Below are 263587 nucleotides of genomic sequence, written 5' to 3'. Positions count from 1 at the left end.
TTGTTGTTCAGCCACTAAATTGTGTCCGACTCTTTGTGACCCCATGGACTGCAGTACGCCAGGCTCCCCTGTCCTTCACTGTCTTCTGGAGTTTGCTCAGATTCATGTCCATTGAGTCGGTGATGCTATCTAACCATCTCATCCTCTGCCACCCTCTTCTCTGCCCATCCTCTCCAATGATATCTCTCCATCAAATCTTCTCCCCTTTCCGCATTCTGACAACCTTTTAATATCTTTGATCTGGCTGAGAGATCTAAAAATGGGAAAGCTGGTTCGATACTTTTCTGCTGTAACTTCTACATAGGAGGTAGCCTCATGTTCAGTTTGGGATAGGATAACAGTGGAAACAGTGTTAGACTTTATTCTGGGGGGCTCCAAAATCACTGCAGATGGTGACTACAGCCATGAAATTAAAAGACACTTACTCCTTGGAAGGAAAGTTATGACCAACTTAGATAGCATATTGAAAAGCAGAGACATTACTTTGCCAACAAAGGTCCGTCTAGTCAAGGCTATGGTTTTTCCTGTGGTCATGTATGGATGTGAGAGTTGGACTGTGAAGAAGGCTGAGCGCCAAAGAATTGATGCCTTTGATCTGTGGTGTTGGAGAAGACTCTTGAGAGTCCCTTGGACTGCAAGGAGATCCAACCAGTCCATTCTGAAGGAGATCAGCCCTGGGATTTCTTTGGAAGGAATGATGCTAAAGCTGAAACTCCAGTACTTTGGCCACCTCATGCGAAGAGTTGACTCATTGGAAAAGACTCTGATGCTGGGAGGGATTGGGGGCAGGAGGAGAAGGGGACGACAGAGGATGAGATGGCTGGATGGCATCACTGACTCAATGGATGTGAGTCTGGGTGAACTCCGGGAGTTGGTGATGGACAGGGAGGCCTGGCATGCTGCGATTCATGGGGTCGCAAAGAGTTGGACACGACTGAGCGACTGAACTGAACTGAACTGATCCATGCACTGACATCTCTGTAGAAACAGAGGAGAGGAGAAACCCCACGTCAACATCCTGTTACATGACTGCAATTATGACCTTGGGTTCTGAGAAGCCCCTGAGTTCTCATAATAAATTCTTCCCTTTTAGATTGAATGGGCTCCTTCTATTAATACTCGCAAACAAGTAATTGCTCACCAAGGGACAGATCAGAAAGAACTGATCTTGGACAGGGTATTCCTCCTAAAGTGGGCAGGAATAAAAAGAACCAGAGCAGAGAGTCTGAGTCAAAATCCCCCACAAGTTCAAAGGCCTGAAATTGGGCAGAACATGGAAATCAGAGTACAGGGTCAGGGCCAGGAGCCCAGAGCTGAACTGCAATTAGAGAGGAGGAGGTCGAACTTGAAGTGAGGTTGTGTCCTGGGCAATAGCCCACTCCTGCTTCTCAGTTTTGCTTTTTGGACTCCGTAGTCTGTGATGTGTAGTTGGCTTAAAGATACAAGGACAGGGACAGCAGCCACCAGTATCTCCAGGCCTCTGACTTTTGGTTTTTGTCAAGTTATTTTGGAGTGGGATTATAGAGCCAGAAGGTTTGACTTTTGGTATCAGCCACCAGTGACTTTATCCAAAACGGTGCTAATTAATCCCACCATGAGCCACATGGGAGTGTATCTGCACCTATGAAAGGGCAGAGTTATAGGCAAAGGACGGCCCAGGATGCCCCAGCAAGTTTATGCCATGTTTTTCTTACTTCTTTGGAACACACCACACAGCATGTGAGATCTTAGTTCCCTCACCAGGGATCGAACCCATGCCCCCCTTGCAGTAGAAGCATGGAGTCTTAACCACTGGACCACCTTGGAAGTTCCAACTTTATAGCTTTAAGGGGAGGACCTGCTGCTGGTGGAGGAGCTGAAGAAGAAACGAGTGGAGGGAGACAAGGCATTCACCCAGCAGTCTGGCATTCCTGACATTATTTCGGCTTCCCTCTGCTGTGGATCCCTGATTCCTCCTTTGATTATTCCCAGTTCCTGGGCTGAGTCCTGTACAGGCTAGATTTTTTTCTAATCACATAAGGCTTTCCACCTTACCTGCTGGCCAGTACTCCATGAGGAAAGTTCACTGATTCCTGCCCGTCTTTGCCTTGCCAATTGAAGTGGCTCCTTGGAGCTGCTGAGCCCATTCTAATGGGCCTGCTGGACTCTACTTGAAGGTACTATCTGGCTGGGCACCCCACGCCTAGTCTAGTCTCTTAACTCAGGGAGGAAGAATAGAAAGATGGTTAAAAAGCCCAGGACCTGGAGTCAGACTGCTTGGGTTCAGTCCCCTTGTAATGATCTGGGTAACTCAGGGCAAGCTATGAACCTCCCCAGGTTTCAGTTTTCTTTTCCGCAGAATGGGGATGAGAATAACAGCACTTAACTCATAGGGGCGTCAATAGGGTTAAACTGAATTCATGTATACAGAGCCAGGGACGATAAACTAACTACAAGAGTAAGATGGACAGTCCTGTACAACAAAGAACCATCCCACCTGTCATGACTTGTGGGCAGGTTGGAAAAGAATTTCTAGACAAGAGGCAGAGTAAGAGGAGAATGAAGTTTATTAGAGTGGGAGACACTGTTAGAACAGTGGGCCAGCTCAAGGGAGAGTTGACCCCCTTGACAAGCTAGTAACTGAATTTTATAGCCTGGAGACAGAGAAAATTCCTACTGGAAAGGTGGCATTAGGTGATTGGTTAGGATGCTATAGGGTGGGTATGTAACCTAATATGGGCTCAGGGAATGGGGAAGGTTTAGATCCTGAGGCTCATGGCAACAGTTGCTATGGGGCTTGGTCAGTTTCACAGATTTTCGTCCTGTGACCTTGGTACAGGGCTCCACACCTGTGACCTTGGTACAAGGCTCCACACTTGTGACCTTGGTATAAGGCTCCACACCTGTGACCTTGGTACAGGGCTCTACACCACCTAAAATGCCATCAGTGCTCCTACTTGAGAAACTCTGGCTAAGAGCATGGAACTTGAATGCTTAGGTTGACTCACAGATCTACCATTTACTAGCTTTGTGATCTCAGACACTTACTGAACCTTCTGTGCCTCTGTTTTTTAATCTGTAAAATGGGAGCAAACTATGATTTGTAAAATGAGAAAAGTGACAGCTTACTTTATAGGGTTGCCCTGAAGTTTAAAGGAGTTAATACATACAAAGCTTTTAGGACAAGGCCTGGAATAGAATCAGCTCTACACTTTAGCAACTGTTACTATTATACTTTGCCCTTATCCAATGTTGTGGACATAACTGGGGGTGGCCTATGGTATAAGCATTTTTCTCACATGAGAAAATAAATCTCTGCTTCCTTTGAAAGTTCTCTGGAAGAAAAATTTCCCTCTAGAGGTTGTTAATTAATTCCTATGTATATTACTCATGCGAGAAAACACTTGCCAAAACACAGGGAAAATGTAACTGGTCATGTTCTAGATGGTGGTGAATTAGACCAGTCTGAAGAGCCAAGGTGTCTTAGTTAGGAACAGTTCAGTTGCAAATAACAGAAGCCTTCTCATACACTAGCTGGAGCAAGAAAAACATCATGGGGGTGGTCAAAAGGGGAGAATCTGGGTGAACACTTAGGGTTAGGAAGTAGACAGGTCTCATGAGGAACTAGAAACAGGAACTGGAAACTTCTAAATAGATCCAGACTCCCACTCTTGCTCACCACTCCTTCCACACCACCCTAGCAGAGCCATCATCAGCTCTCGCCTGGACGGTTGCAACATTCTCTCTTCGTCCTCCCAGGACTCATTCTTCACAGAGCAGCCGGAGTGATCTTTTAAAAGTGTAATAAGATTGCATTGTTTCCCTGTACAAAGTCTTTCAGTGGTGTCCCTTTATACCTGAGGGCAGGCATTTGCCCCTCTGCTGTATCCCTTGGGTGCAGTACATGGTAGGGGCTTAACAAAAGTCTTGGGCTTCCCTGGTGGCTCAGACGGTAAAGCATCTGTCTGCAGTGCAGGAGACCTGGGTTCAATCCCTGGGTGGGGAAGATCCCCTGGAGAAGGCAATGGCAGCCCACTCCAGTATTCTTGCTTGGAAAATCCCATGGATGGAGGAGCCTGGTAGGCTATGGTCCATGGGGTCTCAAAGAGTCAGACACGACTGAGAGACTTCACGTTCACTTTCAATAAATGTGTTGACTGACTGAATGGAAAGGCACCAGTATTCAAGGCAGAACCCCTCTCTCCTTCTCCCTCTGAGGCAACAGAGTTTCTTGTCACTCTTTGTGAGTCTTCATGGCTCTCTTGGGGTCTCACCATTCCCATTCACATGACACAAAATGACTATCCAGTCCACAGCTATGTCACCTCTCAGCTTCAGCATCACCTGTCAACATATCCCAGAGTCCAAATTTCTGGAAGAGAGAAGGTTCAACTTGGCTGAGGGGATCCACCCTATCCCTTCAGTTATGGTCGGGGACCACTGAAGCCCACTCCTACTGGAAAGATGTTTTTAGAAAAGAGGAACATGGGCTGGCAGACCAACCTCAAAGTTATGTTCTACCTTTAGGGCAAGGCTCAGGACTGGGGAATCCCCAGTCCTCAGGGAGTCCAGGACTAGGTTTGGGTAGGCAATTACACCTCGTCAAGAAGATCCCAAATATTAATACAATCCAGGATATGAAATACATATAATAAACTACCCACAATCTTTATGAACAATTGAACCACATGCCAGGCATAGTTCTAAGAACTTTATAAGTATCACTTCTAGCTATCAAAACATATGATCTCCCCAACAACATTATGAAGAAGATACTGCTAAGTCACTTCAGTCGTGTCCAACTCTGTGCGACCCCATAGACAGCAGCCCACCAGGCTCCCCCGTCCCTGGGATTCTCCAGGCAAGAATACTGGAGTGGGTTGCCATTTCCATCTCCAATGCATGAAAGTGAAAAGTCAAAGTGAAGTCGCTCAGTCGTGTCTGACTCTTAGCGACCTCATGGACTGCAGCCTTCCAGGGTCCTCTGTCCATGGGATTTTCCAGGCAAGAGTACTGGAGTGGGGTGCCATTGCCTTCTCCAGAAGAAGGTACTATTATCCCCATTAAACAGATGAGGAAATGGAGGTGCAGAGAGATGGTCAGTGATGGAACCAGGATTCTAAGCCTTCCAACCACCAACTGCACCTGTTACTTCACCAGCTGAACAATACAAAGACATAATTCCCTTCTTACAATGAGGAAAATGAGGTTCAGAGAGATAAAGTTAAAAAATGTACATAAAGCCACCTGGCTATAAAGTAACAAACCCTTGATTGCAACAGATCTTACAATGAGGAAAATGAGGTTCAAAGAGATAAAGTTAAAAAATGTACATAAAGCCACCTGGCTATAAAGTAACAAACCCTTGATTGCAACAGATCTACAACTCTTAGGCCAAACTTCCTCCATCATCCTGCCTATGACAGTGAAAAAAAAAAAAAAAAAGCAGCTTTATTGAGATATAATTCACATTCACCTATTTAAGGTGTACAATTCAATGGTTTCTAGTACAGTCACAGATATGTACAACTACCACCAAAGTCAATTCGCCCACTATAACTTTCTGCATAAGGTAACTCTGTCCCTGAGAAGGGAAGTGACTAGCCAATAGTCACAGCGTGTGTAGTTGGCAGAACCCAGAATACTGTCACAACCATTATGACAATGTTTCTGGAAACCCCCACGTGAATAAGTGTTTGTTAGAAAAATGATGGCTCATTGTGGTGTGATGACATGGACAGCAGAGCTGGGAGGAGACAGGACAAGAAAGCCCCTACCCCATGGAGACAGGAAAAGAAAGCCCCTACCCCATGGAGACTGTGCAAAGCCTGAACTCTGGGCTCTGTGACCTCCCCTGCCTTGCCTCTTGTCTTGCTTCTCTTCTTTATTCCTCTGACAGATACCTACAGTCTTAAAAGCCTCAGTTCAAATATTTCCTCCTCCAGAAAGACTTCCCTGATTCATACTCCAGGTTGGGCCACATGCTCTGCCATGATGCCAGCTGGACAGCTTTCTCTATCTCAGTAGTATAGCTCTTCTCTGTCTTGGCCCCTCTGCTCTCTTCCCCGGGTGCTAAGTGCAATGACTTTGGACCCAAAAGGGCATGGATTTAAATCCATGCTCTGCTGTCCTACCTAAGAAACCTCGGGAAAGCACATAGTAGGCCCTCTACAATTCTCAGGTCCTTTTACCCTTCCCTTCTGGTTTCTCAGAGGGTGCTTATTAAGCCTTAGTTTGACTTGGAATCCCAGCGATCATGGCATCTGGTCCCATCACTTCATGGCAAGTAGATGGGAAAACTGGAAATGATGACAGACTTTATTTTCTTGGGCTCCAAAATCACTGCAGATGGTGACTGCAGCCATGAAATTAAAAGACGCTTGCTCCTTGAAAGAAAAGCTATGACAAACCTAGACAGCGTATTAAAAAGCAGAGACATTACTTTGCCAACAAAGATCTGTCTAGTCAAAGTTATGGTTTTTCCAGTAATCATGTATGGATGTAAGAGTTGGACCATCAGATCAGATCAGTCGCTCAGTCGTGTCCGACTCTTTGCGACCCCATGAATCGCAGCACACCAGGGCTCCCTGTCTATCACCATAAAGAAGGCTGAATGCTGAAGAATTGATGCTTTTGAAGAAAGGTGTTAGAGAAGACTCCTGTGAGCTCCTTGGACTGCAAGGAGATCCAACCAGTTCATCCTAAAGGAAATCAACCTTGAATATTCATTGGAAGGACTGATGCTGAAACTGAAGCTCCAATACTTTGGCCTCCTGATGCAAAGAGTTGACTCATTAGAAAAGACCCTGATGCGGGGAAAGATTGAACGCAGGAGGAGAAGGGGCCGACAGAGGATGAGATGGTTGGATGGCATCACTGACTCAATGGACATGAGTTTGAGTACTGGGAGTTGGTGATGGACAGGGAATTCTTGCGTCCTGCAGTCCATGGGGTCACAAAGAGTCGGACTGAGCAACTAAACAAAAACAACCCTCAGGCTAGCCTAAGCAATAGTCCGTTTTTCACTGTTACTCTTGTTTCTTTCGTGTTATTTTTTCTCACAGGCTCTCAAAGTAGTGATTCCTTCAATTCTCCAAGTAGTCCTAACACTTAGCAGGGTTTACTGAGGCTTTAGTGAAACAGAAGGAAAAGTTCAGCACAGTAGCACACCAACTTAAAAGTTATTTACAAGACACCACTGTCCTAGAAGTTCATGGACCATTACTGCCAAGAGGAATTTCTTTCTGGCTCTATCCCTCCTTGGGAGTCAGCCTCACTCTAGCTTCATTCTAGTCTCCAGCAGTCTGTTCCAAAACTTTTCTGACTCTATGCTGCTGCTGCTGCTAAGTCGCTTCAGTCGTGTCCAACTCTGTGTGACCCCACAGATGGCAGCCAACCAGGCTCTGCCGTCCCTGGGATTCTCCAGGCAAGAACACTGGAGTGGGTTGCCATTTCCTTCTCCAGTGCATGAAAGTGAAAAGTGAAAATGAAGTCCCTCAGTAAGTGTCCGACTCTTCGTGACCCCATGGACTATAGCGTTCCAGGCTCCTCCATCCATGGGATTTCTTCTCTGCTCTAGATTAAGCCTCAGGGTGAAACTGACCCACTGAATACTCATTAAAGCGCTCTTTGAAGGAAAACCCTGGTTGTCCAGTAGTTAAGACTAGGCACTTTTACTGCCATGGGCCTAGGTTGAATCCTTGGTTGGGGAGCTGAGATTCCACAAGTTCCTTGGCATGGCAAAAAAAAAGGCCCTTTGAAACAAAGGGTACTTGACAATTATAGAGTTCTTTTTTTGTTTTTCTTTAGCAAAATTAAATTATTCAATTGGGCTCCCTTTCCACCAGTTTTGGGAAAGTTAAAGAGAATAAATAATTCTTAAATAAATAATTCTTCTATTCCAAGCATTATTCCAGGGATTATGGGATCCCTCCCACCACTTCCAGCTACACAATCACTAGTTGTCCCCATGTGTTTGTATGTATACACAAACACACACACACACAAACACACACACACACACAGGCCATGCCACGACACATGCAGGATCTTAGTTCTCCGACCAGGGATTGAATCTGAGTTCCCTGCAGTGGAAGCGCAGAATTCTAATCACTGGACAACCAGGGAAGTTCTATATTTTCTAGTAACAATTTTATTTGAGGTAAAATTCACATATCACAAAACTTACCATTTTAAAATGACTAATTCTGTGGTTTTTAGTACATTCATGCAAAGGTTGGCAACCACTGTTACTAACTTCAGAACATTTTTATCACCCCCCAAAAAACCCTGTACCCGCTAGCAAATTCCTATTTCCCCCTTCCCCAGCCCCTGGCAAACAGTAATCTTAACAACTGATCTTAAGGTAAAACATTCAATTTTTACTATTAAGTACTATTGTGCTATCTGTGGGGCTTCTGTAGATGACATTCATCAGGCTAAGAAAGAGCCCTTCTATTCCTAGTTTGTTGAGTGTTGGATTTTGTTAAATGTTGGATTTTGTCAAATTTTTTATGCATCTGTTGAGATAATCATATGTTTTGTCCTTTATCCTGTTAATATGGCATATTACATTGACTGTTATATAAATTTGAGCATGTTTTTAACACACTCCATGTTGCTATGTTAAATCATCCTATAGGCTTATAAGCTCAGGTGGTTGAACCTAATTTAAAGAAAATTTGATAGATAACAATACAGAGTTACACAATTATATGCTTGGGTACTTAGGTTACCTTTTTTTTTTTTTTCCGCCATAGTTTTTCTGAAGGAAAATGTTCACTGTGAAAGCATATAAAATATACTGCAAAAACATGTGTTTAGTCTTCTTACAAACTATCTGTTTGGGGCTTCTCTGATAGCTCAGTTGGTAAAGAATCCAACTGCAATGCAGGAGACCCCACTTTGACTCCTGGGTCAAGAAGATCCCCTGGAGAAGGGAAAGGCTACCCATTCAGGGATTCTGGCCAGGAGAATTTCATGGACTGTATAGTCCACGGGGTCGCAAAGAGTCAGACACGACTGAGCGACTTTCACTATCACTATATATTGATGTCAGTCTGTCTGCGGCTGAGAAAAGCCACAGCACGAATGATGACAGGTTGTCCTGGGCAAAATGGTCCCCAGCGCAAAGACTACTGCCTCCATGGGGCTTCTCTAAGTCACCAAGGCATCTGTGGAATATATTCCTGGCCTCTAGGGGGCAGGAGTCTCCTGGCTAGAAAATAGAATGAGGCTTGAATAAAGATAGCAGTTCAAGAGTCCACATTCTCTTTCCGTCTTTTCTTTTTAAAAAGTTCTCTCTTCTGAGACTTCCCTGGCAGTCCAGTGGTTAAGAATCTGCCTTCCAATGCAGGGGGACACAGGTTTGATCCCTGTTTGGGGAAACTAATCCCACAAGCTGTGGGCCAATTAAGCTCGTGTGTCACAAATACTGAGCCTGCACACTGCAACTAAGACCTGACACAGTCAAATAAATAAATAATTTTAAAATTCTCTTCTGGAACTTTCTGTGCTAAGAGAAGTTGTTATAGCAGATCTTGGGGCAGACGGAGAGAGCGGTGCATTCAGCTTGGCCAGTTACTACATTGAGGACATCTATTTTTGTCTGTCCATTGTTCTTTCCTTTGGGGAACTTCTCTCCCACCCCCACCCTATGTGACACTCACAAGGCTGCCAATCATCATAGGACTACCTCTCTGACCACAGGAGTGACTCAACTCTGAGTCAACTAAACTTTCTTAGGACTTTGCAACCTTGAGAGGAAACACTTGGGGATGGAAGGTAGTTGGTGCTGAATTATTTGATGTGTTTACCTGGAAAAGTAGTTCTTATATGTGGTCCCTGGATCACCAGCATCAGCATCTGGGAACTTGTCAGAAATACAAATTCCCGGACCCCACCCCACATCCTCTGAATCAGAAATTCTGGGTGGAGGCCCCAGCAATCTGTGTTTTAACAAGTCTTCCAGGTGATTCTGACCTAGAAGAGATTAGATATTTCTGCTAGTGGGATTCCCAGAGTTGACTTGGATCTTGTCCTTTCCTAGAACTTGGCTGTAAGATCTTCCCTGGATGCTTTGATATCCTCGGTGTCCTTCTAATAAATTTCTTTTTGGTTTTGCTGTATTTAAGAGAGCCAGAGTTGCCTTCTGTCCAGGTTGCCTGTTTACAACCTAAAGACTCTGACTGATGGCCGTCTCATCTGATTCAAAGCTTCACAGACCCTTCTTCAACCATGGATCTTTGCATCATATACAAGGTTGCACTGTTCAGCTTCATCTTGGTATTTGTGTTTAGCTGCAGCCCCAATTCTAGCCCAAACAGAGCCCAGCAGGGCTTCTGACCGAGCTCCATCAGTGCCCTGCCTGTTATAGTTCAGTTGCCTCCCCCAATAACACAGGCTTTTGTATTTTCCAAGAACTCTTTATAAAAACCTCTTCTCCCATTCCTGCACTTATTTGACCCCTCTCTTCTTTCATCTTAGCTCCTAACTCCCTTTCTAACTATTAATGACAACCATTAGTATCATGCAGTTTGTTTTCTGTATTAGTTGAGGAAGAGAATAGCTGTTTTAATAAAGAGATTAAAAATATAGAATACTTTAAATATATATATCTTGTTTAATAGTTGCTGCTGTTTTATCTCTTTAAGCCTCTGAGTGGATCAGAGTGAATTCAGAGGTGAGTGCTTCTGCCCCAGGTGTCACTGAAGGACACTAGTTCCCTCTCTCTTGTTGATCTGCCTTTTCCTAGGACTTTGTTATTTCTGTTTTCCTTTGTTTGTTTGTTATATATATTTTTCCTAGGACATTGCTGAAACAAGCTCTCTATTGCTACATCTACATTCCCAGCCTGTGGGAAAGGGGGGCAAAGAGGAAGTAGATGGCTAACAATTTCCTTTTAGGACATGATGTAGAAGAAGTGATGCTCATATCCATTCTAGTAAGTACCACTGACTTTCAGTACCACCGAATGTCCGTGTAACTCAGTCAATGAGAGGGTTAGAGAAGTATACTGGGGGACTTCTGGGAAAGCTTTTGCTTTCCTAGTAAAGAGTTAGCCGTGACTGGAGCTTCCCCTTAGCTGTTCTTCCTTCTTTGAAAGTGCATGTGAGGCCTGGAGCTGGGGCAATCATCTATGACTATGGGGTAGCGAGCATGAGGGAAAGGACAAAATTCCTGCAGTGGTACTGAGCCGGAGAGAACCAAGGCCAGAGCTTGCCTTAGCATCTTGTTATGTGAAAACAAGCAATCAAAAATCCCAGAAACACATACCTGCTTGTTTAAGCAATTTAAAATGTTCTTTTCACATCTTTTTTGATCCACTTCCTAGAGTAATGAAAATAAAAACAAAATAAAGAAGTGTGACCCAGTTAAACTTAAAAAGTTTTACATAGCAAAAGAAACCATAACCAAAATGAAAAGACAATCCACAGAAAAAAATATTTGCAAATGAAGCAACTGAGCAGGGATTAATCTCCAAAATACAGAAACTGCTCTCATAGCTCAATATCAAAAAAACAAGCTGCCCAATCAAAAATGGGTGGAAGATCTAAAAAGACATTTCTCCTAAGGAGACATACAAATGGCCAAAAACCACATGAAAATATGCTCAATTTTTAGAGGAATGCAAATCAAATGGCCTTCCCTGGTGACTCATACAGTAAGGAATCCTCCCGCAATGCAGGAGACCTGGGTTCAATTCCTGGGTTAGGAAGATCCCCTGGAGGAGGAAATGGCAACCCACTCCAGTATTCTTGTCTGGAAAACTCCATGGATGGAGGAGCCTGGCAGGCCCCAGTCCATGGGGGTCACAAAGAATCAGATATGACTGAGTGGCTTCACAAATTAAAACTATAATGAGGTCAGAATGGCCATCATCAAAAAAAAAAATCTACAAAAAAAAAAATACTAGAGAGGGTATGGAGAAAAGGGAATCCTCCCACACTGTTGAATGTAAATTAGTACAACCATTATGGAGAACAGTATGGAGGTTCCTTAAAAAACTTAAAATAGGGATACCATGTAATCCAGCAATCCTACTCCTGGGCATATATCCAGAGAAAACCATAATTCGAAAAGATACATGCAAAACGTGCACTGCAGCACTATTTACAACAGCCGAGACGTGAAGCAACCTAACGTCCATCAACAGAGGAATGGATAAAGAAGATGTTGTACATATATACAGCAGAATATTACTCAGCCATTAAAATTAAATAATGCCATTTGTAGCAACATGAATGGACCTAGAGACTGTCATACTGAGTGAAGTAAGTCAGACAGACAAATACGTGATATCACTTGTATGTGGAACCTAAAAAAAAAAGAACTTACAAACTTATAAAACAGAAACAGAGTCACAGATGTAGAAAACAAACATATAATTACCAGGAGAGAAATGCAGGAAGGAACAAATTGGGAGATTGGGATTGACATATACACACTACTGTATATAAAACAGATAATTAGTAAGAACCTACTGTGCAGCACAGGGAACTCTACTCAATACTCTGTAATGGCTATATGGGAAAAGAATCTGAAAAAGAGTGGATATGCGGATATGTATAATGGATGCACTTTATTGTACACCTGAAACTAACACAGCCTTGTAAATCAACGATACTCCAACAAGTTTTAAAAAATCGGTTTATCTGAACCTCATGTCCACTCAAAACTGATTAAATCCTTCCAGACTCTTTCTATATGTATAGTTACTTTGTAAAAATGTGAACTGCATATACTATTCTGTAATCTGTAGATGTACAACAAATACTGTGCAATATTATAAGGTATTAAACTAATTGATGCTTTTGAACTGTGGTGTTGGAGAAGACTCTTGAGAGTCCCTTGGACAGCAAGGAGATCCAACCACTCCATCCTAAGGGAAATCAGTCCTGAATATTCATTGGAAGGACTGATGTTAAAGTTGAAACTCCAATGCTTTGGCCACTTGATGTGAAGAACTGACTCACTGGAAAAGACCTTGATGCTGGGAAAGATTGAAGGTGGAAGGAGAAGGGGATGACAGAGGATGAGATGGTTGGATGGCATCACTTACTCAATGGGCATGGGTTTGAGTAAACTCCTGGAGTTGGTGATGGACAGGGAGGCCTGGCGTGCTGAAGTCCATGGGGTTGCAGAGTCAGACACAACTGAGCAACTGAACTGAACTGAAACTGAAAATAATGTTCAACATTGCAAGCATCTTTTCCTGTCACTTAGTATTGTTCCATATTTTTCACTTTTATAACAATAGATTATCCACTGCAGCACTGTAGCATAATGCACTTAATCAGCCTTTATTTATCACTGGACATTCAGGTAGTTTACAGGTTAGCTGTTTTTGTTTTTGAGGGGGAGGTTTGCTATTATAAACAATTCTATAGAATATTCTTGCAACTAACTTACAAACTTCTGAATATATCCTTGTTATTATTTTTCTGATTATTTCCTTAATTTTCTGGAAATGAAGTGATAGGTGAAAGGGCAATAAACAGCACTCTCTCTTAAGAAATGTGATACCGTTGCCCTTGGTTCCATTTCTGCTACAGTGAGTAACCAGTCATTCATTTATTCATTATCCATTCACTTAACAAGTTTGAGAGGCCTGGGCTAGTCACTGAGGAGTACTAAGATATGAATAAACTGTGCTCCCCATCTTCAAGGCACTCCTAAGGGTCTGGCAGAGACAGGCAGGACAACAGGCAGTGACAGGAAGGAGTAGGAGTGATATTTGTAGCTGGCAGCTTCTGACAGGCTTCCAAATGATCCTCACCTCCTGCTATTTATGACCTTTAGTGACTCCCTACTTATGAGTACAAGCTGGACCTAGTCAGTTGCTTCTAATGAGTGGAATATGACCAAAGTGCTGGGGTGTCACCTCTGTGACTAGGTTACAAAGGACTGTGACTTCTGCTTTGCTGCCACTCTCTCTTTTGCCTTCTAATCTGCTTGCTCTGATGAAGCCAGCTGCCATGCTTGCTGGCTGGAGAGGTCTACATGGCAAGGAACAGCGGGAGGCCTCCGGCCAGCAGCTCTTGAGGAACTGAGGCCTCAGTCCAACAGCCTGAGGAATCGAATCCTGCCAACAATCGTGTGAGCTGGGAAGCTGATCTCTTACAGCTGAGACAAGATGAAACCATGCCCGGATGCCTCATCTACAGTGAGATAATGAGTATGGTTTTAAGCCACTATATTTGGAGAAATGTATTATACAGCATTAGACAACTAATGCACAGGTGGAGTGGTCCATATAAGCACTGTGCGTGCGTGACAGGTGACAGGTGAGGTGAGGCCCGGAACCACTGCGGCAGGGGAAAGCTGTATCTGGTGAGATGTCTGAGGAGAGAGCACGCTGCTGTTGTGTTTTGCAGGCTAAAAAGGCATTCGTTAGGGGAAGAAGGCGTTGCCAGGCAGAGTTTGCAGAACAATCAAGCTTTGGGACCATTTCCCAAATCTGTTAACAGCTCACCTGTCACACCATCGACTAGAGGTAAATTTGCTTGATAGAGGTGAAATCAATAGAGCTTCAGGGTCCCTCACCTGAAGTCCAGAAAGGGCCCTACTAGTTTTGTGGGAATAATTTAGCATTCTTTTAAATTTAACTTTATATTTATTTATTTTTTTGGCTGTGGGATGTGGGATCTTAGTTCCCCCTAACCCTAACCCTAACCCTAACCAGGGATTGAAACCACACCCCCTGCATTGGAAGGCAGTGTTAACTTTTGGACCACCAAGGAAGTCCCTTGCATCCTTTTTCATAAAGAAATTCCCCAACTTCAGGTTACTGCCTCAGTTAGACCTGCCAAGACCCATCCATTGCCCTGTCCCAGATTCATCCCTCCCAATCTATACCATTAATCTTCTACTATATGTTTTTTTGTTTGTTTGTTTGGCTTCATCTCTTTGGAAACAGTTTTTCAGCAGCCCTGCCTCCCCCTCCTGCACCCTGCCTTAATCCAGGTTCTGTAGTCTTTCCTCACGGGCCCTTTGCTCTAACTCTTTAATCATCTTTACTGCTGTTTTTTAAGTCTCTCAGAGTTTTCCCTTAGGTAGTGGTGCCCAGAACCGATGTGTTTTTCTAAGCAGCAACTCTAGTTCCTGACCAGATGGCATCTAAGCAGGGCCACTTTGGGGCTGGCTGAGTCCCAGGACCCCCTCTCTTTCCTGTGTTGCCCCACCCCCAACTGCAGAATGACTGAGTTTCAGAGAAACAAAAGGTGTAAGGAAGAGGTAGAAGATGCAAGAGGAGAGGGGGAGCCTTGCTATTTTCTTAGAGGTGGGACCTCTCTGTTAGGATCCTCATGGCAGTATTTTAAGATGGTGATGGGGACATCCCTGTGGTCCAGTGGCTGAGAATCTGCCTGCCATGGAGACACGAGTTCGATCCCTGGTCCAGGAAGATTCCATATACTGCAGGGGCAACTAAGTCTGTGTGCCTCAACTACTGAAGCCCAGCAGAGCCAATTAAATTAAAATTTAAAAATACAGTGATGGTCTGCTTGAGGAAAGGAAACTAGCCTTATCCTTGCCTACTCTATGCCAGGCACATGGGTGTTACCGTTGCTCTCTTATGGATTCCTCATTACATCCCTGCAGATTAAGAGCCAGACTCTTCATTTTATAACTGAGGAGACTGAGGTTCAGAGATGAGAAGTAGTGTGCACACCTCATGGCCAGCAAGTGCAGGGTCAGGCACTGCTGACTTGAGGCCTAGGCCTCAAGGGGCCTAATCACCTACATTCAAGTTTTAGATAAAAACTGCTGGACATTGCAACAAAACTCTGTGTGTGTTAGTTGCTCAGTCGTATCTGACTCCTTCTGACCCCATGGACTGTAGCCCATCAGGCTTCTCTGTCCATGAAGTTCTCCAGGCAAGCATACTAGAGTGGGTATCCATTCTTTTCTCTAGGGGATCTTCCTCACCCAGGGATTGAATGCGGGTCTCCTGTGTTGCAAGCAGATTCTTTATCATCTGAGCCACCAGGGAAGCACAAACTCTACCTGGAAATAAATTTTAGAAATAAAAATGTCAGGCAGCCTAAATTCTTGTTCCTGAAGAACACCCACCAGTGAACTGGGACAAACCTGGGTTTGTATTCAATTCCAGAGAGAAAAAAAAAACAATTGACAAGAGAAGGCAAGAGATTTAGGCCCCAAAAAATCAAGGTTGAAGGGCTGGACAGATTACAATGTGGGGATAACAGTGAAAGTAAGAAAAAAATAACAAATTATTGTTTATAAAGTGCTTACAAAGTGCATTGCACTGTACTAGATGCTTTTTATAGACTAGTGCATGTTATCCTCACAACAGCTCTACTTTAAATGTAGGGTTATCATTCCTAACTTTAGGTTAGAAGCCTAAAGAAATTTACACACGGGTGGGCAGCTGTGACAGAGAAGGCAATGGCAACCCACTCCAGTACTCTTGCCTGGAAAATCCCATGGGCAGAGAAGCCTGGTAGGCTGTAGTCCATGGGGTCGCTAAGAGTTGGACATGACTGAAGAAAGCTGAGCGCCGAAGAATTGATGCTTTTGAATTGTGGTGTTGGAGAAGACTCTTGAGAGTCCCTTGGACTGCAAGCAGATCCAACCAGTCCATTCTAAAGGAGATCAGCCCTGGGTGTTCTTTGGAAAGAGTGATGCTAAAGCTGAAACTCCAGTACTTTAGCCACCTCATGTGAAGAGTTGACTCATTGGAAAAGACTCTGATGCTGGGAGGGATTGGGGGCAGGAGGAGAAGGGGACAACAGAGGATGAGATGGCTGGATGGCATCACCGACTCTATGGACATGAGTTTGAGTGAACTCCGGGAGTTGGTGATGGACAGGGAGGCCTGGCATGCTGCAATTCATGGGGTCGCAAAGAGTTGGACACGACTGAGCGACTGAACTGAACTAAAGCGACTTAGCAGCAGCAGCAGGCAGCTGTGATGCAGGGACTTGAACGGTGGTATATCTGGCTCCAAAGCCATTGCTTTTATCCATTCAGCTTTACAAGGTAAAGGTGAATGGGAGCAGGAGGAACCTATTTTCTGTGGATGAAGTTAACACCCTAAAGCAGGGGTTGCTGCTAAGTCACGTCAGTCATGTCCAACTCTTCGCGACCCCATAGACGGCAGCCCACCAAGCTCCCCCATCCCTGGGATTCTCCAGGCAAGAACACTGGAATGGGTTGCCATTTCCTTCTCCAATGCATGAAAGTGAAAAGCTAAAGTGAAGTCGCTCAGTCGTGTCCGACTCCTAGCGACCCCATGGACTGCAGCCTACCAGGCTCCTCCGTCCATGGGATTTTCCAGGCAAGAGTACTGGAGTGGGGTGCCATTGCGTTCTCCGAAGCAGGGGTTCAGATCAGATCAGATCAGTCGCTCAGTCATGTCCGACTCTTTGCGACCCCATGAATTGCAGCATGCCAGGCCTCCCTGTCCATCACCAACTCCCGGAGTTCACTCAGACTCATGTCCATTGAGTCAGTGATGCCATCCAGCCATCTCATCCTCTGTTGTCCCCTTCTCCTCCTGCCCCCAATCCCTCCCAGCATCAGAGTCTTTTCCAATGAGTCAACTCTTCACATGAGGTGGCCAAAGTACTGGAGTTTCAGCTTCAGCATCATTCCTTCCAAAGAAATCCCAGGGCTGATCTCCTTCAGAATGGACTGGTTGGATCTCCCTGCAGTCCAAGGGACTCTCAAGAGTCTTCTCCAACACCACAGTTCAAAAGCATCAATTCTTCGGTGCTCAGCCTTCTTCACAGTCCAACTCTCACATCCATACGTGACTACTGGAAAAACCATAGCTTTGACTAGACAGACCTTTGTTGGCAAAGTAATGTCTCTGCTTTTCAATATGCTATCTAAGTTGGTCATAACTTTCCTTCCAAGGAGTAAGCATCTTTTAATTTCATGGCTGCAGTCACCATCTGTAGTGATTTTGGAGCCCAGAAAAATAAAGTCTGACACTGTTTCCACTGTTTCCCCATCTATTTCCCATGAAGGGATGGGACCGGATGCCATGATCTTCGTTTTCTGAATGTTGAGCTTTAAGCCAACTTTTTCACTCTCTACTTTCACCTTCATCAAGAGGCTTTTTAGTTCCTCTTCACTTTCTGCCATAACGGTGGTGTCATCTGCATATCTGAGGTTATTGATATTTCTCCCGGCAATCTTGATTCCAGCTTGTGTTTCTTCCAGTCCAGCGTTTCTCATGATGTACTCTGCATATAAGTTAAATAAGCAGGGTGACAATATACAGCCTTGACGTACTCCTTTTCCGGTGCGTTAACTTGGGAGGGTGTGGCACCCAGTTCTTGTGGGTAGCAGAGGTGACTCAGGAGACCCTTAAGAGCCAGGAATTGAGTGCTATGGAAGATGTCCGCAGAGGAAGCTCCTTGGTCCAGAGTGGGTAGAGAAGAGTGCAGTCTTTCAATATCCATTGACTGCTCTCTGGATTGGCTCAGGAACTTGAAGGGGAGGGGCTTAGGCCTGTGGGATGCAGATCTGAACCGGAAGCTGGAGCTCACTTGCCCTCCTGGTGTTACTGCCCCTGAGCTGTAGTCACATGTCTGAGTTTGGATCCTGCTCCTCTTCCTGAGTCTTCAACTTAGAGATTTAACAATCTTGAGCCCCAGGTTTCTGTAAAGTGCGGATAATTAGAGTATATATAGTCAAATAACATAATAATTTTGCCGTTGGGAGAATCCAGTGAGGTGATGGATACGAAAACCTAACACAGTGCCTGGGGCTGTGGGTGGTTGGTAAATGCAGCCATATTATCCTGAGATTCCATCCTTGGCTGATGGAATCATCATTTTTCTGTTTTCAGCTTGCTTTCACTCCCATTGCTTACTGAATTTTTTAACTTGTTTTATGATTCACAGCTCATTTCATTTCATAATTGCAACTTGTCTCTGGCCTGGAAGATACTAACCATCATATAAAAGCAGTAGCTTTTTCATGCTAGGAATTTTCTCTGTGTGCTTTTTCTATGAGATTTTTTTCTTTCTTATTTTGTAGACAAAACATTGGATCAGTGTTAAAATGGTTCACTGGTCAAAAACAGTGACCAATTCTGGTTTTCACGATAACAACAACAATAACAATATTTTATTTGAAAGAATGGAATAGCTCACTGAGGCAAAAGTAAATGTCAAGCCTCAGAAAAAGCATACAGGCTAGCTCTAGGGAGTTGGGAAGTAGGAAGTGATGAGCAGTACCTCCAGGTGGTATCAGATGTGCCTTGTGTTAATCTACCCAAGGTGAAATTCTTACAAGGGAGCATTTGATTGACTTGGCTTGTGCACCTACCCCCTTGTTCTGGGAGGGAGAGGATCCTTATTAACAGATTGAAATTTAGAATAAGTAAGTATACACCAGGGGAGGATAATGCCCCAAAAGCAAATGCAGGTACTATTACAGGAAGAGGAGTTTGGATGCTGGGTGAGTGCAAACAGCAGGTGTTCCCTAAAAAGGGCATTCTCCCTGTGATGAAATATCAAGATTCTGGATTTTTCAAATATTTTCAAATAGGCAGGATAGTTGAAAGAATAAAAGAACGAGCACTTATCTACACTTTAAATTCAACACCTGCTTCCATTTTGCTACATTTGCTTACATTTCTCCCTGCATTTTTAAAATTTTGTGAACTATTTGAAAGCCTCAGACATCATGGCCCTTTGGGCTTTAAATATTTCCTGTATCTCCTGAGGATAAAAACACTGGTGTACATAAATGCAATACTACTACTGTAACCAAAAGTGGGATCCTGCTGATCGCCACTCAAAATAGCTACTATAGAGGGCAGGTTGGTGGAAAGGAAAGTTTGCTTTATTTTGAATGCTGGTAACCCTGGGAGAGGGGTGGGGTGGTGGTGGATGCCTGTCCAAAGGCCAGCTCCCCCCACCACACACATAATCAGAGGGCAAGAGCTTTTACAGATGGAGGGAGGGTCTACATGTAGAAACAGTACAGTCAGCTCTGACAGTCATCTTGAAATTGGTCATCGGTGGTCTGACCAGCATCATCTTGATTGTTTAACTGTACTTCAGCTCCATGATTGTTTGTTCTCATTTCCTTGAGGCCAATTCTTGGAATTGTAGCAGCTTATATCATGACTACAGTATGGTCATCATGTAGTTAGCTTCTTCCACCTGGTGGAGGTTTCTATCTATAAGACAGTTCACTGGATATGACTCAGAATATTATCCATAACCCTTGAGAAGGAACTAAAGGTCCTTGACTATGCCTAACGAGTACATTACTATTCATATTATTTGGTCTCCTTTGACTATTTTCCTTTGTTTCTGCAATTCCTTACTTTTATGATTAAACTTATTCTTTGGCTAAAGTTTTTCCACCGACAAAAGGCAGGCAGAGGACATAAGGGGCAAAGACCATAGGGTCCTGCTCTGTCTCATTATCAGACCTAAGAAAGTTAATAAATATTCCATAACATCATCTCATTGCAAATTCATGTTCAAATTCCCTCAGCTGATACAAAAATACATTTTATAGATTTTTTTTTCAGATTAGGATTGAATAAAATGTCACTCATTGCACTTGGTTTTAGGATCTCTTTATTATCTTTTAATTTAGAGCAATTCCTCTACATTTTTGGATTTTTTTTCATGTCATTGACATTTTAATCCAGGCTAGTTGTGTTACAGAAAATTTTACATTGTTTCCTCTGAATTGCTTTTTTTTTTGTATAGTATTTTTTTTATTTTGGTAAAATATACATAACATAAAAGTTGTCATTTTAACTGTGTTTCAGTGTACAGTTCAGTGGCATTAACTATATTGGCAAGGTTGTACACCATCACAACTATTTCCAGAACTTTTTCATCATCCCAAACAGAAACTCTGTACCGATAAATGAACTCTCCACTCTCCTTTTCCCCAGCTCCTGGTAACCTTGGTAACCTCCATTCTACTTTCTGACTCTATGAATTTGCCTATTCTAGGTGCCCCACCAAGTGGAATCACACATTATTTGTCCTTTTGTGTTTGGCTTATTACTTGGCATAATGCTTTCAAAGTCCCTCCATGTATCCGAATTTCATTCTTTGTATTGCTTTTTAAACTTAATCTGTTAGAACTTTATATTTAATTTTTTTATAAGATAACTTTTTATAACTTTTTAACATGAAGGAATATTTTTAGATGCATTATCAAATTTAAGAGAATCTGCTAAAATTTATACTGGTCAAGTTAATTTAGATCTAGATTAGTGGGGTCATAGTCAGGTGGTTAGTTTATCACCAAACTGGAATAAAATTAAACCTTCTATAACAAACATAATTTACAGCTTAGATTAATAATCACTTGTTTTCTACAACAAACAGTTTTTAAAACGTAGTTTTCTATATTAAGATTTATTAGCTTCAGGGCTATAAGCACTTACTGAAATTATTAAAATAAACATTCCAATATTACACAAAAGCTGTTTGTCTTTTTAATTAAAAGATGTAGACAGTCTATTTTTATAATTACATGATTCAGAAGTCATATGGATCTGTTAAATTTTATGGTAACCCGTATGTAAAAATTCATTAGCCTTCTTCCTTATCTTTCTAAACAAAGGAAGATAAGCCTTCTTCCTTATCTTTCTAATCCAGTGCTTGGCATCCTCTAATGCACTTGGATTAATAGCTTCTCGTCTTCTCAAGTTTCCTGATAAAGATCAGGACTTTAGGATTTATTATCATTTTTGTTTCTGTATCTCTAAACTCCTGAAAGCTTCATAATGTACCTTCTATATCTTCATTCTATTCTGATTTTTAATCACTTATATAGATATGTATCTATAATAATTCTAAGCCATTTTATATATTTAATCCTCATACAACCCTCTAAGGGCTTTCTTCTCTCTCTGTTTCCCCCTCCTCCTCCTCCTTCTTCGATAAGTATTCTTGCAAGTTTCCATTTTACCAGATGAGAAAAGTAAGACACTGAGAAAAAGTATTGATACTTGACCTGCCCAAAGTCACACGACAGTGGGAGAGCCAGGGAGTTCAGAGAGAGCGGACACAATCTCCTTCCAGAGCCTTTATTCTTAACCTCTACACATTCTCACTGCTGCTGCTGCTAAGTCGCTTCAGTCATGTCCAACTCTGTGCAACCCCAGAGACGGCAGGCACCAGGCTCTCCTGTCCCTGGGATTCTCCAGGCAAGAACACTGGAGTGGGTTGCCATTTCCTTCTCTAATGCATGAAAGTGAAAAGTGAAAGTGAAGTCGCTCAGTCGTGTCCGACTCTTAGTGACCCCGTGGACTGCAGCCTTCCAGGCTCCTCTGTCCATGGGATTTTCCAGGCAAGAGTACTGGAGACACATTCTCACTAGAGTTAAAAAAAAAAAAAGCAAAGTTTACAGATACATATAACATAGAAATGAATAGTCTCTTTAATCCTACTCACAAGAAATATTCATTGCTAACAGTTTATGTTTTAGTTTCAAATCTAGAGTACAAGTAACATAACTAACAACATTCTTGGGGGAAAGGATAACCATAATTAAAAGCAAAAAATTAATCCATTTTCTGGTTGGCAGGAAGCTTCCAAGAGGCTTCAGTTTGACCCGGGTCCAGCTCTCCAACTGGACAGGGCTAAGGGGTGGGGATGACTCAGCTTGGTTGTGGGCAGCTGAAAATGACCCTCACAGCAGGTGGCCACCTGAACAGGAGGGGGACCACAAGTGGGTGAGATTAATGTTAAATAGGGTGAAAGCAGGGGCAGAAACCAGGTATCCCAGGCAAGTCCAGCCAGAAAGAATGACCCAGCAGCAATAAAACAAGGGACTGGATGGGTCTAGTGTTGCCCATGAAGACAGTTCATAGTTATGTGGAGTCCCAAGGCTGTGCCAAGACAGCTGCTACTGGACATCTGTTCCAGAAGATACTGTCTCAAGCATGTTAGTCAAAATAGAAAGGCATCCTCATAGACGAGTGTTGGACACAGCAGGGGTATGACCATGAGTGGGAATCAGGCATCTGGAAATTGTTAGAGTGGGAGCCATTATAGATAGCACCAGAATGGGTGTACACAACATGTTTTTGCTTCAGTACTTAGCACTACTAAAAATCATTGAGGACCCCAAAGAGCTTTTATCTATTTGGGTTATAGCTATTAATATCTTCTTTTGTAGAGATTAAAACAGAATTTTAAAATGCTATAATTTTAAAAATGAAGAATATACCAGCACATATTCCATTGGCCATCAGGGCAATGATGGCATCACAGAGTCTCTGGAAAACATGTTTTTGAGAGAATAAGGGTAAAAAAGTAAAATGCTGCATTAATATTATCATCATTATTGTTTAAATGGATTTTAATTACTTTACAATGAGGTGTTAGTTTCTGCTTACAAGGACGTGAATCAGCTATATCTATGCATATATCCCCTCCTTCTTGGACCTCCCTCCCATGTCCCTCCCATCCTGCCCAACTAGGTCATCACAGAGCCCGGAGCTGAGCTCCTTGTGCTATACTGCAGGTTCCCTCTAGCTATTTATATTACGTATCTATATTAGAGTATTTATGTCAAACTTGATCTCCCAATTCATCTTGCCCTCTCCTTCCCCCCAATCCTGTGTCCGCACATTTGCGTCACTGTTCTGCCCTCGAACAGTAGTTTGATTTCACTTACTCCTTGATAGGGGCTTCCCTATAGCTCAGATGGTAAAGAATCTGCCGGCAATGCAGGAGACCTGGATTTGATTCCTGGGTCAGGAAGATCCCCTGGAGAAGGGAATGGCAACCCACTCCAGTATTCTTGCCTGGAGGTATCTCATGGACAAAGGAGCCTGGTGGGCTACAGTCCACGGGGTCGCAAAGAGTTGGCCATGATTGAGTGACTAACACTACTCCTCCTCTCCTCCTTGACAGAGTCTCAGAAAGCTCCACACTTTAAGAACAGCTAGTCTAGACACTAGATAGCATCTTATATTTGTGTAGTACTGTATAGTTTATGAAGTGCCTTGAATCAGGAAAAGTATTTTCATTCTCATTTTATAGCTTTAAAGCACACTGCTGGGAATTCCTTATGGTCCAGTGGTTAGGACTCTGCACTTTTACTGCTAAGGGTGTGGGTTCGATCGCTGGTAGGGGAACTAAGATCCCACAAGCAACAAAAAAGCAAAGAAAAGCACACTCCTGTGGAGCAGGGAAGGGACTAGGCTGGTCTGTCTCTCAAGATGAAATGCTGAGGTGGTACCCTGAGATCCTTCGCTTCCGTGATTGCACTCCCCAAGCTTCAAGTGATTCCTGGGACTTGCTCTCTGCTCTAACACTTGGCATTCTGCTTTTGGCTTTCTCTCTGCCAGGGGCCAGATCAGGTTCACCCTGTGCCTAGGAAGCTGTAGAGCTTTCTGGGAGGAGTCAAAGGCAAGAACATCAGATGCTCAGATTTCCACTTGGGGGATACTAATGTAACAATCAGATAAATATGGAGGGGGGGTCTACCTAGAAGGCAGAGATAGTGGGAACTGAGTATTTCAATTTTAATATCATACCTTCTCAGTCAGTTTTTAGCATAGGCAACAGAAATCTTTCTAGGTGTTTAGGACAGTGAAAGTGAAAGTATTTACTGGTGAGTTGTGTCCTACTCTTCGACCCTATGGAGTGTAGCCCACTAGGCTCCTCTGTCCATGGGATTCTGTAGGCAGGAATCCTGGAGTGAATAGCCATTCCCTTCTCCAGGGGATCTTCCCAACCCAGGGACAGAACCTAGGTCTCCTGCACTGCAGGCAGATTCTTTACCACTAGCGCCAATTAGTTTCAGGAAATTGAATGCTTACAAAATCATTGTAAATCATTGAAAATCTGGAGAAGAGAGAATCAGAGGTCAACTCAGGAATGACTAATTTTAAGAACATATCTCTACAACTAAGACTCAGGGGTCAGGGGGTCAGAAAGCTAGAGCTGAGTAACTCTGCCTTAGTGGCCACTGTGGCAGCCATTGCCTTTCCAATTCATGGAGCTGGAGACGGAAGCAAAAGATTGCTGGAGGAGAAGTCCAGGTCTCCAGTGATGACCCTACTGGCCAGTAGACATGGTCAAAGCTCAGGAAAATGGTCTCTTCCTCATTTCCATCTTATAAATCTTACCCAAGTGCATCTAATTGGGAATACCTAAATTTCATCCAAAATCTGAGTTGTAAGGGAGCCTGAGAAATGCCATCTTAACATTCCCACTTCTGCAATATGGGAAGTCTCACTAGGAGAAAGTGGGAATGGATGTTGAACCCCAAGTGAACATACTCTACAAACACAAAATTTTCTGACTATGTCTTGCTTGGAATGTGAGCTCCGTGAAAGTAAAGGTTTTTCTCTCAATTTTTTTCTGCTGTGTCCTCAGAGTCTAGAATTTACAGAGTAGTTACTAACTAAACAGGTAGATACACATCAAAATGAATGTTTCCTCAGGAGCTCTTTGAGTGACCATCAGAAAGCTAACCATAGTAGCAAGAGGTCCAAGTTACTGTGCCAGTGTCTAGGGGCTCAGTTGCGTTCCTTGAATCTAGATGAGCTTTATGATTGCTTTGACCAATGGGTACAAGTGATGCTGTGTCAGTTACCAGGCTGTTCTTAGGGGACTAGCAGCTTTCAAGACCTGTCTCTGCCATGTAAAAAGTTCAACTACCCTGATGGAGAGACCATGTGGAGAGGCTCTGACACTACATGGAGGGCAGCTATACCCAGGCATTCCCACCAAGTGCCAGGCATATGAGTAAGGCCGTGTTGGACCCTCTAGACCAACCTGCCAGTTATAACGTCATCAACTAACTGACTGATGCCATATAGAAGAAAGGAATCATCCAACTCAGGCCTGCCCAAATTCCTGACTCAAAACTTGTGAGATATGATACAGTGGTTGCTTTAAACCACCGAGTTTGGGGATAGCTTGTTACATAGAAATAGAAAACCAGAATACACTTCAAGTGTGATCCTAATGAATACATAGCTGCCTGCAGTAAGGATGAAGAAAATGCTCCATTTACTTCACTGCCAAAATCTTGGCTCCCTGTACACTAATGACAAATAGAAATACGGAGACAGAGATCTAGAGGCGAGAGAAAGAGTAGCTATATTTCTTTGCCAGGCAAAGAGGGAATACAGCAAGCTAGCACCTCAAGAACTGTGCCCTACCCTCTTCCCTGGAGAATAGGGAGATAGTCTCAAAAGTAGGTGATAAGTCTCAAAGTAATGAAGGTCTTGCATTTCTTTCATCCTGCAAATTTACAGGCAAAGCTGGCATCAAAGCTGGCATCAAGTGGCTCAGCAACCTGCTCTTGTGTCCCTGAGGTTCTCAGCCTATGACCTTCTTTCTGAAATGAAGAATGCTGCAAGGGAGAGTGGTGGTGGTGGTGGTGGTGGTGATGGTGGTTTAGTTGCTAATTTGTGCCTGGCTCTTTGTGACCCCATGGACTGTAGCCTGTCAGGCTCCTCTGTCCATGGGATTTTTCAGGCAAGAAGACTGGGGTGGGTTGCCATTTCCTTCTGCAGGGAGTCTTCTCAACCCAGGGATCAAATCTGTGTCTCCTGCATTGGCAGTTGGATTCTTTACCACTGAGACACCAGGGATTTCCCACAAAGGAGAGTAGGGGAAGGAGAATGCCGGGTGCAGAGTATAATTCATAAGGAGTGAGAGAGTTAATTAGTTTTATGAAGGACAAGTCTAGCTACAAGTGGATTTTAATGGTAACAGCTGAAGAATAACCAAGATTTGCTTAACTCTTTCAGGCTTGTTTATGCTGTTTCCCTAGCCTGTTCATTGTTTCCTTATTTTCTTTGTTTATTAGAAAAGTCTCATTTCCATTTTTGCTGCAGCACATTACCCACTGCTAGTTCACTCCCTTCATTTCAATGGAGAAAGGGAATCAAGTATTGTTCTCATCTGGCTGAGGACAAAGCTTCAGTTTTATTCCATTTGACAAACACCAGTTGTTTGGCCCGGGGCATATCTATCTCCTACTTCAAATTCTCATGTAGATTTCCAGGGCTGTAGTTTAAATTCTGCCTGGTGAGGTGTCCTAAAACACCTGAGTTTTGTTCAAAACTCATTCTCTATAGTGCAACAGATCTCGAGTGTTTCCACATGATAATGATTTATTGGGGAGAAATATGAACAATAATAATAACCATGTGGAAAAGATGTCTGTGGTTAAACCGAAGATAATATGTGCAGGAGGCTGGAAATGCTTTGCTCTAAAGATAGCAAAGGTTACTGCATATCTTGGAAATGTGAATTTATCCCACTCCAAAGGCTTGTTACCTGTGTAAATTTGGACAAAACTGTGAAAACGACTCTAATAATGTCCACTCAGGGCCAAGTAGGCATAAAATGACCCACATCATTATTACAGTAATGACTAGATTACTGTAGATTTCTTTTTAAAAATTAATTGTTGTGGTAAAAACACATAAAATTTACCATCTAAGCCATTTTAAGGGCTTCGCCAGTGGCTCAGTGGTAAAGAATCCACCTGCCCATGCAGGAGGCCAAAGAGATGTGGATTCAGTCCCTGGGATGGGAAGATTTCCTGGAGAAGGAAGAGGCAACCCACTCCAATATTCTTACCTGGAAAATTCCATGGACAGAGGAGCCTGGTGGGCTACAGACCATGGGGTCACAAAGAGTTGGACACAACTGAAGCACACACTCACAAAACCATTTTAAGTGTGCTGTTCAGTGTGCATTTAAACAGTTGGTTTAAGTATATTGATGTTTTTGTGAAACAGGACTCCTAAATCTTTTTATCTCACAGATTTGAAACTCTATACCCATTAAATAATTCCCCTTTGTTCCCTCCCTCCAGCCACTGGTATATTTAGGAATTTGACTACTTTAGATAGCTTAGATAAGTGGAATCACAGTATTTGTTCTTTTTGAAGAACAATTTGACTAACATTTCACTTAGCATAATGGCCTCAAAGTTCAGTCATATTATATAGCATGTGACAGAATTTCCTTCCTTTTTAAGGTTGCAGAGTATTCTAAAGTATGCACATACCATATTTTGCTTATCCATTCATCTGTCAATGGATATCTGGGTTGCTTCCACCTCTTGGCTATTGTGAATAGTGTTGCTATAAACACGAGTGTGCCAATATCACTTTGAGACCGTGCTTTCAGTTATTTTGGCTATATACTCAGACGTAAGATTGCTGGATCATATAGTAGTTTGATGTTTAATTTTTTGAGGAATGGCTATACTGTTTTTATAAGCAGTTGCACCATTTTACAATCCCATCAACTGTAGATTGCTTTTAGAGGCTCAACTATCATGCACACAATAAGGTATTGCCTTAAGTACCTTAAGAGAAATAAACAGAAACAAAACCTAGACTATTATCCTCTAAGATCAACCAGGAGGGTTTAAGTTGATACCTATTCAAAACACTGATTCATTATGTCTTTTTTAGTGGAAATATATAATTTAGAGACCTTATTTTTAGATAGTTGTAGTGTAATTAGGTTTGTGTTTTGATTTACAATTGGCTTTTGTTTAGAAAGACACGGCTATAATACTTTTGGACTATTTTAATAGCTTTCTTTTGTGTTAAAATTTGAATGAAATATTTCCAAATCTACAGAAAGAGTATCACAAATATCTAAATAGTTATAACTAGGCTTGAACAAAACCATATTTTTGATCTATTTCTTGAGATCTGTCCCCAGGAGTAGTGCAGTAGGGCAGGGAATACAACTCAACAAACTTTTCCAGTCTTGCTGACCATGACAGCAAGCAAAATTGTCTGAAGTCAGAGAAAAGAAACTTGTAAGCAAATGAATCCATACTCGCTCTGCCTGTTATTTGAGAGGCATCCTGGACTCTGAAGTCCTGCAGACCTGGACTAAACTCCTGGGTTTGCTTCTTGCCAGTTGGGTGGTCTTGAGCAAGTTGTTTAACATACCCCTGCCTCAGTTTCCTCATCTATAAAATAGAGATAATCATAGTATTTCACAAGATCGCCGGCAGGATTTAAAAGAGAAACAGGAGTATTTATATTTACTGTGTATGGTAAGTAACACATAGTAAAGCTTCAATAACTATTAGTAAATATTTATTTTGTTTATTGAGTACCTACTATATGCCATGAATCTTTCCCAGCATCAGGGTCTTTTCCAATGAGTCAGCTCTTGGCAAAAGAAGGGGGCGGTAGAGGATGAGATGGTCAGATAGCATTACCAACTCAATGGACATGAATTTGAGCAAATTCTGGGAGATAGTGGAGGACAGAGGAACCTGGCATGCTGCAGTCTATGAGGCTGAAAAGAGTTGGACACAACTTAGTGACTGAACAACAAGTCACACTTCTAGTGCTGTGCTGAGACTTCAGCAATGAATAAGAGTGAAAAAAGACCCCTGAGGAGCTTACTTTCCAGTGACAGACAATAAATAAACAAGGTCATTTCAGACTGCGATAGTGACCCTGGAGAAAAGATAAGGTATGGGAAGGAAATGCAGGAGCTGCTTCAGACAGGAAGAAGGGGTCATGGGTGAGGGTGGGGGAAGGGGCTGTATGAATCTTTCAGAGGTGTTATTTCACCGAGAGAAACAGAAGAAACCATTCGTGGAAGGTTCGGAGAAGAGAGTTGGAGAGAGCAGGAATAGTATTTGTTTAGACCCTGAGGCAAGAAGGCTAGTTTTGTACAAGAAGCAGAAAGAAGAGAAGGATGGCTGTTCGTGAGGGTTGTTGCTGTTGCTCTGTTGCTAAGTCGTGTCCGACTCTACAAACCCCATGGACGCACACTCCTCTGTCCTCCACTATCTCCCAGAGTTCGGAAGTGGAAATTCGAGAGTAAGGGAGGCTGGAAACGACATCTGAGAGTTAGGAAGGGAAGGCCAACAGGGCCTTGTAGACCATAGCAAAGAGCTTGGACCTTATTCTTAGGGGACTATGAAGACATTGGAGGGTTTTTATTAATAGTAGGTCCAGCACTCCAGTACTCTTGCCTGGAAAATCCCATGGACAGAGGAGCCTGGTAGGCTGCAGTCCATGGGGTCTCACAGAGTCGGACACGACTGAAGCGACTTAGCAGCAGCAGCGGCCAGCACTCTTTGCTCTGGGGAGGAGTTGGTGTGCTTTCTGATAGCTGTGTTATAGAGTTGCGTGGTGCATGTATGTTCAATCATGTCTGACTCTTCACAACCCGATGGGCCATAGCTCCCCAGGTTCCTCTGTCCATGGCATTCTCCAGGCAAGGATACTGGAGTGGTTGCCATTTCCTCCTCCAGGGGATCCTCCCAACCCAGGGATCGAACCTGAATCTCCTGCGTCTCCTTGCACTGGCAGGTGGATTCTTTACTACTGAGCCACCTGGGAAGCCCCACATTTTGGAGTTATGTGTAAATATATGCTTTAGGAAGAACTTCTCTGGGAGTACCACACTGGTTACTCATGGGCTCCCTCCTGGTGGAGTTGGTGGCTCAGCTTGTATGGTTTTGGATGAGCAAAAGCAAAGTAAATGAGCAATCTATCCTTTAAGCCAACAAACATTTATTGGGTGCCCTCAACATGCCAAATTCTCTTCTGGTGCTGGCGTTTCTTCTGAAATACATCTGTGAACAAAACAGGAGCTCACATTCTGGTGAGAGGAGAATGGGGAGAGGAAGACTGAGGGGTGGGAGTAGAGATGTTAAACTAAATTCACTAGCAAATTGTTAGAATAACTGTTATTATAGAATAATTAAGTGAGGGAACTGGGCTAAGAAATTCAGGAAGGATGGTAATGTTTCAATTTTAAATACAGTGTCTGGGAAAGTTTTCATTTAGAGGGTGACATCTGAACGAAGATGTAAAGGTAGTGAAAGTGTGAATGATGCTGTTATCTGGAGGAAGAGCATTCTAGACAGAGGGATCAGCAAGCACAAAGACCCAGAGTGTATGTGCAGATTAGAGAAATAGCAAAGAGACCAGTGTGTCTTGAGAGGAGGGATAATGGAGAAAGTCAGAGATAAGGTTACTTGTACTGGGCAGTGTCAAATCTTGAGGGTCCTCTCAGCTTATATAAGGATTTTGGTTTTCATTTTAAAATAGGGATCCACTGGAGGAGGGACCTGGTATGATTAAGGCTTTAACAGAAGCCCACTGCTGCTGTGTTAATAGATCCTGGAAGGGCAAGGGTATAAAAACAGCAAATGGTCACACATTGACTGTAGCTCGTACCAACAGAGGCAGGAACTAGTCTGAATCTGGACAGATTTTTAAGACAAATTGTGTAGAATTTACAGATGAATTAGGTGTGCAGTGTGAGAGACAGGAGTCAAGGATCTTGGTAAATACATTCCTTAGTAAATTGCCATAGGAAAAGGAGATCAAAGAAGATACAGCCAAAAAACGTAGGAAAAAAGTAGTTCAAACATGCACGTAATAGTACTTGCAGTGCTTAATTCTTCCGGACTTTGTGTTATTTATGGAATTTTAAAAACTTTGTAATTTGCGATTTCTTTTCTCACATTAAACATTCATTTTTTATACCTAACATTGTTATTTGTAATTGTGGATTTCCCTAAAGAGGGAAATTGTGTTCTCTAAAGAGAGTCCTCCAATTGAATAAACTTCAGGCCCCAACAAAACCTGAAATCAACCATGCTCCTTGCCCATGATGGGTTAGTAATTTAAAGTTAACGAAACATGTAAAAATTGTTTCTGATAAAATTATTACATAAAATATTGCGCACAAAATAGAAATGAATTGTAACCTCAATACAATATTATGAATAAACTGATACTGGGAATAAAACCATCCCCTTGGTCTAGCCTCAAAAGTGTCTTCCAGCACTTCCCAGCCATTCCTCCTCCCACAATTTTTCTAAATCTACCAAATACATCCAATATTTCACGTTCGTTTTAGAGAGAGAGGGATTGCACGCATTTTAAAAGATCTTCTTGAAACCTGAGCGCTGTTTTTTTTTTTTAAGCGGGCAGTTTGTGCCTCAGTGGTACCTTGGTCTGGGAGCTGCGTGAACCAACCAGCCTATCCACACACCAAGCGCCACCCAGACGCCGGGCGGGGCGTAACCAGGGGCGGGGTTCCCAGGACGGCCAGGTGGGCGGAGTCTAGGCGTTTTCCCCGCCCCGCCCCCTGAGGCCTGACACATGCGCCCGAAAGCTTCTGGTGGAACGAGGTGTGGATTGTGTGATGACCCTGACCGCCAACTTCCGGTTCCTAGGGATGCGCATCCGGGTCACACTAACGCCGCCGTTTCCTCCAGCCGCTTGGTATTCCTGTGTGTTTGGACCAGTCCCCATGTCCTACTGTGGGGCCTCTGCAGCCTTTGGGTGAGTCTCCGCTGCGGACAGGGTCTGAGTGCAGCCGGTCGGGTAATGCCTGTAGAGGGACGGTCAAGACTTGTGTCCCGGTCCCTGTGGGTGGGGGTTCTCTTTGCTTGTCCCTTGTCCCTGCAGAGCCTCCTGAGCTCATTTGGTTCCTTTCTCCCACGCCGGCCTCGCCTCTTTCACCTCAGTTTCAGCCTGTGTCGTCGCTGCTCACTTCTCGCCTTGCTTTTTTCCCTCTGCCTCATCTGCCTTTTAAAAGCCTTGGTTTTCTTGCCTTTTGCTTCAGCCCTTCCCTAAGCCACTGCCTATCGGTTTTGCCCATATTCACTTTCGCACCTCTCCTCCCCGACCTGTGGTCTCAGGATCTTCCTGTGTTTTCACCCATCAGGGCGGCCCACCTCCTCGTTGTGCTCACCCTGCTCCAACTGCGAAACTGAGCCTCTCTCAAGGTTCCTGGGTCTAGTTCCCCAACTTTCTTCACCCTTGACGCCTAGCTCCTCCCGGGACGAGTAGGTGACATTTGTGTTTCGCTTGGGGTTCTCCCGCCTTTTCTTAGCTAGAGAAGGTCTTTGCCCAAGTCAGCATCTGGGCAGATTTACCCGGCCTGGGGCAAGTTTTCCTTAAGGCGCTAGGTTGGATTGAACTCTGGTAGCTTCCGTAGTTAGGAAACAACAAAGGCGTTCCCGGTTCTTCGCTGGAGCACAGTTTAGGGGGCTTCGCTAAAGCAGGCTAACAGGTGGCAAGCACGCGGAACTGCTGGCAGTGGGGCCTGTGTAATCTTGTTAATCGACAGGTCATCAGGACGTCCTGTCATTTTTGTGTTCTCTATCCCATGAGAATGGATATGTACAGCCGAGGCAAAAATGCGGATGTTTTGAGACGATCGGCTCTGTTTTCTGTACGAACTTTACTTATAGAACAGTTGCTGTGATGGAAGACAGAGTTTCTTGGGAGATTATTAGCCCCAGATTTATAAGTTTATTGCCAAAAATTTTAGTGTGCTCTTACTGAAAAATTTTATGCTTAAAGAATTCATTATAGTAATTTCAAAGTACCTTTTCTTTTGTTGAACTTAGCGTGCATATATCTTTGTCTGTTGTATATTGTCTCTTCATTTTTACCATATTGACAAGTTTTCTGTTTTTCTTCTTGTTTCTTAATAAACCAGACATTACAGTATTTGATTACTTAGCCTGTTCTATTTTTTCTTTACTGTTTTCACCATAAACCATCTAATTTGCTAAACTGTTTCAGCCTTAGAACCATCTTTTTCTCATTTTTGAGGCTAAAGTTTCTTGTAAATTTCTTAAATGACTCTGTAGGCTCTTAGTCATCTCTGAATTGAAGGGTTGGTTTTAATAATAATTGTGTGGTGTTTTCCAAAAATTGTTATCTGAGGTATGTTTTGAGACAGAGTTGGATAATTTTTATTTTTGTCTTTCCAGTGTTTATGGTGTATGTCTCACACTTGATTGTAAATGTTTTGGTGTGATCAGTTTCTGTACTCATGTAAATTGTGCTCTCAAATTTAGTACTTCAGCAAGCAGAATAAATACAGCATTTAGCACCTGCTTTTCTTTTGACTAATAAGTTGTAGAAAAGTGTCCCTCATTATATGAGACATATGCAAGCATAGCATAGGCCTTGGCTTATTCCAAAATTGGGCTGATCCCTTAAGCTATTTTTAGCAAAAGACTTTGGAGCTTGGCCATATTAGTGCTAGAAGCCACAGAGAAGGACCCTTGTGGTTGGCTTGCAGGACTTTTTTAAATACTGAGGAAAGCTCTTTTGAAAGCTTCTTACTACTACCTCCTCCGCAGCACCTAACACTGGAAAACTCTAGCTTCTGTTCAACCTGACCTCATCATTTCCCAGTCCTTAAAATCTAACCCCAATGAGTCTGGTCTGACATTTCTGTGTTTCCTTATCTCCAGGATGGTGGGCTCTTTTTTCTTTTGTACACACATATACCCATATTTGGATTGATGCAAGGCTGTCTTTCAACCTTTTTCATTTCTCAACTTTTTACATCTTCAGCATGTCTTGAGTTTAAAACCTTGATTGGGTACTGTAGTTTACAGCTGGAGGGGACCATAGAGTTCAAACTTACCCTTCATTTTACAAAATAAGGAAATTAGGGTTTATTGGTGATGTTTTTTCCAAGGTCATTTTTCGCAAAAGAAGTCCTCTTCAAGCAGCTAGAGAAATGGGTTTTAGTTCTATCAAAGCTGTAAGCTGGAGAGCACAATATTGTAGTTAGTGATTAATGTCAGTAAATTTATGTCTTAGGAATAAAAGTTTTGGGATAAGAAATCTACGATGTGGAATTTAAAATCAAAGTGAAAGTTGCTCAGTTGTCTCCGACTTTTTGCGACCCCATGGTCTATAGAGTCCATGGAATTCTCCAGGCCAGAATACTGGAGTAGGTAGCCTTTCACTTCTCCAGGAGATCTTCCCAGCGCAGGGATCGAACCAGGTCTCCCACATCGCAGGTGGATTCTTTACCAGCTGAGCCACAAAATTGAAGACTTAAGTCATTTTTGCCTTCAAAGAGAGACTTCAGAAAGAAACTGTGTTGTTTGGAAGTAGAGGTTGAAAAGTCTTAGGGAGTCTCTTTCTCTCTTTTCTCTAAAATCACTTTGGCTTATTATGATAGAAATTCTGCATGAAAGCCCTTACATGAAACGAACATCCTGTGGTCTCATTGGAGCAGTTGTGTTCACAGTCTTGTTCTTTGCACAGAATAGTGATAGACTTTCCATTTACTGAAAAGCCTGCCCCTCTTACCTGCCAAAGGAAAAAAATACCACTGGAGACGACTTACTGTGTGTGTTTTTAAAGTTGAGGAGCGGAGTCACTGTTGGTTTTCCATAAAACTTTCTGCTTTAGTTTGGCAAAGTCCTAGTTTGTAAGCCTGTTCGCTTAATTTAAGATAACATTTCTGCATATTAGTTTTTTGCCTGGAGGGTTTTTCTGTTTTGATTTTGTTTGACTCTTTTTTGATTTTGATATTTTGTCATTTTACCTGTTACTGCACTTTGTTTTACATACTTTAATTTTTATCCTTGAATCCTAGGATATGTTTTAAGGAAAATACAGTTTTAAAAAATTTTAATTTTTACAATGTCCTGGTGATTTGTACCTTGCAGTATGATGGTTCCTGTGATCTGCATAAGCCACCCCATGACTTCATTCTTTTTGTTTTGCTTACAGACAAAAGGCTCATAGATCATCTTTTTTGGTAGTTGTTTAAAAGATTTTTGTGTTCTGCATATAATAGCAAGATATTTTAACTTATGTGTGATTTAAATGGAGGAAAAATAAAAATAGTTCAACATAAAAATAGTTCAAAATATATTTAAGGTTATTAGAAATAGTTCCCCCCCCACATTCATTTAATTGGTTTATACCAAGGGACCAAATTGTTCTATTTATAGTAAAGGGAAAAAATGGGTGGACTTTATGTCTGCTGATTAACTTAATACAGGTTTATGTTCTTCCACAGAATATATGGCTTAAGCTATAAATTGTCTTATTGATATGTTTTATTTGCAGAGAACATAGCAAACAATGGAACAGCAGCAACATCATCATCTTGATATTTTTACTTGATCACATTAGCCCAAGTTCTAGAGCAACTAATTATTAAATGTAGAAATAATAAGGATATTTTCTCTATTATTTGTAATATATTAAACAAGATATTTGAAATATGGGCTTCATCAAATTTTTCTTTGCATCAAAGATACCCCTTTTAAATATGTGGTAGTGTTTTAACTCAGAAGAGGAATAGTAGTTCGTGCTGACCTATTGTAAGTGAACAGATCGGCCCAAGGCAGTCCGTGCTTAATATCTTAAAGATCTTGTTGCAGATTGTGTTGGATGCACTTTAACTTATTAGCTTGGTTAATATTTGTACTAGGTAGATAGGTTTTTATTCACCCTGGAAAATAGTAACAATCTTTGTAAGACATTGAGCAAAAATGTTTGATACCTGCTGTATAGTACAGTTATATTACATATATAGGCAGTTCATCTGAAGTAGGTGACATTATACAAGGCTGACATTTACACTTAGATTCTGAATGTACCTTTATTTGTATATATCTGAATTAAAATATAAGAGTAAACATAACTTATGGTGTAGAGGGAAAAAAAATATTAGAATCAAAATAAGCTTTAATCCATCTTAGGAAAGTGTCATTTCTTATTAGTGCAATGGCATACGATTTTTTTTTAAGTATTTTTATTGATTTATTGGCTGTGCTGGGTCTTCGTTGCCGTGAGGACTTTTCTTCAGTTATGGTGAGCGGGGGCTACTGTCCAGTTGGGGTGCCTGAGCTTCTTATCACAGTGGCTGTCCTTGTTGAGGAGCACTGGCTCACGGGCAGGCAAGCTTTAGTAGTTGGGGCTCCCAGGCTCTAAAGCACGGGCTCAGTGGTTGTGGTGCATGGGCTTAGTTGCTCTACGGCACGTGTCGTCTTCCAGGACCAGGGATCCATCCCGTCTCCAGCATTGGCGGGCAGATTCTTTACCACTGAGCCACCAGGGAAGCCCCGGATTTTTTAAACTAGGTTTTATGATTTTTAATTTTCAAAATACTCAGTGATTTCACTATTTAAGGTTCTTGTATTAATCTTTATTACAGCTTAATATAAAGTCATGTTTTTTCTTTATACATATAATTAAGTAATTTTCATTTTGGAAACTTTTTCACAACTGAACTGTGAAAATCTGTATTAAAACAGTAATTTTTTTTTTAAGCACATTTTATGTAGTACTTACTCTGTGCCAGAAGTTACCAAACGGTTTACTTATAGTATTAACTCTTTTATCCTTACAACACTGTGAAGTAAGTACTATATTTATCTCCACTTACAAATGAGAAAACCAAGACACAGAAGTTACATAATTCACCCAAAGTAACACAGCTAGTTGGCAGGAGAGCTGGATTTGAATTTAGTTTTTGTAGCTCCAGAGTTCATGACCTTTTTGTACAAAGTTCCACTGGTTTAATGAGTTCTTCCTTCATAACAGTTAAAAAATCCAATTTTTCTGAAACACAGAAGAATACTGCTTTTGGTTGGGAACTTCACCTGGTCATTTTATAAATGCTGGCTTAAGGTAAATTGCAAACCATTTACTACCTGGGTTTTTTAGATGACAAAAACCACAAATTGAAGCAAATCATTATCCTTATCCTTCCCTCTTAAAAAAGTACTATATGGAAGTTCATTACATTTGAGGTGTTTGCAGAAAAGGGAGTTTAACAAAATGTATTTTCTGTTACTAAAATGTTTACCTCTTGACATTAATTTTTCACTTTCTCTGATTTGCAGAATATTAAATAAATTCATGTAATAGTCTTGAACTTTGAAATCTTACTGACCACAGTATGAACTTAACAACTTTGAAATATAAAACAGAAAACTAAAACTGAAATTTCTGACTTACCTCTAGTCTCATTTCCAGATTTGGAAATTTGTGCAAAATTAAGTGCACCCATCTGTTCAGGACTACAATATTTAGAGTAATACATTTAAATTAGTGTTTTTATTTTTACTTTAGAAAACTGTTTCATAAAACAGTTCCTTTTTTAATTGAAAATGCAAATAGTTATTTAGAATATTGTTAATCATATTACTACTACTTTTTTGTGTGCTTTTATTATTTCCAAATTTAAAAATTTTGTTGCCTAAGGGAAGGAGATGATTTAATATTAGTTGAGGTGCATCTGAATGCCAGAGCCTGAAACTTATATGTGATGAGAAGTTATTTTTCTGAGTATTTCAAATATAACTGAGAATCATGGGATCTGGTTAACAAAAAACTACGTTGTTTCTGGTCAGAAGTGATGCTTGGTTACAGATACTGCTTATTTTAATTCTTATGTATTAATCCCCCTTATTAATTCAGACATGTTAATTAAGTATACTATTTTTCAATGGTGGCTTTTGTCTTGATTTTTTTCCCCTCTTTGTCAGAAAAGTATTATTAAGTGAAAAGTATAAGCATTGCTATGGTGACTTAGAATGCTATGGTATTTAGAATGTTCTTTGATTTAAACGTTTGATTTTTGTTTCAAAAGGGGCTTTCTTTTATATGTGGTTTTGATAATCAGTTTAGTTTCTAAAATTTCAATAATTTTCTTTCACCTGAAATTTAATAATGTAGCAATTACTGAATTTAGGAAAATCGGCAGTTTGTTGCTGTCAGTATTGTTACTATGGGAATAAATTAGAATGATTAACTCTTAGGTGAAATTGAACTTATTTAGTTTCCATAGTAGTTGAAGAAGATTTAGGTCAGATTCACCTGTTCCTTTTTTTGAAAATAAGAGGGCATTTTCATTTAACACAATGATGTTAATTTTTTCCTACTAGATTGATGATATTTATGATAATCGCACTCTCTTTACTGACAGCATAATCCAAAATGTGTGTGTGATTTTCTTTTTTCTTGAAATATTTCAGAATTTAGAGAACAAAAGGCAAAAGGAGAAGTGGGCAGCAGAGGATTAGATGGTTAGATAGTATCACCGACTCAATGGACTTGAATTTGAGCAAACTCCAAGGAGGTAGTGAAGGAAAGGGGAGCCTGGCATGCTGCAGTCCATGGGGTTGCAAGAGTCAGACACGACTTAGAGACTGGACAACAACTTAGGATACAAAATAGCACACGTATATCTTACTAAAAAACATACCCTTGTAATTAACGTATTCACTGAATTTTTCGAATCTGTTTTTCCTTTTCACCAGTTCTTAACTTTGCTATAGGTTCAGTTCAGTTCAGTCGCTCAGTCTTTGTCTGACTCTTTGCAAGCCCACGGACTGCAGCACGCCAGGCCTCCCTGACCATCCACACCTCCCGGAGTTTACTCAGACTGATGTCCATTGATTCAGTGATGCCATCCAACCATCTCATCCTCTGTTGTCCCCTTAGGAAGGAGTGATTAGATAACACTGAAAAATAAATGTTCTTGAGAGTGAGTTCTATAGCTTTTGCTTATCTGTCGTATTGGTGTGGTATTTAATAGCTAGACGAACTGAAACTATCTCATTTCTGTGTATCTCCTGTTAGTATATATTTAGCTCATTTCTGTGTATCTCCTGTTATATATTTATTCAGTGTTGGTACCTCTCATGCTGTGAAATTGTTGTTTATTTGGAATAATTATGATAAACTGTTGATTATTACCCAGATGGTTTATTTTCCCCTTTTCGTTCATTTTCAGAGGCTTGCCTTAAAAAAAAAAAAAAAAACTAATTTAGAGAATCATTAAAATTTTGAATGTTTTATCATGCGTAGCTTGAAGTGGATATTTTTCTCCTTTTTGACTAGTTTTTTTTTTCCTTAATCTTTGGGTAAAACGGCAAACTTTTTTGATCACAACCCACCATAAGATGCATTTTTCATTGTTATCCAGTACTTATACACATATATGTACATATTAATATTTAAAATTGACAGAAGTTTCGTGAAACAATACTTATCTTTAATGTTGGTAATGCATTATAATGTTTAATTTAATTTTTAGTTTTGGTTAATTGCATTGGGCTTCCCTAGTGGCTCAGTGGTAAAGAATTGGCCTGCAATGCAAGAGTCACAGGAGATACAGGTTCAATTCCTGGGTCGGGAAGATCCTCTGGAGAAGGAAATGGCAACCCACTCCAGTATTCTTGCCTGGAGAATCCCAAGGACAGAGGAATCTGTCAGGTTACCGTCCATGGGGTCGCAAGAGTCAGACAGAACTAAAACCACAACCAGTTGCATTTCACTCAAAACAAGCTATTAATAGCCACTAAATGGATATGATAATCTAATAATGAATTGAACCTACAGTTTGAAAAATTCTAGTGACTACTAGATTTTTTTACCAGTATAAAATTTTTTTGGAATTGAAGATGCTTGGATTTATTGGTTTTTTCACCAAAATGTATTTTGATTCTCTTAAGCTTTTAACTTAAATAATTGTGCAGAGCAGTTGATTGAAGGAGGCCTTGTTTACTGTTTCTGTCACCTCTGTCTTAGGCACATCATTTTTAAAAACTGCAGTAATATAGAATCATGAGGTTGACACTGCTTTGGTAGTATGTAGAGCTTCTATCATTAGAATCCTTTTTTAGTTTCCATCTAACAGTCAAAGTTTAGTTTGATTAAATCGCTTTTACAAACTTTACTTCTGCTCTTGGAAACTGGTCAGAAGGTTACAAAGGTGCTTTCTTCTGCCTTTTTCTGGCTCCCATCCAGTCTTTGGAAACCAAAACAGAGAACAGAGGAGCGAAGCAGTTTGCTCCTGTGTATGTAGTCATGTGAAAGCAACACGACTGGAAAGTCTTCAGGGTTTGTTATAGTGGATTTATTTATTATCCCTCTTCATTTCCTGTAATCATAAAGGGGAAATACGGTAGAGATAGCAACAGTTCCTAGCATATCACAGCTATTAGAATGAGGCAGGGTCAGCAGGCAGACTCTACTATTTTTACCATTATCGCCTCTTAGCTCATAATGAGCACTTACTATGTGCCAGGCACTATTTAAAGCACTTCACTTGTATTAACTCATATTTACTTAGGAGGCCTTGGGGAAGAACAAGAATGAGAAATGATAAAGAAGAAAACTGGCCTTCTTAGTATCTTCTCGTTATCTAACTTGTGAATTCTGGCTGTTTATGAGTATAGCACAGCATAGCATACATTTTTAGCTTGATCAGCTTTTTAAAATCATTAGTCCTGTCTGTGGTGTTCTAAACTGAGGCACATAGCTGTGGTTTAAAACCTCAGGCTTTGAAGCTAGGCTGCCTGGGCTTGAATTCCAGGTTGATGAGTTACTGTCTGTGCTGCAGTTTTCTCATCTATTAAATGGTAATAATAATAAATAGTGCATATCTTAGAGACTTTTCAAGAGGATTAAATGAGTTGATATACATAAAGTACTTAGAACAGTGCCCAGCCCATAAAACAAATTACATAAATGTTAGCTATTAATAACACACAGTTGAATCTCCTGAAAGTGTTTGTGACCATGATGAGTTCATATCACTAAATAACAGGACATGTTTGACATTCAGTGTTCTCTTGCCCAGGAGCTTGACAACAGCTTTCCTTGAGGACTTGGAAGTTCTTGTGTGGTGTTGGAATCAAAGCCAATGACAAAGGTTATGAGCTGTAGACCCATTCTGTTGCCTCTCTTGCAGGAATCTCTTGTTACATGGACCTTTAATAATATTAATATTTTGCCCTTTGAAAAACTAAGAGAAACTAGTAATGAATTGACTTTCACCAAGACCAGTTTTCTGTCCTGAGTCTGTTAAAAAAAACTTTTTTCTTCAACAGTTACATTATGCTAACTATGTGCCAGACACTGTTCTAAGAGTTTTACAGATACTAACTCCTTTGAACCCATGACAAGCTTTTGAGAAAGACACATTAGTATTTTTCCCATTTTACAGATGAAGTAAATGAGACTCAGGAAAGTTAAATAACTTGTCTAAGCTCCCACACCGCTCATCAGTGCCAGAACTGGGATTTGAAGATAATGGCACCCCACTCCAGTACTCTTGCCTGGAGAATCCCATGGACAGAGGAGCCTGGTGGGCTGCAGTCCATGGGGTCGCTAGGAGATGGACATGACTGAGCGACTTCACTTTGACTTTTCACTTTCATGCATTGGAGTAGGAAATGGCAACCCACTCCAGTGTTCTTGCCTGAAGAATCCCATGGACAGAGGAGCCTAGTGGGCTGCTGTCTATGGAGTCGCACAGGGTCGGACACGACTGAAGTGACTTAGCAGCAGCAGCAGCAGCAGTCAGACTCCATGGAGAAGGAAATGGCAACCCACTCCAGTATTCTTGCTTGGAGAATCCCGTGGACAGTGGAGCCTGGCAGGCCACGGTCCATAGGTTCGCAGAGAGTCAGACACATTTGAAGTGACTAAGCAGGCACAGTCAGACTCCTGAGGTCATGCTCCAAGCTTGCCAAACCTGCCTCTTACAGAGGTGAATTATGTTGAAAAAGGTAAAATAACAAGTGTTAAAACTTACTTCACTACTCTTTACTCTCTACACTGAATGATTGGGTGATTATACACTGGAATTATGGTTGATGATGTTTGGTCTGATGGATTTTTGAAGGGGCAAATAAATTTGAAGTAAAATATTAATAAAAGATCTGAACCTAGATTTTATAGTTTTGACAGCTAAAGACTTATGTTTCAAAAGACTCAGTTCTGTTAATACAATGTGTAGTAAATTTTGTTTGAATACTGGAGAGCTGATTAATAGATGTGATGCGTAGATATATAGAATGCTATATAGGATTTTGAGTTTAGAAAATGGATAGTGTAAGGTATAAATTTTTCTATATACCTGGAAGCAACACATTTATAGAACATTCATGTTGGAGAATACCATGGGTCAGGTCAGAGCACCTATAGAAAAGTATATGATTCTCTTAGAAATGTTAACTTTAGATTAAGGGAGGGTAGAGATAAAGTGTTGGAGGCTGAGAATTCTGTGGAGTCTGGATCTCCACACATTAGAGAAACTCATGCTTTGTGAATGACGTGACATGTTACTGAAAACTGAAGAGAGATTTGAAGAGGGTTGGAAGGAATGTAGTAGACCTGTGGGATTATTATTAAGGTCACTTTGACACTAATTCAGGTTGTCTCATCCCTTCTCAATACTTTCTACTGTGGTTTTGGAATTTTTCCTGTGGAATACTATCTCCCAATTTTATTGGAAGCTTGTGGGGAAAAGTTTGTGTTAATTTACAGACAACTTCAAAGGATGATTTTCCAAGAAGTAAGGTTAGAAATTGTGAAAACAGTTTTTCTTAGAGAATCTATTCCTGATAAAATATTTTTCCTAATAAGAATTTGGTACAGCCTAAATGTGTTTTGTTTTTTTTTTTTTAAATTCTTTCTCAGTAAGTTCTGATTAGCGTATTTAGTGTAAAAAAGTTACTGTAAATATTCCTTGGGCTGACAATACCATGATACATTAGTCAGTCATGCCTCGCAATAAAGTAGCCAGAAGAATTCACCAGCTTTACCACAGTCAGTTGACTGGGCTGTTTATTTACAGAAGGAGTTAACCAACGTGATGATGGCTTTTGTACGTCCACATCAAGTCCACAGGGAAGGTGTAGTTGTTTCCAGTTTTTTTGGCCACAGAAATGTGATCTGTGCTGATGCCTAAATTGTGAGAGCTGAAAGGCTGTCTTATGGTTACTTTAAAGGGAACCTTAAGGGCAGCTTAGTATAGGTCTGCTGGATATTTGTGTCTGCTTCAGCAGACTCCAGGGTACAGAGGACTCTTGAGTGGTTGTGTTAATGGGTAAGTTAGATAAGTATTTTTTATGAGGTAAGGCAATGGCACCCCACTCCAGTACTCTTGCCTGGAAAATCCCACGGAAGGAGGAGCCTGGTAGGCTGCAGTCCATGGGGTTGCTAAGAGTCAGACACGACTGAGTGACTTCACTTTCACTTTTCACTTTCATGCATTGGAGAAGGAAATGGCAACCCACTCCAGTGTTCTTGCCTGGAGAATCCCAGGGACGGGGGAGGCTGGTGGGTGCCGTCTATGGGGTCACACAGAGTCGGACATGACTGAAGCAACTTAGCAGCAGCAGCAGCAGTACTTGAGAAAGGTTGCCATCAGCTGGTGAGACTTTAGTGGATTTCTAATTGGATTGATAGGAGAAGAAATCATGCCATAAAGTATATGCAGAAGTTTCAGAAATATACCAGACTTCAAGTAAAAGAATATGGAGAATGGGAGGGGGCCTGGAGGTTCATCAGTTTCTTGGCTCTTACTCTTGATTTTGAGCATCTGGTGTTCGTCTCCTGGATAAAACCCAGAGAAATGCTTTCGAAACATATAAAACAATCTGCTCAGGGAGGGCTTACTTTATAGTCTCTCTTCTCCCCATGGCATTTGGCATATATAAATCAAAACACATCACTCTCTTGCTTGAAGCACCCATTACCTCCCCAAACTGCTCATCATGTGTTACAAGGCTCTGTGTCATCTCCCCGGTTGCCTGCTTCTCAGACTCATTTCCTGTCACCTATAATTTGCAAAAGTCAGCCTTTTTGCTATTTCTCAAAAGTGCTAGGTGTTACCCTGTTAGTTTCTTTACATTTGTTTCCTTCTGAAAGCCTTCCTGTACATCTTTTTATAGCTTTCTGCTTTGCATTATTCCCGGCTTTGCTTAAATGTTACCACTTCAGATAAATGATCACCTAATCTGAAATAGCTCCCCTGCAGTCATGCTCTATACTTTACTTTGTTTTATTTTCCAAAGAATTATTACTTTGTGAAATTATATTACCTTATGCATTTGTTTTCTTCCTGTGAGAATACAAAATTCCTTGAGGCTGGGGACTTTGTGTTCATCACTGAATTCCCAGTATCTACAGTAGTGCCTGGCACTATAGTAGACACTCAGTAATTATTTTATAAATGAATGAATGAATTTTGAGGTTAGAAAGAAGCAAGCACAGTCTGAAGCAACTATAGACTTCCACAACAAAAGCAGCAGAAGCAAAAAGCAAAGTGAGTAGCTAATTCCGGTGTTTCTTGCCCAGATAAAGCTATGATAGGTATTCTCTAGAGTAGAGTCCTGGCATGGGAGACCAGATATATCCGTGGTAATTTATGTGATATTCAGAAGAGGCAGAAATTCATATCCAGAAAGCAAGTGACCTGCAGACACTGCCTACCTGCCTCTTCCATAGTCACTAGAAGTCATTGTATATAACTAGAACCTGTGTATGATAATAGATGAACAAAGATTCTCGGCCACTCAGAAAAAAATGCTTAGTTGAAACTCCTAACTACAAATATGAACTAATAGTAACCTAGATGTATCAGCCACTTAAGGAAAATTAATACTGTGAAAGAGAGGTACCCAATGCATCCAGCACTAAAGGAGATAGTGAACAGTGTGAATTTAGTATAATGTAATATAAATTAATATAAAACACTAAATTTAGTATAATGTAATATAGATTTTAAAGGTAAGAATTATTTCAGAGGAAATATAAAAGGAAATAAATATTGAAATTTTAAGAATCATAAAGGGTGAACAGCACATTAATAAGTGTAAAGATTGAGTGGAATTCAAATGCAGAGGATATCAACAATAATGGCAGAGTAAGAACCTCTGAAAATTCTCCATAAAAGCAATGAGGATACTGGCAAAAATAGTCAACGCTTTCAGGATTCTGAAAATTAACTACAGGCTTGCAGCAATCTGAATGTTTAGTCAAGAAAAATAGCTGAATCTCAGCAAAAGCAGTGAACTTTGTAGCATTTTAGCTTGCATTGTGCCCATTCTCGTCTCTCTAGCTCCAGCCTTGGAAACCAACAGCCCACAGTCATGGTGAAAACTAGCATCCTGGAAGCCGCTGGAAGGGGCAGAACAAGAATGGAGCTCCTTCAAAGCCCTGTTCCCAGAAAACATTATTATTTGACCTTCTAGTGGTTCCTTGAAAGACCTCATTTGCAAGACTGTATTTGACCTGAATGGGAACTCACCCTGTAAAAATAGCCTTTCCCCTCTCAAATTAGAGATAGTTATTGAACATCATGGATTCAGTACCAGAAAACAGATTCAACAGTACGTTAAAAATAATACTCTATAGTGCAAGAGGTTCATCTCTGAACTAAGTGCATTATGTGGTTCAATGTCCGAAATCTAGTAACATACTGTATTAATAGTAAAGAGAAAACCCATATGGTCATTTTTGTGGATGGCAGAAAATCACCAGTGTCATGCTTAGTAGTGGTATGCAAGATGTATTCTTATTAAGGTGAGGAAAAGAAAAGAATGCTCAACAGTTAGCAGTTACTTAATATTATAGTGGAGGTGTAAGAATATTATTAGGCAAGCAGAAGAAATAAAGAGGTTAATATTGGGGAAAGAGGAAGAACTATTTTTATGCAGATGGGGAAAATATATACATGAAACTCAAGAATCAACCATCTTATTATTCTCATTGTTAGAAACAATAAGAGACTTTGGTAACAGGGGAGATTACAAAATTAATGTGCCAATATTAACAACTTTCCTATATATAAAAAGTAACTTCTTTAGAAAATATAATGAAAAATATAACAAAGCAAAAAGATAAAATGCCAGCACAAAGAAATGTAGAGGATCTGCTAAGAGACTAAAAAAAGTATTAAGTAACTGGAAATACATACTCTGTTCTTAGATAGAACTCAGTATTGTAAACTCATCCTTAAATTAGACCTTCGTGGTCTAATGCAATTTAAATTACAATTTTTTTTTTTAAACAAAACTTTCATAATGTTATCCTGAAATTTGTTTGGTAAGCATATACTTTTCTTTTAGTGATTTAAGTTTAATTTGTATATCATCCTTTTTAAGTTGCTTTCAGAGAAGATTCCAGAGTTTGAGACTGCTGGCCTCTGGATTCGATTCCTTCATTTTAGAACAACCAGAAAATAATAGTCTCTGGGGAAATTATTTCAGTTAAGAGTCTTTATCCAGGAAGAGTAAATTCCTAAAATTTACTCTTGTTTACTTTGTTGCTTGAAGTTAACATTAACAGCTTTTACTGGTTCAATTAATGAAGCCTTTATATTTTTACTCTGTTTGATATATACATTTTAGTGTTTAGTTAAATGGCATTTTCAACACTGACATGCATTTTTGAAAGCAGGCAAAACACTCTAAGTAATTATGATTTCTTTCAGAATATGTCTTTAAATACCAGCATATTCTATCCTGTGTTCTACTTCAGTATTTTTCTTCTGGTTTCAGATATTCAATGAATATTTTATGTTGAGAAAGAATTCTAAGGCTGTTTCCAGGAAATACAAAAAAGGGAGTTCCAAAGAAAGAAATACATGCAAAAAACCTAAAAAGATATTTACTAAGTTATAAAAGTCACATTTTTCTAATGACAAAAATTTCTGATTATCTAGTATCATTCTGTATAATCTATTTATTAATTTTCTTGATACAGTGCTTAGCATAGTGTTACAAAATTTTAAATTAAATGTTTAGTAAATGCTTTTATGAAGAAGCATGCTACTCTCTGGGCTTCCCAGGTGGCGCAGTGGTAAAGAATCCACCTGCCAGTGCAAGAGATGGAAAAGATATGGGTTCAATCCCTGGATTGGGAAGATCCCCTGGAGTAGCAAATGGCAACTGGCTCCAGTATTCTTGCCTGGAAAATTCCATGGATAGAGGAGCGGGCTACAGGTCATGGGGTTGTAGAGAGTCAGACATGACTGAGCAACTAAGCAGGCATGCACGCACGTACAAACCTTAAGACATCCAAATTGTATCCCTTTGTATCTGCTTTTGAGTCTTATTAAACTATTATTATAAGCTATAATCAGTGTAAAATCTTACCTTTTTTTTTTCACCTTTTAAATGGACCTGTATTGAAATAGGTTACAGCAAAATCCTTGGTGATCCGTTGGTTAAGACTCTACCCTTCCATTGCAGGGGATGTGTGTTTGATTCCCAGTCAGGGAACTATTATAAGATACACCTGCCGCTTGGCACAGCTTAAAAAAAATTTACAATTTCATTTAATACAGAATGTAGAATTACAGCTTAGGTAAATCTCTCCACATGTTGATTGTTTCTAATTTTTAATTTCTGTGAGCAAGAAACACTTAGTTTTTAAAATAAATTTAGCTTTTACCCCTGTATTTAATTTTGGGGGGGAAATCCAAGAAAAGTTAATCAGGCCACGGGCAATTTTATGACATCTTTTATACTCTAACCAGAGAACAGTCTGAAGATACATACAGTTTTACAACAAGGGCCTGAATATTTCTTTTCTTCTTATGTTTCAGATAACTTTAGGTTTTGTTGTTTAGATTATTTTTGTAGTTTAATATGTGTGAAGTGTTTTTTTTTTTTAATATTAAAATTTATTCAGTTAGTAGTGAGAATCTTTTTTCCCTGAGTGCCGACTTGACCTTTGTTGTTACCTAAGTTGTCTGTATCCTTTTGCCCCACATAGAAGATGGGTAAAATGGCAGCCCACTCCAGTGCTCTTGCCTGGAGAATCCCATGGACAGAGGAGCCTGGCAGGCTGCAGTCCATGGGGTCGCAAAGAGTCAGACACGACTGAGCGAGTTCACTTTCACTTTCTTTCAAATGTTGTAGACGTTAAGTTTATCTGTCATAATTATTGCAGGTATTGCTTCCATTTGTTTATATCCTTTTACTCTTACAGTTGTTATTTTTCATTGTGTTAAAGTATGTTTTACAAAACCAGATCTATTGATTTGTTGCTTATGCTTTCTTTTATTGACCCAAATTTAATCTCTTTCTCACAGATGAGATAAATAGGCTATTCTGTTTTCTCCAGTATTATTTGAATGCTCAGTTCTTCATGTATTTAGAATTACTCATAATGTATGATGTGGATGTGTTTTTCTCCACATTATCCTCAGTTTTTCTGACAATATTTAAATAAGGATTTTCTGCACTTTAAGCACTTTTGAAATTTGATCATTATTTTGGTCTTTCTAGTCTCGTGGATCTTCTTGTATTTTTTTTTAATTGTGGTAAGTATACATAACAAAATTAATAATTTTAACCATTTTCAGTATATCATTCCACAGCATTAAGTACATTTACAATGTTGCACAGCCATCCTTCACCACTATCCTCTACTATCCTTATTTGATATAGTTCTGCTTTAAGCTGAAACACGATTGCTATTAACCTCAGGTAGATTGTTTAAATTTCTGAATTCCACTTGTCCTGTACCTAGGGGATATGAAGATATACCAATTGTGTTTTAAGATGGTTGTGGAGATAAAATTAAGTAAGACAACGAATGTAAAAATATGTAGTGGGTTTTACATGCTCGGTAATCAATAGGTCTCTTATCCTTCCCACTATAGTTGGTTTTCAAGACTGATGTAGGACTGATCTTTCTTAACTGACTTTGTTATTCTCCTCCAAGGTACCCATCATTATTTTTGTCTAATTTCAGTAAGAAGTTTGTACATATTAGAATAAATCTTTATTTATTTGAAACATCCTGATAGATTGTATAGATTATGATACCCAAATTAGCATTTAGTATCATCCCACCGATACTTACTACTAAGTACTGTTCTGCAAGAGACCGTTGATATGTTTTCTTATGTTTTGAGCCATTTTCATTACATCTTTTCTGATTTTGCTTTATGAAGCCTCCTAGTTTATAAATTAGAATTTAATGAGATATCTTTAGGCTTTATCATGGTACTTTAGGTGTTAGGACACTTGTTTCTAAATTAATTGATAGATCCCCTTTAGAAGATTTCAGTTACTGTTGAATAATAGTACTTGAAGCAGTTTTCTTCAGGTCACATAGAAGAGGGTATTTCGCTATTTGTTTTCATTCTTCAATGTATATGTGTAATTATATTTGAGGACAGCATGATAAACATTTGCCAGTTACCTACTTCTTGATAACTTCTTCAGGCTCCTGATGCTTATAACTATTATTGCTGAGATTTATTTAATTTTGGGAAGCAGGCTGTTCATTTTCCCCGGGGAAACTTCAATAGCCTTTTCTCCTCCAGGGGATCTTCCCGACCCAGGGGTCGAACCTGTGTCTCTGACGTCTCCTGAATTTGCAGGCAGGTTCTTTACCACTGGCACCACCTTTAGTTATAGTTTTTCCAGATTTCTGCCCATGAAGGCATGTGGATATAAACTCTCTCCAAAAATGGTGGTAAAAGGGTTTAATTAAAAGTCGATAGTAAGAATTGAAACTGGAAAATTATGAAAAGCTGTTACTGTCCAAATGCCTTGAAAGTACTTAAAACAAAAATGCACTCAGGATATGTTTTGTTTGGCTGTTTGAGTAAATTGTAATTACATTCATTTACACTACGTTAAGAATCTGCTTTCCACTTTTAAGTCAAACCATTGTATATTATTGGATATTTTAATTCAGAAGATATTGGATATTTCAAAAGATGAGATGGTTGGATGGCATCACTGACTCAATGGACATGAGTTTGAGTAAGCTCCGGGAGTTGCTGATGGACAGGGAAGCCTGGCATGCTGCAGTCTTCCATGGGTTGGAAAGAGTCGGACACAACTGAGCGACTAAACTGAATTTAAAAAGATGAATCTCACTGAATGTAAAATAATGTCAGGTTATATTAATGGTTAAAAGAAACACCCCAAAACAAAAAGACAAAATATGCAGTTAAACTTCAGAGCGAGTACAGGAAAGCAAGAAAACTAAGATTTGTATGGTAATTCTGTACTTTTACTATTATCAAGTACTGGAACACCTTACAACACTTTCATTTGGTGGTTAGTAAGTGTGACTTTCTATTGTAAGCATGTGCCACTTGCTGAAAATGATGTAAGGTCTTAATATTAAAAGTTTTATTAGCACATTGATAAATGCTAGGAACATGATAAATACTTGTGTTCTTTTATTTAGTACAATTCAGATATTTAACAAATTATTGGAAAGAAGGAAGAATATTATATTGATGGAAAGTATCTTACATGGGGCTTCCCTGGTACTTCAGTTGGTAAAGAATCCGCCTGCAATGCAGGAGACCCCGGTTTGATTCCTGGGTCGGGAAGATCCCCTGGAGAAGGGATAGGCTACCTACTCCAGGATTCTTGGGCTTCCCTGGTGGCTCCGACAGTGAAGAATCCACCTGCAGTGCGGGAGATCTGGGTTCGATCCCTGGGTCGGGAAGATCCCCTGGAGGAGGGCATGGCAACCCACTCCAGTTTTCTTGCTTGGAGAATCCCATGGACAGAGGAGCCTGGCAGGCTGTAGTCCATGGGGTCACAAAGAGTCGGACACTACTGAGCAACTAACCACAGCACATCTCAGTATCTTACATGCATGGTGTAATAGAATCACATATGTTATAGTCATTATTAATATATTTTATATACAAGTGTACCAGAGTGTATGTTTACAGACTTCAGATATATCACATGCCAGCAGAATCCCAGAAATTCTGCAGCACTAAGCCATATGCATCCTTTGTAGTTTGCTTTTTGTGTTAACTGTAAAATTATCAAAATTATTGGTGTTCATTGATTATTTGATCTTTAAACTTTTTTTAAAATGTAAAAATTATCTATGATCCTCTTATTTTTCTCAGTTGAAAAATGAAAAAGATAAAGGTAATTTTTAAGATGGAAACAACCAAGGGTACTTGTTTTCAAAGAAAAAAGTAGAGGTAGAAAGATTGTCTTCCAATTGTTCTCTTAACGAAAGTTTTCTTGCAACCTGCCATAGGATTTATCTCAAGAAAACTAGGAAGCTATTCCCTTTCTGTTGTAAAATCACTGTAGTATTACCATCTTTCTAAAAAACAAAATTCAAGATTTTACCATTTAGTTTTGTATGGCTTGAGAATCTATTTCCCTGCTATTAAGAGTAGTATCTCTTTTAAAACCCATGATCCCTTTGATCTATAAAAGAGATCTGTGTTCTCCTTTAACACTGTTCATATTTTTTAAATCAAGAAAATAAAGAAAGCACATTTTATTGAGTACCCTCTTTTTTCTTTTAAAAAAACACTATTTTTCTTCCCTTCCTCTTGCTCACGAGTAGATTTATAACCCTTCCTCCAAGAGAAAGAATATCCCTTTACTCTCCTTTGCTGAGAATCTACTGATTAGAGATTCAATCATTACAGTTACAGCCTTCAATTAAGTAAGACATAGAATATTATCACTTTTTGTTTAGGTGAGAGCTGGTCACACAAAATTTTAACAAATAAGGTATTTAAAGGCATTACATTTCTCTAATGATTTGGTTCTATTTTCCTGTTTCGGGATAAAGTCATATATGTACATTATGTACATTGGCTCTGTAAAAATCCCATAGAGATAAGACACTTCATTTTAAAACTAAATCAGATATAAGCTGGTAAAACATGAAAACGTTTCATCTTTCATAATTGTGCATCAGTTTCACGTCACGTTGGTTATGCTCTCCTGAGTAGAGCAAAACAAGTGCAGGGAAGATAGCTCCTGTGAGCTTTGGTTATTGCGCACTGTAATTCTGCAGCACTAGTTATCTGCGTCATGTAGTTTGAGAACTTAGCTTTTGAGGCTCTGTGAATGAGCTACACGTGAGTGCATTGAGCATCAAGTGCTTCTGACCTTCAAACTTTTTTTTCTTTTGACATTTTAGATCAGGGCAGGGAGGAAAGCTGTGTCAGAGCTGGACAGTTGTGCATCTGATTGCATCCCTTACACGTGTTTTCTCTCCTTTCCCCATTCCGGAGTGTGCCCCTAAAGTATGTTGTATTGTACCAGGATAGAGCAGTAGAAGCCGAGTGGTGGTAAATTGGCACGATTGAAGCTTTTCAATTCTCTTTTTATTCATTACATCTGCAACAAGATTCTCTACTCGCTTTATTTAGCTTTGTATGTGAAGTTGGTTACAGTGGTTGGTAAAAAGTGAAAACAGGTGTGACCTTAATTAGAAGCACAAACAATCATGTGTTTTGGAGAAGTACTATTCTCATTTTTGTTAAATAGAAATGAGGAGTTTTTAGTTTTTATAATTATTTTGCTTTCTAACATCTTTCTGTTCTTCTGGCAGCAGGACACAAAAACGTGTTCTTACCAGTAAGTGTGGGTTTCCCTGGTGGCTCAGCTGGTAAAGAATCCGCCTGCAGTGCAGGGCACCCCGTTTGATCCCTGGGTCAGGAAGGTCCCCTGGAGAAGGGGAAGGCTACCCACTCCAGGATTCTGGCCTGGAGAATTTCATAGACAGTATAGTCCATGTGGTCGCAAAGAGTCGGATACAACTGAGCCACTTTCACTTTCTTTTTTTTCAGGGGCTTAGAGTCCTGTTTTTCTTCTCTAGTTTGGAAATCCGAACAGGAAGAGCAGGGGCTGAGAAAGTAAAGGTTTTGCTTTAATAATTGACTAAGTGGTAAATTTAGTGGAGCTTGTTATTTCAGGATAAAATGGATCCTAGCTTTCATTTTTATTTTCCTTAATTCTATGATTCAATATTTCACTTTATTTATTTGCATTATTAAAATAGATCCAAAAGTTTCCTTTGTGTTAATTACATATATACAGATGGTTGTGAAAGTATTTACTCGATGTTTCAGTTTACCTACTATTTAAAGTGATCCTGTGTGTGTTAGCAGTTATGTAAATAGTCCATGTTAAAGCAGGCTGGATGTTATCGTAAGTTATTGACTGGCTCGGCTAATGTTTAAAATTTTTAATATAACCCAAATTTTTAAACAATTGTGTCTTAGTTCATTTACATGGCTGTTACAGTGTTTAATGCCTTGGGCACTATAGTAACCGTGTTTTAAGTACAGCAGAAGTGGTTCCACGTGTTGGCTTTTGCAAGGTATTATAAAGTCGGGTAAACCTACCTGACTTGGTGCAGCATGTCAATTTTGAAAAGCCACGTGCAGATTTGAGATTAGAGCTCACGTAGAAAGACTGAGGTAGCAAAATATTTTAAAAATTATTCTCTGATGGCCTCAATGATAATGCTCTGAGTACATAAAGTGTTGAATCCCCGTTCTTTTTTAAACAGATTGTGAAGACTGCTGGGGGATACTTGCAATCCAGTCACAAAAGTGTAATAAAGAAATATTGGTCCTGATGGAAGAAGAGCAAGATTTACCAGAGCAACCAGTAAGTATTTCCTTTAACAATTTAAAGTTGATTGTAGAAAGGCTAATTTTAAGAAACTTTAAATATTATTCAGTTATACTACAGATTCTAAGTTAGAAATAAAATTGATGAAAGGACTCCTTAATAATATTCTTCTAAGAAAAGTGTACTTAAATTTATATTTTGCTGACTTAATGCCAAAGAGTCTGCTTAGAAAATTCAGCTTTACAAAGTAAGTATTGTATTTAGAAATGCCATTTTAAAAAAGCAGTGGCTAATTTGCAGCAATGGATGGACCTAGAGATTGTCAAATTGAGTGAAGTAAGTTGGACAAAGGAGAAATATCATGACATCCTTTTTGCTGCTGCTGCTAAAACATGACTGTCGCTTCAGTCATGTCTGACTCTTTGGGACCCTACAGACTGTAGCCTATCAGGCTCCTCTGTCCATGGGATTCTCCACACAAGAATACTGGCATGGAGTTGTCCTGTTCTCCTCCAGGGGATCTTCCCAACCCAGAGATCGAACCCATATCTCTTATGTCTCCTGCTTTGGCAGGTGAATTCTTTACCACTGGCACCACCTTGGAAGCCCCGACATCCCTTACATGTAAAATTTAAAAAGGAATGATACAAATGAACTTATTTATAAAATAACACAGACTCACAGTCTTATGGTTGCCTGTAGTGAAGGACGGGGTGAAGGGATAGTTAGGGAGTTTGGGATGGACATGTGTACACTGTTATATTTAAAATGGATAACCAACAAGGTTCTACTGTATAACTCAGGGAACTGTGCTCAATGTTAGATGGGAGGGGACTTTGGGGAGGAATGGATGTATCTATATGTATGGCTGAGTCCTTTTGTTGTCCACGTGAAACTATCACAGCATTGTTGATCGGCTATGCTCTAATATAAAATAAATTGTTGTCATTTTTAAAGCAATGGTATTCTTAAAGTTTTTACAAAATAAAAGAGGACATTTACCAAACAGTATATATTATTTCTGCTGGAAAATCTAGTTTTATTTTTGCCTAAATTTCCCTGACTAAATTTTTTAAAGTAGTAATAGTTGAAGAAAATGTAGTTTGACCACTGGCTAATTCTTTAAAATTGATAAGACCCTCGAGAATAAGTTGAATTCTTAATTTCTTTTAAATATTTAACATAAATTAATTTTAAATGTACTTGGGTGCTACAGATTTATTGCCTTACCGTGGTTTCTTTTTTTTTTCTTTTGGTCTTTTTAAATGTTTTTTTTTTTCTTTTTTAACCCATAGCATTTAAAAAAGGAAGACATAGTAATCATTCTCTTAAAATACTTTTTTGTTAAAGAATCTTTTCCTTTTACTTGAGCTTCTTTTTCTGAAATAAGATAAATACTGATTCAATTTGCTCTCCTGAATAAGCCTCTTGCATTTTAAGAGAATAGTGAGTGGTACATTTTTATCTCTCAGTAAAAGTCCAGCCTAAAAACCTTTGAATTTTGAAAGAAGATAACAGAGTATGTTTTTATGTTCTAGATGTGTTCTTTACATCAATGAAAGATGGTCACCTGCTTCCATTTAAATGATAAAGTCCTCTAAGTATTTTAAGTATTATACTTTATGTTCAGACATGCACATCAGTGATTCTTTTGCTGTTACTCTTTTAGTCCCCTCGTTTGAGTATAAAGCTAGGAAGACCTAAGCAGTTGGTAAAATGACCTTTTGAAACATTTAAAATGTCATTCCCCTATCCCTGGTGGAACATTAATAATCAAGGAAATGGTAGGGTTAAAAATCATCCTCAGCGATGTTTCAGAGATATACACTGTGAGAACAAATAGCTGAGTTAGAGACACTGAATGTACCAAGGAAGATTGTAAGACAAACGTCTAGTCATAGTTTCAAAAGGCTTATGTAAATGTTGACATCCTGCTGAAATGAGTATTGTTAGTTGCTCCTTACCTATTTAAGGGTAGTGAGAATTGTGAAGCTGACCTGTTGGTGAGTCATTTTTCCCCCTCTGCTTCATCTCCTTGTCGTTCTATTTAGTTTCTATAACATGACGTGCAAAACCTGATTGTTATTTCAGAGAGAGGTGAGAAATTAAAGTGGTTTAAAAGCAGATTTTCTGGGAATTCCTGGTGGTCCAGTGACTGGGAATCTCCACTTACACTAACAGGGGCATGGGTGTGATACCTGAGACTAAGATCTCACAAGCCATGTGGCGCAGCCAAAAAATTTTTTTTTAATTAAAAAAAATAAAAATTTTCTGCTGACTGTAGATGGTGATTGTCATGGGACATCTTTTTTTTTTTTTAATTGGTTTCTACCAATTTATTGTCTTAATTTATTGTCTTAATTGTCTTAATTTATTTGTCTTAATTTATGAAGGTGACTGAGTGACAACACAAAGAGATCAGTGCCATTGAGAGAAAAGTTTACTATTACAATTCTCTTAGAAATAAGAGACATAGCATGCCACAAAGGGTCCCAGGGAGAGCACCAGTGTCATTCAGGAGGCAGAGACACATAGAGCAATCCTAGAATGTATCGTAGGGGAATGCATAGGCCACACTCGTAATTGAGGTTTCTACAGGCAAGGTACAAAAAAGATCTTCACGACCCAGATAATCACGATGATGTGATCACTCACCTAGAGCCAGACATCCTGAAATGTGAAGTCAAGTGGGCCTTAGAAAGCATCACTACGAACAAAGCTAGTGGAGGTGATGGAATTCCAGTTGAGCTATTTCAGATCCTGAAAGATGATGCTGTGAAAGTGCTGCACTCAATATGTCAGCAAAGTGGGAAAACTCAGCAGTGGCCACAGGACTGGAAAAGGTCAGTTTTCATTCCAATCCCAAAGAAAGGCAATGCCAAAGAATGCTCAAACTACTGCACAGTTGCACGCATCTCACACGCTAGTAAAGTAATGCTCAAAATTCTCCAAGCCAGGCTTCAGCAATACATGAACCGTCAACTTCCTGATGTTCAAGCTGGTTTTAGAAAAGGCAGAGGAACCAGAGATCAAATTGCCAACATCCGCTGGATCATGGAAAAAGGAAGAGAGTTCCAGAAAAACATCTATTTCTGTTTTATTGACTATGCTAAAGCCTTTGACTGTGTGGATCACAATAAACTGTGGAAAATTCTGAAAGAGATGACAGTACCAGACCATCTGACCTGCCTCTTGAGAAATTTGTATGCAGGTCAGGAAGCAACAGTTAGAACTGGACATGCAACAACAGACTGGTTCCAAATAGGAAAAGGAGTACATCAAGGCTGTATATTGTCATCCTGCTTATTTAACTTACATGTAGAGTACATCATGAGAAATGCTGGGCTGGAAGAAGCACAAGCTGGAATCAAGATTGCTGGGAGAAATATCAATAACCTCAGATATGCAGATGACACCACCCTTATGGCAGAAAGTGAAGAGGAACTCAAAAGCCTCTTGATGAAAGTGAAAGTGGAGAGTGAAAAAGTTGGCTTAAAGCTCAACATTCTGAAAACTAAGATCATGCCATCTGGTCCCATCACTTCATCGGAAATAGATGGGGAAACAGTGAAAACAGTGTCAGACTTTATTTTTCTGGGCTCCAAAATCACTGCAGATGGTGATTGCAGCCATGAAGTTAAAAGACACTTACTCCTTGGAAGGAAAGTTATGACCAACCTAGATAGCATATTCAAAAGCAGAGACATTGTTTTGCCAACAAAGGTCCGTCTAGTCAAGGCTGTGGTTTTTCCTGTGGTCATGTATGGATGTGAGAGTTGGACTGTGAAGAAAGCTGAGCGCCAAAGAATTGATGCTTTTGAACTGTGATGTTGGAGAAGACTCTGGAGAGTCCCTTGGACTGCAAGGAGATTCAGCCCGATCAGTCGTGGGTGTTCATTGGAAGGACTGATGCTGAAGCTGAAACTCCAATACTTTGGCCACCTCATGCGAAGAATTGACTCATTGGAAAGACCCTGATGCTGGGAGGGATTAGGGGCAGGAGGAGAAGGGGACGACAGGGGATGAGATGGCTGGATGGCATCACCGACTCGATGGATATGAGTTTGGGAGAACTCCGGGAGTTGGTGATGGACAGGGAGGCCTGGCGTGCTGCGATTCAAGGGGTCACAAAGAGTCAGATACAACTGAGCGACTGAACTGAACTAAACTGAATAGGCAAGGTAAGGCAGGGTAATTGTTTATTTAGGATTGGAGATTTGAGGTACAGAAACTATCACTAGGTATCTGGCCCTGGGTTTATTTAGAGCAGGGGAATATAGTTCAGACTATGGTTCAAAATATAGGCTCTGGATTGCAGGGGAGATGTAAGCAACTTTGGCTCTTAGTTTGGCCCTGTGATTAATGGGTGTGAAATAGACAAATACAGAAAATGTAGAAGATGTATTAACTGTTACAAATAACTAGGATAAGAAGAGTTAACGTCAGATACTGAGGAAAATTTTCACAGACTGTTCAGTTCAGTTCAGTTCTAAAGCTTCAGTGGAAAGAATGGTCCTGTCCCAAGTTGATAATGATAAAGTCATGATTTTTTTTAAATTTTATTTTATTGAGGTGTGGTTGGTGTTAGTTTCTGGTGTACTGCAAAGTGATTCAATTATACATATGTATAATACTTTACATCTGCTAATCACCAACTCCCAGTTCACCCCTCTCCCACTCTCCTCTCCCTTGGCAACCACAAGTCAGTTCTCTATGTTTGTGGGTCTATGTCTATTTCATAGATAAATTCATTTGTATCATGTTTTAGATTCCAAACATATAAGTGATTTGGTGTCTGGTAAGGGCCTGCTTCCTGGCTCATAGACTGCTATATTTTTGCTGTATAGCAAAGGAGGTCTCCTTTATAAGGGCACTAATCGTATTTGTGAGGGCTCCACCCTCATAATCTTATCACCCCAAAAGCCCCACTTGCACATTTTATCATATTTGGGATAAAATTTCAAAATATGAATTGGTTTGCGGGGGGCGGAATACAGATACTCAGTCTGTAGCATCCTGTGTAACCAGGGAGAGGAAGAAGACTAGTGAATATTTATATGTGGATCTACCCTAATCTTTTCTTTGGGTCGCCTGTTTGATTTTCTGATGTAAAAAACAATATGTAACTCCTTTTCCTATACATTTCTCTTAAGAGGAACAGCCCCAAATTCCATCCATTGCTGCATCCAGATCCAGTCCAGGGTCTGATGCTCACTAGTTTCTACTAGATCCAGTTGTGACCTCTTTTGAACTGGTAGCCTGTGAACTTAAAAAGACACATTTCTTGCCTCCCATTGCAAGTCATGCTCCGTATGCAGTGGTGGAACAGGCAGTTGTCTCTGCCACAGGTATTTACCTTTCTAGTCATTTGGAATGCTTGTTCTCACCCCCTGTATGCTGATTTCCTTATATCAAGTTCTGGAAGTCAAATTAATAATTAGGTGACTATTGGTAAGGGCTTCCCTGGTGGTTCAGCTGATAAAAAAATCTGCCTGAAATGGAGGAGACCTGGGTTTGATCCCTGGGTTGGGAAGATCCCCTGGAGAAGGGAATGGCAACCCACTCCAGTATTCTCACCTGAAGAATTCCATGGAGAGAGAGCCCTGGCAGGCTGCAGTCCATGGGCTTGCAGAGTCAAACACAGCTGAGCAACTAACGTTGCCACTGCCCGTTGGTAAGTGTGATCAAAGAAAATAATATTAAATTTGTGTGTGTGTGTAATTTCATCTAGGTTATGATCAAACTCTTTCCCCTACTAGAACATACAGTATTACTTTCTAGTAAAAAGAATGATATGCTTTGTTGGACAGTGGTGGATAAATTCTGACACAGATGTCTTCCTTTTTAAGACTTCATGCAGACTTCTGTTGGATTTATTATTCCCAAGATTACAGTTTATCAAGCTCTAGTATGACTTAGCCTCTTGTTAAAACTTAAGAAGCATAATAATTATATACTTGTAAGGCATCTCAGAATAATTCTGGAGTGACATTTGAGATGCATAATGTAATTTTCTTATCTAGAAAGTGGTATTTCTTAATATAACAGTTGTATATCAGTTTGTCTTTTCATAAACTGCTCACTCATTCTTTCTCTCCCTATCCACTCCTTTTCACCAGTTTCATTTTCAAAGCAGGTCTTTGAAGTAGATCAGTTCAGTTCAGTCACTCAGTCGTGTCCGACTCTTTGCGACCCCATGAATCGCAGCATGCCAGGCCTCCCTGTCCATCACCAACTCCCAGAGTTCACTCAAACTCATGTCCATCGAGTCGGTGATGCCATCCAGCCATCTCATCCTCTGTCGTCCCTGTCTCCTTCTGCCCCCAATCCCTCCCAGCATCAGAGTCTTTTCCAGTGGGTCAACTCTTCGCATGAGGTGGCCAAAGTACTGGAGTTTCAGCTTTAACATCATTCCTTCCAAAGAAATCCCAGGGCTGATCTCCTTTAGAATGGACTGGTTGCATCTCCTTGCAGTCCAAGGGACTCTTCAAGAGTCTTCTCCAACACCACAGTTCAAAAGCATCAATTCTTCGACGCTCAGCTTTCTTGAAGTAGATAGTCATGTTGTATTTTCAGAGAGGTAGACACACAGTGAATTAACTCTCAGAACTGAGCCTTGAACCTGTATATTCTGAATTCATATGTTGTGTTATTTGTATTCCTTTGCTCTGCTGTATTTAAAGCATGATTTTGTTGTTGTTATGTTTTTAAGCAGAGGCATATATAGAACTCTGATTCATGAATTTGTCAGTGTATCTTCCTCTAGTAACCTTGAGTTATACCATGCCCATAAGATTGTCATTTTTTAAATGACTGCTCTATTTATTGAGATATAATTCACATCCATTTTAAAGTGTCCAATTGGATGGTTTTTAGTATATTCACAGTTTTGCAGCTGTCACCAGAGTTGATCTTAGAACATTTTCATCAGTCCAAAAAGAAACTGTACCCATTAGCAGTCACCCCTCAATTCTGCCCTCGCCGCAATCCTAGGCAACTACTAATTTACTTTCCTGTTGACCTTTTGTGAGTATTTCATATAAGTGGAGTTATATAGTATGTGGTCCTTTGTGACTGGCTCCTTTCACTTAGCATAATCTTTTCAGAGTTTATCTGTGTTAGCATGTGCAAGTATTGATACTTCATTCCCTTTTATTGCTGAACGTTTGATTATATGGATTTATCATTCATCATTTTTATTTGTCATTATTGTGTTTATCCATTAATCTATTCATGGACACTGGGTTTCCCCTTTCTTGCTATTTTGAATAATGCTGATATGAACATTCATGTCCAGGCCTTTGTGTGGATATATGTTTTCATTTCTCTTTGGTTATATAGTCAGAAATGGAATGGCTGGATTCTATGGCAGCTTTATGTTTAACTGTTTGAGAAACTGCTAGACTGTTTTCCAAAGTAGTTGCACTGTTTTACTTTTTGTCCATTTCTGGATTGTATTATTTGAACCCATCCTTTTGTAATCCAGTGAAATCTGTATCCTTTGAGATAGTTTAATTCCTCTATGCCAAGGTACCATATTTCCTATCCCTGACTTACAGGAGGACGGAATTGCTTAAATCAAAGTGACAGTGGGTCATGAAAGGTACAGAATTAGCTGGGAGCACATTTTCCACCCCCTGACTTCTTTGTTTGGTAGACATGTCTTTAGGTTCATTTTCTCTGTTTCTATTTGTGTGTATGTACTCTACTGAGGGAGAAGGCAATGGCAACCCACTCCAGTACACTCTTGTCTGGAAAATCCCATGGGCGGAGGAGCCTGGTAGGCTGCAGTCCATGGGTCGCTAAGTGTTGGACACGACTGAGCGACTTCACTTTCCCTTTTCACTTTCATACATTGGAGAAGGAAATGGCAACCCACTCCAGTGTTCTTGCCTGGAGAATCCCAGGGACAGGGGAGCCTGGTGGGCTGCTGTCTATGGGGTCACACAGAGTCGGACACGGTTGAAGCGACTTAGCAGCAGCAGCACTGTATTGAGCTGGCAATGTAGTAGATAAAAAATGAAAAAGCATAGTTCTTCCTTGAAAGGCCATTATGAATATATTTTAAAATTTCGCTCCAGGGCTTTTTTTTTTGAGAGTTTTCTAGCTAAATTTGTTACACTGTGGCTCTAATAAAATGAAGACTGTGATAAGTTAGATTCTTCATTGCTCTAGTTTTCTTTGTATAGGTTACTGTTTGTAAACCATAGACTGTTTTAACTTCATTTCTTTGATTGCAAAGAGAGTCTTTGGGTGAGCTAAGCATAAATTCATCACCACTATTGGAAAATTACTTTATTATCTGGCATTATGTAAATACTGTCATCTTCAGGTGGGAAGGACAGCACATTTTCTTATAAGAGCCTGTATTAAGTTGAATTTTTCTTGTCTTAAGCCTTTCAGTTTCCAGTCAAAACAGTTTTCCAGCATTATTACATGAGTGCATTTTTCTCCCATACCTTTCATTGAGGTTATGTCATGCATTTGTAATACAGTTAAATTCTTTTGTCACAGTGTAGATACCGTCCTGTAATTGCTTTACCTCCTGGTTGGTATGGTATCTTTTATCATATGGAAGTTTTGAATTTTTGTAAAATCAACCTATTTTCTCCTTTATGGCTTTTTAATTTAATATCATGTTTACTAAGGGTTTATCTACCTCAAAGGTTTTGTCTTTGTTTCCTTTTTCTTCATATACTTTTGTAATTTTGTTTGTAAACTTAGAGGATTTTTTTAATACCCCTTATTAATTTTATCTTTATTGGCACCTATGAAAGTTAAGGCAGCATTATATAATGTCAGTTGATATGCCATAAGCAAGGATCCAAGAGTATTTGGTTCTATTTATTTTGTCATGTTTTCTCATGAAGAATACATGTCCATGAGAAATTGAATGGACCTGGGATTTATGTTGTATTATTTACTTTGAATTTTTAAATTTAATCATATTTAATAGCTATATTCCCACCTAATATGTTTGTTTAAAATTGTTTATTAGCAGGGACTGCCCTGGTAGTCCGGCGGTTAAGACTCCAAATGCAGGGGGCACAGGTTCAGTCCTTCGTTGGGAAACTAAGATTCTGCATGCCTAAAAAAAAAAATTGTTGAGCAGAGTTTCTGCCTCTGTGCATACCTAACTCCTTGTAGTGGGTTGGCAGTACTCTGTACTTTGCGAACTTGAAATACTTTTTAAGTATTCATAATTTGTATGGCTAAGCACACTAAGCTTACTTCTGTAACTAGTTATTCTAATTCAAAAACTCTAAAATCAGATTCTTTGTAATATTTAAAACAACAACAACAGGGAAAACCATTAGTAATGTTAACTATAGATCTTCTATTTGTGACTTCTTAAACTGTTTCAATGGGAATACTTTTACCTTAGAAGGATTTAGAGAAGATGAAAATATGGGAAAAAAACAGAATAGTGTGAAGCATATTTTTTAAATTACTGGTAACTTGATAGGAATTTATTTTTATTTTTGGTATGTAAGTAATATAAATATAAAGGTATTTCTATTAAATAAATGGTTAGATGATTGCAAAATTACCATACTTACTGTTTGAAAGTAGATTTATGTGTCTGTTAAAATTTTAAAGTAAGCAGTTTGATTTCAAGTTTGGATACCTTATCCTGGTAAACAGTCTGTGTTGAGTAAAAATCCTGGTAAACCTTTTATTTTACCTTGAGTTTAGAAGACACTGTTTTCATTAAAAAGAAAAAAGAGAGCCCCATGTGAAAAACAAGTCCATCTTTAAAATATATCAGGGGTTAATGAAATAAATCTAAGTCTAAGCAAGACAAAAGGAAACAGTTACCCTGTAATTTATTAGTTAATCTGAGGCTGCCATTTGAGTAGCTAGATGATTTTAAATACAGATCATGACATTGATGCTTTTGTATATTTATTTTACAGGTGAAGAAAGCCAAGATGCAGGAATCAGGAGAGCAAACTTTAAGGTATACAAAGTTGAATTTCTTTTTAATGACCTACTTATAATTTGTTTTTACCTGCTGACCAGTATGTGGACATGATTTGGATTGACTTACCCTCATTTTGGTTTTCAGCATCAGTTTTTATGTTTTGAAATTATTTGATTTAAGGTGAAAATTATCCTCTGAAATTTTGTCCTTAAAATAAAGTTTGTCCTTGAAACATGTAAGTGCTGAATTTTTCTCCTTTTTTATTCATTATTTATTCAGCATAATGTACCAATCTGATGTTATCACTCAGATCCTGTGATATGTGTAGGAGACACAATGGTGAATATTCTTCAATTACATATAGGAAAAATAGAAATAAAAAAAATCCAAGAAGTTAATCCTTAATTACCAAATGGACATGGGACACCTTAATCATTAGCTCTGCTCCCCTTACAGAAAAGAGGCAGCTTCTTTGCATGTCATACTCTGGCTTCCAGAGCACCATGATTTTCAGTTGTCCACAGTTCTTACCTCCTGTTGTTTGTCTACTAGCCAGATGAACCAATAACACACTAATATCTTAATTTCAAGAATCCTAATCTTGCACCTCACACACTAGCATTCCAGCTCATTTATTCTATTGTCACACTAGCCCTGTGTCTTACTCTACACTTCCACTTATAATGACAATGAACTATCATATTTTCACTGTCAGGCATTGACCCTTCCCTCAAAAAAGACTTCCATATCTTCCTGTGCTGCTCAAAAGATAAGATCTATTACTTTAATCAGTTTCTCACAAACATTCGTAACTTCCTCTCCCTTTTCCCTGTCATCCTTCCCTAGCCTAACCTAGTGTTTAAAAACCCTAGTTTCATCCTTATCCCAATCATCTGAACACTGATAGGAAAACACAAAACTGCTCACTGGTCTCAGTTTCCAGTCATGATTACATCTCAGTGGGCACTTAAACATTCTTGGTGATCCAGTCACCCTTCCTGGTTTATTTCACAGTGGTAAAATTGTTTCTCTTTCCTCCTTACCTTCCTTCATTCCTTCTCTCCTTTCCTCCCTGCCTCTCAGCCTGCCTTCCTTTCTTCCTGCCTCCCTCCCTCCCTCCCTTCTTCCCTCTTGCTGCTTCCTCTCCTCACCCTTCCCCTTCTATTTACTCAGCTGGGGATCTGACGCCCTACTCCAAAGAGAAATCAGAAGTGGATAGGAACTGCCTTACTTGTCTTATCACCGAATCTACCCCCTTAACTGCTTCAGTGCTTCTAATAGTCTCTGCATCCCTTTTCTCTGAAGTTAATTCCCTTGTTCATCTCTCTCCAGTTGTACAATGGAACCTATCAGCTTCATCTTTTCCTGCTATTATTCCATCTCCTTCAGCAACTGCTTTATTGGGATAAAATACAAATAACCTGAAATACACCATTTCGGTCATTTTAAAGCATATAATCCAGTGGTACTAAGTACATTCACATTGTTGGGCAATCATTACCATCTGTCTCCAGAACTTTTTTTATCTTCCCAAACTGAAACTTTGTATTCATCAGACTCTCCATTTCCCCCTTCTTCTAGCTCCTGGCAACCATCATTGGGCTGTCTCTATGATTTTGATAACTCTTAAGTACCCTATATCAGCACAGTCATAAATTATTTGTCTTTCTGTGACTTGTTTGTTTCATTTAGCCTGATGTCTTAATGGCTTATCCATTTGTAGCATGTGTCAGAGTTTCCTTCCTTTTTAAAGCTGACTAATACTCCGTAATAGTCCATACCACTAATAGTCCATACCACGTTTTGTTTATCCATTCATTGGTTGATTGTGTTTGTTATTGTCAAGAGTTTCATTGAATGAGAAAGAGGTATTTGTGATGCTTACTTTTGGAGTTGGGTGTTTTTGCTCTTTTTTTGGAGGAGGGAAGTTTTATTTTGGAGTATTTTTTTTTTTTCCTTCATACACATGTTAAGTAAATTTTATATAACTGAGGATAATCATATTTTGAGATAGTAATTTTTCTAGATATAATTTCAAATATTTAACAAAGTGCTAGAGTTAATTCACTGTCTTGGTGCTTTTGTTTCTGTTTAATCTCTAGATACTTAGTTGAATACATAGGAGACTTTGCTGTAAGAATCCAGGACCATAGGGTTTTAGGAACTTGTCCATTGTACACCAGATCATACAAGTATACCTTCTACAATACAAGATCTAGAAGTAGTCTTTCAACAGTTAGTATAATAATGATCCCCAGACTTACTCAGACTAGTCTTACACATAGAAGACCAGTCATTATATTCAGAAATGTGAAGTTCTTGTCAGGGTTTATACCATTCTCCTTGGAATCCTATTTAATTAGGCATAAGATGGGGCTCAGAAGTCTGTATTTTTACCAATCATTCAGGTAATTATAAGAAATAAGCCATTTTGGGAAACAGTGATACAATTATCTTTCAGTTCCCATAGTCATATCTTGGTTACTATATTAAGTGCTATTTTGAAAGTACAGACATTTGAGTAAATAGATTAAGGTAAACTTCATCTGGAGATTTACTTTTTAAAATTAGTTACATCTGAGGAAAACTTGTTTGAACATTCAGAATATACCAGGGAAAAAACCTTTATTGATACTATGCTTGAATATTAAAGGTTCATTCAGAAAAGATATGAGAGCTTTAAGAATTTTGGTGCTTTGTACTTTTTTTGAATAAGTAACATTTCTTTTTAAAATTTTCTATGTAGAAACTATTCTTACTGTTTATTAGTCTTATCTTTCCAAAAAAAGAAAAACTGGAAAAAAAATTTTTGATGATGGCATAGTGTTCCCTTGAATGAGGATATGTTACATATTTTTTACCCAGTTCTTTAACCAGTTGGACATTGGTTTCCAAAATTTTATGTAACAAATCATGTTGCAATGAAAATACTTTTTCATTAGTTTATACACACCAGTTCCAGTTACTCACCCACCATGAATATGTAACCATAGTTCTTTTCATACTTCTCCAACATCGTGTCACAAACTTTTTGTCTTTGCTAACTTAATAAGTGAAAATAAAGTTTTATTCTAGTCTTTAAAAAAGTCATATCTTTCCCGGTATGTGGAGTATCTGCGACAGTGTCCTCCACTTCTTCCTAGAGTGTAGAAAAGCAAAGCAAATTTCTTGCTGCAGGAACATGAATGTGGGAAGAATACCTGGACTGGGGAGAAGTTGTATTATAATAGTACTGGCTACAGTTACATGTGTTTACTCTCTTCTAGTCTTTGCTCTAAATACTTTTCATGTATTGACTCATTAATCCCTACACAGCCCTGAAAGGTAGGTTCTCTAATTATCCCTCATTGACTGTTGCAAAAACTGGAGTACAGAGAAGTTCAGTGACTTGCCTAAAGCCATAAAGCTAGTTTTGACAAAGTGCAATATGAGCTCAAGCAGTCTGGTTCCAGAGTCTGCACCCTTAAGCACTGTACTATACTAGTGGTTGAGGGAATACGGGGAGAGTTGGAAAGTAAGGTAAGAGGAAGAGGGAGAACATTGTGAAAGTCAAAGGGTAATCTCCATTTCAGAATCTCACTGAGGATCTGCCCAACATTAAAGTATCTAACATAATGATTTATCCTCCTAGTTTATATGACTTAGTCTTTTTCAGTTTCTCTTGTGTTATAAGTTTTTTTTAAAGAAGATTTTGCTCAGTTTGAGGTATAAGAACAAAAATGTGTTTTTAATTGGGGGAAAACAGAAGTGCAGTGTAATGCACCATCTTCAGGTTCAGAACCCCTTCTTGTGTAAGCATGTGTAATTTGCAAAAGCTTTTCAAGTGATTGTGAGGACCATTGTCTGAAGTTAGTCATCTCCCTACATTCCTTTGGTACTTTGGAAATAAAGTGAGAGCAGTTTTAGGTTGCTGTAGAGTTTTTCTTTTACCATGTGGTCTTTAGAGAAAATCTGAGTTGCCTGTTGCTTACATGAAATTTCCACGTGGTATAAAACCAGTCATGGTCTAGGGATGTGACAAAGAACTGGAATGCTGAAGGTACTAGGCTTGGCCTTAGCTGTTAGGTAACTGATAAAAACCAAGAATAAGGACTTCATGAAGTAGACTTACCTTGTCCCTTATCTAGGAAGAAATTGATTTGATTTAATCACTTTTAGCAATGCAGCAGATCAACCAGAGGCTAATGTATTCATTTTGGTTTTCCCAGTCAAGTAAGCAACCCCGAAGTCAGTGATCAGAAACCTGAAACTTCAAGCCTTGCTTCAAACCTTACCATGTCGGAGGAAAGTAAGTACCATATTCTGTGCATCATGGATGTATTCCTGTGACCAGGTGATGCTGACCTTTTATAACTGGTTTTCACTGATTGCCTCACTTGTCTCAGAGTATCCAGAATCCTTTCATTGCCTTGTATGTGTGTTCATCCTTATGCCCTCCTGTAAACTTTATTACATACCAGCTAAGGAGCAAAATCACATGGGATCCACTCCTAGGGATTGGTGATTGTGTTTTTGTTTTGAGATTGAATGTTCTTCTAAAGGTAATAAATAATGCTTTACTCAAAATCAGAAAAATTTGTGGGCCAGCCTCTGACTCCTTCTCTGGATGGCTTGATGTGTTTCCAGCTTTCTAATAACCGAATGATTCTACCTATCCATCTGGACAAAAAAAGAAAGAAAAGTAGTCCCCTGAGAGCCCAAGATTGATACTGGGCCCTGAGGGAGACCCATCTCAATAGGATACACCCTCTGCTTTCCAAACCTTAGCCAAAAATTTGTAGAATGTTCTTTTTTTTTCTTGTGGAGATCTAAGTTTCTTTGGAATATCATGGTGGTATGCTCCATAGGGCAGATAGTCCTCCTTGAAATTAAATAGCTATGCCCTTTCATATTATACCACACACTTCAGAAGAATAAATTTGTGTACGTTGCTTTATAAAAAGACATTTGTTTAGGAGATATATCTTAAGATGCTTAATCTTAAATAATTCGCATGTAATAAAAGATGGTATGCCTTTAAAAAAAAATGGTTATGTCTTGAGTTGTATATATTGCTTCCTCAAAGATGCTGTTCCAGTAGTTCTCAAACTTCTAGCATACCTGAGAGTTACCTGGAGTGCTTATTTGTAAGGTAGCATTCTAGCCTCATCTTCAGTGATTATCATTTAGAAGACCTGTTGTGGATGAGAATCTGCATTTTCAAGAAGATAGCTAGGTAACTCTGATACATATGGGAACTGCTCTAATCAACGAAAGGAGTCTCTAATTTTTTTAATATCTCACTCCAGTATTCTTGGGCTTCCCTTGTGGCTCAGGGGTAAAAAATCTGCCCGCAATACTGGAAACCAGGGTTTGATCCCTGGGTTGGGAAGATCCCCTGGAGAAGGGAAAGGCTACCCACTTCAGTATTTTGGCCTGAAGAATTCCATGGACTGTATAGTCCATGGAGTCTCAAAGAGTCGAACATGACTGAACGACTTTCACTTCACATCCCCAAGAAAAAGGTCTGTTCCTTATATACTTCAGGGCCCAGAAGTAAGTTGAGTGTTCTTGCTTCTTAAAAATTATTTCTCTTTTTTTCCTTCAAAAACTCTAGTTCCTTTGAAGTCTATATGTATGCCCCTTCCTCCAGCTTTCTTTTTACCTCAGACTGAACTCCTAGTCATTTTGCTCTTTAGAGACTAGATCTTTGTTTTCTTCTCCATCCAGACCTTTATTGGTAATTTGAACGTCCGTGTAGATGACCTATCCGACACCCATAATGTCCCTCTTCTTTTCCTATCCCTTTTTACTCCACATAGATTCTGCAGTTCTTTATTACAAGTACTCCCTTACTAATACCTTCAATAATTTTGCCTCTTGTACTGTCCTTGCTAAACCCCAATCCTGATTTAATCCAACTGTCCACCTTCTCTGTAAGTATTACATTAAATAGCTGAACATTACTGGGTAGTTTATACACTTAGCTGACTGTTTACTCACAGGGCCTCAAGTGGGCACCCTACTACTCTTTACTCATGAGTTTTACCTTTTACAATTTATTTCCTCTCAGAGCACGCATACTACTCACCTTTCTTCATGTTTGACTGATGATTTCTTCTCAAATAGAAGCTGTCTGACAGGAGGTTCCCTTATTAACCTATCACCACCAAGTCTTCAGCCCTACTTGTGTTTGTATCCATGTTACCTTGTTTTATTCTTGTCAGAATGGAAATAGTATTCTTGTTCCTGTGAAAGGTAAGACCTTTTATTTGTGCTTCATATCCTGTCTGTTCTCACCTACCCCAAGGACTTTGGTACTGTGATTATCCTAATACCATTCTTGCATTGTCTTATTCTTCTCTTCTTAATCCATCCTGTCTGTGGAGACATGATCCAGTATCTTCCATCTTAAAGCACAAACAAAACCCTCCCTGAAGTCCGTATTCCCCACCAGTTACAGACCTTCTCTTTGTCCCATGACCCGCCTTGGAACCTCTGGAAAGAGTTGCCCTCACTTGTTCTGTCTGCTCCCACTCGCTCTTCATCCCTCTCAGACTTAACTTTGTCACCATTCTTCAGTGAAACTGCTTTTGTCAAGGTCATTAGTTCCTTTCAATAACTGAAAGTACTAGTTCCAGTGGGTATTCCTGTCTGCTTGTATCCTGCCTCTTACCACTCTTTCTCCCACCTTTCTTCTTTGCTGGCCTTTCTTCTGCTGTCTAATCTCTGAATGTTAGTGGGTTTGGTTCTAGTCCACCATCTTTGTTCTTTCTGAATTCTCTCACTCTGTTCTTTCTGAATTCTCTCACCCATTTTGTTACTTTAAATATTTGATGTGTAGTTAATGAATTTCAAATTTGTGTTCCTAGTCTGACTTCTTGCTCTAATTTCGTTTTTGTATCCATCCTACTGCCTACTTGATATCTCTACTTAGATATCTAAAAGGAAAGTCATACTTAAAATATGTAAAAGCTTTCTCTGCCCTTCAGTTCAGTTCAGTTCAGTAACTCAGTTGTGTCAGACTCTGCGACCCCATGAATCGCAGCACGCCAGGCCTCCCTGTCCATCACCAACTCCCGGAGTTCACTCAGACTCAGGTCCATCGAGTCAGTGATGCCATCCAGCCATCTCATCCTCTGTTGTCCCCTTCTCCTCCTGCCCCCAATCCCTCCCAGCATCAGAGTCTTTTCCAATGAGTCAACTCTTCACATGAGGTGGCCAAAGTACTGGAGTTTCAGCTTCAGCATCATTCCTTCCAAAGAAATCCCAGGGCTGATCTCCTTTAGAATGGACTGGTTGGATCTCCTTGCAGTCCAAGGGACTCTCAAGAGTCTTCTCCAACACCACACTTCAAAAGCATCAATTCTTCGGCGCTCAGCCTTCTTCACAGTCCAACTCTCACATCCATACATGACCACAGGAAAAACCATGGCCTTAACTAGACAGACCTTTGTTGGCAAAGTAATGTCTCTGCTTTTGAATATGCTATCTAGGTTGGTCATAACTTTCCTTCTCTGCCCTTAGCCCTCACCAAAGCTGTTCTCTTCCCCAGCTTCTTCATCTTTGGAAGTATTTTCACTATCCCTCCAATTTCCCAAGCTGAAAATCTAGAAATTATCCTGTATTCCCTGTTTTCCTTATTCCTTAATTCAATTCATCAGAGTCTCCTGTTAATTTTACTTTCAGAGTATATTTCTAGGTTTTTGCCTCGTTTCCACTGCTGTTACCTTTTTTTTTAAACCAGTGCAGAGTTGAACATATCCAAATTTATTTACACAATGATAAAGAAATTTGAGTTCTATTTCTATTTTGTGGAATTTTATTCTGGGATCCAACTTTGTTGTATAACTGACATAGGTCATTGAAACTAATTTCCCACCTCACATGCAGTTTTCTGTCTCAAGGGAACAGAAAACTTGGGTTTTTAATGCACATACAATAATGATCTTAATACTGCTTTACAATTTAGTAGGAAGGCAGCTGTCCCACAGCTTGAGGAGGAAGAAGGGCAGGCAGAGAAGTTAAAATTAAGCAGATTATGCCTTGACTCTTTCTAATCTTTTCATAGTTCCCAAGTACCACAAAGATTAAGGCTCATTCATTCTCTAGAAAAGTAAAAATTGGCCTAGATCTCCTAGAATGTTTTGCGAATCTCTTCTCTGGTGGCTCAGACAGTAAAGCGTCTGCCTGCAGTGCGGGAGACCCGGGTTCGATCTCTGGGTTGGGAAGATCTCCTGGAGAAGGAAATGGCAACCCACTCCAGTACTCTTGCCTGGAAAATTCCATGGACTGAGAGGCTCCTGAGAGCCTGGTAGGCTATAGTCCATGGGGTCGCAAATAGTCGGACACGACTGAGTGACTTCACTTTCACTTTTCAGTTTCTAGAATTAAATGAGAGAGGGAGAAGGATTTGGGTTTTTGAAAATACTTGTCAGCAGAGAAGGAACCATTATGTAGAAATCAAATGAACTTCTGTTCTATGTAATGGACGATAAGAACCTTGGATCTAACTGAGATTCCCTTCATTTTTGTCAAAGTGATTAATGATTAGTATAATCTACAAATTGCTATGAATTATTTTCAGAGACTGTGAACAGTGGCAATAGGCAATATCCATGATAAGCTCATTCGCAGATGGTTTGTGTTACTGTTGGGCATGAATTGACCCCACATCTGATCTCTATCAGTGTTCCCTTTGGGGGTAAGACACTCAGAAAACCCAGCTAGAAGAAAAAAAAAAAAAAAAAGAAAACCCAGCTAGACATAAAGTTAGTTGGTTCACCCTTAGTCCTTATTCACAATAGAGCAACCTCCCTTATAATAGATAGTGGAGGATGTTCTGGAACAATTTAGGAATCTGGTACAAGCTCTATGTGTTGTAGCTCTGTCTATAATATGGACTGAAATACTGCGAATGAAAAGGATTCTGCTACCTGTCAAACTTGAGTTGAATATTTACAGTATTTATCCCGAATGAAATCATGAAGATTAAGCCTCATGACAGTATCTATTCTAGATGAAATCATGAAGGTCAAGAGGGCAGTAGATGTGAAAGTCCCTTTACTTGATGGTTTATCAGAGCGTTACATCAGTTCCTCAGGTCTGTCTCTGCATTACCAAACTTAAAGCTGTATTACAAAGCTGAAAAAAATAATAGTATAAAAGCATGCTTGCATCTTTCTGCTGCTGATTATATATAGCAGTAGCAACAGTTACTGGATACTTTTTCCAAATCTGTCTTCCTGCAGGTCATCCTTATGACTTTTTACTCAGAATAGGGTAAGCATCCAGAGAATGAATAAGCTGAAGAAGTATAATGTGGCTTCCTAGACATGGATCTTGCATTTTAACTTCACCTTTGAGCATAGATGAGAGCTTAAGAAGTTGCTTCATTTATGGTTTTAAAACAGTGATGGTGATGGTAAAGATCAATCGGTACTGGGAATTCCCTGGCGGTCCAGTGGTTAGGATTCCACACTTTGGCTGCTAAGGGCCCAGGTTTGATACCTGGTTGGGAAACTAAGATCCCACACACCACACAGCACAGCCAAAAATAGAGATCAGTTGGTACTTACCTTCAGCTCTTTTCTATACTGCCTTCATTCTAGATTCTTTTACTGTCTCTAAAAGTCTCTATAAACTCATTATTAGAAGAGTGAGGTATTTCTACTGTGTAGTCTTTTTAAATTTCTGATGTCCAAGCTTTATTCTGTTCCTTAGTTTGAAAGACTATACACTGAGACATGAAATTTCTCCCTTTAATTTTTGGAATGTTCTAACTTTTTACCTGGTGGTATCTTTCTTTCAGTTATGACATGCACCGATTACATCCCTCGCTCATCCAATGATTATACCTCACAAATGTATTCTGCAAAGTAAGTTGAATAATTGTTTCAAAAATCTGTATGCTTTTTCTCTAGATTCATTGCAAAATGTAACTTGATATTTAAGCTATTAAGTTGACATTTATTTTCACCTCTCTTGTTCTCTCTGGCCCTACTCCAGTTTTTTTATTCCATGTAAATATAGTCTAGGTATCATCCTTTTAAAAAGTTAATGATTGTCTGAAATAGATCACTGTTACCCAGGAGCTTTCTCAAAGTGAATAGGCACTGAAAAGTGTAAAATACCATTAATGATGAAAATATATCACTGCTTAACCTCTCATTATTCTCTCTTTGCTCCGCTTTAAAAGAGAGATCAATTAAAAAAACTAAAGCCAGCCTCAGACTGGGACTTCTGGGCCTAATCTGTGTTCGTCTTGGCTTTAGAAGCTTATTCTTTTAGAAGTGTACTCAAGTAGAAAGTAGGCTGAGGTTAGACAGGTTTAGTGAGTTTAAATCACTGAGAGGCAATATTTTGGGCCTCATGAGATAAGATCAGCATTTAAGATCCACTAAGCTAATCATCTCCAAGATGAGTAGGTGCAGAACAGTGTGTATATCAAGCTACCAATTGCACATTGATAAAGGTTGAGCCTGCATATATAGATGCGTACAAGCGTGCTTTATTAACCTAGGATAAATTCTTACGTACTTACATAGGCAAGTTACATAAAGAAATTGGTGACAGAGGTGAGTAATATGTCTGGGTCTCTTGTAAAAGAAAACTTTCCTTTTTGTGCCCATTTGTATTAAGTGCCTTTTGAATTTTGCATCAGTTTAAAAAAAATAAGCTGATTGAAAAATCATCTCAATGAATTCTACAAATTCTAATCTAGTATTATCATTAACATTAATAACATCCTTGGGCCAGTCATTTTCTGTGTTTTTCTTCTGTGAAATGACTGAACCTGTTCTCTGAGGTCATTATGAAGGTGATGAAATAATTTGAGCTATAAAGACACTAAATAAAAAAGATTTTATGATCTTTATCATATCTGGAGATTAATCCATTTGAAGTTACTAAGATTTTAAATCATTCCCACATGATTTGATTAACAGCTACAGCCTGAGCTATTTTCTGGTCTCAGGACTGGCTAAAAAGACTAGAAATTTTCAAATTCAGTCTTTTAGAGTCTACTGAGATGTGAATATAGCAAATTCCAAATTCATTCATTTATTCAAAAAAGTATTGTATACCTGTTGCACTCAGGACACCTTGTTAGCTTTCTACCTTAATGTAGACCTCCTTACCCAGAGAAGGCAATGGCACCCCACTCCAGTACTCTTGCCGGAAAATCCCATGGACGGAGGAGCCTGGTAGGCTGCAGTCCATGGGGTTGCTGTGAGTCAGACACGACTGAGCGACTTCACTTTCACTTTTCACTTTCACACATTGGAGAAGGAAATGGCAAGCCACTCCAGTGTTCTTACCTGGAGAATCCCAGGGATGGGGGAGCCTGGTGGGCTGCCATCTATGGGTTCCCACAGAGTCGGACACGACTGAAGCGACTTAGCAGCAGCAGTAGCAGACCGCCTTACCACTTATCTAAACCATTGCATTTTTTAACTGTCTCTGTTTCAAGTCCCCTTCCCCCATCCATTTTACAAAGAAATATCAAGCTAATGTTTATTAAAGAACAGCTTTGATCTTGTCATCCTTTTCTCAACAATTTCAGTGACTCCTCATTGTTTCAGATTTGTCTGAACACTTTTAGCCTGGTTCAAGGTCTTTGCTGTCTGTCTTATACTTTCCCTTAGTATAATCTCTGCTCCTTGTTGGCTGAAGCCCTGTCTGTACCCTTGGCAGAGGCTTTCTCTTTTTCTAGAACACCTTTTCTCTCTTTCATTTTTGCACATTCTGTCTGCTCACAGATCACTTCTTTATGGCCTTCCTTCATTTTCTTCTCTCCAAAAACTGCAAAAAAAAAAAAAAAATTTCCCCTCTGAAACTACCTCCCCCCATTATTTTATTGTTATGACCTACATGGTACATATGACACTTACTTTCTTACTTTATAAGTACAGGATAACTCACTAAATAAAATAACTCATATCTAAAAATTGAGTGCATAAAATGTGGCGCCATCTTATTCCATGGATGAAATGAGCAGGTCAGTTAGCTGGTTTAAAATCCCGGAAGTGTCACTGTTGAATTCATCTCTAGCTAAACCAACTAGTGGCAGTATACTCTGGCTTAAATCTCAGCGGGGCAAGTCAGTGTCCTGTCTAGGACTTCCCGGATTTTATTAGTCACTTGACTCTTGATTTTATAGGCTCGATCTAGGGCCATTGGGCCACACTCCTGATCCTGGTTTTCTAATATGGTGGTTGCCTGCTTTTTCTCTGAAGGTCTCACCCTCTTTTCCAAGTTCCACTTTCACTCTCAAAACTTTAGTTTGGCCTGGAGGGCTCCATGGGGAATGGAGTCAGTTGCCAATCTGTTCTATCCAGTTGTGTGTCCTACCAGGATTTTATTCTGTATTTAGACATAAGAGCAAAAATGAGCTTAGTCAGTACCTGTGTCTCACACAGGGCCTTGCACGTAGCACACCACAAGTGTGTGTGGTGTGATTGGACCTTTGGAGGATGTTTGAAACTGTTGATTTTTCTATAAAATTGTTTGTTAGGTAGATGATAAGTAGACCTGAAAAGGAAAAAATAATTCTGCTTTCTGACCATAGTAAGAGGCATTTTATGTGACAGGTTAGTCTACTCATTATTGATTCTTTGCTGTTAGTGATATTAGCTGTTTTTTGTTTTTCTTATGTGAAATTTTTTGTTTTCTTGAACTTTTCTAGACCTTACGCACATATCCTCTCAGTTCCTGTTTCGGAAACTGCTTACCCTGGGCAGACTCAGTACCAGACTTTGCAGCAGTCTCAACCCTATGCTGTCTACCCTCAGGCAACCCAGACGTACGGACTACCTCCTTTCGGTAAGGCATCCTGTTGTAAGCAGTTTCTAAGAATATTGATTTTATCCCACAGAAATTTCCATCTTTCCCCCAAAAGCAAGCATGGCTAATCAGGAAGCTGAGAGAAAGCAAGTTGTTCTTGACAGCATCTGCTTGTTACAGGTGTGATAGAAGTTGGGTGTGCTTTTCCACAGTGTATTTGATGCCTGTAATATAAAATCATAACTTTTCAGTACTCACTTATTTATCTGCTATAATTTAGATATTTCCAAGGTGCTAAGTCTTGACTGGAAAAGTTGGAATCTTCATGTTTTTGGAAACTGTTTGAAGCATTGCTATTGATTTGACTTACTTCGTGGAAAACATGGTACCATGACAAATATATTTTGAGGTGGCTAATTTCTTACTAAAACTAAGTAATCTACATATCCAGGTAGAATATACCTTATAGTTCTCTCTCTCTCTGTCAGTTTCTCCCCTTCCTTCTTATCCCATACCACAAAGTGATCAGTTGTTGCTCTGCTGAACCGAAAAGTCATCTTAGAGGGGAAAATCCCTGATTTTGTACAGCCTTATCTTGTGCATAGAGAGTTTTGTTCTTTGGTTTTAGGTATCTTGGACTGAACTATAAATTAGAATGATTTTCTAGAAGTCAGTTTGAGGTTCTTTGAGCACTTAATATCTGCTGATTTTTCAGTGTGTGTACTGATATGTTCAGTGTGGTTTAGTGCTGCTTTGCTAGAACTGATGTCAGGAAATTGAAAGAATACTGTATTTTTTAAAAAATGTTCAGTATGTTAATAAAAGTATAACTTGGTAGCCTTTATTGCAACTAGCTGGGAATTAGAAAATCTTTCTAACAGATTGCCACAGATTCTGGGTGTTGCTTGCTTTTGGTTTTGACATTCCTACTTTTCCTGGCCTATTTGGCTACTCTTTTATGGTAGTTACAACTTTCTTACTTTGAGACTTGTTAGCATTCCTTGGCTCTTGATAACTACTAGAAACAAAAATGGGAGATATGTTTAATGGTAGTGGTAGCTGATAACTTCATGAAAGAAAAGAAACAGAAATGCTCGTTTTCCTGTTTGTACACCCACGCCTCAGTGCCTGTCAGTGTCAGCAAGGATACTAAAACCTTATGTTGCTGATATATTTAACCAGCCAAGACTGGGCAGTCCTTTCAGATGCAGAACTCTCTGTGAATATGTTTGTGTTTATTTCTTTTTGTATATATTAAAGCTAATTTACCAGCAGCTGGCTAATATCAATAGGCTAGCGAGTATAAAGCATTTCATGTTGTTTTTTTTTCACTCTCTGTTTTGATTTAAATTCTTTATTGGAAAGCCAAAAGCCCTTTATGACATTGTTGAACAACTGTTTATTCCTGCTGTTCAGTGTTGGGTAAAATTCTGGTTATGTCTCTAAACTCCGATTATGGAATACATAGCACAGTGCCATGTGCATGTAGGTCCTAGATATTATGGTATCTTCTGTAATCACTGCGTTTCCTTCATATTAAGGAAAGAAAATTTTGTAAAGTAGATCCCTGTTAAAAACTTGAAGGAGACAGTATTTTATAAAGAAATATTGGTTATAATAGGCTTTTATTAATCTGTTTCTATTTAATAATTGGGATGAAGGAAACTTGTTTCTTAAATTCTTATCAGTAGTTCAGAGAGACCTGTTCATTAGCTTAATTTGCCTTTGAATGATAGGTATGGCATATCCTCAAATTTCATAAAGGAAATTTCAAAGAAATACTTGTAATACTTTTTATGTGTATGTGTGTGATAACTTTAAGTGACTGTATTTTTAAAAGATATTTTCTTATGTTTTACCACGTGGCTTTTTTTGTTTTATATCACTCAGATATAAAGCACTCCATTTCTTCCTGTATAGTAGAGGGCATTATATCCAATATCTTAGAATAACTTGTGGAGGTGGTGGAATTGCTAAGTTGTGTCCAACTTTTACTACCCTATGGTCTGTAGCCTGCCGGGCTCCTCCGTGCGTGGGATTTCCCAGGCAAGAATACTAGAGTGGGTTACCATTTCTTCTCCAGGGGATCTTTCCAGCCCAGGGGTTGAACCCAGGTCTCCTGCATTGCAGGCAGATTCTTTACTGACTGAGCCACCAGGGAAGCAAAAAAACTGAATCACTATGCTATACACTTGAAACTAGCATATATAGTAAATCAGCTACCCTTCAGTTAAAAAAAAAACAAAAAAACTCCATTCCTTTTCTTGTGAAAAAGTGAAGTGCAAGTTGCTCAGTTATGTCTGACTCTTTGCGACCCCATGGACTGTACAGTAGATGGAATTCTCCAGGCCAGAACACTGGAGTGGGTAGTCTTTTCCTTCTCCAGGGGATTTTCCCAACCCGGGGCTCGAACCCAGGTCTCCCGCATTGCAGGCGGATTCTTTGCCATCTGAGCCACAAGGGAAGCCCAAGAATACTGGGGAGTGGGTAGCCTATCCTTTCTCCAGTGGATCTTCCTGACCCAGGAATCAAACCAGTGTCTACTGCATTGCAGGTGGATTCTTTACCAACTGAGCTATCAGGGAAGACCTTATTCTTGTGAAGGTTTCAGTAATTTTATCCTCTTACCTTTAGCACTAACTCTCAATTAGCTAGTCTGTTTTTTATTTCAGATGTAAACAGAGCTTTAGAAAATCTTATTGTAATAATATGACTTTATATTAATATATTTATGCAATAATAATAATAATCAGTTCAGTCGCTCAGTTGTGTCCAACCCTTTGTGACCCCATGGACTACAGCACACCAGGCCTTCCTGTCCATCACCAACTCCCAGAGTTTACTCAAACTCATGTCCATTGAGTCAGTGATGGTATCCAACCATCTCATCCTCTGTCGTCCCCTTCTCCCAGCATCAGGGTCTTTTCCAGTGAGTCAGTTCTTCTCATCACATGGCCAAAGTATTGGAGTTTCAGCTTCAGCATCAGTCCTTCCAATGAATATTCAGGACTGATTTCCTTTAGGATGGACTGGTTGGATCTCCTTGCAGTCCAAGGGACTCTGAAGAGTCTTCTCCAACACCACACACAGTTCAAAAGCATCAGTTCTTTGGCGCTCAGCTTTCTTTATGGTCCATCTCTCATACATGACCACTGGAAGAACCATAGCTTTGATTAGACGGACCTTGTTGGCAAAGTAATGTCTCTGCTTTTGAATATGCTGTCTAGGTTGGTCATAACTTTCCTTCCAAGGAGCAAGCGTCTTTTAATTTCATGGCTGCAATCACCATCTGCCGTGATTTTGGAGCCCAAAAAAATAAAGTCTGACACTGTTTCCACTGTTTCCCCATCTATTTCCTGTGAAGTGGTGGGACCAGATGCCATGATCTTAGTAAGTTATTAAATAAGCAGGGTGACAATATACAGCCTTGATGTACTCCTTTCCCTATTTGGAACCAGTCTGTTGTTCCATGTCCAGTTCTAACTGTTGCTTCTTGACCTGCATACAGATTTCTCAGGAGGCAGGTCAGGTGGTCTGGTATTCCCGTCTCTTGGAGAATTCTCCACAGTTTGTTGTGATCCACACAGTCAAAGGCTTTGGCATAGTCAATAAAGCAGAAGTAGATGTTTTTCTGGCTCTCTTGCTTTTTCAGTGATCGAGTAGATGTTGGCAATTTGATCTCTGGTTCCTCTGCCTTTTCTAAAACCAGCTTGAACATCTGGAAATTCACATACTGTAGAAGCTTGGCTTGGAGAATTTTGAACATTACTTTGCTAGTGTGTGAGATGAGTGCAATTGTGTGGTGGTTTGAGCTTTCTTTGGCATTGCCGTTGAAATAATAACGAGTGCTTACTGCGCCAAGCAATATGCTGAGAATAAGTACTTCACACTTTACATTATTTTCTTATTTAATCCAAACCAACAGTCATAAAAAGTAAGTGGTAGCATTATCCCTGGTTATAGATGAGGAAACACATTTAGAAGGATTAAGTGACTAACCTGTAAATGCCTTGGATTAGAATTGCACCCCAATCTGTTTAAATCCAGAAGTGCTCATAAATTTAGGTCTGTATGAAAAAATTAATAATAGAGTTGAGAAGAAATTTAAGTTTCCTCCTTTTAAAGAAGTGAGAAAAGACAAGGAAATCTAGGAAGCCCATATTATGATAGATATTTAAAAGTAAAGGAATAGTGGTCATCTTTTCACAGCTATATAGAAATGATGAGATGGCAGAATAAGGATTTGAGGTTTAACTTCCAGTAATCTGATTGAATATGTGTGAGGGAAAGGGTACTTATTTGTTTTTAGGAGCTCACAAAAGATTGGCTTAACCTCCATTGTTCTGCCTTCTTTTAAAAGAGGTTTAATATGAGATGGAGACTTGACAGTAGTATTAAGAGTCTGAAGGATGTTCATGTCATTTCCCTCAGTAATCCCTTCTAGGGATTTATCCTAGGAAATTAATTACAGATAACCACAAAAAATTACTGCCAAGATACTCATCACAGCATTATTTACAATAGCAAAAGATTGGAAACAACCGACTTATTGAATGGAAAGATGTGTGTTAAATTGCAGTGGATTCATAGAATGGAAAACTGTGTAGCCATTATAAACCATATTCTTAAAGAATACTTAGTTGTTGAGGTCCTTTAATGGACCGGAACCTGGTGGTCCGGAGTCCATCGGTTTACTTTAAGAAAGTAAAGGAGAGAGAAAGAGGCTGATATTCCTTGGTTTATGCAGAAAACCAATAAAGCTCCTGACACGGGGCTTGCGCTGTTCACGAAGGCACCTGGCGCCCTCTCGATGGGGGGAGGCACAGAGCGCCTTCTCGAGAGGGTCTTAGAAGCCCGGGCAGGAAAGTGAACACAGCAGGCTTCTGCGCTCCAGATATAGCCTGAGAGAGAGAGAGAGTGAGAGAGAGAGAGAGAGAGAAGACACAGGGACCCAAGCTCTGATGGAGCAAGGGTGTTTTATTCAATATTGTGTGAGTATTTATACTGTCTTACAAGGTAGCTATTTTCAGCAGAGATAAAATCAAAACTTACAAGTTATCAAGGAAACATGAGGTCATCCATATGAAAGAGAGAGGGTTGTAAATAATCACTTTTACCGTATGGTTCATAAAAAGGAAGAGGGTCGTAAATAGTTACTTATCACCGTGTATGGAAAAGCTACATTTTTTCCATATGTATAGAAAAACTTTATTTTTGGGGGCTCCAAAATCACGGCAGATGGTGATTGCAGCCATGAAATTAAAAACTGCATGCATTCCTAATTCCTGAATATTCAGAAATTAATAAGGGACAGAGGATTCATGACAGATCCAAACAGCACACAGGAAGCCTCCTGTTAAATGCTTCCTGACACTTAGTGTCTTGAAAACATAGCTCATTATTAATTAAAAAAAGCAGTATATAAAACTGAAAATACAATATACTAAGTAGTTTTTTAAAATACTACATAAAGAATAACTTGGAAGAAAAACTGAATGTTAACAGAACGGGCAGTACAGGTCTGATCTCAGTTACTGAAGAAGCATGCACAGTTCCACTGTGCACCGGTTTCAGTTAACACAGACCCGTGCAAAAAGTGAGAACTGCCTGTATTTTTTTCTATATGATGATACTATGCAGTATTTTTCTTTTCACTTCCTGTAGTTTCCCAATTTTCTGTGATATACATCTACTTATTTTATTATTAACAAAGTACTCAGATTACTTAGTATTTATAATAGCTCATCCTAGTGAGCTATTAAATCAACCAGATATTTTTTCATATTTTTTTCCTAGCATGTACATGTACTTCAGTTTTTAACCGAACTAATCTTCTCTAACTTGGAGAAGGAAACCGCAGCCCATTCCAGTATTCTTGACTGGGAAATCCAATGGACAGAGGAGCCTGGTGGTCTATAGTCCATCGGGTTGCAAAGAGTCGAACATAACTTAGCAACTGAGCTTGCACAGTCTTCTGTAAAGGTCCACTGCTCTGATATACGTTACTGCAGAGTGAGGTGCTCAGATTAGTTTGGTTAGTAACTAACCCATAGGGAAGTATTTGGGCTGAGAAACATGGGTAGAGTTAGTGATGAGACCCCACTGTGGGGCAGCAGGAGCATAGCACTCAGAGACAAAAATTCCTTTACCTTTTTTTGATCAGCTATTGCTCTACATCAGGCTCTTAAATGCTTAAATGACTTGAGAAAGTCTGAACTTATGGGCAACAGTGGAATAGGAGTCAGGAAGCCAGGATTTTCTTTCTTTGATTGTTGGCAGTAGTGATCTGCAGTCAGACTGGTCATGCTACTTGTTACTTGAAATTCTAAGAAGAGCACTTTTAAAGGAAGGGCTTAAAGAGTAGGGCTGCAGTGATGCCGGATGGAGAAGGCAATGGCACCCCATTCCAGTACTCTTGCCTGGAATATCTCACGGACAGAGGAGCCTGGTGGGCTGCAGTCCATGGGGTCGCTAAAAGTCGGACACGACTGAGCAACTTCACTTTGACTTTTCACTTTCATGCATTGGAGAAGGAAATGGCAACCCACTCCAGTGGGCTGGAGAATCCCAGGGACAGAGGAGCCTGGTAGGAGGCCGTCTATGGGGTCGCACAGAGTCGGACACGACTGAAGCGACTTAGCAGCAGCAGTGATGCCAGAAGCAGTGTCCATGTTGTCTTTTATTCCTTTATTCTTTATAAAACAGTATTAAATATTCTTCATGTTTATCCTTCATTTTTCTGGCCCAGAACATTCAAAACTAGCTATTTCCTCTAACTTGTCTTGGACATTTTGCTCTAATTTTTGACTTTATAAGAAAGACCAATTTATAGAAATTATACATTTTGAAACTTTTTAAGAATACATACTAAATAATAAGACTAGCAAAACCCTCTCAGTTAATATTATTCTTATTTTAGTACAGTGTAATAATAAACATATTCAGAAATCCAGCACCCCAGGTTCAGAACCTATTTAGAAAAAAAAAAATTGATTACAATAAATTTGAACGTTATTGTGACACTGGAATGGCAAGTTGTTTCTAAAAACTGTGATAGTCAATCACCAAGAGTCTTAGCACTGATATTCAAATTTCACATCATGAATGTTTAAAAAACTACATTCTGAAATATTTTTTATTGTTAAATGTCAACCATAACAAGGACTTTAGCTGTGGCTTACCTGGACAAGACTTAAAATCATCATAAACTAAGTAAGGAGGGGGACAGCCCTTCTAATTCATGCTAAGATGTTGGTGTTTCTTAACCTCTTCAAATAAGTTACTTGATACGTTTAATAGGTGAGAAAAGACTATGACTTTTTAATGCTTTAAGGGTTTGATAAATTAGGAGTTTGGGATTAACGTATACACACTACAATATATAAAATAGGTAAACAACAAGAACCTACACTGTATAGCACAGGAAACTGTACTTAATATTTTATAATAACCTATAATGGAAAAGCATCTGTGTGTGTATATGTATATATACATGTATATATGAATCACTTTGTCATACAGAAGAAACTAACACAACATTTTAACTGTACTTCAATTAAAAAAATAATAGTTTGAGACAAGGCAGTTACCATGTTCCATTGTCAACCTTTTAAGATTTTCACATCTCCTTTTACTGTTCTTACATTTATTTATCAACAGATTTTATAGATCTGAGTTACACTAAGATATCTGAATGCCCTGGTGAAGCAGAGGTCTTTACTATCAAAGCATTATATATTTATAAATTTCTTACCAGATTAAGAGTACGTGAAATAAGGTAATACTGAATTTGAAGCTGTGGCTGACCTTCATACTGATTTCCTACCTGGAATGTGTTTCATTGATGAATCTTCTTATTATCAGTTTCAACTATATTGATCCAGTAGCCATAACTATTCAGAGCACAGTGAGGTTTTTCATAGACTTTTGCATAGCCAAAATTATGACAGAAACAATTCATGCATAAAGGATATCCTGAGACTCTCATGTAGAAGCATGCTTTTCTTATGGTTTCCTAGTTTAGTGCAGATGAAAAAGGAGATACAGCCAGAAACAGAAGATTGTCAAGAAGTGACAGATCACAGAGGAAAGGCAAAGCGATATAAGAACCTTCAAATCATAGAACTGTAACTGAGTTCTCCTTAGTACTAAGCAGATGTTTTGACATATTGCAGTAGTCTCTGGGGATGTTTCTGTAATGTACATAGCACAGCACAGCACAGAAGAGCTCTTGGAAACAATAATTCTGGAAAAAGGTATGTTCCCCCTGCTAAGAAGATAGGAAAGGGTATGTATATATTTTTAAAAGATTACCACCTAGGAGCATTGTGATAAAAAAAAAAAAAAAAGTGAATAGCTGTGATATCTGTCAGTGTGAGGTGGATTTTTATGTTCTGACAGGGAGATGTGTCTCTCAGATATTACGTGGAAGAGCAAATTATGAACAGCAGGTAACATCCCATTTTTATTAAAAAGGAAAAACAAGATTGTAAACAGAAGAAATCTTAGTGGCTCTTATGCAAACTGAATAGTGGTTAACTTTGGATGATGGGGTTATATGTGACTTTATTTTTTCTAAAAAATTAGGAATTACATATTTCTGTTAATGTTTTTAATTTATGAAAGTAAGCAGGTATATCTTTCCTAATCAGAAGAAACAAAGGTAACAAAATAACCAGCTTAAGGAGGCAGAGAAGTATATAAACATTTTAGAAAAATCTGGTTCTTATTTAATGGGTAAGTGAATTTTAAACGTATGTGGAATATCTCCCACCTTGACAATGCACACAAATGATTTGAATGTCAGACACTCTTTACAACAATGCTTGGGTGTCAGTAGCTCTTTTTCTGACTCCTGATCAATTTCCCCCAACCATCGAGGTGAACTTATATATGTATATTACTATTGGGGTTTTTGACAGGATTTTAATTTCTATGGCCCCACTCCCAATTCTTTGAAATTGTATTTGCTTGTGGTATACTACAAGTGGGAGATTCAGTAATTTTCTCTTACAAGCAAATTTATTATTGTTTTAAGATTTAGATTTTAAACCTGCTGGCTGATATGCTCCTCAGTCCCAGTGTGTTGTTTGTAACTGGTCCAATTTATCTGATTCAGGTGCATTGTGGCCAGGTATGAAACCTGAAAGTGGTTTAATTCAGACTCCATCTCCAAGTCAACACAGTGTTCTTACCTGCACTACAGGGTTAACCACAAGCCAGCCAAGCCCAGCACATTATTCTTATCCCATTCAAGGTAAACAGGCATGGTTGTGTGTGTTTCATTTTTTTTAAATTATTACTGTTTTTTGTTTTTAATCTACCTGTATCTCCAAACATACTGGGTAATACAGGATATTTGCATTTGTGCATGCTTTTTGTGTTAGACAAACCAGAACTTAGGAGTGAGGTTCATAAGTAGTTTAAGCCTTTGTGAACTGCTTAATAGAATTGAAGATTCCTCTTTTGCATGTTGGTGTCCAGAAAACCTGTCTGATTTTGTTCTAGTCTGTCTTCCGTGACATCTTGTCCTGTAAATGAGCAGAAGACTGTAGGTTAGAGCTCTGCTGACTTCTTTTCTGTGCAGTGCAAATAGAATGGAACGTGAGATGAGTGCTCTGTAAGATGTGTGCTGCTTTTCTGCTGTGGTTTTTGTCATACCTCCTCCCCCATTTTGTACTTCTTGGTAAGCATTTTTCTTGCCAAAAAATTCAGTCTTGTTTCTATTTTGTGATGAAATGCATAGCATTAAAGCTTGAACTCTAAACCTCTCTGCCTTCCCGAATTTTTCTTCTGAAAGGTTAGCATTAAGACACGACTATTAGGAATGAAGACAAAGAAACTCGAAAGGCACTATGGAGTTAATTCCCTATCCTTTCAAGTCCAATGCAGGGAATTTGTCATTGCTCCAAATAGGGAATTAACGTCCATCAACTTGGCTTCTCATCTGCCTCCTTTCTCCCAGCTTTTAAATATTATTCTTTATAAAATGGTGGTGCTAGAGAGATGAAGTTAGGACAGCGACAGCTGGTCTGAGGTATTCTTAAGATACACACTTTGAGGATAAAAAATGTTTTTATTTAGATTATATTAAAATGTTTTGATTTTCAGTGTTAACTGTTTTCAATAAAATGATTAAGAACTACTTTTTCTTGGTCTGTTGGAAACAGAACTGATTACGTTCCTAAGACCTTACTCTGAGCTACCTCTATCTCTTATTGCTTAGCAAGTCTCCTCTTTTCTTAATTATTTTACCGTGTCTCCTCTTTTCTTATTTTCCTTTCTTTTTTTTCCCCCCTTTCCCCCTTCTTTCTTTCTAAAATAGGAACAAGCCAGAAGGGAAAAACTTAAGAGCGTGACTTTATCTTCTCTTCTAACCCTCTTCATTTTTATAAAGTGTTTCTCTAGGTTGGTAGGCTTTGGGGTCCAACTACAGGCAAGTCTAGTAGGCACGTCCCTCCTAAACATTTATATGTCTGATAACTACACCTTGGTCATGAAAGAAAAGCAAGTTCTCTTCTGTTACATTAATAATCCTCTTCCAAGGTGTAGAACCACCACTCCTGTGTAGTTGTATCTTGAATTTGTGGAACCTGGTAGCTGAGCTTAACTTCTCCCTCCTTGTAAAACAAGAACCACCACCTTGTGGGGGTCTTTTAAGACCCATTGCTTTAAAAAAAAAAAGTCACAAAGCCATTCTGTGGCTTACTTTGCCACTATCCTCATTTCTTTACCTTTTATGACATTTTCTCCCTTTAGATCAGTTAACCCGGTTTCCTCCATTGTGCTAATGATTATTGTTGGTGTTTATTAAGTTTGTATTATATGTTTAGCATTGTTTTAGCAGCAGATAAGTGTTACTCGTGTAATCATAACACACCTATGAGGGAAGTACTGTCATTAATCTCATTTTACGGATTTGGCACATAAGACACAGTGGATAAGTCAAGGATATAAGCTGGGCAGTCTGGCCCCAGCACATGAGTGTAATGTGTATGATTTTCAGTATTGAAGTCTTGGTATCAATATCAGCTCCCCAAACTGAGAACCTATACTAGCAAGTATTTAAATTCATTTCCCTTCCCTTTTCTGGTTAATCTATTGGCCCTTTACATTCTTCATTAGAGCTTTGGCACAGGGTAGAAATTAAGGCAGAAATTAACCATCAAGTTGTCAATTTTTGCTATTTATTCCAGCGAAAAAGAAAAAGTTGGTAGAAAGAAGGTAGTAACAATTGGCTGAAATGAAATATGGATGTTTTGGCACATTTGAGTACCTGAATTCTCCACTATCAGGATCACTCTTCTCACCCCTACTTTTCATTTCCGTTAGCTCGGCTAATGAATGTTATTTAGCTCTCCAGGGCTTCGTCTCCCCCCATTTCCCACCCACTCCCGTGTAACTACCCAGTCACAGCATGGAATAAAAGGAAGGAGCATTGTACTGATCTTTTTTTTTTTTAAGTAATCAAAATGGCAGTGTCCCCTCATCCCCTCCAAAAGCTTTCAACAGTTGACTATAGCCCATCTTCCCTGGAGAAATTAGAGAAATTATAGCAAATTCCACTTCTGGCTTGATCAATTCTGATCAAAACCTTTTGTTTAGTTTCTCCTTCAATGCTCATGAAAACCCTTTGATTAAATAGATTTGGATTCTTTATATCAACCTTTTTCTAAAGTGTCTGTGACTATGTGGCCAAGTCTCTGGTTATTATCTTGAGTTGAAATGGTTAAAATAATTAAAATTCAAATAGTAAATTTAGTTTTAGAATTTTCAAAATGAATTTTAACCCAGCCTTGATGTTCAGTGAATGTCTTTGGGCTCGACTAGTGTTGGTGACACATAATAGTCTTCTGTTGACTAGATTTGTTTTGTATTTTAATAGACTCTATTTTTTATTGATGACAGATGATAGTTATATATCCCCTTTCCTACATGCAGTTTTCCTTATTAATATCTCACATTAGAATGGAACATTTGTTATGATTAATGAACTAATATTGGTTCATTATTATTAATTAAATCATAGGTTTATTTAGATTGCCTTAGTTTTTACCTGATGTCCTTTTTCTATTCCAGGATCTCATCCAGGACACCACATTTCATTTGATTATCATGTTTTTTTAGGCTTCTCTTGACTGCAGTTTTTCACACTTCACTTGTTTTTGATAACCTTGACATACTATTATTCATAAATCCCATGAGTATTTATTGAGCATCACTTACTACAGACCAGGCATTTTGCTAGATGTTGGAGGTAATGAATAAAATAGCAAGAATCTGCCTTCATGGAGCTTACGAACTAGGAGGGGAGGCAGAGAACAAAGAAGTAAAGGGAGAAATAAATTTCGAAAAGTGCTCTGAAAGGGGAAAAGAACTGGCTGTTGTGATTGGGAAGACAAGAAAGGAGTTCGTTCTAATAGAGGAGTCAGAGTCTCTGTGGATGTAGACATGCTGAGTGGGAACCATCAAGCTGGAGGGCAAGAGGGACAGGCCAGGGAGAACAATCCAGGCAGTGAGAGCGACATTGCAGAGGTCCTCAAGTGAGAAAGAGGGTCTTGTTTTCACTAACTCGAAAGCTGGGGTGAGCAAGGGTGGTGGAGAGACATATATAAAATTAGTGAGGTGGGCAGGAACTAAATCTTGCACCAGCTTCTATGTGCCATTAACCCTTGGGTTACCCTCCAGCTGTGGGATAATGTCACATAACTGTGCCTCTCACAGTTCTGTAACCACAGCCTTCTCATTAAAGCTGTCTGTGTATCCTGACTGTTGCAGGTGGACCTTGAGTGGGGCATGGTTCTCAGAAGCTTATCGTCCTATGGTTTCATAGTTTCATTGTCAAAACAAGAGTGGAAACTATCCAAAAACAGTTGGCCATCCCATTGGCACTTGGGGAGCTAATAGTCTTTAGATATATATATCAATAGGAGTTACCACTTGAGTTTTAAATGATCCTTGAAATTTATTCTTTAAGTCAGCAGTTGAATTTGTTGTTGTTGAGAGGGACATATATATTTCTGTGGGATGATCAGTGCTTTTTTTTTTTTTTTGAGGTGCCTGACTTTTTGTCATAGTGCAGGAGGTAGGGCATGTAGTGATTGTGTATATTTTAAGGTGAGTTTAGCTTGAGTTCACTGCTGGTTACAAGAACTAAATAAATATTGCTTAATAGTTATCTGACTTATATCACTAGAATTTAAATAACATGAGGGCAGGCATTGTCTTCACTCCTCTATTCCCAGTGACTGAAACAGTTTCTGGGCACATAGTACACCCTGGTTTGATGAACACATGAGTAAATGAATGACAGTTTAGGAATGATTTGATTGAGATGAGGAAAGAACTGTTATTAAGTCCTGTAAACTTTCTAGGTTAGCAGACCAACATTTTCTGTAATGGAAGCCACTATTGCTGAGAGGAGTTTGTGATGTTTAGTACTGTACTTGTTGAAAACTTGATATCAGCAATTAGCTAATCAAGACATTGAACTTCCTGTCATGGATAATTAGAGTGTGTGGCCAGTTGTTTTTTAGGTCTACCTTTTTACCTCCAGTGAGTGATCTGAAAATTGTTAAATTTATAAAACTACCTTGTCAGAATACCTTTTTCCCTGTGCGTGTGTAGGGATCAGATATGAATAAGTTGAACCTCTAACCATTTATAAATTATTAAGAAGGTAGAACAGAATTAAAGGTAAATAGGAGGAACAGATATAGAAGGCAATGGCACCCCACTCCAGTACTCTCGCCTGGAAAATCCCATGGGCGGAGGAGCCTGGTAGGCTGCAGTCCATGGAGTCACGAAGAGTCGGACACGACTGAGTGACTTCACTTTCACTTTCCACTTTCATGCATTGGAGAAGGAAATGGCAACCCACTCCAGTCTTCTTGCCGGGAGAATCCCAGGGACGGGGGAGCCTGGTGGGTTACCATCTATGGGGTCGCACAGAATCAGACATGACTGAAGTGACTTAGCAGCAGCAGGAGGAACAGAGGAGTATATGCTAGGACTAGAGCTAAAGAAAAAGTGATCTAGAAACAAACTTTGCTGGAAGAAATAACCTTGAGAGATTAAGTAAATTCTTCATTTTCTTCCCTACATTAAATCACCTATGTTCAGCCAACAGGCCTGCCTAGCATAATGTACTAGTAATAGAATCTGGAATGTACCCAAAATTCTTTTCCTTCAAGAATAATTTAAAAGCTACTTACAGAATCATCTAGCTTATATACAGTAATTTCTTAGGACTTCCCCTTAGGAAGAAAAATATTGATGGGAAGAAAATATTATCTATAAGACTATAAAATCTGTTTCATTTAGTTGTTGGGTTTAAGAAAGTAAATAATCCTTTCATTTACCTGAGGGAGGGAGTACCATAGAAAAGGAAATGTCCCTGAGTAGTGAGGAAATCTGATCCCTAACTCAGGAAAGAAAGGGCACTGAATGAAGAATTGGGAGATCCCAATTATCGTTTGGCTATTTACCTTGAACTTCGTGACTGTAAACAAATGAACTCCTCTTTGTCCCAAGTCTTCTGAAGCTACTGTTGCATCAGTAGCTGTTCCTTATGTCTAACTTGCTTCAGTCTCTTCTAGACTTTAAACAGAGTAGCCTTGGGGAAAGGGATAAAAATTCCCTCTGATTTTGACCAGTACTCAAGTTTCTGCCACATTTGTTCGCCTGCACTACTGTTAATGGAGATTTTCCTAATACCTTTCCCTCTGAGGACTTTGTCACCAGTGGGGTAGGTAGTCACACAGTCTGATGGTGAATGTGTATTGTGTGTGTGACTGCAGTAGGAACCAAGTGTAAGTATGTTTATGATGAGTGAAGGAAAAGTCCAAGAGCAGTGAGTGCCTCACAATTTCACTTATATTGTCTGCCTGGAAAAAAAATAATCAGTGTGGCAAATGCTAGTCCCTGAGGATTTGATTAAAACGCAGGTGGAATTTGTGATAGAAGGGTGTGAAAAACTTAACCCAAATTCCTTGTCCTGACACAGGCAGCCTAAGTAGCTTAAATTTTTTTACCTGACCAGAATAGTGTTGAATACTTTCCGAGTTTTTCCGGGCTCATTGGTGAAATCATTAAATGCCAGAAGCTGGTGTTTGTTGGAGCAAGCCCAAACACTTTAGAATTTGGAGAGCTACCTCAGTTGCTCAAAGTAATTGTGTTGCATCAGAAAAGGCATCATTTGGGGCAAGTGACAGTAAATATCACAGTATAGGAATTACATGTGGATTTGCCAGAGCTTTTGTTGTTTTTACTGGTGTCAGTAGGTCACACTGCAGGTGAGTTATTTTGCAGCTGCCAGAGAAGATGGACTGGAATGATTTGGTTTAGCTTCTTATTTCCTTAGTATCATTAGCATGAACCAGGGCATTGTGTTGTGTCCTTCTAGGACTTTAGTAGGAATAGTGACTTTAGTAGGAATAGTTGAAGACTCAAGCTGAAACAGGAAAAATGTGTGAACTGCTTTATTTCTAATTAAATCTCAGTTAACGTATGGCATGCAAAAGAGCAAAACTGGTATCTAGTATTTATTTCCTTTGCCAATGTTTCTTATCTCCTTGTCAATCTGTTTACTTAGGACAGAATATATTTTCAATTTCTTCGAGCCTTTCGCATAATATCTTTTAACACTTTCAATCTTATAGCTTCAAGCACAAATGCCAGCCTGATACCCACTTCATCTGCTATTGCCAATATTCCAACAGCAGCCGTTTCCAGCATCTCAAACCAGGTATGGTGCTCCTTTTGTTCATCCTACTTGATACGGTTCATCTAACTAGCTCTTCCCTTCTTTTCATTATCAGTTTGCCATTTCTAAGAAACAACCAGTATGGGCCATGGAGAGACCTTTTCCTGGATGCTCCCAGAGCTAGGACCTAAGATGGTTTCTCAGGCTACTATCTAGTCTCTCTCATTCCTCTGCTAAGACTGAATGATATGATTGTATCTGCTCCCTGTTTAGCCACTCATTTCATTGTGAATTCCTTGTGGTCTGGTCTTGATCACTGTTGTGCTAACTTTATGTTTAGATCACTGGTAACATCTTCAGTGTTTTAGAAGTTTTTTGGTTGTGTTATGTTTTTACTTGTTTTATCTGTAGCAATTAGTATTATTAACCACAGTCTCCATGGATCTTTTCTCCTGGCTGCAGTTAACTATTCTGGTTCACATTTTATGTTTGACTCCTTTTGTATTTGTTCATTCTTCTAGTCCCCAAGTATTTATTGAGTTCCTGCTGTGTACCTGGAACTCTTCAGGGTAACGTCTCTCTCCTTTTCATATCCTAGCCTCGGTCATGGACAGTCTGTATTTAGGTTTCCACATGTTTACTAGTTCATCCCCAGGAATGTTTACACAGTCACAGTGTCCATTTACTACTTCCAAAATGAAGAGTCTAGTCCTGACCTCATGATATCTACAGGCTTCCTGCTGATTGATTGGCTTTTTTCCTTTAATATCCTGTTGTTTCCCTAAGTTAACCATATCTAAAACCAACGTTTCTTTCCACCCTTTTGCTGTTCATTATCTTCCAAAAGGAATGCCGCTTTTTCCTACGGTGTCTCAATTCTTGTCACTTAACTACCTGTCAGTGCAGGAGACATAAGAGACACATGTTTGATTCCTGGGTCGGGAAGATCCCCTGGAAGAGGGCATGGCAATCCACTCCAGTATTCTTGCCCGGAGGAGCCTGTCAGGCTACAGTCCATAGGGTCATAAAGAGTTGGAAACGACTAAAGCGACTTAGGATGCACACTATTTTTTAATATACCTACACCTAAAACCAGACCAGTCATTGTCAGTTTTTTTTTTTCCTTACCCAGCCCTGATCCAACCATTCCTGGAATTCTTTCTTGCTTTTCTTTTTTTTTTTTTTTTTGGCCACACCACACGGTATATGGATCTCTGACTAGGGATTGAACCATGCCCCCTGCAGTGGAAGCTCAGAGTTTCAACCACTGGACTGCCAGGGAAGTCTCAGCTTTTTTGTTTTTTATCGCTAACTTGTTGGAAGTATTTTTGCTTTATATCCTGCTAGATTTTTAACTCCCTGAGTTCGGCTAGTATGACTTACTCTTTTCTTTAATATTTCTTTTTCCTGTCCATGCACCCCCCCACACACACCCACACACACACAGAATTATATTTGGCTTATGGTAGATGCTCAGTACTCTTTATAAATAATCGATCTGATCAATTAGCATCTTCCTACTTGTCATCAGTATCAATATCAGTGGAATTTTTTTAAGGTGTGTTTGAGCTGTGCATCGTATCCATTTTTTACAGCTTTTTAAAGGTTTAATTGACATACAGTAAACCACACAGGTTCCAGTGTATGACCTGATAAATTTTGTCATGTGTGTGCCTATGTAACTACCAAAAGTTCCCTTCAAATATTTTGAAATAACTTTATTTTTAAAGAAAATGTGATTTTTTTTTTTTTTTTTTTTAAAGAGAGATATACTCAGGTTTTGGAGAAGGCAATGGCAACCCACTCCAATACTCTTGCCTGGCAAATCCCATGGACGGCGGAGCCTGGTAGGCTGCAGTCCGTGGGGTCGCTAGGAGTCGGACACGACTGAGCGACTTCACTTTGACTTTTCACTTTCACACATTGGAGAAGGAAATGGCAGCCCACTCCAGTGTTCTTGCCTGGAGAATCCCAGGGACGGGGGAGCCTGGTGGGCTGCCATCTCTGGGGTTGCACAGAGTTGGACACGACTGAAGCGACTTAGCAGCAGCAGCAGCAGCAGCATACTCAGTTTTTAAACTGGGAAACTGTGTAGGATATGTGCTTTTTTTTTTTCATGCTCATCTGTCCTTAAAAGCACTACCGTCTAGTGCAGTGGTACATAAACTTCTTAAAGTGTAGAATCTTTCCTTCAAAAATTCTATGCAAATATTTATGCAGAAATTCTGTACATAAAGTAGGAGAAAAAGAATATTATAGTAGAAAATGGACATTGTGTGTACAATGCATGGGATACTTCCCTCTCAGCCTTACCCTAGCATCTTCTCTTTACTTTTGGGTTTCCACAGAATGCATTTTGAAAATCACTGGCTTAGGTGGAAAACTATATAGGTACATAAACGAGAAGTCAAGTTAATGTTTTAAGGAAATAACTATGAGACAGAGGGACACGAAAGTCTTTGGTGTTGAAATTCGTGTTTTTCTCTTTCTGAGTCTTGTTTTCCTCCCTTATTCCCTTTGACCTACAGGACTATCCCACCTATACCATCCTTGGTCAGAGTCAATACCAAGCTTGCTACCCCAGCTCCAGCTTTGGAGTCACAGGCCAGACTAACAGTGATGCTGAGAACACCACCTTAGCAGCAGCCACATACCAGACGGAGAAGCCCAGTGTCATGGTACCTGCAGCTGCAGCACCCAGACTCTCCTCTGGTAAGCTCTGCAGCTCTAAAAACTTTGGCTTAAGGACATTTCATCCAGCCAGTGATGGTGAAGATTATTTTGTTCTTATCTAAGTCACTGTTACCATGCTCTTAGCTTTCCCTCTCAGGTGAGAGGTATTTTTAACACTTATCCAGGCTGTGATGAGTCATTGGCAGACTGAATATAAAACTTGATGTTGTGAACAGAAAAGGACCAAGAATGAAAAGACTTTATTTCTGACTCCCACTCTACCCTCCCTGTAGCTTGTCACAGAGAACTTCAGAATCTTAGCACATTTTGTAATAGCTGGAGAAGTCCAGTTTTAGTCTGTGCATCATTTGGACTTCTGGTTACACCTCAGGGTGGTAGCTCTTAACTTTTTCTATATCATGGATCCTTGTAAGATTTTGAGAAAAGCTGTGGTCCTTTTTCCCCAAAGAAATACATAGAATTTAACCTACAAATTTAAATTTCTACCTTGGCAATGAATCAGTGAATTATGATGTCCAGATTTTAATATTCTGACATAAAGACGTAAACTTTCAGTAAACATATGCACATACTTTTTATTTATCTCTATTTTTCATGAAAATTTGGTGGTTTGCTGTTACATCCTATAACTTGAAGGAAGACTGTTTATCGTTAACACTGACGCATTTTTAAAACCAGTGGTCTGCGTCTCCTAAAGCAGTCTTCTGTGCATCTTGCCTCTACTAGTCTTCTAAGTAGATGGGCGTACAGATGGTCACTGCTTCAAACCTGCATAACGTTGCAATCATTCCATGCGTTAATACCTTAGTTTTTAATTCATTTCTCTAAATAGCTTTGTCCTTCATAACAATTTTAACTTTTTAATAATGGAGAATTTCAAACATAGGCAGAAGTTGTCAGAATAGTATAGTGAACCCTTATATATCTGTCATCCAACTTCAACAGTTAACAACTTATAGGCAGTCTTGTTTCAGCTATGTGTGTACTAAGTCACTTCAGTTGTGTCTGATTCGTTGTGACCCTGTGGACTGTAACCCACCAGGCTCCTCTGTCCATGGGATTCTCTAGGCAAGAATACTGGAGTAGGTTGCCATTCCCTTCTCCAGAGGTCTTCCTGACCCAGGGACCGAACCTGTATCTCTTATATCTCCTGCATTGGCAGGCAGGCTCTTTACCACTAACATTACCTGGTGACCTCAGTTCAGTTCAGTTGCTCAGTCGTGTCCGACTCTTTGCGACCCAGTGAATCACAGCACACCAGGCCTCGTGTACGTCACCAACTCCCAGAGTTCACTCAAGCTCATGTCCATTGCGTCAGTGATGCCATCCAGCCATCTCATCCTCTGTTGTCCCCTTCTCCTCCTGTCCCCAATCCCTCCGAGCATCAGGGTCTTTTCCAATGAGTCAACTCTTCACATGAGGTGGCCAAAGTATTGGGAGTTTCAGCTTCAGCATCAGTCCTTGACCTGGCATGTTTCAACTATACTTCTAATTTCCTCCTAATTTCCTCCTCAAATTCCAGGTCTCACATCTCTAAAAGATAAATGCTTAATAACATAACCACAATGCCATTATCCCATATAAAATAATTCAACAATAATTCCTTAATGCCTAAGGGTATTCATATTTCTAGTTTTCTCATAAACGTTAAGAGTCTTGTTTTTGTTTGAAGTCCAAGTAAGGGCTTCCCTTGTGGCTCAGCTAGTAAAGAATCCACCTAAAGAACCCACCTGCAGTGCGGAAGACCTGGGTTCAATCCCTGGGTTGAGAAGATCCCCTGCAGAAGGGAAAGGCTACCCACTCTGGTATTCTGGCCTGGAGAATTCTATGAACTGTATAGTCCATGGGGTCGCAAAGAGTCAGACATGACTTTCACTTTCAAGGTCCATACATTGTGATTGGTGGATATATATTTTGTTCTAACCTATAAATTCCCCATCTCTGTTTCTTTCCTGTGTAATTTATTTGTTGAAGAAAGTAGATTGTTTTCTCAATATCAGTTCAGTTCAGTTCAGTCACTCAGTCCCAACTCTTTGCGACCCCATGAACCGCAGCACGCCAGGCCTCCCTGTCCATCCCGGAGCCCACCCAAACCCATGTCCATTGTTTCAGTGATGCCATCCAACCATATCATCCTCTATCATCCCCTTCTCCTCCTGGCCTCATCAGGGCAGCATCAGGGTCTTTCAAATGAGTCAGTTCTCCACATCAGGTGGCCAAAGTATTGGAGTTTCAGCTTCAACATTAGTCCTTCCGGTGAACACCCAGGACTGATCTCCTTTAGGATGGACTGGTTGGATCTCCTTGCAGTCCAAGGGACTCTCAAGAGTCTTTTCCAACACCACAGTTCGAAAGCATCAATTCTTTGGCTCTCAGCTTTCTTTATAGTCCAACTCTCACATCCATACACGACTACTGGAAAAACCATAGCCTTGACTAGACGGACCTTTGTTGACAAAGTAATGCCTCTGCTTTTTAATATGCTGTCTAAGTTGGTCATAACTTTCCTTCCAAGGAGCAAGCATCTTTTAATTTCATGGCTGCAATCACCATCCGCAGTAATTTTGAAGGCCAGAAAAATAAAGTCAGTATAAATTTCACCAATTAAAAGCTCAGAGGGTAGCTTGCTGCAACCTACTGCTTTCTGTATTTTATTTAAATTGGTAAATAGATCTAGGGTGGTGGTTTTCAACTGGAGGTGGTTTTGTGCCTCCTGCTTCCACCCTAAGGGCCCCACACCCAGGGATATTTGGCAGTGTGTGGAAGCATTTTTGGTTGTCACACTGGGAAGGGGGTGCTACTGGCATCTAATGGGTAGAGGCCAAGGATGCCGCTTAACCAAACATCCTAAAACGTACAGGATGTCCCCTCACAACAAAAATTGTCTGGACCAAAACGTCAGTTGTACCAAGTTGAGAAACTGATTGCAGGCCTAATTTTTTGGGTGGGGCAAAATGACTTTATAGGTAAGTTTTTTCATTGCAGAGGCAGGCATGCAAATGCTAGTTATGGCTCTTCATGCTGTTAGGTCTGAATTTCCAAATTCCTAAAGTAAAGTTTGGTTTCCCAGCCTTTATCCCTGCAACATGATTCTTAAAGGCAGAGAGCCTGCTCTGGTTTTTAATAGCCTGTGACTACACTGGCAATAGCAGTGTCTTACTTTTCCTTTTCAGGAGACCCTTCTCCAAGCCCATCTTTGACCCAGACCACACCAAGTAAAGATGCTGATGACCAGTCCAGGAAAAACATGACTGGCAAGAACCGGGGCAAGAGGAAAGCTGACGCCAGCTCTTCCCAGGACAGTGAATTAGAAGTATGGAAGAAACTCATTTGAGTTACCACCTGCTTTTTTCTTTTCTCTTTTCTTTAAGTTTGTCAAATATATTTCTGAAACTCATGGATATTATGTGGTTCTATGTTGTGTATCATTTAATTCCTGAGCAGTAGAAAATGAATTGGCCAAGTGTGAAAAGAGAAGTGTAAAAACACATTTCTCTGTGCCCACATTTTACCATATCACTTTCAGATCCTTTTAACCAACAAATTTGAAAAAGCTTTTTCAAATTTAGGTAGCCAGGTAACTTTTTAAGGGAAAGAACAATCGGGAAAGAACAATCTGTTCTGTATTCCAGGTTAGAACAGAAAGAACATTGCATCATATTCAAAAAGCAAAGGGTATCACAAACAATGTCATACTGTTCTCCATTTCAAAATCTTAGAGTAAAAGGACAGAACTGAAGTGCTTTAGGCCAAGTTTCTGTGAAACCTGCAACCAGATCTGGTAACTTGTAAATGAGGTAGATTGGCTCTCACTTACTGTGTAAACCCTATAGAAATTTATTATGGATATACATTTGGCTTCATTATTAAAAAGACTAGAAAGCCATACAAAATTCTAATAATAATGGAGTTTTGATACTAATCTTTTTGTTTTCTTTCTTTAATTTTTCTATAATGTGATTGTTTAATGAGAAGAAAAAGCCATATTTAAAAATGAGTCCATTGACAGTTGTTCATAAGACATTGGTAAATTGAGGCTATGTTTGGAACCTCTCTTTCCTTTTGTTACTAGGAGGATGGGAGTGGGCTGGGAGAGAAAGAAAGAAAATGTAAAGACCTGATATATTTCATGGGAAAAACTGAGGATTCACTTATTTGTTTTAATTGTGGTAAAGTATATATAAAATTTACCATTTTGTAAGTGCAGTTTTAAGTACATTCCCAGTGTTGTTCAGAAGTTTTTCATGATTACACACTGTGGACTCATTAAGCAATACCTTCCTGTTCTCCCCTTCTGTTAGTCCTTGGTAACCTTTTTTCTACTTCCTGTCACTATGAATTTGCGTGTTGTAGGTATTTCATAAAAGTGGCATCATACCAAACCTTTCCTTCTGTGTCAGGCTTATTACTTCCCCTAGCATAATATTTTCAAGGTTCATCTATTCTGTAGCATGTTTCAGAACTTCATTCCTTTTTATGGCTGAATAACTCCATTGTGTATATATAGCACATTTTGTTTATCCATTCATCTGTGATGGACACTTGGGGGTTTTCCACCTTTGAGCTATTGTGAATAAAGCTGCTATGACACTGCTGTCCTCAAAAATATCACTTGGAGCCCCTCTTTTCAATTACTTTGGGTATAAACCTAGGAGTAGAATTGCTAGACCATATAGTAGTTCTGTGTTCAGCTTTTTGAGGAACCACCAAAGTGTTTTCCAAATGACTACACCATTTTACATTTCTACCAGCTCTATACTAGGGTTCCAGTTGTTTCCCTTTTCTATGCATTCCATCCTAATGGGTATGAAATGGTGTCTCGTGGTTTTGATTTGCATTTCCTTAATGACTAATAATATTGAGCATCTTTTCATGTGTGAATTGGTCATTTGTCTATTTTATTGGAAGTAATGTCTAAATCCTTTGCCCATTCTTTAAATCAGGGGGTTTTGTTTGTTTTTGAATCTTAGGAGTTCTTTATTCTAGAGTTTAATCCCTTAGCAGATATATAATGTGCAAATATTTTCTGTGCACTGTCTTTTCACTCTCTTGATGGTTTCCTTTGATGGTTAACAGTTTTAAATTTTGAAGTTCTGTTTTGATTACTTGTGCTTTTGGTATTATACTTAAGGGTTTAAGGTTATGAAAACACCTATATTTCTTCTAAGCATTTTATTGTTTCAGCTCTTAAGTTTAGGTCCTTGATCCATATTGAGTTAATTTGTACATAGTGTGAAGTAAGGATCTAATTTTATTTTTTTGCACATGGACCTTGTTTTGGAAATGGTTTCCTTTCCCCTTTGTTCATGGTATCCTTGCAGAAATAATAATCAATTGACTCTCTGTCTCTCTCACTTTATATATATGCTATGCTAAGTCACTTCAGTTGTGTCCGACTCTGTGTGACCCCAGAGATGGCAGCCCACCAGGCTCCCCTGGCCCTGGGATTCTCCAGGCAAGAACACTGGAGTGGGTTGCCATTTCCTTCTCCAATGCATGAAAGTGAAAAGTGAAAGTGAAGTCGCTCAGTCGTGTCCGACTCTTAGTGACCCCATGGATGGCAACCTAACAGGCTCCTCTGTCCATGGGATTTTCCAAGCAAGAGTACTGGAGTGAGGTGCCATTCTGGGCTCTCTCTGTTCCATTGGTCTGTGTGTCTGTCTTTATGCTAGTACCACACTATTTTGATTACTGTAGCTTTGTAGTAAGTTTTAATATCAGGAAATGTGAGTCATCCAACTTTGTTCTTTTTCAAGACTATTTTGGCTCTTTAGGGCCCTTGCGGAGAAGGCAATGGCACCCCACTCCAGTACTCTTGCCTGGAAAATCCCATGGACTAAGGAGCCTGGTAGGCTGTAGTCCATGGGGTCGCTAAGAGTCGGACACGACTGAGCGACTTTGCTTTCACATTTCACTTTCATGCGTTGGAGAAGGAAATGGCAGCCCACTCCAGTGTTCTTGCCTGGAGAATCCCAGGGACGGGGGAGCCTGGAGGGCTGCCGTCTAATGGGTTCGCACAGAGTCGGACACGACTAATGCGACTTAGCAGCAGCAGCAGCGGGGTCCCTTGAGATTTCGTACAAACTTTAGGTTAGTTTTTCTATCTCTTTAAAAAAGTGTTGGAAAACAACAACAACAAAAACAGTGTTGGAATTTTGATAGTTCAGGACTTATATACTAAATACCTATCAGTTAAATTTATTCCTAAATATTTTATTATTTTTTATGCTTTTGTTTAATTCCTTTTAGGATTATTCATTTCAAGCTTATAGAAACAGCTGATTTCTGAGTTCATTTTAGTAGCTCTCAGTAATTTTTTGTGGGTTCTTAAAGGTTTTCTCTGTGTGAGATCACATCATCTGTGAACAGAGATAATTTTACTTCTTTCTTTCCAGTTTGGGTACCTTTTTTACCCTTTTCTTGGGTATTTCTTTTACCCTTATTCTGGCTAGAATTTCCAGTACCATGTTTGAATAGAAGTGATGAAAACAGAGACATACTTCTTTTATTCCTAATCTCAGGGGTAACACTTTCAGTTTTCCACCATTGAGTATGATATTAGCTGTAGGTTTTTCATATATGACCCTTATCATGATAAGGAAGTTGCTAGTATATTGAGTGTTTTTATCATGAAAGTGTGCTGAGTTTTGTCAGATCAGTTTTTTCTACATCAGTTGAGATGACCATGTGGGTTTTTTCCTCTGTTCAGTTAATGCAGTATATTACATTGATTTTTTTTCCCTACACTGAACCGTTCTTACATTCTGGGAACAGATCCTACTTGGTCCTGATGTATAATTCCATATGCTGCTGACCTTTGTTTGCCGCTGTTTTGTTGAGGTTTTTGCATCAGTGTTCAAATGAGAGACTGGTCTGTAGCTTTCTTGTCTTGTCTTTATCTGACTTCAGTATCAGGGATTTGCTGGCTTCACAGAGTGAATTAGGAAGTGTTCCTGCCTATTCAGTTTGGAAGGTCTGAAGGATTGTGTTTGGTAGACTTCACCAGTGAAACCATCTGACCCTGGCCTTTTCTTTTCTTGGGATGTTTTTTGTTATTGATTCAGCCTCCTACCAGTTAAAGGTCTGTTCAGATTTTCTTTTCCTTTTTGAATCAGTTTTGGCACATTGTATATTTCTAGGAATTTGTTGTTTCATCTAGATTGTTTATTGATGTATAACTCTTCATAGTATAAAGGATTATAAAATCTTTTTTATTTCTTCAAAATTGGTATAATATCCCCACTTTCATTTCTGATTTTATTAATTTATGTCTTCTGTCTTTTTTCTTAGCTAGTCTAACCAGACGTTGTCAATTATATAGATCTCTTCTAAGAACCAACTTTTGGTTTTGTTGATTTTCTCTATTTTTTTTCCTATCTTCTGCTTTTTCCTACCCTTTTCTAACTTTATTTTTTCCTTCCTTCTACTGGCTTTGTCTAGCAGAGTAAATTGTGCAGTTTGGTTATTGATTGAGATCTTTTTTAGGGTACACATTTGGAACTATAAATTTCCTTTGGGACCCTGGTGGTCCAGTGGTTAAAACTCCCTACTTCCAATGCAGGGGGCCCAGGTTTGATCCCTGGTTGGTTGGGGGACTAAGATTCCCCATGCTGTACAGTGTGGCCTTAAAAAGAAAAGAAAAAAAATGCCTTCTTAACTGTTTCCACAGCATCCCATAAATTATGGTACGTTGTTTTTTGGTCTTCATTCCAAGGTATTTTCTAATTTCACTTGTTATTTCTTTTTTATCCATTGGTTGTTTAAGATTATATTAATTTTTACATATGTGTGAATTTCTCAGTTTTTCTTCTGTTATTGATTACTTGTTTCATTCTACTATGATTTAAAAAGATGCTCACTCATTTTTTAAAATATTTCCCTCATTCAGCGGGTATTTCTGTGGGACTTAGATGAAACCATCATCATCTTCCACTCCCTTCTTACTGGATCCTATGCCCAGAAGTATGGAAAGGTAATTTGAGTCTTTCTTCCTTTGTTATAACTGTCCCTCTCTATGCGTGCAGGTAGCCAAGATCACTGTCTCTGTTATCTCCATCTTACCTATTGACCTTTCACTTTTCACATAGAACTTCACCTGGTGGCTTATAGCAGGCAGACTACATGGTCAAGCAGAGTTTATAAAGCTGGGAACTAGACCTTGGACTAGTACTGAAAGCTGAAGTTGGTGAAGGGTGGTAAAGACTAAGTATGGGACTGAACTCAAAACAGAGTGGAGTCTCAGGATTACGTGCTCCAAAGACTGATCTGTTGTCCCTTACATCACATGCGACAGTCCCAACTGAGCATTTCATTTAGCTGAGAATCTGCGAGATCTGTACATTTAAAATATTAAATAACTTTCTAAAATAGATTATATAGCTTCTTAAATGAAAATGTACCGAGCAGAATTTAAGTTTAATCATCAGTAGTAACATCAGTTTTGATAGAGGGATGAGCTGTTTTTGAGGTATTGTCGGTATATTTCTATACTAAATTACCTCCAGGTTCCTTTTTTTTTTTTTTTTTAGTTTCTGTGAATAAATTTTATAAAAATATCTGCCTCATTTACCATCCTACTTTATCTACCCCTAATTAATTCTTATTGTCACTGTTTGTTTCTAGTAGAAGTATTTTCCGTAGGCTTTTAGTATCTAGGCTGGTAAACTAACATACGCTTATATACTCTATAACAAGACTGGTTATGGAAGTATACAAAATAAGATCATACCACCTCTAAGTGAAGGTCTGATAGTTCCTTTTAAAGCTATGTGCATTGGTTTTCCTACAAATATTTCTTTACTGATTTCCTGGTTGTTTAGATTGTCAAATTACTGACTTCCAGCGTTATACTGTGTGTGTGTGTGTGTGTGTATTTGTGTGTGTGTGTGTAAGATAATGAGTATTACAATAGCAATATTTTAGCAATAGTTAGAATTTCTGCTGAAGCAGGGAATTTTTCCAAAATTTGTTTTCTTTTTTTTTTTTTTAAGTGGGTTAAAGTCCTGAAATTTTTAACTTTGCACAATCTAAGCTTCTTACACCTGTGAATGAAATTGCATCAGTAATAGTGAGAAGCACTGTTGTGGGCCAGTGTTGTTTTGGCCTTGACCTCAAATAATTTTGAAACATTTAGAGGTAAGAACTGGTGCTGTAAGTGCCAAGTCAAACAAATTCTCTTATTGCCTTTCAGGACCCAACAGTAGTGATCGGCTCAGGTTTAACAATGGAAGAAATGATTTTTGAAGTGGCTGACACACATCTATTTTTCAATGACCTAGAGGTATGCATTTTAAATTGTTTCTGTGCTTCAGTGAAACACTTTGTTCCATAACTTATTTATTGAGACTGTGATTTTTGCATTTAGAGGAAGTGTGGTTAAACAGGGTAGGTATGGTAAGGCCAGCTGGGCACTTAGGTATACATAGTCTTGAAGAAATAGTTCCTTGGTTAGGTCAGCACAGTCTTGTTTCTGGGCTTCAGTTTTATTGGCTCAAAAATTTGATTTTGTTAGCATATTTGGAAGTGATCTAGCTCTAGGGGCAGTGCCATCCCATCAGGTAAAGCACTGATACATAGACCAATATTCTAATTTACTCATCTATATTAAATAATATATAGAATGTGGCATTGGTTGTACTCTTAATTATATTTTGACTGTTCTTCAGTTTTACCTTCTTAAAAGATAGTCTCTTGATTTGTCAGATCTGTAGAGGGCTACTCTTAACTTGTTGTATTTTGTACTTGCTTATTGTCCATGTGTAAGCCGTGAAGTCCAGATCATTTTATATTTAGGTGGAGGGAAACCTGGAAACCCTGAGAGCTTCTTGGTTAATTGTTTTGTTTGACATTTGAGTTCATCTTTGAGGTAAACATGGTGTAGTGGAGAGAGCACAGGACCAGGAGTCAGAGGACCAGACTCGAGTACCAAGTTAGGAAAGTTATCTCCCCATTCTGGGCCTCAGTTAAGCAGTTACCCTATACAAGGAACTAGTAACAGTTGTTCTCTTTGAAGATAAGAATGCCTTGCCAAGACACTGAGGTGGGAAGGAGCAGATTTGTCACTTAATGTCCTTTTGAATTTTGAACTCTGTAAGACATGTATTACCTACTTTTTTAAATAGTGGAAATTTTAAAGTAAAATAAACACAAAGTAATCCTCTCTCTTTTCAAACACAGTCTAGTTCTACTCAGCAATTCTCCAACAAGTTAAATTAGTAGGGCTCTAAACTCCAGTACTTTTATGTAAGCTCCACAGTGCTTTAATCTTCCATCAACTTCACATGTTGATAAATTGGAACATTATAGTTTTTATTCAGCAAACATTTATTGAAAACCTACTATGTGCCAGTAATTGTTGCCAAATTGTATTTGTAATGATTTTCTAGACATAGTCCTCACTCAGGACTGAAAGTTCTGTGAAGAATTTGACCTGAATGTGTTCCTGCCCCCCAGGTCAGTGGTTCTCAACTTCAGGGGGCATAAGAATCACCTGGGGAGCTTGTTAAAAATGAAGACTCTAGGACTTCACTCACAGAAATTCTATTCAAAAATATGCATTTTAAAAAATCTTCCCCAGAGGATTCTGATGCAGGTGGACACCATGGCACCGCCCTAGGTGGTGTCAGAGGAATACATCTGTCAGTTAGGCAGTGGGTGGTATTTTACCTCAGTAGTAGTGTGGGCTTAAAGAACCCGTGCATTCAAATCGAAAGACCTAAGCTCCTTCTAGTTTCTTTCTACCACTCACTAGTTTTATGACCTTGGGCCAATCATTTATCTCACTTTTAGAATATGAGGAGATTGACTTAGGTGACCTCTTCTAAGTTTGAATTTACAAATTTCTATTTCAGTCATTCTCGGTTTTGATACTGCACACACTCTACCAGCATCTTTTTTGTCTGCAAAAACTTACTGAGTACATGCTACATAAGGGCACTGGACTAGACTGGAGGGTTCAAAAGGAGATGTAAGATATGGTTGTGCCATAAGAGACCTACACTGTGATAGAACTTAGCCTAATGTAGGACATAGGCACACCTGACAATATAAGGGAGCTTGTGCTTATACCCATGGGCTGTGGGGAAAATGAACTATTGAGATAAGAGTAGAACTGTGGGCTGGTATGGCTAAGGAAGATTGCATGAAGACTGAGGAATATAAATTAGGCCTTTAAAGAAGGTGGACAGCAACGGGGGTGAGACTGATCCTCCACACATAAGAAACCATAAGGTATTTCATCATCCTGCCATTGTTTGTGGTATTTTTACAATATATCATGGTGATAATAGAACTGCTCTCTGGGATGAAATAATGGGTGGTTTTGTCTTTTAACAGGAGTGTGACCAGGTGCATGTGGAAGATGTGGCTTCTGATGACAATGGCCAAGACTTGAGGTAATAAAAACAATGATATCTTAAACATCAGTATACCTGTTATGCACGAGACACTGACTAGGTTCAGAGGCAAACAAAGGTGATTAAGACATGGCCTAAAAGAGCTCACAGTCTATTAGAGAAGATAGAAACAAAGACAGCTGATGATGGCATGCGGTGAGAGAAGGTGACCGTAGAAAATGTGATGGGATATAGAGTAGAAAGTAATTCCAATGGTTGTGGGAAGCCAGTGGTGCCAACACTGGAGTGGCCTTCTCAACACAGTAGACTTTGAGTATAATCTTAGAGATTGGGGAGCATGATGGAATGAGACAAAAGCATTCCAAAGTAAAGGATATACTAGTTTCTCTTTGGCCAGATTTTCAGTCAAGAAAAGTGTGCTTCCAGATTGGTTAGTCTTAGATAGAAATAAGCATCAGGTAATTTCACCAAGGAAGTTATACGGTAGGGGTCTGGTGGTGTCAAATGACCGTATGGAAGACAATCTTAAACATTAATATCACAGTGAACACTAAACCAGGGAGGTCTCAGTGGCAAAATGCTTGCTCAGTCCCCTCCTGTCTCTCTTGGCTACGGTCTTCTAGCCCAGTAGTTTTAGCTAAGAATAATCCAAAAATTTGTCTCCCTTATATCTAAAGACTTTTAGAAAAAAAAAAATTGTCACATCTTTTCATGTTAATTTATTTTATTAATGTTTATCCCTTTCCATAGGCAAAAAGTTTTTCCATGTGTCTACCCTAAAATTGTTTCCTCTGTGCATTCTCAACTCTAGAGCAGATCTGGACACATCACTTAGTAAGGACACAGACAGCCCTGAGGCGCTGAGGAGGAGGAGAGGTTTCCCTTCGGGAGCAGCATCCAGCCGTGCGTGTTGGGTCTTGCACAGCTGTGAAGGGCACCATTCTTAAGAGATTTTACTTACTTTAGGAGAAAGCTTGGTCTGAAGCAGTTTACAATCCACTCTGAGCTCTAGTGCTCTTTTGTTTCTCGTATACATATGTCTGGGCTTCCCTGGTGGCTCAGACGGTAAAGAATCTACCCACAATGTGGGAGACCCTGGTTCGATCCCTGGGTGGGGAAGATCCACTAGAGAAGGGAATGGTAGCCCACTCCGGTATTCTTGCCTGGAGAATTCCATAGACAGAGGAGCCTGGTGGGCTACAGTGCATGGGGGTCACAGAATCAGATAAGGACTGAGCAACCAAGCACAGCACATACATATGGCTAACTAGTAATGGCCTATCTTTTTATGGGCAGCTTTTCCTTAAATATAGAATCTCACACTTAGGGAATTCTGTTTTGATTTTTGAACCAAGTTGTCCCTAATCCCATCAGTCATTTTTAATCTTGACTTAGGAAGTAGCCATCCTGCCCAGGCTTTAACTGTAACATCTGTCTATGGCTGTGTAACAGAATACTCCCAAGCCTAGTGGTTTAAAGCAATGATCATGGATCATCTCAGTGTTTCCGTAGTTTGGGAACTTGAAAGTAACTTAGCTGGGTAGTTCTGAATCAGGGTCTTTGAGGTTAAAATCAAGATAGCTGGAGTTAAAATCATCTGAAGGTTTGAGTGGAGCCAAGGACCTGCTTCCAACCTGTTGTGTGTGGCTGCTAGCAGGAGGCCTCAGGCCTCACTGTGCCCCTTCACGGAGCAGCTTGAGTGTTCTCATGTGACATCTGACACTTAGAGCAAGCCCTGTAAGAGAAGTCTGGTCTCTAAAGCCTGACACCATCAGTTCCACCACATTCTATTTACATTCATATACAGTCTGTACCCGAAGGGAATGGAGTTAGGAGAGGAGTAGTGGCCCATGAACTTAACGAGTCGACAGATCCCTGAAGGAGAACATTCCCATTTTCTTACTGTTGCTAGAACTTGGGGTTCATTCCTCCCATTAATTTTTCACATTTCTCCTTTTTACATAGTTGCAATCATATTGTGGGTGTGTACAAAAAATTTTATATTCTGAAGGCTTTTTTTCACTGTAAGATGTCATCTATCATTAGTGAAAGGATGGTCCATCTGGAGCCAGCCTCTAGGGGATGCTGACGCTCAAATTGTTCCTGCCCCTCTTGCTCTCCCTCTCCATCCTTTCTCTGATAGAAGTAACAGGGGTGAGATGGTGGACCGATGGAAGATAGCCTCTGACATACAGAGATTAAGGAAGAAGAGTCTCACGGCTTTGATGTCAGATGCCTGTGGATTAGGACAGAGAATCTCAGGTGGCCTTCAGCTGAAAACTCTGTGCGGTATAGATTTTCATTTTCATCATCCTCTCTCTCTGCAGCAACTACAGTTTCTCGACAGATGGTTTCAGCGGCTCGGGAGGCAGTGGCAGCCATGGTTCGTCTGTGGGCGTCCAGGGAGGTGTGGACTGGATGAGGAAATTGGCTTTCCGTTACCGAAAAGTGAGAGAAATCTATGATAAGCATAAAAGCAACGTGGGTGGTAAGTGTGGCATATAACCAGCTAATTTTCTCTTTTGTTCTGATTTCCTGTTTTCCTTTCTAGGGTTTACCTTAGAGCTCCTGGATTATGAATTTGTGACACAGGGACATTTTAACTCTGTATTTTAAAAATGGGGTTTGATTGAAACCCTGTGGGGAGGAAGCTCTGCATTCCTCATGGACTCTTCTTAGCATAACTTCACCAAGTTCTCTTGTTCTTTTTAGACAGCTTTCCTTTTTAAAGGAAATGTGTTCCATAGATCATGTTTAATGGCATGTGTTTTTTCTGGATTCACAATTACTGTCAGTAATATTTAAGAGGTTGCCATATTTTTGGACAGATTTATCTAGCCATCAGGACAAGTCAGGTAGAATTAGCGACCAGGTTTATAGTGGATGGAAAACTAGGTCCAGCTTGATAGGTTGGCAGTATCCATCCATGCATTGTGATTTGAAGGACCTTGGACTTCCTTTCTGCCCAGATATGTCTCACATATCAGGTACCATTGTGCCTAAAATTCATATATTTGGAATTAATTAGCCATAGATTGTTTGAATGAGAAGAGATATTAGTAGAGAACTAATCTAAATCCTTCATTTTGCATTTGAGAAAACTGATGGTCCATGATGAGGATCACAAAGGCCGGTCACGTAGCAACTTAGTGGCCATACCACGACTGGACTCTCGGTCCAGTGCACTTTACGTTCATACAGACCCCTCTTCAGTGACATGCCCTTGTGAGAAAATATTGAAAACTGAACCATCACCCTCAAACACCTACATCCACACAGAACGTTGCGTGGTGTTTCAGGGATTCCCTGGACTGCCTAGAAATATATGACCCTGGGTCAAGAGAGGCCCCGGTACTTTTTATTTTGGCAATCAGGTCATTTTGTTTTTTCTCTCTCACAGATATTAGCCTTTCTTTTATTAGTTTCCATATACAACCTCTGTGTCTGGTCCATTTTCTGCCCAGTGAGTGTCTCGACCTGGTTTCCTGAAGTGCTTTATAACCCTCTGTGAGAATCCTTGGAGCCTACCCTGGGAAACATATTAAAAGTAATATCCACCTGTATTTTTTTTTTAAGTGAATTAACAAAAGTGCTACATCATAGTAGTTAAACCTGTGACATAGGCTTGCTTGTGTATGTCATACATGACGTATATTTGTTTGGTTTTTGTTTTATCAGAAATATTGAGAGTCATCAAATTGCAGGCTTACATTGTGAAACCATCTGTCTGAAAATAAATTATAAAGTTATACTAGATTTCTGTTTTTATGGCGTACTGGTAGTAGAATTTCTTTTTACCTTCACCGTAGAAAAATTAGAGCCAGATTTATTATTTGAATATACTAACTCAAGCATCTGATAACATGTTCCAATCAGATGAACTCTTTTTTGTTTTGTGTTTAGTTATCTGATCTTAAAGCAGTGCTTCAGTCTCTCATCAGCTGAAGTTGTTTCAGAAGTAAGTACAGTACAGATGATCAGAATTTGGTGATTCAACCTGGAATCTCAGGTTGATGTGTTCTGAAGAAGGTGAAAGCACCATCATCGCCTTGGGAGCAGTGTATGTCAGTGGGAAGATTTCTGAGACCAAAAGACATCAGTTGCTCTGTTGTTTTCTTTAGAAAGAGACTGAAAATGCCGTGGGCTTTTCCATCTGTAATTGTTCCCCCTTTTTTTGCTTCTTGATGTCACGTCTATACCAGTGCTACTCAAAGTATGGTCCACCAGTCTGCAGATGATGTTACTGGTTGGTTAATGAAAGAATGAGCTTGAGCCAGATCCTAATCACAGTGTTTCTCTCAGCTGATTTTGTTGTGGTTATGCCACACCAAGCGAAAGACTCTGGTGGAAAGAGTCAAAAAGGCATGTTGAGTAGACTACTCCAGGGCCTTATCAAGGAGAGAGAGGTGTTAGCTCAGTAGCTACTTCAGTAACACACTATTTCCAAATTAAATGTAGAAGTTGCTTTCTCAATGCCAGCATGGATCTTGTCAAATGATGACTGTGTCTTCTTTTATTCCCAAAGGGCTCCTCAGTCCCCAGAGAAAGGAAGCACTGCAGAGACTAAGAGCAGAAATTGAAGTTTTAACAGATTCCTGGTTAGGAACTGCCTTGAAGTCTTTACTTCTCATCCAGTCCAGGTATGGAAATGCTTTTTCTAGGTCTTATCCTCTCAGAGAGATTCTTTCTCCCACCCTGGTCCAGGATAAGGCCATTCCCGAAAACAGGCTGTGGGGAAGGGTGAGAGGAGTTCAGTGATGCAGGCAAGGATTCACAGATGGGAGGCAAGGCCATTTTACTCTATCAGCATGCCTTAGAGTTTTGAACATCTTTTTCTTTTCTCTTACTTTTTGCTCACAAAATTATACTCAGTAACCCAGAGTGTCCAGCACTGGAGGTGGATGTGCCTGATAACATCGAAGAGTACATGGAGGAGACTTTACAAATACCCTGAATACAGGAAGCTCCAAAGAAATGTAGCGCAGCCTACTCAGGAAGGCAGGATTCAAAAGAAAAAGGGTACATTAAGCAGATAAGGAGATTTGAGCTCAAAGCTTAGAATGGGAAATAAAAACATAGCCTTATTCGTCCCTCCTCCAAAGCAAGAATTCCAGACGAACAGCCTAGTAGAGTAAACAGAAACTGACACCCACGGGTGGATATGTGTGAAGGGAAAAGACTTGTGAAAAGAAGGTATATTCTGACCTGTGTGTCGCCGTTGTGTGCCGAGCAGAGAGGACTGAAGTCGCGTCTCCTTTAAGGGCTGAGCTGCACTGAGATGAAGTGCCACTGCTGCTGAAAGCCTTGCCGTGTTTTCTGTGGTGTAGTGTCAGTGCCGTGAGCTCGTGGAGTCTGCCAGCAGTGCAGTGAGCTAGAATGCAAATGAGGGGAGAGCAGGGGGCTGTTCTGTGTCCACCACAGAATCTCTGCCTTTTAATTTGGAAGATGAGTAAACCTGAGCTGGAGCAGGAGCTGAGCGTTGGCGCTGAGCAAATGCCATACCAGGAGCTTTGAGGTTCATTTTGCACAAGTAGATCCTACAGAGAAGACTCGTTTGAGTTCTTGTTCCCAGGTTGGTTTGATTTCACTTTTTTATTGTCTTTTTCTCCCTTACAGAAAGAATTGTGTAAATGTTCTGATTACTACAACCCAACTGGTTCCAGCTCTGGCCAAGGTTCTCCTATATGGGCTAGGAGAAATATTTCCTATTGAAAACATCTACAGTGCTACCAAAATTGGTACGGTGTCAATTCTGTTTCTTGTGACTGGCCTTACAGTAATACTTGCTACTTAGGATGCTCTTATTATTTACCAGTCCTGCTGTTAGACACTTTACATATGGGTATATCTATAATCCTCTGCTTTCTTCTGACATTACTGATGAGGCAGTTCAGGTTGACTCAGGACTTCACAGCTTCACAGGATTCAAATCCAAGTCTATCAGACTTAAAATGTATTGTGCTCTTTTCTTTTCCATTTGAAAGAACATAATACCTAGTTTAGAAATCTACCTGTGCCTCATTTCAGATTTATCTTTCGAGTGCTGCAGTATAGTATAATCAAAAAAACACCAGATTAAAAATCAAGGACTAAGCTATGTACTTTAAAATGATTAAATCCCTCACACCTGTTAGGACAGTTGCTATCAAAAAAACAAACAGAAAATAATGTGGCAAGAATGTGGAAAATTTGGAACCCGTGTGCACTTGTGGTGGGAGTGTAAAATGGTGCAACTGCTGTGGAAAACAGTCTGGCTGTTGCACAGAAATTAAAAACAGAACCGTCAGGTGACCCAGCAGTCCCACTGCTGGGTACATAGCGAAAAGACTACAAAGCAGATCCCAAAGAAATATTTGCAAGCCTGTGTTCATAGTAACAGTATTCTCAAAGGCCCCAAGGTGGAAGCAACCCCAAATGTCCATCAAATGAATGGATAAATGAAAGGTGGTATATACTTACAGTGGGATAGTAGCCAATCTCAAAAGGGAAGGAAATCCTGTCATATGGGTATGTATGAACCCTGAAGACATTATGCTAATAAGTCAATCACACAAAGATAAATACTGTATATTTCCACTTATATATAAGGTTCCTAGAGTAGTTCGATTCATAGAAACAGAAAGTAGAATGGTGGTTAACAGAAGCTTGGGGAAAGGGAAAATAGGGAGTTGTTGCTTGGTGGGTATAGAATTTTAATTTTGTAAAATGAAAAGTTCTGGAGAACTGTCACTCAACAATGTGAGTACGCTTATTATTACTGAAAAATACATTTTTAAATGGTTAGAAAAAGAAAAAAAAACTGAGGACCAGGATAGAGTCCTAATTCCCCTGCTTATTAGCTCTTCGGGAAATTACTATATCTCCTGAGCCTCAGTTTCCTCATGTAAGATGAGAAACTAACTACCAGAGAGGTTTTGAAAATCAAACCAGACTGTGTATGAGAAGGTATTTTTATCCGCTAAAAATGTATTCAGTACTAAGTATATGAAATAGTAAGTACTTGATAAGTATGTGCTGAATTGATAAAACTAATTGGCACCAGGTTTGAATAAAACCACCTTGTTCTGCTGAGAAGGCAGCGCACTCTAATCATATGTGCTGTACAAGGCCCAGTGACAGCCGTCTCCTGCCCCTGCAGACGCTTCAGTCTGTGTCTACAGTTCCTGCTTCCCTGCCGCAGCAGAGGAGACAGCTCTAGTGTGAAGGTGAACTCTAGGTATCCGCTAGATTAAAAGATGTCAGGCATTGCCAGGGCACCAGGAATATAGCCGTGACAGAATCCTCTGTCCTCATGGGACTTACCCTCAGTCAGTGGTGCTAGAATAATTGGTTTTCTGTATGGGGGGAAAAAGCAGAATTGGATTTCTTCTTTATGCTGTTTGCAAAACTAAAATTCCAGGTGGATAAAAAATGTAACATGAAAAGCAAAATTTGCAATTTTAAAGAGAAATATAAAACTATCTGTATGACCTTGAGGTAGGGAGGGATTTCATTTAAGAGACCCAAAAAATAGTGTTAAAAAAACAAAAAAACCAATCATTTTGGTTGCATGGAACTTTTATATACAGTGAAAGATGACATAAAGTGACAAGCCAAGTCACAGACTGAGAGAAGATATTTGTAATACATGTAGTTGTTAATTAGTAAAGAACTCCTGCAAATCAATAAGCAACATAATTAAAAAAAAAAAAGTAGGCGTAAACCTTGGAACAGCCAGTTTGCAGAAAAGGAAACCCAAATTGTTAGTAAATGTGTATGAGAGGTTTTTTGACCTCATCGATGAAGGATCTGCAAATTAAGAAAATGCAAATTAAAATATGATAGGTTGACAAAAACTAGGTTGACAAAAACTACTTTGAGGGTCTTGGACTACAGCCACATACTGAATTCTGCCCACTGCCTGTTTCTGTAAAGTTTTATTGAAACAGAAGCCATGCCTGATCATTTCCATAGCTGCTTTCACAGGACAGTGCAGACTTGAATAGTTGCAACAGAGATCATATGACCTGCAAAGCCTAAAATATGCCAGCTCCTTCCCTTGAGTGATTCTCATTTGCAAAAGGAGGTACATGTAAGGACTTTTTTTTATGCAGTCTTATTCATAGTAAAAGATAATGAGAAACAGCAGGTGAACCTGTCTGTGAACAGAAAATAGACATGAAACAATGGAATACTATAAAGCACTTATAAGTAAGTGAACTAAACCTATATATATCCCTAAAGATTAGTATTAAAAAGTGTTGAACACAAAAAAACGCATTGCAAATAGTATGTACAGTATGCAAAATTTACATAAAAGTAAAAAAAAATTCAAAATAATAACCATACACTGTTTATAGATATATAGAGAAAGGAGGATGAAGAATAGCGTCAAGTAAGTAGGCATACATCAAAAATTTCAGATTGTATGATCTCATTCTTATTCCTTTATATATATAATTCTTTTTACTTTTGGCTGTGTTGGGTCATGGTTGCTGTGTGGGCTTTGCTCTGGTTGCGGCCGGCACATCTCCTCTGTAGTTGCGGTGCTCTGGCTTCTCATTGCAGTGACTTCTCTTGATGCGGAGCACAGGCTCTAGAACACAGCCTCAATAGTTGTGGCGCGCAGGCTTCGTTGCTTTGCAGCATGTGGGATCTTCCCAAACAGGGATTGAATCCATGTCGCCTGCATTGGCAGGCAGATTCTTTACCACTGATCCACCAGGGAAACCCTCATTCTTATATTTTTTTTTTATCTAAAGCAACTCTATAGTGTTAAGGTTTGACAAAGCTGGGTTGGTGGTAGATGTACAGGCATTTGTTTTTATTGTTCTTTTTTTGTGTGTTGAATTATTTCATTTACAAGGGCTTTGATAGGGGAGATACATCTGAAACCTCCCCTCAGAGCTTGCTCCTCCTGCTGCTTTACTGCGTGTTTTGTAAGAGCTCTGATCATTCACTTAGGTTCCCACACCTGAAAGGGGGATTTCTGTGGTGCTTGATTCTGCTTCCTGGCACTCAGAGGCTCATCAAACTAATGGACATGACTTTATTCCTTCTGACAATAAGTGTGCTTATTTGGTGATTTTCTCATTTCGTCCAGAGCTCATTAGCTGAGCTCCAGTGGTACCTGGCACCATGGTAACCACAGTGAGAGGCTTGAGGCTTGCCTTCACAGAGCTGTAAGATGAGAGTGGGCAGAGGAAATGTTTGTTCAGTTCCTCTGAAATTATTTCAGAATTGCAGTTCTCTGCGTGGCCACTCTGTGATCTGGACATTAAAGAGAATTCTCAAGATCATTTCTGAAAATGTCAACAGTATTTCTAATAGAGGAAGCCCAGGAACCTAAATCTCCACAGGCCTGGGCGTCTTGCAGTTACAGCTTCTATTGCTTGACATTTGGTAAGCTTACCACTCATTGGTCTCATCCTCCCGAACAGGAAAGCTCATCTCTAGGATTATTTTGAAAGTATAAAATGAAAATGTATTTACCAACTATGTTGGAATTATTTTTTCAAATGGCTACTACTTTACTCTGAGTTGTTAATAGCTCATTCTTAATCCTTTTAGAGGAGACATTCCTAATTGTATTTCTTCCTTGATTGTTGCAGGCCAGGACAATGAAAACATCTCAGTGTCTCTGACTTCTAAATATAAGACTTTCCCTTTGTTAGGTCTTAGGAGAAATTTCTAAAATTCTACTGATTTAGGATCCTACTAAAAGTTTTTTCTCTAAATCATAAATTTGACTGTGGCTCTAGCAGAGGTTGGATTAGGTAGTAAGGACATAATGGTTGGAGTGGGATTAGACACACAACTTTTAACACTTAATAAGAACATATATTAACTCATTATTAGTTGAATCATTTAATGCTTAAATTGGGGCTGAAGATCTGGACTAGTGTCATCCCCTGAATCATTTGTGAAATTAATGTGTATTTACTCAGCAAACATGGTTTGAATGCTTGATATCAGAGTAAGGCGTGACAGTGCTGTTGTAGTGGGAGCGTTGAAAAGGACCTAAGTGCGTCTAAACCAAGCCTTGTATGCAGTGGGAGGTTGAAGCCCCTTGTATTAAGAGTGCACCAGAGTCGGGTCCAGGTTTGAGGTGCCCCCTGAGCTAGGCTTGTCACAGACTTGCGGTTGCTCAGCTGTACCACCCAGGATTTCTGAGTATGGGTGTAAGGTTCTTGTTACTTATGTTTTAGTCATCTGAGCTTTGTGTATTTCCTGTATTTGTATATTTTATTACAACAGTTTTCCAGCAGATGGCATTCAAGTGCCTTGAGGAAGAGGCACCTTTTTCTTATTCACACAGGAGCCCTGATGTTAAGTCACTTGAATCGGGAAGGACAAGAAGGTTAATGGAGCAGAATAAAAAAAGGAAGCAGAGTTAGGGCCTTACTTAACTGAAGAATATGGCAGAAATAGAAATAAAGCCTAAGAGATGGTGAAGGGAGAGCCAAGAGAAATAATTTTATTTACTGGTGCAAATAGTGTCTTTGCCATAAGCAGTGTCATGTGTGTGTTTAGATGTTGGTTCCAGGTGAGATTTGAGCTCGGATACATTACTGTGTTTCCAAGAACTGTCTGCAGTGGGTTTAAATCACCCGTTTCCCAAGGTCACTGAAAGTGATACAGGGTCTCAGTTGTAGTTACACAGTATGAGGGAGGGAATTCCAGCTGTGACAGACGTCGCTGCCGTATTCACTGCCATATTCATCTATACTCTGGCTCCTCCCCTCCTGAGAGACAGAAGGCCCATGCCTAGAACTGTTTCTCTCGGAAATGTAGGGTTGGAAGGAAATGCCTGTTTGTCCCATTACTCACCAGGAATCAGGGACTTCCTCATCTTTTTCTTTCACTAATGGTGTCCCCTCAAAAATCATCCTTTCTTCGTGGCACAGTGACCAGAGCCTAGACTTAGAGTCAGAGGCTCAGAGTCTAGCTACTGGCTTGTTTGTAATCTGGGGCAAGTTGGGTGTATTTCCATCTACTGAAATAGAGGATGGATCTCATCTCACCAGATTATCTTAAGTGGAAGAATTACTTGAAAACTGCTCTGTATGCCGTGAAGTCCAGGAGCTGTGGAAGAGGGGGGAAGTGTGCACAGCTCTCACCCTGTGTTTATAGAAACCCCCACTCTCAGATCTTCGGGACTTCACCCTCACTGCTAAAGTGAGAACCTAGAGAGCCAGTGCCTAAAAAGTCTGTGGTGTGAATGGAACTATTGCACACTCTTTGGGCAGAGGGCCTGCTGGGTCTCTAGCTGCCACCCTGATTTTGTCTAAGCACAGGCAGGTGAACCTAGCAGCATCCCTTTTCTTTGATATTGAAAAAAAGAAGGAATGTCTTAAGAGCAAATGTCTTTTTCTTATCAGGTAAGGAGAGCTGCTTCGAGAGAATTGTGTCGAGGTTTGGGAAAAAAGTCACATATGTAGTGATTGGAGATGGACGAGATGAAGAAATTGCAGCCAAACAGGTAACCATGGCAAAAAACATAGTCTATATGCGAATACGTTGAACAGTTAGGAGAATCCTAAAACTCGGAAATTATACAATCTATTGTGCACTTACACTGTTTCCCTTCCTCTCCCATTTTATCTTTTTTTTTTTTTTTAATTTATTTGGCTGTGCTGGGTCTTAGTTGCAGCATACAGGGCCTTTTAGTTGTGGCATGCAGACTCTTATTTGTGGCTTGTGGGATTTAGTTCCCCGACCAGAGGTTGAACCCAGGCCCCTGCATTGGGAGCATGGAGTTTTAGCCACTGAACCACAGGGAAGTCCCCATTTTTCTTTTATCAGAAAAAGCAAAAGGGTCATTTTTCCCCCCTCCGTGCAGTTTTCCCTATAAGTTATTAGATCCTCCCTTTCTCTCTCCTCCCTGCCATGCTAAAAATCTTAAAATCTTTGAGCCCTCCTACAAGGAGCCCACATGATTAAACCTGATGTGGGCCTCATCTTCATCTTACAGGGCAATGCTTTCTCAAGAGGGTGAGACTCCACTACCAAAAAGACCAATCATTCAGTCTTTCCTAGGCTTTGGATTCTCAAAAAACCAGTGTGATCAACTGGGAGTTGTTTAGAGAAAGTCCTGCCTGCTCCTGAGCCCTGGAAAAATTATCCCGATGTTAACCTCCTTGCTAAGCAGTCCCAACTCCAGGTCATCCCTTTTTAATACAGGGAACAGCAGATGAAAAAGTCTTGGCTATGAAGACACGTTCACGTCTCATTGCATCCATTTAATAGCTCTGTGACTTTGGACAGTTTACTTACTCTCTTTGAGAGTTTTCATCTGCTAAATGGACCTACAGAAGTTCTTTCCCTCTCTACCTCAGTTTTCTTCCAGCAGTTTCTTAGACATGGAGGTGCTGGGTTGCCAGCTAGAACCATTTGCCCTGAGTTTTTTCCATCTAGTTAACACACAAACCTTCAGCAGCGGTTAATGAACTACGTTTGGTAGTCAGTGGCATTATTACCTAATTATGTTTTCATTTGCCACTCTAGGTAGCAATTCAAGGACTTTCTTCAAGGGTTTGTTTTTGGGTTTTTTTGGTTTTTTTTTTTTTCATATGTTATCTCCAAAACTTTAATTTTAAAGTGCTTGTTGCCCTCTGGGGAAGTCACTAGTGGATGTAGGCGCTGCTGCTTCTTGGTCTAAAGAAGGGAGTGGGGAGGATAACAACTCAAGTGTTATCAGACTTCATGTCTCCAAGTAGATGCCCTAGACTATAGCCATTGGAAAATGTCTTAGAGCTCCATCCAGGTCAGTCTCCTCCCTGTGAGGGATCTTTTCTGCAGCCTCTTTGCCAGAAGACTTTCTGTCAAGTCCTTGTTTGAGTATACCTAAGGATGAGGAAACTGCTTCTCAGGTATCCTGTTCCACTGTGGAGTCGTTCAGGTTCTTAGAATGTTCCTCCTTCCATTGAGCTTAACCTTTCTCCTTTGCTTCCTGGTCTTAATCTTGCACTGCTGAGCACAAGTCTTCTTCCTCTTTTTTTTCTTTTTCTTCTTTTTTTGCTGTGATGGGTGTTTTTGTTAAAGTGTGCAAGGGCTTCTCTGTAGTTGCGATACTCAGGCTTCTCTTAATTGCTGAGCACAGGCTCTAGAGGGTGCAGGCTTTAGTAATTGCAGCATTTGGGATCTTAGTTCCCTCACCAGGGATCGCATTGGAAGGTAGATTCTTAACCACTGGACACCAGGGAAGCCCTCCTCTTCTGTATATTAAAGACCTTTTAAAATATTATATGTGAGCAGTAGGCTTGAAAAAGCACTGAGCTCCATGCCAAAAGAACTGTGTTCTCGGGACTTTCAATATTCCAGGTAACTTGCAACCAGTCTGAACAAGATGATTGGTAAGGCTAACCACCATCGACTTTATCGGAGAAGGCAGTGGCACCCCACTCCAATACTCCTGCTTGGAAAATCCCGTGGACGGAGGAGCCTGTTAGGCTGCAGTCCATGGGGTCGCTAAGAGTCGGACACGACTGAGCGACTTCACTTTCACTTTTCACTTTCATGCATTGGAGAAGGAAATGGCAACCCACTCCAGTGTTCTTGCCTGGAGAATCCCAGGGACGGGGAACCTGGTGGGCTGCCGTCTATGGGGTCGCACAGAGTCGGACACGACTGAAGTGACTTAGCATAGCGTCAACTTTATAGAACATGTTTTCCACCACTCACGTTTTTCAAAGCGTTTCTTTAAAATGTGGCTTCCAGAATGGCACACAGTATTCTGTACATGACTGATCACCTAAGATAGTGGGATTATTATTTCCTTTTCTTTTAATATAAATTTATTTATTTTAATTGGAGGCTAATTACTTTTTTTTTTAATTTTTTTAAATTTTATTTTATTTTTAAACTTTACAATATTGTATTAGTTTTGCCAAATATCGAAATGAATCCGCCACAGGTATACTCGCGTTCCCCATCCTGAACCCTCCTCCCTCCCCTACCCTCCCTCTGGGTCGTCCCAGTGCACCAGCCCCAAGCATCCAGTACCGTGCATCGAACCTGGACTGGTGACTCATTTCATACATGATATTATACATGTTTCAATGCTATTCTCCCAAATCTCCCCACCCTCTCCCTCTCCCTCTCCCACAGAGTCCATAAGACTGATCTATACATCGGTGTCTCTTTTGCTGTCTCGTACACAGGGTTATTGTTACCATCTTTCTAAATTCCATATATATATGCGTTAGTATACTGTATTGGTGTTTTTCTTTCTGGTTTACTTCACTCTGTATAATAGGTTCCAGTTTCATCCATCTCATTAGAACTGATTCAAATGTATTCTTTTTAATGGCTGAGTAATACTCCATTGTGTATATGTACCACTGCTTTCTTATCCATTCATCTGCTGATGGGCATCTAGGTTGCTTCCATGTCCTGGCTATTATAAACAGTGCTGCGATGAACATTGGGGTACACGTGTCTCTTTCCCTTCTGGTTTCCTCAGTGTGTATGCCCAGCAGTGGGATTGCTGGGTCATAAGGCAGTTCTATTTCCAGTTTTTTAAGGAATCTCCACACTGTTCTCCATAGTGGCTGTACTAGTTTGCATTCCCACCAACAGTGTAAGAGGGTTCCCTTTTCTCCACACCCTCTCCAGCATTTATTGCTTGTAGACTTTTGGATCGCAGCCATTCTGACTGGCGTGAAATGGTACCTCATAGTGGTTTTGATTTGCATTTCTCTGATAATGAGTGATGTTGAGCATCTTTTCATGTGTTTGGGCCAAAGAACTAAATAGACATTTCTCCAAAGAAGACATACAGATGGCTAATTACTTTTCATTATTGAATTGGTTTTGCCATACATCAACATGAATCCACCACGGGTGTACACGTGTTCCCCATCCTGAACCCCCCCCTCCCACTTCCTGCCCTGTACCATCCCTCTGGGTCATCCCAGTGCTCCAGCCCCAAGCATCCTGTATCATGCATTGAACCTGGACTATTATTTCCTTCATCTCTATGTTGTGCACCTTGGTCATGAACAAGATTTGGGCCTGCAGCTCTGCACCTAATAGAAAATAGACTATTTGTAAGAAAATGTTCAAAAAAAAAAAAGAAAATGTTCAGTTCAGTTCAGTCGTTCAGTCATGTCTGATTCTTTGTGACCCCATGAACGGCAATACACCAGGCCTTCCTGTCCATCACCAACTTCCGGAGTCCACCCAAACCCATGTCCATTGAGTCAGTGATGCCATCCAACCATATCATCCTCTGTCATCCCCTTCTCCTCCAGCCCTCAATCTTTCCCAGCATCAGGGTCTTTTCAGATGAGTCAGCTCTTTGCATCAGGTAGCCAAAGTATTAGAGTTTCAGCTTCAACATCAGTCCTTCCAATGAACACCCAGGACTGATCTCCTTTAGGATGGACTGGTTGGATCTCCTTGCAGTCCAAGGGACTCTTCAAGAGTCTTCTCCAACACCACAGTTCAAAAGCATCAATTCTTCGGTGCTCAGCTTTCTTCACAGTCCAACTCTCACATCCATACATGACCACTGGAAAAACCATAGCCTTGACTAGACAGACCTTTGTTGACAAAGTAATGTCTCTGCTTTGTAATATGCTGTCTAGGTTGGTCATAACTTTCCTTCCAAGGAGTAAGCATCTTTTAATTTCATGGCTGCAATCGCCATCTGCAGTGATTTTGGAGCCTAGAAAATTAAAGTCAGCCACTGTTTCCACTTTTTTCCCATCTATTTGCGATGAAGTGATGGGACTGGATGCCATGATCTTAGTTTTCTGAATGTTGAGTTTTGAGCCAACTTTTTCACTCTCTTCTTTCACTTTCATCAAGAGGCTCTTTAGTTCCTCTTCGCTTTCTGCCATAAGGATGGTGTCATCTGCATATCTGAGGTTATTGATACTTCTCCTGGCAATCTTGATTCCAGCTTGTGTTTCTTCCGGTCCAGCGTTTCTCATGATGTACTCTGCATATAAGTTAAATAAGCAAGGTGACAATATACAGCCTTGACGTACTCCTTTTCCTATTTGGAACCAGTCTGTTATTCCACGTCCAGTTCTAACCATTGCTTCCTGACCTGCATACAGGTTTCTCAAGAGGCAGGTCAGGTGGTCTGGTATTCCCACTCTTTCAGAATTTTCCAGTTTATTGTGATTCACACAAAGGCTTTGGCATAGTCAATAAAGCAGAAATAGCTGTTTTTCTGGAACTTCCTTTTTTGATGATCCAGCAGATGTTGACAATTTGATCTCTGGTTCCTCTGCCTTTTCTAAAACCAGCTTGACCATCTGGAAGTTCACGGTTCAACGTATTGCTGAAGCCTGGGCTTGGAGAATTTTGAGCATTACTTTACTAGCATATGAGATGAGTGCAATTGTGCGTTAGTTTGAGCATTCTTTGGCATTGCCTATCTTTGGGATTGGAATGAAAACTGACCTTTTCCAGTCCTGTGGCCATTGCTGAGTTTTCCAAATTTCCTGACATATTGAGTGCAGCACTTTAACAGCATCATCTTTTAGGATTTGAAATAGCTCAACTGGAATTCCATCACCTCCACTAGCTTTGTTCATAATGATGCTTCCTTCCTAAGGCCCACTTGACTTCACATTCCAGGATATATGTGAAAATGTAATATTATAAAATAATATTATATTAATACTGATTTCTTACGTGGGTCATCTTATTTGATCTGAGTGTCCTACATAGTAGCTAACAAGTATATCTCAAAGCACAGGGTTACCACTTAAACCTAATTAAAATCGCTCACATATGTAAGTGTATACAAAGTCCCTGTGTGCATGCTCAGTCGCTCACTCATGTCCAACTCTGCAAGCCATGGACTGCATGCAGCCCACCAGACTCCTCCGTCTATGGAATTTTCCAAGTAAGAATACTGGAGTGGGTTGCCATTTCTTTTCCAGAGGATCTTCCCGACACAGGGATCAAACCCATGTCTCCTACACTGGCAGGTGGATTCCTGACCACTGTGCCACATGGGAAGTACAAAGTCCTTATACATATTTGATGAGTATAATGATCTCACAGTGTAGTAGCAGTAGAGAGGGCTCCGAGTACTTTGGGGAGAGGTCTATAGAGGAAGGGGTATGGATGAATACGAGCTCCCGGAAGAAGTTGAGTTAACCAGTTACCCCTGCTCCCCCTTCCAGCACAACATGCCCTTCTGGAGGATCACAAACCACGGAGACCTGGTGTCCCTCCACCAGGCTTTGGAGCTTGATTTTCTCTAAAAACTGGAATGAAGAGCCTTCCCCATGAGCTCCTTTTCACTCCTTGAAGGGAGCCAGAGACCGGAACCAACTGGGAATTCTCTCTCTCTTTCTCCATGGAATGCTGGCGAGAACACAATCAAAACCAACAGCTGCAAGAGATGAAGCTGATTTTTGCTGTGCGTGAGCTGCAGCCCCGTGTTCATCCTCGCACAGGAGCGGGAGATAGTTGGATTGAGAGAACAATAGACTCACCGCAGCTACAGTGCTTTTAATTCTTCTGGTTTTTTGTTTGTTTGTTTTATTTTGTTTCAAAAAAAATGAAGAAAAAGAAAAGGAAATCCTTGGGGCAGAGTTGCACTCTGCGTCCATGACCAGATTGAGAACTGCTATTAACTTGTGGTGATAGGATAAACACAGCAGACTTTTATAACATCTCTTGCAGTCTTTGTAATCTCCTTAGCTGTAGAACATACTCCCAGTGAATGTATATGTTATTTTTATAGGTAAGGGTCTGGTCTCTCTGAAGCAGATTCCCCTCCCCCTTTCTTTTTCTAGCAAGAAAGGGGTGTGTAAAGTTTCCTTGGAAAATCGTAACTGAAATATCTGAGATACCTCTCTGTAACAGTAGCACCTCCTTAGCTGCTCCAGTGGTCTGCTCTCAAGGGTGGGCTCCTTCCCACGCTTCCACCTCCTGGTTGGCTGAACTGTGGGGCCTGGGACACTGATTAATTTTAGACTTTGCTGTTTCCCATCCTAGAAGCCTTAGTCCCCTTCCCAATCCCTCCCCCTTTTTGACCAAATGGCACAATCCTAGAAATTCTTCTTAGTAAATTTTCAGCCTTCAGCTTGACTCTTTGTCAAAGCTAACGAGGGCTTACCTTCAAACTGGAGAGAAGACCTAAGGCTTCTTAGGAATGTCCACTTCTTTGGCCCTTGAAACAGGAAGATTCCAACTTTTCCTCCTGCAGGAAAGCACCCTTCCCCAACAGAGGCCATCCCCACCGGGCCTCCCCCTTCTTAGTCATCAGTGCCAGGCTAGTCCACCCTCTGCACCTCATATCCACCCCCACACAGCTCTGGCCTGTCCCCAGGCTTTGGACCCAAGTAGTCAAATCAAGTCTGAGAAGAGGCTCATAACCGCATTTTGGCCAAAACTACTAAGGAATTGGACTTCATGCTCTGAATCCTTTAAGTCCTGTGAGTGGTGTTCTGGGCATGTATTTACCCAGATCTCGGCCTGAAACTGAAGACCAGATGGCTGTGATCAAAGCCCAGTTTTCCTACGGGATCCGCTTCCCACTTCTCAAGTCCCTTTCTAAAATGGGAAACTCAAAAGCCAGAAAGACTCACCTGATTTAAATGAGGTTGTAGATCCCCTACGCCATGCCTGAAAACTCAACCGTGGGCCAAACGCGGGAACATCTCCCAACCTGACCTCTGGGAAGTTGGGTGGGTGCCCACGTACGAGTCACAGCCTTCAGTCCAGCTGTATTGGTGGATGCCCCACCCTCCGCAAGCAGCCTGGGCACGCGCTCAGGCCGCATAAACTTCCTTAGAGCTCAGGAAGTTTAGCCTCTCCCAGGTTGCACGGAGAGAGGTGATTTTATAAGCACCTCAGAGAGATGCAGTCTGGGTCCTTAGCAGGCGGCGTCCTTGACCAACCACATCCATCACTGCTTACCCTCAGAGGTTTAGCGTATCCACTTGCGGATGCTCCCAGCACAGAAGGGGCCAGATTCCCTCTAATGCCAGATCACCCAGAGAAAGGCTGGTGTACACATTCCTTCAGAACGAATTGAGAAAGTGCTTCATAACTCAGTTGTAGGTAAGAGGTGTTTGGAGAGGAGCTCAAATCAGTGCTTATCACCAAGCTGCCTCTTCGGGCTGTTTCCTTTGGATGGGGGAGGATATATAGTCTGAGGCGGACCTTCTTGGTCCGAGTTCACCATAGTTGCCCGGATACTGCTCTGTCTTGCTTGATAATTGATCTTAGCGTGCTCTAGGGTGCACGGTCGATCTTTACTTCCAGGCCCCTCCACCCCACCCCATCCTGGCAGTAGAGCTGTTGGTTTCTTGCCCTGCTCCTAGGCCACCCGGTTGGTGCTGTGCTTCAGGCTGCTGAGACTGCAGAGCAGTCTGCGCATCATGCTCACAAGTACGCACACGCACACACTCACATACTTTCCTCTGCTTGCCTGCTGGGAGCTCTTTATTCCTAGAGTATGACTTGGGACTCCTTTTCCGATGGCCTTTTCCCTCCTGCTCTGACTGCATAGCTTAGGTCTTTGCAAAAGGAACTTGAAACTGGCTAAGAGAGGTGAGGACGCTCCCTGGGCAGTGCCGTCTTTGCTCTTTTCTGGTTGATCAGAGGGCAAACAGGAAATGGGAGCTTCCTGGCTCCTCTTTGCCAAAATGAATCGTCCAGGGAACCCAGTGCTCTTCAGTAAACCTGCTTTCCTCCTCCATGGCACAGAGATCCGGAGAGGAAAGCAAGTGGGCAGCGCAGCAAGCTCTTGGAGGCTGAGGTCCAAAGGATACTATGGGTCCTTCTCGTTTAGGGGAAAGCCCTCTACCAAAAAGAGTCCCCACCTGATGAGTCCCTTTCCCAGCTGGGCACCATGGGTTCTGTAAGATGGGTCTGCACATTTCATGGTGAGAGCTGGGCCATCTGTAGTAAGGGATCTGGAATTGTCAGCCGTGTCCTGGGTCTAAGAGGTGGTTTTCCTTTCGAATGTAAAACTGACTGTGCCTTAGCATCACCCTGTCCGGTGCCCCTGGGGCAGCAGGTGGTGGCCAGGAGAGTGGATGCCTGCTCCAGATCTAGATGCCTAGTGGGGCTTTTATTTGGTTTGGGGTATTTCTGTCTTCTGCTCTGCAACTGGGGGGAGCAAACCTAGTGTCCCAGGAGACTTTGTGCCACAGCTTGTTCGCAGTTTACACAAACTAGTTCGCGTTAAAGCTCCAAGCAGAATCTGATGGGCCAACTCCAGCTGCAGCATATGGAGCTTCTCAATGTTCACTACCTTGAATGGGTGTCAGTGCCACTGAACCAAGAGGGAGAGGGGTTTAGGGGTGGAGCCACACACTCCCTCTCCCTGGGGGAGCGATGGCTGAAACCATGGGGTGGTGAGCTTTGGGCCTTTCTCTCCTTGCTCCTGCAGAAGCGGGCATTAGGAGCCCTCTTAAGCCAAGCTTCTGTTTCTCACCACTAAATCGGTTTCCCTTTTCATTCAAAAGTTGAAACTTCCCAAGTACTCAAGCTGTAGAAGCCAAATCGAAATTCTTAGATTTTGAAATATCTTAACCACAAGACAACATCTAATTCTGGCCCACCTCTGATCAGCAGGCCCTGTCCCTTCCTCTCCCGAGTCAGAGAGCTCTAGCATGCAAGGTTACTTGGCTAGTTCCTAATGCACTGATGGGAGCCATCCCATTAAGGACGACTTCTACTCGAAACATGACCCTCTGGACTTCAGGTGCCTCATTTATGAGGAAAAGGCATTGATTGGATATATTTATGTGACTGCGGGCATTTGTGGCTGTCGAGTCCTTGACCATAATGTTATATGTAATGGGAACTATCTTATAAACTTGAAAAAATAAAGTTTTTATTTTCTATATGGTTTGCTCCTGTGTCTTTTCTGAGTAGGATCAACCCAGTTGCCTAGCTGAGTATGCTCCTGAGTCAGGCTTCAAAAAAAATATGCAGAGCTCATTAGAAAGATGGCACCCTTTCAATAACTTCATCATTAATTTCACCAAAAAAAAAAACCAAAAAACACTAGCCGTTCAGTACAGATAAATGAGAAAATAAATATTTTAAAATAATTTTCAAAGGAAAGTCTCAATTGTTTCTAAAAATATTGCTTTTCAAAGTTTAGGACTGGAATGCCAAGAGATTTCATTTGCTGTCAAATGTGCTGAAATTTAATTACTAAGAAATCAATACCTTGCTGTGCTGAGCTTCAAATGCAAAAGCAATAAAGCCGACAAATTGATAATCAAACTGTTTGATTGGCTTGTTTTCATGTTAAATTAGCTACTTTTTCTCTTGTCATTTTTTTAGATTTGAGTCTGACTTTTCATTGGTCTGGAAAACGAGTCCTTTTGCCTTTTATTCCAAATAAGATTAGAATTGGATTCTAGCTTCCAAATACCATCCATGTCAGACTATAAGATATATTTTTCCCCAAATAAATTCCCCCAGAGAAGAGGAGGCTGCCTTGTATACTAGGGCACTAAATCTTTTGCTCAGAAGGTGCATATTTTGAGCCACATCGTGTAGCTGAAGTAACCTTGCTCATTGGTCAGAAGTACATCAGAGTATCAGTTACCTTTTGAGCCCAAAGAGCAAAACATCTCCTCTTCCAAAAGGTGTAATATCTGCACATTTCTCAAGAACCTTTCCAGTGGCAAGTTAAAATGAGCAAATCAAGAGCTGCTTTATTTGTCAAAAACAAGTTTCTTAACATTTAAAAAAATAGAAGTCTTTGAAAGAAATTTTTAATTGCAAGTAATAACACTGTCATCTTTTTAAAATTCTTGACTCTGTACTTGTTTACAAATGAAACCACTCGATTCCACAGCTTTTTAAGCTACAGACCTATTAGCCTCATTTGACAGTTTCATCTAAAGGGAGTCTATGCAGATGAGAGCTTAGCCGAGATGATCTCCCCTGAGCCTAGTCTTTTCCACATATCACAGGAAGAAGTAGAGAAAAGTAAATGAAGCAAGTATTTCTATTTTACTGAAGTATAATTGATAGCAAGTATTCGTTTGAGTGGACTCCTTAAGAACCTCATGTTTGCGGCTAGGTTGGCCACTTAAACCAGGAATTTCTAAAGGTCAGGCCTGCCCTCTTGAGGTCTCACCTTGATATTCCCTCTGAATTGAGAAGAAAAGCAATTTTGCTTTTGTGTGTGTGTTTAAATATATTCAATTAAAAGAATGGTCTTTTTTTGAAGTTATATCCTTTCATAAGGTAATATAGATAATTGATGATGGTAGTTTTTACTGCCCTTTTATATATATATATATATATATAAAAATAATACATACATAGTATTTTTTAAATATTTTATTATTTGGCTGTGCCGGGTCTTAGTTGCAGCATGAGGGATCTTCAGTTTTCATTGCGGCATGTAAACTCTTAGTTGCAGCATATGGGGTCTAGTTCCCTGACCACAGATTGAACCCAGGCAGGCCCTCTGCTTTGGGAGCACGGAGTCAGCCACAGGACCACCAGAGAAGTTCTTACTACCCTGTTTTATTAAAATTAACTTGGCAAACATGTTGGCCATTTTACTGGTTCATGAAATTCAAATGTCTGGAAATCATTGAACTATGTGATCCTGGAGATGCTTTCTGCCTCTACCATTCTGTGTGTGTAAAAAGCACCAGCATCATCTTCCCAGAGCCTCTCTGCACCCAGCCCTCATCTCCGTCCGCCTTGGCCCCAGGCCAACATGACTGCTACAAGCCCTCCTTCATCCAGGCACTGCTGACTTGGCATCCGGGATAAAGCACATGTGCACCCTCACCTCCTTTCAGTTCAGTTCAGTTGCTCAGTCGTGTCCAACTCTTTGCAACCCCATGAATCACAGCATGCCAGGCCTCCCTATCCATCACCAACTCCTGGAGTTCACTCAGAATCATGTCCATCGAGTCAGTGATGCCATCCAGCCATCTCATCCTCTGTCGTCCCCTATTGCTCCTGCCCCCAATCCCTCCCAGCATCAGAGTCTTTTCCAATGAGTCAACTCTTCGCATGAGGTGGCCAAAGTACTGGAGTTTCAGCTTTAGCATCATTCCTTCCAAAGAAATCCCAGGGCTGATCTCCTTCAGAATGGACTGGTTGGATCTCCTTGCAGTCCAAGGGACTCTCAAGAGTCTTCTCCCTTAGGGCTCATCAGTTTCTCAGGGAGGCCTTCCCAGCCATTCTATATAAAATTATATCAATAACTCCCACCCCTAACACACATACTTCCCCTACCTTTTTTTTCTTTTAGCACTTAACACTGATACACTGTTTATTGTGTCTCCACCAGATGAATGAATAATAGACTCTCTTGGGTCCCCTCCCAGTGTGATGAACCTTTCCTTCTGTCTCCAGCACCCTTTTCCTACTCCTTGTTTCTCCAAACCACAGACCTCCCAGAACAGCAAAAAGTTCCACCTCCCCGACACCATAGCCCATATCCACATCCCCTGTCATCACTACCACACTCCCACTGAGCTCCCAGCAAAAAGGTCTTTCTTCATCTGCGCTCCTGTATTCACTTCCTGGTACCAAGTGTTGTGGCTACTCCTCCAGGCCCAGCAGAGCTGGTTAAGAGCACACAGATCTGCGTTCTGATGCTCACCTGAATGGTCATCCCTACACTGGCTCACCAGCTCTTGATGCTCAGAAGACAAGGTGGAGAGGTCTTAGCTCAGCCAGCCCTCCTCTCTGGCCCCAGGGGCTTTACCATCTTTGAGCGGTGGATTGTGTGTCCCTGACCCCTTTTTTCCAGGCAGCTTTGAACTTGGCAGTAGATTCAATGACACAATTAGGCTGGAAGATACCATGAGGTTTTAATAATAATCTAATAACACTGTTCAACAAAAACAACATACATGTGTCTCTCATAGAGACATAGAAACACACACCTCTTTCTCCCGCACAGACTCTGAGGTAGAAAATAACACTGCCTGAAGTATAAAAAAATACTCAACAGGCTGAGCCATGGCCCAGACCACAGGTTCACAAGGCACTTGGCTGAAAGGTTGCCCCTTGAGAGCGGGGGCAGAGGCTAGGCCAGCTGCACTCCAGGCAGCTGGGCATCCCTGGCTTCTAGCATGAAAGCCTGCTCTGGGGTAGCTGGAGAGGGTAGGGGCTGAAACGAATGGCAGCTGATCTGCGAAGAACAGAATGATGCTCCTGGCACGTAAAAGGCCTTTGGTAAACATCTGCTGAATGAACTGAATGACTGGAGAGGAACAATTCCAAAGAATACATCCTGGAGGTTCTGGGGCCTGTCAGCCCTGGGCAGAGCAACCAAGGGTGAAACAGCACCTCCACGTCTGAAAGGTAGCCAAGGAGGCAGAAATGCCAACACTGGGATGCTTTGGTCTATGTGGGTGGGGGAAGAGTGCAGTGCAGGGTCTCTTCTTTCCTCCCAAAGAGTTTCATACATAACTGGGGCCCTCGACCCAGCAGGGCCCAGCCCTTCTCATCTAGTTCTCCTCCTTGATGGCAGACCTCTGTCTTAACTCTGGTTTCCAGTACCTGGCACAGATCAGGCATCAAGGGCTCATTGAGTGAGTCAAGGCCCATAGCAGCATTAGTAGCTTATCTTCATTCTACCAACCGATTCCATCTGGCCTCAAGTCTCCCTGGCTGGGTCTGACCCTGCCTTAAGGATACCATTCATCTCTCCCTTCCATGGCAAAACAGCTTCATCCCTCGCCTTGGGGAAAAAGTTCTTAGCCAGGTGGGCCATGCGTCTGTTCTGCAGGAGCTGACGCTCCTCAAGGGAGTGGAGACCCCAGGTCCCGTCCACCTGGTCAGGCTCCCAGCGGCGGCTAGGGTGCAGCCAGCAGTAGTAGGCCAGCCGCAGAGCCAGCCCCAGAAGGAAGCAGACGCCAGCCGCAGGCAGCAGGCTCTGCAGCAGGCGCCCGCTGGGCAGCCAGGCGCTTTGAGTCGCCCAGGCCACCACCAGGAGAAGGCTGTCGTTCAGCAGGAACACCAGGTGGATGGTGGCGCGGCCTCGGGTGTGGCCCTCAGCCACGTTGAACCAGGAGAAATACAGGATGGTGGCCACGGTCGCCCGGTACAGCCACTCAGAGTGGGGACCTGGCATAAAGTCCGTGCCCTGCAGCCAGACCCAGAAGAGGAACACCAGCCACAGGCCCAAGAAGTGCAGGGCCACGTAGCGGGGGAAGAGGGCTGAGAAGAGGGCCACGACCAGCACCCGGGGCCACAGCAGCAGCAGGTTCCACAGGAAGTAGATCACGGAGGCGCCCGGTCCCAGGAGAAGCTTGGCGGGGAGGCAGGTGCGCAGGGCCCGGTGGTAGTCGAGCAGCGCCCACGAGATACCCACAAAGGACGTACAGATGCTGACCCCTGGGAAGAAGAGCAGACAGGTGAGCCCTGCGGGCAGCCTGCAGGCGTCCCCCGAGGTGGTGGGCACTGCGGAGGCCTTGTAGCCATGCTGCGGTGGGTATTAGAGCTCCCAGTTTGTTGAAAAGTACAGCTGGAGCACAGTAAGTTCACACAACCCTACCAGAGCTCCCATCCACATGGAGTCTGTCCACCACAAACCTTTCAAGTGCTACCCCTGTTACATTTTTCAAGGGTGAGACCTTGTGACTTAACACTCTCGTCAGCACCCGTCGCCCAGCATCGGGTACCCCCTGGGCCTTGGCCCCACCCCGAGCACATTCTGAAATCCTTCCTTTCCTTAAAGAGTCCATGCCTTTCTTGAATCAGAACCCCAGTAGTCCAGTTCCCCTTTTCTTAACCTCAGAAAGGGAAGCAGGAAATCCCACAGGGTGACGACAAAGCCTCTAGCTGAAGCCACCTCCTGGGGGCCAGAAGGGATGTCCCTGCTACGCGGCTGGAACAGCCCTTACCCGCCTCCCTTCCACCCTCGGACCAGGCTTCCAGTTTTGATTTTCCAAGACATCCGCCTCCTACCTCCTGGTTGCCCATCCTAGACTAGAAGCACCAGGCCCTCCAAGGAGGGCTGGAAGCATCTCTAGACAGCTTCCTCCCTGCCCGCCTTCCTACCCCATTCGGTCAACAGATGTTCTCTGGGAACCTGCTGTGGGTCGGGAACTCACTCCCAGCCTGGAATCAGCTCTGTGGCCTCTCTAACTACCCCACCCTCAGGGTCTCTGCCAGCCTGATGTTCCTCCAGCTGCCCCACATGCCACATTCTCTGACCTGACAAGCTGCGCCCTTGCTTATTAGGGAGACCCACTCCCTGTTTCCTCTGGCCTACTCCTCCTTACCCTGCAAGTTCTGGCTTGACTATCCCCTAGAGTCACCCATCCTGATACCACCCCACCCACCGTGAAGGTCCTATAACACCCCACCTCTGTCTGGAGTCTTATTTCCTTATCTCTGAGCTCCTTCAGGGTAGAAAACAGATTTTGCCCCCCGGGGATCCCTCAGCAGCCTAGTAGCTGGCATATAGCAGCAGCTGAAGAAATGTTTGCTGAACAAAAATTAGGAAAGTCCACTTCTTCCCTCAGTTTCCCATCCCCACCGGTCCATACACACAGGGCAGATGGTCTCCATGTAGCCCTGGTCCTGGATACCCACTGGCCTCAAACAGACAAAAACACAGTCATCCCTCAGAATCCACAGGGGATTGGTTCCCCAAGTCCACAGGCGCTCAAGTCCCTAATATAAAATGGGGTAATGGGGTTGGCCCTCTGAATCTGCGGGAGCAGAATCCACAGAGAGGGCTGACGGTATGCGCCCAATGAGTGCTGTGTGTCCCAGGGAGAATCCCGGCACCTCAGCCCCTTTCCTCACGTGTAAAATGGAGATAGAGGGCGCTATGAATGTAACGACAACGTAGCACTTTGCACCCGTGCGGACCAACAGCAGGGGCTCAATCGTGGCAGCTGCTGCTGCTGTTTTGTTTTTCCCCAATTAATATTGCAGAACCAGATGAGCAAATGGAAAGGACCCTTGAAGATGGAGTCCAACTCGCCAACTTGTACGACCGTGGAAACTGAGGCCAGAGAGGAAAAGACTCTCCAAGTCCCACAGCGAGTGTGGCAGAGCTGGGACTGGTTCCTCGGGAGGCTGTGCCATGTACGGCAGCAGGTGTGCGAGGGTGGAGACGGGAAAGTGGAGATCCTGAATCAGATGTGCGCGGGAGTCCTAACTTGACGGCCAGCTGGCATGTGACCTTGGGCAACTCACTTCCCTAAAAACCCCTTAAAGCTGCTCATTGCACAAACCTCTCCCGTGGTTTATGAAGCCACCCGCTTTCTTCCTTCTCAGATCGCTCCACTGGCTTTACTGTAACTGCACGCTTTACAGTCTGTGGTCCTGGCAGGCCAGGGGCCGTGTCTGTCTGCTTCTCCACTGTGGTGTCCCTAACGCAGACAGGCCTGTACGGAGGTGCTCCATAGAGACTTAAGTGTACGAAGGTGCTTGATAATTTCTCTGTTGATTAACTGATTCCTTATTAGACATTAGACACCCAGCATACATTATCTGTTATGTTCAAACTAGTAAAAATTATACTGTAGACTTATCAGGCACTAGGCCTTCTATGCGTCACTTCACTTAAAAACTTTTCATTCACCTTATGAGGAAGTATCATCGACTATGTCCATTTTACAGATGAGAACAATAGCTCAGAGAGATAGAGTCCTCTTTGTCCAAACTCAAGGCTGGAGCATGACTTTGCATTGGAACCCAGACCTGCCTCGCTAAAGGACGATTCCCCTATTTCCTAAACAGCCTTTATGAAAAACAGAAAACCTTTCTGACGTTTGTGGGCAACTTTCCCAAGGCGTGAAGGTGCGGGGGGGTGTGGGGGAGTGGTGGGCAGGGGTGGCTGGCCTTGGGCCTGACACTTACACTGGTAGTACTCAGCACTGCCACTCTGCAGTATGATGGCCAGCACCAGGGTGAGCTGCGGCGTCGTCTCCAGGAAGGTCTCGAAGAGTCGCAGCATGCTGATGTCCAGGGAGAGGAAGTCGGCGTAGGCCAGGTCGAACTCAGAGGGGGCCTCCTGCCGCCACACCAGCAGCCCCTGCTGCAGCCCCTGCACACACCTAGGCAGCACACGCGATGCCCCAAGGGCCCCAGTTAGCATCCAGTGGCATTCTTCCTTCCCTCCCCACTGAACAGATGCAGACAGCCTCCAATCCTGGCTTGTCACATACACACAATGAGACCTTGGGCAAGCGACTTAACCTCACTGAACTTGTTTCTTCATCTGTGAAATGGGGATAGATTACTGCTCCTGCTCCTACAGTAGCCACCATTCCAAGCTCATCACTAACCTTGTCTCATTTCCTCCTTTACAACATCCCCATTTTACAGATGGGGGAAACAGGACCAAAGAGCGAATGAGCAGTGGAAACAGGATTTGGACTCCAAGCTGTCTGAAGTTGAAAGATGTACCATGAAAGTGCCTAAAGTGATCATTCTCAAATTTCAGCAAGCCTAAGAATTTCTCATTGGAAAAGGCCCTGATGCTGGGGGGGTTGGGGGCAGGAGGAGAAGGGGACAACAGAGGATGAGATGGCTGGATGGCATCACTGACTCGATGGACGTGAGTCTGAGTGAACTCCGGGAGTTGGTGATGGACGGGGAGGCCTGGCGTGCTGCGATTCATGGGGTCGCAAAGAGTCAGACACGACTGAGTGACTGAATTGAACTGAACTGAAGAATTTCTTAGGATCCTGTGGGAAAGGGGAGCCATGGAGAGCTTCTGAGCACAGATGAGACAAGTCCTACTGTGCTATAGAAAGAGCACACAGGGATCCATTGGAGAGGCCTGCCCAGAGTGATGGGAGCAGAGACAGGGCGGAGTTAAGAGGGTCCAGAGAGGTCTTCCCTCGTGGTCCAGTGGCTAAGAATCCGCCTGCCAATGCAGGGGATACAGGTTCGATCTGTGGTCCCAGGGAAGCTGCCACATGCCTTGGGGCAACTAAGCCCACGCCCTGCAACTACTGAAGCCTGTCTGCCTAGAGCCCGTGCTCCACAAGAGAAGCCACCGCAATGAGAAGACTGTGCACCGCAACGGAGAGCAGCCCCTGCTGGCTGCAACCAGAGAAAACCCACACAGCAAGGAAGGCCCAGCACAGCCAGAAATAAATAAAAGTTTTTTAAATGAGAGAGAGGGTCCAGAGGTTGGACAGACGGACCTGAGTGACCCGTTGGCCTGAGGGAGGTGGAGGATGCACCAGGATCTCGCCTGCCCAGAACTGATCTCACTTGGCTCTTGGAAGGCGAACCCACTCACTCATTTCTAATTCATTCATTAGACATTTACCCTCGCTTCCCCTGGATGGTCTTGACAACATGCTAAGAGAACAGACAGGCACACCCAGGTTGGGGGTTGTTCCCCAGTGCCCCGGCAGAGGCCTCGGCCTAGTCACAGGCTAGAACAGAGACCCTGTTTTCTCAAGCAAAGCTCAATAGTCTGTCCGACCCGTGCTCAGCAAAAATAGAAGATACATGATGCAGTTATCGATTCAGGGCTCATTGCAGGCTGCCAGCACTGTAATATCTGTGCCCCTTCGTGTTCATCCGATGCCTGGCCAGTCCCTAAGGCAAAACTGCAACATTCAAAGCTCCTCTCGCCCAGTCCTGGAGACTCAAGGCAAGATCTGGACATCCTGACTTTGTCGCATGACTCTGACCCCTTCGTTTCACTTTCCCCATCTCCTGATGGTCCTGCCACTTCTGAAAAGCAGCACAGCCCACACACAGATTTTGTAGGCTCCCCCCACCCCCACAACCCCTGCGGCCAGCCCTGTTTGGCTCCAGGAACATACATGAGTCAGACCCCGTCTCTGCCCTCTTGCTTGGTCCTAGGGGTGAGGGGGTGGGGTGGGGAGCAAGTGCTCATGGAGAAGGCAGCTGGGGAAGATAAGGCGAGACCAAGTGCTTCTCTGGAGGTCAGGGCTGCTCAAACTGCTAGGTGACCCAGCTAGCTGATCATGAAGCGAGCTGAAAAAGCTGCTGCTCAACCTGCACGGGGGCAATTCACAGGTCTCATTCCATTCAATCCTTACACTGGGAGCCTCTGGAACACTGAGTAAACAGATCTGGAGGGGGGTCAAGTGACTTGCCCAAGGCTCCGACAACAGCTAAAAAGAACTGCTGGGTTCCGTTGCCCTTAGAGCAGAGTCCACCCTGGCCAGGCGCTGCGCCCTTCACAACGGGTTTGCCCGCCACGCCCACCTCCGGATGACAACCTCCTTTTAACAGAGGAGGGAACTGAGGCTCTGAAAAAGCCTGGAAGGAGGCCACAGATGGTAAAGCCAGGAGTGGATCCCAAAGGGCCTGACTCCCAAGTCGTGTGCCTCAGTTTCCTCTCTGGGTCCCCGTTTCTTCACTTGTGCCAGGAAGCTCGAGTGATGAGCTCTGAGGGCCGTCAGCCGGAATTTTCCTCCATCAAGGGTCAGGAGTTCAACTGGTGGGAGGGGCGCCCTCTAAACTAGGAGGTGCTTAGCTTCCACTCCTGGGTCGCAGTCCTCTCCCCTCCGCGCCCCCGTGTCCCAGAGTCAGCCCAGCAGCAGGACGTGACGTGACCTCCGTTCCCCCCTCTCGCTCCCCAGGGGCGGGGCGCTCACCTGTACAGGTAACCCAGCTGGAGGAGATGCAACAGCGCCAGGTGCCGGCCAGGGGGCTTCGGTGCCAGCGGGCTGGAGATGTCGGAGTGCAGCCAGATCCAGCTGAAGAGCTGCAGCGCGACCGAGGCGAGGCCTAACAGCGCCAGCACCAGCGCGGCCCACAGGTAGCGACCGCTGAGCACATACTGGCTCGCGACCCACAAATCGGCGCCCAGGTCGATCAGGAAGGCGAGGGTGCCCAATATTCCAAGGACCAGGTCCCTTAAGAGTACGGCGCGGGGCGACCAGGGCATGACCCGCGAGCCTCTCCCCCCTCTACTCTTCTGGGCTCAGGCCCGCCCTCCCGGCCCAGGGTCGCAACCGGCCCAGAGGCGCAGTGGCAGGAAGGAGGCGTGCACAGCCCTCGGAGCCGCCCAGGACCCGACCGCTAGGCGGGACTTCCCTGTCCCGCCCCGTCCGGGGAGGGGCGAGGCCCGCAGACCCCGCGGTTGGGGCACCCGCGGTCTCAGTGCTTTCTGGCCCGGCAGCCTGCCTAGGGGTTCCCCGCCCCCGCCCCCTCCAAGCCTAGCTGAGCCCAGAGGACCGCGAGAACCCGAAGACGCACCGTCCGAGGTGCAGTGTAGCAGGCTTGTTTTATCCTGGAGGCCCAAGGAGGAGAATATGGCCCGCAGATGAGCGCCCGGGTTAGAACTGCCTTGTCTCACGTCCGCACTGCTGCAAAACCAAACCCCAAAGCCCGATCCGATCCCTGACTGGATACCTCGAGGCCAGGCCATGTGCCAGGGGAGACCGAGGGCACTGGGTCCACCAGGCGCATCTTCCTGGCATCTCATTTTACTCGGATTATCCGAATAGGAGGAGGGGAGGACGTTCAATAACAGGGCAAGGGAGTTACTTTTATAAACATGATTTATAAATTAATAACATGCATGACGAGCAGAGTGTTTTGGATAAAACATGAAACGTGAAAGAAATGTGCTCCTGGTGGGACCTTCGGGGCTTCATTTCCTGATCATCTGCCCAGTCCCAGTTCATTCTGCTGTCGCGGGGAGGGGAAAGGGTGGGAGAGTCCAGCTCTCAGGGGTGATGCTGCCTCCATTTTACCAAGCGCGTAGGCCGTTGGTCCCCCAAGGTCAGGACACGAGCAGCGCGCGCAGGCCCAGTAGCGCGGCGGGCAGGAGCGCGAGGCGGGGCGCGGGCGCGACGCCGGGGGCGCGCAGGCAGACGGCGTACCCGTCGAAGGCCACCTCGCGCAGTGCGCACACGTGTTCGGCGCGGCACGCCTCGTCGCAGGCCCGCGTGTCGTAACTGACTGAGTTGTAGACGTAGTAGCGCTGTAGCGCGCCCTGGTCGCTAGCGATGCGGCCCAGCGCCGCGTGCATGGAGCGGGCGCCTGCGTCCGGCACCCCGTAGGCCTCGGTCACGCGGTACTCGAGCTCCCAGCGTGGCGCCCCCAGCGCGTTCACCTGGCTCAGGTTCAAGAAGTAGGTCACCATGTCCTGCAGGGGAGCGCGAGGCGGGCGGGCCGTGAGCAGCTGTCCACTTCCGCCCCCAACCCTCCACCTTGCATTTGATCCCGGATTCTAACAGCTGTAATCAGGACCACTCTTAGTATGCTTGGCAGACATCAGCTGGTCCAAACTCCTGAGGTAACTGCATTATCATTCCCATTTCACAGATGAGGAAACTGAGTCCTAAAGAGGTTAATTCATTAGGCCAGTCTCACAGGTGCCTGAGCAGGATTGGAACCCAGGTTGTTTACTCCATGGCCTGTGTTTTTTCTGTTCAAGCAAGTTCCCGGGTGCACAGAAGATTCTCAGTAAGTATTTGCAAAAAGAACGGATAAAATGAAATCGAAAAGTAGAGGAATGGAATGCCTGGCTGAGAGAGGTTATAGAATTGTGTTTTGATGGGGGCTTGGGATCCACCCAAGACATCTAGAACTCAGGTGCATTTTCTGGACTAGAATGTGGAAGGCTTATCTGTCCAATACTTTCCACCTAAGTTTGAGGATCTGCTTCAAGTCAGCAGAGGTTGGGTAAGAGGGGCTGCCATGTATGGATGGCAACTTTCTGCTAGGCATCTACATTATTTCATTTCACACCCACCTTCGGGCCAAGTGCCCATGTGGACAACAGACCATACTCTTAAAAATCCTCAGCCTGCTTCTACTCTAGAGTCAAGGACCTAGTATCTCAGGCAGTCCCTGGTTTTAAATAGCCTTTCTCAACACTGAGGTTAAGTCTCTGCACCCACCTCTTTCTGGAACTCCAACTTGAACATTCAGCTGCCTCCTCCCTTGGCATTTTCACTTGGATGCCATATAGACATCCCAAAGTTAACAGGAAAGCCAGGGTTCTGATCTTCCCTCCAAAACCTGCTCCTCCCACAGTGACCCCGTTTCAGTAAATGGCAACCTCTTTCTTTTAGGTGCTCTGTTCAAAGCCTTGGAGCCCTCGTTGCCGCCTCACTTTCTCTTCCACCCCTCATCCAGTCCACCAGCAAATCCTGTCCACTCTGCCTTCAAAATATACCCAGGACTTCCTTGGTGGTCCAGTGGCTAACACTCCGTGCTCCCAATTGAGGGTCCCTGGGTTCAATCCCTCGGAGAAAGCAGTGGCACCCCACTCCAGTACTTTTGCCTGGAAAATCCCACGGACGGAGGAGCCTGGTGGGCTGCAGTCCATGGGGTCGCTAGAGTCGGACAGGACTGAGCGGTTTCACTTTCACTTTTCACTTGCATGCATTGGAGAAGGAAATGGCAACCCACTGCAGTGTTCTTGCCTGGAGAATCCCAGGGACGGGGGATCCTACATGCTGCAGCTGAGAGTTTCTTCCATGCCCCAACTAGAGATCCTGCATGCCACAACTAGGACCTGACGTAGCCAAATAATAAAATTAATGCTTTGAAACATAAATCTATCCAGGATCTAGCTCTCCTCATGAGCTGCTGCAGCCACCCTGGCTCATACCACTGTCACCTCTCAGTGGTTGTAGTCGCCTCCTCACTGATCCCCCCGTTTCCACCCTTGCCCCCTACAGCCTGTTCTTCACCCAGCAGAACAGTGATTTTTTAAAAAAATTCCAGTCTTACAGCCTATGTGACATGATCTCCACTGTGACCCCGCAGGCCTTCTTGCCCCTCCCCACCCAACACACCCAGTTCGTGCCTTCCTCCTCATTCCGCAGACATTCACATGGCTCACTCCCTGACTTGACTCGGAGTTCAGATGTCATCCTATCAGTGACACTTCCTCACCCCATCTATCTGACACCACACACATATGCACGTGCCCCGTAACTGTCACCCACTGCCTCCTCACCCTCTTCTCTTTTCTCCTTAGCACTGATTTCACGCCGCACTTAACTTTACTGTGTTTGTTTATTGCCTATCTCACTCCGGTAAGGATGTCGGCTCTGGGAGAGCGGTGACTTTTGTTCACGTCTGTGTCTCCTGAGCTTAGCACAGGGCCTGGCACATGGCAGGTGCTTAACACATTTTGTTGCCTACATTAAGGGATCGTACTCCTTTGTCATTTCTGTAGTCACCAGCACATCCCAGGAGGTGGGGGATTGCTCGATGAGTAGGGGCCTGCTTGGCTGCAACCCAGTCGGTGTAGAGAAGACATGGGCAGCGGGCCTGCGGTCACACTGTAAGAGACTGTGACCGCCAGGCCAAAGAGATCCGACTTGTCTGGGGGGCACTGGGGAGCCACTGAAGGTTTTTGAGCAGGAGAGAGACAAGAGTGCTTAAGAAAGATTAATCCCTTCTGCTCTGCTGTACCAGATGAGCTCCAGCGGGGCTGGGCGGGAGGCAGGGAGACCAAATAGGAGGCCCTGACAATGACTGGGGCAAAGGGAGATTTGGGGGAGAATTGATCTGACCTGGTAGCAGGATTTGGAGGTAGCTCCAGGGTTCTAATGCTGAGCTCTCAAAGGGTGGAAGTAACTTGCCCTTCCTGAGGCTCTGGTGAATTAGCTGGGGAAGGTGGTGATCCATTTAGGTCCCTCCCCCACCTTCTCTGGCCCCAGCAGACCCAAGCCTCCTGACCTGCAGGCTCAGCGTAGCTCGGTCGTATTCAAACACCCGGATGCCTGGATTGTTGGCTCCGTTGACCACTCCAGGTAACGTGGTTTTCCACGGGGTGACCCCAGGTGTAAGGAACATGACACTGATGGGGGTACCTTCCAGGAGAGAGACAATGGGGCTGAGAGTTTGATGACACAGGGAGGGAAGTGGGCTGGCCGTTGCCTTCCAGGGTGGGTACCTGCACCATCATAGAACATCCGAAAGCTGTCGGTGTGGTGGTGCCCGAAGAACTGCCCTGCGATGACTCGATGATGCCTCTGGACCACCTTCAGGTACTCCTCGTTGAAGCCCTCTCGGAACCACGCTTTGTTCCGTGTTTTCTCAAAGAAGCCCGGGGGCACGTGGCCAATGATGTACACCTATGAAGAAGGGGTACCCAGTGGGGGTTCAGAGCTGCTTTCCCCAACTCCTCTCCACCTCTCACAGTCTACCCATCTCCCCAAAAGCAAGCAACAGGCTCCAAGGGACCTCCTCCCCCTTCCCTCTCCCAGGTGATTCTGGCATCTCTCTGTACTCAGCAATGAAGGTGCTGCATTTGCCCATACTATGCCTGCCACCCAGACCACCGTTCTTCTGTTCACTTCTGTAAATTCTGACTTTACTGTTTAGTCGCTCAGTTGTGTCCAGCTCTTTGTGACCCCATAGACTGTGTAGTCCGCCAGACTCCTTTGTCCGTGGGATTGCCCAGGCAAGAATACTGGAGTGGGTTGCTATTTCCTCCTTTAGGGGACCTTCCCGACCCAGGGATTGAACCCATGTCTCCTGCACTGGCAGGCAGATTCTTTACCATTGAGCCATCTGGGAAAGCGAAAGTGAAAGTTGCTCAGTCATGTCTGATTCTTTGCAATCCCATGGACTATACGGTCCATGGAATTCTCCAGGGCAGAATACTGGAGTGGGTTGCCATTTCCTTCTCCAGGAGCCATCTGGGAAGCCCTCTGTAAATCCTGCCCATGCTTCAAAACCCTTCTCATGAAATCTTTCTGATCCTTCAGATGAATCTTCTGTTGGAGAGCTCACGCACTGTAACCAAAGCTTCCTTACATGGTTTATAACCTCTGCTGTGTAGCAGTAATGTGTGTTCACATCTTACGTTCATTGAGTCACTCAGCTGTAATGACAGTGCCTGGGCCCTTGGCCCCCACTGCGAGAGGTGGAATGGCGGGGTGGGGCAGTGGTGGCTGGTAAGGAGGGCAGTGAAGAATGTGAGCTTTGGAGAGAAACCATCACTGAATACCAGATGCGTGTCACCTCTCTGAGCTTCAGTTTTCTCATCAGGAGGGCTACCTAACTGGTGCGGTTTTGAGAGTTCATATATCCATATAAAGCACTTAGCAACTTATCTGATGTATAGCGAGGACTCAAAAGCACCAGCAATGAGATCCTGCCTGGATACACTGGCCAGAGCAGGGACTCAGGCAAATGAGACACAATGCCAGTCGTCGGGGGCTGCCAGCCCAGCAGACTAGAGAGACACACCTCACAGAGGACTAGATGGGCACCCCCAAGGGCAAGGCGTATCTCTGAGGTCTGGCCCACACTGTGGCTGCAGCCAGACTTGGCTTCTGGAGACTGAGCTTCTAGTCTCAGCGAGTGAATGATAGTCTCTCAGGTGTGTCCGACTCTTTGCGACCCCATGGACTGTAGCCTGCCAGGCTCCTCTGAATTCTCCAGGCAGGAATACTAGAGTGAGGAGCCATTTCCTACTCCAGGGGATCTCAGCCCCACCACTCATTGTGTGACTTGAGACCGTCATTGCCCCACCAGGAACTTCACAGCACAATGGGTCCCAGCCTCAGAGGCTGTTGTGAGGATGGAAAAAGCCCTCTCAGGTGTCAAGCTGATGAAGGACCCTCTGTGTCGTGAGCATCTTGAGTGAGTGGGTGTGTGTCTGTGCCAAAGTGGGGAACTTGTTCAGGAAGAGACCCCAGGGAGGGAGGAGAGGAGCAGGGAGTCCTTACCATTTCCCCAGCCAGGGATGCGTTGGTCAGCACGTCGTCCAGCCACTGGAACTGCTGGCTGGGGTCCACCATGCCGGCCGTCTGCTCATTGCTGGTGTAGTACAGGTTGGTGTTGAGGACCACGATTCTCCCAGCCCCGCTCAGCCCCGGCAGTTTCTCAGAATAGAAGGCACCTAGGACATCACAGCCATGGGGGATGTGAAGGGGTCTCTTGCCTCCAGGCAGACACACTCTGTCCCCTGTTACTTCACTTGCCCACCTTGTCCTTCCTTGGCATCCCCCCTTCCCTTCTTTCCCACAGGATGAGCATCGTGGGTAGGACCAAAGGCTCTGGAGCCAGGCTGCCTGGGTTCAAGTCCTGGTTCTATCCCTTACTACCTGTGCCACTTGGGCAAAGTTCCTTAAGGTCTCGATGCCTCAGTTTCCTCCTCCATAGAATGGGAATAACATGGAGGTGTGTTTATCCCTCTGGATTCACTGTCAGCCCTTCTCAGCTCTCTGCCCCAGGAGCAATGGATTAAATCAATGGGTTTCTGTGCTACTGAGGGAAGGAATGAGAGGAGGTCAGGTCTCCTTGGGATGCTGTGTCCCCCATACCAGTGATTCTCAACCTGGTAATTTTGTCCCCAAGGGGACACTTGGCAATGTCTGGAGATGTTTTTGGTTTTCACAATGGGAGATGTTACTTGCAACTAGTGGATAAAGGCCAGCGATGCTGCTGAACACCCTACAATGTACAGGACAGCCCTCCCGCAAAGAATTACCCCTCCCCAAATGTCAACAGTGGCAAGGTTCAGAAACCTGGCTTGAACTGAAGGTCACTGCCCCTGCAAGGGCTGTTGTGAGGAATCTAGCAGTGGACTGAGGGCAGTGCCAGGCACACAGAAAATGCTCGAGGAATATTCACTTCTGATTCTCATTAGTGCTGCGTGGTTAAGAAGATGGGCATTGGGATCAGCCCTGGATCCTGCTCCTGAGGTTGCCTCCTCTGTTGCCCTAATGGTCCAGGAGCGAAGAGAATGAAGACAGAACACAAAATCTGGTGCAATGGCTCAGGGGACCTGCAGCCTCTATTGGACTGAGGTGCAGAGTCTACTCTGAGTCCAGCTTTTATTCCTAACTGCAGACTACAAGACTTTCTCAGATCTTATCTTTCTCAAGACACATGCCATATCAGTTGAAAGTGAAAGAAAGTGAAGTCACTCAGTGGTGTCCGACTCTTTGTGACCCCATGGACTGTAGCCTACCAGGCTCCTCCATCCGTCCATGGGATTTTCCAGGCAAGAGTACTGGAGTGCCATTTCCTTCTCCAATATCAGTTACATACTCCTAAATATCATGGACTTGGACTTCCCTGGTGGCTCAGATGGTAAAGCGTCTGTCTAAAATGGGAGACCTGGGTTCGATCCCTGGGTCGGGAAGAATCCCTGGAGAAGGAAATGGCAACCCACTCCAGTACTCTTGCCTAGAAAATCCCATGGGCGGAGGACCCTGGTGTCCATGGGGTCGCAAAGAGTCAGGCACGACTGAGCAACTTCACTTCACATTGACATAGTACAGATCTCCTTGTGTTTACCCCAGGTCATTCCCTTCTGGGCTAGTCTCGGGAACAATTAGCAAGTGCACAGGCAGCATTCATGCCTGACAGAGACCGAGGATTCCAAGGCCCATGCTTTTATGATCCCCGTCATAATCCCTTCTGGGTCTGGCCCTGGCATTTTTAACAAGGCTATAATTCTAAGAAAGACATGAAAAATAATCATCAATATAGTTTCTCTGTGAAATTTCTCAAGGCTGTGAAAGTACCTTATTACGAATTCCCACTGATCCTCTAAGCTAGGTGATCTTGGCCAAGTGACTTAGTGTATTCAAGCCTCAGTCTCCTAATCTGTAAAATGGGGATAAAATCAGTTCCTATTTCATGGGGGTGTTGTGAAAATGAAATTAGATCAGACTTTGGCATAAAGGGCTCCTTACAGTAGCAAATGATGTTAGTACCTTCTTTGAAGAGAGTGACAGATTCGTTTCTGAGCCAGGGTCGCCACAGCTCTGCCACCTGGTTGTAGATATTGTTGCTCCCTGCAGGTAATTGGTTTTTGGGGTGAAAGTCATGATTTCCCAAAGCAGCATAGACTTTAGTATCTGGGAGGAAAAAAAGAATATAAAAAAATATATGGGGGACTTTCCTGGTGGTCCAGTGGCTAAGATTCCACGCTCCCAATGCAGAAGGCTGAGGTTCGATGTCTGGTCAGGGACCTAGATTTCACATGCCACAACTAAAAAAAATCCTTCATGCTGCAACTTAAGATCCCACACGCCGCGATGAAGATCAAAGATCCCTCATGCTGCAACTAAGACCCAATGTAGCCAAATAAAATCTGGAAACACTGAGCTCTGCCAAAGGAGGAGGTCGTAGAATTCCCATGAGGAATTGTCCACAGAGCCAGAAGTCATACCTATTAACTGCCTGGGAAAAGAACCTCCTCTGTAATACAGATGCAAGCAGACATAAGCATTCATGTAAGAGAAAACACAGATCCTTGGAATCCCAAAGACAGATGAGAAGGGAGGAACCCTGTCCAGTTTATAATCAGATAAGGTGGGGGTCCCCAGAGAAACAGGACCAGACTTGGCTTTCTTGACCTAAGAGAAGGTATTTTGGGCCTAAGCCATTCAGGGATTTAAGCCTGGCCACAAGGCTTGCCCTTGAACAGATCTCAGTAATAAAGATCTTAAGGGAACAAAAGGACAGACCCCTTTAAGAGGGAAGAGAAGAAACAAGAGCAAGATAGTGAATCAGTTGTAAAGACTCTTGAGTTCTGTTTCAAAGGCAAACACTAGCCTGAAGCACTTTCTCGAGCTGTTTTACAGAATTTAACCCCTGCAGTCTCAAAAATGACAGAATAATCTCTGTTCATTTCCAAGGCAAACCATTCAATATCACAGTATCCAAGCCTATGCCCCAACCAGTAACAATGAAGCAGCTGAAGTTGAACGGTTCTATGAAGACCTACAAGACCTTTTAGAACTAACACCCCAAAAAGATGTCCTTTTCATTATAGGGGTCTGGAATGCAAAAGTAGGAAGTCAAGAAACACCTGGAGTAACAGGCAAATTTGGCCTTGTAATACGGAATGAAGCAAAGCAAAGGCTAATAGAGTTTTGCCAAGAGAACACACTGGTCATTGCAAACACCCTCTTCCAACAACACAAGAGAAGACTCTACACATGGACATCACCAGATGGTCAACACCGAAATCAGATTGATTATATTCTTTGCTGCCAAAGATGGAGAAGCTCTATACAATCAGCAAAAACAAGACTGGGAGCTGACTGCAGCTCTGATCATGAACTCCTTATTGCCAAATTCAGACTTAAATTGAAGAAAGTAGGGAAAACCACTAGACCATTCAGGTATGACCTAAATCAAATCCCTTATGATTATATAGTGGAAATGAGAAATAGATTTAAGGGACTAGATCTGATAGAGTGCCTGATGAACTATGGACAGAGGTTCATGACATTGTACAGGAGACAGGGATCAAGACCATCCCCAAGAAAAAGAAATGCAAAACAGCAAAATGGCTGTCTGAGGAGGCCTTACAAATAGCTGTGAAAAGAAGGGATGGGAAAAGCAAAGGAGAAAAGGAAAGATATACCCATTTGTGCCGGGAGCCGGCGAGAGACATTCCACTCGTGACAAAGGTCATGAGGAAGGAGGCTCGGCATACGCAAAGGCGGGATCGAGCCTCAGGAGTCCCCCCGGATATTCTCGAGCATTTACCCCCCAAAAACCAGAGTCTGCCTACTTTATTGCTTTGTGCTCTCACCTCTGACTTTACTGGGGGCTGTCCCCCACCACCATCTCGCTCTCTCTGTCAAAGAGTTAACTTACAGCTCCAATTAATAAAGTTCCTGGGCAACTAGGAGTGTTTAAATCCAAACCCCTCAGATGGCTCTCTAACTCGCCTGACAAATTTACCTGGACTCCTACAGCTATGCATACGATTGTTTACACTCTCCCAGCCTGGAGAGGCACAGGAAGCTTAAGATATTCGAATAGCTTAGAGCCTCTCAAAGAGTTAGAAACTGTCAGAATAAAACTAGTAAAAGATTTCATTGATGAGCCAATGCTTGTTGCCAAGTTTTCACATCCCCTGAATTGTATCCTTGAATATGTATTAATTAATAGTTGGTATGTAGAAAAAATAAGTAGTGGCCTTGGTGTTAGTAACTTTAGACCCTTAAGGTAATAAATTCTTTCCTTTGTTGTAAACCCATTACACATCCGCCCTATCGGAATGCAATTTTATCTTCGGAAGATGGCGCCAAACCTTAAAGTAATTACTCTTAGAGAGTAATTACTTTAAGAGTAAGAGTAATTACTCTTACGGTTGATAAGTCTTTGTCAAGAGTCATAAAATGTTAATAGGCCTTCTGGCCAGAAGATGATGTAAATCACCTAAACCATTTGTATACAATAAATTTGCAGGAAAGAAACCCTGGTTTTTGATAAGCATCAAAAACTGCTGACTTTGCATCCCCTATTATCCTCTATGTGTAACTTAGGGTATAAAACCTAGTGGAGATGATGGAATTCCAGTTGAGCTATTTCAAATCCTGGAAGATGATGTTGTGAAAGTGCTGCACTCAATATGCCACAAATTTGGAAAACTCAGCAGTGGCCACGGGACTGGAAAAGGTCAGTTTTCATTCCAATCCCAAAGAAAGGCAATGCCAAAGAATGCTCAAACTACCGCACAATTGCAGTCATCTCACATGCTAGCAAAGTAATGCTCAAAATTCTGCAAGCCCAGGCTTCAGCAATATGTGAACCGTGAACTTCCTGATGTTCAAACTGGTTTCAGGAAAGGCAGAGGAACCAGAGATCAAATTGTCAACATCCGCTGGATCATGGAAAAAGCAAGAGAGTTCCAGAAAAACATCTATTTCTGCTTTATTGACTATGCCAAAGCCTTTGACTGTGTGGATCACAATAAACTGTGGACAATTCTGAAAGAGATGGGAATACCAGACCACCTGACCTGCCTCTTGAGAAATCTGTATGCAGGTAAGGAAGCAACAGAACTGGACATGGAACAACAGACTGGTTCCACATAGGAAAAGGAGTACATCAAGGCTGTATGTTGTCACCCTGCTTATTTAAATTCTATGCAGAGTACATCATGAGAAACGCTGGGCTAGAAGAAGCACAGCTGGAATTAAGATTGCCAGGAGAAATATCAATAACCTCAGATATGCAGATGACACCACCCTTATGGCAGAAAGTGAAGAAGAACTAAAGAGCCTCTTGATGAAAGTGAAAGAGGAGAGTCAAAAAGTTGGCTTAAGGCTCAACATTCAGAAAACTAAGATCATGGCATCTGGTCCCATCACTTCATGGGAAATAGATGAGGAAACAGTGGCTGACTATTTTTTTGGCCTCCAAAATCACTGCAGATGGTGATTGCAGCCATGAAATTAAAAGACACTCCTTGGAAGGAAAGTTATGACCAACCTAGACAGCATATTAAAAAGCAGAGACATTACTTTGCCAACAAAGGTCTGTCTAGTCAAGGCTATGGTTTTTCCAGTGGTCATGTATGGATGTGAGAGTTGGACTGTGAAGAAAGCTGAGCGCTGAAGAATTGATGCTTTTGAACTGTGGTGTTGGAGAAGACTCTTGAGAGTCCCTTGGAGTGCAAGGAGATCCAACCAGTTCATCCTAAAGGATATCAGTCCTAAATATTCACTGAAAGGACTGATGCTGAAGCTGAACTCCAATACTTTGGCCACCTGATTCGAAGAGCTGACTCATTTGAAAAGACCCTGGTGCTGGGAAAGATTGAAGGCAGGAGGAGAAGGGGATGACAGAGGATGATATGGTTGGATTGGCATCACCGACTCAATGCACATGAGTTTGGGTAAATTCTGGGAGTTGATGATGGACTAGGAGGCCTGGTGTCCTGCAGTTCGTGGGGTCAGAAAGTGTCGGACACGGCTGAGTGACTGAACTGAACTGAACTGAACCCCTGCAACCACTAGGTCCTGGGGTCACTAAGACAGGACTTAGCGACTGAACAACGATCACCAGATCTACTGAAACCTAAGGGATGATGATATTGACGTTTTCTGACCCTCATGACTTCAATCAACCAAAGCATGGACTCTGTCAACTTTGCCCTAATTCTGTATTGAATTCTCCTCCTCAGGCCGCTTCATGAATATATGCATATATATGAATATATGCATATATCCCTCCCTAGCTTAAAACTGCCCCAATTTTACTGTTCAGGGAGCCACTGATTTGGGAAAGATTCCTGGTGTTCTCTTTATTTGGTGCAAGTAGTAAATCCTTCCTTCTCCTGATGTTTGGCTTGGTTGTGTCTTTTGGCCTAACACCCACCAAGAGTCGAACCTTGTTTTGGGGTAACAGGTTTTTGCTGTGTCTATGTGTTGGGCACTTCTAGAAGCTCCTTACAAGCATAAACTCCATGGGGGCACCACCTGGCATCATGTTCATGACCAAGTTCCCTATCCCTAGAACGCTGTCTCACCCATACTAGACACATTTGTTGACGGACTAAATGAATGAATGGGTTACCTTATTTAATCCTCACAACAGCCCTCTGGGCAGGTACCATTATTTTCCTCATGTTGCACAGGGAGAACACCGAGTGTCCAGGGCATGGCCCACCTAGAGCGTGGCAGAGCCTGAACTGGGGCCCGAATCAGTTTGCCTTGCACACCCATGTGCCCCATCGGCCACAGTGGAGAGGCAGGGGCCAGTGTTCACAGCGACTCTGATGAGGAACCCAGGTGCATGTGGCGAGAAGAACTCACGACATGGAACCAAAATCTCAAATTTCAGCCTCTTCCTCCTCTCCAACTTGTTGCTTCAACTTATTTATCTTTATAATGGGGAGTGTTCTGCTTGACCCACGTCACTACCATTCTCAAATAAGATAAGGCCTTGTTTCACCTCTTCCAGTTTGTTCTCATTTTAACATCTCTACAAGTGGGCCGTGTCTTACCATTGAGGCCAGGAGAAAGCGCTGTGTCATACTTTAATGGACAGCATTTTTTTTTTCTTAGCAATACATAAAACAATGAAACATCCTACAGTCAATGGTATCTCAGATTTAGGAAATCCAATGCATATGCAAGCATGTTATGAACTATAAAATCTTATCATTTATACTTATATGTTAAATCATAATAATAAAACATTTTCTTATCCATTATTTCACTTTTATTCGTGAAGCCACATTTGGAGCAAAGAAAAGAGCGCTCAGAGTAAAATCTGAGTTTGAGTCCCTCCCTAGGAACTGACTAGCTTTGCCCTATAGATTTGTTATCTATACACTGGGAATAATACCTATTATTACCATGGGGGAGAGTGCCCTGGTTTGAGCCTGTGTGCCTATGTGTTAGTCGCTCAGTCATATCCAACTCTTTGCAACCCCATGGCCTGCCAGAATCCTCTGTCCATGGAATTCTCCAGGCAAGAATACTGCAATGAGTTGCTGTTCTCTTCTCCAGGGGATCTTCCTGACCCAGGGATGGAACCTGGGTCTCCTGCATTGCAGGCAGATTTTGTTTTTACCGTCTGAGCCACCAGGGAAGCCCCAGTGATTTCTGCTGGAAGATTAACTAGCCCAAGCATGTCTGAGTTGGTTGAGTTGAAGTACGTAGATTGGAAGTGTCCTGTCAGCTTCTCTGCACAAATTGATTTACATTGAGGGAAGGAGGTGTCAGAAAGGAGGTTGCCTCAAGGACAGATGTGGGAATTGGGGGGCGGGGGTGGGTGGGGGTCCCTCCTGGAGTGGGAGTGGTAGATAGGAGTTGTTCTCAAACCAGGATCTGCATCCCAAACCTTGCCTGTTTCCTTGACCACAAGGGTCACGTTTGTCTTCAGTAAAACTGAGGCAGTAATAACACCTCTCTCTAGGATTATCCTGACAGTGAAGGAACTAGGCATATATACAATATTCTCAGAGGAGTGCCTGACACTTAGCACTTGATACATAGATACAGGACTTCCAGGTGGCGCTAGTGGTAAAGAACCCGCCTGCCAATGCAGGAGACTATGAGAAACGCAGGTTTGAGAAACGCGGGTTTGAGAAACTCGGGCTTGATCCTTGGGTCAGGAAGATCCCCTGGAGGAGGGCATGGCAACCCACTCCAGTATTCTTGGCTGGAGAATCCCCATGGACAGAAGCGCCTGGGGGGCTACAGTCCATGGGGTCGCAAAGAGTCGGACATGACTGAAGCGACTTAGCACACACACATAGATACATATAATTGTTCTTGCTGCTATTACCTATTTTTGTTATCACTATTCTGTATCTGGGTCCTGAGAGACCCATGATGAAGACCTTCAGCGGAAACAGCTGTACCAGAACCCCAGGGCGATTGGGGTAGGGGTGGGGGTTGGGACTTAGGATCTGCTTTCACAGGTCTCCCGCTGGGAGAGCCTGATTTAGACTCCAAGATCTTGTGTTTGGCACAGCCTGCTTAAAGCCATTTCTAAGGACCATTAGATGGGGCCCTCCACCACAGTCTCCCCGTCACGTCCTGCGGGGCTGTGGCCATAATCACTCACAGTCCTGGCTGCTCGCCCAGGCTCTGAAGGCCTTGGATGCACCCACAAAGCAGCACTTTGGCCAAAAATCTGCATCTCCCAGAAGTCCCAGCAGCCAAGATGGTTTGAGAAGAGTAGATGGCAATTCCAGGGCCATAGCAGGACGCAAAGGCTGTGTGCAAGCCCACATGAGACTTACCAGGGACGATGCCTAAAAGTAACTGTAGACGCCTTGAGAAGGGGCTGTGAGTCTGGTGTTATACAGGCAGGACGGAAACCAGTGAAATGTCAGGCATTTCCATTAATAAAAAAGAAACAGGTCCGAAATGGAGTTACTTGTGCTGAACCCTAGGTCAGCAAACCAAGTGTTAACCAAGTTAATACCTAACCTAACTGAAGTTTCTGCCTCTCCCAAGAATGTGACCTTTACACAGTCAATATGGAATTAACACAGGGGGCACTAATGAGGAAATCTGTTTGACAGATCCCACCTTTCCCCTAAAGGAAGGTGACTTTGCCCAAAACAATCCCTTTTTGCTAGAGTCTTTCTTTCTCCACCCTCTTCTGTCTGTAAAACCTTCCATTTGTACAGCTCCGTGGAACCCCTTTCATTTTTTTTTTTTCATCTTTTTTCTCTTTTTGGCTGTACCACACAGCCTGTGGGATCTTACTTCCCTGACCAGGGATCAAACTTGGGTCCCCTGCATTGGAAGCACAGAGTCTTAACCACTGGACTGCCAGGGAAGTCCCTGGAGCTCCTTTCTGTTTTTAAGGTGGGATGCTGCCTGAGTCATGAATTCTTGAATAAAGTCAAATAGATCTTCAGATTTACTCAGTTGAATTTGGTTTTTAACACCATTAATAGGATTCTGTGTGTATTCACAAGCGGACTGGCTCTCATTCATGTTCCCCACAGTGTTCCTGGAAGTAGGACCTGATTGCTGTGAAGTGCCTGGTACGGGACCTGGCTGGCAGCCATCATCGTCATGGGGGAAGGTCATTCCTTTGCACTTTGGTGCTGTTTTCCTCCCGCTGTGCCAGGCACTGCCTGGGTGTCAGGGAACATTGTGGGGACCCAGGGCACAATCTTACCTGGAAAGGCCTCCCTGATGAGCTGAGTCAGCTGCTTCACAATTTGCAGCACGGCCGCCTCACTCAGCCTCTCGTTGGGCACGTGTGGTGTGTCATCACTGCAAAACACAAGCGGCTCGGGAAGTGGCACAAGGAAAAGAAGGGACAGCTCCCTGTGAGAAACCAGCTCTACCCAGACCCAGCTGCAGACTGGGACTCAGACAGCTGCTGAGAGGGAGGGACCAGGCTGGAGTTGGGAGTCACCCGGACAGAGTTCAAGCCCTTGCTCTGCCATTAACCTGCTGTGGGTCCCTGGGCTGGTTGTTTAACCTCTCTGAACTTCCACAAGCTCATCTGTAAAATAGGGACAATATGGAACTTCAGAGGATCTGTGGGACTTCAACAAAAAAGGTTCCAAAATCACTGTGCAGAGCGACTGCAGCCACGAAGTTAAAAGATGATTGCTCCTATGAAGAAAAGCTATGACAAACCTACACAGAGTATTAAAAAGCAGAGACTTCACTTTGCTGGCAAAGATCCATATACTCAGAGCTATGGTTTAGTCATGTACTGATGTGAGAGTTGGACCATAAAGAAGGCTGAGCGCCAAAGAATTAATACTTTTGATCTGTGGTGTTGGAGAAGACTCTTGAGAGTCCCTTGGACTGCAAGGAGATCCAACCAGTCCATCCTAAAGGAAATCAACCCTAAATATTCATTGGAAGGACTGATGCTGCAGCTGAAGCTCCAGTACTTTGGCCACCTGATGCGAAGAGCCGACTCATTGGAAAAGATCTTGATGCTGGGAAAGATTGAAGGCTAAAGGAGAAGGCAACAGAGGATGAGACGGTTGGATGGCATCATTGACTCGGTGGGGTGGAGAAGCTGATCTGAGTTCATTCCTTGCCCCAAAGGTTCTAAGGAGTTTGGACCTGCCTTCATAATAAAGCATCTGGATGTATTCTGGCAGGTCCAGGGCCTGCCCCAGGACCATTTAGCCCCCACCTGACCCCTCATTTGACAGACCTAAATTCCTGGATCCATCTTAGAAAGGTGCAGCAAGAAAGAGAAAGAGGGAAGGGAGGTTTGGGGAAAAAAGGAGGAAGGGAGGTTTGTGAGTGATAGGAACCCCCACAATCTAAAGCCTGAGGACTCTGCTGGACTGAGCGCAGCAACTGTGCCCCGAGACCCCCTGGGGAAGTTAAGTAGCTGAATCATACGGAGACCACTACTGGCAGTCCACGCTGGCTCACTTTGTGCCGGGTACTTGCCGTGTGTCGAACCCATATCCACTCATTTATTCTTCATAATAACCCTACAGTGGAGCTTCTATTGTTATCCCATTTGACAGATAAAGAAACCAAGGCAAAGAAAGGTGAAGAGTCCTGCCTAAGACAGTGGTGGAGCCAGGGTTTGAACCGGTCAGCCCGGCTCCAGGGTCTATGCTCACATCCATTACATCCTACAGTGTCTCTGATGCCCTCGTTAGGACAGCAGGAGTGGCCCTGGAGCCCCATCCTCCCTGGGGACAAGCCAAGAATCTGAAGACATCAGAACAAAACTCCATTTTCCCCTAGTCTGGAGGATTAAATTCTGTGTGATAGAAAACATATTCAGTTGCTACAGGTTAATCCCCAAGGGATTGTGATTCTCCCAGGAGAGGCCAAATTTCTTAGAAACCGAAGAATTAAAAGGGGGGGCCTTAGAGGTCTTCTCATCCAATGTCATAACTTCTGCAAATCCCAGAGATTTCCCAGAAAAATCATGCTTTTCTGTTAAAGGATGGTGAATTTCTCAGAGGGATCATGTCTTTTAGAACGTTACTCATTTCTCAGGGAGCAGGGGGCCGGAGTCATGGCCTAAAACTCACTTTCTCCTTGGACTGATTCCTGAGCCCTGGGAAACCAGAACTGCCCAGGATTCTCTGAGAGACAGTCACATTTCTTAAGGGTCCAGCCTTACTCCACCCACTACTGTCCATGTGAGGGTCATTCTGGTCACTCCCATGTCACAGTGAGGGACAGCTAGGGCCGTCGTGGCTTTGCTCCACCTTATGGAAGTGTCTATAGAGGCTAGAAGAGGGCGCAGGAAACCAGAGCTCCAGCCAGCCCTCTTCACCTGCTCTCTAGCTCACCACTTCCTACAGGAAGTCCTCCCAGTTTCACCAGAGGGAGTCAGGTGCCCTGTGAAACTCCCCCACCTGCCCAAAGCCCCTCTCTCCTCGCTGGGATATCATGGTCAGTGACCACATCTATATCACCCAGGAAACCTTGAGCTCCCTGAAGGAGGGTCGGGGTCCCTATTATCTCTGTTCCCCCATGTCTACCCAGGGGTGAGCACAGGGCAGGCTGATCTACCAAGAGAGGGAGGGAAGGATCAAGTGAGTGAAGTGGGGACCATGAGCGCTGAGGAAAGTTGAAGGACTTACAGCAGTATCCTTGGAGGAGCAGCAGAAATGGCATCGCTATGGCTGAGCTGAAATTGCCCCTCAAGCTCTCTCTATGCAGGCCAAGCTCTGGCCAGGGAGGACCCGCAAGGCCAGGCAGCCAGGGGTGGCCCACAGCTGGCCAGGACACTTGGTCCCAATGCTGGCCCACCTTCAGCCCTCCTAACTTTCTCCTCTCCCTGCATTTGGGTCTCTGGGGCTTGCAGTCCCTAAACTCTGGTGGGAGTGGCAGCAGGGTTCATCCCCCGACTTGAAATCCAGGACTTCCCCACATGCTCAAACATGCCATGACCATGTCCCCAGCCTCAGTGAGTGCCAAGTTCTGCTGAGTCTGGGAGACACGAGGTCAAGGGCACAGACCCTGGAATCAGCCAGGCCCAGGCTCCCATGGACAAGCTTTGAGTTTCAGGTTCATCCTCTCTGCAACAGGGCTGGTGTGAGGACTAAGGGAGATGGTTTGGGGCAGGTGCCAGGAGGGCAAGGGGCATTCGCAGTGGCTAGGGAAGGGTAGCTGTGGTGACGGCTCTCACCCAGTCCAGAGGATGAAGTCTGGCTCTGGCTCGATCTCCTTCATGGCGTAGATGGAGGAGTTGATAAGGATCCAGGGAGAATCACAGAGGTAGTCGCCCCAGGGGCCTGCGTTGGGCACCGGCTGGGAGCCTGCAGACGGGCATACCTGGAGAGGGTCTTCAGACACCTTGTAGTCAGGGTCCAGGTGCAGGTCAGAGATGTGCCAGAACTTCCCTGCAGGGACAAGGAGACCCTTTAATATGGGTTCCTCCCTGAGCCTGGCTAGGGAGGGATCAGGAGAACCCTGGGGTAGGAGAGGGGAGTTTACACAGGTGAAAGGAAGTTTTCTCCAAATCCAGGGCTGGGCTTTGCCCAGGGAGGCACTGAGCAGAGCAGAAAATAGGCTTGGTTCTGTCCCTGACCTCTGACCTTTGACAAGACCCTTTCTATTTCCCCACCTCAGTGTTCCCAGCAGCAGCAGGAGGGATTGGACTGTGTGACCTTCAGGAATCCTTCAGGAGTTCTATGTAGAACTTTGTTTTAAAGCAAAGATGAGTTAAGCACCCAGGTTCTGGAACCACATACTAGCTGTGTGACTCTGGGTGAGAAGCTTCACCTCTCTGAGCCAATAACTAGAGCTAAATGTTATGCTCTAGGGAAATATATACAAAAATCTGGGAGAAGGCTTACACACCAAAGGCATCATAAGATCTTGCTAATTAATACCAGCAAAAGGCTGGGGAATAAGTGTGGAAATAAAAAGGAAAGAAGGCTGAGCACTGAAGAATTGATGTGCTTGAACGGTGGTGTTGGAGAAGACTCTTGGACTGCAAGGAGATCAAACCAGTCAATCCTAAAGGAAATCAACCCTGAATATTCATTAGAAGGACTAATGACGAAGCTGAAGCTCCAATACTTTGACCACCTGATGCGAAGAGCCGACTCACTGGAAAAGACCCTGATTCTGGGAAAGATTGAAGGCAGGAGAAGGGAATGACAGAGAGTGAGATGGTTGGATGGCATCACCAACTCAATGGACATGAGTTTGAGCAGGCTCCCAGATATAGTGATGGACAGGGAAGCCTGGCATGCTGCATTCCATGGGGTCACAAAGAGTCAGACATGACTGAGCTACTGAACAACAAAAATGTGTGGAAATGGTGTTTATGAGTAGTAGACCAGAAAAGGTGGAATGTCATTTCAGACTGGCTTGAATTTCTCATTGTGGGCCTACTTGTTAGTGACTCTGGACGTGAGGTGAAATGCCAAAAATCTCTAGGTGTAACACAAAGAAGGGAATCTAAAGAAACAGGCTTTGGAGTGGCTTTCTCATCTGCATCCAGCACAGGGCCTGGTACACGTAAGTGGTTTCAATGATGCCTATTGAAGGAGAGGTTGAACAGGTTTGGCCTCTCCCCTAATTCCTGTTTCCAGAATTTCCTCACTTTCCATCATTGCTCTCACTTCCTCCTCCACTTCCTGTGTCACTTAGCGCCAACAGTCAACACCCACCCATCCCAGTAAAATGGGCCTGGGCCTGGGAGTCTGCCTTCTATTGCTTTCAGGGTTGGCTAGCCAGTCCCCGACTCTTTCCACCCTCCCTTCCCCACACCCCCAGTGACTCCAAGACCAAAGGTAAAGTCTGGACTCTGATCTCACTCTTTGATGCTTCTGAGCTTTGGCCCACCTCTCCTGATCTAAACCTGGTCTCTGGAAAGAATCAGAAACTTGTTCATACCAAGGTACACACGACTGATTAAACAAACCGTGGTCCCTCCCACGGTCATTATATAATCACCCTCCTCACAGCCCTGAAGGGATTGACCATTATCCCCTTTCCATTTTGGTGATAAAGAAATGAAAGTTCAGAGGTCAACATGCTTGAGATCACATGGTAAATGCTGGGGGTGGGGTGGGTGGGAGTCCTCTGGCTCCCTAATCACTCCCAGGAAAATGTGATTGCTAAGGGGGTAAAATCAATGCCTTTTATTTTAACTCTTTTTGTAGATCGTCTATGCATGCATTTTAAGTTTTTACCCTAACTGAGACTCTTTGTTTATACTGGGGGAATTAAAACTTTTCACATGAATTGTGGTCACTAACATATTTGACTGCAGCCATGAAATTAAAAGACGCTTACTCCTTGGAAGGAAAGTTATGACCAACCTAGATAGCATATTCAAAAGCAGAGACATTACTTTGCCAACAAAGGTCCGTCTAGTCAAAGATATGGTTTTTCCAGTGGTCATGTATGGATGTGAGAGTTGGACTGTGAAGAAGGCTGAGCGCCGAAGAATTGATGCTTTTGAAGTGTGGTGTTGGAGAAGACTCTTGAGAGTCCCTTGGACTGCAAGCAGATCCAACCAGTCCATTCTGAAGGAGATCAGCCCTGGGATTCCTTTGGAAGGAATGATGCTAAAGCTGAAACTCCAGTACTTTGGCCACCTCATGCGAAGAGTTGACTCATTGGAAAAGACTCTGATGCTGGGTGGGATTGGGGGCAGGAGGAGAAGGGGACGACAGAGGATGAGGTGGCTGGATAGCATCACTGACTCGATGGACGTGAGTCTGAGTGAACTCCAGGAGTTGGTGATGGACAGGGAGGCCTGGCGTGCTGCGATTCATGGGGTCGCAAAGAGTCAGACATAACTGAGCAACTGAACTGAACTGAACTGAAGTGAACATATTTGAAATTACTCCTACAGGGGCAATATCCTAAGGCAGAGAAAAGAAAGCAACCACCCCATTTCATCAGGAAAGTGGGCAGAGTTGGGGGGCTTTCCTGCCAGCAGCGGTAAGTGGGTCATACCAGCTTCCAGTCAGGCCGGCCGGGTTGGCTATGGAAGCTTGAGGAACTTTTCCCTTCTCTCTGGCATGTGGGCCCCTTGCTTCCTCTGCAGACCACACAGAGGTCATCCCTTTGCCTCAAGCGGGCACTTTCTCAGCAAACCACAAACATGGAGCAGCTCTTCCCCTTTGATGTCAGCCCTCAAAGTTCTCAACAAGCATTTCTTCACCTCAGAAACTCCTTGTCTGAGGCTCGAGTGTCAGCTGTTGGTTTCTCTCTTCCGGCAAGTTCCGGACTAGTCAGTGTAGAACTGGAACTCCTTCCATGCTCCCTTGGGCTTCCTATGACCTCTGAGTGCATATGTGAGTGTGCGTGTGCGTGTGTGTGTGTGTAGATGCTTGTCTTTATGCCCACGGCCTCAAAGGCCTGACTCTGGGAGAGGTCACAAGAGTGGAAAGAATGGCAGAGAGGGCCAGAGGTTCAGACATGGGCAGCCTTAGGCTCCAGTCTCCTCATTGTGGAGGCCGACCATAGACCTCTCCTCTTCTCCTTGGCCCGACCCCCGCCCCCCCACTCCCTCTCCTCACAGGGCCTCTTTTCTGACTCCTCTGCCGCTTTCCCCAGTCCTCTCGGGTCATTGCACGGCTGCCTTCTCTTCTTCATTGAGGTCTCAGCTGGAGAATCATCTCCTTAGATAAGACTTCTCTGACTGCCTTTGCTCGAGTTCCACTTCTTCCCACCCATCTGGTCTCTAGCTGGGTGACTCCACATGACTCTCCCATTTTATTTTTTCAGAGCACTCTCACACATGAAATTATCTTGTTGACTTGGCTGTTGGCATCTGCCCTGTCTACAGTGTCAGAGTGCTTGATCCCAGAATGCTTTCATAATACATCTGTGCTACCCATAAGAGACGGGAGCCACAGGCTTCTATGGAATTAGTCACAGACTATAAGGAATTGAGGTCTAATTATCATGTCATGGAGAAGAAGGTGAGCACAGGGACCCTGAAGAGGGAGGCAGGTTACTGGGTTTCCTCATCCAGGGCCCCTTGGACTGCAAGGAGATCAAACCAGTCAATCCTAAAGGAAATCAATCCTGAATATTCATTAGAAGGACTGATGTTGAAGCTGAAGCTCCCATACTTTGGCCACCTAATGCAAAGAGCCCACTCATTAGAAAAGACCCTGATTCTGGGAAAGATTGAAGGCAGGAGGAGAAGGGGATGACAGAGGGTGAGATGGTTGGATGGCATCGCTGACTCAATGGACATGAGTTTGAGCAAGCTCCGGGATATGGTGAAAGACAGGAAAGTCTGGCATGCTGCAGTCCATGGAGTTGCAAAGAGCTGGAGACGACTGAGTGACTGAACAACAGCAACAATCCAGGCTGAGGACTCTGAGCAAGCCAGTTGGACTGAGGGTGTTTGACATCTGGCCTACTTCTCTATAACCATCAAATAAGACAGTGAACAAGAAAGGACCTGTCCAAAGCACATGAAAAGATGCTCAACACCACTAATTATTAGAGAAATGCAAATAAAAACTGGTCACACCAGTCAGAAGGGCCATCATCAAAAAGTCTACAAACAATAAATGCTGGTGAGGGTGTGGAGAAAAGGAAACCCTCATACACTGTTGGTGGGAATGCAAACTGGGTACAGCCACTATGGGGCAGAGTATGGAAGTTCCTTAAAAAACTGAAAATAGAACTATTATATGATCCAGCAGTCCCACTCCTGGGCATATACCCAGAAAAAAAGATAACTTGAAGAGATACATGCACTCCCATGTTCACTGCAGCGCTATTCACAAATGGCCAGGACACAGAAGCAACCTAAATGTCCACCAACAGAGGACTGGGTAGAGAAGATGTGGTATATATATACAATGGAATATTACTCAGCCATTAAAAAGAACAAAACAATGCCATTTGCAGCAACACAGATGGACCTAGAGATTCTCATTGGAGAAGGACATGGCACCCACTCCAGTATTCTTGCCTGGAAAATCCCATGGACGGAGGAGCCTGGTGGGCTAAACCCCTTGGGGTTGCTAAGAGTGGGACACGACCCAGGGACTAATACACAGAGATTCTCACACTGAGTGAAGTCAGATAGAGAAAGACAAATATCATATGATATCACTTATATGTGGAATCTAAAAAAAAAAAAAAGGGTACAAATGAACTTATCTACAAAACAGAAATAGATTTACAGAGGTAGAAAATAAACTTGTGGTTGGGGGGAGGTATTGAGAGGGGGAGGGATAAACTGGAAGATTGGGAATCAACACACACACTACCGTATACAAAACAGATACTAATAAAGACCTGTGCTCTGTGGTGGCCTGTGTGGTAGGGAAATCTGAAAAGGAGTGCATTTATGTGTTGGTATAGCAGTTTCACTTTTTCCCAGATTCACACCTGGGATTGGCACAACATTGTAGATCAATCATACTTCAGTAAAAATTTTTAAAAAAGGAAAATATGATGTTTAATTTCTGTACATATTTTATTCATGTGAAAGTCAGTGGTGTCCACTCTTTGTGACCCCATGGATTATACAGTCCATGGAATTCTCCAGGCCAGAATAGTGGAGTGGGTAGCCTTTCCCTTGTCCAGGGGATATTCCCAACCCAGGGATCGAACCCAGGGTCTCCCACATTGCAGGCAGATTCTTTATTTCTATTGAGGTGTTCCATTATTTTTCTTAGTTTGTAAGAGCATTTGTCTGTATAATATTAACCCTTTATCTATCATATATGCTGTAACGTTGGAAGGGGGGATAAAGACTTCCTTTTCTGCTTCTCCTGGTAAGTAAAATTAAGTCAAAGAAGCAGACTACAAAACTATGTATGTAGTGTGGTAGTCATTTTATTTTTAAAAGCACATAAAAATGAAGAGAAATATTTATAAGGAACCCGATGAAAAAGTTAATGATTTTCTTTTTTATAGTTTTTTCTATTTTTCCTTTTTTTTTTAATCAGTGAAGATATTTAAATTACAATTGGTGTGTGCTTTTCCTCTCAATTAGATTTTAAGCCTAGGGGACAGAGATAACGATGCTTCACTTGTCCCCTGCAGTGGCTTACAATTGTCTGACAAATAAATACAATGGCGAATTAACATTTTTATTTTATTTGTTTCTTGTTACTTTCACTGTGATCTTGGTTGGTTGCCCTGGGAAGCAGAGGAATTAAATAGTTGTTTAAGAGGCTAATTTTAGAAGAGGCAGTGTGTGGTGCTCAGGATATAGCTATAGGAAGCAACCTTGGAAGCTGTCAATTAACATCTTCAGTTAACCTCCTTGCCTGGTCCCTCAAGCTCTCTCCGAGTCTTGCTCATGAGGTATAGAAACCCACTGACACCAGCCAGACACAGGTATATCTGTCACTGTGTCACTCAGACCCCATTGTTAGACAGTCCTACTAAAATAAAAACTTCGTCTCTACTTTTTTTTTTCCCCAAGAGATCTTTTAAAAAATATTTATTTATTTGGCTGCATCAGGTCTTCGTTGTGGCACATGGGCACACTCTGAGGTATGTGGGATCCTAGTTCCCCGACCAGGGATCAAACCCCTGTTCTCTGCATAGCAACGCGGATTCTTAACCACTGGACTACCAGGGAAGTCCCTTTACTTTTTAATAATTAAAAAAAAAAAAAAATCAGTCTCAGAGCCATCCCTGTAGTCACTAATGATCTAATGATGAAAAAACACAGGACTTTAGATTTGTGAGAAATTGGCACTTGACACCACCACCCTCCTGGTTTCCCACATGGTGTTTCCAATACAGGGTAAAAAGGGCATTTCTGGGATTATTTTGCACCTAGGCTTGGTACAAGCGCACCAAATAGCATCCCATCATAGTCTGAGGAGGCACTGAGTTATTGCAGGGGGTGGTCAGCGTTGGTTTCAGCTGAGTTTCCTGCAAATGGGCAAAGGCTAACGAAGGTTAAGTAATATGGCAAAGTAGCTGAGAAATGATATTTCATTTTATAAAGTTGGGGTTCACAGTTGCTAGCATATTAGGATCAACTCTCCTAATGTTTTGCCTCAAATGAAAATGAGTCAGAAGTCAAGCTCTTGGAGGATAAGCTCCAAGTGAGGACAGTGAGCTACTGGACGTTCAGTGGCCTTTGTGCTTTAGGAAGCAAAGCTGGTCACTGGAAGACTGGTGTATGGCTTCACCTGGAAGAGCCATCTCTCCTGAATAACAGATTATGGCCCTGGTAGAAAAGTGCTCCTTGGGACTTCCCTGGTGGTCCAGTGGATGAGACTCCACACTCAGGCGGCCCGAGTTCAATCCCTGGCCAGGGAACTAAGATCCCACATACCACAGTTAAGCCCATGTGCCACAACTACTGAGCCCGTGTGTGCCAGCAAAGACCCAGCACAGCCAAAATAGATTTAAAAAACTAAGTATTTTTTTAAAACAGAAGAAAGAAAAGTGCTCCTTGACATTATTAATTGGTCAACTCTCAAAAAAAGAGTAGCATGGTGGGGAAGAAAGGTGGAGTCAGTCAAAGCCTAGACAACTTCAGAGGCAGTTGGGGACTTCTCCAAGTGCGCCATTCAGCAGGGAGAGGCCCTGTTTATCTACTTTCAATTTTTTTTAAAAAATTTTTGGCCACATTCCACAGCATATGAGACCTTAGTTCCCTGACTAGGGATTGAACCCATACCCTCCATATTAAAAGGCAGACGACTGGGGAAGTCCCTGCATGCTGGTAAGTTGCTTCAGAATGTGTCTGACTCTTTGCACCCTTATGAACTGTAGCCCGCCAGGTTCCTCTGACCATGGGATTCTCCAAGCAAGAACACTGGAGTGGGTTGCCATTTCCTCCTCTAGGGGATCTTCCCAAACCAGGTATCCAACCCAAGTCTCTTATGTCTCCTCCATAGGCAGGTGGGTTCTTTACTACTAGCGCCCCCTGGGGGAAGTCCCTGCTGCTGCTGCTGCTGCTGCTGCTAAGTCACTTCAGTCGTGTCCGACTCTGTGCGACCCCATAGACGGCAGCCCATCAGGCTCCCCCGTCCCTGGGATTCTCCAGGCAAGAACAATGGAGTGGGTTGCCATTTCCTACTCCAGTGCATGAAAGTGAAAAGTGAAAGTGAAGTCGCTCAGTCGTGTATCCACCTTCAATTCTAACGACACACAATATGGTTGCCTGACCCTCCTGGTGGGCTTCCCATAATGTTTTTCCTCCTTCTCCTCCTACACTTTCCCCTAAACATCTCCCTCCATATGACTTGCTGGAACCCCTTCTATTACTGTATTTGAAAAAAAAAAAGTATAATATTTTCAAATAAATCACCATGTTCAACCAGAAAAAAAGGGAGGAGGGGTGTTTGTCCAGAGGACTCTCCACACACCACTGTCCCTGACAATTACCCCCAGGACCCAGAGTGAGACTCAGAGGGTATGGGGAGGTGGGCACTTTAACACTTTATCCTTTGGACCAGAGATTCTCAAACATTACCATGAAGACACCTCATCTGGGGAAATCTCATGAAAATTAAGAAACTCTATATCCATACTGCTTGGATCTTTTACAGTAAGAGTGTATTCTCAAAATCCTTGAGTTTTAAGAAAAGGTACTAATCTTAGCTATCATGATTATTCATTAATCATGGAGACTATAAATAAACTTGGCATCAAGTTACAGTGAGTGTTGAGGGCACAGACCTGGTTGGAATTCCAGCTCCAGTGCTCACTAGCTGGGTGAACTGACTCTCTGCCAATTTCTTCATCTGTAAAATGGGGACAACAGGGCCCCCTACCTTTTACAGTTATTGTGAGGTTTAAAAAGAGAGAATATGAGAATGCATAAGCCCTCATCAATGCAAAGCAGCAGTTACTCTGAATTTGATCACTGGGGATCCTGCAGTTCTGCTTTCACCACGGAAGGGAGATGGGATGAGAGGGGTGGCTGTGTCCTTCTCCTGCCTGCTCCAGCATCCACTCAGCTGCTGTCCTCTGCAGGTAAAGGTCCAGGGCCAGGAACAATATGAAGACGAATGCTGTCCTCTCCTGGCTGGTTCTACTTGAGCAGAGGGCTGGCGGGCACAGCGTACCCTCTAGCTTTAATTCTGAGAGCTCAACTCTGCTCCCTGTGCCTGGGCAGGCAAAACAGTCTCTTGGCCCTCCTTCTTCACCAAGGTGTCACCAGGCTAACTTTGTACACTGGGGACAACAGATACAGAACCCAGAGCCTAGTCCCTCTGTAAGACCCATGGAAATGTGTAAGACCTGGAAAAAAAAAAATGTATTGGTTCCAAAATTGAGGGGAAAAAATCTGTGCCATCAAAACCAACAATCTATTTCAAATGCAACATTTATAAATGTCATTAAAAATTAGGGACTTCCTAAGACTCTGAGCTCCCAATGCAGGCGGCCAAGGTTCAATCCTTGGTCAATGAATGGGATCCCACGTGCCGCAAACAAGAGCTCACCTGCCACAGCTAAAGATCCTGCATGCTACGACAACGATCGCAGATCCCTTGTGCTTCAACTAAGGCCTGGGGCAGCCAGATAAATGAACAAAATTAGTACATTTAATATATTTTTAATAATTATTTTTAGAAGTCATTAAAAATCGTATATAATGTGAGATCCTTTTACTGATTCATGTTGGAGTGGAGGAAACGAAAAAACCATTCCTAGAGTCTAAGACAGTCTTAAAATGTCTGAAAGGTGAGTTTGCTTATGGTCAGAGACAAGAAGAGGAAGGCAGGAAAACACCTGCCATTTATTTAGCACCTACTGAAGGCCGGTTGCTGTGCCAAGCCCTCTGCCTATGTAGCCTCACAGCAAAATGATGAAATATGTTCTATTATCATACCCATTTTACAGATGAGAAAACTGAGCTAGTTAGTGGCAGACCTATGATTCATACTGTACCTGAAAAGAAATGACCACAGTGCACTTTGCCACTAGCTAGCCATGTGACCTTAGATATTAAAAAAAAAAAAAAAAGGTCTTAAACTTTTACAGCACATTGCAGTGTAAGTGCATGAGCTCACCTGATTTAATCTCTCCTCCTATAGTGTTATCCTTATTTTACAGATAGTGAAATAGAGACTCAAGGTCACATAGATATTAAAAGGTACTACCTAGGTTTTCTGGCTTAAGGCAGTGGATTATTTTTGAAAGGACATGCATGAAATTTGAAATCAGAGAAATCTTGTTTTGAATCCTGGCTACACATTCAATGGCAACTTGAACAAGAGATTTCCTCAGCTGAGCCTCAGTGTCCCCATTTCTGTAAAATGGGGATAACGATACTAGTAGAAAAGGGGTGGATGGCCATAGAGTGGACAAACCAGCCTGAGTGCTTAATCCCTGGGCTGCTCTGCCCCTTGGACCTCAGGTTTTCTTCTCTTCTGGAGCCTCTTTTTTCTGAAGCATTAAGATTTGTGTTTTGCACAAAGGTTATCTGTTTTATCAGTTTCAACTGCCTATGATTCCGTGACTTATCTGTTATGCATACAACCCACCATAAAGCAATATCGGTCCCAATTTCAGTCCTTTTTGGGGATTTTTTTGTTTTGTTTTGTTTTTCTGCTTTGGTTTGGTTTTACAGTAGGTCCTTGTTAGTTATCTATTTTATTTCTTATTTTTATTATTATATATATATATTTTTGGCTCCACCACACTAGATCTTAGTTCCTTTGACCAGGGATCGAATTCATGACCCCTGCATTGGAAGCACAGAGCCTTAACCACTTGACTGCTAGGGAAGTCCGTGATTTTCTGTTTTAAAAACAGCAGCGTATATATGTCAATCCCAAACTCTCAATCTATCCCCCCCTCCCCATTCCCCTGGTAACCATAAATCCGCTCTCTGTGAGTTTGTTCTTGTTTTGTAAATAAGTTCATTTGGACATTTTTTTTTTTTTTAAGATTTGCATACAAGCTATCGGAGAAGGCAATGGCAACCCACTCCAGTATTCTTGCCTGGAGAATCCCAGGAACAGAGGAGCCTGGCGGGCTATAGTCCATGGGATCGCAAAGAGTCAGACACAACTGAGTGACTAACAATAATAAGCTATCATTTTTGATGCTAAGCAATGATCCCAAACACTTCAATTATAACTCCTCCTCTGTAAACCACTGCCCTCCAAAACACAAAGGGTTAACTTGTTAAAACTGACCCCTTGTGTTAGCTGGTAAATCTGCCTGGAGGAAGGGATAGGCTACCCACTCCAGTATTCTTGGGCTTCCGTTGTGGCTCAGCTGGTAAAGAATCCGCCTGCAATGCAGGAGACCTGGGTTTGATCCCTGGGTTGGGAAGATCCCCCGGAAAAGGGAAAGGCTACCCACTCCAGTATTCTGGCCTGGAGAATTCCATGGAGTATACAGTCCATGGGGTTGCAAAGAGTGAGACACGACTGAGCGCCTTTCACTTCACTTCACTTCACTTCACTTGTGTTAGCTGTATGGCTCACCATCGCCTCACAGCAGCTCCAAGAGGCAGGCTCGTCATTCTTCAAGGAAATGTTTGCCTCCCACACTGGCTCCCACAGAAAGAACTTGTGGGCTTGTCTGCAGTTAGAGGTTGAGGGATAAATGCTGTGTAGCCTCCGGTTTGTGTGGGAGGAGATGAATCCAGCAAGTTGGTGCCCCACCCAAGTTCTTGGCTAAGGATGGTGCAGGTAGAAACTCCACGGCCTTATGCAAAGCAAGGGTGATGGCTATCTGACTGGGTGTCTCAGAAGTCTGCACTTCAGGAAGAGACTCAGATTCTGAAAAAACTGACAGGTGCTATGGAATTCTTTTTAAATTTAACTCCAGTTTTAGATTATAGATGTATACAGTCCAGAAAAGTTTGAAGAAAAGAGGGGGAAAAAAGTAGTACCCACAATCCCAAGAGGACCCATCCAAGTGTAGGGTGGATAAGGTGGCTGAGTACGAACTTGGTCTTGCCACTTCCCAGCTGTGGGATCTTGGGGAGTTTTGTGTTCCCTCTGGGTCTCATTTTCCTCATCCACAAAATGGATGTAATGGTAATAGTACCTACTTCACAGGACTATGTAAAGAATCTCCCTGCAGTGCGGGAGACCTGGGTTTGATCCCTGGGTCGGGAAGATCCCCTGGAGAAGGAAATGGCAACCCACTCCAGTATTCTTGCCTGGAGAATGCCATGGACACAGGCGCCTGGCAGACTACAGTCTGTGGGGTTACAAGAGTTGGACACAACTTAGCAACTAAACCACCACTACAGGGACTATAAAAATCAGAGGAGACGCGCATGCGTGCCTGCGTGCAAGCCCCGCCCGGGAACTGCAGCGGACGCTGCCGCGGCACGCCGGTGCTGCGTGCTTGGATGCGTTTGCCGGGCGTCTGAGGGGGCCGCGGCAGGGTAGCCTCGGGCAGCCATGAAGTTAAATTTAAAAAAAAATAAAAAAATAAAAATCAGAGGAGGTGTTTTCACTTCATTTTTCAAATGGTTTTAAAAGGACAATATATGTCAAGCACAAAGCATACGCACAGTATATAGTAAGTACTCAGAAAATAAATGTTAGTTCTTCTTGACTATTTTCCTTTGTTTGCATGTTTTTATATACTTTTTCTTTTTTTTGGCTGCACCTCCCAGCTTGCGGGATCCTAGCTCCCTCACCAGGTATTGAACCCGGGCAGTGAAAGCATGGAGTTCTAACCACCAAACAGCCCATGAATTCCCTCACTTGGTGTTCTTAAAATTGTCTGCAAGTTTACACGTGAGCTGGCACCAGCCGCTGGCCCCACCCCCGTGATCTCCCAACATCCACATCCCCCTGCCCCGCCATCCCCCATTCTCTGAGCTCCAGCCACCCTGGCCTCAGGCTTTAGCTCGCACACATGGCCTGTGCATCCAGCTCAGGGCCTGTGAACTTTTCGTCCTCTGCTGCTGGAATGTTCTTCTGGATATCCACATAGCTCTCTCCCGTGCTGCCTTAGGTCTCTAGTCAAATGTCACTTTATTTGACAGTTCTTCTCTGCTACCCCTTAAATAGTCTTTCTCCCCCATCCTCTCTACTCCTTTATTCTGCTTTGTTATTCTCCATAACCCTCGTTATTTCCTGGAATATGTATTTCTTTGTCTATGTGTCTTTTAGTCTGTTTCTCCTGAGGTGAAGGGAGGCTTCTCCAGCACTGGAATTTTGTTTCTTTTCTGCCACATCCCTGGTTCCAAGAATAGTGCATGATTCATTTTTTGGTTCAAAATAATTTTTTAATCCCCAGGACATTTTAGTTCTTATGTCTTGTTTTTGTTTTGAAGAACTATAAATTCAAGCTTAGGAAAGCTTGCCTTTGTCTTAACAAAACAACAAAGCGTTTGTATCATTTGCTAATCTAATGTCCTTTTAAGAGAGAAATGGGAGTAATCTGGCAAGGATAAAATTTATACCATGTATGATGCGGATCCATGTAGTGTGTGCGTGCACATTGTTGACAGAATTATAATCTGCTGGTGGCATTTGCAGAAAAGAAACCCTTGCAGATTTCTGAGGTTGTGGATTATTCGCAAAGTCATGTCTGACTCTTTGCAACCCCATGGTCTATAGCCACCAAGCTCCTCTGTCCATGGGATTCTCCAGGCAAGAATATTGGAGTAGGTTGCCATTCCCTTCTCCAGATGCAGATTTCTAAACAACAGTGAACTCTGTTAGGAAATTCCAAAATGTGTTACAGATCAAAAAGGGAATGAGGTTAGTAAAATGCTTCAACAAAGTTCCAATAAATACTAGATTTGAGAGCTACTCGACCAATATTTGTTGAATGAATTCATGAGTCTGCCTGCTACCTTCTACCTCTACCAGCTGGCTGGCTCTTAGATACCGACAGCTCTGAACAATATCCATATTCCTCCTGTGGCCAGCCATCACCTCCACTTAACAATCTTAGGCTCAAACAGCACACCCTCTGCCCACTAACTCTCTCACCCAGCCTCCTCAGCTGAGCTCCCTGTCTTGCTATTCTTAGCAACATTTTCAGCTTTCCCTGAGCAGCTTCCAGCAGCCCTGGACTCGGAGTTCACAGCGATCCCAGGCATCCTCAGTGCCTACCTGGTACAGCCCTGGCGACTCCCCAGGAGGCCAGGAAAATCAGCACTTCTGGCAGCCTCATCCTAGGGTTTCGCCTGATGGGAGCCGTCGGGTTCTCCCTGAGCTTTTGTTCGAGCCACAGGCTTCCTAGCTAGGTGTGGATGGCCCCGTGTCAGAGCAGAGCTTCCCGTCCAGTCACCGGCTGTTCCCAGACACTCGGGGCATCTGGCTCCTCTGGCTTTTCTTCCTTTGCCCAGGGGAGTGTGAGCGGGGTTTGCTCCGGGAGTTGCACTTGCCAGGCCTTTGACCTCTCACGTAAGAAGCAGCACCAGTCCTGCCAGTTCCTCAGAGCCTGTCGGTCGGTCCAGTCAGCAACTGGATTCCCCAGGAAACTCACTCAGCCGCAGTCACCAACCAGCAAATATCCTCTTTCAGAGTTTTCACGCTGCCCCACCCCAGGAGAACAAACAGACAATGTCCGGCCTTTGCCATCAAAGGAACTTAAGTGCTTGTTGGAGATTGAGCTGCTTGACCACAAATGAACCCAGACCAAGAGTCTCATTCATGCCGGAAACCCTGTCCTGGGAAGATGGAGGGACCCAAGGCCACCACTCTGCCCTCTAGAGGAAGAAGCAGGCCACTGGACTGCAGTTCTGGGTGGCAGGTGGCTTGACAAGCCCAGAGGAGGGAGCTCACCCTCTGAGGAAACTGAGAGGGCTTCTGGGAGGAGGTGATATGGCTTCGTCTCTTCTTTGATTGTGAAAATTTGCCAACATAAACAGAACTAGAGAGAACAATGTAAGGAGCCCCCGTATCCATCCTCCCACAAGAGCAATTATGAACTCAGAGCCAGTCTTACTTCATCTTTACCCCCACCCCAACCCCAAAGGATTATTTTTAAATTCCAGAGATCATATCATTTTGCCCATAAACACTTTAGTATACATCTCTAAAAGATAAGAACTTTTTTTTTTTTAGAATTTTTTAAAAACAGCATAGAGGATCTAAAAACAGTAGTGTTACTGACCCTCCTCCTTGGACTCATTTTTCTTTTTTTAAATTTATGTATTTTAACCCAAGTATAATTGCTTTACATCATTGTGATGGGTTTTGCCGTACATTAGTATGAACAGGCCATAGGCATACACGTGTCCCCTCCTTCCTGAACCCCGCTCCCACCTTCCTCCCTTGTTCATTGTTCAGTCACTGAGCCATGTCTGATTCTTTGTGACTCCGTGGAGTAAAAGCACGCCAGGCTTGCCAGGCTTCACCGTCCTTCACTATCTCTCAGTTTGCTCAGCTTTAGCATCAGTCCTTCCGATGAATATTCAGGGTTGATTTCCTTTAGGATGGACTGGTTGGATCTCCTTGCCATCCAAGGGACTCTCAAGAGTCTTCTTCAGCACCACAATTTGAAAGAATCAATTCTTTGGCACTCAGCCCTCTTTATGGTTCAACTCTCATATCCGTACATGACTACTGGAAATACTATAGATTTGACCATATGGACCTTTGTCAGTAACATGATGTCTCTGTTTTTTAATACACTGTCTAGGTCTGTCATAGCTTTTCTTCCAAGGAGCAAGTGTCTTTTAATTTAATAGAAATTGATAAGGGACCAGACGAGAGAGTCAAGCAAGGCTTTACTGGGACTTGCGCTGCATCACGACAGAATGAAAACAAGACACCAGGGCCCTGACTCTCTCTCCCAGGAGGGTGGGCTGGTTCTTTAAGTGGGATGAGGATAGGAGCAGATGGTTGGACTGGAGGGGTAGCTTAGACGGTCTCCCCACCCCTTGGTGGTGCTGTGTGCAGGGGTCCTACACAGTACCCAGCTTTTGCTCCCAGCACCTCAGAAGTTTGTGGCCTTTTTGTATCTTATTTTCATAATTGGCCCAACTGCTCCTGCTTGCAGTTATTTTTAGCTGCTTATAGTTTCTTTGTATTCTGTTGCTCAAGGAGGCATTTACCCAGGTGAAAGTGCAAGCACTCCAGTAGAGGGTCCCAGGTCCCAGCCTATCTCAGGAGTAATTCCTAGTAACTGTTAGGTAGGTAGAATAGGGAAAAGGAGTCCAAAATGGCGGTGGCTAAAAGACAAGGAAGGTCAAATTAAGGTCCGAGGACCAGAGTGAAAACTTCAGGCAGAACAAACAGCACTCCTGGCTAAGCCCAATTTGCATAGGGCAGGCCCAGGTGGAGGAAAAAAACATATAAAAGGAGGAGCCAAAGCGCTTTCTCTCGGACTCTCTCTCCCGCGTGCGCACACGCTCTCGCTGTCTCTCGCGTTCTCTCTCTCTCTCCCTCCCTCTCTCTCTCTCTCTCTCCCCCTATGCACTCCTCCACTCTCTTCTCTTCGAGTCTTGGATTCTCCTGCTATCTTCTAAATAAAATGGAGCTATAACACGGTTTGTCCAAGACCCGAGAGCTGTGATGCGCCGAGGGCTTTAATGTCCGTCGCTCCAAATCTTTGTTGTGACGAGACAAAGAACCGAGGAACATACACTCGCGTGACATAACCATATGCCGGGAGCCGGCATATTGCATATGGAGTGCAGCACTTTCCACAGCATCATCTTTAAGGATCTGGAATAGCTCAACTAGAATTCTATCACTGCCAGGAGCCAGCGTGAGGAACTCCGCCCATGGCAAAGGTCATGAGAAAGGAGGCTCGGCATACGTAAAGGTGGGATCAAGCCTCAGGGGTCCCCCTGGAAATTCTCGAGCATCTACCCCCAAAACCAGAGTCTGCCTACTTTCTGCTTTGTGCTTTCACCTACACCTCTGACTTTACGGGGGGGCTGTCCCCTACTACCTCTCTCTGAGAAAAGAGTTAGCTTACAGCTCCAGTTAATAATTTCTGGGTGTGACAGTGTTTCAACCTACAAACTCCTGTGGAAATCCTCTAGCCTGCCTGAACAGGTTTTTCTGGCCACATGTGATTGTTCAGAGCCTCCCAACTGTGAGAGGCAGGAGATGTTCTAAACTGTCTAAACACAGATTCCTTTGAGTAGTTAAAAGATTGATTAGAAATTGTATTGGTGAAGGGTTTTTCATTTATTGGGCCAATGTTTGCTGCTAAGTCTCCATATCCCTTACCTGCTGTGTCCCTGGCAGTGTATTGATTAATATAATTGGTGTAAGTAGTAGCTTTAATGTTTGTAACCTTGGACCCTTGAGTTAATTCTTTTCTTGATTGAGCCCACCACACCTTTGCCCTATAGGAATGCAACTTTAATGCTTTCGGAGGGTGGCTCCTGACTTTGGAATAATCACCTTTAGAGAAAAATAAGTTTCTTAAAATGTTAACAGGCCTCCTGGCCAGAAGATGATGTAAATCACCTGAACTTTTGCGTATGATAAGTTTGAAAGTCTGGCTTCGATTAGGATCAGGAACTGCTGTCCTTGCATGACTCTACCCCTTCCCCCATTATCCTCTATGCACAACTTAAGGTATAAAAACTACTTTGGAAAATAGTGCGGGCCTTGTTCACCGAAACTTGGTCTCCCCATGTCGCTCTCTCTCTCATTCTGGCTGAGTCTCCATCTGGAGCATGGAACCCACCATGCTTACTAATTATGCCTGGGCTTCTAAGATCCTACCGGGGAGGCCTCAGTGTCTCCTCTCCTTTGGGAGAACGGAAGGACGCCTGCGGCCTACGTAAGTGGTGCAAACTTCTTGTCTTGAAGTTTTATTGGTCTCCCACGTAAACCAAGCTACTCAGCCTCTTTTCTCCACTGAATTTCCTCACTGAGCTATCCTCATTCTATTACTCTTTATATCTTTGATAAATATTTAAATAAATAGGTCGCCTATGCTGTCTCTCCTTCGAATACCGTGGATCAGCCGGGGCTGGACCCCAGCAACCATACCACCAGGGAGATACTTGGTCAGTGTTTAAACTTTCCTGATTTTCTCATAGTATTTTTTAAAATTTAATTAAAATTTTTGTTTAACTTATGGAAAAACTGGAACAAACTTTTTGGCTAACCAAATACAATTGATTTGCTCAAATCAAGATCCAAATCAGGCCCACACGTTGCATGCAGTTTATCTGTCTCTTTAAGTCTCTCTTAATTTTAGACTTTTCCCCCTCCCTGCTTTTTTCTTTTTCCTTGTTAAGGAACTAGGTCATTTTTCTTGTGAAATTTCCCACATTCTGGAGTGTTTGGCTGATTGCCTCTTGGTGGTGTCATTTAAGTTGTTCTTCTGTTCCCCATACTGCCTATAAACTGGTAGTTAGATCTGAAGTTTTGATGATATTTAGCTTTGAATTTTTTGGCAAGATGACATCTCATGTGGTCTTGTGTACCACCTGTTGCATTGCAGAGCAAAGGCGCATACTTGTATGGTTGTCCCACCAGCTTAATCTTAATGTGCAGGCGTGCCTGTGTGCTCAGTTGCTCAGTCAGTCTGACTCTTTGGGCTTCCCAGGTGGCTCTAGTGGCAAAGAACCCCCTTGCCAATGCAAGAGATGTAACAGATGTGGGTTTGATCCCTGAGCTGGGAAGATCCCATGGAAGAGGGCACTGCAACCCACTTCAGTATTCTTGCTGGGATAATCCCATAGACAGAGGACCTGGGTTGCTGCAGCCCATAAGGTCACAAAGAGTAAGAGACAACTGAAGCGACTTAGCACACATGCACGTCTGACTCTGAGACCCCGTGGACTGTGCCACACCGGGCTCCTCTGTCCATGGGAATGGGTTGCCATTTCCTCCTCCAGAGGATCTTCCCAATCCAGGGATGGAACCTGTATCCCTTGTGTCTCCTGCATTGGCAGGTGGGTTCTTTTTTTTTTTTTTAACCTTATTGAGAATATTTATTACAACTGCATAAAACCTATGGGCCAATTCTTCTCAACTTGATATTTTTATGATATTGAATTTTTCTGCCCATGAGTGCAATCTATTTCTTTATGTATTTATATCTTCAATGTTTTCCTTCTTTTAATTGAAGTATTGTTGGTTTGCCATGTTGTGTTAGTTTTAGGTATATGGCACAGTGATTAAGTTATGCATACATATATTCTTTTTCAGATTCTCTTCCCTTATAGCTTATCACAAAATATTGAGTATAGTTCCCTGAACTATGCAGGAGGTCCTTGTTGATTATCTATTTTATATATAGCAGTGTGTTTATGTTAATCGGAATTGTTAATTTAGCCCTTCCCTGCCCTTTCCTCTTTGGTAACCTAAGTTTGTTTTCTAGGTATGTGAGTCTGTTTCTGTTTTGTAAATTAGTTCATTTGTATCTTTTTTTAAAGGGTCCATATATAAGCTATATCATGATACTTGTCTGTCTCTGTCTGACTTACTTCACTTAGTATGACAACCTCTAGGCCCATCCATGTTGCTGCAAATGGCATTATTTCATTCTTTTTTATGGCTGAGTAGTATTCCATTGTGGGGTGTCTGTGTGTGTGTGTGTGTGTGACATCTTTCTCCATTTACCTGTCAGTGAACATGTCGGTTGCTTCCATTTCTTGTCTATTGTAAATAGTGCTGCAATGAACCCAGGGCACTCTTTAAAATTGCGACTATGTTTGAGAAAAACAAGAATAAGCTCCTTTCCCCTCTGTTTAATGTGATTAGACCATCAAAGCACTAAGCATCTTAGGGTAAAGACGAGCTGAAAGGGTGAGGGAATGGGCAATAAGGACAAAGCATCACGATTAAGAGCTGGGCTCAGGAGTCACAGAGAGTTGGGTTCAATCTGGTTTCTCTTTTTACTAGCTCTGCAACCTCAGGCTGATTACTGAGCCTCACATTGAATATCTAGGCACATCAGTACATCACATCAGTACATCACACAGGTCACAGGAGCGAGGAGATATTCATACATAGGTCAGTCAGGCAGGCTGGGCTTGACCAGAGACCTCTGAAGCATGATTAAGCATCTTGGTTTTACTGAGACTGGAGGGGTTTCCAAGACAAGAGATCTTTAGTTTTAAAAATGGGAAATTCTTGTGACATCCCTGGCAGTCCAGTGGCTAAGACTCCATGCTCCCAATGTAGGGGACACAGGTTTCATCCCTGGTTGGGGAACTAAGATCCCACATGCGTGCAGCCAAAAAAACGGGAAAGTCCTGGACAAACTGGGATGAGTGCCCCTTTAGCTTCTGCACCTCTGGTGCCTGCCAGCCCTAAGTGTTTAGTCCAGCACACCACACAGGCCCCATTTTCTTCATATGTCTATGACATAAAAGCAGGTTGGGAAGCTCAGTTTCCTCATCTGTAAAATGAGGATGACAACAGCGCTTACCTCACTTGGTTGTTGTGAAGATGAAGTGACTAAAGCAGGATATTTGACCCTGCCTTCCCAATCCAGAGGCACACCCATGTCCTATGTCTTTCCCAATCTAATGCCTTTTGGAGTGCCAAAGCATCTAAAAAAAAACTATCCACAATGTATTTGTCAGCATAACAAATGTAAGGTACAGCAACATGCTCTGTTAAACTGGAAAAATAAATGTTAACTCCTAACTTGAAGAGAGAAATGCTTCCACTCATGAGTGACTACTAAGAAGGCTCTAACAGCAGGGTCCCTCTGTATCCTTCTCCATGCAAAGGAGGAGAACTGAGTCTGTGTCTTGGGAAAAGAAAAAAGTCAGACTGGATGAGGTGGAATGTCCTCCTGCTGCCAGAACACCAGAAGGCTTTAAGAAGCATTAGCAGTGCAAGTATGTCTAAGGAACCAACCTCTAATTGGCCAAGGTGTGACAACTGCAGCATTAATAACAACATAATTATTTTCCTATTGTTATTGTCACAATTATTGGAGCAAGTTGCATCTGTGAAAGGCCATGGGTTCATGTTGTTGTTTAGTTGTTAAGTCATGTCCAACTTTACAACCCCATGGACTGCAGCACGCTAAGCTTCCCTTCACTATCTTCCGGAGTTTGTTCAAAATCATGTCCATTGAGTCACTGATGCCATCCAACCATCTCATCCTCTGTATCCCCCTTCTCCTCCTGCCCTTAGTCTCTCCCAGCATCAGGGTCTTTTGCAGTGAGTCAGCTCTTCCCATCAGGTGGCCAAAGTATTGGAGCTCCAGCTTCAGCATCAGTCCTTCTAATGAATACTCAGGGTTGATTTTCTTTAAGATTGCCTGGTTTGATCTCCTTGCAGTTGAAGGGACTCTCAAAAGTCTTCTCAAGCACCAAAATTTGAAAGAATCAGTTCTTCGGTGTTCAGCCTTCCTTATGGTCCAACTCTCACATCCATACATGACTAATGGAAAAACCATAGCTTTGATTATATGGACCTTTGTAGGCAAAGTGATGTTTCTGCTTTTTAATATGCTGTCTAGATTTGTTACAGCTTTCCTTCCAAGGAGTGTCTTTTAATTTCATGGCTGCAGTCACTGTCTGCAGTGATTTTGGAGCCCAAGAAAAGAAAATCTATCAGTTTCCACTTTTCCTCCTTCTATTTGCTGTGAAGTGATGGAATTAGATGCCACGATCTTAGTTTTTTGAATGTTGAATTTTTAAGCCAGCTTTTTCACTCTCGTCTTTCATCCTCATCAAGAGGCTCTTTAGTTCCTCTTTCCAAATAGAAAAAGTTAGTTAAAACACACAAGAATGGTGACTAGTACAGGATATGTTTAATTTTTTTATTTCCATAAGAAAAATTAGCACATGTATACTTTGCTTCTTTTATTAACTGAATTCCTATTTATAAAATATACATATATACTGTTCCCACTTGGGTATAAAAGCAATTCACTGACCTGTGAGGAGTCAAATAGTCCCAAACAATGGGAATTTTGTGAAGAACAAGATAGGCTGACAGGCTGGATTGCTCACACACAATAATCAAGAAGGGGCTCCAAGAGCTAATTAGCCAACCTGAGTCTTGCTAACCCCAAGGACTCTATTCCTCCACCTCTAGGAAGTGAAGATTTCAGGTGGCCCTATGAATACCACAAAATAATATATCAGTAGGAATAAATGAACTTGCAAAAATCCCCATCAATGTATCAAACAGGACATGTGTGAATGTGTTCACTCAGCGGTGTCCAACTCTTTGCAATCCTATGGACTGTAGCCTGCCAGACTCCTCTGTCTGTGGGATTTTCCAGGGAAAAATATTGGGGTGGGTTGCCATTTCCTTCCTCAGCGGATGTTCCCAACCCAGGGATTGAACCCACATCTCCTGCAACTCCTGCTTTGGGCAGGTAGATTCTTTACCACTGAGCCACCTGGTAAGCCCATGAGACAGGACAGCAGTTGATATAATGCCACCCAAGTGAGACTGAAGGCTCATGATTTTAAGGGACAATATCACATTACAAACAATGAAAACCTAAGAGAAAGGTATGATTTTAAAACTCTTATAGACATTATAAAAAGGGAGCTCAGCTTGATCATCAGTGGCCTGATGACAATCCCCTTGGACCACACAAGCAGATCTTAAGACTGACCAAGAATCAGTTGATTGAAGACCCAGATCTAATTACCTCAACTGAACTAAGATGACATTTCTCTTTCTTTCCAGTCTGATCGGATTTTTGAAAGCCCAGAAAGAAATATGAATAATATTACAGAAACCATAGGACGATAACAAAAGAAAGCAATGGTCCAAGAAAGCAGGGGGCAAGAAGCTCCAGATTTTGTGGGGCCCATGGCTGAAACAATTTGTGTGGCCCTACTTAAGAAAAAAAATGCATAGTGAGGTATTAAAGAGGCATAGAGACAAAAGAAGGGCCTTGGAAGAGGCTATGCAAGCAAAGAGCACTGAAATTTAAACTTCATTTCTTTCAGTTATCATTTTTGTTTCTGATCTCCTCTTGAAGATGTTTGAAGAATTCATAAGCATCAGCCAAACCAGCACTTTAATTACAGTTTAAAATTTTAAGGAGGATTTCCCTGGTGGCAAAGTAGATAAGAATTTGCCTGCCAAGGCAGGTGACACAGGTTTGATCCCTGGTCCAGGAAGATTTCTCATGCCTTGGACTACTGAGCCAACTCTCTAGAGCCTGAGAGCCGCACTACTGAAGCCTGTGTGCCCTAGAGCCTGTGCTCTTGCAAGAGAAGCCATCGCAATCAGAAGCCAATGCACCCTGATGAAGAGTAGCCCCTGGCTCACCACAGCTAGAGAAAGCCCGTGTGCAGCAACGAAGAACCAGTACCATCAAAAATAAATCAATAAATAAATTCTTAAAAAGGATCCTGCAAGCTGAGTGGCACAGCCCACCAAAAAAACTATTTTAAAAATTTAAGAATAATTAATTAAGTTTGTAAAAGATGATGCTGTGAAAGTGCTGCACTCAATATGTCAGCAAATGTGGAAAACTCAGCAGTGGCCACAGGACTGGAAAAGGTCAGTTTGCATTCCAATCCCAAAGAAAGGCAATGCCAAAGGATGCTCAAACTACTGCACAATTACACTCATCTCACATGCTAGTAAAGTAATGCTCAAAATTCTCCAAGCCAGGCTTCAGCAATATGTGAACCGTGAACTTCCAGATGTTCAAGTTGGTTTTAGAAAAGGCAGAGGAACCAGGGATCAAATTGCCAACATCAGCTGGATCATCAAAAAAGCAAGAGAGTTCCAGAAAAACATCTATTTCTGCTTTATTGACTATGCCAGAGCCTTTGACTGTGTGGATCACAATAAACTGTGAAAAATTCTTCACGAGATGGCAATACCAGACCATCTGACCTGCCTCTTAAGAAACCTGTATGCAGGTCAGGAAGCAACAGTTAGAACTGGACATGGAAGAACAGACTGGTTCCAAATAGGGAAAGGAGTACGTCAAGGCTGTATATTGTCACCCTGCTTATTCAACTTATAAGCAGGGTGTGTGTGTCTGTGTGTGTGTGTGTGTGTGTGTGTGTGTCTGTGTGTGTTAGTCACTCAGTCATGTCTGACTCTTTGCGACCCCACAGACTGTAACCTGCCAGGCTTCACTGTCCATGGAATTCTCCAGGCAAGAATACTGGAGTGGATTGCCATTCCCTTCTCCATATATGCAGGGTGAAAAGAAAGTGAAGTCGCTCAGTTGTGTCCGACTCTTTGCGACCCCATGGACTGTAGCCTACCAGGCTCCTCTGTCCATAGGAATTTCCAGGCAAGCGTACTGGAGTGGGTTGCCATTTCCTTCTCCAGGGGATCGTCCCAACCCAGGGGTCGAACCCAGGTCTCCCACATTGCAGGCAGACGCTTTACCCTCTAAGCCATGCTGGGCTGGATGAAACACAAACTGGAATCAAGATTGCCAGGAGAAATATCAATAACCTCAGATATGCAGATGACACCATCCTTATGGCAGAAAGTGAAGAACTAAAGAGCCTCTTGATGAAAGTGAAAGAGGAGAATGAAAAGTTGGCTTGAAGCTCAACATTCAGAAAACTAAGATAATGGCATCCGGTCCCATCACTTCATGGGAAATAGATGGGAAAACAGTGGAAACAGTGTCAGCCTTTATTTTTTGGGGCTCCAAAATCACTGCAGATGGTGACTGCAGCCATGAAATTAAAAGACGCTTACTCCTTGGAAGGAAAGTTATGACCAACCTAGACAGCATATTAAAAAGCAGAGACATTACTTTGCCAACAAAGGTCCATCTAGTCAAGGCTATGGTTTTTCCAGTAGTCATGTATGGATGTGAGAGTTGGAGTATAAAGAAAGCTGAGTGCAGAAGAATTGGTGTTTTTGAACTGTGGTGTTGGAGAAGACTCTTGAGAGTCCCTTGGACTGAAAGGAGATCCAACCAGTCCATCCTAAAGGAAATCAGTCCTGAATGTTCATTGGAAGGACTGATGTTGAAGCTGAAACTCCAATACTTTGGCCACCTGATGCGAAGAGCTGACTCATTTGAAAAGACCCTGATGCTGGGAAAGATTGAAGGCAGGAGGAGAAGGAGACGATGGAGGATGAGATGGTTGGATGGCATCACTGACTCAATGGACATGAGTTTGAGCAAACTCTGGGAGCTGGTGATGGACTGGGAGGCCTGGCGTGCTGCAGTCCATGGGGTCACAAAGAGTCAGACATGACTTAGAGACTGAACTGAACTGAAACAATGTTTAAATACCAAAAAATTGACTTCAAGGTTTATCACCTATAAGACTTTGATAAATTGAGCATTAAACAAATAATTCTAAGTGTTCTTCTTCACTTATAAAAGCCTCTTTAATATGAAAATGAAACTGTTAGTGTCATTTCCAGGGCTCCGAAGAGCTCTGGTACCACAGTCCTCTATGTCTCAACACAGGAAGGAATTCTGCAAGAGGCAAAGTGATAGACAAGAAGTGATTTGTTAGACTAGGACGCTTGTAAGTTTCACAAGGGCTTCTCTGGTGGCTTAGACAGTAAAGAATCTGTCTGCAATGTGGGGACCTGGGTTTGATCTCTGGGTTGGGAAGATCTCCTGGAGAAGGGAAAGGCTACCCACTCCAGTGTTTTTGCCTGGAGAATCCCCATGAACAGAGGAGCAGGCAGACAAGTGTTGCACTGCCCAGAGTACTCAGTGGGTTACATTTTTATAATCAAAGGAAGAGAGGCAAAGGGGAAAAGATCTTTGTCTTTCTTAAATAGGTGTCAGGTTTCCTTCATCAGTTCCTCCCCCAAGTAAGGTAGGGAAGTTTTCTTGTCACTATATGGTCAGGCCAAGACTGTCATAACATTTTGGAATAATATTTTCAGGTCTCAGTACAATGAAGGTCTTTCATTTTGAAAATTCACCTTTCCATAAATGATTGTTTTTTTGTGGGCACAGGGCATATTTTGGGAGTCATTAACTTGATGACACCACTAGGCAGGTTGTAGGCCTTATTCTCTACTATTGTTTTATTGTTTGGGGGGCATTGTGCAAAGAACACGTCTTTGGGGCCAAAGGGCATGTTTTGCAGGTTATTAACTTACTGAACTTACCGGGCAGGATATAGGTCTCATGCTACCATTGTTGTATTGTTTTGGGGCATGTCTAGTGCTTCTGTTGCATGGTTTTGTCACTAAGCAAAGTTAGCTTGATTTTGTTAAGCCAGCCAATCTGGTTTTAATGCTAAGCAACTTGTTTGCTTCATGAGTCAAGCAAGCCCACATTGTTTCAGAACATTTTCATTACTTTCTTGAGTGATCATTAGTCTTATTGTGGTCTCCCAACCCCCCTAAAGTTCCCTATCTACAATTCCCTAATGGGGTTTCTAAGCTACTTGATTATCCTATGCTATTCCTGCTTATTTATGCAGAGTACATCATGCAAAATGCTGGACTGGATGAAGCACTAGCGGGAATCAAGATTGCCAGGAGAAATATCATTAATCTCAGATATGCAGATGACACCACCTTTATGGAAGAAAGCAAAGAGTAACTAAAGAGACTCTTGATGAAGGTGAAAGAGGAGAGTGAAAAAGCTGGCTTAAAACTCAACATTAAAAAATAAAAGATCATGGCATCCAGTCTCATCACTTCATGGCAAATAGATGGGGAAACAACAGAAACTTTTTATTTCCTTGGGCTCCAAAATTACTGAAGATTGTAACTGGAGTCATGAAATTAAAAGACACTCACTCCTTGGAAGGAAAGCTGTAACAAATCCAGACAGCATATTAAAAATCAAGACACCGCTTTGCTAACAAAAAGGTCCATATAGTCAAAGCTATGGTTTTTGCAGTAGTCATGTATGGATGTGAGAATTGGACCATAAAGAACGCTGAGTGCCAAAGAATTGATGCTTTCAAATTGTGGTGCTGGAGAAGACTTTTGAGAGTCCCTTGGACTGCAAGGAGATCAAAACAGTAATCCTAAAGGAAATCAACTCTGAATATTCATTAGAAGGACTGATGCTGAAGCTGAAGCTCCAATACTTTGGCCACCTGATGCGAAGAGCCAACTCTAGAAAAGACCCTGATGCTGGAAAAAACTGAAGGCAGGAGGAGAAGGGGACAACAGGGGACAAGATGGTTGATGGCATCACTGACTCAATGGACATGAGTTTGAGCAAACTCCAGGAGATGCTTGAAGGACAGGTAAGCCTGGTGTGCTGCAGTCCATGAGGTCTCAAAGAGTCAGACATGGCTGAGTGACTGAACGACAACAATCCCTATCAAAAAGAATTCTATCAATATCAACCAATTCATAATGACAATTACTAGTAGAAATAATCAGTACGATATAAAACTGAAAATGACTATTCCATCCAGTAAAATTATCTTAGAAAAAAAGAATCATATTTTGCATATAACATTGAAAACTACCAGGAATCCCCTTAATCAAATTGTATTCGATAGAAATCAGCACCCATGAAACTATAGTGGCAGATGTGAAAAAAAATTAAAATTTTGTATGAATCAAATTTAAAAGATGAATTTAACCCTCATTGTAAAGTTTACCCAGGAAAGAACTGATTCACAGTGATTTCTGCAAAATTGAAAATAGAAAAAAATTAGAAATGGCTAAATCTCACCGTACAAAAAATTGAACAGGAAATCAAGTCTAAATGAAAGTTCATTGATGTTGAGACAGTTCTTATCAAAATATGTTTATTTATGATGTGGAGGAAAAATGAACTTGGAGGTTAAAATGGCAGGTCAAAAACTTTGGGAGATAATGCATATGAAGCATTTAGTAGAGATAATGCACATATCTGGCATGTGGTATATACTCAAGAAATACTAGGGTTGATTAATTTTTTTTAATTGTGGTAAAATAGAAACAACATAAAACTTGCCATTGTCTTTTTTTTTTTTTTTCCTGGGCCTGTGGGCCGCGTGTGCCCACCGGGGGGCGGGCGGGTCGGGAGACACGCTGGGGAGGGGGTGGGCTGACGCCCCTGCCCCGGGCCGCGAGGAGAGGCCGGGCGAGGCCAGGCGAGGCTCCCACTCTTTTCTCCACTCCCTCCTGGAAAACCAAAACTTGCCATTTTCAAGTATGGTTCAGTGGCATTAGCTACATTCCTGTTATTGTGCAACCATCACCACTATCCATCTCCAGAACTTTTTAGTCTTCCCAAATGGCAACCATACCCATTAAATGATAACTTCCCATTTCTCTCTCTCTCCAGCCCCTGATAACTGCCATTTACTTAGGGGTTCATGTCCCTGTGAATTTGATTACTCTATGTACATCATTTAAGTGGAATCATACATTTGTCTTTTGTGACTGGCTTATTTCCTAATGTCTTTTATGAAAGACATGATGCCATTTTTGTCATTAGCATAGTCTCCTACATTCATTCATACTGTAGCACGCATGTATCAGAGTTTTCTTCAAGACTAAATAATATTCCATTGTATATTCATACCACATTTTGTTTATCAATTCATCTGTCAATAGAGACTTGGTTTGCTTCCACTTTTGACTTTTGTGAATAATGTTGGCTATGAACACTGGTGTAGAATTATCTCCTTGAGTCCCTAATTTCAGTTCTTTGGGGTATACACCCAGAAATGGAACTGCCAGATCAACGAGGGATTGGACCTGTGCCCTCTGCACTGGAAGGGTGGAGTCTTAACCCCTGCACAACCAGGGAGGGCCCATTAGATCGTTTTTAAACTGTAGTTTTTCCTTTTCTCAATCTGGCTGTGGATTTCCCTGATAGCAGTCTACCTAGACAGGGAAATGAAAGACTTCTCAGAAATCCCTTCCATGTGACAGGAAGACTTCAACTTGATAAAACAAAACCTTGACAGATGAATTCACTGCCCACCATGCACAAACAGAAAGTAAATACTATTCATTTTATCAATAATTGAGAACTGAGCCCTCTGCTCAATTTATCAGATCACCAAGCTCTTGAAAAGAGGTGCAAAAATCTTAGTTTGACGTTTTGCATTCTTATATTTAAAACAGTAATATTCCATTTTATTTATTTAATTATTTCAATTGCTCTGGGTTTTTGTTGCTGCCCATGGGCTTTCTCTAGTTATCACAAACAAGGACCCTTCGTCGTGGTGCACGGGCTTCTTGTTGCGGGGATTTCTCGTTGCTGAGCACAGGCTCTAGGCTCCTGGGCTTCAGTAGTTGCAGCACACAGGCTCAGTAGTTGTGGCACACGACTCAGTTGCTCCACAGCATGTGGAATCTTCACGGGCCGGGGATCAAATTCACATTCCCCAGCATTGGCAGGTGGATTCTTATCCACTGTATGACCAGAGAAGTCCATCATTTTATTTATTTTAAAAAATATGATCTTAGGTTTCCCTGGTGGCTCAGTGGTTAAGTATCTGCCTGCCAATGCAGGGGACCCGGGTTCAATCCCCAGTGTGGGAAGATCCCATATGCCTTGGAGTAACTAAACTCGTAAGCCACAGCTACTGAGTCTGTGCTATAGAGCCCAAGAGCTGCAACTACTGAAGTTTGCTCGTGCTATGGCCTGCACTTTGCAACAAGAGAAGCCACCTCAATGAGAAGCCCGTGCTCTGCAACGAAAGCAAAGCCCTCGCAGCAGTGAAGACCCACCACAGCCAAATATAAATAAATAAAAGAAAAAATTTTTAAGTATGATCTTCTCAGCTAAATTTATAACTAAGTGCACCCCAAATGAGGGTGACTACCCCAAATGAACCCACATCTTAACTTTTCCAAATACTCTTATTTGCAAACATGTTATTCTACATATCATAAATATGTTCTTCCTTGTTACACTGTAAGTTTCAGTCACCTGAAGCTTAACCTAATAATGTTATCTTGGTATGACTTTTGTTCTTGGTTGTATCTTGTGTATTTCTCAGCAATGATTTTGAGGCTAATGGAATTTACATAGGAAAGAAATGGCACACAAGCAACATCTGGCCCACAGATACCTTTTCTTTGACCTAGGTAGCATTTTGCAATTTTTAAATTACTTACAAACACTCGAAATTTGCAAATATTTACATAAAGTCACAGGCTCCTGGCACCTACTAAAAAAACTTAAATGACCTGGCAATGCTGAGCCCTGAGTCTTTGTTGCTGCGTACAGGCTTTCTCTAGTTGCAGTGCAGGGGCTTTTCGGAGGGCTTCTCTTGTTGTGGAGCACGGGCTCTAAGCAACTGAGCTTCAGTATTTCAAGCGCATGGGCTCAGTAGTTGCGGCTCTCCGGCTCTAGAGCACAGGCTCGGTAGTTGTAGTGCACAGGTGTAGATGCTCTGGAGCATGTGGAATCTTCTCAGACCAGGGATCCAACCGGTGTCCCCTGCATTGGCAGGTGGATTCCCAACCACTGGACCACCAGGGAAGTCCCACTGAGCCCATATTCTTTATGTCAGTCAATATTTATCATTATGCTTGTGTGGTTGTTTTGGTTACTGAAAAGAAAAAGTTTCAAAAATTCCACTCTATTATCCAATCTATTATGTTTACAGTTTTCCTGCCTGATCCCCTTATCCAACTGAGTTTGTGTCCCAATTCTAGGATGTCCAGGAAGGTATACTAACTACTTTGGTTGATGGAATCAGACGTCCTGGACTTGAATGTAGACTCCCACAACTGAGTTTCAGTTTTTCATCTGTAAAGCGAGGACAACAGCAATATTATGTTTAAGACAGTCCCAGCAGTTTTATCAAAAGGAAATACAATGGCCCAGAAGCCCAGGGACTATGACTATCTTATTTACCACTGAATACCAGCGGCCAGCACAGAGCTTGGAAGGTCAATGCTGCTGCTGCTGCTGCTACGTCGCTTCAGTCGTGTCCGACTCTGTGTGACCCCATAGACGGCGGCCCACAAGGCTCCTCTGTCCCTGGGATTCTCCAGGCAAGAATACTGGAGTGGGTTGCCATTTCCTTCTTCGTGGAAAGTCAATAAATATTTTTAAATAACTGGGGGCGGGGGGCGGGGGGCAGGGGAGGAGGGAGGAGGAGTCCCAACAACGTAGTAGTACTTAAGGCAGAGGACTGCCACTCTCTTTGGTAGGGACAAAACCACGTTATACGGAGCACTTGAAGCAACCGAGGACACTGAGCTGAATTAGATCAGGGTCAGGAAAGACTGGTTGGGGGGATGTCATTCTCATATTTTTTGCCATTCTGGGAAAGTGTAACTTTCTCACAGCCTCACTGGGGAAAGTAAGGACGAGGAGATAGCAATAAGAAATGAACTTGGCTCTTTATGGGAAGGTCTTCCCTGGCAGCTCTGGTAAAGGATCCGCCTGCAATGCAGGAGACCCCGGTTCGACTCCTGGGTTGGGAAGATCCCCTGGAGAAGGGAAAGAATACCGACTCCAGTAATCTGGCCTTGAGAATGCCATGGACAGAGGAGCCTGGCAGGCTACGGTCCATGGGGCCGTAGAGTCGGACACGACTGAGCTACTAACAGTTTATGGAAAAGGATACGCAGCCCTACTAGGTACCGTGAAACTAGTACTGTGACTTTCCCGGATGCGCAAATAAAGCGCGATCACCAGACGGAGACGCAGAAGCAAGAACTGTACCATAACGCTTTAGATTGGGGATTCTTTTGATTAGTGAGAGTTTGGCGGGAGAGGAGGAGGCCGTACAAAGGAAGTGATGTAAGGTGTCACTCACTTGACGCGGGTGGGATTACACGGTCTGAGATCGTGAAGTATCAAGACGTATCATCTTGATTGGTAATTTCCTTGAGACATCGTCCTATCTCAGTGGTTCTCAGCCTTACTTTCGCTTGCGCAGTTTATTTTGCCCTTTTCAATGATGGCCGCCGGGGCTTCTGGCCCTCACGGGATCAGAGTGCGAGTTTTCAGGAGCTTGGCCCGAGAAGACAGGAAAAGGCGTAGATTCGTGAGCATTGATTGGCTGAAGCTCGAAGCATTCTTGTTGCTGATTGGCTCTGTCCTTCGCGGGAAGGAGTTTGTGGCGCCAGCGAAAAGTAGATACTGCGCAGCGGGAGCGGCAGGGGTCTTGAAGCGGTTCGGCGAACCCTCCAGCGAGAACCTTCTGGAACTCTCTCCTGAGGGAATCGTGTCGAAGATGTGGAATAGTATGATGAGTGGGGCGCGTGATGAGAATCGCAGGAAAGATTTAGCAAGGAGCGGGGTGGGCGAGGCCTGTGGCGGCGAGGGTCTGGGAGGAGCAGGGGACTGGCTGAGGGGGCGTGTGGGCCGGGGGTGGTGGGATGGGGCGGGGGACGGTTAGGAAGACGCTGCGAGTGGTTAGAGCGAAGTCTAGGGTGGGGGTCCGGTGGGTTGTTCAGAGGCTTGGAGGGCAGCACAGATGTTTATACTGTTGTTGTTTAAAACCAGGTGGATTTGAAAGCTATAGCACCTCCTCTTTCGGGGGAGCCGGCGGCTACACACAGTCCCCTGGGGGCTTTGGATCTCCGACAGCTTCCCAGGCCGAAAAGAAATCCGTAGGTCGAAAGCGTACTTCGGTTTATGTTATCCTTTGCTGAAGTTCTTAACTCATCTGTGGGAGAAAATTTATGAGAGAAGAGTGTTAAACCTGAGCTGTAATTGTCAGTTATTATCGAATTTTATAATTGAATGCTGTTAGTATTGAAAAGTGATGTTTTCCCTAATTTTGCATCCACTGTTAACTTGGCTTTATTTTGAAATTTACCAGTAGAACTCATGAGTCAGTCTTGTGGGAAAAAACTTGTTTGTTTAGCCTAGTTTGCATTCTTCATGTACTGAAAGTCAGTTTTCAATGAAATTTAATGAGGTGCCCTGAAAAGTGAAAGTTGATCAGTCGTGTCCGACTTCTTGCGACTCCATGGAGTATACAGTCCTTGGAATTCTCTAGGCCAGAATACTAGAGTGGGTAACCTTTCCCTTCTCCAGGGGACCTTCCCAACCCAGGAATCGAACCCAAGTCTCCACATTGCAGGCAGATTCTTTACCAGCTGAGCCTCTAGGGAAGCCGCAATGAGGTGCTTCCCTGATAGCTCAGTTGGTAAAGAATCTGCCTGCAATGCAGGAGACCCGGTTTGATTCCTGGGTCCGGAAGATCCGCTAGAGAAGGGATAGGCTACCTACTCCAGTGTTCTTGGGTTTCCCTGGTGGGTCAGCTGGTAAAGAATCCGCCTGCCATGTGGGAGACCTGGGTTCGATCTCTGGGTTGGGAAGATCCCCTGGAGAAGGGAAAGGCTACCCACTCCAGTATTCTGGCCTGGAGAATTCTATGGACTGTATAGTTCATGGACTATAGTCCATGGGGTTTCAAAGAGTTGGACGAATGAGGTGCTCTAATGCAGTGGAAAGAGCTTGGTCTTTGAAGTCTGGTGGATATATTACATGTTGAACTGTTGCTCTGCCACTCCTTGTAGAGTATCATAGGACAAATTTCTTAAAATTGGGAGTCCGTTTTGCACCTGCTAAATGGGATTAATAATACATACTTTACGAAGTTGGTGTGAGACTTAATACTATAATAATGTAATTAAGCCTATCCCAGAATTGCTTTCAATAAATCGTCCCACAGAGTATTACTGAAAACAACTTGAGTTTTGGAGCCAGAATACACAGTGTCCAGAATCAACTTTGCCTTTTAACTGTTGGTGTGAGTTTAGTGAAGCAACTTACATCCTTAGTTTTGGTGACCCTTGATTTTTCTCATCAGATAATAGTACTAGTACTATTCATGTCACAGAGTGGTTCTGAGACTTGATAAATAAAATAATGTATAGGAAAGTGATCTGTAAAAACCTACCCAAATGCTTATTATTCACTCTTTCAGAAATAAGTTTGCATTTAATAGCTGCTGTTGATTTCATCTTTTTAAAAATACAGAATTTGGTGTTAAGATTCAGTATTAGTCTGTTCTATATTTTTTGTCCAGGTTTGATAAGGTTTTACCTGAGCTGTTGATTCACAGGTGTGTATCAGTAGGAAAGAATTCATTGATAATTCCCATACATTTGGGCATTGCTTTATATTTTTCATATGATTATATAATCCTGTAAGAGACTTATTATTTACTCCATTGTACAACATAGGCTCAAGGTGATTCAGGGACACCTGAACTCGCATAGCTAGTAAGACAGTGCACATATGATGCTGCACAAATCCAAAATCTGGTGAGCAACTTCTGTCTATTATATCTTTCTTTTTCCTATGAAGACCAGAGGGAATTCCAAGTCCTCTAAATTTGTCTTCTTTGAGGCTGTAAAGGAAAAAATAAAAGATAGACCATTAGTTCTCATCTTTTCTTCTTAAGCTTAATATTTTTCTTCATTTCCAGCTGTTAGAATTTTTATCTCAGAATCTCCACCTGACTGGGGCTGTATATTAAGACCACTTCTCAGAGAAGTGATGGTTGTAACCTGGAGTCTCAAACCCAGGTCTTTTATGTTTAAATCCAGTGCCTTTTCCATAGTAAATTAAGTTAACATTCTATCTAAAACATTTCCTATTGATTATAAACCTGTTATGTTTGATCAATTCATGTGAAATTTCCAAAATTGATCATGTTTTGCCTTTTAAAATGGTGGGGTATTTTTGTTTTTTGGATTTTTTTACAGATTCATAGTCAACTAAAAAATAAATTTTTTTTTTTTTTCCAAAATTAAACATGCTTGTGCTTGCACTCTCTCTGAGACTCTTTGGAACAAACCAGGAACTATTTGTGATCGTTCCTGGCACATAATAGGTGTTCGTTAAAACACAAGAGGGCTTCCCAGGTGGTTCAGATGGTGAAAAATCTGCCTGCAATGCAGGGGACCAGGGTTGGGAAGATCCCCCGGAGGAAAGAATGACTACCCACTCCAGTATTCTTGCCTGGAGAATTCCATGGACTGAGAAGTCTGGTGGGCTACAGTCTGTGGGGTCGCAGAGTCGGACACGACTGACTGACTGACTAACAAAACACAAGAATCCTCTATGATTTGAGGTGAATTTGAAGGTTTACTGCTGCTGCTGCTGCTAAGTCACTTCAGTCATGTCCAACTCGGTGTGACCCATAGACGGCAGCCCACCAGGCTCCCCCATCCTTGGGATTCTCCAGGCAAGAACACTGGAGTGGGTTGCCATTTCCTTCTCCAATGCATGAAAGTGTAAAGTGAAAGTGAAATCGCTCAGTTGTGTCTGACTCTTAGTGACCCCAGGGACTGCAGCCTTCCAGGCTCCTCCGTCCATGGGATTTTCCAGGCAAGAGTACTGGAGTGGGGTGCCATTGCCTTCTCCAGAAAGTATTACCAACACCTCAGTAATTACCCATATATAACATTTTTACCTGAGGAATAATAATTTTTATTGAATGCATATGACTATATATAGAGATTGATATTAGCAGTTTTATATACAGTATATGTTTTGTTAACAGCTCCACAGGTTGATATCCTCATTTTACAGAATAGGTGGCAGTGTGTCGAGGGCTGTGGAGCAGAGGTTTGAACACAGGTTTATAGGACTGTCTGGCTCCAAAGCCATGTTCTTGCTGCTCTTACCATAGTGGCTCTTAGTTTTCTTATGCTGAAGATACAGTGAAAATCTCAAGTGTGATAGATGAAAACAGAACCTCAACAGATTTTAAATGTATAAGCACTAATATAGCATATAAGTTCATTTACCAATACCATAAAATTGGAAAACATAGTTGGTTCCTTTACATCCTTATTAAAAGCTATTGCAGATAGAAAGAGTGAGGAATAATAGCTGGCCTAATAATTGCTAATATTTCTTGAGTGTTTATAGTGTGCCAGATAGTCTATGTACTTCACCATATAATTACTTCTCATAATGATTTTTAGTGATTTTATCATTCCTTGTTTTATAGATGAGGAAACAGAGGTAAACAGATGAGTAGAGAAATGTGATCAAGGGCACAGTACTGAGTGGTGGAGCTATAATCTTTACCCTCAAGCTTGGCTGCCACCTTGTGTGACATATGTGCTGGTAGTTGGCTGGGCTTACTTTCTCCTATCCTGGCAGTACTCACCATTCAAAATTATGCTTCAGTAAGGTGAAATGTTGCTAGTATCATGTATGTTCAGAGATAAGCTTTGACTTCTAAATCAGTTTTACATATAGAACAGTTACTGGTTTACACCTTACTGATTTCCAACAGGAAGAACCCTCATCTTTAATGCGCCATGCTTTTTCTGTCTTGTACATAGTTCTTCCTAAGAGTCTATGAAAGTACATATTTGCTCTCAGTCTATAATGAGTGTTCCTTACCCACTGTTTTTTCACCATCAAAATTTTTGTGCTTCAAGGTCCAGCCTAAATGCTCCCTCTTCTTGAAATTTCCAATAAATTTTTCTGAGATTCCACATAGAGTTTCTCATTCTGTAGTGTACAAAGATCAAGATTGTTGCTTACATTTGTACCTCCCCTAAGTTAGGAGTATGTTGAGGGCAAATCCTATTCTATTATACTCATCTTTATGTCCTCTGACCAGTGGTAGGCAAAATAAGAGTTTACACTGTTGTTAGGTTGCTTCCGGATGTGAGTTGGGTGTCTGTCCTCTTCTGCCCATTGCCTCTTGTCCCTTTCCTTTAGGATGTCCAGTGTGACCAGGCCTTTATCCCATTTTCCCCATACTCGTGTTTGATTGTCAGAATTGTTATTTATCATGAGACTTAGAACAACTCCAGAGTTCTTTCTCTGCTGACCATTTCTCAGACCCCTTCCAATACCCATCTCATCAGTGATGAAAACCCAGCTCCAGCTTGCCTTCATCCTAAAGCTGGAGTTTCTTCTTAAAAGTCTATTCCAGAAGCAGGTCCTTACACTGTCCACAATCTGGCCTACTCATTTTGGTGATCCCTAGTGCAGCACAGACTTATCCATTCATCAGGAACTTTGGAGTCAGACAAACCTGGGTTTGAAGTCTAAAGTATGGCATTTGTTAACTATATAATCTTGGTTTTTACCTGTATGAAGTAGAGATAGGATCATATTGAAGATTCAGTGTTATATGTATAGCGCTTGACACATAGCAGGTGCTAAATGAACAGTGGTTAATTATTTTCTTGATTGAATTTATGCATACTTTTTTTTCAGAGAGCTCGAGCTCAGCACATTGTACCCTGTACCATATCTCAGCTGCTTTCGGCTACTCTGGTTGATGAAGTATTCAGAATTGGAAATGTTGAGATTTCACAGGTATGGAAGAGTGCAAGAGTCACTTAACATGAAGAATGAAATAAAACTAACATCATTTAAAAATATATAAATGTTACTTTGGTTTCCAAGAAAACTAAACTTTTTTCCCTTCTGGTCTAGGTCACTATTGTGGGGATTATCAGAAATGCAGAGAAGGCTGCAACCAACATTGTTTACAAGATAGATGACATGACAGCTGCACCCATGGATGTTCGCCAGTGGGTTGACACAGATGTAAGTAGTTGTTTTGGAATCCGGGTGGGGTTACTTTGGGACTTTGGAGATGTCGAACTTGTTTAGTTTTACTTTTTAAAGGTGGGTCTTATTATAAAAATAAAATATAAGCAAGACGTCAAACACAGAAACCCTAACATGAAAGGCCAGTACATTTTATTTCATAAAAATTTAGAATCTTTGAAACTTCCCCAAATACTATAAACAAAGTTAAAGGGCAAGTGACAGGACATACTAGAATATAAACTTTGTGAGTACAAAGATTTTTTTATGTTGGCATCGTATCCCCAGCACCTAGAATAATGCCAGTTACATAGTGGGCCCTGAGTAAATATTATTCAAGTGAGTGGGGACATATTTTACAACATATTACAAACATTTTAAATTTTTAATTAAAGTTCTTACAAAGGAAAAAGCACTGCACCTTAGGAAAACAAGGAAAGAAATGCACAAGTAATTCATAATAGGTGAAATACAAATTGCAACAATTAGAAAAGCAGGTTTACTAAACATTAAGATACCATTTTTAACTTATTAAATTGACAAAGGAAAAAAACAAAGAATAGCAACATCTACTTCTGTTGAGAGCAGGAGGCACTTAATTTGGGGAATGGTTTGTCAGTGTTTGTCTGGGAAAGTGGATACCATCCTACCTTGATGTTATGAGTATAACCTTTCTCAAAAGCCAATGATCAAGATCACCCATCACAGAAATGTTGATCTAGCAGTCCACTGCTGGAAATTTACATTAAGATAAAGATGTGTGCAAAGATTCAGTTGTAAGATTGTTGATCATCACATTGTTTACCATAATGGAAAACTAAAAGGAATCTCAATGTTAGCAATAGGATATTATTAATTAAACCATGGTATAAAACACTGCAAATGATGAAGAGATGTATGTATTGTCACAAAGAAGTGTTTACCATAAATGTTGAGAGGAAAAGAGGTTGTTAAAGATAGTATGCGTGATGTGGCCCCATTTTTGCAAAGCACCATGTATATGAGTATATGTATAAACATGGAGAAAATAGACTGAAAGAAAATATATGCTTGTTCCCTTTTATTTTTTAGTTGGACAGAAGGTGTCTTGGTTTTTGTATTTTCTGCACTGTGCAGCTTGTGGGATCTTAGTTCCCTGACCAGAAATCAAGCTGTGCCTCCTATAGAAGCATGGAGTCCTAACCACTGGACCTCCAGGAAATTCCCAGCTTCTTCATTTTTTAATGTTTTTAAAGTGCATTCATTTTAGAAAATTTGGATAATACTTTGTATGCTATTTCCATTTCAAAACCCACAGTCATCTGTGAAGAGTTAACTTGATAGTTATGTGTTCTTTATTTTTTGCACCTCAGAAAAATATAGGAGAATTTATTGAACAGTTATAATTGGAATGCCAATTGGAACAGTTATAATTGGAATTCTGAACTAGACTGCTTGATTCCAGGTAGACAAAGAATGTAACCACACAGTCCCTGCCATCAAGTGGGGAGGTAATTACTAGAGATGCCTAATACTACATACTCATGCAAAATGTATGGTGCTTGCTTTTATAATAAGTGAGCATTTAAAGATTACCTGAAATCCCACATCTCCAAGATGATTACTGTTAACAGTACATTTTGATAAATACCCTTTTAGACATTTCTCTCTGCATATTTGTACATTTAATGAGAAGGATGCCTACAGTTTTACATAAAGGATAATATGATATGCAACTGCTTCATAATCTGCCCTTTTCACTCAGAACTCTCCCATTTCTTGTGACCACCTGTTGTATTATAAGGATACATCATCCCTTGCTTCTAGACCCAATCAGGGAACATTTGGCTTATTTCCATCATTTGTTATTATAGAATATGCCCCAGTGAGTGTCTGTGTGTACATCTCTTCATGATTATGAGATAATCTCTTTAAGATGAATTAAACTACACTTTCTGGAGGAAATATACATTTTAAAATACTTTCTTTTTTGGTTGTTCTTCCACTTACGATTTTACATTTTTTTTATTTAATTAGTGCATGAGAATGTCCAGTTAGTTCGCCACACCCTAACAGTAGTTTTTATGAGTCTTTAAGTTTTTGGATGATAGTTTAAAAAATACAATCTTGTCATTGAGAATGTTATTTTTTTATATGTAATTTGGTTCTAGTGAGATTGAATTTTTTTTTTAACTATATTTAAACAAGACTGGGAGCTGACAGTGGCTCAGATCACGAACTCCTTATTGCCGTATTGAGACTTAAATTGAAGAAAGTAGGGAAAACCATTAGGCCATTCAGGTATGATCTAAATCAAATCCATTATGATTATACAGTGGAAGTGACAAATAGATTCAAGGGATTAGATGTGATAGAGTGCCTGAAAATCTCTGGATGGAGGTTCATGACATCGTACAGGAGGCGATGATCAAAACCATCCCCAAGAAGAAGAAATGCAAAAGGTAAAATGGTTATCTGGGGAGGCTATTTGTAAGAATAGCTGAGAAAAGAGATTCAAAAGGCAAAGGAGAAAAGGAAAGATACCCATCTGAATGCAGAGTTCCAAAGAATAGCAAGGAGAGATTAGAAAGCCTTTCTAAGTGAACAATACAAAGAAATAAAGGAAAACAACAGAATGGGAAAGACTAGAGATCTCTTCAAGAAAATTAGAGATACCAAGATGGGCAAATAGAGATGCAAAGATGGGCACAATAAAGGAAGGAAACAGTATGGACCTAACAGAAGCAGAAGATATTAATCAGAGATGGCAAGAATACACAGAAGAACTACACAAAAAAGATCCTAATGACCCAGATAACCACAATAATACGATCACCCACCTAGAGCCAGACATCCTGGAATGCAAAGTCAAGTGGGCCTTAAGAAGCATCCCTACTAACAAAGCTTGTGGAGGTGATGGAATTCCAGCTGAGCTGTTTCAAATCCTAAAAGACGATGTTGTGAAAGTGCTGCACTCATGTGCCAGCAAATTTGGAAAACTCAGCCACAGAACTGGAAAAGGTCAGTTTTCATTCCAGTCCCAAAGAAGGACAATGCCAAATTGAACTCAAACTACTGCACAGTTGCATTCATCTCACACGCTAGCAAAGTAATGCTCAACATTCTTCAAGCTTGGCTTCAAGAGTACGTGAACTGAAAACTCCCAGGTGTTCAAGCTGGTTTTAGAAAAGGCAGAGGAACCAGATACCAAATTGCCAACATCCATTGGATCATAGAAAAAACAAGAGAATTACAGAAAAACATCTACTTATGTTTCATTGACTGTGCTAAAGTCTCTGACTGTGTGGATCACAACAAACTGGAAAATTCTTAGAGAGGTGGGAATACCAGACCACCTTACCTGCCTCCTGCACAACCTGTATGCAGGTCAAGAAGCAACAGTTAGAACCGGACATGGAGCAGAGGACTGGTTCCAAATTGGGAAAGGAGTATGTCAAGGCTGTATACTGTCACCCTGCATGTTTATATGCCAAGTACATCATGAGAAATGCTGAGTGGGATGAAGCACAAGGTGGAATCAAGATTGCTGGGAGAAATATCAATAACCTTATATATGCAGATGACACCACACCTATGGCAGAAAGCGAAGAAGAACTAAAGAGCCTCTTGATGAAGGTGAAAGAGGAGAGTGAAAAAGCTGGCTTAAAACTCAACATTCAGAAAACTTAAGACCATGGCATCTGGTCTCATCACTTCATGGCAAATAGATGGGGAAACAGTGGACACATGAGAGACTTTTATTTTCTTGGGCTGCAAAATCACTGCAGATGGTGACTGCAGCCTTGAAATTAAAAGACTCTGACAAATGAGTCTATGACAAATGTAGACAGCGAATTAAAAAACAGAGACATTACTTTTGCTGGCAAAGGTCCGTCTAGTCAAGGCTGTTTTTTCCAGTAGTCATGTATGGATGTGCGAGTTGGACCATAAACAAAGCTGAGTGTCAAAGAATTGATGCTTTTGAACTGTGTTGGGGAAGACTCTTGAGAGTCTCTTGGATGGCAAGGAGATCAAACCAGTTGATCCTAAAGGATATCAACCCTGAATAATCATTGGAAAGACTGATGCTAAAATTGAAACTCCAGTATTTTGGCTACCTGATGGGAAGAGCCAACTCAGTAGAAAAGACCCCGATGCTGGGAAAGATTGAGGCAGGAGGAGAAGGAGACGACAGAGGACAAGATGGTTGGATGGCATCACCAACTCAATGGACATTAGTTTGAGCAAACTGTGAGAAATAGTGAAGGATAGGGAGTCCTGGTGTGCTGCAGTCCATGGGGTCGCCAAGAGTTGGACACGTCTGAACAACAACAAAATGTTAATTTGTGGGAAGAGTTTTTAGTTGTCTAAGTGCTTTGATTCCCTAGGAGTGTTTATTTTTGTTTGTAAGAACCTGAAAAGTAGTAATCTCTTATCATATTATTTCTGTAGTTTGTCTATTGACTTTAAAAAGCTTTTCCTTGTTTCAGATTATTGTTTTTTAATTGTTGGTGTTTCCTTTTATAATTTCTATGGTTTCTTTTCATATTTCTATATATGATTAAGCCTTTTTATAAATTTTGGTAAAAGGAAAGAAGTATAGATCCAGCTTCACTTTTTCCAAGTGGTTTTAAAATGTTCTTTGTGGGAATACAGAGTTTTATCTGTGGTATAGATTCAGGTATATAAAGTAATAGAATGAAATGCAAATAGTTGATAACCTCCAGGTGATGGGAGTTGGAATGCTTTTTATTTTTAAACATCCAGATTTTCTATTCTAGCTTTTTATTGTTGTTATTCTAGCAACATTCTCTAAGTGGGCCTCCCAGATGGCGCTAGCGGTAAAGAACTCGCCTGCTGCTGCTAAGTCGCCTCAGTTGTGTCCAACTCTGTGCGACCCCGTACACGGCAGCCCACCAGGCTCTGCTGTCTCTGGGATTTTCCAGGCAAGAACATGAGTGGGTTGCCATTTCCTTCTCCAGTGCATGAAAGTGAAAAGTGAAAGTGAAGTCGCTCAGTCATGTCCAATTCTTCGAGACCCCATGGACTGTAACCTACCAGGCTCCTCCGTCCATGGGATTTTCCAGGCAAGAGTACTGGAGTGGGTTGCCATTGCCTTCTCCAGGAGACATAAGAGACGTGGGTTTGATCCCTGGGTGGGGAAGATCCCCTCAGGAGGGCATGGCAACCCACTCCAGTATTCTTGCCTGGAGGATCCTGTGGACAGACAAGCCTGGTGGGCATAGTCCATAGGGTCACAAGGAATTGGACACACTTGAAGTAGTTTAGCAGACACACATGCGTTCTATAAGCAGAAAATAATTTTGAGTCAGCTTATACGTTTTTCTTATAAATAATAGGTACATAGTCTAGAAAACCCACAAAGAAATATTAAAATCATTTATAATTATTCCAGTTAACTTTTGTTAATATTTTGACATGTATGTTTCCCCTCATGGGATATAAGCTTTTTTCCATGAGTCACAAATGATATTCACAGACAGTAAATAGAATTCTCCATTTATCCTTTGTAGTAGTGTAAAGTATCCCATTATATGAATGTATACTTTTTGTTGAATATTTAGGTTGCTTTAAATGTTTTAGTAGTATTCAAAACTATGCTGAGATGACTACTCTTAAAGCTAAATCTTTTTTTTTTTTTTAAAGCTAAATCTTGATTACATGTTCTCAGTAATTTTCTTAAATTTCTAAAAGTAGAGTTGCTGTATTGAGAAGTATGTCTACCAGAAATTTGTGTGCCTAAGAGCACTGCATGAAAGTGCCATAATTGTTTGCTGGTTTGTTGTGTTTTTTTTTTTTTTTTTTTGATATGCATGATGTAGAACTTAGAACTGGAACTTACTTTTAGAGAGATTATCTTAATTCCTGATTTTATTTTTTAAAATATTAAATTATAAAAGGCAGGGAAAACTAGTTAGTGCTACATTAGGATCCTTTAGCTCTTACTTTGTAACTTTCTTTACATAAATTAGAAATTTTAAAGAGGCTTTCACCAACATCACTAAAACCTAAGTGTGTGTTTGTATTTTTTCTGTTAGGATGCCAGCAGTGAAAACACTGTGGTCCCTCCAGAAACATATGTGAAAGTGGCTGGTCATCTGAGATCTTTCCAGGTAAAGTCAGAAAAAAACAAGAACAGTTAAAATGTATTTGCATGAAGCAGTTTCTGGAGTCATGCCTACATTTGGGATACTTAAGACTTAACTAAGTCTCTATGTTTAATGGGAATTATATTGAAGTTATTTTGTTATTTTCTTCTTCAAAAGGAAATAATGAGTTTTTTCAGTTTAAAATAGGAAGTAGAGAAAGAACAAGATCTCAGCCTACAGTTGCCAGCTATGGCATTTATTAGATGTGGAAGGGCAAACACTGGATTTAGAGACTAGACTGTTTAACCTTGGGAAAATCATTGAACATCTCTGAGCTAGTTTTGTTTTTTGACTATATTTCATTGACTATATTTGAATTAATTTTGAGTTGAAATTTTTCAATATATAGCACATTTTCCTTGTTTAATAAAATACTCTAACCAAGAAAAGAGCCAGTTGACTTGAATGTACTTATCCTTTGTTCACATTTTTCTGTTTATTTTAATAGAACAAGAAAAGCCTGGTAGCCTTTAAGATCATTCCCCTGGAGGATATGAATGAGTTTACCACACACATTCTGGAAGTAGTCAATGCACACATGATGCTGAGCAAGTCGAACAGCCAGGTGAGCAGTTTCACTCTCTTCTTTTTTTTTCTCTTTCCTGGAGGAACTCCTTCTGTGCTCAGGCTTTGATTTCCTAAACATTTTGCAGATCGAGCCAGAAGACAGGCATCATTCAATCCTCAAAAAATCTTCTCCGTGAGCTTTGTCATGTTACTTTATTCCAGATGAAACACTCATATTCCTCTCATAATACCTCTCCACTGTCTTGAATGGCTGAGGCCCAGACAGACTTCAAGTGTAGACTCATCATTATAGGCTGAGCTTTACTTCAGGATTTTCAGTCCATATTCAGAGAAAAATCCCAACTAAGACAGCATTTTGCTGCTTCCCTTTCAAGCTATTGGCTAAATGAGAAAATTTATTCACCATTATTTTGTCCTGAGATTATACTACTTGTTTCATGTGCTTCTTGTTTCTCAACATCTTTTTCTGTATGAATTCTAATGAATTTAGTTTGACAAGTCCATCTAGGACCACACAAAAGGTTTGTTGATCTGAGTATTAGAATGCCCTTAGATGATTCTGGTAGCAAGGTGGAGGACTGGTTACAGTAGGAGGGACTGGAAAACTGATTTGCTTTTGCATCCTGTTCTTTGCCAAGCACTTTGCTAAGCACTGAGGATACAAAGAAAAATTCATTCAATTTATTGAGCATAGCATATGCAAACCATTATTCAAGGTCCTAGGAATACAGCAGTGAACAAGATGGATAAAGTATCTGCACTCGAACTTACATTCTTGAGAAAGATGAATCATAAACAAGAAAATAAATATTGTTATAGATACTCCAGTGGAGGTGATAGAATTCCAGTTGAGCTGTTTCAAATCCTAAAAGATGATGCTGTGAAAGTGCTGCACTCAATATGCCAGCAAATCTGGAAAACTCAGCAGTGGCCACAGGACTGGAAAAGGGCAGTTTTCATTCCAATCCCAAAGAAAGGCAATGTCAAAGAATACTCAAACTACCGCGCAATTGCACACATCTCACATGCTAGTAAAGTAATACTCAAAATTGTCCAAGCCAGGCTTCAGCAATATGTGAACCGTGAACTTCCTGATGTTCAAGCTGGTTTTAGAAAAGGCAGAGGAACCAGAGATCAAATTGCCAACATCCTCTGCATCATCACAAAAAGCAAGAGAGTTCCAGAAAAACATCTATTTCTGCTTTATTGACTATGCCAAAGCCTTTGACTGTGTGCATCACAATAAACTGTGGAAAATTCTGAAAGAGATGGGAATACCAGACCACCTGACTTGCCTTTTGAGAAACCCCTATGCAGGTCAGGAAGCAACAGTTAGAACTGGACATGGAACAACAGACTGGTTCCAGATAGGAAAAGGAGTACGTCAAGGCTATATATTGTCATCCTGCTTATTTGACTTATATGCAGAGTACATCAGAAACGCTGGACTGGAGGAAGCACAAGCTGAAATCAAGATTGCCAGGAGAAATATCAATAACCTCAGATATGCAGATGACACCACCCTTATGGCAGAAAGTGAAGAGGAACTCAAAAGCCTCTTGATGAAAGTGAAAGTGGAGAGTGAAAAAGTTGGCTTAAGCTCAACATTCAGAAAACTAAGATCATGGCATCCGGTCCCATCACTTCATGGCAGATAGATGTGAAAACAGTGGCTGACTTTATTTTTCTGGGCTCCAAAATCACTGCAGATGGCGATTGCAGCCATGACATTAAAAGACCCTTGCTCCTTGGAAAGTTATGGCCAACCTAGACAGCATATTAAAAAGCAGGGACATTACTTTGCCAACAAAGGTCCGTCTAGTCAAGGCTGTGGTTTTTCCAGTAATCATGTATGGATGCGAAAGTTGGACTATGAAGAAAGCTAAATGCCGAAGAATTGATGCTTTTGAACTGTGGTGTTGGAGAAGACTCTTGAGAGTCCCTTGGAGTACAAGGAGATTAAACCAGTCAATCCTAAAGGAGATCAGCCCTGGGTGTTCATTGGAAGGAGTGATGTTTAAGCTGAAACTCCAATACTTTGGCCACCTCATGTGAAGAGTTGACTCATTGGAAAAGACCCTGATGCTGGGAAAGATTGAGGGCAGGAGGAGAAGGGCACGACAGAGGATGAGATGATTGGATGGCATCACTGACACAATGGATATGGGTTTGGGTGGACTCTGGATGTTGGTGATGGACAGGGAGGCCTGGCGTGCTGCAGTTCATGGGGTCGCAAAGAGTCGGACACAACTGAGTGGCTGAACTGAACTGAACTGATATACTCTGCAGTAAAGCAGAGTAGGACAGGACAGTGATGAAGAAAAATGTATGGTATAATTTTAGATGAGAAAAGAACATTTGAAGCTAAGGAAATAAAAAATGAGAAGCCACAGTATTGGAACAAGCTTGGCATATCTGAGAACATTAAAAAGCCACACTGTCTGGAGTGAAGCAAATGACAGGAAGATGGTAGAGGGATGTAGACAAGGAAGCGGGACCCAGAGGAGGTAGGGCTTCATAGGCTGTAGTAAGAATTATTTTCTTCTGATAGTAAACTTTTAGAAGATTTTGACTAGGGAGTGATGGGGTGTGATTTACCATTGCAAAAGCTCATTTGAGCTCTTGTATGGAGAGAGATTGAGGCTCCAGCAATAGCAACAGTAATTTGGGGGACTGGTAGCAGCAACTGGGAGAAGAGGTTGGATTCTAACCTATTTTGAAGGTAGAGCCGCAGAACCTATTGATAGTTTAGAAACAGGATCTAAAGAAAAGGGAGGGTTCAGATATAACTCCTAGGTTTGGGACTTGAGTAACTAGATGAAGCTAGCAGGTTTTGGGGATAAAATCCAGAGTTCTGTTTTGGATTTAACAAATGTGACGTGCCAGTTAGACACCCAAATGGAGACCAGAGTGGAAGGTTGACTGTATAAGGCTGGGACTCGAGGGAGGGATCAGGGCTAGAGGAAGCACTTTAGGAGTCATTGTGTGGATGGTATTTAAAACTTCAGATGAGATGGGATAACTAATGAGTTATTAGAAACCTGAGCTCTGGACACTAACCTTTAGGAGTGTGGAGGCACAGGAGCCAGAGAAAGTCAAAGAAGTTGTCAGCTGGACAGGAGGAAAATTGGGGAATGTGATTCCATAGGATATTCTGAAAAGTATTTTAAGGAAGGGATGGAGTTCAACTGGAGAGTGCTGCCCAGAAGTCAAGTAAGATGATGAGAGGGGTCTGTTGAATTTGGAAACGTGAATCTTCAAAAGAGTGGCTTTAGTAACGGTTAGGGGGAACATGGGTTAGAAAGAATGGGATTGGATAGAAAGATTAGGGTGTTTATTTTATGACTGTGCTTCATAACATATGTATGTATGTTATGTATGTATAACATAAAATATGTATCATTTTATGTGTGATACATAAAGTATATCAAACGTTCTATGATAAAAATGGTTTAAAGTTAGAATAGGTGGAAGTTGTGAGCATAGACAATTATATTGAGGAGTAAATAAAATAATCCTTTCTCTCAATGAGTTGCCTCAAGCATTGCAGGGGCGGGGGGGTTCAGATCACTTAAGCAGTGGAACCAGCAATGAGTGGCAAGTGCAGTATACATGGAAGCACAGAGAGGAGTTGCCCATCCTGACCCAGACATCAAGAAAGGCCTGCTGGAGGAGATGATGCCTAAACCTAGTCGTAAAATGGGAGGTAGGGGGGATATCTGAAGCAGGTCATATAAGCAGAGGTGTCCAGGGAAGAAATAGCGTTCAGGTCAGTATTATCATAACATGAGATTTCTGTTTTCCCAGAAAGCAGTGTGAAGGCATCTAGCTTGAAAACAAGAGGATCATGACTGATTTTTTTGTCTATTTTTTTATGACCTCAAAGCATTGGCATTTAATGGATAAATGTTGAAGGAATGCGTCTCCTGCCTGGATGGGAGTTCCCCTGATGAGCTTCCACAATGCTCTTTTACTTGTAATGAGTACTTAACATATTTGATCTTTTGTCATCTTTATTCAGTTCAATAAACATTGACTGAGCACCTGCTGCCCACTGGGCACTGCAGAGCTGAAGGGAAGTGACAAACCGAGATGGCTGCTGAGAGAGGGAATGGGGCGAGTGCTGTGAGACCAGAAACAGTACAACTAACCTGGCCTGGGAGGGTGTCAGGGATGGCTTCTTGAAGGCAGTGGCAATTAAGTTGGGCTTTGAAGGATAAGAAGAGTGTTTCCCACGCAAATGACAAGAGGAGCATTCCAGACATGGAATAAAGTGTCAGAGGCATGTGTGAATGGCCAGAAGTCTCTGTGTTAAAAGCTAGTGGTCAAGAATTAAAAAAAAAAACAGAAAGACTCTGATGTCTAATTGTGGTAGGTCTTGAATGTCAGGAGTTTTCATATTATTTTCACAGGCAGGGGGAGCCAGCTGAAAACGTTTAGGTGGAGGAGAGACGTGATCAGAAATTATTACTCGGAGCAGTAAAGAGGGTTGATTGACGTAGGAGAGACTTGCAGCTGAGACACTAGTCAGGAGACTGGGGGTGATGAGGATGGACTGGAACTGTTGAAGATCATATTAATAGGCTGTGGGCAGACTATGGGAGATGAGTGACGAGACACAGATGGCTGACTTCTGCAGGACTGGGCTTGGGCTTACTAACTGAGATGGAATGCATAGCAGAGTAGGCCAGTTCGGGGAGGAAAGTAGTGAACTTTATTTTGAAGTGCATGGGACATCTAAGTGGTGGTCTTCAGCTGATGGTTGGGGACAAGGATTTGTGGTCTCGAAGGAAGTCTGGGATGAAATCCTGGGGGAACTATCAGCCTTTTGAAAGAGAGGTAGACAAGGAGACTGAGAGGAGATACTGAGAAGGCAGAGTTCAAGAGTTAAGTGGACAGCTAGGAGAACATGGTGCTAGGAAGCCCAGGGATAGGTCCCTTTCGAGAGGAGTGTGGTCAGCAGTGTCTGCTTCTGAGAGGTCACTTGTTATGAGGGACTGAAAGGGATTACTGGTTGTGTTGGTTGAAAAGCATTGATGATTTGGTGGGAACAGTTTCAGGGGTATATTTGGGGAGAATCCAAATAGGGGAGAAGTGAAAATAGTATAGTCTATTGTTTTTTAGAAGTTTGGTTAAAAAAAAAGAAGTGGGTGATGAGAATTGCGTCTCCTTTTCTCTCCTTGTAATGCTTAATGGCTAGCTGATGCTTGGTAAGTGCTTGCATGATTTAGCACCAAAGATAGATAGCACTGTAGCAGAACTCATTAATTTTCTTTGTGCTCTTTTTCCTCTGGTTCCTCTCACATTGCAAAGAAAAGGGGAAGCCAGGAAGTACCTTTCTTTCTGTTTGATATATATATTTCAGAGAATGACTTTATCTTATGAAATACTCATTAGATAATAGCTATCCTTTCCAGTCTAAGCAATTGTTATTTGGAAAATTCTGCTTAGGACATTACCTGGCGATGCAGTGGTTAGGATTCAGTACTTTCACTGCCATGGCCTGGATTCAGTCTCTGGTTGGAGAACTAAGATCCCATAAGCCATATGTTGTGGTCAGAAAAACAAAAAAAAATTTGCTTAAATTGTTTTTTGTAAACTACTTATTAAGCTATTTAAAAGAGTTAAGAACTATGTTTAAATTGGTAAACTTACTACTGTTGTGAACTTCTTAATTCAGCCTTCAGCAGGGAGAGCACCTATCAGCAATCCAGGAATGGGTGAAGCTGGGAACTTCGGTGGGAATAACTTCATACCAGCAAATGGCCTCACTGTGGCCCAGAACCAGGTAAACATTGGAGTGGCTCCAAATTTTGCAAGACACAGAGCTGTAAATTGTTACTTTCTTAATGGTGCTAAGTATCTGACTCATTTCTTTCTTACAAAGAGATTCTCGCTTGATAGGGGAACTGATTCATAGTAGTTACTGAAATCCTTCTGATTTGAATCTTCAGGTGCTGAATTTGATCAAGGCTTGCCCAAGACCTGAAGGATTGAACTTTCAGGATCTCAAGAACCAACTCCAACACATGTCCGTAGCCTCAATCAAGTGAGTATTTGGTTTCTGTGAGCTAGGGTTCCAGAATTATACCCATTTTACCTCACCAAGGTTTCCTTTAATGAGAAGTGAGTTTAAAAAAAGAACAACTGTTGACTGATAAGAGGGAAGTTGTTCAGTCATGGAAAAATAGAAAAAGGACTCATAAAGATGGTGCTGCCTGTCACTTCCCTCATTCATTGTTTCATTCAACAAATAGTAAGTCCAGTTATGTGTGAAGTATGTAATTTTGAGCGAAAATTGACATGATACCTCTTGCGGAATTTAGTCTGGAGGAATGAGATCCTGACTCCTGGTCCTCAGGTGTACAGTCTCATTGGTGTTACTGTCCCAGATGTGGAGAGTGTGCCACACGCTATCTGGACCTAAAGCCGTTAGACAGTCCTTCTAGCATCATTGTCCTGATAACCTGTTAGATGAGCAGCTTCCTGATTCTAATGAACTCGTATTGTGTTCAAACAAACAGAGTATTGTGTTTGTGATCACTATTACTATAAATCAGTTGAAATTTTAGATCTTGATAGAGAAAAATGCTCATGTCTCATTCCATTTCCTGTCCTATAAGATGAGGATAATAATTCCTGTCTTAAAAGTTACTGTTATGATGAGGTCCAGAATGGTGGTCACAATAGTAGGTGCTTTCTAAGTTGTTACTATTATTAAATATGATATTGACACTGACCCAGTTCAGTGCAGTTCAGTCACTCAATCGTGTCTAACTGCGACCCCATCAATTGCAGCACGCCAGGCCTCCCTGTCCATCACCAACTCCCCAAGTCTACTCAAACTCATGTCCATTGAATCAGTGTTGCCATCCAGCCATCTCATCCTCTGTCGTCCCTTCTCCTCCTGCCCTCAATCTTGCCCAGCCTTAGGGTCTTTTCCAATGAGTCAACTCTTCGCATCAGGTGGCCAGAGTATTGGAGTTTCAGCTTCAGCATCAGTCCTTCCAATGAACACCTAGGGCTGATCTCCTTTAGGATGGACTGGTTAGATCTCCTTGCAGTCCAAGGGCCTCTCAAGAGTCTTCTCCAACACCACAGTTCAAAAGCATCAATTCTTCGGCGCTCAGCCTTCTTCACAGTCTAACTCTCACATCCATACATGACCACTGGAAAAACCATAGCCTTGACTAGAAGGACCTTTGTTGGCAAAGTAATGTCTCTGCTTTGGAATGTGCTACCTAGGTTGGTCATAACTTTCCTTCCAAGGAGTAAGCGTCTTTTAATTTTATGGCTGCAGTTACCATCTGCAGTGATTTTGGAGCCCCCAAAAGTAAAGTCTGACACTGTTTCCCCATCTATTTCCCATGAAGTGATGGGACCAGATGCCATGATCTTATTAGTTTTCTGAATGTTGAGTTTTAAGCCAACTTTTTCACTCTCCTCTTTCACTTTCATCAAGAGGCTTTTTAGTTCCTCTTCACTTTCTGCCATAAGGGTGGTGTCATCTGCATATCTGAGGTTATTGATATTTCTCCCTGAAGGCCTTAAAACCATTTCTGGAAGACCTTTTCTTTCCCTCCTGCAACTTTATTTCCCAGAGGGAAATTGGAGGGCCCATGGATGGATGAGGAGCTTTTTTTTTTTAATAGCTATTTCTACTAGGAAACATTATGTGCAAGCTAAACAACAGCTTTAGATCCTAGTTTCAGATGCTCGTTTAGACTGGTGTTTAAGTGAGGTCCTACTTTCTTTGCTCTATACAATCTGGGAGAGGGATCCAAGGCAGCCCTAAAACCATTGTCTCCATGGATTACCTCAATTTTGCAATTTAACTGATGTTTCTCCCTGCAAGAGCCTTCTCTGAGCAAACAGCTGTGAATTGGTGACTCAATGGTAAAGAATCAACCTGCCAATGCAGGAGACATAGGTTTGATCCCTGGGTCAGGAACATCCCCTGGAGAAGGGCATGGCAACCCACTCCGGTATTCTTGCCTGGGAAATCCCATGAACAGAGGAGCCTGGTGGGCTACAGTCCATGGGGTCACAAAAGAGTGAGACACGACCTAGTGACTAAAACAAGAAGATAGAAAGTTGGGAAATGAGGGAAGTTTACATTTTCAGCCGTATCTAAAAGGGAGTTTCCTGTCTTCTGCATTTGGGTGTTTTCTTTCTTTCTAGGCTAGCTGTGGATTTTCTAAGCAACGAGGGACACATCTATTCCACCGTGGATGATGATCATTTTAAATCCACAGACGCAGAATAACTGGATCTAATTGGGTACCAAGATATTTTCCAGTTGGACCTTTTTTTGCAACCTCTTGTCTCCAGCTGTCCATATAATTGGCAAGTTGACTTCTAGGAAGTAGATTTCATCTATAAAAGATCTCAACTGACATCCTTTTGAAACTTATTACTACTCTTCTGTGTTTTTCATGGACTTCCCTGGTAGCTCAGACGGTAAAGTGTCTGCCTACAATGTGGGAGACCCGGGTTAGATCCCTGGGTCAGGACGATCCCCCGGAGAAGGAAATGGCAACCCACTCCAGTATTCATGCCTGGAAAATCCCATGGACCGAGGAGCCTGGTGGGCTACCATCCATGGGGTCGCAAAGAATCAGACACGACTGAGCGACTTCTGTGTTTTTGAAGCTCAAAGGGATATGGGTCACTGAAAAGGATGTAAACCAGGGCAGAATTACTTAAAGAAGTAACAGATTAGTTAGTTACAACATCAAGATAAATGGAATTGAAACAGAGATGCTACCAAGAGAGTTGGGCAGTACTGCTTAAATAATGCTCAAGAGTTTCTATTCTTAAATTGTTTCCTCCTGAGAGAAGAGGAGCAGCCCTGGGCCCACTCCCCTCCGCCTTTTCTGTTCCCCACTTTGGTTGTGTTGTCACTTTCAGAATTGCACTTTTTTCACCTTGTCATAGTAGCTGCCAAAGTGTGTTTTTATAAACATGGGGTTCTAGAGCGCTGGCTTCCTGGGGCAGAGGAGAGAAAGAAATGTGTGTTGTACAAAATCAGTACGTTCATATGTTCAATAAAATAGTTCTATTATTGAAGTAACTTGTAAAAATGTTATTTCTTCATGCTGCAGTAATTAATACTTTATCATCTCAACCTAATTCTTAGATAAGTTAATGAGCTGTAACATGCAAATAGAAGTTCTGTAGCTGCTTTAAGTGTTTCTAAATGAGACCTACCAGCAGCTGTGTGGAGAAGGCCCCACCCCGCCGTGGTTTCTGACAGCGAACAACAATGTGGTTGCTCTCTGTGCTCGCAGGATACTTCCCACCTGGGGAGCTGTGCAGATGCTTACAAGCCAGTCAGCCAGTGTGCTTATTTGCAAGCGTGTCCATTCTTGTTTCCTAAAAGAACAATGGCTAAAAACAGGTTTAAAAAAATGTATTCATTTGAATATGGAATGCATGATAGAATACTTCCATGGGTGGTGGACTTCTCTTTCTAGTTACCATGCTGATGCCCTCAAATGGGCAAGGGGACAAGAGCAGTGGTTTGGGTTTTTCTTCTTTTCATTTTGAATTTGACTTAGCAATCAAAAACTGCTTGCTCATTAACCCAGCTAGTGTTTATTCAATACCTACTGTGTCGGCTCATTTGCCAACTTCCAGGAGTATAAAGCAAGAGACTGGTGTCCCAGGTGTTGCCAACTCCACATTCCCAGTAACACAGAGTAGCTGCCCAGTGATAGAGTTCCCTGCCATCTTGGCATTGACATGATCTTACAGGAGTTCTGTAGTTCCCGAGCACCACAGAGGCCCTTGGGGCTGAGCAGAGGCGGGCCACTCCTCAGCAGAATGAAACCCCAGCTTCTAGAGCTTCTGCCTGCTCAGGCTGGGGGAACACACACTTGGATGTTTGTGGTTACCTGGGACGTCGGGAATGCAGTGTTCCCTTGGCACACTGTTGAGACAGCAGAACAGCACAGTGACCCAAGCGCTCAGAAATCCCGTGTCACGGCCAAGCCATGAGTACAGCCTCCTCTCAGGAAGGTCTTACTAGATGTACAGGTGGGAAATGTTGAGAGAAATTAAAAACTCTTGATACATTTTTGAGCATGCACCTCCAAGTTACATTCCTTTATTTAACAGTTATTTATATGTTACTATGTTAGTTTGTTACGTATATTACAAAACATTCAAAAATTAAAAATTAAAAGATATTAAAAATAAATATAAAGGGATACTATTACAGAACATCACGGTTTGAACTGTGCAGGTCCACTTATACTCAGATTTTTTTCAATAAGTACATACTACACAATCCACAGTTGGTTGCGGTTGCATCTGCATATACAGAGGGCCAACTGTAAAGTGATCTGAGGATTTTTTGACTGTGGGGGTCAGCACGCTAACCCCCTTGTTGCTCCAGGGTCAGCTGTAATTCTTTTGTTTCCCAGTCAGTCATCATGCGCACTCACTTTGGAGATCACTGCCAGGGGGTGGAGGGACTCTAACCTCTAACCTCACTATAATACCCTCCTCCCACCCCGTGGTTTATCATGGAGGGAAGACACAGGCACCCTGAGGGTGGTGTCTGCCTTTGGTCCGTTCCCTGCCTGACCCCGTTGCTCTGGTAAGACATTCACAATGTGGTTTTCAAGCATGTTTTCCTTGTAAGCCCAGCTTTCCCTGCTGGGAAATCACTGCCTTTCTCCTCATAGTAGCATTTGGCCACTCAGAAATCCCCTTTTGTGGAAACTGGTGGTCCTCTCCTGTGCCTCCCTTTTGTGACCTTACTCAGTTTGGTGCCAAAATCCAGTGCAGACATGAAAGTGAAAACTGTTGCCATTTTGCATGTGCTCTTGACCCCTAGGGGTTCTGTACCCAGGAGGAACTTTTTTTTGCTTACTGCTTTTCCCAGAATGCTCTCTCCTCAGGGTCCGCTGTGTAGTACAGACTGTGTCTGCGAAGGAGGGCATGGGAACTGGTGTGAAGACAAGGATGAATGCTAGGTACTGGAGACTGGCTCAGCAGCAATAGTCACCGTGCAGTGGTCACCTGAAGAGCTCCGTGCTGGGGTGTGGCATGGGTCCAGAGAGCCGGAGGGATGGTAGCAGGCAAAGGAAGGACACTCAGGTGTAATGCCTAGAATCAAGGAGTGGAAACTGGACCCTCTATTCAGCTCCCACCTCAGCTGGAGACTCCTACCATCTATTTGTCTATCCTGTCCTCTGCTGACAATCCTGCCATTGTCTGCCTCAGAGAGTTGAGAATTTAGGTAGGGCTTGTAAAAAGTCTGGCACACAGATGCAACTTAGTAAGTGATCATGATTATCATTCTTCTAGAAGCTCAGATGTAATTTTTATTCTCTGGTTTTATAAAATAATATTGGATAGTCACCTCTAGCTGTTCATGTGCTGGGTGCTGCAGAGATGAGGAAGACAGTCCTGGTCCCTCAGAGGCTCAGAGCTGGGGATGGGGAGGGGGAGACGAGAGTGGAGCAGGGGTGGTATGTGTCTTAAAGAAACTCCCACTGCAGCGTGTGATCAGGATTGAGTCCCCAGAGGCAGGAGGCACTGTGCTGCCACATCCAGGTGGGCAGTCTCTTGGATTCCTTCCTGCACTAACCAGTGGGGCAGCTGGTATTGCAGATACAGGATTGAGTAGAACCCAGTCGGCTACTTGATACCAAAGCTCTGAGGCTGAGAGAGCCGAATGCAAGATGCTGGGCCCAGAGAAGCCAGCTCCGGGTGGTAGGAACCTGGAACTGAGGGGAGCTGGTGCAGGTTTCCAGTCAGGCCTCAGACGGCCATTCCTCATCCACAGTCTGATTTCTGAGAGGTCTTGTCCAAGGTCCTCTAAAAGCCTGTAACTGTTAGCTGGTATCTCCGATTCCCTGAGAAGCAGCAGTTAGGATGTAAGGTTCTTCCAGCGCCTAGAGGGTTTTCGAAAACTGCTCAGCTATTTCTTCGTAATCATGTTCATCATCTGCAAAAGAATCCAGGTCAGTAAGGATCTTCGGCCTTAGGTTGCTTCCCATCTTTAGGGCACTTCCACCCCCTGGACAGGGGAGGGTTTGGTCTGGATGCTCTAAGGTCCTTGCTAGCCCAGAAGCCACAATTGGTTGTGTCTGCACACTTTGCCAACCTTCCTGTGTGCGTTGGGGAGGGTAGTTGGATGAAGTCATTTTGCCTGCCAGGGCCCTGGAGCCCCTAGGTGAAGGACAGTAAGGATCCTTCAGCCTAAGCTCACCCCATATAAGCCTGTGCATCCAACTAGGACTGCAGAAGGGTCTGCCCACAGGCAGGGCCCTGCTGAGGGTATGGCTGGTGCCCTCAGAGGCAAAGCAGCAGCAGAATGGTGTGGGGGAGGGGAGAAGCAAGGATTGGATGAACGGGCTGAGGGAACTCACCTGAATCTTCAGTGATGGGCACAGCGGGCCTGCAGCCCTTCTTGCGGCCAGGAACCTCACTGTATAAATTGGAACTGTCCTGGGTGACCTTCAGCAAGGACTTTGTCCTGAGTTTAGGCAGCAGAGGTGGTTCCTGCAATTCTGAGACTTCAGAGGACTACATGGGAGAAAAAGCAGAAGTCAGCAGGGTCTCAAGAAATAGGGTGGCAGAGTCCACAAAATGCAATTTCCTCCAATTGTTACTTCCTCTGCTCCCCTCTGAACTTCCCTTTCAGAGTAGCACATCTCAGAACACCAGGAGTTTTTGCTACAAGCATTTGAAATGTTCTTTGGCAGGGGAAAAGGGGGTCAGGATTAGGGATGATGGGATTGGGGGCCAGACAGGAAAATGTCCCTGCATTTTTCCACGGGGATTTGGTCATCGTCCTTCAGATCTGTCACCGAAGGAACAAAATGTAGTCACAAAGCCTCAGAGCAAGATTGCAGGGCTGAGGAGCATCCCAGAAGGAAGAGGACTTTTACTGAACTCCCATGTGCCAAACACCATGTGCCAAACACACCATGTGCCAAACACTGTATGCATGTCAGCCCATTTCACTCTCTGAGGAGCTGTTTGAGCCCCCAGTTTGTAGGTAAGGAACCAGGCTCAGTGAAATTGTGCCACGCCACACCTCACGCGGGATTTCTGGCTAGGTCAAGCTTGGGGCCCAGAACAGGTCTGTGACCTCTAAAAAGCTGCTGCTCGGGACATCCCTGGTGGTCCAGTGGTTAATAATCCGCCTGCTAGTGCAGGGGACGCAGGTTCGATCCCTGGCCTGGGAGGATCCCACATGTCCTGAGTCTGTGCTCTAGAGCCCACGTGCCGCAACGAGACGCCACTGCAACCGCAGCGAGAAGCAAGCACACCGCAACAAGAGAAAGCCCACGGCCGCAGTGAAGACCCAGCGCAGCCAAAAAAGAACAAAAATAAAGCCACCTCTTTTCCCGCCATGCTTTCAAGGGCAAACAGTACAGCGCCCTGGTGAGCAGCAGAGAACACCCGTGCCCAGGGAGGGAAAGTTGCTGGTTCTAGGACAACAAGCAGGGAACAGGCCCAAAGAAACCGAGGCTGGGGCAGAGGTCTCGGATCTGCACCGCGTTCTTTCCAACACTGTCACAGGCCTGCGTTTCAGATGTCCTAGTCTCTTCTTTTTTTTTTTCCTATTCTTGATTCTTGTCAGAAAACAGCTACCCTACCTGCTGCCCCACAGATTGGAGTCCCTTCTGGGGCTGAGATGGTTCAGGGTCATTTTTCAACTTCCACCACCATCCTACTGCCTCCCCACATAGTACAAATACAAGTCTCTCCACATCCCAAGATAATAGCTTGTTAACAGTTTACAAAGTGCTTTTTATACAACTCATTCCCCAACACCCTTTATCAGCAAAGCATGGCAGGTAGGTGCTCAGGCCATGTGGTCGGACCCAATTTCAACCTCCAGCCTGCCACTTGGCAGCTGTGTGTGTGTGTGTGCGCACATGTGTGTGCGCTTAGTCGCTCAGTCATGTCTGACTCTTCGTGACCCTTTTGGCTGTAGCCCTCCAGGCTCCTCTGTCCACGGGATTTTTCAGGCAAGAGTACTGGAGTGGGTTGCCATGCCCTCCTCCAGGGGATCTCCCCAATCTCCCCAAACCAGAGTCTCCTATGTCTCCTGCATGGCAGGTGGGTTCCTTACCTGCTGAGTCATTGGGGAAGCTCTAATTGTGTGATCTGAGGTAAACTTTACCTCTTTGTGCCTCTTGTTTTCTCAACCATAAAAAGAACTGCCAGTGCCCACCTCAGAGGGAGGTCGTGAGGGCTAGGTGGGGCTGCATATAAGGTGCCTGCCCCAGAGTAAGCGCCCAACAAGTGAAAGTGAAGTGGCTCAGTGGTGTCCGACTGTGACCCCATGGACAATACAGTCCACGGAATTCTCCAGGCCAGAATACTGGAGTGGGTAGCCTTTCCCCTTCTCCAGGGGATCTTCCCAACCTCGGAATCGCACCAGGGTCTTCTACATTGCAGGCGGATTCTTTACCAACTGAGGCTAACAAAACCGCACTGAGAATTAGCAACGTTCTCTCAGGCTCACTGGTGAGGAAACGTGCCCAGAGCAGGGGTCCCTGCCGCAGAGTGAGGAAGCTGGGATGTGAACTTAGTATTTCTGACTCTTTGGTTCCTTCCCCCTTGTGATTCAGTCTGATTCCATTCAGACTCACTGACAGTAAGTTTTTCTCTGGAGAAAGTTTTTCTCACTTTCTCTGCCTGCCTTGGAGTCGGCAGAGCCTGCCCCACAGAACTCTTGTTCTAGCCCCAAAGACCAAATACAACTGATTAAAACTTCATGACTGGATGTCCCTGGTGGTCCAGTGGTTAAGAATCAGCCTCCAATGCAGGGAACGTGGGTTCAGTCCCTGGTCTGGGAAGATTCCACAAACTGCGAGATGGCTAAGCCCGCACGCCTGGAGCCCATGCTCGGCAACAAGAGAAACCCACACACCGCAACTCGAGTAGCCCCCGCCCGCTGCAACTAGAGCGAGTGCACACAGCAGTGAAGACCCAGCGCAGCCAAAAAGAGAAAAAACGACACAGCCCCCCACCTCCAGGCTACATACAGCATGCAGGACTGTCACTGCCTTGGAAGAAATCTAAGCGGAGCCTTGCCCAGGAGTCTGAAAGGAGGAAGAACGTTCCTGGCAAAAAGACTGGCTTGCATGAAGTGCTGAGGCGGGAATCTTGGCATATTGAGGGAGCGTCAGGAGTTGGAGTGTGGGCTGCTGACACGGAAAACAGGCCTGGGAAGGCGAGGCTGAAGTCAGCTCTAAGGGACCCTGGATACCATGTTAAGGGATTCCATCACCCCCAGCAACGGGGAGCCACTGAAGGGTTCAGAAGATGAGGCTGAGGCCCCTCAGTGACCAGGAGAGATGTGGGAGGCCGTTCCAATATCAGTGGGGAGGGGTTGAAGAGGCTGCTCTAACGGTTCAGGTGAAAAATGCTGCAGCGTGAGCTGGGGAGTGACAGCAGGGTTAGCAGAGACAGGAAGAGCCCCGTGAATTTGGAGGCGCAATGCCATGCTCCAGTTCAGGGCCCCTGAACTGTGTAACTTGGGGCGCATCTCAGAGTCTCTGAGACCTCATTTTCTCAACCGTAAAATACGGATAATCACACTGATGTTAGGGTGGTAAGGATGGAATAGTGGGTACCCGGTGTGCACGTTTATAAACTGTAGGTTCCCTACGACTGGAAGAGAAGTGCCATGCCAAAGAAGGAACAGCAGGACTCGAACGATCCCAACAGAGGGCCCCTCCCTGCCCCCTGGGGTTCTCTTGGTACCTTGACGCCTTTCTCCTTGCTCATCTGCTTCTTCTGCTCACTGAGGCCCTTACTCTTTGGAGGCCTGGGTGGGGGAGCTTGACTCTCGACGGCTGGTAGCTTCCGCAGGCGATAGTAGAAGGCCTCCGTCAGCTCCTCCACTGTGGCCATGCGGAGGGCCCCAGACGGCTGGCCCGGCAGCTCCTTGACCTCCACGACAGTCAGGTCCAGCCACCGGGGAGGGATCTCGAAGCACATCTCGGGGCTGGAGTCCAGGCTGACCACCAAGAAGGGTTCCAGGATCTTCTCTTCCAGCTGCAGGCCCGGGAAGGACGGCAGAGGGTCGGCGGGGTGCCTGGGGTCCTTGGCTACCACCTTGACCTCACAGGGCAGTGAGAACTGGGCAGTCAGGTCCTGCAGGCTATAACGCCGGGCATCGCTCAGCTCCTCCACAAAGCCGCCAGAGAAGTAGAGGGGCAGCAGAATCTGTTCTTGGTCCTCCACTTCTTCATCCTCCCCAGCCTCTTCCTCCCCAGTCGGCTCACCTAGCCGCTGACACACCAAGACATCTATGTCCCTCTCATGTTGCCCAAGGGCCTGGCCAGACCCCCGCACCTCCAGCCTGTCACCCACAGCCAGGGATGCAAACCCCAAGTTCTCCAGCTCATCTCCCTCACAGTCCTTTGTGGCCACGACCCGGAGCGGCTGGCCCGGCTGCAGAGCACCCAGGAGGTCGTAGGCCGTGGGGAACTCTCTTGGCCGCCGCCGCAGCTTGCCCCGGTAGGCCCCGGAGATCATGAAGTGTCTGGGTACCTTCCGGCCCCTGGTCGAGGCCAGGAACCGCCAGGGCGGTGAAGCCACGCCATGGAGGCAGAGCCTCTGGCCCTTCTGAAAGGAGCTCAGCCACGGGCTGAGGAAGTTGGGGGATCCCTGCGGAACTTCCAGGATCTCTGCAGCCAGGGGGAAGGGGCCTCCCCGGGCCAGGGCCTCGCTCAGCAGCAGCGGTTGTATGAAGAGAATGTGCTGCGAGGAGGTGGTGACGTCCTCCACGTCGACCTCCAGGGTGGAGGGGATCTTGACGACGGTCCTGCGGACTGTGGAGGGGAGAGGTCAGCCCGGGCCCACGCCCTCCTCCCCTCAGAGGTCTGGGTCTGCTGACCTCCTGCCTGTCTCTGTCTTTTCCTTCCTACCAGCATTTTCCTATTGTGCCAGCTTCCTCGCCCACTCCTTTCCTTGTACCTCTTTTAAAAAAGTTGTTATAGGGACTTCCCTGGCGGTCCAGTGGTTAAGACTTCGCCTTCCAATACAGGGGGGTGTGCGTTTGACCCCTGGTCGGGGAACTAAAACCCCCACATGCATGCCTAGTGGCCAAAAAAAACAAAACATAAAGCAGAAGCAATATTGTAACCAATTCAATAAAGACTTTTTAAATGGTCTACATTAAAAAAAAAACTCTTTAAAAAATTAATAAAAAGTTATTATAGAAAGTTTTAAATGTTTACAAAAGTAGAATAGTATTGTGAACCCTTATGAACCTGTCACCCAGGTTCAACATTTAAACCCGTGGCTCATCTTCTTTCATTTATACCCCCATCTATCCATTCCCCCTCCACTGGGTTACTTTGAATCAGAATAATCATATCTTGCCATCTGTGACCATTTCAGTGTGTACTGCTAAAAGAAGGGATAATTAAAATTTTAATAACAACTAGGCAATGATCACATTGAAATAATAATTTGGTAATTCCTTAATATCACTGAATATCCAGTTTACTTTTAAAATTTTAATTGAATTTTGAATATAATTGTGCATAATTAAATATATCAAATTGTATACATTCAAATTTGATATAATTTTGAATATAAACTGTCTTTCCAAATCCTTTCTGGATTTGAATAAATAAAAGTCAAATCAAGAAAAACAGTGACTGCGTGACTTTGGATAACATCCTGCCCTGGTGCTGAAAGTGCCAAGTGCATATAAACTCTAAGAGAATGAGGAAAACTGGCCTACCCACTGTGTTGTGTGAGTCATACCACATGGAAATCGGAACAGGGAATGTTCCCATTTTGCAGATGAGAACACTGAGACTCCAAAGAATGGTGGTGACTTCCCTCAGGTCACATGGTTGGGATTTTTGCTCTGTGCCAGACGAGCTGATAATTGGTTGAAGCTGGGAGATGGGCAGATGTGGGCTCATTATATATATATATTTTTTTTTTTTTTTTCTTTCCTTTAGAATGTTTTCTAGATTACCTGAGCTGCCTTATTCTCCAGGGCAGCCAACTCATTATTTAAAAAACAAAAACAAAAAAACTAGTAAACAAAGCATAGGCTGTTTCTTAAGACAGTCCTCAATGAGGCTTCTGGTAGCATCCAAAGCAGGGTTGATGAGGCAGGGGTCTGCCCAATCGGAGGCCAAGCCTGAGTGGAGGTAGAAGAATGGGGTGGGAGTGCCCTGGGAACCTCGACAGATACACCCATTCTTCTACCTTTGCTCCAGTGTGGCCGCCGACCAGCTAGACCTGGCAGGTTCTGCCTCTGCTTCACCAACCCTCTGTGTGCAGCCACCAGCCCGCCTAAGAAGTGACCTATGAAACAGCCGGGGGACTCAGCCAGACAGTGCCTTCCCCAACAGGAGGCCCTTCACCAGCAATCCTGCTCCCCAGAAACAGGAAAATACATTTCTCCAGAGCAAAGGCTCAAGGTTTCACTTAGTAACACTGTTTCTTTGTCCTAGCAGTGGACAAGCGCACAACCCAACTTTTGCCCAATTTTATAAACTATATGGGATCTCACTCAAGTTACCCTGTTTTCCTATCTCCTTTTGCACCCAACTTCCACTGCTGGGGAATCTTAACTCCGTTACATTGTATATACCAGGTAAACCACCCAGAATCCCTGGTTTATCCATCAAAGCAACTCCCCTGGGACCCCTCTGTCCCTCCCGCCTCCCACCCCCATCCTCCTGCCCAGGGAACTCACAGTGCATGATGGCTTCGACCTCATACTGGGGCTTCAAGGTCAGGGAGCGCCAGGGGAAGGCGGAGCAGGTGAGAAGGGTGTCCCTCACGGTGGGGTCCTGCAGCACCTGGAGCAGGGTCCGAGGGGGCCCGGGCTCCAGTTTCCAGAAGGGCCCCTGCTGGGACAAGGGCAGGTGCAGAAAGCCCTGCTGGGCCCCGGAGTCCAGCACACAGCGGGCACAGCAGGCCCCCTGGTGCATCTCCACAGCCTCCAGCTTGAGGGGCTGCTCTTGAGGCACCACCCTGGCCTTGGTGGCGATTCTGTGGGTCGACATGAAGCGGATGGGCAGTGACTTGGAGCTCTGGGTTGCAGCATAGACCAGCTCCTCCAGGGTTCCATAGCTCTGGGGGCCGGTGAGGGGGCTGAAGAGGCCTGTGGGAGCACAGCAGGGGCTGTCAGGGTGGGGCAGGCTTTTGCTCAGCCTAGGGCCGTGAACCCCACACCCAGGTCTGGCTGCAGAGAACCAGGCAGAATCCCAAGGACAGGGGTCAAAGGTGGGCCAGTGTTGGCATATCTGGACTGCAGGGCTGAGGGACTAGAGGCAGCAAGTGACCGTGTGCGAACGGACAGCGAGGGGCAGGGCTGGGGACGGTTCCTTCCAACACAGACACAGAGGGACTGTCACCAGAGACGGAACAGGACAGACACACTGACTGCCACATTTTCCCGCCTCCCAGCCCCTCCTGCCTCTAAAGTTTTCCATCTTTGCCCCCAGACACCTCAGCACTGCTCTGTTTCCACACACCAGCTCCCATCACCCTGTCCTGGGTGGGCGAGCGCCATTGTCCCTCCCAAACTAGAAACCCAAGAGCTACTGGCCAGTGACCTCTGACCAGCTCTTTCCCCTTCCTCCCGCCGCCCTGTCCATTCTTCTGCTACCAGACTGGCCTAAGATATCTCATGTCTGGAGGTAATACCACTTCTACATTTTCCTGCCGAAACCCTCCACACAAATCTATTCGAGGAAACACCACACAAACTCGGTCTGAAGGACATTCTGCAAAAGTACTGATCTGGACTGTTCAAAAAACGTTGATATCAAGGCAAAGGCAGGCGGAGGAACTATTTCAGCCTAAAGGAGACTAAAGGAGGCTAAACTGAATGTCATGTGTGATCTGAGGCTGGATTCTGAATCAAGGCAAACACCAGGCTATCAAGGATATATTATAGGGCAGCTGGTGAAATTTGAATACAGACTGTAGGCTAGACAGTAGTATTGTATCAATACTGGATTTTCTGAATTTAATCACTCAACTACAGCTTTGTGAGTGAACGCCTTTGTTTTCTAGGAGATACACTGAATTAGGAGTAATATTTAGATGTAATGGGGCATCATGTCTGTAACTTACTCTCAAATGGTTCGGAAAAAGATACATATATATATACATACACACACATAGATATATAAAAAGATTATATATATACACATATATAATAGTAATATATGTTCATATGTATGTATATGTATATATAATATACAGAGAGAGAAAACAAACGTAACAAAATGCTTAATAATTGGTGAATCTGGATAAACAGTATATAAGAATTCTAGAAAGTCTTCTGTAAGTCTGAAATTATTTCAAGTTTTTAAAAAATCCTCAAAATAGAAAATAAAACCTATCACTTCCCTTTTTAAAACCCTCTTTGGCTACTTAATGCCTTCAAAATAAAGACTGAAATGGATCAGTGCCGCACAAAAGCCTCCCCCAGTGGTCTGGCTTCCACTCACCTCCCCACCTCTTGCTCCTCACCTGGAACCCAAGCCCTCACCAGGCCCCTTATAGACCTGATGCCCCGTTATATCTAAATATTACTCCTAATATTTGGTGCATCTCCTAAGAAACAAAAACATTCACTCACAAAACTGTACTTCAGGGATTAAAATCAAGAAAGCATACTGAGAACAAGCCCTCAGAGGGCGCCTGCTCTGAGCCCAGTCCTGTTCTAAGCACATCGTATGTGGCAACTCATTTAATGCTCACATCAACCTTGTTGCTCAGCCGCTCAGTCGTGTCCGACTCTTTGAGACCCCATGGACTGCAGCACGCCAGGCTTCCCTGTGTTTTACTATCTCCCGGAGTTTGCTCAAACTCATGTCCTTTGAGTAGGTGATGCCCTCAAGCCTGACTCCCTCATGACAGAAGACGGAGCAGAGGCAGAGAGACCGTGGGAACTCACCACAGCCACAGCTAGTAGCCGGCACACCTGGGGATTCCCACCCAGGCTGCTGGTTTAGCGTCTGGGCCTGTGGTCCACCACGCCGCACGCCTCCTGCAGTGACTATGCTATGTGAACGTGCCACTCCCTCTAGCTGGGATCCTTGGTCCAGCTCAGGTGCCACCTCCCCCAGGAAGCCCGCACAGACCTCTGAGGCAGGCCCCTCATGCCCAGAGCCCTCTCTAAACGGGTGCCTACCTCTGCTGTCCTCCTCCCTGCCATCCTGGAAGCTCCCCACTGGAGGAGGCTGTATCTGATTCATCCTGAGCACACACCCCCCAGCCCCTAGCACAAGGCCTGGTGAGCAGCAAGGGTCAATACATGTTTGGTGAGTGGATGTGGGAATGAAGACAAAAACAGGCACGTGGTCAAAGACACAAAACAGGAAAAGTCCCCGCCAAGAGGCAGACGTCATCAGAGATGGACAAGGAGAGCACACAGCCACGCCGGCTGCGGGCACTGTCAGAGCGCTCAGGGGTCATCTGTGCTTCGGGGCTGGGTGGCGGTGGATGTGAGGGCCGTGGGGGCCAACCCAGAGGGCTGGGGGTTTGTGCGGGGGGTCCAGTGGGTCCGAGAGTGTGCCTGGAGGGTTCCGGGGCACTCAGGGAGGCAGAGGTGCCCGCCTTACCCTGGAAATTGGGAGCGAGCTCAGTGGTCTGGCCTGTCCCTGGGTTCTCACAGACCACCTTTTGGAGGCGAACATGGGTGACCTTGATCAAGTCTCCTGTGGAGAGGCAGCACTCGTTCCCAGAGATCTCGTAGATGGAGCCTGTGGAGACACAGCAAGCTCAGTTTCGCCCATTCAGCAAATGCTAGTCACTGGGGGCCAGGGCTCTGTTCCCCCAAGACGTCACTCACCACACCTTGGCCCTCATTGTTCCCGCCACCTGGAATGCCCTTCCCTGTCTTCCCTGCCCAGCATCCACAGGCTCAGCTGTCCTCAGGCAGCATCGATGCCACTTTGCCTGCATTTAGCACTGACTGTACCCCTCTGTGGTCACAACCCCCAGCCTCTGGAACTTAACTCATACAGCAGGACTGATCCAGCTCACCTAGCACAGGCCCAGCCTCGAACAGGGTGTGTAAGTCATGAATGTATAAACCACCCAGTAAATCCCAATTCCCTTATTGCGTACTAAGTCGCTTCAGTCGTGTCCAACCCTTTGGGACCCTATGGACTGTTAGCTTGCCAGGCTCCTCTGTCCATGAGATTCTCCAAGCAAGAAAACTGGAGTGGGTTGCCATGCTATCCTCCAGGGGATCTTCCCCACCCAGGGATCGAACTCAGGTCTCCTGGATTGCAGGTGGATTCTTTACCATCTGAGCCACTAGAGAAGCCCAATTCCCTTATTAGACAGCTGCAAAGTCAAGCCCAGAGAGGCTCTGAGATCACACACAGCCAAACACCCACCCTGGCACTTTCTTCTTCAAATGACTTGTTTTTAAAGGAAGCACAGGAGAGAATGGCAGTCCACTGAGAGGGTGGGCCCTGTAGGCAGGGTTCCGGGTCCCCACTTTCAAGCACAGTAGCCCCACGTTTCCTGGTTTCAAGAGCTTAAAGCCGCATCCAGAACATGGAAGGTGCTCGATAAAGATCTTTCCACTCGGGCAGTGCATAGGCCCCCACCCCGCCATCCTGCTGAAGGAAGGACAGACACTGCAGGTGGGCAAACCTCGAGGCCACCTGACTCTACCTCACACCGAAGGCAGCCCCAGAAGGGCCCGAAAAATCAATGAAAACCCCATCCCTTACCCCCAGGAAAATACACTCAGGCTCCAACACACAGTTCAGGCTCCAGACCCTCGGGGCTGGTAAGAACAGCCTTGGTGCTGGAGATGGACTCGATGCCTGCTGCTGTGCCCAGTACTGCAGGGGTATCACTGTGCTCAAGACCCATGGCTGTCCTTGGAGGGAAGGACTTTCTTCCTATATAAGGTCTTGCCAAGACTAGGCAAGGATGAATGGGCAGCCAAGATGATCAGGTAATCAAAGGCATTACCAGGACTCAGGCCCAGATGTCTGCCTCCAACCTGGGGCTCCAAACCACGCAGCGATCAGAGCCACCTGTCCCACCAGGATCACCACTGGCCCTTCTCCAGCTCACCCCCACCCCCACGCTGTCACCCCATCGGGTTCTTTTCTTACTTCCTCCACTTCCCGCCTCCCAGGGTGGGGCTGGGGAAGCAGAATGAGGAAGCGCAAACATTGTGACACAGTGTGTGAGGGGGGGTCCAGAGGAGAGCAAACAGCACAGATGCCTGCAGGAAGCCCCCAGAGACAGGAAGAGTGAGATTTGAACCCAGATCCCTCAGATTCCCAAGCGGGCCTGGCGGCGGGTCCTGCCCCGGGGGCCCTCCAGGTGTCTCACCCTTGATCTGTGACCCCACTTGGAGCCTCAGAACGCTTTCCTGTGCGGACCAGGAGCAGGTTGAAGGAACAGGATGGGTCAGGGCACTCGGGCGGAGTTTGCTCTCTAAGGAAGGAGCCTCCCCCACCCCACCCAGACTCTCGCTTCCCTCTCTCCGCCGCCTCCTCCTTCCCCACGCAGCCGCCCACAGTCCCTCCCGCCCGCCCCCGCTCAGAGCTGCCACCTTCTTTCCACCTTCACGGCCTGTCAATTCTTCCCCTCTAGATCTTTCAGGCAATGACTACTGAGGAAGCCCCAGCTGTGTGCCACCCCTGTGAACCAGGCGGGCTGCGGCCAGGTAGGCAAATGTGCGGGCGTGCCTCAGGCCAGGAGGGCTGCCCGGAGGAGGAGTCATTTCAGCTGCGAACCGAAGAGCTTGTCGAATCAAGTACTGCCCAATGCCGAGCAGAGGGGCAAAGGCGGGACTAGAGGGACGGAATAGGACACGTAGACAGGTGTCAAGGTGGGGCAACGGAGGGTACACGGAGGGGAGGGCTGACCCGGCGTTTCAGAATCATCAAGCAACAGCTCCGCGTCGCGAGCGCCTGAGTGCCGAGACCCCGCATGGTCGGACCTCCTGCAATGCGCCCGACGGTTCCATCCCGCTTGGCTCGGTTCCACTCACCTGAGTATCTGAGCTCAGTGACTTCTCATTGCCACCCTGGGAGGCAATCAGCGACCCCCCACCCCCAATTCCACGGAGGCAAAAGCCGTGGCCCGGAGAAGTTGGGGCGCAGGCCCCAGGTTTCCAACGTCCCGGTCGGGAGAAGCCGGTCCGCGGCGGGGCCGTGAGGTCGGAGGGGTCTCGGCCCTTCACTCACCCTGGAAGTAGACCCCCGAGCAAACCCGCAGCACACGCGGGAGGGAGGCGGGGTCCAGGGCGCACACGAAGTCTTGCAGCGACACCGGCTCCATGGCCCGTGCGGCTCGCGGGACGCGGACTGAGCTGCCTCCGCGCGGTCCAGCCGGGCCCGGCCCAGCGGGGCGGGGTGGGCCGGAGGCCCCGCCCAGGGGCGTTCCAGGACGCCCACCCTCCCCTGCCGGCCCTAGTTCCCGGGTCTCTACACGGTGGTTGCAGTACCCACCTCGCACACTCGTGGCGCTATTGTAGAAGGTCAAGACCAGGACCTGACACCGGGGAGTTCAGTTTCAGTTCAGTCGCTCAGTCGTGTCTCTTTGCGACCCCATGGACTGCAGCACGCCAGGCTTCCCTGTCCATTACCAACTCCCGGAGCTTACTCAAACTCATGTCCATCGCGTCCGTGATGCCATCCAACCATCTCATCCTCTGTCGTCCCCTTCTCCTCCCACCTTCAATCTTTCCCAGCATCAGTGTCTTTGCAAATGAGTCAGTTCTTCGCATCAGGTGGCCAAAGTATTGGAGTTTCAGCTTCAACATCAGTCCTTCCAATGAACATTCAGGACTGATTTCCTTTAGGATGCACTGGTTGGATCTCCTTTCAGTCCAAGGGACTCTCAAGAGTCTTCTCCAACACCACAGTTCAAAAGCATCAATTCTTCTGTACTCAGCTTTCTTTATATTCCAATTCTCACATCCATACATGACCACTGGAAATACGATAGCTTTGACTAGAGGGGCTCTTGTCGGTAAAGTAATGTTTCTGCTTTTTAATGTGCTGTCTAGGTTAGTCATAGCTTTTCTTCCAAGGAACGTCTTTTAATTTCATGGCTTCAGTCACCATCTGCAGTGATTTTGGAGCCCCAAAAATAAAGTCTCTCACATATCCATTGTTTCCCCATCTATTTGCCATTAAGTGATGGGGCTGGATGCCACAATCTTAGTTTTCTGAATGTTGAGTTTTAAGCCAACTTTTTCACTCCCCTCTTCCACTTTCATCAAGAGGCTCATCACTTTCTGCCATAAGGGTGGTCATCTGCATATCCAAGGTTATTGATATTTCTCCCAGCAATCTTGATTCCAGCTTGTGCTTCATCCAGCCCAGCAATTCTCATGATGTACCCTGCATATAAGTTAAATAAGTAGGGTGACAATATACAGCTTTGACGTACTCCTTTTCCTATTTGGAGCCAGTCTGTTGTTCCACGTCCAGTTCTAACTGTTGCTTCCTGACCTGCATACAGATTTCTCAAGAGGCAGGTCAGGTGGTCTGGTATTCCCATCTCTTTCAGAATTTTCCACAGTTTGTTGTGCTCCACACAAAGGCTTTGGCATAGTCAATAAAGCAGAAGTAGATGTTTTTCTGGAACTCTCTTGCTTTTTCCATGATCCAGCGGATGTTGGCAATTTGATCTCTGGTTGCTCTGCCTTTTCTAAATCCAGCTTGAATATCTGGAAGTTCACGGTTCATGCTTTGTTGAAGCCTGGACTGGAGAATTTTGAGCATTACTTTGCTAGTGTGTGAGATGAGTGCAATTGTGCAGTAGTTTGAACATTCTTTGGCATTGCCTTTCTTTGGGACTGGAATGGAAACTGACCTTTTCCAGTCCTGTGGCCACTGCTGAGTTTTCCAGATTTGCTGGCATATTGAGTGCAGCACTTTCACAGCATCATCTTCCAAGATTTGAAATAGCTCAACTGAAATTCCATCACCTCCACTAGCTTTGTTCATAGAAACGCTTCCTAAAGCCCACTTGACTTCATATTCCAGGATCTCTGGCTCTAGGTGAGTGATCACACCATCATGGTTATCTGGGTCATGAAGATATTTTTTGTATAGTTCTTCTGTGTATTCTTGCCACTTCTTAATATCTTCTGCTTCTGTTAGGTCCATACAATTTCTGTCCTTTATTGAGCCCATCTTTGCATGAAATATGCCCTTGGTATCTCTAATTTTCTTGAAGAGATCTCTAGTTTTTCCCATCCTATTATTTTCCTCTATTTCTTTGCATTGATCACTGAGGAAGGCTTTCTTATCTCTCCTTGCCATTCTTTGAAACTCTACATTCAAGTGGGTATATCTTTCCTTTTCTCCTTTGCCTTTAGCTTCTCTTCTTTTCTCAGCTATTTGTAAGGCCTTGTCAGACAACCTTTTTGCCTTTTCGCATTTCTTTTCCTTGGGGATGGTCTTGATCACTGCCTCCTGTATAATGTCATGAACCTCCGTCTCAGGAGGCTCTGAGTAAATAAAAGCTGGTCCCCACGTTCCTAGGCTTCAGTGATGTACTCCATCGTGGAGCAGGGGAGGAGGATAAAGATGAAGGAGAAATCCACTACTCCCCCCCACATCCCCTGCCCTGGTCAATTAGAACTCCTGGTCCAGTTCTGAGTCTCACAGGAGGCACACAGCCCTGCCCTTTGGGTTTGAGGAGGAAGATAAAGCATCAGGTCTCCTGAATCCCTCTCAGGGACACTTCACTGTCCTTGACCCACAGGGAACTCAGTAACTTTCCAGGATGCTCCTTCCCTCTGGACAATTCTCCTGAAAAATTCTTCCTTGGGCTAAAGAGAAATCTGCTTAGGACAGAGACCAACTATTTCCGGAGACCGCAGAGAGATGGATAAGGATTTTCCATCTCCCTGTCCCTCAGCAGTTAGACCAACTAAGCTTCAAATCCAAGCTCCTTCTCTTGCTTGTTGTATCATTTTAGGCAAATCACTTTGATTTTGAGTTTTCATTTCCTTACATGTAAAATGGAAGAAAGAATCTTTTCTGAGCTGGTTGTGAGAATTAAGTGAGATAATATAGATACTGTGCAAAACGCTTTGTTTTGGTTTTTGTCACTATGAGAGTAACAGAAGACTTCTAATCGAAATCATAACCAAAGTTTAAAATAAAAATAAAAAGATATTTGACAAATAAAAAGAGGACATTCTTTTCTCATCACCCAAATATAACTAACATTTTGCAGTGTTCTTTCTACTCTTTATGCTGCTTGAGAGTGTGTGTGGTGGTTTGTTTATTTGTTTTTAATTTTTGATTTACTATAAAGTTGCAAAAATAGTAGAGATTTCCCATATATCCCTCAGCTAATTTCAAATTCCCCTGTTGGTAGCATCTCCTGTTACCAGGGTGCATTTGTCAAAACTCAGAAACCAACATTGCTGCATTGCTGTAAACTGAACTACAGACTTTATTTGAATTTTATCTATTTTCTCACTGATGTCCTTTTTCTGGTCCAGGATCCCAACAAAGATTCCCTGTTGCATTTAGTCATAACGATTCCTGTCTGTGACACTTTCTCAGCATTTCTCTGACCCTGTTTTTATAACCTTGATTGTCTTGAAGAGTACTCGTCAGATATTGTCCCTCAATTTGTTGTTATTGTTGTTGCTGTTTTCTGATGTCTTCCTATGGCTAGACTGGGGTTATGAATTTTAGGGGAGGTTACTTCCCAGGTGAGGTGCCCTTCTCATCACATTCTCTGGGGCGTACATGACATATCCACATGACTTCTCACTGTGATGCTAACCTTAACCGCTGGGGTGCAGCATCCAAATAAATTATTTGGAATTCTTCTATAAGAAAGATTTGTCTTGGGCTTCCCTGGTGGTCCAGTGGTTAAGGACCTGCCTGTGCCAATGCAGAGGACACGGGTTTGGTCCCTGGTCCTGGAAGATTCCACGTGATGCAGAGCAACTAAGCCTACGCGCCATAACTACTAAGGCTGAGCTCTAGAGCCCCTGCTCTGCAACAAGAGAAGATACCGCAGTGAAAATCCTGTGCACCGCAACTAGAGAAAGCCCTGGCTCAGCAAGAGAGACCCAGGGCAGCCAAAAATAAATAAATAAATGAAGTTATTATTATTTTAAAAAATTGTCCCTCCCCCTCATTTAATTATTTATTTTATTTCATTTATTTTGGTTGCGCTGAGTCTTTGCTGCTGCACCAGGGCTTTCTCTAGTAGCGGTGGGTGGTGGCGACTCTGTTGCCGCGTGCGGGCTTCTCACTGCGGTGGCTTCTCTCGTTACAGAACACGGGCTCTCGAGTGCGGGCTCCATGGGTATGGCACGTGGGCTTAGGTGCTCCCTAGCATGTGGAGTCTTCCTAGATCAGGGATCAAACTTGTGTCATCTGCATTGCCAGGCAAATTCTTAACCACTGGACCACCAGGGAAGACCCTCCCCCATTTATTTATTCAATTATTATGTCAGTATAGACTCTTGTATATTTATTTTATACTTTGACTATAATCTAATACTACATTATTTAGTTGCTCAAATTCTTCCGGCTTTGGGAACTCCTCCAGTCTGGCTCCTGGGACCCTTTGCCATAGCCCCATTGTTCCTTTCTCTAAGCACGTCCTTACTGCCTGGTGCTATCAGATGCTCCCGGGTCATCTTGTCTTCTCCCTGCCCTCATCATACAATCAGCCATTTCTCCCAGAAGCCAGTATTTCCTTTTATCGGAGAATGGTGTTTAGAAACCACACTGTGGTTGCTGAGAGTCTCCTTGCTACTGCATTGCCTGTTTTTTTGTCTTTTTTTTTTTTTTTCCCCTTGCATTGACATTTACAGACACCACCTCCTGCCCCATGACCCAGCTGATGTCAGGTCCTCCCCTAAGTTCCAAGAAGAAGCTCCTCTGGTACAAACTTCCACTTTCAAAATAAATGAGTCACAAGAAAGAAATATACAGTGTGGGGAATAGTCAACAATTATGTAATATCTTAGTATGGTGACAGATCATAACTGGAATCACCGTGGGGATCATCTTGAAATGTATAGAGATATTGAATCACTGTGCTGTGTGTCAGGAACTAACATAGTGTCATAGGTCCATTAAACCTCAAAAGGCAAACAAACTCATAGGAAAAGATATCAGACTTATGCTACTAGAAGTAGGGGTGGGGGAAGGGGAAATTGGATGAAGACAGGCAAAAGGTACAAAATTCCTTGTAACTACGACTGAGCGACTTCTCTTTCACTTTTCACTTTCATGCATTGGAGAAGGAAATGGCAACCCACTCCAGTATTCTTGCCTGGAGAATCCCAGGGATAGAGGAGCCTAGTGGGGTGCCGTCTATGGGGTTGCACAGAGTTGGACACGACTGAACCGACTTAGAAAAAAAAAGTATTAGGGTATAATGTAGAACATGATAAATGCTATTAACAATGCTATATGTTACATATGAAAGTGGTTAAGAGCAAATTTAGAGTTCTCGTCACAAGGAAAAACATTTTTTATGTTCCTTTACTTTTGTATCTATATAAGCTGATGGATGTTCACTAATCTTCATGATGTGTGTAAGTCAAACCATTATACTGGCACCTTAAATGTATACGGTGCTGTACATCAGCTATTAATATACATCCATAAAACTAGAAGACAGATAAGTAAGTAGATGAATAAATACAGCTGCTGAAGAAGGAGACAAAGGAGGAGCAGAAGTTGCTCCTGAGTAATAATTCTCAACAGAAATTTTCAAATCCTCCCTTTTCACTTGGTGTTTATTTGTGAGCGTTTTCCTGGCGCAGAAGTGGGATTACCAAAACTGAGTAGGCAAAGCGTACTACTATTGACATATAGAAACCATCTCCTTGCCAGTACAACTTAGTTGTGTATTTATCTGTGTAATTATTGGCTTGGCCGAAAAATCTGTCTAGTTTTTTCTGTAAGATGGCTCTAGTAGCACTTGGTTGCCTTTAACCTCATTCGAAACACTGTTGTTAGTTTGTATTGTGACAGCTGTCATGTCAGTGTGTGTTTTAAAAAAAAAAAATTGGTGAATTTTTGTGTAGTCATTTAAATATTGAAGATGGAAGAAAAAAAGCAACATTTTTAGCATATTATGTTTTATTATTTCAAAAAAAGTAAAAATGCAAAAAACAAACCCACAAAGATTTGTGCAGCGTATGGAGAAGGTGCTGTGACTAATCAAATGTGTCAAAAGTGGTTTGCAAAGTTTCGTGCTGGAGCTTTCTCGCTGGACCAGGCTCCAAGGTCAGGTAGACCGGTTGAAGTTATAGTGATCAAATCAAGACAGAAATTGAGAACAATCAGTGTTATACCATGCAGCAGATAGCTGACATACTCAAAATATTCCAATCAAGCATTGACAATCATTTACAGTAGCTTGGTTACGTTAATCATTTTGAGGTTTGGGTTCCACAGAAGTTAAGTGAAAAAAAACCCCTTGACCATATTTGTGTATGCCATCTCTACTTAAGTGTAACGAAAACGTTCCATTTTTAAAACAAATTGTGACAGGTGACGCAAAGTGAATGTGCTAAATCACTTCAGTTGTGTCAGACTCTTTGCAACCCTATGGACTGCAGCCCGCCAGTCACCTCTTTCCATAGGATTCTTCAGGCAAGAATACTGGAGTGGGTTGCCTTTCCCTCCTCCAGGGGATCTCCCGACCCAGAGACTGAACCGTCATCTCTTGTGTCTCCTGCATTGGAAGGCAGGTTCTTTATCACTAGCACCACCTGAGAAGCCCAACATGTCTACATACTGATAGTTTTTGCATAAAAGGACTCAATTCTCACTACCCTCATGTTGAATTCCAGTATTATTAAATTGAAATAATGTGGAATGAAGAGATCATGGGGCAATTGAAGTGAACCACCGCCAACCACACCAAAGGCCAGCCTTCATCCAAAGATGGTGATGTTATGTATATGGTGAGATTGGAAGGGAGTCCTCTATGCAGAGCTCCTTCCAGAAAACCAAACAATTAGCTTCAACAAGTACTGCTCCAGATTAGAACAACTGAAAATGGCACTCAGCGAAACACATCCAGAATTAGTCAACATAAAACGTGTAATCTTCCAGCAGGGCACTGCAAGACCACATATCTCTTTGAAGAGCAGGCAAAGACTGTTAACAGTGTGACTGGAAAGTTCTAATTCATTCACCATTGCACCTTTGGATTTCTATTTATTTCAGTCTTTACAATATTCTCTTAATGGACCAAGTTTCAGTTCCCTGTGTGTATGCTCAGTCATCCAGGTGTGTCTGACTCTTTGTGACTCCATGGACTGTAGCCCACCAGGCTTCTCTCTTCATGGAAATTTCCAGGCAAGAATACTGGAGCGGGTTCCCAATTCCTCCTCCAGGGGATTTTCCCAACCCAGGGATCCAACCTGTGTCTCTGAAAGACTGTAAAATGTACCTGGAACAGTTCTTTGCTCAAAAAGATTCAAAATTTGGGGAAGATGGGATTATGAAGTTGCCCAAGAAATGGCAGAATGTAGTGGAACAAAATGGTGAATATTTTGTTGAATAAAGTTCTTAGTGAAAATGAAAAATGTGTCTTTTGTTTTTACTTAGAAACTGAAGGAAATTTTTGGCCAACCCATTATTTGCTTAATTGCTTTTAAGCAATTAGGTAGCTTCTGAGGGGGCAGAGACCACGGTACCAGTCTGTCTTATCCCCTCCCATTGTACCTGCAGCATATTGAACAGGGCCTGGCACACAGTAGGTGCTCAAGATCAGCATTGTTATTGATGGGTGGAAACTACTTTCTTAGGATAGATTCCTGAGGTGGAATTTCTGGGTCAAATGATGTGCTTGTTTCTATAGCCTCCAATGGTGTGTTTTAGTCCTGGTGAGAGGCTGCCGTACCTCTGCTGGATGCAGTAAGGCAAAGAAGGAGAGAGACATTTTCAAGAGCTGAGGCACCCAAGAGGGCTCCAGACCCAGGAGGAGGCTCTGCTAAGCAGAGGAGATGGGATGGAGGGGACATTTCCACATGTTTCCAGAAACACCATCAAGGGTGTTCGCTGAGCCCCTATTCCGGGCAGGCCCTATACAACGGTTCACTCAGTTAATCCTCCCTATTCATAAACAAGACAAAACTAGTAAGCAAGACAAAACACAGTCCCACTTTACAGATGAGGAAGCTGAGGTTCAAAAAAGTGAAAGGACTGGCCTAAGACCGGGCAATGAAAAAGGGGAGATGCTTGGATTTTAGCCCAGCTCTGCTGCTCCTTCAGCAGGCCAGAGAAAATGGCAATTCTTTTTTTTTTTAATATATATGTTTACTTATTTTATTATTTATTTTTCTATTTGACAGCACTGGGTCTTAATTGCAGCATATGGGATCTAGTTCCCTAACCAGGGATTGAACCTGGGTTCCCTGCATTTGGAGCACAGAGTCTCAGCTACCAAACCCCCAAAGAAGTCCCGAAAACAGCAGTTCATCTCTCCGCTGTTGGTTCAGGGGACCACATAACGTAAGTCTGACAGATTTCTGCACAGCCCAGTCTTGCCTAGGATTGCAGGAGAGGTCGGTGAATAAAAAAATAGGCTTTGGAGATACAGCTGGGCTTGAATCCTAGCTCCATCGCTTAGCTGTGTGATCTTGGGCAAGTTCCTAACCTCTCGGAGTCAGTCCCTTCTGTACAGTGGGGACTGGCAAGGGGAGCATTGGTGAAAATGAAGGTGGAACACAGGCAAATGGGCGCCTGCCAAGTGCTTGCTGTTATCACTCTCGTTTTCCAAGGGCCTCTTGTATCTGAGACATTTCTCAGAGACCTCAGCTCTCATTTCCTTCTCCCAACCTCCTGCTTTCTATTTTTGAAAATGAGATTCTGACTGGAAAACTGTTCTTTGCTGTTACACAATATGCAAATGGAGGATCTGGAATTTGAAGCCAGGCCTGTGGTTGCCATCATCTGAGCCCTTTCCAGATGGGAACACCCGCCTGGACCTCCCCTAGTCCCTCAAGAGCTGGGTGGGTTGTGGAGGGGGAAGCCCAGGCTCACAGAGAGGCTGGGGAGGTGCTGTGGGAAGGAGCCCTCAAGGAGGGTGCCTGCCAGGACCCAGGGCGGAGTTTTCTCCATGGCCTCTCTGTCAGGTTTTTGGAGTCCGAAGGTGATGGCCTGCTGTGGGCCACCGCTGGTCAGAGTGATTTGGGGTGACCGGGGCCCTTGCTGCTGCGTTTGCACCATCTACTCTGGCATGTGATGTCCTGTGGCCTGGGGTTATCGGGCCACATTCAAGGGGGCGGGGTGGTCCTTTCCAGGAAGGGAAGGGCATGCTGAGGCAGTGCTGGACATGCTGGGTCCAGCTGTCTGCTTCAATGGCTACCAGCGTGGCGAGCTGGCCCAAGGTGACGGAAAACACGCCGGCCATCAGGAGGGTCCAGGCCGGTGTGGACAGAGCAAGAGGATGCCTCTGCTCAAGGGTGAGCCAGCCGGCAGAGGCTGGAAGCCCTCTGCACACTGGTTGCTAGGTTAGAAGGCTTCTGTCCTGCAGCCTGAAGCCTTCCCCGGGCTCCTGTGGACTTCCTCCTCAAGCACAAGCCCTGATGGTCGTGAAAGGTGTGCGTCGAGGAGGAGCCATGTCTGGGGGTGAAGTTTCGAAGGTCTGATTCTGCTGCTCCATCTTGTGTGCAGCTCCGAAAGTTAGCTGCAAGCCCTCTTCAAGTCCCAGGACCTTGGGGAAGGCATGGGGGATATTGGCCCTGGGGGTGGGGATAGTGGGGGTCGCAGGACCCAGATCAGTAGGGGCGGCAGCTGAGGAGGCCTGTTTAGGCCTCGGAACAGGTTAGGTTCCAAAAGGAGAAGCTGGGGTGGAGCAGAACGGGAACAGAGAAAGTAGAAGCAGGGGCCTTGGGCCTGGGGAAGTGGGTGTGAGCCCAAGAGCATTTCCCCTGCACGTCCTAGCTGGGAGGGGATAGAAGCCGAAACTCCCTGCTCTCTGTGGCATCTACTTCTGTCCCAGAAGGGACTGCAGCGCCTGCGTGGCTAGCAAGCAGAGGGAAGGAAATGGGCTTAGTTCTGGGAGCAGGAGTCAGGCTTTGGGCTTCAAACACCACAAAAACCTCTGTGTAGTTTCTGGGTTTGGGGAAACAGCTGGGTCTGCAGTCTCCTCTCAGCAAAGATAAAAAGAAGTTCTCTGTCTCAAAATACTAAAAATACAGTTATCATGTAATCCAGCAATAATACTTCTAGGTATAACCCAAAAGAACAGAAAGCAGAGACTCAGACAGAAATTCAAATACCCACATGTTTATAGTAGTATTATTCACCATATCCAGAACGTCGAAAAATCCGTGTCCAGCAACCGATGAATAAACAAAACGTGGTGTGTATGTAAAATGGAATATTATTAAGTCTAAAAAGGAAGGATAATCTGACACGTGCTACAACATGGATGAACCCTGAGGATATTATACTCAGTGAAATAAGCCAGTGACGAAAGGACAAATATCATGTGATTCCACTTACGTAAGATTTCTAGGGGCTTCCCTCATAGATCAGTCAGTAAATCATCTGCCTGCAATGCAGGAGACTCGGGTTCAATTCCTGTGTCGGGAAAATCCCCTGGAGAAGGAAACGCCAACCCACTCCAGTATTCTTGTCTGGAGAATCCCATGGACAGAGGAGCCTGGCGGGCTACAGTCCACGGAGTCACAAGAGTCGGACACGACTTAGCAACTAAAACCAAACCAAGGAATCTAGAGTAGACAAAACCATAGAGATGCAGAGTAGACGGGTGGTTGCCAGGGCCTGGAGAGAGGAAAAATTAAGAGTTATTACTTAGTAGGGATCAAGTTTCAGTTTCGTAAGATGAAAAATTTCTGGAGATTGGTATTACAACAACATGAACATACATTTTAAAAAATTAAATGTTTCTCTTTAGCTGCACTGGGTCTTCATGGCTGCGCACAGGTTTTCTCTAGTTGCCAAGAGCAGGGGCTTGCAGGCTTTTCACTACGGTGGTGTCTCTTGTTGTGGAGCACAGGCTCTAGGGCATGCGGGCTTCAGCAGTTGCAGGGCAAGGGCTCAGTCGTTACAGCTCATGGGCTCAGTCGTTAGGGCTCATGGGCTCACTCGTTGCGGCGCATGGACTCAGTCGTTACAGCTCAAGGGCTCAGTAGTTGTGGCACGTGGGCTTAGTTGCCCTGCAGCACGTGGAATTTTCACAACCCCAGGATCAAACCCATGTCCCCTGCGTTGGCAGGCAGATTCCTAACCACTGGACCACCAGGGAAGTCCAATGTGAATATACTTAACACTCCTGAATATGCCCTTAATGGTAAATTTTGTTATATGTGTTTTATTATGATCTTTTTTAAAAAGTTACTTCATAAAAAACAAAAAGTTATCTCAGACTGTTTCTAAGCCTAAATCTAATGTACAACGTTGTTTATTCTTCAGAAACAATCTGCCTGACTTTAAGGTCCAGGTTGTATTCAGTATTCCCTCAACCTTGGAACACGGCTCCGTAGTCTCGGAGAAACATGTTTGCTGTTGGGAGTCCCGGGCCACTCTCATCCCAGACCCCTTGCGTCTGAAGGTTGAGAGCCTTCTCTGTCCCTGGTGCTCTGATTTTTCATGTGCTCAACCCTCTGCAGGGCTTTCCTTCTTGCTTCTGGGCACTTGTGAATCTCGTTAATACAGAGACTCTCATTCTCAGTCCTAGAAACTTTCTTGTTTTGATTTTTGTTGTTGTCTGTTTTTTTCTTTTTCTCCCTTTGGGAGTGACTTTTAGTCATATACTATAGCTTCTGGGCCAGTTCTCATCTCCTTGAGCTTCTTTGCTACTTTCCAGATTTCATAGACTTCATCTTCTGACCATTCCACCACTTTTTACATTTTTATGCTTTTATATATTTTTAATTTTCAGGAAGGACCTTATGGTGCCTTCTTGAGACAGAAAACACCCTACCCAAGTCCTCCACCTACCACTGGTTTGTGGAAAAGCTTTATCCTCCTAGGCCTTCCTCGAGTTCCAAAGGATAAATTTAATCAGAGAAGTGAGAAAATGGAGAAACAAAGGAGAATAGTCAAGCAAGACAAAATAGTAATAGTTTAACCATTAAGCAAACTCAAGGACATTTAGTTACTCCTCAAGGGCTAGGGATAATATGCTGAGCCATATTCTTTGAGCTGTTTTTCAAATACTTAAACATTCATTATTAGAAAAAGTTAATTGTATGATGTCCACAAGCACATAGATCCCCAAAAGGCTGGAACCAGAATGTTGATGTTGACTCCTGATTTTCTCATCACTGACCAATCAAGAGAAAGTCCACATGCTAATCATATACCCCACAACCCCCCTCCCCTGTCTGTAAAACTTTTTCCCTGAAAGTCATCAGGACGTTTGGGCTTTTTGAGCCCTAACCCCTTGGCCTCCTTGCTCGGTGCCCTGCAATAAACGTTGTGCTTTCCTTCCCCATAACCCAGCATCAGTAGATTGGCTTTATTGCACACAGCGCAAGTTTGCTTTGGTAACACTTCTTTAAAATTCTGCTTTTAATTCATTCTGTTCTTATTTCATGGATATTACATATCACGAGGAAGAGAGGGAGGTGTCAAAAATTGTCTTCTGCTTTGACTCACTCTTCCAGAGAAAAAACCTTAGAAGTAATTAAGAGATGACTGTTGGAGGATGGAGGAAATGAAAAGTTCCCACCAAACTGAGGCAGTCTCTGGAGACTGAAAATCGAGGCAAGCAGCTCCATAAATAGATCAGTTTATTAGAGAGTAACTTACTCACAGGGTGGGATCTGGTGGGCAATGATCCAGAAGCACAGAAGCTGCACTCTGCACCACTGAGGGGACACTGGGCAATTTAATAATTAACCTAAGGGGTGGGGGTAGGTGCTTGGAAACAGGAAGTGCATTCCCAGATCAAGATTTATGAATGGGCAACTGGTCTGGTGGGCACTGGGAATACATCATGGACGGCCCTCATTAGTGTTTGGAGACTAATAGACCATAGAGGCTACCTGGTCATTAAACAGGATCTATCTATAATGAGGCTAAGGATTGTTAAACAGTATCTATTACTACAAACCTCTTGATGACAGAGAAGTTATTTACTGCACCGTCCAGTCCTGAGTAGGGTCAGTGGAAAGACAGCAGGAGCTGAATGGGCACAAGATGGTGTCAGTTATGCCAGAAGCCATAGACTCCAATCCTGACATCTTGATAATGTCTTGATGGCCATCCAGCTTTATCCATCATTGTTCTACAGCAGCCACACTAGGGTCAGATCTTGGAAGGTGTCTTTCGTTTTTCATTGGCAGCAAGAACAAAGGATTCCTACTAAACATAAAAACATACTAAGGACATACGGTTCCCCATTTACTCAGGAGAGAAGTAAGCCAGTGAGTAAAAGCATCAGCAAAGGAAACTTTGATTAATGACTGTTTTCATATGAGAAAGTGAATCAGTTATGTTGGATTCAGATGAAATTATATAAATGGACAGCATTGCTGCCCAGTAAAGGCACAAGCTCCTCCCTGCCCAGCTGTCAAACGTCTAAAACTGTATGGTTTGCATCACCCCTTTTCTCTTTCGAACAGTTTCCTGGTTTAATAAACAGATGCTCTGGAGGGGGTTATTCAAAGCTGATGTGGGGAACTGTGCTTACGCCTGGATTACCAGAATGGCATTTACACCTGTGTATTGGGGAAGGAAAATAGATTTGGCCATTCCCAGCATGACATACTATGATGGACCTGCCACCTGGACTTCATAGTAGGAAATTATGGGGAACTTCCAGTAAGAACATGTGTATATACACATGGCCCGAGAGGGAAGGAAACCCCAAGGTGCATTACATCATTCTCCCACAGGGCAGATAAGCCACAAATAGGCTCCACATATCCAGATCCCTTGTGTGGGTGTCATAAAGTGGCCCCCTGTAGGAAGCTGCTTCTTTTCCTATCTGTTCAGTATTTCATGCCTATGGGTCACCTGCAGACTTCATTAGGAAGCCACCTATGTCTGTGATTTGTTTGGACATGGTTGGTCCTTTCTACACACATGTGAAACTATTTACTTCTCACTAGGACTTGAGCCCATGTGCCAGGACTCAAACCCAGCCAAAACCCACAGTCTTCCAACTGAGATCATAGACCTGCTTTCAGGACCTAATGAAGCTCAGGTTCCTGGTGTCTCATTGCAGAAAGAATTCATTGAAAGAAAAAGTAATAGGTAAGAGGTGGATTTATTTAGAGAGAAACACACTCCACAGACAGAGTGCGGGCCAGCTCAGAGGGCAAGAGAGGGCTTGGGAGAAACATATTGCACAGAGTGTGGGCCATTGCAGAAGTCAAGTTTGGCCTCAAAATGTGGTGTGGCTAGCTTTTTGTTGTTCAGTTGCTAAGTCGTGTCTGACTCTTTGCAACCTGCCCCATGGACTGCAGCATGCCAGACTTCCCTGTCCTTCACCATCTCCCAGAGCTTACTCAAACTCATGCCCATTGAGTTGGTGATGCCATCCAACCATCTCATCCTTTGTCTCCCTCTTCCCCTCCGGCCCTCAATCTTTCCCAGCATCAGGGTCTTTTCCAATGAATCGTTTCTTCACATCAGGTAGCTAAAGTATTGGAGCTTCAGCTTGAGGATCAGTCCTTCCAACGAACATTCAGGGTTGATTTCCTCTAGGATTGACTGGTTTGATCTCCTTGCTGTCCAAGGGACTCAAAAGAGTCTTCTCCGGCACCAAAAATTCAAAAGATTTTTGGGCTGAGTAATTTCATAGGCTAATAAGTAGGAGGGTTATTCCAAGTATTTTGGGGAAGGGGTAGAAATTTCTAAGAATTGGGCCACCTCCCACTTTTTTATCTTGATGGTTGGTCTTGGAACTGTCATGGTACCTCTGGGTGTGTGTGGCCAGTCGCTCAGTCATGTTCGATTCTTTGTGACCCCATGACTATAGGCTGCCAGGCTCTTCTGTCCTTGAAGTTTTTCAGGCAAGGATACTGGAGTGGGTTGCCATTTCCTTCTGCAGAGGATCTTGGACTGCAAGAAGATCAAACAAGTCAATCTAAAGGAATTCAATCCTGAATATTCATTGGAAGGACTGATGCTGAAGCTCCAATACTTTGGCCACCCGATGTGAAGAACTGACTCATTGGAAAAGACCCTGATGCTGGGAAAGATTAAAGGCAGGAGAAGGGGACAACAGAGGAAGAGATGGTTGGATGACATCACTGACTCAATGGACATGACTTTGAGCAATCTCTGGGAGATGGTGATGGACAGGAAAGCCTGGCGTGCTGCAGTCCATGGGGTTGCAAAGAGTCAGACACGACTGAGCAACTGAACTACAATAGTGACTCCAAACAATATGCTAGTTGCCCTGGTGCAAAACTGGTCAAATGATTCCTAGATTCCCAGAGCTTAGCGTATGGGATGGTTTCGGGTACTTGGGAGCTGAACATGGACTGCTGAGGTCAGTAGCCCATCCGAAACAGGAGGAAAGGAGGCAGAGCACACCCTTTGAAAGAATGTCATAGCCTGAGGACACAATGTAAACTGATTAGAATTAAATGGGTCCAGGATGGCAGACAAGCCACCTTGGACTAGACCTGATCCTCAGTATATACGCTCAGCTGTAATAGTGCAAAAGTAAGACCTACAAGACCTTTTAGAACTAACACCCCAAAAAGATGTCCTTTTCATTATAGGGGACTGGAATCCAAAAGTAGGAAGTCAAGAAACACCTGGAGTAACAGGCAAATTTGGCCTTGGAATACGGAATGAAGCAGGGCAAAGACTAATAGAGTTTTGCCAAGAAAATGCACTGGTCATAACAAACACCCTCTTCCAACAACACAAGAGAAGACTCTATACATGGACATCACCAGATGGTCAACACCGAAATCAGATTGATTATATTCTTTGCAGCCAAAGATGGAGAAGCTCTATACAGTCAGCAAAAACAAGACCAGGAGCTGACTGTGGCTCAGACCATGAACTCCTTATTGCCAAATTCAGACTGAAATTGAAGGAAGTAGGGAAAACCACTAGACCATTCAGGTATGACCTAAATCAAATCCCTTATGATTATACAGTGGAAGTGAGAAATAGATTTAAGGGCCTAGATCTGATAGATAGAGTGCCTGATGAACTATGGAATGAGGTTCGTGACATTGTACAGGAGACAGGGATCAAGACCATCCCCATGGAAAAGAAATGCAAAAAAGCAAAATGGCTGTCTGAGGAGGCCTTACAAATAGCTGTGAAAAGAAGAGAAGTGAAAATCAAAGGAGAAAAGGAAAGATATAAACATCTGAATGCAGAGTTCCAAAGAATAGCAAGAAGAGATAAGAAAGCCTTCTTCAGCGATCAATGCAAAGAAATAGAGGAAAACAACAGAATGGGAAAGACTAGAGATCTCTTCAAGAAAATCAGAGATACCAAAGGAACATTTCATGCAAAGATGGGCTCGATAAAGGACAGAAATGGTATGGACCTAACAGAAGCAGAAGATATTAAGAAGAGATGGCAAGAATACACAGAAGAACTGTACAAAAAAGATCTTCACAACCCAGATAATCACGATGGTGTGATCACTGACTTAGAGCCAGACATCCTGGAATGTGAAGTCAAGTGGGCCTTAAAGCATCACTATGAACAAAGCTAGTGGAGGTGATAGAATTCCAGTTGAGCTATTCCAAATCCTGAAAGATGATGCTGTGAAAGTGCTGCACTCAATATGCTAGCAAATTTGGAAAACTCAGCAGTGGCCACAGGACTGGAAAAGGTCAGTTTGCATTCTAATCCCAAAGAAAGGCAATGCCAAAGAATGCTTAAACTACCGCACAACTGCACTCATCTCACACGCTAGTAAAGTAATGCTCAAAATTCTCCAAGCCAGGCTTCAGCAATATGTGAACCGTGAACTTCCTGATGTTCAAGCTGGTTTTAGAAAAGGAAGAGGAACCAGAGATCAAATTGCCAACATCTGCTGGATCATGGAAAAAGCAAAAGAGTTCCAGAAAAACATCTATTTCTGCTTTACTGACTATGCCAAAGCCTTTGACTGTGTGAATCACAATAAACTGTGGAGAATTCTGAAAGAGATGGGAATACCAGACTACCTGATCTGCCTCTTGAGAAATTTGTATGCAGGTCAGGAAGCAACAGTTAGAACTGGACATGGAACAACAGACTGGTTCCAAATAGGAAAAGGAGTACGTCAAGGCTGTATATTGTCACCCTGCTTATTTAACTTGTATGCAGAGTACATCATGAGAAATGCTGGACTGGAAGAAACACAAGCTGGAATCAAGATTGCCAGGAGAAATATCAATAACCTCAAATATGCAGATGACACCACTCTTATGGCAGAAAGTGAAGAGGAACTAAAAAGGCTCTTGATGAAAGTGAAAGTGGAGAGTGAAAAAGTTGGCTTAAAGCTCAACATTCAGAAAACGAAGATCATGGCATCCGGTCCCATCACTTCATGGGAAATAGATGGGGAAACAGTGGAAACAGTGTCAGACTTTATTTTTCTGGGCTCCAAAATCACTGCAGATGGTGACTGCAGCCATGAAATTAAAAGACGCTTACTCCTTGGAAGGAAAGTTATGACCAACCTAGGTAGCATATCCAAAAGCAGAGACATCACTTTGCCAACAAAGGTCCATCTAGTCAAGGCTATGGTTTTTCCTGTGGTCATGTATGGATGTGAGAGTTGGACTGTGAAGAAGGCTGAGCACCGAAGAATTGATGCTTTTGAACTGTGGTGTTGGAGAAGACTCTTGAGAGTCCCTTGGACTGCAAGGAGAGCCAACCAGTCCATTCTGAAGGAGATCAGCCCTGGGATTTGTTTGGAGGGAATGATGTTAAAGCTGAAACTCCAGTACTTTGGCCACCTCATGTGAAGAGTTGACTCATTGGAAAAGACTCTGATGCTGGGAGGGATTGGGGGCAAGAGGAGAAGGGGACGACAGAGGATGAGATGGCTGGATGGCATCACTGACTCAATGGACGTGAGTCTGGGTGAACTCCGGGAGTTGGTGATGGACAGGGAGGCCTGGCATGCTTCGATTCATGGGGTCTCAAAGAATCAGACACAACTGAGTGACTGATCTGATCTGATCTGATCTGATGATCAAACATAGAACTTTCATCAATAGGAATCAGATCACCAAGGGGATTTGGGGTCACCAACCCAAGTCATTATCCCCATTAGGTTTGGATGAACAGATGCACTGTCCACAACTTCCTCTGGGCTCTGAAGAGCAACAGGTTGCAGACCCAGCAGGCAAAACTACTGTGGACTTCCATGTTTGGGGGGCCAGGGAAGGGAGACATTTCCCGTAGCTGGAGTCAGGAAGATCATGAGGCAAACACCCGGTGGTGAAACAGATTCCATAAGGGAAGAAGATAAGGCAGATCCTCACTCACTGTAGCCATTTGATCTCTGCCGGCTAAGACCACCCCTGGTTTCGGCATTTTTCGCCATGGTGCCATGATGCCACATGTTTTGTCCTTTAATGTCTTCAGTAGGTAAACTGAAATTACACAGGGGCCTCAGTGGGAACCCGCATGGCTAACCCCACTTCAACTCCTGGGCTATTTTTCAGAAGAGATGATCTGGGTCTGTGTGGGGCCCATTCCCGTATAAAATCTCAGAATGAAGGCAATACCAAGACAAGTCCCATCACCCAAGGGCTTAGGATAAAAGTCACCCAGGAGGTGAGACCAGTTTAAATACCAGTGAACTAAGTAACACCAGGCGGGAAGTCCAGGAGCAGCTGCAAAGCAAACAAACAAAAACAAGACCTTCCTCCCAGTGGACAGGCAAAGACATCCCTTTTGTACTTGCTTTCTCAGCGCCCTGATTGTCCAAGCCGTTCACATGCAGATTGTCAGATCCAAGGGGATCAACCTTGCAATGTGCTGTCGAAGATACGCCTGTTAAGGTGGCTTTTAGCATCTAGTTAGGGGCAACCCACTTCAGTATTCTTGCCTGGGAAATCCCATGGACAGAGGAGCCTGGCGGGCTACAGTCCAGGGGGATCACAAAGAGTTGGGCAGGACTGAGCACGAGCAAGATAGGGACTTCCCTGCTGTCCCAGTGGCTCAGACTGCACTCGCGATGCAGGGGGCTGGGTTCCATCCCTGGTCAGGGAACTAGATCCCACATGCGGCAGCTAGATCCTATATATCACGGCTAAGACTCAGTGCAGCCAAATAAATAAATACTTAAAAAAAATCCAATTAACCAGTCTAGTTGTAGTGGGATTGTAAAGAAAATGTAAAGTCCAAAAACTTCGTCAGGCTTCTGCCCACTCTTGTATTTCATGTCCACTGAAATGAGTTCCTTGATCACCATCAATATGGGCAGCGTTCCTTATCTTAACTTCCAATTTTGACAGTCCTTTGATTGTAATGGCCCGATTGGCTCTTACTGGCAAAGGTCTCCACTGATCCAGTGGCAGTATGGGTACAGGTTTAAAGCACGTGGATACCCTTCCAACACCCACTAAAACCCTAGGTAATCCACTCGCCATCTGGGAACCAGATGGTCAGAGCATCTGATGTTACCTGCTGGGATGTCTCAAGAGTCAGCACCTCAAATGATCTACAGCTTGGGAATCCATATATTTGAGGATAAACAGAGCCTTTTTCCTTTGAGTGGAGCCATTCTGCCACATCAGAGGGGGTCTATAATTCCTCCAGTAATAGGGCTCTTGATCTGGTTAATGCACCAGCTACATGGCTGCAGGTAGAGTGAAGGGTGAATGGGCTGAAATGAGCCACACGGGCACATTGACACCTGGTTGCCTGCAGGCAGTCCAAATACCAGCCCATAATTCAATCCCTGCAGAGGTTTATTGAATGTTTTCCAGTTATCTCGATGCCACTGAGACATCCACATTGTCAAGCCTTTCCACACGGCCTAATTGCCCGTGGCAAGGTTGAGGGGCACTGGACTGGTGAGTAGTCACCACCTTGAGTTCTGCCCACCGACTGCTTTGTCTACTCCCTTCCCGAACCAGATGACGTCAGAATCCAAACGAGTTGTCCAGTACGGAGGTGGGTTGCCCCTACAGCTGCCTTCCACGTGCCATGCACGAGCAGGGGGCGTTCCACACCTTCTCATACCTGTGCTTTACAGAGGGCACCGCAGAGGAGCGGCAGAGCGGCTCTGGTGGCCACTGGGCCTAATGAAACCGAAACACCTGAGAGAGGATCGGTGTAAAAGGTGCTTCTCTGTTGAAGGTATGAATGCAGTTGTGTAAAGTACTCAGCTGTGCACGGGCACACTTAGGTTTTGAAAGCAGGTCCTTAATCCATCAGCCCACAGGCAGAGGAGTCAGTAAGCTGAAGGGTAAGCTGGTGGTCAGATCCTCGGTTTGTTGTAAAGCTAGGGAAACTGCTATGAATTGAAAATACCTCCTGCCATATCGGGGCTTCCCTGGTGGCTCAGTTGGTAAGGAATCCACCCGCAATGCAGGACACCTGGGTTCGATCCCTGAGTTGGGAAGATCCCCTGGAGAAGGGAACGGCTACCCACTCCAGTATTCTGGCCTGGAGAATTCCACGGACAGAGGAGTCTGGCAGGCTACAATCCATGGGGTCGCCATATCCGTAAGAAATGACACAGCCATCAGCAATTTCTGCCAACCAGCAGATGCTGCCACTCCCTACGGTGACGGCTGGGGAGCTGGGGGAATGCAAGAAGCAGCCATCTGCCATTCCTTTAGATGAACAAGGAAACAGGATTGGCCCCAGATAGCTGAGGTGCATATGAAGGAATGAGGAATGAATTCAGTGAGCCCAGAGACTTGCATCTTCCCATACATAGAATACCAAATTCTTTAACTTGATACCTGATCTTTGTTGTTCAGACTGCCTGCTCCCTTTGTTGCAAATTTGTATATAGCCTGCCTCCCCACCCCCCAGCCCCCACCTCCTTGGAGCAGAGCTACTGAGATGCTGTCTCAGAGCTACTGAGCTACTGAGAGCTACCAAGATGCTGTCTCCCGGGTTCAGAGTCCTAAACATTCCCACCAGATAAAATGACTCTCCACTTTCAGGTTGGGACCGTATCTTTTAGTTAACACTGCTATGGATTGTTTTTCTATAGGACTAGACCAGTTCTCTGGGCATCACCGAGGCATCTCTGACGCAATGGACATGAGTTTGAGCAAGCTCTGGGAGTTGGCGATAGCACTTCTGGCGTGCTGCAGTTCATGGGGTCACAAAGAGTCAGATACGACTGAGCGAGTGAACTGAGCTGAACTGAGACCAGTTCTCTGCCCCTTTCTGTAACTGAGACCAGAATCCCAGAAGGGCTCTTTTCCCATTTTGTTGCTGTCAAACAGTTCCCATTCAAAGCCTTCCAGATGTACACTTATGTCCAATTCACTCCTTGTGTTCAGCATTAACATGCTCTGTCCTTGGACGTGTTTGACAACCCATTTGGTCTTTTAAAAAGGCTCTTGTTGTGGGATATTCCAGTCCCAGATTGTCACTTTTTTACTAAAGCATATAGGGTCTTAATATCTGGGCAAGTGGGGATGGAGAAAAAAAGGCCCCCTCAGCCCTATAAAGGCTGGTAACTCTTACATTAAAGGATGTGGATACGCCTGTGTTTTTATCAAAGACAGTCTCAGGCATCCCTTTGGTCTCACCAGACCAGAGAACACCCAAGAACTTGACCCACTGTCCCGGTCTTTGCGTTTACTTGTCAGCGTTTACTTCTCATCTTCAAGATTTTAAATGTTCCTGAAAAGATGCAGTGGCTTGGGAAAGACAGCACGTCATCACAGGTTATCATGATATCACCAGTGTAATAACAGAGAACAAAAGAGGGAGAAAGTCCTGGGCCACCATCCCATATAGCAGGACTGTGCTGATAACCAGGAGTCAGGACAGTAAAAGCCCATTGTCTCCCTTCCCATGGGAAGGCACATTGGTTCCAGGACTCCCCGTCTAAGGGTAAGCTGAGAAAGGCATTAGAAGAATCCAAGACACAACATTATGTCTTGAGAGACAAGATCGTATCCAAGACTCTGGCTGTGTTTGGAACTCTCACACAGAGGTGGGGTGTTAGCTGTTAAAGTCTCTGTAGTCTCCGTCATGGACCAGGTGCTGTTTGGTTTTTCATCCAGCCACGTGGGGCTACTGAACGGGCTTTGTGCCAGTCTTATAAAGCCTGTGTGCAGGCGTGTTAGGGGAAGCACACTGACTGAAACTGCCCACCCTGGCCAGGCACCATAGCAACCATTTGCATGAGCTGTTTTATGACAGGAGGCCCTGGTAAGGAACACGGACCTAATAAGCCACCGCCAACCGCAAGTGTTCGGGAAAGGTCAAGAGGAGACACCACCACCTCCCAGAATCCTTCTCTCTGGCATCCATCTTGGCTGAACAAGGCGTGCACCACCAGGAAGGACTCTGAGTCAGGATGACTGGCTAAAGACAACCCGGAAACTAATCCCATCACATAAAACCCGAGACTGCGAGCCATGAGCCATGAGGCAGAGCTCTTCTCCTGGGTTCCCTTACTCTGCTGCTCTCCACTTGGGTGCCCTTTCCCAATAAAATCTCTTACCTTGTCAGCACGTGTCTCCTCAGACAAGTCATTTCCGAGTGTTAGACAAGAGCCCAGTTTCGGGCCCTGGTAGGGGTCCCCCTTCCTGCAGCAGGCGTGCTAAGTCACTTCAGTCATGTCCGACTCTTTTGTGGCTCCATGGACTGTAGCCCTCCAGGCTCCTCTGTCCATGGGATTTCCCAGGCAAGAATGCTGGAACAGGTTGCCATTTCCTACTCCAGGGGATCTTCCCAACCCAAGTATCAAACTCGCATCTCTTACATCGCCTGCATTGGCAGACGAATTCTCTACCACTAGCACCACCTGGGAAGCCCCTTATAACCCCCAGCTTCTCTAATTCCTTGATGGTGGCCTGTTCTCCCTGTCCCCCAGGTAGGCGATATTGTTTTATTCATCACTCTCCAAAGGACAGGCAGTATTATAGGGTCCCCTTTAGCTTGATCGCTGGCATCTGTAAACGGAACTCACCCATGGTGGTTGCAAGGCCCAGGCTCTGTAGGTCACCCACATGCACCTTATTGGGTATGGACGAAGTAGAAACCAGAAAGGGACAGGGAGGCAGCCTTCTGCTCTGTAAATACGAGTGCGTTTGTTTCACTGTTTGGCCTTCATGTCCATCAGTGGTTCGAATTTCCCTTTGGAACTTGGATGGATTCCCATGAATCAGGGTACATTCAACACCAGTATCAGCTAAAACCAGAATAGTCTGTTTATTGATGGAGGATAAAGAAATAGTTCAACAGGGGGCCTCCACTTGCCTCCTATAGCCGGCACCAAGGACCAAGCTTGACCCCACACCGATGTCTAGAAGTTGGGGTACCCACCCCTGTTCTTCATGTTCCCACAGCAATGGGACACAGGGGTGTGCTTCTTCCCCTTTTACTCATGCTATTAGGGGGGTAAGCTAGTTTTGTTTGGGTAATGCTTCTCATAGGGCGAAAAGGACTGAATTAGGGTGTTTATCCATATTATCCTTAGAGGGTCCCAGCTAATACAGTTATTGAACCAAACTTGGGTCCACTTGCCCAAGGGCAGTAAAGCCAGTCTTCTGACACCAGGATGTGGTAAAGGCAAGTGCAGTGTTTACTGCAGGGTGCCAAGCAAGAAATCCAGGGCAGCTGATGCTCAAGAGACCCAAACTCCCCAACGGCTATTAAGGAAAGGTTTTTAAAGACCGGGTGAGGGAGAGGGTTTTGAGGTATGTGATCAGCGCATGGACATTCTTCTGACTGGTTGGTGGTAAGGTAATCAAGAGTTAACATCAGCTTTCTGGTTCCAACTGATCTGGGGTCTACGTGCTTATGGGCAACATACAGAACTTCTTCCACCCTGTGGGCTTTCAGTATCTGCAAAACAGCTCAAAAGACGGGGCTCAGGATATTATCTCTAGCCCTAAAGGAGGAGCTAAAGGCCGTTGACTTTGTTTTATGGATAAACGATTATTATTTTGTCTTGCTTGACTCTTTTCCTTTGTTCCTGCATTTTCTCAACTTTCCTGAGTAAACATATCCTTTGGAACTTGGGAAAGCGTAGGAGGCTAAAGTTTTTCTACAGACAAGAGGCGGGGGAAGTGCATGCTGGGGTTCTGTCCTGGGAAGGCCCCATAGCATCCTGCTCACTTACCATACTAGATATTGTCATAATTGTTTGCGAGAAATTCTAGTTGGGCCTCTTTCTTAGTTGCCTCACGTTTTGGTTTTTTCTCTTTGGCTTTATCTACCCACCTACTTCCCTTATGTCAGACCTTTTCAGATTCACTCAGATCAGCTGTCACAGCTGCCATCATCTGAATGTGTTGATTAACCATGGGGCCAAACCTGAAGCCACGGTCCAGTACCAAGTTCCTGGAGCGGACTGCAGGATACGATCTTTCGTGCTTGCTGTAGATAACTTGGAAATTAGGAGCATAGATGGCACATTTCACTTTCGACCCCCTCACTATTTCCTGTGTGTCTTCCATAGAGACCCATCGTAAAGGTGAAGGTTACACATCCCCCTCATTTGGCCAAGCCAGGTGTATACCTGCAGGTACCCCTTCAATCCAGTTGGCGAGGCAACCCTGGCTTTCTCCCAGCCCAGCTGCACACGAACGTTGCCAGAGGGCAGCCTGCACCGCTGTTGTTCAGTCGCTCAGTCATGTCCGACTCTCTGTGACCCAAGGGACTGCAGCATGCCGGGCTTGCCTGTCCTTCACTATCTTCTGGAGTTTGCTCAAACTCATGTCCATTGAGTCAGTGATGCCATCCAAACATTTCATCCTCAGTCGCCCCTTTCTCCTCCTGCCCTCAATCTTTCCCAGAATCAGGGTCTTTTCCAATGAGTCAGTTCTTCGCATCAGGTGGCCAAAGTATTGGAGCTTCAGCTTCAGGATCAGCCCTTCCAATGAATATTCAGGGCTGATTTCCTTTAGGATTGACTGGTTTGATCTCCTTGCTGTCCAAAGGACCCTCAAGAGTCTTCTCCAGCACCACAGTTCGAAAGCATCAGTTCTTCAGTGCTCAGTCTTCTTGATGGCCCAGCTCTCACATCCATACATGACTACTGGAAAAACCATAGCTTTGACTAGATGGACCTTTGTAGGCAAAATGATGTCTCTGCTTTTAAATTCGCTCTCTAGGTTTGCCATAGCTTTCCTTCCAAGAAACAAGCATCTTTTAATTTCATGGCTGCAGTCACCATCTGCAATGATTTTGGAGTTCAGTAAAATAAAATCTGCCACTGTTTCCATTTTTCTCCCTTCTATTCTCCATGAAGTGGTCTTTATTTTTCAGCCACACGTCACAGCTTGTGGGGTCTCATTTCCCCAACGAGGGATTGAACTCAGTGAAAATGCTGAATCCTAAGCAGTAGACCATCAGGGAACTCCCGCTTGGGTTTTAGTTTGAATCAGAGGTCATTTTCGGGTCTCCTTCCTATATAATTATGTCCTCATCTTCTGATGAGTGTTTATCCCAAGAATCCCACCTCTTGGGGTTCCAGTTCTCTCTTTCACTTCTGTGTGCTTCTCCTGTTGTATTTTCTTTGGCAAAACGTCTGAGGTGGGGAAGCAGCGAGGTGTCTGGATGTCCCTCTCTAAAGCCTGCACCTCTTTTGTCGTCTCTCGTACCCTGCTGAGCTGCAGTGCCTCTTCTGTGCTAATCCTCAGGGCCCACAGTAAAGGCCATGCAAAGCTGATAGCTAGCTCACTTTCTTTTTTCCACTTTTGCTTTCCCACCGCTTGGGTTAATACTCCTAGTAAGCCCTCTGGCATTTTCCTGGCACCCTGTGCTCACTCACTGGCCTGGAAGCATTCCACAAACCTCACCAGGTCACCCTGTGTGGGAGTAGCTTGCCAGCCTGGGATTCCCCCACCAACAACAGGCTCCCTCACCCCAGCCCCCTACACTACCCCTTTGCCCATTTCTGTGTCGTTTTCAGTCTCCTAGCTGGTTTGCCAATTGTTGGCTACAGGAGGTAACAAAAACCAAACTGAGAAGTATCTTTTTTTTTTTGGCCCTGCCTCAAGGCTTGCAGAATCTTAGCTCCCCGACTAGGAGTCAAACCCAGGGCTATGGCATTGAAAGTGTCGAGTCCTAACCACTGGACCTCCAGGGAAGTCCCTGAGAATCAGGCATCCTGAGATCAAAAAAACAAGGCAGGCTGCTTCATATAATTGGTGGATCGGTTTATTCTAGGGTCTCTTCCTCACAGGGTGGGGACAGACAATGAAATAGAAACATTTGCAGCTGCAGTATTCACTACTGAGGACCCACTGGGGACAGCGTTATGGTTAACCTAGGGGGTGGGGTACACGCTTGGAAACAGGAACTTTTTCTAAAAGTTACCCATGTATAAACCCAAGTCAAGGTTTATAAGTGGGTAGCTAGTCTCATGGGTACCAGGAATAGTCAGCAAAGGTCTTCATCACTGTTTGGAGACTAACAGAGCATAGAACCACATGAACCTAACAATTATTAAACAGCATCTATTACTACAAATCCCTTGATGACAGAGAAGTGATGTGCCACACAGTACATTCCTGGCTAGGGTCAGTGGAAGGAAGGACAGGAGAAGCTGAATGGGCCCAAGATAGTGTCAGTTATGCTAACAGTCATACTGTTATAACATGACAATTATCACGTTACCGAAAGAGTGCGGGATCTGGCTGCTCACTGCTCAAAAGCCAATAAACAAGCCAAGTTGGCGGAAAGGAAAGTTTGCTGTATTTCAGATGCTGGCAACTGGGGCCCGGGGTGAGGGGCGGAAGTCTATTCAAAGGCCGACTCCTCACCACTGGCAGCCAGTGGCAGGAGGTTTATAGACAGAAGTATAAGTGAAGTCATTCAGTCGTGTCGGACTCTTTGCAACCCCATGGACTGTGGCCTACCAGGCTCCTCCATCCATGGGATTTTCCAGGAAAGAGTACTTTATAGATAGAAGGAAGGGGCTACCTGCAGAAACAGCACAGTCAGCTCTGACAGTCACCTTCATATCGGTCATCAGTGGTCTGACCAGTGTCATCTTGATTGTTTTAGGGACAGTTAATCTTCAGGTCCAGGGTTGGTTTGTTTCCCTTTCTTTGAGGCCATTCTCGGAATTGTGGCCGCTCATGTGGTCAAGTGGTGCATTCTGGTCATCATGTAGTTAACTTCTCCACCTGGGGTTTCAGCATCTATAAGACAGCTCACAGGATATGACTCAGAATATTACATATAGCCACTGAGCAGGAACTGAATATTATGTATAGCCACTGAGCAGGAACTAAAGATTCTTGACTATGCTTAATGACTACATTATTACTGTTTGGTCTCCTTTGTTTTTCACATGTTCTCATTTCTCTGATTGAATTTTTTCTTTTTTTTTTCCCAAATCACCACCAATGCATTTATTTATGGGAGAAAGGGTCAGATCTTATTAGGTACTTTAAACTGGATACGACTAGAGACATTGGTCTGCCTAACATCTGAGAGTTCACGATTGCACAGATAACCATATCCTGCACGTGAGGCATCACCGTGGGGCATCACCCAACCTTGACCTTGACCAGGATTGGCTGGGGGTGAGGGGGGATACATTCTGAGCAGTCATACGATTTCCCATTTAGAATGTGCTGTCTTCTCAGACAAGTAGTGTTGAGAAAAACAAAGATAGGCTCCTAGCCAAGGCCTGGACGTGATGGCCCTGGTGAAAGGGGCTCACATCCTATATACAAAGCAAGAGGGCGAAGCTCCCAGCTGAGCTGCGCGATGAGAGCAGGGGTGACTTGAAAGGTGTGAGTTGGGGGTGGGACCTGAACTCATGAGCCTCTGCCCATGCAACGTGGGCCTCCACAAGCCTGTCTCTGGCCACTGCACGAGGCAGACTCGGGAAATCTGCAGAGTAAGAGTAATAGGGGAAATCTGCCCCCATTCCCCAGCTCCACCCCACCTTCCCTGGGTCTAAGAGTGCCCAGTCCACTGGACACAGCCTCACCCCCACCCAGTCCCTGCTTCTGGACAGACGCATGGGAAATATGGAAACACGCCCAGCCATGCTAGAGCACCTGTAGGTGATTCTGGGGTGGTCGTCTGACAGGTGCCCCAAGATGATCAGACCTCACCTGCGGTGGCCAAGCTGAGACAGCGTGGTTTTGCTTTTTTAGGTGATTCAGCTTACCCCAGGGCAAACCACGCTCCTGATGACACCCGGTGGAAAAGCAGGCTGGAGCCTTGGAAGAGCTGGCCCTGCACACTCAGGTACTTCCAGAGGTGGATCCAAGATTTGAATACTGGGGACTAAGGAGGGAGCCCAGCCTGCAGCCCGCAGTCCTTCCTGGCCAAGAAATCACCAACCAGCAGGAAGGAGGAGGTCAGCAGGCTCACTGCAATCCCCATCAGAAATTTGGTGTCAGCCCAGATGGCCAGTGCCTGGCTGAACTGGGAACCTAGATTCTGGTCGTTCCCCAGCCACCCCCCCAGGGCATCACTCACGCTGTCATCCACTAGGTAGGCACTGATGAAGTGGGCCAGCAGGTTACAGCCCCACAAGAAAATCTCCCAGGAGGTGGGGGTTTAAGCATATAAAGAATCCCAGCAGGCCCTCTTCTTTAAAAATCTTCCCAGTGGAGGTCAGCACACCACTGGACTTGGCCTCCCATCCCACAAACTGGACTATGCAGCGCGCCGAGACGACTTGCAGGGGGAGGGCCAGCATGTGCGACCACCCATGGCATCATCATTGCGTAGGAGGTCTCCTTCAGCACCTTCTTCAGAGACGTCTTCATGTCATTCTTGTTGGAAACCTGCTGGATCTCATCTGGTACCTTCTTCCTGCTGCCCTGGGTCACTGTGGAGAGGGCATTGGACGTCAGCCTGGGGGCTCAGGCTAGGAGCAGCCCTGTCTTTCCGTCCACTCACACGATGTGCTTGGCGTGTGAGGTAGAGGACCTTCCTCCCCAGCACATTGGTCCCAGTGGTGGGGGGGCCTCGTCTCATGACCCACCTGGATGAGCAGCAGTCACTCCCAGTGGTGACTGAGCACCATCACTTCTGCACCCAGCGCCACGAAAAGAGCCCCAGTGGGCAGGGTGTTGTCCCCGGAGCCCAAGTCCCCAGACATGCCGTCCGTCCTGTGGGCGGAGGGCTGCGCTGCAGGCTGAGGGGGGCACAGAGGTGCAGGCTGTGGATCCTGGAGCCCAGGCCTCGGCTCCCGCCGCCCCACAGCGAGCTCTGGCTCCAGCTCTGGCTCTTGCCGTCCCTGCGGCACCGCCGGGAGCCTAAACTTATTCTTTGAACAAGTTGTCCACAGACAAAAGGCAGGCAGAGGACCTGATGGGGAAAGACCATAGCACCCTATTCCCTTTCAGTGATTCAGTCCAGTTCAGTTCAGTTCAGTTGCTCAGTCGTGTCCAACTCTTTGCAACCCCATGAATTGCAGCACACCAGTCCTCCCTGTCCATCACCAACTCCCAGAGTTTACTCAAACTCATGTCCATCAAGTCGGTGATGCCATCCAGTCATCTTATCCTCTGTTGTCCCCTTCTCCTCCTGCCCCTAATCCCTCCCAGCATCAGGGTCTTTTCCAATGAGTCAACTCTTCGCATGAGGTGGCCAAAGTACTGGAGTTTCAGCTTCACTATCAGTCCTTCCAATGAACACCCAGGACTGATCTCCTTCAGAATGGACTGGTTGGATCTCCTTGCAGTCCATGGGACTCTCACACATCTTCTCCAACACCACAGTTCAAAAGCATCAATTCTTCGCCACTCAGCTTTCTTCACAGTCCAACTCTCATATCCATATGTGACCTCTGGGAAAACCATAGCCTTGACTAGACAGACCTTTGTTGGCAAAGTAATGTCTCTGCTTTTTAATATGCTATCTAGGTTGGTCATAACTTTCCTTCCAAGGAGTAAGCATCTTTTAATTTCATGGCTGCAATCACCATCTGCAGTGATGAAGAGCCCAGGAAATAAAGTCAGCCACTGTTTCCACTGTTTCCCCATCTATTTCCCATGAAGTGATGGAACCAGATGCCATGATCTTAGGCTTTCAGTGATCATCCCGGCTCAAATGATCCGTTAAAGTAGCCAGTTGCCATCCCAGTCTTAAGTCTGAAATTTAAAAGTTACTTGAATACAATGTTGAACAATCTGAAGCCTGGCTGTCTCTCAAAACTGTGAGAAGAACCCTTCACAGGATTGATGTGCATTAACAGAGCTAACTAATTTCTCATGCATAGCCCCACAGTCTCTACAGTTCAGTTCAGTCGCTCAGTCGTGTCCGAATCTTTGCGACCCCATGGACCACAGCACGCCAGGCTTCCCTGTCCATCACCAACTTCAGGAGCTTGCTCAAACTTATGTCCATCGAGTCGGTGATGCCATCCAACCATCTCATCCTCTGTCCTCCCCTTCTCCTCCTGCCTTCAATCTTTCTAAGACATTGGACAGGAAAACAAGTTGGACATGCTCATGAAATTTCTTGCTTTCACCTCTATCATGTCTGATCCTTAAATTCATTTTTATGATGGAGTATAGTAAGTATTTCTGTTTCTACAGCTTCAGGGGAGAAAAGACAGGTCTTCCCCATCTTTCTGAGGCTTATTTTTACAGAAGTTGAGATTTTCATTCTTAGGGCCAGGCACTGGAATTTTGTTAGTTAATGCAGTGAGAAAGAGAAGGGTTGAGGAGGCCAAGTTCTAGAGGGAGAGAAGAAAAAAAAATTGTCTAATAACCATTATTTAACCGTACTGGAATCTAGAGTATTTGGTTGTTTTCTACAGTATTTTAGTTTGAGGTCAGAAATATCTTCTTAGAAAATGGAGTTCTTATTTCTTGCTCTCCTCAGTGTGCGTGCATGTGTGTGTGCGTGCGCGTGCGTGTGCGTGCGTGCGTGTGTGTGTGTGTGTGTGTGAGACGGGGCAGGGTGATTTTCAAGAAGAAAAGAGGAAGAAAATGCCTTCAATCCACTATCTTGAAAAGACAACCTTGGAGTACTTCCTCCCACCACAGGACTTTGCATATGCCATTCCCTCTGCCTGGAATACACTCCACCCTCATGCCTGGGTAACTGTGTCAGGAAAACCCCTATCTTCCCAGGGAATTTCCTCCATGCCAAGTAATTCTCTGTGATACCAACTAGAATTATGCCCTAGAATTCAACTGCATTCTGACACAATCACCCCAGAGATATAATCAGATTCTACAGGTTAAGGGCTCAGTCCCATAAGACTGCCCCTCTCCACACACTTCAGAGGCTAGTCTGACCAGCCGTCTATACATCAACAGTTCCAATGACCCCCTCCTAGGGTTCGATCAATTTGTTAGAGTGGCTCACAGAACTCAGGGAAGCACTTACTTACCTTTAGCAGTTTATTAAAGGTTATGACAAAGGATACAGATGAACAACCGGATGAAGAGACACATAGTGTGAGGTCTGGAAAGGTCTCGAGCATGGGAACCTCTGCCCTGTGGCACTGGGGTGTGCCTCCCTCCCACAACATGGATGTGTTGGCTCGTCTAGAGCTCCCCAAAACCCATACTCTGGGGATCTTTATGTGGACATAATTAATTACTAACCTCCATCTCAAGCCCTCTCCCCTGGAGAAGTTGGCATGGGGTATGTGTGTGTGTGTGTGTGTGTGAAAATTCCAAGCTTATAGTCATGGTTGGTCTTCCTGGTGACCAGCCCCCAGCCAGGATCCCAGCCCCACCCCCCGACAAGTGACTACAATAAAATGAAAGATGCTTCTAGTGCTCAGTCAGGAAATTACAAGCTTATAGGAACTCTGTGCCAGGAGCCAGGGGTGGATATCAATATCGATATATAATTATTATCTCACAATGACCTTTTTTATTCTGAGTTTCAACTTAAGCATCACATCCTCAAAAGACCTTCCTGATCCCACAGATGGAGCATCTTCCCTAGCTACACCCCTGCACAGTTCCACGAACCCCTTCTCCACAGCCCCCTTTACAGTCATACTCTAATATTTGCTTGTGATTTCTCAGCATCTCTTCCTTAGTTGGCTATATGCTCCCTGAGAGCTGGCTGTGTCTCTCTTTCTCCTATTTTCACAGAACCTGGTGTTTGTTGAACAGATGATGGGAAAATGCTAGAAGGTGGGATCTACCCTCACTCCCTGACCTCCTTGGGGTAGAGAGAAGGGTCCCAGGGAGTTGGCAGCCCTGAGTCCCTGGCTTGTCACAACCTTTCTTGTGACCTTTGCTTTATTTGTTTATTTTGGGCCCTGCTGGGTCTTTGTTGCTGCTCTGGGCTTTCTCTAGTGCCAGTGAGCCGGCTGTGGTATGCGGGCTTCATTGTGGTGTGTGGGCTTCTCATTGCGGTGGCTTCTCTTGGCGAGCACAGGCTCTGGGGTACATGGGCTTCAGCAGGCGTGGACAAATGGGCTTAGTTGCTCTGCAGCCTGTGGAATCTTCACGGATCAGGGATCAAACCCGTGTCTCCTGCATTAGCAGATGGATCCTTAGCCACTGGACCACCAGGAAAGTCCTTCCTTGTGATCTTGAGCTAAATAATTGTCTGTGTCTAAAGCATGTGCCCTCAAAGCCTACATTCAGCGTGGTAGGTTCAGGAGAACTGCAGTACCAACCTTGGCTCCAGGCAACACTCTGACAGCAATTCCTGCCACCTCTCAGCCTCAGTTTTCCCAGATGCAATGACAAGGTGTTGAAGGAGGCCACAGGTCCCCCTGCTTCCTCCTATTAGGACTTTCTGGTCTGCTTCAGCCCCGGGGCCCTCTCCCACAGCCCCTAGTCAGCACATCTGCCCTGATGTCCTCTGTCCCCTCTGCTGGGTCTGGCTCAGCCATCCTCGGCCAGGACGTGGCACACACTTGAATTTTCACACGCAAGAAGGTGATGGGAAGGCCTGGGAAGAACTTGGCTTCCCATGCACCAGGCGCTGTGCAAAAGGCTCTTGGTGCATGGCTTCGCTCAGCTCACCATACCCGAGATGGGGTTATCTGGTGCTTTCTGTTTTGCAGGGGAAAGGTGAAGAGTGTGCCCAAGGTCTGCTGCTAGGAAGGGACGGAACCAGGGTCCCAGAATCCAGCAGCCCTTCCGCTGCTTGCTGTTTCAGGCAGGACACCCCGAGCAAGTTCCCTTTCCTAGGGGCCATCTGGAGCTCTCCCACAGAAGCTCTCGATCTATCTCATTACCCTTACTTCCCCTAAGGGACTGGGAACTTTGATGAAACGCAACTTCAGTTGCTGGTGTCTCCTCCCAACACTCTGCCAGGTCACAAGGTTCACGGCCGAGACTCTCTGGGCGGCACTGAAGGGGTGGCAGTTTCTGGATTCAGCTGCCGCTTGTTGCTGGGATGGAGGGTAACACCGCCTGCTGACCCGATCTAGTGGGGCAGGACCCAAGGATCTCGGGAGGGGAGAAGGTGGAAGCGCTTCATGATACATTTCAGTTCAATGCCATCCCTATTGGCTGGCCCACTGTGGGTTTACTGGGAAACTGTGGTCAACACCACAGACCCAGACTCTGCCTTCCAGAAACCCTGGTAGAAAAAACCCAGTGAGGTTTATTCAAGCTGACCTTCCTCCAGCAACCTGGGGACCAAGGAAGGTCATTCAGAGGAAGTGATGTGAGCCAAGGGTGAGTGGGAAATGAAGTGGGAGGGCATGAAGGAGGATGCACACTGAGAACTGACAATAAAAAAAAAAAAAAGTGTCAAGTGGCAGCCTGGGAGGCCCAGGAGAGTTTGGCTTCTGATCCAAAAGCTTTGGGGACAAGTCCCTGCTTGAGGGACAACGGAATGAGGAGTGATGTGCTGTGAACTGTATTTTAAGAAGATCACAGAAGAGGTGTGGGACATGGCTTGTTAGGCAGGGAGGGACACTCAGGGGGCTGCAGATGCTGGTGCTCCAAGGAGGCAGGAGGGAAGCCCTGCCCTGCTGGTTGGCAGGCGGCAGGGGGAGGCAGAAGGAAGCGGGACGGAGCCCAGGGAGCCTGGGTTAAGCCTTCCTATCTGAACAGGATTGCCTCCAGCTCTAGTCAGAGTCTCAGGGGCAGGGGGCTGGGGCCGTTGGGGGTGGGAAGGGAGTGTGCCAGCCTGTGCCAGACTTGCTTCCCAGCCCTGCTGTCTGGGAGCTGCTGATGATGCCATTGTGCCCAGACTGCCTCTGGTTGACCCCTGATGTGGCCCCACTTCTGAACTTTCCCAGAATAATGAGGGCTTGAGTCCCAGGGCGGTCCAGGCTGCCATCTCTGCCCCCAGGTGGGGCTTTGGTTCCAGAGCGTGTGCGCTGTGTGCAACACAGAGCCTCTTCCACTTCCTTCTGAACAAGCCAGGGGCGGTGAATTATTAGGAGAGAGGATTCTTCTGTCCTAGCAAGTGATTCCAGGCATGGGGGCCAGGGGGCTCCAGGGAACAAAGTGAGACCTAGAGACGCCAGAGAGAGTGGAAAAGGGGTAGTGGGTCTCCTTCCACCTTTCCTGACACCCTTCCTGCCCTGAGCCCCTGGGGCTGCGGCTCCTCAGGCAGAAGTCTTCAGAAATCTCCGCCAAGGCTTCATTCCCACTGTGGCCGTCTTCTGAGCCTGAATCTCCAGTCCGACCTTGAGCTCCAGGTATATGTACAGCCCACCTGACGTCTCCCCTGATGATCCCCTGAAGGTCCTCACACTCAGCGCCTTCCCAAAACCCGTTCCTCCACGCCCTCCCTCCACAGTGAATGGCACCTCTGAACGGCGGGGTGCCCAGGCCAGGGGTCTTCCTTCTCCCAGGACTCCGCCCCCTCTCTGCAGCTGCCACCTCGACCCAGGTGCCTTCAGTCTTGCCGCTGGTCTTCAGTCTCTGCCACTGCCTCCAGCCTCACCTCTTCCTCAGCACCGTCCTGCCATCTGCCCTTTAAATGCTGCCTTCTGGACTTCTCTGGTGGTCGAGTAAGAATCCACTTGCCAATTCAGGGGACATGGTTTTGATCCCTGGTTCAGGAAGATTCCACCTGCTGTGGAGCAACTATCCCCATGGCCCTTGGGGTGAAGTCTGAGCTCCCAATGACCCAGCTCTTCTGGGCCCTGACAACTCTGCAACCGCATCTCTTGCCCTCCCTTTCCAGAACTCCCCCTTCAGCCACTTCGAAGCGCTTGCTCTCCATCAATCCTGAAATACCCCTTGCTTCCCCAGGCCTTTTGAACCTACTGGGAAAGCTCCTCCCCATGTTCATGCAGGATCACCTCTATTCCCCTATCAGATCCCAGCCTTCACACTCCATTTCTAGGGAAGCCTTCCTGATGACCAAGTTGGTTAGGAGTGCCTGTCCTAGCAATGGTTCTTTCATTCAGCAAATATTTACTGCTTGTTTAGATGAGCTAATCCCGGTCCCAGCCATTTTGAATACATCCAGAAACAATCCCAACCACCATCCATGCCTCTAGTACAGCTCACATTCAAATGGGGTTGGGGATGGGTGAGACAGACCATAAACAATACAAAGTGAATAAGCAATTGATCCAGTGTGGGTGAAGGCAATGGGTGCCATGAAGAAAATGGAGCGAGGGAAGCGGGAGGTAGAAGGCAGGTGGGGCGACTGCAGTCCTCACTGGAGATGGTAACCTTTGGGTGAAGACTTTGTCAACAATCTCCAGCCAAAGACTACCAGGAAGACAGGAAAATTATCACCTTGGGTTTCTGACTCGTAGTGAGGGACAGCACCCTCCATGAGGAGCATGGGGACCATGGGGCCACTCAGAGAGTGTTAGAAAGGCCTTACTCTAGGATTTGGACTTGGGTTAGATGGTTTAGAAGGGCTCCAAGAAGCAGGACTTTTCCTATGGATTGGATGCTGTCAAGAGCGGGGGCAATTCTATGACTGGGGATCTTATGAACCTTAATGAGAAGGAGGGACGACCAGCCCCAGGCTACTGTTAACATCAGCATGACACAAGTTTTCCTTATGAACTGTAGGGGGATAGCCGTAACAGATTACCACAAACTTGGTGGCTTAACAGAAATTTACTCTCACAGTTTCAGAGGCCAGAAGTTTGCTATCAAGATGGCAGGGTTGGTTCTTCTGGAGGCTCTGTTTCATGCCTCACTCCTTACTTCTGGTGGCTGAAGGCAGCCCTTGGTGTTCCTGGGCTTCCAGATGCATCATTCCAGTCTCTGCCTCTTCTGCACAAGTTTCCCCTGTGTCTCAATGTCTTTCCCTGTCTCTTACAAGGACATTTACCATTGGACCTAGGGCCACTCTTATCTAAGATGATTGCATATCAAGATGCTTACCGTAATTACATCTGCAAAGACTCTTAGTCCAAATAAGGTCACATTCTGAGTTCCAAGTGGACGTGCCTTTTGGGGTCACGAGTCAACCCACTAAGGGATGGCTGGTCCTTTTAGTGGTTTGGATGCAATGTCCTGAAAATACCAATCAAGTCTAACCATTCTATTGTACCGTTTAGGACCTCTGTTGCCTTATTGATTTTCTGTCTAGATCTGTCCATTGATGTGAGGTGTTAAAGTCTCCTCCTATCACTGTTTTCCCATCAGTTTCAACCTTTATGTCTCAGTATTTTAGATATTTGGGTGCTTCCGTATTAGGTGCCTATATGTTGAGTGTAAAATCCTTTTCTTGTATTGATCCTTTTACCATTATACACTGTCCTTCCTTATCTTTCCTTAACAGCCTTTGCTTTAAAGTCTGTTTTGTCTGACTTGAGTACTCAATTCCAGCTTTCATTTGTTTGCATGGAATATCCTTTTCCATCCCTTCACTTTCAGTCTCTGTGGGCCCTAAGGTGGGTCTCCTGTAGGTAGCATTATTCCTAGGCTCCTGTTTTTTCATCCTGTCTGCCACTCTGTCCTTTGATTGGAGCATTCAGTCCACTGACTTTAAGGTAATTATTCCTTTTTGTAGTTTGGATAACGTTCACGTTTTGTCTGTGTTCAGACATGATGGTCTTGACCCATCATGGTCACAGAGTGGTCTTGTCTGGACACTGATGTTCTGTGAAGCTGTTTATGTGCAGGAGAATACCAAGGCCCAGCTGTGGGAGCCAGGTCAGCCACTGGAGGCCAGGGCCTGCTGTCCTCTTGTTCAACTTGAAGGCAATGAGGGAGGGAGCCATCTGGGGGCAGAGTTCCAGCCACAAGGGCAGGATGGGAGTGTGCCTTGAAGGGCCAGCCAGTCCCTGGGGTGGCTGCGGCAGAGGGAGCACGGGGGAGAAACGTAGGGGGACAGAGAGGCAACGGGAGGGGGTGCAGAGCAGTGTGCACAGTGGCTCTTAACACTGCAGGAAATAAGGGGCCTCGGGAATGCTCTGAGCAGAGCAGTGATGGAGTCCAGTCAACACCAGGACTGCAGTCATCAGCAGGCATGGTTTTGATGGAGCGTTAGGACAAAAGCCTGACTGAAGTGGATTTGAGTGCGAGTGGAAGAGAGTGAAGACACAAGACAAACCAATTCTTTCCAGAAGTTGTACTGAAAAGTGGAGCAGAGAAACAGGAAGTTGCTGGTGAGAAAGTGGAATCAAGAGGTTTTTTGCTTTGTTTCTCTTTGAAAGCAGTGATGGTGCATTTGAACGCTGCTGGGAAAAGTCTGGCGGAGAAACCGTCTTGACGGTGTCAGTTGGAGAGGGCATAACCCGAGGGGAGGGAAGACGGGCTCTGAGTGCAGGCAGTGGCCTGGCTGTGGAGGAAGACCATGGTAACGAGGAGAGGGCTGGGCTGCGGGGGCTGAGGCCGGCCGGGAGACTTCATCAGCAGAGGCTCTCTGTGGAAAGCCTCCCTCCACATCTCAGCGGCACTTCCTGTCAGTAACCTTGCCCCCAGGCCACGAGTGCAGTTAACAGTGTCTGTAGGAGCCTTTAGACACCCCGCCTGGCCCAGGTGTGGAGACAGCACTTGAAGCTCCACAGAACCCAAAGGGAACCAGAGATGGGAGACAGAAGGGAAGGAAATTGAGAAAGAGAAAAACCAGAAAGGGATCAAAATTCAGCCCTGTCTTCCACAGACTTCAGGCACAGGCAGGGGCCGCAATACCCTGTGCTGTTCACAGCCCGAAGCATCAGGGCCAGGTTTGAACTGCTAAGAAATTCACTTGTCAAGCTGAGCACTCTGCAAGCCTCAAGTTCCCAGCTATAAAGGGGGGAACACCACCAACCTCCTCTTGGGTCTTCTGTGAGAATTTAGGGGTTATAAAACACATAAGAGTACCATTAGGGTGCCCAACAAGGAGCCAGATTTGTTTTCCTTCTCCCCGCTCATCTCCCACCCTGAGGGACCATCCTACATCTTCACACCGGTTCCTACAGGAGCTCCGAGAATGGGAGCAGGGCCCCGCCTGCTGGCTGACTCTGGAACTGCTCCTCTGCCCCGGTTCAGAGGTAGAAGACCGCACATCCAATTCTTCCAGCAATCTCTTTCCATGGCAGCAGATACCATGCAAATTCGGTAGGTGAGCACTCAGGCCTTCTTACCACCTCCACCATCACGGGGCAGGGGCCTTAATCCACCCTGACCCCCTTTATTCCTGCAGCTGCCCCTGCCTGGAGTGCCCCCACCTCCATCTGGAAATGTCAGAGGTCCGAAGCTTTCAACGACCCTCACCTCTTAGCGCCCCCTCACTCTCACAGAGAGAACTACTGGGGAACTTTCCCCACATTCTCTCCACATTTGGACTTAACCTCTAGATTGGCTAAACTGTGTGGAGAGAACTGAAACACCTGTCTCCCCTGCTTTGAGACTCACCTGAGGGCAAGAACTGCCTCATTTCTAACACCAGAATCCCATCAATCACTGCCCTACCTGAAACCTCCCCAAGGAAGTCTCCCCACTCTGGGTGGGGGGGGGTGCGTGTCTGTGTGTGTGATGTCTCTAGATTTTTCCCGTATTTATGTCTTCACACATTTTTTTTTCTTACGGGAAAAAAAGTCCTTCACTGGCTTCCTTACACCTTCAAATTCCCCAGCAAAGCTCACAGCATGCGACCTGGCCTCTGTCTTCCTGATTCCTCCCTCCTGCTGAGTAGTCATTCCCCTCATCCATCTTCCACGCATCTCTCACTGGTTCCTCTCCCTGGAGAACCACAGCTCACACTCCTCCATGCAGCAAATCCCTACTTGATCATCAATGCTCAGCGCAAATGTCATCTCCCTAGAGGCCTCCCTGACACCCCAGTCTCACTCATCTCTGCTGTCCTCATCCCGTCTATTCCTCAGTTGAAGCTCTCAGCATCTGAGCAGCAGCACCGTAAGTGTGCCTGCTTCCCTCTAGAAGGCAGGCCTCTAGCGGGCAGGGGTAGTGCCCTGCCATACGCCCAACTCACACGTGTTCGATCTATGTTAGCTGAAGTCCCCACTGCCATCGTTTGCTCACAAGCAAAATGAGGGATCCAGCCAGGATCTCACAAACCCTTCTGACTAAAAATTCTGAGTTGATAATGACAAGCATATCTTAGGCATGCAGTTACCAAGCAGTTGCTCTTGAGCTGTGATCAACCTGTTGTTTTCTGCCAAAAGGTCCTTCTCCATGGGGTTCACCACCCTCTCCCATCCTGGGGAGGTAAACAGGAGTCATCCCCTCCCTTCTCAGCAGAGAGCCCATTAGGGGCATAGGACGCTGGGGAACCAACAGTCAGTTGCTTCTCATCTCTGCATCCCTCACCAGCTCAGTGCTCACCAGAGCAGTGGAGACCATCTGCCGATCCTGGTGGTGAACAGGAGAGGTTTACCTCCCCAGTCATTGGCTAGAGCTGTGTTAGGGGTGAGAGGCAGCTAAGCCCCTTCCTGCAGTATTCCCCTTAGAGGGGCACTAAAACAGGATTGGAATAAATCAGAAATCTGGGTGCCAGGGAAGCCAGGTTTCCGTACCATGCCTCTATTTGCTGTGTAACCACCAAATTCAGCCATTCCTACTTCCACTAAAGTCAAACGGACCTTGGAAAAGAAAGACAGAGCTTTGCAGGCTTGGATATTCTCTACTGAGCCTTGAGACACAAATGAAGTTTTACTCTGCAACTCAAATTCTGAAACCAAATAACACATGGCATAATCTCTTACCAGAAGGATTTTATTACCTAAAATACATCTAAATCTTTTATTATACCTTCTAGTAAGTTGTCCAGTTTGGGAAAAACTTTTCAATTTCCAAACATCTGCTGCTGCTGCTAAGTCGCTTCAGTCGTGTCCGACTCTGTGCGACCCCATAGACGGCAGCCCACCAGGCTCCCCCGTTCCTGGGATTCTCCAGGCAAGAACACTGGAGTGGGTTGCCATTTCCTTCTCCAATGCGTGAAAGTGAAAAGTGAAAGTGAAGTCGCTCAGTCGTCTAGCTCCAGTCTATAGAGCCCGGTGGCAAGCCAACTATGGCTCATACACCCTTCCCCTTACCTCATCCCAGAGGCTGTGTTAACCTGTGCTCAGGCTCTGGAGTCAGAATCCAGTTCCAATCCTGA

The 263587-nt window shown here is 43.5% G+C and overlaps 5 protein-coding genes, 1 long non-coding RNA gene and 1 pseudogene across 15 annotated transcripts; 2 read left to right on the top strand and 5 right to left on the bottom strand.

Moving 5' to 3' along the window:
- The first annotated feature begins 32165 nt into the window (after positions 1–32165).
- Positions 32166–127119, top strand: EYA3 (EYA transcriptional coactivator and phosphatase 3). Of its 7 annotated transcripts, XM_086331053.1 has the most exons (19): positions 32166–32257; positions 32643–32763; positions 53810–53910; positions 63792–63835; positions 68008–68087; positions 73590–73656; positions 76464–76600; positions 85680–85817; positions 92221–92306; positions 94793–94976; positions 98132–98271; positions 102847–102930; positions 104149–104238; positions 106293–106351; positions 108640–108800; positions 110838–110952; positions 111929–112050; positions 117673–117773; positions 123439–127119. In XM_086331053.1, exons 3-19 carry the CDS (start codon positions 53878–53880, stop codon positions 123517–123519), a joined length of 1722 nt encoding a protein of 573 aa, XP_086187179.1. In that variant the 5' UTR covers positions 32166–32257; positions 32643–32763; positions 53810–53877; the 3' UTR covers positions 123520–127119. The 7 variants fall into 7 exon arrangements, 5 of the variants coding, with proteins under 5 accessions (XP_086187179.1, XP_086187169.1, XP_086187205.1 ...); XM_086331043.1 differs by lacking the exon at positions 32643–32763; XM_086331079.1 differs by lacking the exon at positions 85680–85817.
- A 2936-nt stretch (positions 127120–130055) lies between these two features.
- Positions 130056–137188, bottom strand: XKR8 (XK related 8). Its single transcript, XM_086331102.1, has 3 exons — positions 136816–137188; positions 134087–134283; positions 130056–131605 (listed from the first exon to the last, which is right to left on the bottom strand). Exons 1-3 carry the CDS (start codon positions 137106–137108, stop codon positions 130866–130868), a joined length of 1230 nt encoding a protein of 409 aa, XP_086187228.1. The 5' UTR covers positions 137109–137188; the 3' UTR covers positions 130056–130865.
- A 518-nt stretch (positions 137189–137706) lies between these two features.
- On the bottom strand, positions 137707–169893 carry SMPDL3B (sphingomyelin phosphodiesterase acid like 3B). Of its 2 annotated transcripts, XM_086331090.1 has the most exons (8): positions 169317–169893; positions 155498–155711; positions 152543–152640; positions 144865–145008; positions 142867–143039; positions 141084–141264; positions 140867–141000; positions 137707–138314 (listed from the first exon to the last, which is right to left on the bottom strand). In XM_086331090.1, the coding sequence occupies exons 1-8, from the start codon at positions 169375–169377 to the stop codon at positions 137949–137951; spliced, it is 1371 nt and encodes a 456-aa protein (XP_086187216.1). In that variant the 5' UTR covers positions 169378–169893; the 3' UTR covers positions 137707–137948. The 2 variants fall into 2 exon arrangements, with proteins under 2 accessions (XP_086187216.1, XP_086187217.1); XM_086331091.1 differs by lacking the exon at positions 144865–145008 and having other exon boundaries at positions 169317–169856.
- Positions 169894–171836: 1943 nt separating this feature from the next.
- On the top strand, positions 171837–208220 carry RPA2 (replication protein A2). Of its 2 annotated transcripts, XM_086331115.1 has the most exons (9): positions 186887–187175; positions 187438–187544; positions 192136–192237; positions 192358–192471; positions 198513–198587; positions 199072–199188; positions 204832–204939; positions 205106–205200; positions 207333–208220. In XM_086331115.1, exons 1-9 carry the CDS (start codon positions 186887–186889, stop codon positions 207415–207417), a joined length of 1092 nt encoding a protein of 363 aa, XP_086187241.1. In that variant the 3' UTR covers positions 207418–208220. The 2 variants fall into 2 exon arrangements, with proteins under 2 accessions (XP_086187248.1, XP_086187241.1); XM_086331122.1 differs by lacking the exons at positions 186887–187175; positions 187438–187544 and adding an exon at positions 171837–171978.
- On the bottom strand, positions 185029–187126 carry LOC147377502 (uncharacterized). The gene is made up of 2 exons (XR_015138737.1): positions 186746–187126; positions 185029–185727 (listed from the first exon to the last, which is right to left on the bottom strand). It is a non-coding gene; the product is annotated as an uncharacterized LOC147377502 (long non-coding RNA).
- A 1007-nt stretch (positions 208221–209227) lies between the features above and the next one.
- On the bottom strand, positions 209228–223508 carry THEMIS2 (thymocyte selection associated family member 2). 2 transcript variants are annotated; one of them, XM_086331027.1, is made up of 6 exons: positions 223340–223508; positions 220739–220879; positions 217855–218265; positions 214890–215962; positions 211535–211691; positions 209228–211110 (listed from the first exon to the last, which is right to left on the bottom strand). In XM_086331027.1, the coding sequence occupies exons 1-6, from the start codon at positions 223431–223433 to the stop codon at positions 211058–211060; spliced, it is 1929 nt and encodes a 642-aa protein (XP_086187153.1). In that variant the 5' UTR covers positions 223434–223508; the 3' UTR covers positions 209228–211057. The 2 variants fall into 2 exon arrangements, with proteins under 2 accessions (XP_086187153.1, XP_086187149.1); XM_086331023.1 differs by lacking the exons at positions 220739–220879; positions 223340–223508 and adding an exon at positions 220309–220618.
- A 27556-nt stretch (positions 223509–251064) lies between these two features.
- Positions 251065–258874, bottom strand: LOC147377499 (mitochondrial carrier homolog 1-like; annotated as a pseudogene).
- Positions 258875–263587: the final 4713 nt, after the last annotated feature.

Source organism: Bos grunniens, chromosome 2, assembly GCF_055505025.1.
Source record: "Bos grunniens cultivar Pamir isolate PY7600 chromosome 2, Bosgru_T2T1.0, whole genome shotgun sequence".
In the NCBI taxonomy this organism is placed as follows: Eukaryota; Metazoa; Chordata; class Mammalia; order Artiodactyla; family Bovidae; genus Bos; species Bos grunniens.
The sequence above is the reverse complement of the archived record's forward strand: the minus strand, read 5'-3'. Positions and strand labels throughout refer to the sequence as shown.

Bases quoted from the DNA above. Each gene is read 5' to 3' on its own strand.
- EYA3 (XM_086331043.1), top strand. From the start codon at position 53,878: ATGGAAGAAGAGCAAGATTTACCAGAGCAACCA. The intron at 98,272-102,846 runs GTATGGAAGAAA...TCCCTCATTCAG, and splicing joins CCCAGGACAGTGAATTAGAA to CGGGTATTTCTGTGGGACTT. The intron at 104,239-106,292 runs GTATGCATTTTA...GTCTTTTAACAG, and splicing joins TATTTTTCAATGACCTAGAG to GAGTGTGACCAGGTGCATGT.
- XKR8 (XM_086331102.1), bottom strand. From the start codon at position 137,108: ATGCCCTGGTCGCCCCGCGCCGTACTCTTAAGGGACCTGGTCCTTGGA. The intron at 134,284-136,815 runs GTGAGCGCCCCG...TGTGCTGCCTAG, and splicing joins CAGCTGGGTTACCTGTACAG to GTGTGTGCAGGGGCTGCAGC. The intron at 131,606-134,086 runs GTAAGTGTCAGG...TCTTCTTCCCAG, and splicing joins CAGTGCTGAGTACTACCAGT to GGGTCAGCATCTGTACGTCC.
- SMPDL3B (XM_086331090.1), bottom strand. From the start codon at position 169,377: ATGAGGCTGCCAGAAGTGCTGATTTTCCTGGCCTCCTGGGGAGTCGCC. The intron at 152,641-155,497 runs GTGAGAGCCGTC...TGTGTTTTGCAG, and splicing joins GACTTCATCCTCTGGACTGG to TGATGACACACCACACGTGC. The intron at 145,009-152,542 runs GTAAGATTGTGC...TTTTCCTCCCAG, and splicing joins CATCAGGGAGGCCTTTCCAG to ATACTAAAGTCTATGCTGCT.
- RPA2 (XM_086331115.1), top strand. From the start codon at position 186,887: ATGATGGCCGCCGGGGCTTCTGGCCCTCACGGGATCAGAGTGCGAGTT. The intron at 192,238-192,357 runs GTATGGAAGAGT...CTTCTGGTCTAG, and splicing joins GAAATGTTGAGATTTCACAG to GTCACTATTGTGGGGATTAT. The intron at 192,472-198,512 runs GTAAGTAGTTGT...TTTTTCTGTTAG, and splicing joins GCCAGTGGGTTGACACAGAT to GATGCCAGCAGTGAAAACAC.
- THEMIS2 (XM_086331027.1), bottom strand. From the start codon at position 223,433: ATGGAGCCGGTGTCGCTGCAAGACTTCGTGTGCGCCCTGGACCCCGCC. The intron at 220,880-223,339 runs GTGAGTGAAGGG...GTGTCTCCACAG, and splicing joins CTCGGGGGTCTACTTCCAGG to GCTCCATCTACGAGATCTCT. The intron at 218,266-220,738 runs GTAAGGCGGGCA...GTGCTCCCACAG, and splicing joins GCTCGCTCCCAATTTCCAGG to GCCTCTTCAGCCCCCTCACC.